This window comes from Pimephales promelas, chromosome 23 (assembly GCF_988280905.1).
Source record: "Pimephales promelas chromosome 23, fPimPro1.hap1.1, whole genome shotgun sequence".
NCBI lineage: Eukaryota > Metazoa > Chordata > Actinopteri > Cypriniformes > Leuciscidae > Pimephales > Pimephales promelas.
The window spans coordinates 27754471-28010000 of NC_142791.1; the positions used below are offsets into that span (position 1 = coordinate 27754471).

At 36.1% G+C, this 255530-nt stretch overlaps 7 protein-coding genes, 1 long non-coding RNA gene and 1 other non-coding gene across 12 annotated transcripts in view; 4 read left to right on the top strand and 5 right to left on the bottom strand.

Annotated features, from left to right (window-relative positions):
- Window positions 1-288: 288 nt before the first annotated feature.
- On the bottom strand, window positions 289-1193 carry triap1 (TP53 regulated inhibitor of apoptosis 1). Its single transcript, XM_039676425.2, has 2 exons — window positions 923-1193; window positions 289-772 (listed from the first exon to the last, which is right to left on the bottom strand). Exons 1-2 carry the CDS (start codon window positions 1067-1069, stop codon window positions 695-697), a joined length of 225 nt encoding a protein of 74 aa, XP_039532359.1. The 5' UTR covers window positions 1070-1193; the 3' UTR covers window positions 289-694.
- A 1964-nt stretch (window positions 1194-3157) lies between these two features.
- Window positions 3158-42392, bottom strand: sgsm1b (small G protein signaling modulator 1b). Its single transcript, XM_039676423.2, has 25 exons — window positions 42098-42392; window positions 41968-42011; window positions 37819-37894; window positions 32463-32625; window positions 32084-32236; window positions 29714-29781; window positions 28159-28301; window positions 26118-26249; window positions 25666-25790; window positions 25514-25581; window positions 22318-22481; window positions 20144-20270; window positions 18727-18853; window positions 18034-18098; window positions 17809-17954; window positions 16947-17075; window positions 15142-15312; window positions 14987-15058; window positions 13083-14378; window positions 10081-10205; window positions 9427-9509; window positions 9002-9111; window positions 8796-8892; window positions 7494-7661; window positions 3158-5664 (listed from the first exon to the last, which is right to left on the bottom strand). Exons 1-25 carry the CDS (start codon window positions 42102-42104, stop codon window positions 5576-5578), a joined length of 3948 nt encoding a protein of 1315 aa, XP_039532357.2. The 5' UTR covers window positions 42105-42392; the 3' UTR covers window positions 3158-5575.
- A 1257-nt stretch (window positions 42393-43649) lies between these two features.
- On the top strand, window positions 43650-75009 carry nup155 (nucleoporin 155). 2 transcript variants are annotated; one of them, XM_039677144.2, is made up of 34 exons: window positions 43650-43781; window positions 44759-44927; window positions 46129-46266; window positions 46787-46883; window positions 46961-47031; window positions 47985-48077; window positions 50216-50482; window positions 51507-51580; window positions 51665-51756; window positions 52612-52709; window positions 53334-53602; window positions 55052-55222; window positions 55305-55415; window positions 55976-56070; window positions 57243-57328; window positions 57444-57506; window positions 59128-59278; window positions 59381-59447; window positions 60812-60927; window positions 61014-61117; window positions 61414-61547; window positions 62789-62980; window positions 64080-64218; window positions 64753-64888; window positions 65283-65436; window positions 66120-66224; window positions 66291-66445; window positions 67209-67338; window positions 69163-69276; window positions 70526-70646; window positions 70772-70882; window positions 73139-73275; window positions 74176-74282; window positions 74367-75009. In XM_039677144.2, the coding sequence occupies exons 2-34, from the start codon at window positions 44786-44788 to the stop codon at window positions 74503-74505; spliced, it is 4179 nt and encodes a 1392-aa protein (XP_039533078.2). In that variant the 5' UTR covers window positions 43650-43781; window positions 44759-44785; the 3' UTR covers window positions 74506-75009. The 2 variants fall into 2 exon arrangements, with proteins under 2 accessions (XP_039533078.2, XP_039533079.2); XM_039677145.2 differs by lacking the exon at window positions 57444-57506.
- Window positions 68098-68170, bottom strand: trnat-ugu (transfer RNA threonine (anticodon UGU)). Its single transcript has one exon. It is a non-coding gene; the product is annotated as a tRNA-Thr (tRNA).
- Window positions 75010-75542: 533 nt separating the features above from the next.
- Window positions 75543-77457, bottom strand: ora5 (olfactory receptor class A related 5). Its single transcript, XM_039677854.2, has one exon. The coding sequence runs from the start codon at window positions 77402-77404 to the stop codon at window positions 76505-76507; it is 900 nt and encodes a 299-aa protein (XP_039533788.2). The 5' UTR covers window positions 77405-77457; the 3' UTR covers window positions 75543-76504.
- Window positions 77458-80271: 2814 nt separating this feature from the next.
- On the top strand, window positions 80272-136089 carry cplane1 (ciliogenesis and planar polarity effector 1). 2 transcript variants are annotated; one of them, XM_089126093.1, is made up of 54 exons: window positions 80272-80422; window positions 81030-81168; window positions 82206-82341; window positions 82422-82541; window positions 83606-83844; window positions 85471-85577; window positions 86932-87088; window positions 87184-87287; window positions 88252-88434; window positions 90158-90407; window positions 90770-90919; window positions 91725-92395; window positions 94226-94416; window positions 94497-94577; window positions 94660-94824; window positions 97117-97284; window positions 97483-97711; window positions 99416-99522; window positions 100803-101020; window positions 102926-103090; window positions 104715-104841; window positions 104915-105024; window positions 106054-106200; window positions 106858-106983; window positions 108294-108613; window positions 110562-111363; window positions 111919-112034; window positions 112619-112743; window positions 113325-113392; window positions 114235-114293; window positions 114455-114496; window positions 114577-114724; window positions 115180-115464; window positions 117014-117499; window positions 118519-118676; window positions 119409-119493; window positions 119592-119640; window positions 120385-120516; window positions 120926-120997; window positions 122057-122184; window positions 122295-122505; window positions 123587-123789; window positions 125214-125289; window positions 125384-125500; window positions 127747-127782; window positions 127874-127907; window positions 128003-128131; window positions 129243-129402; window positions 130535-130590; window positions 131805-131915; window positions 133357-133508; window positions 133595-133690; window positions 135119-135258; window positions 135431-136089. In XM_089126093.1, exons 2-54 carry the CDS (start codon window positions 81088-81090, stop codon window positions 135572-135574), a joined length of 8772 nt encoding a protein of 2923 aa, XP_088982219.1. In that variant the 5' UTR covers window positions 80272-80422; window positions 81030-81087; the 3' UTR covers window positions 135575-136089. The 2 variants fall into 2 exon arrangements, with proteins under 2 accessions (XP_088982219.1, XP_088982218.1); XM_089126092.1 differs by lacking the exon at window positions 80272-80422 and having other exon boundaries at window positions 81054-81168; window positions 120947-120997.
- A 530-nt stretch (window positions 136090-136619) lies between these two features.
- On the top strand, window positions 136620-219833 carry wdr70 (WD repeat domain 70). Of its 2 annotated transcripts, none has more exons than XM_089126326.1 (18): window positions 136620-136684; window positions 137806-137859; window positions 137956-138039; window positions 138112-138196; window positions 139471-139654; window positions 142675-142734; window positions 148139-148272; window positions 149352-149505; window positions 154642-154718; window positions 172369-172543; window positions 193022-193121; window positions 194456-194540; window positions 195742-195880; window positions 207312-207412; window positions 208625-208704; window positions 211539-211655; window positions 215133-215295; window positions 219585-219833. In XM_089126326.1, the coding sequence occupies exons 1-18, from the start codon at window positions 136660-136662 to the stop codon at window positions 219673-219675; spliced, it is 1908 nt and encodes a 635-aa protein (XP_088982452.1). In that variant the 5' UTR covers window positions 136620-136659; the 3' UTR covers window positions 219676-219833. The 2 variants fall into 2 exon arrangements, with proteins under 2 accessions (XP_088982452.1, XP_088982453.1); XM_089126327.1 differs by having other exon boundaries at window positions 139471-139630.
- A 7723-nt stretch (window positions 219834-227556) lies between these two features.
- Window positions 227557-234233, bottom strand: gdnfa (glial cell derived neurotrophic factor a). Its single transcript, XM_039678256.2, has 2 exons — window positions 234047-234233; window positions 227557-228263 (listed from the first exon to the last, which is right to left on the bottom strand). The coding sequence occupies exons 1-2, from the start codon at window positions 234231-234233 to the stop codon at window positions 227740-227742; spliced, it is 711 nt and encodes a 236-aa protein (XP_039534190.2). The 3' UTR covers window positions 227557-227739.
- Window positions 234169-255530, top strand: part of LOC120483270 (uncharacterized) — a 23626-nt gene continuing 2264 nt past the window's right edge. Inside the window, exons 1-4 of the long non-coding RNA XR_005623564.2 lie at window positions 234169-234275; window positions 246720-246788; window positions 247234-247580; window positions 255393-255447. This is a non-coding gene — a long non-coding RNA (uncharacterized LOC120483270). The remainder of the gene's footprint in view (window positions 234276-246719; window positions 246789-247233; window positions 247581-255392; window positions 255448-255530) is intronic.

The window sequence follows — 255530 nt, forward strand, 5'->3', positions numbered from 1 at the left end:
TCGGTTATATAAATTTGTAGACATTTAATTAGTCTCTTATTGGCCTGAACCAAGCTCTCCATAAACCAAAAACAAGACTACAGTAATAAAACAACACATTATACAGACTTTGTATATTTAACGCTATTAATAATTACACTTTGATTAAAAAATTGCAATTAGTTTGTAATACGTGCTTCCATTCATGTTTTCGTTGAATTTACAGTTTCAAAAGCTTTGACGCAGTGAATACTTTTTTCCTTGAATCAACGCTTCGTTTCTCCCATGATGCATCACTACCTGAAGAAGTCAATGTATATTCTTTAATTATTTAAATACAATTACACTTCCCCCCCTCCTAAAACAAAATGGCCTTAAAGACAGAAGTGAAATAATTGTTGGCTTGCGTTTAAAATAATAATTTAAGTTACAAAATAATGCACATGCATTTAACAACCATTTTCTGAGGCACATTAAAGACAGTCTGCAGACCAAACACAACTGGTTTCATTTTAATGCATTTCCTTGCATGTTTAAAAAGCCTCAGTGACAGCTCAAATAATCCCTATTTAATAATTGAACAAGCAATGTACAGTGTCAAACACACGTGTCCATCAGAGTCAGCGATGCAGTCTTTGTGTCTGATGATGCAACACGATCTGTCCTCGTTCATGTAAAGCAAAGAATAAAACGCGTTCATGTGAACATCAGGCCATCAGCTGTCTGGTTTCTCTCTGTTTGGGCCCATAAACTCCACACCTTCTATAGGGATGTCCTTCTCCTTGATGGCTTTCTGTAAACACACACACACCAGAGCATCAGTGATTGACAGCTGATTTACAGGAAGCTCACTAGGTTTTGAGACACAGTCGCAAGTGTTTTCTCACTTCCGAGGGCTGATTTACAATCACATACATAACTGTTCACATGCACGTATATGTACCTGAACACACGTGTGGTATTTGTGGAATAACTCGCTGCATGGATCTGCGCTGCGGTCTCCTTTTAGGAATTTCTCGGCAAACCAGCGGTTAAAACACTGATCATACTCGCGCTTGAGCTCCGTGCAGCCCTCGCCGACACTGTTCATCTTCTTATCCCAGTGAGACGACACGCTTCACGGGTTCAATGTCGTCTGTCAGAGGAGATCTCGCTGTTTATTCCGCAATCTCTCTTGACTTTGCCGAACGATACCACGTGGTGGCGCGCGGCGATGACGTCATTCCAGCCCCGCGTAATAAAAGTCTTCAAGTACAAAACGAGACGTTGATTTCAAACTACTGTACACTTATTTTGGGAGTGTAATTATACCAAATTGTTTTGGAAGAGCTTTTGTAGGTATATTATTGATTTTTGTATGCCCTCATTTTTCTTTATATTGGAAGTATGTTTTTTTTGGTTTTATTAATATGTAGAAAATTTTTGAGAAAGTATCTTACTTTATAAATTTATTACTCCTTCTAGCAAAATTTCATATTCATAAGTGTAAATTCTCCAATCATAAGCCATTATTGAAAGTCATTCTTATCGAATTTCAGCAATACCTCCAAATGCTTTCAACTTCTGAGAATTCCAAAGCTAGTAAAACATTGTCTTGTTGTGCTTTCTTTAAAATCCCCTTTTAAAATTGTGTAACATTTTATTATTTTAAAGTGCCATTGTTTGTATCTCCTTTATGTATGTGATTATCCTCTCTTGCATTATTTGTACTATTGTTAATTTTTTCCTTTCTTTTTCCCCTCTGGTGTTTGCTCTGTTCTTTGTATTTCTTGTGGTTGTTAATAAAAATAAAATAAAAATTAAAAAAAAGAGACTCGGTTGATTTAATAAGCTTGACATGTGTTAACTGTTGTGTGGAGTATGTCCAGAAACAATGGCACACCTATCTGTCAATGTCCCTACACCATCGGTTTCTGGAAAGATCTGTTCCGATACAAGTACTGTTAAACTTGCTTATCGCTGATTGTGTGCTGTTTGGTCTCCATGTTGACAAAGTTAAAAAAAAAAAAAAAAAAAAAAAAAAAAATCTATCGATCATTTTAGGGAAATATCATGTTCACTAAGCCAAATTTAGTAATTCTAAACCTTCCTTTATTGCTTTTGGTAAGGAGGCGGAACAGTACATCAAATCCATCTATGAGTCAAAAAAATAAGAAGGCTACTAAAACCATTCAGTTATGCTCTATCTTTAATGTGTTTAATATTTGCTCTGTTCTTTTCTAATATTATGTTTTCTGTATTAATAACTCTATTTGTGTGTCTTACTGTTTGTATCATTAAGATTTAATAAATATTTATTTAAAAAAAAATGCTAGGCAGCTGCATTAAAATGTTGATTTGCAATCATATAATGAATTTGAAACTACACCAAAATATAAAACACAGTTTAAAGAACTATAAAAAAAAGACAGTTGATTTAATGTTTGGAGAAAAAAAAAAAAAAATATATATATATATATATATATATATATATATATAATATGATGAAATATTACATATTAAATATTGGAGTTTTACACTTTTTTTTCCTGCTAATCAATAACAGAATGAGTCATCTTTTAAAACTTCAAAATAGTTAATAAAATATGAAATTGCTGAAGGTCCATATTTACTGAAGACAGAAAAATACAAAACAAATAATAATAATAATGTTATTAAAAATGGGTAATTTAAAATACTGAACGTAAATATTTACTGGAAGTAGAACAATTTAATTAATCAGAAAAAAAAACAAGTAAAATGGAATATAGTTAATTAAAATAGGAAAGTGCTAACGGTCAGTGTTTACTGAAGAAATATAACAATTTAATTCTTCTGAAAAATAAAAAAATAAATAATATAGTTATTACAAATAGGAAAGTGCTGAAGGTAAATATATACTGAAGTAGAACAATTTAATTCTTCTGAAAAATAAATAAATAAAATAGAAAAATATTTAATAAAAGTGGGGAAGTGCATGTTGAAGGTCAATATTTACTGAAAAAGTAGAACCATTTCATTCTTCAGAAAAATGGTTGATAATTTTTTTTGTTGTGATGTATTGCTTTAGTATTTCATTTGTATCATGCTCATCATTTCATCATGTTGTATATTGTAAGTGTTTCTAATATTGTCTGTACAAAAGGCACTTATGTATGTTTATATTTTCCCACCCGCGTTAAAAATGATCCATCAGGAAAACAGTCAACACATACATTTATTAAATATTATAATACAGATTATATCATATGCAGCACGCCGTTCTGACAATATACGATATAGTTTCACAGAGTACAATAAAAATATATAGGTTTCCAATACAATTTCAACAAATCTTTTAGTGTCTAATGTTGTCTGTAGTTCGTGTCACTGAGGCTGTGAGCCAAATACATTGATCAGTTGAAGTTTTTACAATTCACACGTCCAACATTTGTAGATATTGTTATTTCGTGAGCTACATACAGCGTCATTCAATGTAAGCTAATGTTACAGGGCATTAAATGGTAATGCATACAGAGATGGATGATAAAGAGAGCATATGATGGAGGGGAATTAGTGTTGATGACACTGGCACTTCATCCAATCGCTCTGGATTACACGTGTTTTAGCAGGTTACTACAATCACATCAAATCTAACAAGTGTTAAAAGTTTGGGACACCTTACAAAAAGTTTGGCTGCTGGTAGTTGAGCACATCTGTACACACACATCTATATGGCATATAGTGTCTCAGATAAACATGAACTTCATGACAAGCGCCCACCACTCACGTCCCTGAACAGAGAAACTTAAGGCAAAAAGATCAATATAAATGAAAATATCTGTTGTTTTTACAGTAAAGTTGGTTCACTGAGTGAGGCTTGTCATTGTGTAGCAGCACAACTGATTATCTGAGTGACGAAGAATGAGTGAAGAATGCTAAATGAGTGAACGTTGATCACATTTTACCCCAAAATCAAAATAAATATATATGTTTTTTTTGTTTTTTTTTTGCATAAAACAAATTCAGCCTATTTTTAAGACCATTTTACTGTCAAAATAAATTACTGCAATATACATTTATGATTTAGATCAGCATTTTTGGCTTGCTCAAAATAAAAAATAAAAAGATTAAATTAATGATTTACTATAGTTTCGTAAATAGGCAAAAATCTTAATGCTCTTGAAAGAATGCATATTTAATTTATTAGTTTTTTGCTTTGTGTTTATGGTATAATTTTAGGGATGCATGATATATCGGCTATCATATCCGGTTAATTGTTAATTTGTTAATTTGTTAATTGTTAATTTTTAATGTTATAATTTCTTTCCGATGGGAAAATTTGGCCGATAAATAATGTATTATTTCCTTCAGCTGAGACACTTCAGATGTACACTGTTCAACATGATGGGTTTAAATGGATTAAAATATGATTGGAATATATACTTAAAAAAAGGAAAATATAGTTTAGTGCAACATGTGCAGCGCAAGTCTACATAAAATTATAATGAGAATGTCATAATTGTGTGATTGGGACATGGATTTAATGGTGAGACTTTTATTTTGGTAATCAGGCTGATATAAAACTTTGGATTTAGATTTATCGGCAAATATATCGGTTATCGGCTTTCAAGTATAAAGAATTATCGGTATCGGCCAAATTTTTCATATCGGTGCATCCCTGTATAATTTCTTTTTCATTACTGTAATGTGACTATATAAAGAATTATGATTTAGATTTCTACATCAAGATCATACAGCCTTTTTGCTAATTTAAATAACAATGTATTACAATAATGATTTACTATTTTTTTTGTTGCAAATATACAATAATCCTAATGCTCCTAAATGTAGAATGCAAATTTAATTTATTTTTATTTTTTCTTTGTATTTAGAGGTCAAATATGAGCTGATTTTCACCCTGCTGAAAATGACAATAATTCACGTTCATCCCCATAAACCTGACAGAAGGTGCCGTCAATTTTTCCGTGCAAATATCGTGTCGTGATGTGTGAAGTACGCTAAACATCTCTGCAATAATGAGTGTCTAATTTTCACATATTTAAAAAATAAATAAATATACAGCATCGTTTTTTAATACTTTGTGCTTTTGGAAAATCTGAGTCATCGAGTCACACATCACTGCCATTCATAATCATATTGATATATTTCAGTAGCCATTTGTTTATATCCACTAGTTTGTATAAAACTATTCTCCAAGTATCATCCTACATTTTTTTTCTTTTTAAATAATATCTATCTTAATCTCTGATATATTCAAGTCATATTTACTTTTACAGACCCCATAAAATCAAAATATATTGTAGTTTATGTCTTTAGCTTTGAGTCCAATGATATGTTAGTGCTAATCTGACTAAATAAACTTTATGTATAGGCCATTCAAAAGTTTTTCAGCTTACACTAAATTTTTTTCCATTCATATGGGCTATTGAGTATTTTAAAAAAAAAACACTGATATATCCCGCCACACCTTCCTATTTCAATATTTATACTCTTTATATTGATAAAATCAGGGCAGATGAAAACACTGGTATGGCATTTACTGTAGCTGAGGGTTTGGTTTTCTCATAATGGCCAAAAAGATGGATAATGGTAGGCAGAATGAGAAGGAAGTTGTTCACTTGTTCTCAATCAGGATCTGGACCTTGTGCACCAGGTCTCGGGCCATGACCAGCAGCTTCGGGACATCATGATGTTCAGCCATTTCTATATGAAGACATAATGATCGACAGCATGGCGTTAGATATGTTCCAATCCAAAGTTGGGAGTTTAACATACACACAAAATTGGAATATCGCAATAAAGATCCCATGTGTTTAACTACCTGTGACTACATCAAAACTAGTAGGCTATTTGCCGTATATAAAATCGTTTTTGACCTAATTATTTTGCACTGACATGACACACTCGAGTCTGTCGGCTCTGACAGCGTTGCATCGCGTGCAACTGTACAATAGTATAGCTAGCCTTCCGAAAATAGTAGCATGTTGTCAACTAGAGATATCAGCACAAGAACTGTTGAGGAATATGCAATTTAGACAATAGTTTTTGGGTTTAGGCCCTGGGTTTAGGCAGGCGTTGGGTTTAGGCGTTGGGTTTAGGCACTGGGTTTAGGCACTGGGTTTAGGTAGGCATTGGGTTTAGGCACTGGGTTTAGGCAGGCGTTGGGTTTAGGCATTGGGTTTAGGCAATGGGTTTAGGTAGGCATTGGGTTTAGGCACTGGGTTTAGGCAGGCGTTGGGTTTAGGCATTGGGTTTAGGCATTGGGTTTAGGTAGGCATTGGGTTTAGGCAGGCGTTGGGTTTAGGCATGGGGTTTAGGCATTGGGTTTAGGCAGGCGTTGTGTTTAGGCATTGGGTTTAGGCAGGCGTTGGGTTTAGGCACTGGGTTTAGGTAGGCATTGGGTTTAGGCATTGGGTTTAGGCAGGCGTTGGGTTTAGGCACTGGGTTTAGGCATTGGGTTTAGGCACTGGGTTTAGGCACTGGGTTTAGGCAGGCGTTGGGTTTAAGCATTGGGTTTAGGCATTGGGTTTAGGTAGGCATTGGGTTTAGGCATTGGGTTTAGGCATTGGGTTTAGGTAGGCATTGGGTTTAGGCACTGGGTTTAGGCAGGCGTTGGGTTTAAGCATTGGGTTTAGGCATTGGGTTTAGGTAGGCATTGGGTTTAGGCACTGGGTTTAGGCAGGCGTTGGGTTTAGGCACTGGGTTTAGGCAGGCGTTGGGTTTAGGCGTTGGGTTGGGCTAATGAAAACTAATGGCTAATGGCTAAGTGAAAACAAGGGGGTTTTCTGAAGACAGGCTGTCACCTGTGAAACAGGGGTGCTCTGAAAATACCCCCATTAACAGTTAGTGCTTTCCACCTGATGAAATTAATGCAGCAAAAAATCGACCAATCAGAATTTTGGTCGAGTCAGAAGATATCGACCAATAAATCGACTAGTCGACTGGTAGATTACAGCCCTAATTTTTTATACATCATAAATGACCTGCTCATGACATGCAAGAAAAAAAAAGTACATTGTGTGCACAATTTACTAATTTGTTCCCTCAATTCAAAAATTGTGCACACGATATTGCAGATCAAGGCAACAAAATAGTTCATCCTTAATAGTGACGTCATGTCATCTTGTGTTCGTATGCTGGTGTTTGCGAATGGTCAATTGTGCGAGACGCTTCATTCAGATGACAGACTTTGGCTGAGGCATTTCAGAATGATCAAACCAACATTTGAGATGCTGCGATGCGATTGGTCTGCTGGTTACTCCAGTTATCCAATCACATCCTCTGATCGCAAAGTCCCCACATCCGAGGCATTTATTCGATAACTGTGTTTCAATCGTAGTGTATGTGTATATCTTCCTTTTGGATTAAAAAATTATCAATACATTTTTTTATACGCATTTTTAGAAGTTATGCATCTTGGCATTTCCATCCTGCCGTTTTAACCCAAAATTTGCATAAAAATAGGTGGAAGAATACAGCTATTGTGGGATTTTGCATCACTGGGTTTGATAAATGTTTAATAGTCAGCTCACCGTTAAAGAACTTGATGATGTCTGTGAAATCCATGTTGTTCTCCAGGATAATGTCTCGGTACAGCTCGACCAATGCCAGCGCGATGAAGAGCACAAAGTGCTCGGAGGAGGCGTAACGGGCGGCCCAGATGGTCTCCCACACAGAGAACACGTCATCATACACCATTTCTTAAAAAAAAGGTAAAAAAAAAAGGATTCACTCACTTTAAGTGCATCCGTTTTCTTTAAATGGGAAGTTTTGCAGCACTAGTGGCACCAAAATGAATTACAAATGTGCAAATTTTATTTTGAGTTAAAGGTTTTTTCCAGGGGGGGTTGGGATTTTTCTTTTCATCTCTCTATAAATCGAAAAATACTATCAACAGCCAGAAAAAAAATACATTTTCACCCCGTTTTTATGAATTAATTATAAATAAATAAAATCAGGCAAATGATATATGACCAAACCCTCAGTCAAAACAATCAGAATATTGGCTCGATAGTATAGGAATAAAACTTAAGTTTTGTGTGTGTGTGTAAGTGTTGCTGAAGTGGAGAAAAAACTTATTTACTTATTAAAAAAATGTAAAGGTACGGCAGAATTTTTTTTTTTACATTGTTTTTAGTAATAAAATCAGGCAAATGATACATAATCAAACCCCTCAGTAAAAAACCTTCAGAATATATACAGGAATAAATCTGTAAAGTTTCGTGTGTGTGTATGTGATCCTGAAGGGGAGAAAAAAAACTCTTTAAATACATGATTATTATTATTGAAATCTAGACGCAAATCAATAAAATGCAATATAATAAAAACTTAAGTGTATTTTGTATGTTTGCTTTCCACTAGTCTGAAAGTTATGGGCACAAAATATCCCAAAGATTTGTGGTTTTGCCTGTAGTGTCTCGCCTTAAAATGGGTATTGTAGTATATTTATTTAGGATTTAACATTTACTTATTACGAATGGGGCTGCACGATTTGGGGAAAAATGTCATATTGCGATTATTGAGGTCAATATTACGATTGCGATATATAAACAACTGGTTTCATGAGTGAACTTGGTTGGTTCTAAAGCAAAATGCACACACAGATTAGGGATAATGCTCAAATGTGTATTTCTCAACTCAAACAACTAAATGATTGATAACACCTATAATGATCAATACGCCATTGATGTCTGGATTAAAATGACCCCATTTTAAACATTAATTACAGTGGTTCTGTCACTAAAATTGAAAGATATAAACTTTAACATTTATTAGGCTTAAACAAAATTCTTAGTGTTCATTTTGTTTTCGCAGTGTGGCGTCGATGCGCTCACCTCTCTTGAAGTCCAGGAGGAACCAGCGGTAGCAGAAGTAGAAGTGTGTGTAGTCTCCGTTCTGCTGCATCAGCTCAAAGAGCTCCGAGTCCAGGATCTGAGGATCGGAGGTTTGACAGAATCATGAAACCGAAACACACACACACTCACTAAAACACTATCAGAAACGTGCGTTTCAAATAAGTGCGTGTGATTGTGGGTGAAACCTGGATGAGGGAACGCATGTTGGCAAAGTGTGTGTCCATGGCTCCTCCATGAGGGAAGTTCTGGTTCATTCGTTTCATGAGCTCAGTGAAGCAGCTGAAAGCCATGGCCTCTAAATTTAAACCAGACGATTCAGAAATAATTTTCATTGGTAATATAATGGTCACATTGCGTTAGTTAAAATCCCCCAGTCAATAATTTTACTACATTTAAAAGTTATTTATATATTTAAAATCATAGTGCCTAAAAAACATCCTATGCTTATTATATTATGATACATATTGTGAAATATAACACAATATATACGTTTCCTAACAAGTTATATATGTCAAATCAGATTTCAAAGGGAAAAATATTCATTTTTATAATTAAAGGGAACATATGGGTCACTGGAGTAAATAGGGTAAGGTAAATAAGGTTATTGTACCATCATCCAGGATGACCAGCAGGGGCGCTAGTAAGTCACACATTCCCTGGACGTATCCAATGTCAAGGTGCTGCCACACATAACTTAGGACACAAATACATGACAACATTCTCATTTGATTTCAGATGGGAAGTAAATAAGTATAATGCTGCAGATTTATTTCTTACCATTCAAAAGTTTTTTTTCCAAGAAATTACAAATTTATTTAGCGATACGAATGCAATAAATTGATAAAGTGACAGGCATTTTTTGGTAGCAATGTTAATATATATATATATTATTTAAGTTTCTATTCATCAGAGAATCCTGCACATTTTTTTTATCTTGGTTTCCATATTAATCTGAAGCAGCACAACTTCAACACTGATAATAATCATAAATTTTTCTTGAGCATCAAATCATCATATTAGAGTGATTTCTGAAGGATCATGTGACCCCGAAGACTGGAGTAATGATGCTGAAAATTCAGCTTTGATCACAGGAATAAATTACATTTTACAATATATTCACATAGAAAAATGTTGTTTTTAATTTTTTTTTATAAATGCAGCTTTAGTGAGCAGATAATACTTGTTTCAATTGACTTCGATCCCAAACTTTTGAATGATATACATTAAAATATTTAAAAAAAAATGAATCAGCTTTATATTTTACCTGCACATAATGTTACGCAGTTTCTCCAGGTTTATGGGGGTAAAATACCAATAGTTTCTGTCACATCGCTGGACGTCTTTGTCAATGCGATGTAGATTGAGTGTGTACAGGTCTACCAGCTCCTGCTGTTAAAGAAACGAGAAGAACAAATGTCTTTGAAGATCGCACATTAATAGTGGAACAGTTCAACCAAAAATTACTTCCTTTCTTTATTGTAGCACAAAAGAAGTTTTAAATTGTGTTGGAACAGAAACAAATTTAGTTAATTTTTGCATAAAGCATCATATGGCGTCAGAAGACTTGAAATATAGTATACAAGCCAGATGAGCTACTTTCATGATGCTGTTTTTGAGTTTGCCAAACATAAAAAGAAACATGCAAAGAATGCAAAAGAACAGTAAACAAACACAAAAATACATAGGCCAAAAAACACAGTAAACAAACATGCAAAAAAGTCAACAAACACAAATTACAAACAAATAGAAACAAATAGAAAAATGCAAAGCAAAAAAACACAGTAAACAAAAACAGTAAACGCAAACATGCAAAAAGTACACAAATGTAAAAAAAAAAGCCGAAAATCAGTCAACAAACACAAAATTACAGACAAAAGCACAGTAAACAAACATATAAAGCAAAAAGAAAAAAGTATCAAACACAATAACAGTAAACATACAAAGCACAAACATGCAAAAAAGTAAACAAATATTAAAAAACAAAGCCAAAAAACAGTCAACAAACACAAAATTACAAAGACAAACACAGTAAACGAACAAACATACAAAGCAAAAAAACATCATAAACAAACACAAAAATACAAAGACAAAAACAGTGAACATACAAAGCACAAACACAAACATGCAAAAAAGTAAACAAATATTTAAAAAGCCAAAAACAGTCAACAAACAAAAAATTACAAAGACAAAAACAGTGAACAAATAAAAAATACAAAGCCCAAAAAAACACAGTAAACAAACAAACATGCAAAAAGTAAAAATTAAAAAACAAAGACAAACACAAATGCAGACAAAAGTACAATGAACAAATAGAAAAATGCAAAGTCAAAAAAACCCACAGTAACAAACCCCAAAACACAGTAAAAAAACCCAAACATACAAAGACAAAAACACAGTAAAAAAAACCCAAACATACAAAGACAAACACAGTAAACAAACAAAATGGTAAACATACAAATACAAATAGACAGTAAACCAAAAACAAAAAACAATGGATGTCATGAACTAAACTAAAATCATGTTTTAGGGAAGACCAAGCATCCCCCACCCCCGAACGATCCTGGGGCCTGGACCTTGATGGTAGTTGAACAAACTCAGGTTTGCAGGCTTAGTTTCGACTTGACAAAACCAAACTAATCCAACCAGGCTTTGTTGGTATCATGATGCTAATCATCAACATTCTCTGTCAACTCAGGCTTTGATCCTGAGATTAGGAGTTTAGGTGTGACATCAGTCGCAAACAGCCAATCAAATGCTGAGAAAGACTGAAACTCATTCAAAACTCATTGAAATGCATTTCCTGCAAGAGAAGCAGCGCAATTCACTTATTAAATAAAAGTATTACAACATTAAGATTTTAAACAAATTTACACAGCAAGAAGGAAATAAAAGAAAAAACTAAAAGAAAAGGTCTTGCTATATCAGTGCAAGTAAAAGTAGTCGTTTTATAGCTTCATTTATTGATTCTAAAGCGTATTTATATCTTTATATACTTATTCTTTTAAAATCTAAGTAATAATAATTGATGAACTGAAATTGTACATGAGAAATTGTTTAAGGGTATAATAATTACATAAAAATTTCTAAATCATACAAATTTATTATTCTAAATAAGTATTACTAAAAGCCAGAAGATTTTGTCTTTAAAAATAATTTGCTGTGTAGTGACTTTTAATTTGGAGTGTAAACAGGCGGAGTCAGACATGTGTCACTTTGCTCACAGCTGATTGGTCCAAGTTTTGCAACCTCTTACCTGGAACATAACCTGTCCCTAGGGTGACCACCATCAAACAAACCATATGTGGGACAATTATAAATTTGTGTGGGACATGTTACCAACACTAAAACTGTTATATAATGTCTATCTAACTTGATAAAAACATTTATATTCTGCCTTTCAGCTGATAAAAATGATTTGTTCTTTACTCTCTTCCAAAAAAAAAAAAGTCATTTAAATTCAGCATCACTGAGCCCAAAGGCAGCAGGAATCATGTATATACATATTTTAGAAACCGTTCTGACCAAGTCCAACAAAAATCCAACAAAATAAACAATGAACAAATAAAATATAAAACAACATGAAATTAGATAGTCTTATATATTAACCAAAACCAAAAACGTTCATATTTTTAGAAAGGATGTAAATTAAAACAACCACTGCAGGTTAAACAACAACAGAAAAATTCCGTTAAATTAAAATTTTAATTTACCTAATTATCTATTTGTTTTCCGACAGGGAACATATATGAAACGAATCACCGGTCCACATTTTGATCGACAGCTGTCACAACCAACAAGTGATCGTGTTTACTCCTTTCTTTTCAACCATTGGATAGTGTATAGCTAAAACACAGCTGTTGTATTTGTACTTATGACGAAGAGCTGCAAACTACGCAGCAAAAGTAATAAGTAGAATGCTTTCTTAAAAAGGCAAAAAAACGCATGCACGTTTTCTTAATATGATATTAAAAACTAATAGACTGATGAAAATGCGGGACATTTCCTCAATATGCGACGCTCGACGTTTCACAAGAGGTGAAAATGCTGTGCAGTACGGGTGGTCACCCTACCTGTCCCGGACCAGGTTAGCCGTGGAGCGCAAGTTACTATGGCGATGAACACTGCTAAAAGCCAAACCACTTTCATGGTGCCTAAAACCCAGGGTTGGCGCAAACTAAACTGAAACGTACCTGGCTAGCCACCTAAACCGGCTTCATGGTGTAGGCCCCTGTAAAGTTTAAACTGGGAATGTTTTAGGTGACGTACCGAGTATGTTGTCCCGATGGACGACACTGGAGATGCGATGTCGATCTTGTCCCCCGTGACCGCGAGAGAGTCTGGCTTGGGGAATAAGTTGTCGATCTCGGGTTCCTCGTCGGAGAGCGCGGAGTCGGTTCCCTCGGGTGTGGTGTTGACGCCCGGCTCCATGCAGAGCTCCAGCGCAGGCGTTCCCATCGGACGAGCCAGCGTCAGAGGTGTCCGGGATATGTGCGTCTCTGAGGACATGTAAACCACGGATGAAGCGATCTCCTCCATTTCCAGAGCCGACGGCGAGTCGTCAGACATGTCTGGGGATTGTTTTGATTGGGAAGTGACGGGACCGCAGCTTTCCGACTCGGATTCGGTGATTTGTTTGATTAATAATCTGTTAATAGTGTGATCAGAGTCCCAGTTGATTGTTTGCGGTGTGCTGATGGTTTCGGTCACATTCTGTGAACATTCATCAGTTTGATTCATTTCTTGATCTGTTGGTTTTGTGTCATCCTGGCCTTTTAAATCTGTGTCTTTATCGGCCTTTGATTTTGAGTTTTCATCTTCAGACGTTAAACATGCTTCAATCTCAACCTCCTTTGACTCTGAGGATTTTGTCATTTCTTCAACAGAACCAAGTTCACATTTATTTTCATTTTCTTCAGATTTTCTTGCACTGGTTTGCATTTTATCTTCTGTGTTTTCTTTAGTCGTGTCTTTATCTTTTACTGAATCGACTTCAATCTCAACCTCCTTTGACTCTGATGATTTTGTCATTTCTTCAACAGAACCAAGTTCACATTTATTTTCATTTTCTTCAGATTTTCTTGCACTGGGTTGTAATTTAACTTCTGTGTTTTCTGTAGTCGTGTCTTTATCTTTCTCTGAATCGATTTCCTGATGCATTTCAGTCCCGGATGTTTCAGAAGTCTCACTTTCAAGAGGCTTTACTGACTCGCTTTCTGAACGGACACTCTCTGTTTGTGAAACTACAGCATCTTTGACCGTATCCCGAGTAGTCGAGCTGTTTTCTGGTGGATCCTCAGTGGCCGGCTTCTCCAGGTCAGTCTGATTTTGTGATGAAGGGTCTTGAGTTGTGGTTTTGGGCTCTTGTGTGGACGCCTCCTCTGTGCTCGGAGAGCCGTCTGAGAGGGCTGAAGTCACAGAGAAGTTACGAGACGACGGGTGACCGGAGTCTGGAGAACTAGTGCAATTCGGGAGAGTGCCGTTTGGGATTTTGGGCTGTGGCTTCTCGTCTTTTGGTTTGGGCTCAGATTCAATCGGGTCGACCTCATCGACAGAGCCAAACACCTGAGGATGGTCAAAATAGACAAGCAAAATCAGAAAAGCCAAAACCAGCACGGCAGAAAGACAAAACAATAACACATAGAAATTCACTGATATTAAATTTCCCCGCCAATGCTGATAGACGATTATAAAGAATGATATCGACCGATAGCCGATTATTCAGAATATCGACGGTTAGCTGATTATTCAGAATATCGACCGATAGCCGATTATTCAGAATATCGACAGTTAGCTGATTATTCAGAATATCGACAGTTAGACCACCTACGTCACTCCAAATAGAAAGCCGCAATATTTATGACCGATCTCGCCCGGTATGGCCGCCCAAACTGCCCATTTGAATGTTTGGCACAACGTTATTTGATCGAATATTGAATATTGATCCGGGTAGTTCGAATAACCTAGGAAGCCGAGGGAAGTTTCTTGGGGGAATGCAAAAGATTTGGGGATAAAAATTTCTCCCATCCTAATTTTTTTCCCACCACCACGTTCCTTTAGAGGCTCTGTACAATACAGATCCAGTATCTATGATGCATATTGTAGCATTTTTGTATTGCGATATATTGTGACACGATATATTGTTACACCCCTTCAGTGCGATGCCGTCTCACCCGAGTGCTGCTGTTGGAGTCGCTGTGTGATCCAGCGTGACTCTGTTTATCGGAGCCGCTGCTCTGAGATGACTGGAAAGAGAAACACAATAAATCTGCATGCAAACATCACTGTGCATCTGTTATGCGTAGGTGATTCAAGCGTAAACATTTACATCCGTGCTGATGGTGGAGTCCTGGCGTAATCCGCAGTCCACGTTAGCGCCCGACGCGCATTTGGCCAGAGCGACGGCGTGTTGTTCCTTCTCTCGCTGGCGCACAATGGCTTCACATCCCAACCACTCGCTCATGGTCTGCTCGTAACATGCCCGAATCTGCTCGTCCACCTAGAGAGAGTATAATAGGGCTGTCAAATAAAATTCGATTTAAAAACAAAACTGCAGGGAATTTGATTGGATGGTTGTGGTTTGCTATTGGCTGATCTCATTTGAGTGACAGATTGCCCCGCCCACATCATCAGAGAAGAGATGCTGCAAGATGAAGTTATTCTGATTCAAGATTATTAGCCGGTAGGGCTGTCAAATAAAAATTCGAATTTAAATATTTGTCAAATTTATATAATAAACTGCACATCTGAATGCAAAAACCATGCATTTGAATTTTTGATGTGTCAAAAGGCGCATGACATGATGATAGCGTAACTGACGCGGTGTGTTTTTGTTAGCTTATCCAGTCTATAGTGCTGCGGCTGGGTTGCTAATTTGAAAAGTGTCGGGAAAAGGCTTCTTGCTGATGAAAACCCTGTCAGTTGTGCACATCAAGATGAGCGTCTGGTGTTTTCCACGAACAATATGTCGATGTAGTGAGTAGAAGTGCATTTCTGAATGCCAGTTTTCTTTTTTGCTCATATAGTTGATTATGCTTCTGTTGAAGCGCGTTTTCTCAGGTTAGATGCACGAACACAGTTTTATGCACTATTGTAAACTAATTTTCATTGCATGCACATTAAGGAAATTATATTGTATTTAAGAACAAATGTTTCAAAAGTAGGGCTGGGTACCGAGTTCGGTACTTTTTTAGGTACCGACCGAATTGCCTCGGTACATGTCTTGTTTTTCGGTACCAAATTTCGGTACCTAAGTGGTTAATCTAGTCAACGTCAGTGAAACAATAAGCACGCAGCATGATAGGCTGTGGCGGAAAACACTAGTTTACGCGGCTGCTCAGAGGCGTGGCTTGTAGACGTAGAGTGTGTGCGTGCGTGTAAGCGTCCCAACCCAGATGGATAGAAAATATGTGGAAATAATCCAAAGTGTATATATATATATAATATATATAATATATCCCACCCCCCAGTTGCCTATATTTAATTTAATTCACTTTTATTTGTACAGCATTTTTCACAATACATATCGTTTCAAAGCAGCTTTACAGAAAATGCATGTTTCTAAATTACAATTTTGAGTGATTTGTTATCAGAGGTGTCAGTGTAATGCATTTCAATTAATTTTCATTCAATTTCATTGTTAAACAATGCATTAAGATAAGGCAGAAACAATGAGCTCATTGAAGTAAAGAAAACGTGTTGTTAAATGATTAGGAAACAGAAAACGTTAGCATTGGTGCTTTTTTACATACTCAAAATATGAGTCTGAAAAAGTCAACAACTGAAAAATAAAATAAAAATGTAGGTAATACTATATTGATAAAATTGGTTGCATAATATTGGTATCGAAAAAGGTATCGTTCAGGAACTGGTATCGAAGTCAAGGTATCGGTATCGAACATTTTGTTTCGATACCTGCACTTAACAATAAAAGATGCGATGCTTGATTTGGTTTATATTTGCCTATTGTGCTCGCTTGGGCCCTCTTGTGTGCATAGGAGACAATAGAGCACTTTTTTTCTCTTAAAATTAAGAATTTAGAATTAAAAAATAATTCGAATTTTGCTAATATTTAACAAAGAAATTTGACAGCCCTATAGCACGGTTATGCTGCTACGAGTCACGTTCGCTCACCTCTTTGCGTTCGTCGAGGCTCATGGTGAAGTGATAGTGGCCTAAGAGAAACGGCCAGACCTCTTTGCGTAGAGAGGGATCCACGCCTCCATAATACACCAGCCGAAGAAGTTCCTCCTCTTCGTACGCCTGCACATCATCGAGATAACATTATAGTTCTTGTTCATATTTGACATGTCTTTATGGTAACACTTCACAATAAGACTTAATCTTGTATATAAACTCACAATTCTGACTTTACAATTGCAAGCTTATATCACACAATTCTGACTTTATAACATGATGGAACAATGGAACTACAATCGAATTAGAATGTAATTTTATAAACAATCGAATTACAATGTAATTTTATAATCAATCGAATTACAATGTAATTTTATAAACAATCAAATTACACTTTAATTAATTTTTTTTTCAAAGATGTTTTCTTTTTTTTGGTAGTTTTTTCACAGTCTATGATTTAAACCATGTTCACTCATTCACTCATAATATTCCTCATTTAAATAATTAATATGCAGAATAAAGGGGCGGGGCCTGGTTGAGTTAGTTAGTAGTGTGTTAAAACTGCTGGTTATGGTAAGGGGCGGGACATTTCCCAAACACACTCGAAGCGCTCGACCAATCACAACACACTGATCCAGCCGACCAATCAGAGCACAGTGTGCTTTCAGAAGGAGGGGCTTCATAGAGACAGGAAGTAAACAGAGCGTTACTGACAGACTGGGAAGAGAGGAGCCGCAACAATGGAGAATATGAGGAATATAAAGTTTTACTTAACTATAATAGCGCTCTGTACAAAAGATAGCATCTGATTATTAATGAGGCTGTGGAGTAAGAACACTAGATAGTGAAGGTCACATACAGCACTGTCCTGTAGGAACATCTTCCACACTTCTGTAGACAGACCACCTTTGGCATCATAAGGGATGTCCGCCTCAACAATAGTGGCGTTCACCAGAGCCGACAGGTGCGTGCGGACGGTGGACAGGTGACGGCAGTACGCCAACCCTTGAAGATACACGACAGCTCATGAGAAAGTGCATAAGGAAGTGCATTACAAAACCATAAATTCTCATGCAATACATACAGCCGTAGAAAGCACGGGAAATGATCTGGTGCTTCATGGTCTCACAGAGAAGCTTCAGCGGCGCCCTGTTTCACACAGACATCCAGAGTCAGTCTCAAAGCATGTGACCCTGGACCACAAAACCAGTCACATGGGTAAAATTTTTTAAATTTGGATTTATGCATCGAAAAGCTGAATAAATACGCTTTCCATTGATGTATGGTTTGTCTGAGATTCAATTATTTGAAAATCTGGTGCAAAAAAATGTAAACATTGAGAAAATTGCCTTTAAAGTTCACAATAATGCTACATTCACTCACAAAAATAAATCTTTTACATATTTATGGTTGGAAATGTACAAAATATCTTCATGGAACATGATCTTTACTTAAAGCTGCAGTCCGTAGCTTTTTTGGGTTAAAAATAATACAAAATACATATTTGAGAAAATACATAGCGAGCCAGTGTTCAAAACTCGATTGACTGCAGTTGCAGATTTCGACCAGAGATGGCGACAAAGAGGAAAAACGCCGGACTGCAGCTTTAATATCTTAATGATTTTTCGCATATTCAATAATTTTTTTTTTTTACCCATACAGTGTATTGGTGTCTATTGCTAAAGATGTATCCGTGCGACTCGTGACTGGTTTTGTGGTCCAGAGTCACAATATAGCAGGTCATTTTATATTGCAAACATCACAAATCGCGACTAGCCTGTCGTGGTTGCATCCGTTGGGAAGTCCACCGTCCGACAAGCCGTTCTGCGAACACGAAGAACAAGACGATTTCCTCGGTGTGGGCTGCCACATGTTCACACCCTGGTCGATCAGTTCTGGGGCAACTTTAATATCGAAAATATCAATTAGCATCATATTTACAAGGACGTACTTGAATTTTACTTTTTAGTCCTGGAAATCCCCATGAAAACAGCAATATTTATGAAAAAGTGCTTGAATTATTGAAAGACAATATATGTGAAATTAGTGTTTAATTTTATTGATGAAACAATCTTTTCGTGAAAAATGAACGCTCGTGTCCTATGTTCAAGGCAAAATGAAAGCAGTTTTTTGGCCAGTAGATGTCGCTGTAGGCTTATAAATGGAGACCCTCATGCCTGGGCTAATGGGAAACTGTATAAACAGGTGAACAAGGTTATAATTTTACATTTTGTACCATTTTAAATTATTTGTCATTTTGTAAACCCTCTTACTCAGTTTCAGTTTTGTTTTAGACTATCAGTATATTTTTTTCTATTTCTAATAACCCTCTGTAGGTTCCTACAAAGCGGTATTTCAATTAAATGAATGTACTAAATTATAGTTTGTATTTTTAGGAGATTTAATGGTACTAAATGATGTTTATAAAATAGTTATGATCAATTTATTACCTATTACTTACTGTCGTAAATTGTGAATGCTTTGGAGCAACAGACTGATGTTTAAGCTCTTTTTATAGAAGACACTTGTCATCTTTAAAAAGTTATAAAAAACCATTAAAAAATAATAATTTTATATGAAATATATATAATATATTTTCAAAAACACATTTTACTCTAAAACTGTGAGAAAATGAAAGCCGTTGTTCCGAATTTGAGGTTGATATCTCAAAAAATTATCTTTCAATGGGATTTGTGAGGCGCACTACCAAACGCTTCCACTAGGTGAAATTCATTTCCAATGCGCTAAGTGTGACTGTTTTTTTTTTCAGGACCATCTAATAAATTTGATTTGGTGTGTTCCCATCGCACGTGCTAAAGATTTTTAAAAAGTCAAAAATTCTAAAAAAAAAAGTAAAATGTTTTGATCAAAAATGACCAATTTAGTGGGTTAAGAATAGAAACAACACATGGAAAATTTATATGCCTATATTTTACACTTGATTTTTACATTCTGTGCAGTTTTATGCAAACATACTGCTATAATGCTATTGAGTCCAGACTCAACGTGTGTACTAAATGTTTTAAAAGAAAATTGCCAAACAAAAACTGAAAATATTTTTTTTTTACCATTTTATTTTAGTTAGATTTGAAGCAATGCAGGAAAGTGCCAGTTCAGTTTAATTAACTTTTATATTAAACTATACTTTTGCTTGTGAACAGCCTTAATGAAATGCCAACATCACGTAAACTTACCAAAATCCTGACTGCCTGGATATATAATCCGAAACACATAATCCGTGGCCTCATCTTCATCTTTGTCCGAGAATGACTCGCAGGATCCATGTGGACTCCTTTTACGCAGTTTTGGGAACACTTTTCCCTGAGGAAAGAACACAAAAAGGTTTTTTAAGCCCTATTCGCACTGGATTAGTATTACCTGGTGACCTCTAGTCATTTGTAATAATTGCGGAGGTTCTCTGTGATCTTAATCTTGTGCGAATCGGCCATGTGTAATTTGGCGGGGTTGTATAAAATTTTCAACTTTTTTGTTTTCTGTGCGCCTTTTTATCCATCTTTGGTGAAGAATGGAGGCTGCCATATCGATATACCTACACCACAACTATACAGTTTGCAGAAAGAGAAAGCTGAAAACCATCAGAAGAGTGATACAAAAAGAATGATTAGATGGAGACGGATGACGTGCGGTAGGGAACATTCTTTGGTTTATAATATATCTTACAGTTAGACCTAAAATAACAAGAAAACATTTCCAAGCAATAGCCTATTGGCATCATAACCGGGAGATAAGTTAGTAGATTCAAGTACATTTAGTCATTTAACAGACGCTTTTATTCAAAGTGACTTAAAACTGAAGACTAAACCAAAGCGAGTCATCGTGAAGAGTCGACACAAGTGCTTAAAAATACAAAGTTCAGACATTGCTCAGAGTAGCATAAGCCAGACAAATGAGGATTTAAAGGAAAAGGAAAGAATATTATTATTTATTTTTATTTACTTTTTTTTTTTTGTTAAGTGCTTTCTCACAATTCTGACTCTTTTTTTCTCTCATTATTCTGACTTTTTTTTAGAATTGCAAGATATAAAGTCAGAATTGCAAGATATAAAGTCAGAATTGCAAGATATAAAGTCAGAATTGCGTGTTATAAAGTCAGAATTGCAAGATATAGTCAGAATTGCATGATATAAAGTCAGAATTATGAGATATAAAGTCAGAATTATGAGATATAAAGTCAGAATTGCATGATATAAAGTCAGAATTATGAGATATAAAGTCAGAATTATGAGATATAAAGTCAGAATTGCATGATATAAAGTCAGAATTATGTGATATAAAGTCAGAATTGTGAGATATAAAGTCAGAATTGTGAGATATAAAGTCAGAATTGCGTGTTATAAAGTCAGAATTGCAAGATATAAAGTCAGAATTGCATGATATAAAGTCAGAATTATGAGATATAAAGTCAGAATTATGAGATATAAAGTCAGAATTATGAGATATAAACTCGCAATTGTGAGAAATATACTTGAAATTCTGACTTTTTCTCTCAGAATTGCATGTTTATATCTCAAAATCATGATTTTATAATACGCAATTGGATGTTATAAAGTCAGAATTGCGTGTTATAAAGTCAGAATTGCAAGATATAAAGTCAGAATTGTGAGATATAAAGTCAGAATTGTGAGATATAAAGTCAGAATTGCAAGATATAAAGTCAGAATTGCAAGATATAAAGTCAGAATTGTGAGATATAAAGTCAGAATTGCGTGTTATAAAGTCAGAATTGCAAGATATAAAGTCAGAATTGTGAGATATAAAGTAGAATTGCGTGTTATAAAGTCAGAATTGCAAGATATAAAGTCAGAATTGTGAGATATAAAGTCAGAATTGTGAGATATAAAGTCAGAATTGCGTGATATAAAGTCAGAATTGCGTGTTGTAAAGTCAGAATTATGAGATATAAACTCGCAATTGTGAGAAATACACTTGAAATTCTAACTTTTTCTCTCAGAATTGCATGTTTATATCTCAAAATCATGATTTTATAATACGCAATTGGATGTTATAAAGTCAGAATTGCGAGAGGAAAAAACAAACAATTCCGACTTTATATTGCGCAATTGTGATTTTATTTCACGCAATTTGTAAAGATAAAATTTTTATGTTTTGATGTATTGGTTTGTCAAGTTGTCATAAAAACATCTCAAACAATGTCATATTTGCATTACATATTTACATTTCATAATTGAGCAAATGACACTTAATGACAGTTGTCATAAACATGCATAAAACCTCCATATTCATGACATGTCATGTTTATGAAGGTGTCATGTCAGTCTTATGCACACCCCTTCAAGCAAAGGGTTACCATTTATTCAAACTACTGAAGTATGAGTTTTTGGCGAACCTTTCCTCTTTGGGACCACAGAGGAGGATCTAACTGGCCATGAGGGAGGAGGCCCGTCTCCAGACACGTGAGGAACTGGAGAATGTGGCCTCCTTTTGGGAATCGAAACGGAGGTCTTTGGATCCCGTCTTGGCTGACCAAAACCACCGTACCACCACTGTCCACTGAACACAAGCAGATTCGGACAAACCTTTAATATTCCTTTAACCCTGTAAAGATACTGTATCATATTTCATAAGCACATTTCTAAATTATCGACATGATCAGAACTTTGAAAATCCTGTCGCACACAATCTAATACGGTCCTTGTGATTGAGAGCTTAATGAATGTTTATACAAAGTAAATGTAATAAGAATAACTGATATTGTTAGTAATATTTCAAGATGATGACTAAAGCTACTTGTGATTATCCATGCATCAGTTTTTAGAGAAATCACAAGAATCAAATATGATCATCAGGCTTTTGAGGAAGGTTTATTTGTTAATCTCTTAATTAACATGTAATGCATTGCATTATACAGTCCCTCCAGGATTTCACGATTTTTTTGTGTGTGATTTTTGCGATCAAAATGACTGATTTTGTGGTGGTAATTTCCAAAAATTTGTGAAAAAATCTGCGATTTATATATAACATTTACCATAATAGTATTCAGTCCTTCCAGAAAAACGCGGAGTTTTTTTGTGATTGTTGCGCGCAAAAATTGATTGATTACATGGCCCGTTTTCTTTAAAAATGCGATGGAATATATATTTATATTTATGCAATTTTATGCGATGAAATTGCAGGAATTTGCAAAAATTGAGGGAACTTGCAAAAATTGCGGTTTGATGAAAAAGAGAAAGAAAGTGATTCCCCCAACATCCTGTTCTCACTCGGCTAATGTAAGAGTCATTTCTTATTACTTCCTTTGATAAGCAAGCATACTACATCATGGAAAGTGCTGGGAATATTTAATTTCTCATCTTGTTTTATTTCCGACTGTAACGAGTGTAAATAAGGTGTGGCCCCTTTAAGAGCTGCGCGCTCCTGTTGAACTCTCTGCAGTGTTATATTATATGTGCGCCTCGAACGCCCCGTGTGTGCGGGTAATTTCTGTTTGATGCTACTTCTTTTATCTTATGTTGTTTATTAAAGGTGCCATATAACATCATAAATCAAATCCTACTCCATATTCCATAACAGATGGGGGCAGTATACCTCCAAAAAATGACTTGTGCTCCTACCATCGCGCATGTTATTCAAATCATTTGACATGATAGTAAAAGGTTGGAAGACCGCAGTTTCACGTGGAACATTTGGAGATTTTTAGAGATCAGAGACTCAATGAACTAAACACTAGAGTGAACTAAACTAAACACTATGAATCTCAACACTAAATGATGAAGACCGCCTCATAGATCTCAAAAACAAGCTGGTGCATTTCGACGGTATGGGAAAATAAAAGCTTGGGCAATTATTTGAAGTTTATGGTATTCGTTTTGTTCATATTACACTTTTATTGTTCGTGAATTAATTTGACAGACAGCATTCGCTGATGTTGATCAAGCTAGCGCCGTGAATTCACCGTGAGACACACGCAATTGACACTTAGCAAGCAGGTTAGTTAAGCTCTCAGATTCTGTCAATTATATTACGCAATTCAAAGAATAAATACCGTTTTGGCGCTTGTACATGTTACACTACAGATCCCTAGCGCACGTGAACCGATCGTCTCTACTAGCTTGAAAAAGAACACGAACATATGCTACAACTTACCAAAATGTATTCCTCATGCATAATGTCGACCAATCATTTTTTGAACTCTTCCCTGAACTGAAATGTAGTAATTGGCTGTATTTCCACACGACTGACATCAGGTTCAAGTACACACAAGCCGGCCGGCGCGAGCGCGACTCACTCGTCTATTGCAGTTTGGCTGGTGCTAACGTTGCCCGTCCGCATACCGCCTCCCATGGCCGGAACTGGTATTACGATACCTGCCGGGCCGGGGCTAGTAATTTAGCATGCTAATTCAGGTTAATATCTCGGCAGCACTATAACTTGTCAGTTTTTTAATGACATCTTTGCACTTATTTCTTCTCATTCTTTTGATGCGTGTAGCTCATTTTTCGTATATTGTTACCTCAATTATTACATATGCCACCTTTAAGTAACGACGTGACGGTAGAACGTGTGACAGACAGTTATACGAGTTCGATTTGTGAGATGTCGATCGCCTCCGTGAGTCTGTCTGGCGTCGCGTAATTGCGTCACTTCATAATGTTCCCATGGAAACAGGGGGAAATGGCTGCTCTTGTGTGAAGCAAACGCAACATTTTTAAACTTTTTGCAAAGATACATGTGACTTTTTTGCAACGAAAATGCGAGGATTATGAAATTATGCAAACCACGCATATTTTGCACGGAAATCGGCAATTTATGCGGCAAAAGTGCGGCGTATTTGAAAAAATGCGGCCCCCGCATAAATATGCGGACTTTGGCTGATTTTGCATTGAATTCAGCGATCGCATAATCGCGTTTTTCTGGAGGGACTGATTATATGAAGAGTTCAGATGCAAAAGCCTCTAAGTGCCATTTGAAATTTTCTTCTAGAATGATCATTTTTATCAAGCTTATATGTTCAGTAATTTCACTTAAATGACAATTAATAGGTAATCCTCAATGCAATTTAAGTGAAATTACTGAACTTAAATATACAAGTTTGATAAAAAATCATCATTAAAGAAGAAAATTTCAAATGGCATTTAGAGGCTTTTGCATCTGAACTCTTCATATGTTTTAAAACTTTGATCATTAAACTAAGCATTTTAATATCAACTCACTAAGATATATTATTGGCAGATATTGATATCTATATGCATTTTATGCGAGTATCTGCTGTACTGTTATAAAGATCTCATTCATTTACATTACAAGCATCAGAATCACTTTTTGACCATAAAATATCAAAATTAGCTTTTTGCTCATTTTGAGTCTCTGAATAAGATTGAGCTGTTTTTCCCCCATACTAAATGAGCCTGATGGATCAATTATGATAGTCATCAAAAAAAGTATAATTTTTTTGTCTAAAGGCTCAATAAACTGATTATATATATATATATATATATATATATATATATATATATATATATAAAGATTTTTCTGAGTGTTATTGGCTTTACAGTGTTAAAGATGCTCAGCATTGATATATTCACCATGCTGATGACAGTGCAAATAGACGATCTCCTCTAGACGAATGGACATCGCAAAATCCCAATACACACTATGGGAGAAAATAAAAAGACACCAGTGTTGACTTAAAAATCATTTGCACCGCCACATATTCAACGTCGCAATCATAACGCACCTTTTCTCATAATCAAACTCCGCCACGTTCCCGTTCATCAGCTGATTCGGTGTCCATTTCAGTGTCATCAGGTCCGCCGTCTGATGTAGAGAGAGGTATCCTGGGATAGATTCAGTGTCGTCTGTCTAAAAGACCAGAGACGATTTATTGCCATTCTTTATTTAAAGGTGGGCTGTGTAATTTTTAGCAGCATCTAGTGGTGAGTTTGTGAATTGCACCCTACAGAATTTACGGTGGCCGTAAATTTGAATTATTATTTTGAATTAAAACTTGATTATTCAGTAAAACAATGTTATTGTCACTTGTTCATTATGGTGTCAGTGTTTTATCTGCTGACTTTAGCAGCTTTTTATCACAAAGAACAACTTAGTGACGAAGCGCGTTTGTCCATTCAGGGCCACCGTAGAAACATGTCGATGTAAAGTAATAGTAATATTTCACAGCTGACGTACCGGCTGCACGAGGACATTGTTCTTCCCGAAGAGTAACGTGGCTCTGGAGTTTTGATGAAGAGACTGGACGTAATCGCGAGCCCAGAGAGAAGGCCTGTCGTCCATGCTGCCACTCGACTGCCTCTTCTGAATCTGCACAGAGATGGAGATCAAGGTTCGTTTCAGCGCATTACTCACTAATAGCATTTCAGATTTGTCTTTTTAGTACAATTTTACATAATTATTATGCAACAAACAAATAGACAAGAAAAGCAAAGCAAGGTGGATGGATGGATGATAGATCGATAGATAGATAGATGACATTCAGTAGATGATAAATAGGTAGATGGATAGATAGAATTAACGACAGATTGATAGTCTGATAGAATGAATGATATAGATGAGATAGATAAGCCCCTTTCACACAGCGCGTTGATCCCGGGAAATTGCCAGAACGCCTTCTGTGTGAACGCAAACACGACCCGGGATTGATAGCAGCATTGCCGGAATCAGTAACATTGCCGGAATCAGTCCCAGAACGCACGCTGTGTGAACAAAAGCCAGGACTAGATAGATAGATAGATGGATGGATGATAGACAGACAGACAGATAGATAGAATGTACGACAGATAGATGGAATGAATGATAGACAGACAGATAGATAGACAGATAGGATAGATAGAATGTACGACAGAAAGATGGATGATAGACAGGATAGATAGATAGATAGATAGATAGATAGATAGATAGATAGATAGATAGATAGATAGATAGATAGATAGATAGATAGATAGATAGAATGTATGACAGATAGATGGAATGAATGACAGATAGATGGATGATAGACAGATAGGATAGATAGATAGGTAGATAGAATGTACGACAGATAGATGGAATGATAGATAGACAGATAGGATAGATAGACAGATAGAATGTATGACAGATAGATGGAATGAATGACACATAGATAGATGATAGACAGATAGGATAGATAGATAGGTAGATAGAATGTACGACAGATAGATGGAATGATAGATAGATGGACAGATAGGATAGATAGACAGATAGATAGAATGTACGACAGATAGATGGAATGAATGACACAGATAGATAGATAGATAGATAGATAGATAGATAGATAGATAGATAGATAGATAGATAGATAGATAGATAGATAGAATGTACGACAGATAGATGGAATGAATGACAGATAGATAGATAGATAGGTAGATAGAATGTACGACAGATAGATGGAATGATAGATAGATGGATGATAGATAGACAGATAGATAGAATGTACGACAGATAGATGGAATGAATGACACAGATAGATAGATAGATAGATAGATAGATAGATAGATAGATAGATAGATAGATAGAATGTACGACAGATAGATGGAATGAATGACACAGATAGATTGATAGATAGATAGATAGATAGATAGATAGGTAGATAGAATGTACGACAGATAGATGGAATGATAGATAGATGGATGATAGATAGACAGATAGATAGAATGTACGACAGATAGATGGAATGAATGACACAGATAGATAGATAGATAGATAGATAGATAGATAGAATGTACGACAGATAGATGGAATGAATGACACAGATAGATTGATAGATAGATAGATAGATAGATAGATAGATAGATAGATAGATAGGTAGATAGAATGTACGACAGATAGATGGAATGATAGATAGATGGATGATAGATAAGACAGATAGATAGAATGTACGACAGATAGATGGAATGAATGACACAGATAGATAGATAGATAGATAGATAGATAGAATGTACGACAGATAGATGGAATGAATGACACAGATAGATTGATAGATAGATAGGTAGATAAAATGTACGACAGATAGATGGAATGATAGATAGATGAATGATAGATAGACAGATAGATAGAATGTATGACAGATAGATGGAATGAATGACAGATAGATGGATGATAGATAGATAGACAGATAGATGGATGATAGATAGATGTACGACAGATAGATGGATGATAGACAGATAGGATAGATGTGTGTGTGTGTGTTCAGTCTTACGAGCGCGGGTCGTTTGGTGGGAGAGTCCTGACGGCAGTGTCCGCTGTGGATGCGGTGTCTCTGCACCAGTTCGTCCGCCGACGGGTCCGTCCAGAAGTGATTGGCCGTCTTGGCTTTAGTGTAATCCAGAGCGCACGGCCCGACTGAAACACGCACATCACACACATGTGTCTTTACCTCAACGCATCATAACATTTTCTAAATGTCAAAATCATTTGTTAAACAAGTATTCATTACTTCAATGAGCTCATTATATCTGCATTAGTAGATTGTTTAAATATTTGTACAGATGCTGAAATCTACAGAACAGAGAAGCAAATTAATCGCTGCGATTCACACAGAAACATCTGGATCCTGATGAGAAAGCTGGATTTACAGTTTGGAGTCAATATGCTGAATTATGGGGTAAAATGTTAAATACTAATATATATATATTGTATTGTATTGACAATTCATTAATTAAATACAGGTGAAACTTGAACATTTTTAATATCGTGCAAAAGTTAATTTCAGTAAATCAACTTAAAAGGTGAAACTAATATATTATATAGACTCAGTACATTCATAGTGAGATATTTCAAGCCTTTATTTGTTATAATTTTGATGATTATGGCTCAGTTTATGAAAACCCCAAATTCAAAATTAGAATATTGTGAAAAGGTTTTCATAAACTGTGAGCCATAATCATCAAAATTATAACAAATAAAGGCTTGAAATATCTCACTTTGCATGTAATGAGTCTATATAATATATTAGTTTCACATTTTAAGTTGATTTACTGAAATAAATTAACTTTTGCACCATATTCAAATTTTTCGAGTTTCACCTGTATTTACCATTGGATATTCTGCATAATTGGAAGTTTTAAAATAAACACTGATAAAAAAATTAAACAAGTTTTAGTTCTGGACGATATGGTGTATATAACATTGATATACGTGATCACATGGATTTAGACCTATATTGTATTTCTATAAAGCGTTCACAGACAATTTTTTTTCTTTTTTATATTTCCCCAGCGTTGAAATCAGGCTCATATAAACGTCAGAAAACACGATTCCTGCTGCATGTCAATATCCATGATCACTGGATCTCTGCTAAGTTGTAAGAAACACTATATCAAGTCCAACATTTAATTTAAACTGATAATCGTTTGTTTTACTCATGTTTTCCTCTATTAAACTCAGTCACACAGCAGCTCTTCTGCCACTCAAAAGTCAAAATGACTTCAATGCATATCCTCTACAAGGTTTCGCATTAGGTAAAGCATTAACTAACTAAATCAACAATAAAAACATTGCAAAATACAAATTCTTGAACATATTTAAAAATATCAAAGCTGATCAAAGTGTGTGGTGATGGCACAGTGGATAAGACACATGCCTTTGGTGTGAGAGACCCGGGTTCGAATCCACTGTGAGACACCAATGTGTCCCTGAGCAAGACACTTAACCCCTAGTTCTCCAGAGGCGTGTGACCTCTGACATTTATAGCAATTGTAAGTCGCTTTGGATAAAAGCGTCAGCTAAATGAAGAAATGTAATGTAAATGATACCAAGCAAAGATGCGAGGATTGGGCCGTCAACCGGATCTCTCAGAAGAGCTTCTCTTTCATAAAACTTGCTGAAATACAAATAAAAGTAAAAGTGATGGCATTCAGGATCAGAATAACATAATACTGCACTTTGCATACTGAGCCTAGTATGTAAATGTTCTGTATGCATGCAATATGGATGTGAGTGTAACAAAGGGGAACCTCGAAAAATTTGAATATCGTGCAAAAGTTCATTTATTTCAGTAATTCAACGTAAAAGGTGAAACTAATATATTATAGACTCATAACAAATAAAGGCTTGAAATATCTCAATTTGCATGTAATAATTGTGATGATTATGGCTCACAGCTTATGAAAACGCCAAATTCAAAATTAGAATATTGTGAAAAGGTTTGAGCCATAATCATCACAATTATAAAAAATAAAGGCTTGAAATATCTCACTTTGCATGTAATGAGTCTATATAATACACTCACCTAAAGGATTATTAGGAACACCATACTAATACTGTAATAATGTTTGACCCCCTTTCGCCTTATTTCTACGTGGCGTTGATTCAACAAGGTGCTGAAAGCATTCTTTAGAAATGTTGGCCCATATTGATAGGATCACATCTTGCAGTTGATGGAGATTTGTGGGATGCACATCCAGGGCACGAAGCTCCCGTTCCACCACATCCCAAATATGCTCTATTGGGTTGAGATCTGGTGACTGTGGCGGCCATCTTACTACAGTCAACTCATTGACATGTTCAAGAAACCAGTTTGAAATGATTGAAGCTTTGTGACATGGTGCATTATCCTGCTGGAAGTAGCCATCAGAGGATGGGGACATGGTGGCCATTAAGAGATGGACATGGTCAGAAACAATGCTCAGGTAGGCCGTGGCATTTAAACGATGCCCAATTGGCACTAAAGGGCCTAAAGTGTGCCAAGAAAACATCCCCCACACCATTACACCACCACCACCAGCTGCACAGTGGGAACAAGGCATGATGGATCCATGTTCTCATTCTGTTTACGCCAAATTCTGACTCGACCATCTGAATGTCTCAACAGAAATCCAGGCAACATGTTTCCAGTCTTCAATTGTCCAGTTTTGGTGAGCTCTTGCAAATTGTCGCCTCTTTTTCCTATTTGTAGTGGAGATGAGTGGTACCCGGTGGGGTCTTCTGCTGTTGTAGCCCATCCGCCTCAAGGTTGTGTGTGTTGTGTCTTCTTCACAAATGCTTTGCTGCATACCTCGGTTGTAACTAGGGTTGGGTATCGAGAATCGAGTATCGATTGGAACCGGGACTAACTTTTCGTTTTTCTCGGAATCGTTCAAAAGTTAAAATTTCAATTCCTAGTTTCGATATTCACAGTCCGCCGAGCGGAAGAAGAAACCGCTGAACAACACCAACGAAGAAGCGTCTACCGGAAGTGTTGGCATAACCGCGCGAGTCGAACATACCTTACGTCGTCGATCCAAAGTGTGGCTTCACTTTTCTAAAAATTAACGAAATCTCGGCAAAATGCAAAATTTGTGACAAGTATTTGTGACAGTAGGAGTATTTCCTTCAGAAAGGCCGTTGGTTAGCAAGGTTAGCTAAACTTTTTTGACCCTGCCTCTTAAAAGAATCGAAATCGAGAATCGTTAGGAACCGGAATCGAAACAAGGAATCGGAATCGGAATCAGAATCGTTCAAATTCAAACGATACCCAACCCTAGTTGTAACGAGTGGTTATTTCAGTCAAAGTTGCTCTTCTATCAGCTTAAATCAGTCGGCCCATTCACCTCTGACCTCTAGCATCAACAAGGCATTTTGGCCCACAGGACTGCCGCATACTGGATGTTTTTCCCTTTTCACGCCATTCTTTGTAAACCCTAGAAATGGTTGTGTGTGAAAATCCCAGTAACTGAGCAGATTGTGAAAATCCTCAACAACCATGCCACGCTCAAAACTGCTTAAATCTTCGTTCTTTCCCATTCTGACATTCAGTTTGGAGTTCAGGAGATTGTCTTGACCAGGACCACACCCCTAAATGCATTGAAGACACTGCCATGTGATTGGTTGATTAGATAATTGCATTAATGAGAAATTGAACAGGTGTGCCTAATAATCCTTTAGGTGAGTGTATTAGTGTATAATTACTGAAATAAATGAACTTTTGCACCATATTCTAATTTTTCAAGTTTCACCTGTAGAAGGCAAATTTTTAAACACCTTTTTTGTCTTATTATTTGAAGCTATAAAATTGGATTGCATATACAAAATTGCCATATTCATTTGAGGTGATAATTGAATGGCACTCGCTGAATTAAACATGCAACAAAGCCGTTGAAACATTTTTAAAACAGAGATCATATATGTAATTAATGATTCTTCACCTGCTGTTCTCCACCATGTAATGCACGATTTTGTCCAGCATCTTCTCTGTAAGCGCAGTGCGGATCCAGAGGTGTTTGATGGCCAGCGGGGACAGGTTGGGCGGCCGGGGATGTTTTCGGACGCTCTCTTGACTCATCTGGTTCTGGTTTTGTCTTGTGTTGTGAAAAGTAACATATTTTTTATTATTATTATTTTATCATTTATGTAGCACATCTCTAAATAAAAGGATAAAAAATAATTCCAGAAATTTTAAAACCAAACCAAAGCGTAAATAATATAATTTTTCAAATAAAATGTAATTTATAAAATCTCGATAATAATATTTTTTTGTTACATTTTTTTCTTCATTTAAATACCACATTGCTTAGAGAAACTCACTTGTTCTCTATGATTTGCTCCAGTTCCTGGACCTTCCTGCACAGTTCCTCAGCTGGCGGAAACATCTTGCCCACCTTCATGAAAAGAGCCGCCAGCTTGTTACTGCGCAGGAATCCGGCGGCCCGGCGCTTCAGCCCATGAAGAACACACGCTTCCACAACACCTGCACAAATCACAGATACACCTCTACTGCAACTGTTTAGTCACTGTGGGCCCTAATTTAAAGGGATAGTTCACTTTGAAATTAATTTTTGATATGTTTTATCTTACCTCAAGGGCATCCAAGATGTAGGTGTCTTTGTTTCCACAGTATTTTCAATTTTGACATTTTTCAGTCAAACCGTTGTTGTCCATCAGTCATACACTGGAGGCTAAGGGGGTCCACCAAAGAGCAGCACAGAGAAGTCCAAATTAAACATGATTTAATGACTAGTAGATGTAAGTCCACATTGATGGCCTAAGACACGAAACGAGCGGTTTGTGTGAGAAAACCAACAGTATATCGTTTTTACCTCGTGTAATCACAGTGATCTGAATCAGCTGTTCAATGTCGAACTGAACCGAACTGAATCAGTTCAATGTTACGCCGGAAGTGATCGCTTGCGTGTGACGTCACTCAATATTTACACGGAGATTTCGGAAGTTTTACCTTTTACTAAACATATTTAAATATACCGAAATCGTCTTCCATTGCGGTTTCCCGTATATCTAAATATGTTTCGTGAAAGGTAAAACTTCCGAATCTCTGTATAAACAAAGAGTGACGTCGGCGCGCAAGCGATCACTTCCAGACCGAAGCGCCCGTGCCGTCACATCATTTTGTCATGGCTATGATTACAAGAGGTAAAAACGATATAAATACTGTTGGTTTTCTCACACAAACCGCTCATTTCGTGTCTTAGGCCATCAGTGTGTACTTACATTTACGAGTCATTAAATCATGTTTAATTTGGACTTCTCTGTGCTGCTCTTTGGTGGACCCCCTTAGCCTCCAGTGTATGACTGATAGACAACAACGGTTTGACTGAAAAATGTCAAAATTGAAAATACTGTGGAAACAAAGACACCTACATCTTGGATGCCCTTGAGGCAAGATAAAACATCAAAAATTAATTTCAAAGTGAACTATCCCTTTAAGGATCGAAGCACATGGTTTAAAATCTTTCATATCTGTAGTTCGGTCAGAGAACGTCTAATTGAAGAGAATTGGCACTGGCTGGTTACTTCCGGGTTCTGGACTGGCTGCAGTAACTCGTCTCTGTCCATGCAGGGGCGCTCGCGGTCGAGTGCAGAATGAATGGGAGTCAATGGGGTTTCACCCCCATAAATCCACTTTTCTCAAGATGTAATTTTTTGTCAAGTAACTTGAAAGTTGCATTCAAAAGGGAGGGCTAAGATAATACACTCAGCTGAAAATTGCATTTTTAAGTTCACTTATCTGTTCTAAAAATCTGTTCAAAACTGTGATGACGTCACACATTAGCAGAATGCTAGCGCGTTCCGGCCAACAACAGCCTAACCTGTAGGAGATCAAAAGGACATAAGTACTCGTTCATTCGACTTTTGGTCTATAATCTATATTGAACTTGCGGAATCAACAAAAAAGTCTATGTTAATTTAATGACAAGCAGGTGAAAGAGACACTTTTAGCCGTTTAGCCCCATAGACTCCCATTTATTCTGCTTTCGCCCGTGATCACCTCCAGTGGAATTCGAATGGAACTGCAACCAGGATGATACACAGCGGGGCTAATAGGAAGTGCCAAGGCTCTCCGTTAGACGGGCTCTGGTTCGGTTCATTTGGTCCGGACTAAGGGCGAAAAAATTATTCTTTGAATCATTTTCAGGTGTTTTGGTTCCTTTTCACACACACTGATTGATCTGATCCGAATCAGTTGATGAAACGAACCAAAATGCAGTCATGTGATAACATCACTCGTTGGGCAGATATTTCCATAACTGCACTTCGATTGGTCAGAATTAACGTCCGGTAAAATTCCAACAGAACTCCCGGAAGTAAACAAAGAGGAGCACAATCCAGCTGACGTGCGGAGAATTCGCTCACAATGTATGTTCAGAATCTGCACAAGCTTTATCCTTTCGTAAATCCCCCACGGCAGCTGGTTTAGTCCAAAAATGAGCAGTTCTTTAGCAGTTGTGTTCTCACCACAAACGAACCGCTCCAGAGTTCGTTTGAAAGCGCACCGAGACCACCGTACGCTTGTTTCGGATCGCTGCATTCACACCGGCCCAAACGAACCGCACCAAGGGGGAAAACGAACTCTAGTGATTCAACCAAACTAAATGAGGCAGGTGTGAAAGCACCCTAAGAGTCTAGGGTGACCAACAGTCCTGTTTTCCCAGGACATGTCCTGTTTTCACGTCCTGTCCTGGCTGTTTTTTATAAAGTGATGAAATTGTCCTGGTTTTCTAAAAACTGCTGGGAAAGATTCTACAGCAAAATATAGATTGGCAAACAAGGAGAAAAAAAAAACGGATAAAGAGAAAGAAACCTATAAATATAATTTGTTAGTTCGTTTTGGTACGTTTGTAAGAGCTATTTTTGTTCAATTTCTTTTAGTAATTTATTTATATTTATTTTTCTAATACAGAAGAGACATTATTTCTATCATTATTTCATCCATTATTTTTGAAACCTGCCATAATAACCTCTGAGAAGCCTATTTGAATTTGTGTCTTATAATGAAAAAATTTTTATCCATACAGAGGCATAGCCTACTTTAAATGTATTGAAATTATTAAGGCATCTTTGAGTAAACTTCGAATATCATTTGAGTATCTGTTTGACGGGCCGAGTGTCCTGGTTTTTGGTAATCGAAATATGGTCACCCTATAAGAGTTTGAATACACTTTTGCTAGTTTAACGACGGGAAAAATGGTCGGTGCTCCCGGTGCATGGTTCTATAATGAGTAATGGGTGTGTTTTTGGGCATTACATGTAATTAAGTCTCCAATTCACTTTAAAAGCCAGTTGTGCTCGTGCCTTGGCGGATTTGCTATTTACGTGGTGAAATTTGCAAGTGGGAATACTGCTTCTCTAGCGAGGAAACGGATCTGACCATTTGCGGGACAAAGTAGACGCTCCTTGTTGAACAGCCAATAGTGCGCTCTTTAAATAACAACAAAAAACACTGCGCCGTTGACTTTAGACCAGGTTTTTCAACGGCTCAGTTAATTTCAGTTCCTCATAATAGCAACGCTCCAACACTGCGCCCGAACACACACTCGCTCTTAGACCAGCAGCCCACGGGCGCACAGATGAGCGCAAATGCATTAGCTATTTAAACATAGAGGCCCAGGACGTGAAAATGCAAATCGCGTCGGGCTGAAACTAGCAAAACCGCGTGATAGAGCCCTTAGTGTTTATCTGCTCGATTACAGAACGCAGTAGTCTGACAGCATCATGAACAGATGGTTAGGTGGAGGTGGTTTGACAGCTCACTGAAGCAAACGGATATGATGAGAGCCATCAGTGATAACCCGAGTAATTAGTGTCCTTTCACCAGCCCACTCACCATACTGACATACCAGATACAACACACTGACATTCAAGGTGAAATATACATTTAAAAGGAAAATGTTCTTGTCACATGTTTTGAGACCTATTATGCCTTTCTAAAAAGTCTTGATGTGTTTCAGGCTCTACTAGAACAGGTTTTCCTGCTTGATTGTTGATTATTTTCCTCATATTCTCCATTGTTGCGGCTCCTCTCTTCCCAGTCTGTCAGTAACGCTCTGTTTACTTCCTGTCTCTCCTTCTGAAAAGCACACTGTGCCCTGATTGGTCAGTTGGAGCAGTGTGTTGTGATCGGTCAAGTGTGTTTAGGAAATGTCCCGCCCCTTTCCATAACCGCCAGTTTAACACACTACTAACTAACTCAACCAGGCCCCGCCCCCTTTATTCTGCATATTAATTATTATAATGAGGAATATTGTGACGTGTTCGTTCCCGGAAGAAACTCAAGACCAGTGGTGGAGGAAGTACTGAATCTCAGTACTTAAGTGAAAGTACAAATAACCAGATAAATATTTACTTTAGTAAAAGTAGAAGTAACACAATGACAACCATACTTAAGTAAAAAGTACCTTATTTTAAATGTACTTTAAGTATTTAAAGTAAAAGTACTTGCATAACAATTTGTTCTCTTAATGACTATTTTCTAATGATTAATAAAACATTTAATTCTAACTCATTCAACTTAATACTCCTATAATGATGTTCAATAATTATGGAAAAAAAATGTTGCCACCATTTCTGAAACAAGCTTGCAATTAGGCAATATACACATCATGCTTATCCTTACTATATGTTAATAACTCTGTTTGGCAGTAAACGAGATTAATTTATGGTGTAATTCTGAACCTCTTGGCTTGCCATAATCATAACCAAACGTATATTACACACGGTGCGTTTCCTATGCACGTAAAAACATATTTTTGCGTATAGTTGCACGATAAACACACTGCGTGCGAGACGCATAATGTAACGGGTTGATATACTGTATCTATGGCAACCAAACGTCACTGACGAGACAAACGTGCAACGAACGGACGGTCAGATTACGGTTTGGCAGGGGAAAAACTGATCAGAAAATGTAACGAAAATGTAACAGAAGTTGTAGAAATGTAGCGGAGTAGAAAGTATAATAATTGCTGCAAAATGTAACGAAGTAAAAGTAAAAAGTAGGCACTATTTATTCTACTTAAGTAAAGTAAAGATACGTGAAAAATGTACTTAAGTAAAGTAACGAAGTATTTGTACTTCGTTACATTCCACCACTGCTCAAGACTACAATGGAGGCGTTTCAGGAGTTCAGAAACAGACTTTGTGCTCAAACAGCAACATACACACTAAAGATAGTTGAACATGTAATTGTAAAACAAAAAAAAACCACAATAGATCCTCTTTAAAACAGTTTAAATTGATGTAATTTACAGTATGTAAGAGCTTGGCATGGATTGCTGCTTGCACAATCTCACTCATGTTGCCATTTTGATATTTTGGTAACACTTTACAATAAGGTTCATTAACATTGTTAATGTATTAACTAACATGAACTAAAAATGAGAAATACATTTGTTACAGTGTTTGTTAATGTTAGTTAATAAAAATACAGATGGTCATTGTTTGTTCATGTTAGTTCACAGTGCCTTATGTTAACATATACAATCTTTGATTTTAATAATGTATTAGTAAATGTTGAAATATTAACTAAAATTAATAAATGCTCTAGAAGTATTGTTCATTCTTAGTTCACGTTAACTAATGAACCTTATTGTGACGCGTTACCGATATTTTTAATGTTTGAGGGGTTTTGAAGTGAAGATCGTCTTACCGCAGAAAGAAAATATGTGACTGCTGTCTTCATGCACGAACTTGCGAGTCACGGCCTCCTCCATGATCTGCTTGACCTGAAAGTCCAAACCAACATCCGGCATCATTGTGATGATGTTCAACCGCTGAGAATCATGGGTATGAGGAGACTTATCGAGGTTCGTAATGAGTCGTGAAGGACGGGGAAAATAACACGCTCTCTTACTCATAGGTTGTTTCTGACTTGCGCTCCATCATAATGAGTGTAGATGGACATATGTGACGCCACGTCCACAGAAACAGAAGGGAGTGTGTGACTCGGATCAGAGCTGCTGACGCCTTATTGAAATTATATTCACAAATTTGTGAACAATCATGACGGGGTCATTCAAATCAGACGTTCAGAAGAATGATTTTTGAGCCCTAAAATATGGCACAAGGACGTTCACTCCTGAATTAAAAGCACCAATAATTTCATTAGGGCCACCATATACTGTATGTTAAAGGGTTAGTTCAACCAAAAATGAAAATTCTGTCAGTATTTACTCACCCTCATGTTGTTCCAACCCCGTAAGACCTTCGTTCATCTTCGCAACACAAATTAAGATATTTAAGATATTAAGATCGCTCCTGCATACTAGTCCATAGGCTTCTTGAGGGAATAACTCTCGCTGGCCTCGAAAAGTCATTAAAGACATCGTTAAAATAGTCCAAGTGACTACAGGGGCTCAATCTTAAGTTTATCAAACGACGAGAACACTTTTTGTGCGCAAAAACAAACAAAAATAAGGACTTTATTTCAACTATTCACTTCCCTCTCCATGAGCCTGTAGTCAGTTAACGTAGTGTGATTGCGTACGTCACACGTAGGCTCACTATTGGCCGACGCTGGTCATGTGTGTGATGCGTGTGACGTACAACAACAGAAGCTTACGCTATTAAACTAGTAATCTGACTCGCGCAGAGGGAGAAATAAACCAATAGTTGAAATAAAGTCGTTATTTTTGTTGTTTTTTGCGCACAAAATGTATTCTCGTCGTTTGATAAACTTAAGATTGAGCCCCTGTAGTCACTTGGACTATTTTAACGATGTCTTTAATGACTTTTCGGGGCCATCAATTGTCATTCCCTCAAGAAGCCTATGGACTGTATGCAGGAGTGATCTTAATATCTTAAATATCTTAATTTGTGTTTTCCGAAGATGAACGAAGGTCTTACGGGGTTGGAACAACATGAGGGTGAGTAAATACTGACAGATTTTTCATTTTTGGGTGAACTAACCCTTTAATATGGTATCGGCTGATATATGTTCATTTTTAATGTTATCGTTATCTGCCCAATAAGAAAATTCGGCCGATACCGATATATAAAGCCGATAAATAATGTATTATTTCCTTCAGCTGAGACTCTTCAGATGCACACTGTTCAACATGATGGTTTTGAATGGATTAAAATATGATTGGAATCACTACAAAACATGAAAATACAGTTCAGTGCAACATACTGTCATATCGGCTACTTAAAATTATAAAGAGAATATTATAATTGTATGCTTGGGACATGAGACTTATTTTTGTGATCAGGCACTCAAAAATGACATAAAAATTTGGATTTAGATTTATCGGCCGATATATCGGTTATCCGCTTTCAAATATAAAGTATTATCGGTTATCGGTATCGGCCACAATTTTCATATCGGTGACTCCCTAAATTTTATTACATTAATGCATTTTGCAGACACTTTTAGCCAAAACAGTTTACATCGCATTTAAAGTATGATTTTGTTTAGGTTAGGGAGTCAAACCCATGATATTAGCAATGCTCTACTGTTTGAGCTGTAGAAATGATCACACTTGTAATCACAAAATAATATTTCTGCTCCTTTATAAGCTCTACTATCTGTAAATGATTAGTTTGTTTATTTTGGTTAGCGCAGAACTTGATGGTTGGAGTAAAAAAATGCAATTATTTCCTAGTACACTGGCACTACCATTCTAGTTTTCTAAAATCGTGTATTTTTAATGTAATAAAAGAAAAGTGATGTCCGCAACACTGCTTATGCTCCCATATTTAACCATTTGCCCACCCATTTGCCTAAAGAAGACCCAGTGGGGTCGAAACGTTGCTTTCTTATTAAATATGGGAGCATAAGCAGTGTTGCAGACATCACTTTTCTTTTATTTTTTGTACATGTACCATGGTATATTAATCAAAGCTTCACAGTATTAACTATGCAACGATGTGAAAACTTTGTCCGGTACCGATAATTCTTTATATTTCAAAGCCGATAACCGATATATTGGGCGATAAATCTAAATTTTTATGTGATTTTTGAGAGTCTGATTACAAAAACAAAAGTCTCACCATTAAAAGCCATATCCCAAAAACACAATTATAAAGTTATTGTATGTAAGCGATAAACAGATTTGCGCTAAACTGTATTTTCCTTTTTGAAGTGATTTCAATCACATCATCATTAACATCTGATGCATTATCGCATTATTGTACCATAAATAGTGTTATCATGTGCTGCTATCAATGTACCATTATTGTAAAGGACAATAACATTACATTGAGGACAAACCACACTAATTGACTTTCTATTGATCACAGAGTTACACTCTTAAAGGGACAGTGCACCCAAATATGAACATTCTGTCATTTACTCACACTCAAGTTGATATTTTGACACACAAATTATATTTTGAAGATTATGGGGAACCAAATCGTAGATGGACACCAATGACTTAGTATTTTTTTTCATACTATGGGGTCCATCTATTGTTTGGTTCCCCATATTCTTGAATTTATGTTTAGCTGAAGACAGATGAAGTAAATGATGACAGAATTTTCATTTTTGGGTGAGCTACCCCTTTATTAAGCACTGTAAATGTGAATATAATTGACTAAAATGAATGAGTTGTTGCTCAGTACTGTAACAAATAATGCACAAACAAGTGTGACTAGACATTTGTAACACACGTTTACTGGACATGTGCAATTTAAATACTGTGCCATTATCTGATACAATCACAATACTTCTTATAAAAGGAAATCAATTAATATGAAGCGTCTTCATCATATTGGACTCCTTAGATAAGGCAAATGGCTGATGACATGTGATTCATTCTGGTACTGAGAGGACAAGCCAGAATGACCTTGTTTAAATGCTCTTTTAAAAAGAAATGGACCGTACACAATAGTGCTATCTGAATGAGCAGATGATGAATGCAGTGTGCTGTTATTGCACATTTACCACGTATATTCCCTGTCAGATTGAGTGATCGACAGCCTGTATTGATCATCTAAAGCAGGGTTTTAAAAAGTGGGGTCCGGGGGTCACAAAGGAGAGCAAGGGGTCCATGGGAAAAATGTAAAAATAAATATATAAAAATAAGATGAAATAAATAAACAAATTGATTGAAATAAATTAATAAAATTCTATTTAAATGAATAACATAAATGATTAAAATAAATATATGACAATAATTCAAATTAATAAATAAAAACTTGATGTATGCCTAGTATAAAAATTAAAAAAGATAGTACTAACTAAATAAATTGTTTAAAATAAATAAAATCTATCTGAATAAAAAAACATTAAATAAAATTATTAAAAATAGTATAAAAATGTAAAAAAATATATACTAACTAAATAAAAACAATTCTATTTAAATAAAAAAAAATATTAAAATATGATTTAAAAAACTTGATTTAGGTAAATAAACATGATGTAATAAACTTGTAATAAAAGAAAAGTATTGTAAAAATGTAAAAAATAAATAAGATTATACTATAAAAAACGTAAATTAAAATAGATAAATAAAAAATATTATTATTATAATAATAATAATGTATTTAGATAAAAAAAAAATAAATACATAAAAGATTCAACCAAAAGAATAAATTAATGAAATTAGGTTCAAATAAATGCACAATACATTCTATTAAAATGTAATTTGACTTGCATCTAACTAGTCATACAATTAATAGAAAAAACGTACTGATGTAACGTAATAGAAACTAAATATTGTACGCATTTTTAATATTAATGTTTCACAGAATGAATTGGGTCTTTATAGCTGCCTTTTAAATTTCAGGATGCACGAGGATGATTATATTTGGGCATCTATGGCATTTTTGATAAACAATGATCCAGAAAATCTCCCACCTCCTTCTTGACGTTGCGCAGCAGCCTCTGACGCGTCTCTGATTCTGCAAACAAACACACAGATTCTCATCCAAACATCCTCTATAACTGCTGTATGTATGTCCACAGATGAGGATCAATGTCTTCTTACCTCCCATGTCTGAAGCGATGTGTGCCGAGATGCTGTGCTGTTAGTGAATGTGAATGTGCGCAGGATGACAGTGTGTGTCCTCGTGAGTCAGAGCTGCGCGCGCAGGGTGTGGCGAGAGAGCCGCAATAATAACCGATCCCGCTACTGATACCTATCTCTATATATATATGAATATCATAAGACTGATATCATCACCTGTCTGTCTCGATCCGATCTCTGCAGGGATGCTGCTGTGGTTTAGAGAGGCTCTGATAATCTCTAGTACATTAGGATGATGTTTATGTTGGGTGTCGGTACAACCTGCTGTGATTGGTCACATGAGCGCCAATCCGCGAGCAGAGACACGGCGTGGCCACGCCCACTTTAATGTATAATCATGAGATGCACGCTAATCGCACATGTGGGAGAACATTCATAACACATCACACACACCTGCATGTTCTCATTTATTGAAGGGGAGGCACAACATGTGATTAGGCTAATATAAGCATAAATGTTTCATTTATTTCATCATGATTATAGGATTAATTTAATATTCAACAATATTATTGATCTACCTGCATTGACACCATTATATGAGAACTGAACTGGACGATGACATGACTGTTTTCTCAAGAGAGGCTGTATAAATGAACTAAAACGAATCGAACTATTTATTAAGGTTTTATTTATATAGTGCCACAAAGTTTTATTTTTATATGATATAGGGTAGTATTATTTATATTGTTTTATTTAAATTCCATTGCATTGTATTATAGTTAATTAATTACAGTTTTATTTATATAATGATTAAATTATTTATTTTAAAATTAACATAATTATTATATATTATATTACATAATATTTATATAATTATCATTTATCAATGAATAATGGTTTATATTGTATGGTATCTCAAGTTTTTTACATGCTTTATTATTATTCATTGTATTATATTATAATTTATTAATTAACTATTAAACTCAAGTTTTTTATAGGCTATGCTAGATTATATTATCATTTATTCATTAATTATGGTTTCATTTTGTATGGTTTCTCAAGTTTTTTATTAGATTAGATTATCATTTATTTGTTTATTAATTATGTTTTTTTATTGTATCTTAAGTTTTTTATATATATTATATTAAATTATCATTAATTAATTAATTATGGTTTCATTGTATATGGTATCTCAAGGTTTTATTTTTCTATTTTCATTTATTAATTATTGGTTTTATGTTATATGCTATATTTTTATTTATTATATTATCCAATAAATATTATATAATATTTTATCATATTACATATACAATTTATACATCCTTTATTATCATTTTTATGTAACCACCTGCTTCTTTTGTTGAAAGTTTATTTATTTTAAAAAATATTTAATAACACACATTATATGTGTAAATGAACATGCTCTCTGCCCTTTTTAAGATATATATGAACCACTACTTAAATAATTAAACAATAATTAACATCTTGAATGTGTAATTATACATCCAGATCATCTCCTCTCGAACTGGTGACTTTTATTTTGAAATCCAGCAGTGTTGTGTGTGAGAGTGTGTGTGTGGTTTCAGCGCGCTTCACACACTCACTGCTGCAGCCGCACGCGCTTGGCGGGAGCATTGAAGTTCACAAACTCACTTTCTTCTTACACTTTCAGCTGATATTTTATGAATATAGTTTTCGGTCAGAGGTAAGAGTATTGTGTGTTTTATGTTTAATCAGAGCTCTAGTAAAGCGGTTCACAGAATGTCTTCCGGGCGCTGGGTATTTTGAATTAGCTGTACTGCTAAAGCTACTCATGTTGCTAAATTTAAAATAATCAAACGTATTTACTTTCAAATCAGGTGAATAAAACCACATTGTTTGTGTATTATGTTTGGATATGGCTGTTATTACAGTCACTGGTGATTTAGCGTGTATATAAATAATACATTATAATGATAATGACACGACAGACTTTGGTTATTATTTACGTTACTTTCTGTTAACATTACACTATATAACATAAGCAGCTTCACAGATTAACATATTCATTTTGGGTTAACGTTAATTTTTTTTTTTGGAATGAATACCGACATCTACCTCCTTGTTAGTATATATATATATATATATATATGTGTGTGTGTGTGTGACTTACTAAATAAATAAACAAATTGATTAAAATAAATAAATACAATTATATTTAAATAAATAACACAATGATTAAAATAATTATTAAATTAACTTGATAACTGATAAATAAAGATAAGACAAAAAGTGTATAAATAAATAAAGATACAGTTAAAAAAATTTTGATTAAAATAAATAAAAATGTTTCATATAAATAAGTTAAATCTTTCCTTAGATATATAAAAATAAGAAAAGCTGTGTAAAATTAAGTTTATACAAACTAAATAAATTGATTAGGATAAATAAAGTAAATTAATTAAACATTTGATCAAAATAAAGAAAGAAAAACGAATAAGTTAAATTAAATTGATTTAGATCAATTAAAAACAAAAGCAGTGCAAAAAAGAAATAAAATAAGATCATACTAATTCAAAAAATTTATTAAAATAAATTTAAATCTATTTAAATAAAAAAAATAAATGCATGTTTTTAATATATATATATAAATGGTGACATTCATGTATAATAGCACTAATGTGATTGTTCCTCTGTCTCCAGGTGGTTGGTGTATTCTCCGCAGTGATCATGCCGTCCATTCTGGGCTCCAGCGGTCCCGCTGCAGTTCTTCAGGAGGCTCTGGAAAACTCGGGCCGCTTGATTGACAGGCATCTGCAGGAGGATCGCTGTTTCCCAGACCTGTCAGAGCTCCTCAATGTCCCGTCACACAGTAAGTATCACTGTCCCTGCTGTTAAACTGCCTCTAGTTAATGCACTGTCTGTTGGCAATTAAGTTAAGTATAGTGAGTGTATATATAAAGCTAATATCATTGTAAATGATACGGGGCATCCTTTATCTTATGCTTTTGAATTACTGCCGATGGTACTGTGTTTCCAGATGCGTGACAAAAAAGTCCAAACTCTCTTTTATCCCCTAAGCAATTAGATTTTTTTCTTCTAGTGTTGATTGATGGTCAGCTGGTGTGGTTATCTTAAATTAGATTTATTTGTTAAGGGGTGATGAACTGAGAAATCAAATTTTCCTTGAGCTTTTGACATATAAGAGGTCATGATATTATAAGAATATTCTGTAAGTTTCAGAACTGAAAACGTCCTTGTTAGTCCAATAAAAGCTTTTATTGACACCAGCCCCAGCAAACGACTCGTTTTTCAAAGTGGGGAACTATGACGACAAAGAGGATAAAACGCTCGGTTTAGCCCCGCCCACCGATTCGCACATTACATGCATAGCTAAATAGCACCTCGTGGTCGAGCCGGATCCAGCTACCGAGCAATAAACATGCCGTTTACAAAATATTGTGCAGTACCTCGTTGTGGAAGAAGACAATCGCTGCATACGCGAGTAAGTCGACACTCATTATAATATGCAAAACTGTTGTCCACTCACAGCAGTGGGCGTTTACATCCAAGTCTTCAGTGCGAAACACCCATAAAAACAGTGTTTTTGAGCTAGGCTCAGAACTAGGGTAGAAAATAGTCTATTACTTATTCATTTTGATGTTTTTTAAATGTAAAAACCAAGCTAACGTCACAAGTTGACCTCAGCCAACAATATAATAAAATTTAAAACCCCTTTAAATATGTGTGTACGTATATATACAAAATAATTATGTAAACAAACTTTTATTTTGTATGCAATTAATCATTGCCAATCCCACTCATTCTAAGCTACTAAACACATAACGGTTCATTAAGTAAGGTCTTTATACACCACTGAAAACATAGTTATGTGTATGATGTTGCATTTCTGTCAATAGATCCTCCTAAATATTACACACTGCACCTTTAATTTATGGTTTGTCAACTGTGATTCTTAAATGAAATGTCTTTGTGAACTCACTGCAAACTACTTTCCCAACGGGGACCAATAAACACTACCGCTGCTCATGCTTGTGTGTGTTGTTTGGCAGATATGCCCTCTATCTCGGGGGTGTCGGACATGGATTACCCTCTGCAGGGACCGGGCCTGATCAGCGTGCCGAGTCTTCCCGAGCTCAGCACCATCCGCAGGGTTCCTCTGCCCCCAGAGCTCGTGGAGCAGTTCGGCCGTATCCTACCATACAAACGCTGATTTATGATGATGATCTCTCTTGTACACTTACTCAAAGTATTTTCATAAATGATTTATCCGTGCGCATAATTAGTGTTTTAAAGTGGCTCTATTGTGCTGTTTTAAAGGGATGGTACCTAAAAAAATTAATTATCCCATGACTTACTCACCCTGAAGCCATCCTAGGTGTATATGCCAATGTTCTTTCAGACAAATACAATCAGGGTTATATTAAAAAATGTCCTGGCTCTTTCCAGCTTTATAATGGGAATGGGTTGCTGTTTGCCTTGTTACTATATAAGAAGTTCCAAAATAATGTTATTAAAGGCAAAATTCCTATATAATGTCACTCACATGAGATCAGCCAATAGCAATCAATTCCACACAGACAAAATCAAGCCCCGCCCACATATGTTCTCGTTCCAGAAGCCGCTTCACTCGGATAAACGTCACATCTGGGAAAAAAACACCAGCGCAACACTTTTTTCAAGTTGTTTGCCTTAATTGACACTGAACAGATATGCAGTGCAACTGCATGATGGGAGTTTTCCCTGAGATCTCCAGGGCGTGGCTCACTATTGATAATGACATTTTTATGTGGAATTATGAGGATGGGTGAGTATCGACAGGTCCGACGTCAGTTCGATATTTCAGATGCATGATGTTCATTGGGATTGATTTGTTTTGTTCAGGAGTGATGTGGCGTATTTTGACGGCCTCAGTGAAACTATACTGTCAGTTGGACTGGTCAAACCAAAGCCAGGTTAGTTGGTTTTTCTGTTGTGCACTATTTAGTGCTCACCTCCAGAAGTAGTTGAGAATATTGTGGGTTGATTATTAGAACGTTTTTAGTAATTTCAAGAAAACATAACCTTAATTAGGGCTGTCACTTTTGTGAATAAATCCTGTTCGATTTGTGAGACATAAGTGTTCATTGAATTGATTGTAAAATCGATTTTCCATCTAAATACGTTTCCATTTTCAACACCAAATATAGGCAAATCCACGGACAACTAACAGGCATTAGGAAGAGCGTAAAGAGTGCGATTGAGACACACAAGTCAGCAATATTCCTGATGATTTATTGCCGTGAAAATTCGTGCACAATGACAAACAGGAGCGCAACATTCAGGGATTGAGATTAACACACTCCAGCCCGCCAAACGCGGGTAAAAATGAACTTTGGCGGGAAACGCTGTCAAATCACGAGCCAATCTGGCGTTTCTATGTTTACTCACGCGCTGGGGAAGTTCGTGTAAGACAAATCTGTGCGGATTTAGTGCAAATACGCAACTCGCGAGTCCTCATGATATATTAAATAACAGCGTATCGCACAGAATCTGCTCATTTCTGGCTTACTTGAACACCCACGTCACTACACAACACATAATGACGCGCTTCACTTGCATTGAAGTAATAGCGAATATTAAAAAGCATTTGGTTAACAGAAAAGACACTGTTATTATCCAACATCCTATATGTTCTGTGTCCTGTATTGATCTGTCCACCTAAACACATTTTTGGTAAAAAAAAAAAAAGTAGTTTTCGAAACTTGTGTTGGTTGGTCTGATCGATTTTCGAACGTAAAGTGACAGCCCTACCTGTAATGCATCAAAAGATTTCCTTCTGGACTTTCTGGACATTTTTTGGGTTTACCACTGATTTGTGTTTATACTATAAATGTTGAACTGACGTGGGTAACCTTTGTTGTTCCAGGTATTTTTCAGCCTCACATCCACTTCCTGTTAGTGTTGGCCACACCGGTGGATGTTGTGATCCTGGGCTTGAGCTTCCCAAAAGTCCAGACAGGTGAGTGTCATGTTTGGATTTGTTCAACATTTGCATGTGTTCACTAGGATTATGAACAAATCCTTAATTTAAAGATATAAATCACGATATGTATTGAACAATGAAAGTAAATTACAAACAATAGGACAAATATATGTTTCAGTTTTATTGAACCTTTACTAAGAAATACTACAGAAATTGAATCAAATGTAAATTTAAACACTGCATAAGTCTTCACTATATGAATTAAATATAAATTTGTTCTTATTAAAAACACAAGTGATTTTCTCTTTGTCTTTTGTTGTTTGATTTATGTTAATGACAGACGGTGGCAGGAATATTAGGCTGCTGTCACTTTAATGGGGCCATATGAATTCTGTTTGATTTATTTTTATTATTAGTGTTATTAGTGTTATTATATTGAGATGTAGCTAAATTCTACTGTACAACAGTAGTATATTTCTGTCACAATGTTTGACAGGTTTCTGTGTGTTTCTGATATGATGATAGTTTCTCTCAAAATAAATGGAAAAATGCTCATGAAGTGACTTTGGAACTTAAAGGAGTAGTTCACTTTTAAAAAAAACTTTTGCTGATAATTCACTCACCCCCATGTCATCCAAGATGTCCACGTCTTTCTTTCTTCAGTCGAAAAGAAATTAAGGTTTTTAATGAAAACATTCCAGGATTTTCTCCATATAATGGACTTCAATGGGGACCAAACGGTTCAAGGTCAAAATGAGAGTTTCAGTGCAAACTGTTCAAAGGGCTTTAAACGACACCAGACGATGAATAAGGGTCTTATCAAGCGAAACGATCGCTCATTTAATAAATAAATAACAAAGTTTGAGTTTCTGTGCAACTCTCCTGTTCGAACTTGTTCATCAAAATTAATTTGGTTCATTTGTCATTTGGTTCATTCAACGAATGAAATGAACGAATTGACTCAGGAAAAGATTTGTTCATTTTAATGAAAGAGTTTGAACAGGAGAGTCACGAACGCGAATCACAGAACAGAGCAAGGCGAGCATTTGTGCTTATAAAACTTAAACTTTGTTATTTATTTTTTAAATGGCCGATCGTTTCGCTTGATAAGACCCTTATTCATCGTCTGGAATCGTTTAAAGCCCTTTGAACAGTTTGCACTGAAACTCTGATTTGGACCTTGAACCGTTTGGACCCCATTGAAGTCCATTATATGGAGAAAATCCTGGAATGTTTTCATCAAAAACCTTCATTTCTTTTCGACCGAAGAAAGAAAGACATGGACATCTTGGATGACACGGGGGTGAGTAAATTATCAGCAAACGTTTTTTTAAAAAAGTGAACTACTCCTTTAAATTTGTGTTCTACATATAGTGAGATGGCAGAGGCTGAAAACACTGCATGCGTGTGTGCCTTTCATTCACAAAGAGGCACGCAGAACATGCAGGATTCATGTTCATGAGATTAAAGTCTCTGTTTTTTAATATTCACAGACACTTGTCTTGATTTAAATGAACTGACCTGCTTTTTTACCTATTCATCCAAATTTAGTAAATTCTGTGAAATTCTGCGTAATACAGTAAATTCCGGCTTTAATATTCCCACTTTTAGTGCTCTCTTTCATGCATGTTTCTTTATCACTCAAATGTGTCAATAACTTTAGGACTGTTAGGAGACTGCAATATACAGTCAAACCAAAAATTATTCCGACACCAGATATCATTTGTGATATTTTTTTCATATCACAAATGATTTTTTCATATCACAAATGTGTGATCAGGACACTATAGTTCAAGTAAACTGTGACATATTCTACCCAAATATTCTTCATACAGTGGCTAACAGTGATAATGTGGGACCAAATATGATTCCTCCACTTTGAGCTGATGATGTTTTGCTGAAGTGTGTTTTCTGCTCTTTTTACACACACACTGAACAACATGAAGCATTGCTTGTTCACTGGTTGAGCTAAACTGGTATTATCTAATTGTGGAGTTCAATTGAACAGATATTCAACATAATTCATGTGTGAGAGTCCAACAGAACCAGTTGAATATCCACTGAGTTCTGCTCATGTTTATCACCATTATCTAAACTATAGCGGATAAACTGATAATGTGAGAAATGTTGACTGTCAAGCTTTACTCTCGGCCGTATCTGTGTGTGTATTCCAGCCGGTTTGAATGACAGCATGTCAGGAGCGATGCAGCTTTTGCCGGATCCTCTCTATTCCATCCCCACGGATAACACGTACCTGCTGGCCATCACCTCCACGGATGTGGGCCGCATCTTCATGGCGGGTAAAGACGGCTGCCTGTACGAGATCGCGTATCAGGCGGAGGCGGGCTGGTTCAGTCAGCGCTGCAGGAAGATCAACCACTCCAAGAGCAGCCTGTCCTTCCTCATCCCCTCTCTCCTGCAGTTCTCCTTCTCCGAGGACGGTGAGAACAACAACTGGGTGCTTTATAGGGCAGTCAAATAAATATTTGAATTTTGAATATTCGTCGCATTTCCAAAAAAACTGGACGTTCAAATGCAAAAACCATGCATTTAAATTTTTGGTGTGTCAAGAGGCGTGCGAAACATGATGATGGCGTAACTTACGTGGTGTGTTTTCGTTGGCTTATCCAGTATACAGCGCCGCGGCTGCATTTCTAATTGAAAAAAAATTCAGGAAAAGGTTTCTTGCTGATGAAAACCTGGCAAAAATCGTGCAACGACACACTTGACCAAACCATCGGTCAGAGCTGAGTGTGTGTGTGTTCATCCGCTGGAAACACTGTCCGCAGAAAGCGCTCAGCACTCGCTGCAGATCAAGATCGAGAGCGCGTCTGGTGTTTTTGATTAACTATATGTCGATGTAGTGAGTAGAAGTGTGTTTCTGAATGCCAGTTTGCTATTTAGTGTTCTGTGTGTTGCACGAACACAGTTTACACATTATAATCTAATTTTCCTTGTATGCACAGTAAGGTAATTATATTTTATTTAAGAACAATTGTTTCAAAAGTTAATGCACTTTAAAAAGTGAATATTTCATTTCAGTAAAAGATGCGGCGATGCTTGATTTAGTTTATATTTGCTTATTGCGCTTGCTTGGGCCCTCTTGTGTGCATTGGAGACAATACAGTACTTTTGTCCTCTAACATTAAGTATTTCCTTTAGAATTAGAATATAATTTGACAACATATACCACTTTGTCGATGACTGTGTGGGGCTGTTTTGTATTTTTCTGTTCTCTGTGTTTCTTTTTTTTCCCCTTTCCTCCTTCTGTATTGTAGATGTGACTCACTGAATTTTACCTGGTATGTGTTACTGTTTTGTTAATCTGCAATAAAAAAAAAAAATAGAATATAATTTGAATATTGCTAATATTTCAGAAGGATATTCAAATTTAGCTTTTTGACAGTCCTAATGGTTTGTGCTTTGGTCTCACGTTTCTCATTTGAATCTTGTTGTTTGTTGCAGATCCTGTCGTCCAAATTGCTGTTGACAATTCCCGTAACATTTTATACACGCGCTCGGAGAAGGGTGTCCTGCAGGTGTGTGTGTGCTTCGATACGGAGTCGTGTTCTGTGGTGTTTCTGGTTATGAGTGTGGTTCTGATGTGTTCTGGTGTCTGTCAGGTGTATGACCTCGGTGTGGATGGGCAGGGAATGAGTCGAGTCGCTGCCATGTCTCAGAGCTCTATCGTCTCAGCGGCTGGGAACATCGCCAGGTGATGAATAGATGACCCATAACCATTATGAGTTTACAATTTGAATGATTATATTTTGAATAATTTTATTTTGTGTAAAAAAAATTGAATTAATACATTTTATAAGATATTTAATATATATGTTAACTAAGTTTTTGTTCAATTTAAAAAAATATGTATTTTCTATTTTAAAATATTAATGGTATTATAATGTCATTATATAAATGAATCCTTTTTAAAAACAAAATAATAATTTAAAAAATGGGAATATTTGTCAATACTGATATGGTTACCAGTATAATGTGCACTCTTAGTTTTTCTTAATTTTAATTATATTATTAATATTTTTTAATACCATTATTTTAATATTAAAATATTAATTAATTATGTTTAAATTTAATTTTAAATTTTTTTAAATTTTTCAATAATGATAATAGTTACATTATAACAATAATTGTTATTAATAACATTATTTTATAAAAATACATTTTGGTAAAGCTTTACAATAAGTTCTTATTCATGTATTAATTAACATGAACTAATAATGAGCAATACATTTGTTAGAGTATTTATTTTCATTAATAATATTTAAATAAGTACTAGTAAATGTTGACATAAACATTACCTGAGATTAATAAATGCTGTAGACATATTGTTCATTCTTAGTTCATCATGTTAACTAATGAAACCTTTATTGTAAAGTGTTACCTAAATCTTGAATCAGAATTTAAATGTATTCCAAAATACTAATATTGGTCAGCGAGTTGTTATTATTATTAATACTGTTATTTTATATTAAAATTAAACATAATTTTATTATTAATAAATATAGGATTATCATTTAATACATTTGTGTGTCTACATCTTTTTTTGCAGGACGATTGATCGCTCCGTGTTCAAACCCATCGTTCAGATCGCAGTAATCGATCGCTCCGAGTCGTCAGACTGTCAACTTTTGGCCGTCACTCATGCTGGTATGAACACTATGAATATTAGTTATACATATGACTAATGAATAGGGGTGTAATGATTCCCTCATGTCATGATTCGATGCATATCACGATTCACGATACCATATTATTGCGATATTTCAAGACATAATTACACACAAAAAATGACTAAAATGTTGATTAAAATGCTAAATTTGATGTTATATTGTGTGTGTAAATGAGTAGACTTGGATTTGGTGCTGAAACCCAATACAGGACAATAGAGACACCAGAATAACAATATTCATGATTCTGAAGCTGAACATACTTATTTTAGACGAATATTCTTTCACATTCAGTCACTGACTAGAGATATTTAATATAATATAGGACACTTTTTACTGGAAACTATACATTTAGCATTATCAGGGCACACACATATTCCCCCATTGCATTATTATACGTTATATTCCACATTATATAATATAATTGTTTAATAACACTAAAATTCTAAAAACTTGATTAATTTTTTATTTTTGGTGAACTATCCACAATATATATTGGCACTATCCACGAAACATATTGTTGCATTTTTGTATTGCGATACTGACACCCCTACTAATGAAGCGTCGATCTGTATATATATCTGTGTTTCTGTGTGTTGTGCAGGTGTGCGTCTTTACTTTAGCAGCATCCCTTTTGCTCCACCAAGCGCCAAACACGTCCCAGCCCGGCCCAGCATCCTTTCACTGGTTCATGTGCGTCTGCCGCCCGGATTCTCTGCGTCCTCCACGCTCCAGAAACCAGCTAAAGTACACAAGGCCCTGTACAGTAAAGGTGTTTTGCTGATGGCCTCGTCTGAGACCGAAGACAGCGATGTTCTGTGGTGCATCAACCACGATTCGTTCCCCTTTAAAAAGCCCCTCATGGAAGCTCAGGTCAGAGATGAAGCCACTCGCTGCCTATCGGTTTCTTTTTATTTAATTTAAGCAAAGTGTCTGCGGGTCCTTAAAGTTGAAGCAAATTTAAGGCCATAAAAAGTCTTAAGTTAGGGATGCATCGATATGAAGCCGATACCGTTGAAAGCCGATAACCGATATATTAGCTGATATGTAAATCCAAATTTTGTATAATTACATTTTCTGATTACAAAAACAAAAGTCCCACCATTTAAAGACATGTCCCCAACACACAATTATGATGTTCTCATAATAAGTTTATGTAGCCGATATGACGGACTTGCGTTGCATGTTGAACTGACCTGTATTTTCCTGTTTTGCTATTTCAAAAAGCAATTTAAAAGCATCATGTTGAACAGTGCGCATCTAAAGAGTCTCAGATGAAGGAAATAATCCACTATTTATCGGCTTTAATATAGCGGCCAAATTTTCTTATCGATAACCTTACAAATGAACCTATATCGGGTGATACCGATGTCTTAAATACCCTAACTGTTGTGAGACAATTCTTAAATATCATTACAAGAGGTCTTAAATTTGTAGACAGAAAAACAGCATCAAAAGGCTGAATGTGAATATTAAACCATATTAAGTGAATATAATTCGAATTTTGACTTCCCTTTTCTTAAAAATGTTAGTTTTATCATTTTATAAAACTTTTTGTTCTTGTCAAAATCTGTGCGATTTGAACTGCAAAGATGTTTAGATTGTCATTTTATGGTTTGAATGTCTCCACAGATCTGTCTGCATACGGTATTAATTTAATTTATTTGTGCAGGTTATTAAAAAAGCTCTTAAAAAGCCTTAAATGTGATTTTAAACGGCATGCGGAGATTCCCTGTTTAACCTTGCCTACAGCATTGAGAATCGTGGCGTTGTATAGTTTATTATAGGGCTGTGCAAAAATTAATTGCGATTAATCGCATCCAATATAAAAGTCTGTGTTTACATAATATATTTGTGTGTGCTGTATATAATTATTTTGTATATATAAATACCTATGCATGCATGTATATATTTAAGAATTATTTGCGCTTAAATTCTGTATATATATATATATATATAAATACATAATCTATATTATATAAATATAAATATTTTATATATGAATAACACATTTTCTTAAATATATACATGCATGTGTGTGTATTTATATATACAAAATAATTATATACAGCACACACAAATATATTATGTAAACACAGACTTTTATTTTGGATGCGATTAATCGCAATTAATTTTTGCACAGCCCTAGTTTAAAATAAAAACAGCAACACAAACAAAATCAATGTAAATAGAAATACATAAAGATATGTGCAATATGTTTTAACACTATGAAACAAATGTCATATCCACATGCAACCGTCTGGTGGTTTCTTCATTGTCTGTTTTTAAGATAGCACTCTTGTTTTTCATCTTTTTCTTCAGATGATCGTGAATGTGGACGGTCACTCGTGGGCTCTGTGTTCAATCGAGGAAACGAAGGCTCCCAGAATCGTCACTCCCCTGAATAAAGACTTGATTCCAGTCACTGATTCGCCTTTAGTCGTCCAGCAACACAACGTCCCGCCGCAGAAGTTCGTCCTCTTGTCCGCTCAGGTGTGATTTATCTTCCCGTCGATGACGCTGTGTGATATTCGTCACGTTCTTCTTCTCATACTGTTATCTTTGCCGTCTGCAGGGGAGCCACATCTTCCATAAGCTGAGGCCGGTGGATCAGTTACGCCACCTACTGGTGAGCAGCGCTGGGGGCGAGAGCGAAGAGATCGAGAGGTTCTTTAAGCTGCACAGGGTTCGTCATGCTTATTACTTTAACATATCAAAAATGCGTTTGTCAATTAACGAAATATATCGTCTCACAATATATCGCAGTACAAAAATGCAACAATGTACATATTGATAATATTTATTGTGTATAGTTATAAAAAATAAAAATGACATTGCGAGAGTTTTAGTCTCAGTACTATATAATGTTGAACATAATGTATAATAATGCAATGGGGGAATATTTGTGTGTCCTGATAATGCTAAATGTCTTGTTATCAGCAAAAAATGGGCTAATATATTTTAAATATATCTAGTCAGTGACCAGATTTGTCTAAAATAATTCTGTTTTCATCTTCAGAATCATGAATATTGTTATTCTGGTGTCTCTATTGTCCTTTATTGGGCTTCCGACACCAAGTCCATCCTATTCATTTACACACACAATGGAATATCAAATTTAGCCTTTTACTCAACTGCAAATTTCTTGTTAACCTTTAATCATATGTCTTGGAGTATCACAATAATATAGTATCGCGACATGAAGGAATCGTTACACCACTAATGAACATTGATCTCCGTTCACAGGAAGAGCAGGCGTGTGCCACGGCGCTGATCTTGGCCTGTTCCTCTGCAGCGTCTGATAGAGAAGTGTCTGTATGGGCCACTCGAGCGTTCTTCAGGTCAGATATCATTTATCTGCTTTTTTATTTTAACAGTCATAGTAGACAAATATTAAAGATTTGTTTAAAAAAAATTCAAGTGAACACACGAGAGAATATCTAGTCATTTTATTATAGCTGTGAAGCGATTAATCACATCCAAAATAAAAGTTTGTGTTTACATAGTATATGTGTGTGTAGTGTGAATAATTATTTTGTATATATAAATACACACACATGCTCTTATATATTTAAGAAATATTTGCATGCATATACTTTATAAATATTTATACAAAATTAATGTTATACATAAATATAAATATTTGATATATTAATAACACATTTTTCTTAAATATATACATGCATGTGTGTGTATTTATATATGAAGAGTTCAGATGCAAAATCCTCTAAGTGCCATTTGAAATTTTCTTCTAAAATTATCATTTTTATCAAGCTTGTATATTTAAATTCAGTAATTTCACTCAAATGGCAATGAAGATTACCTATTAATTGTCATTTAAGTGAAATTACTGAACTTAAATATACAAGTTTGATAAAAATGGTCATTCTAGAACAAAATTTCAATTGGCATTTAGAGGCTTTTGCATCTGAACTCTTCATATACAAAATAATTATATACACTACACACACATATATTATGTAAACACAAACTTTTATTTTGGATGCGATTAATCGTTTCACAGCCCTACATTTTATATACGTTTTATTTGCACCAGTATAACAGAAAACGGCACTATAAGTACCACACACACACACACACACACACTACTCGCTCACCAAAACTGTATGTATTTAATCAAAAATACTGTAAAAACAGTGAAATGTTATTACAATGACAGTTTTTTCAAGTAAAATTGTTTTAGCCATTGAATGAACTGGTCATATTTTCCAGAAAATAAGTTAAACACTGTGAAAATTACTCTGAGAAATTAAACCGATACGTCGCATCTGTGTATGAGTCACATTTTTTTAGACTAAGCAAAGTTAAAGCGAACTCTAACTAGTGCAGTGTGGGAAACGCGTTCTCTCACTCGCATGAATCTGCATGTTTTGCGTGCTTGACGTTAATTTAATTCTACAAGATACTTCGGTTGAACTCTACGGCCGACAAAATCATCATGGAAAGACGTGATTAGGCGTGATGCATTTACACAGAAGGTGTTTTTTTGCAGGTACGGTGGAGAGGCTCAGATGCGTTTCCCATCTGCCATTTCTGCTCCCAGTAACGTCGGCCCGCTCTTCGGCTCCCCCGTACCAGGTGACAAACGTTTCAACCTGCCACACAAATCTAGCTGTAACATTAACCCTGTCAAATCACACTAGAAGCTGTCAGTGTTGACTAATGTCTAATCTGTAGTCTGCTGTGATTGTAGGATCCCCAATGCCTGTCGGCAGCCCCCTACCAAACCCCAGTTTTCTTGCCACACCTGCCCCAGGTATAAAACCACCCCTCAGACCAGTCTAGCTTCACTAATCTGTGTGTACTAGTATTTATGATGTTAAAGAGGACCTATTATTTAGTTGTCAGACTCTACTAGAACAGGTTTTCCTGCTTGAATGTTGATTATTCTCCTCATATTCTCCATTGTTGCGGCTCCTCTCTTCCCAGTCTGTCAGTAACGCTCTGTTTACTTCCTGTCTCTATGAAGCCCCTCCTTCTGACAAGCACACTGTGCTCTGATTGGTCGGCTGGAGCAGTGTGTTGTGTTTGGGAAATGTCCCGCCCCTTTTCATAACCGCCAGTTTAACACACTACTAACTAACTCAACCAGGCCCCGCCCCCTTTATTCTGCATATTAATTATTATAATGAGGAATATTGTGACGTGTTCGTTCCCGGAAGAAACTCAAGACTACAATGGAGGCGTTTCAGGAGTTCAGAAACACTGACACTGATATAGAGGAGAACTGGAGCTTCTTCATGCTCAAACAGCAACATCACACACTAAAGAGAGATGAACATGAAATAAAGCGTAATAGGTCCTCTTTAATGCAATCATCCTACACAAGTAAAGAAATCAAGTGTGTCTGTCTCTATTCCAGGCCCATAATGCATCTTGTTGTTGTCTTTGTCTTGTTGTGTTGCATGTTATTCTAAATAAATAATTTAATGCGATAATATCTCAGTCGAATAATCCTGATGGATGCGTCCCATCTTGCTATTTCCTGCTGAATATTGTTTTTAAAGGTGCAGTGTGTAATATTTTGGAGGATCTGTTGACAGAAATGCAATATCATATACAGTACATAACTGTTTTTGGTGGTGTATAAAGACCTTACTTAATGAACCGTTATGTTTATTATAGGGCTGTGCAAAAATTAATTGCGATTAATCGCATCCAAAATAAAAGTCTGTGTTTACATAATATATTTGTGTGTGCTGTATACAATTATTTTGTATATATAAATACACACACATGCATGTATATATTTAAGAATTATTTGCGCTTAAATTCTGTATGTATATATATATATATATATAAACATACATAATCTATATTATTATATATTTTATATATGAATAACACATTTTCTTAAATATATACATGCATGTGTGTGTATTTATATATACAAAATAATTATATACAGCACACACAAATATATTATGTAAACGCAGACTTTTATTTTGGATGCGATTAATCATAATTAATTTTTACACAGCCCTAGTTTATTAGCTTTAAGCGTTTATCTCTGCACAATGTCGCCTTACATTGACATGTTTCTACGGTGGCCCTAAACGGACAAAAGCGCTTTGTCTCTAGATGTAAATAAGCTATAGCTAAAGTCAGCAGATAAAACACTGACACAATCATGAACAATTGACAATAATATTTGTAATAACATATCGTTTTACTGAATAATCGAGTAAACCTAATTTCTTAATTTATCTTTGTAAAGAAACCTCATTGCTTAACTGGCTACTGTTACTGTCTCAGACGACGACATCACTTCCTGTCGGTCACCGTAACTTCTGTCGGGTGCAGTTCGCAACCTCACCACTAGATGCTTCTAGAAATCACACACTGCACCTTTAAAACATGTGTTTGACTCTCATCAGGCATGTTCCCGCCAACCATGTCGACCCCTTACACCGCGGCTACACCCATGATCCCCAGCGGTGCCGCTCTCACAGCTGTGTCCTCTGGACCTGAGGTCATCTTCTCTGGAAAACACAACGGCATCTGTATTTACTTCACACGTATACTGGGGTCAGTCAGCGTTACGCTTGCCTTGACATTACGAAAGCTCATAACAGTCTGTTTTGGCTGATTCTTTAATAAAGATGCGCTTTATTTTGATGCTTGAAACAGAAACATCTGGGACGGGAGTCTTTCGATGGAAACCACCATTAACAAAGGGAGTCAGACTGTGACTTTTGTGAGTAATGAGAGTTTTTACAGTATTTATACATTTTTTTGTGTGGGTTTTTGAAAAAAAAAATTCAATACATTTTTATTATTGTTACTAATGACAGATTTTAGAGTAGTGGTTTTTGTTTTTATTTTTTGTGGGTAATTTACAGATTTTAGAGAAATTTAAATGCATTATTGCTTTTATTTATGCATTTAGTTCATTATTGATTTTGTTTGATTAATGACTGAATTTGGAATTTATTTTATTAATTTATTTTTCATTTTGTTTATATTTTTATTGTGAGAAATGACAGATATTGGATGGTTATTTTACAAAAATGCTTTGTTTTTATTTTTGTGTATTGTGCGTAATTAGTGATTTTAGAGAAATTTCAATGCATTATTGCTTTTATTTATGCATTTAGTTTTTTATTGATTTTGTTTGATTAATGACAGATTTTTGGAACATTTTTACAAGAAATGCTTTTTTGTTTTAATAATTTATTTTTAATTTTGTTGATTTTCTATTGTGAGCAATGACAGATATTGGATAATTATTTTTACCAAAAATGCTTTGTTTTTATTTTTGTGTATTGTGCGTAATGACAGATTTTGGAGCATTTTTGTAAAACGTGTTTGTGTTTTATACATTTTTCTAATTAATTAATTATTTTTTTATTTTTAGTAATGAAAGATTTTGGAGCAATTTTACAAAAATACTTTTTGTATTTATTGTTTATTGTGAGAAATTATTGCTTTTATTTATGTATTTAATTAGTGATTAATGACAGATTTTGTAGGGTTTTTTTTTATACAAATCCTTTATTTTATTTCATGAATTCATTTGGGTTTTTATTTTATTGTGAGCAATGGCAGATATTGGCTAATTTTTACAAAAAAAAAAAAAGGTTTTATTTTTGTTTATTGTGAGTAACGATTTTTACTTTTACGCTCCACTTATGTTCGAGTTTTTGTAGTGCATCACTTCAGCAACTTTTTAGCCAATCAGAAAAGCCTGTCAATCATTTTGTGTGTTTAGGTTCAGGTTAGTTTTGTGTAGCCAGACCTTTAGATTGACATCATAATGTCTTTGATTGGCCAAGAACCGCCTAGACGTCAGCTGACATGTTGTAGGGTGTGAAAATGTAACGTCAATGTTCCTACAATAACAGACTTTCTTGTAAAAAAACTCTTAGACATATTTTAAAGAGTCTAATCGTTCTTCACATGATTTTGAAAACCCAGCGTTTAGTTGATCCCGGAAAGCGCTGATTGTCACGGATTTAAACGCGACATTCAACTTTGAATTTTCCGAAATGATTTTGTGTGCCATATTCATCAGACGTTAGCCAAATCTGAGGTTCATTGATAATGTGGTTTGACCTTCAGCTGGAGAGCACAGCCAGTTCATCGGATCTGGAGCTCGTCCTCATGGAGCTTCAGGGATTGAAGGAGTTCCTGGACAAAAACTCCCAGTTCAGTCCGACTTCTCTGGGTGTGGCCAAGTAGGTCCCTGTCACCTCCTCCTCATGTTAAAGTAATGCATGTTTCTTGTAGCCATGTGGTTTTCTAACTGACTCGACCTCCTCAGTTTCAGCTCACCAGCAAACTTACAGCAAAGGCTTCTGGGATTCATGCGACCGGATGGTTCCAGCTCCCAACAAGTACAGCAGGAGCTCCAGCGGAAGTACCACAGTGAGTTTCAGTGTGTGTGTGTGTGTGTGTGTGTGTGTGTGTGTTAGGGACGGGCATTTTTCAAAAATAGTGTATTTGAAAATTTGGGCTCATAAAAATAAAATACTCAAATATTTAGTAAATCAGAAATTAGGGAATTCAAAAATTTAGTGAAGTGAATCAATCAAAAGTAACTTTATTCTAGAGCCAAACAATCTGTTACTGTAATTGGCTGTTATCACTGTAAAGCTGCTGTGAAACTCTAGATTGTTAAAAGCGCCGTATAATGAAGGTGACCTGACATGTTTGTTCGTCAGCGGAGGCTCAAGCGCATGAGAAGGCGTCTCTTCAGGCCATGCAGCAGTTGATCCATCGCTCCTGTCAGACGCTGGCGCTCTGGAAACTTCTGTGCGATCATCAGTTCAGCCTCATCATCTCTGAGATGCCCACGGTACGACCCACCGCTCGCGCTTTCCTGAACACAGGCCAAACTCCAGCAATGAGAATATCCTGCAAAGTGAGAGATTTCAAGCCTTTATTTGTTATAATCTCACAGCTTATGAAAACCCCAAATTCAAAATGAGAATATTGTGAAAAGGTTTTCATATCTGTAATCCATAATCATCACAATTATAACAAATAAAGGCTTGAAATATCTCACTTTACATGTAATGAGTCTATATAATATATTAGTTTCACCTTTTTAAGTTGAATTACTGAAATAAATGAACTTTTGCACCATATTATAATTTATTCTAGAGTTTCTAGTGTGTCAAATTCATATTGAAAAAGGGTTGCGTGGTGTAAAAAACGTATATTTATATTTTATGCGATATGAAAAGAGGACTTGAATAGCTCTCCAAGTCTTCATAGGCCACGTTCACAGTGTTTTTGACCAATTCAATATGACTATAAAATAATACATTTTATTGTGGTTATTACTGAATTATAATATTATTGCACTGTAAAATAGTCGAGTCAAAGTTTATTTATAAAGCACTTTTTAAAAACAGCAAGTGTTCATCAAAGTGCTGTACACACATATAAAAAATACTTTGTTTTACTGTGAAATTACTGATGGTCCTTGCAATCTGAGTCTGAAATTTTCACACGTTATAAAATGAAAACGACCTCACGTTGGCATTGCTTCTGAAACTTTCATCCGTTATAAAAAAATTAGGGTTTTTTCCCAAATTTCCCAAAAATCGGGTTCAATTTTTTTTGTCTCTCCATACCTTAGACCCAATGTTTCCTCTTTCTTTTTCTCTTTTAAAGAAGAGAGATGACAACAATATCATCCTCACTGCTTCAAGAATCCATTTTGTATTGTTTGGCGATTTTTTTTTTTTCTTTTTTTTTTCTTTTTTTGGCAATGGTTTAATTAATTTGGATTAGACTCGGTAAGCAAGGTTTCTATGATGACTCTGAGTGTGAAAGGACCTGCAATTTCTTAATTATTAAACGGTTTTGAGCTTTTATTTTGACGGGTTCCCGCCAACTAAAAATATGCAGTCCTCGTTTCAGAATGAAGCACGGCACTGTGTTCATTTAACTGCTAGCGCATGTTTATTTCATTAAATTGCAGCCATATTCCAATATCGATATATTTATATATAAAATGCAGTCCTATATTGAAACGTTGATGTACAAACGATCCTATCATTTCCCTCGCTGGTTTTCTTCCCCCGCCAGGAGTTTCAGGATCAGATTAAGGGCGTGAGTTTTAAGGACGTGGTTGTCTCTGGACGCGAGCTAAGCGGCGCGCTCATCACCGCGCTCATAAACGTGTACATCAAAGACAGCGCGTGTGTCGACACGGTCAGCGCTCACCTGAGGGACATCTGCCCTCTGCTGTACAGCAGTGACGACAGCACCTGCTCCAAGGTACCGCACAGAACACACACACACCACACACGGTACACACACACCACACACACACACAGAACACGCACACCACACACACGGTACAAAGATGGAAAAATAACTTGAGGCAACTGTGGGAAAGCAATCACTCAGTTTTATTTTTTGGTTGTTTTTAATTATTATTTATCCAATTTTTTTTTTCCTATTTAGTTTTTTATTTGAGTTTATTTTTTATTTAATTCATTTTTTATTTTACATTTTAAAAAATTTTTAATTTTTTTTTTTTTATTGGATTTATTTATTTAGTTTAGTTATCTTGGGGGGGTTGTTTTTCTGCCTGTATTTTTGTTTTTTATTATTATTATTTGTTTATTTTTTTACTTTATTACAGTTTTTCATTCTATATTTTATTTTTATTTTTTAAACTTTAGTATTTAGTTATTTTATAATTTTGTTGTTTTTCTTTAGTTTTTAGTGCACATATTTATTACTGAGCTCATTTTTATGTATTTATTATTTACTTGTTTAGTTTCTTAGTGCATTTTTTATATTCATTTAAAAAAATGTAAAGTTTATTTTAGTTTAAATTTAAGTGTTTATTTTATAGATTTTTTTTATTTACCTTCGTTATTTTAGTTTTTTGTTTATATATGTATATATTTTATTATTTAAATATTGTATTTATTTTGTTATTTTTAGTTGTTTTTAGTTGTTTTAACTTGATTAATTTATCTTTTATTTATTAGTTTAATTCATTCCAGTTTTTTCATTTTTATTTGAGTTAATTTGTATTTAGTGGAATAGTTCGATATTTATTTATTTAATTTCAATTTCAAATCTGTATTCAATTATTTAAAAAAATTCAATATTCTCAATACCATCTTATTCCACTTTGGCTCCTTGCCATGCCGCCTTAACTATTCCATGAACAATTATTTTGTTACTTTTGAAGTTAAAAATACTTCATGATAATTCTCCTGTTTCAATCATATCTTGTTTTAATCTTTCTTTTTGTTGTTGTTTATCCAACTACATGTTGTCATATGAGCAACCAGTCATTATAACTGAAGGTCTCGGGTTGAATACTAGGTTGAAATCAGATCTCTGTCCCTCCTCACAGGCCAATGAGCTTCTCCAGAGCTCCAGACAGATCCAGAACAAGCAGGAGAAGGAGCGAACGCTGAAGGAATCCCTCCGTCTCTATCAGCAGATCAGCCACCACACAGACCTGCCACTCGTGTGCTCTCAGTACCGGCAAGGTGAGTGTCTGAGTGTCTGCTTTAAAGTGATGGTTCACCCAAAAATTAAATTTACCCCATGATTTACTCACCCTGAAGTCACCCTATGTGTTTAGACGCCTCTCGCGGTGCAAACAAACAGGGCTGGGCAACAAACTCAAGCTCCTCCCACAATTCTCTTTAAAAATGATTGTTTTAGACTTGGTGTTCCTCTACGCTAGAGCAAAACTATTTTGTCATTCCGTTGTGCGTCAAGTTTAAGAGTTACTCTTTTGGAGTAAATCGATGCGTAGGCCGTCTATAAGCTAGTTATTGCTCTTACACAAACACATCACTTCACTTCTGAAGGCCTTTATTAATTCGCCAGAGCCTGTGGAGCACTTTCATCATGAATAGATGCACTTTGATGGACTTCCAAAATGGGAAGGACAGGACATTTTTTTAATATAACTCTGATTGTGTTCGTCTGAAAGAAGAATGTCATATACACCTAGGATGGCGTGAGTAAATCATGGGCTAATGCAGAGGAACTGAACGATGTGTGTGTTTCTTCAGTGCGTTTCTATGAGGGAGTGGTGGAGCTGTGTCTCACGGCCGCTGATAAGAAAGACCCTCAGAAACTGGGGCCGCACTTCTACAGGAACGGAGAACCAGAGGAGGACTCCACCGGCCAGCAGGCCTTCCAGGAGAGGTCGGCACACACACACACACACACACACACACTCGTCATTAGGGCTGTCAAAATGGCTGAAAATCTACATTTATTTTTTTAAATATTACCAAAATACAAATTGTATTAATTTTAAAGGCAATATCATGTTAAAGGAAAAAACTGTATTGTCTCCAATGTCCACAAGAGGGCGCAGGTGAGCACAATTAGCTAATATAAACTCAATCCAGCATCGCATCTTTTATTGAAGTTAAATGACATTGACTTTTTTTTAACTACTTTTATTCAGTGAGTATTCAGAATTATCATTTTTATTTGTCAGCCCTACTCATCATCATACAGGTGCTCAGGTAGAGGTAGGTTTGAATCCGGTCGTAAATAAATAATAAAAACCATTTATGACGTTTTTGTCCAGACTGTCCTGTTATAAATGCATCACGGACACCATGCAGGAGTTGGTGAACCAGAGTAAAGCGGCTCCTCAGTCTCCCAGCGTGCCTAAACAACCCGGGCCGCCCGTCATGACCTCTGACCCCAACATGCTGAGTAATGAGGACGCTGCCGCCCATGTGAGTAACGTGCCCCCTGCTAGACCTTCAGTTTAAACCTGTTTGATGCAGTCTTATTTTAATTTTACAATGGAAGTCCTTGTTAAAATTTTCAATTGGCTTTTATTTTTATATTTTCAGTTTTCATTTTGGTTGAAGTTTTAGTAATTTTTCCATGTGCAAATATTTTTTTTCTTCTATTTATTTAGTTTTTAGAAACTTGAATTTTTTTTTTATTGCAGTTTTTATTTTAGATTTCTAATTTTTGATTTAGTAATTTAGTACCAAAGTTGTTATAGTTGACTTCAACTGAAACGAAATACATTTTTATTTTTTATTTTTATTTTAGGATTTTAGTTTATATATTTTTGTTTTTCATTTAATTTAAAAATTTTTGCTTTTATTTATTTATTTTTAATTAGTTTTTTTATTTTAGTTTTTTTATTTACATTTGTTGCATAAGTGATTTTTATTTGTAATGTTTATCTTTTTTTTTTTTATTTAAATGAAATGTTAAAAAAAAAAGAAACTAAATAATCAATTGACTTTGATTTTCACTTTTTTGCCAAGGCAACATTTCTAATTTTCGTTTACGTTTCCCCCTAGTATTAGTTTATTTTATCTCCAGCCTAATTTCAGTGAAAGAACAGGATTTGTAATGGTTTTGGTTGAATGAAGCATAACGGCTCTGATTCCTCACACAGTTTGAGCAGATGCTGGGTCTCGCTCAGAGATCTCAAGACGAGCTCTTCCACATCGCTCTCTATAACTGGCTCATCCAGGCCGATCTCACCGACAAGCTCTTGGAGGTATGTGATGACAAACACAGATTAAGGTGTCGTTGCTCTGAGTGTTGAGTTTTCTCCTCTATCCAGGTCAATTCCCCATACCTCGAGGATCATCTGATGCACATGATCAAACAGGACCAGAGTAAAGTGCGTAACATGGACCTTCTGTGGCGATATTACGAGAAGAACCGAAGCTTCAGCAAAGCGGCGCACGTGCTGGCGCGACTGGCAGACATGCACAGGTTAGCCCTGCCCCCTGTAATCTTATTGGTTCAAAATCACTCCTCATTTTCATTAAACATTTGTGGGAAAGGAATCACTGTTTTATTTAGTTATTTTTTTTATTTGCAATTTAATTTTAGTTTTAGTTTTTCGTGCATTTTTAGTTTTTATAAATGTTGTGTTTTATCAACTTTTTTCATTAGTTTAACTAATTTACTTTAGTTATTTTGTTTTTCTGTGTCTCAATGTATATACTGTTATTTTTATTTATTGTTTTTTGTTTAATATTTTATTTTTTGATGAATGTTTTTGAAACAAATAAACTAAAATAAAGAAAACAATATTAAATATATATATATATATATATATATATATATATATATATATATATATATTTTTTTTTTTTTTTTTCTTAAATTTATTGTAGTTGATTTGATTCCAGTTTTTAATTTAATTTTAGTTAATTATTTATTTACATTTATTTAGTGAAATGGTTATATTTTATTGATTTAAATAAGTTATTTTATTTGAATTATTAAAATTCAAGTATTTCAATAAAATTCAAGTATCTGTGTACCACTTTGGTTTCTTAATAATTCCATGAACAATTCTGCTGTCACATCTTACGTTAAAAATGCTTAACAATAGGCATATTTTTTTTTTTGGTATTCTGGTTTTGTACATTTTATATGAACCCATAAAGGTTCAATTTGCCTCAATGTGGTTGTGTCAACTGAACTTGAGTGGTGAATGTTTTGTGTGTGTGTGTGTGTGTGTGTGTAGCACTGAGATCTCTCTGAAGCAGCGTTTGGAGTACATCTCGAGGGCCATTCTCTCGGCCAAGAGCTCGTCCTGCGCGTCCTCCCTGGGAGCCGACGGAGAGTTTCTGCATGAACTGGAGGAGAAGATGGAGGTAATGACCCCGAAGCAGCTGCTGATGACCTGAACGAGACATTTGTGTAATATAATCGACCCTTCGCAGGGTGTTTGATTGACATGCGATCTGACCAATCATAATCTGCCATCCGCCAAATCTGCCATTTTTCTCCGACAAAATCACACATCGACCGCCAGCTACCGGCCATTTTAGTTTCTTATTTAGAGTAGAATGTCTTTGATGGGAAAAACAACAACAGCTCATCCAAAAATTTATATTCAGTCATTTTCTCAAGCACGTAATCCAAACATGTATGTTTATTTTCCAAATATCCAAATGTTTATTTTTGAAGCTACTTTTTGAATGATATTTAGGGAGTAATTTCTTTAGATTAATTAATCGATACATCATGTAATTAATTCTATTTATTTTTTTAATTCATTGCTTGCCAGCCCTACTAATTATATATCAATATTGCTATATATTATTAAATAAAATATTAAACAAAAGAAGAAATATTGTTAATGTAACTGTACTGTAAAATTCAAAATGGATATTTAAGAAATATAATAAAAATAATAATACTTAAACTAATATTAACATTGTAATTTGTATTGTTTGATTTAGTAAATTTTCACATTTTGTATATAAATCTGATACTACATAGACATAATAGATTGCTTTAAGTTCTTTAGGAGCTCAGCACACGAGTCAGGCACATATGTGATGACTTCTGTGATGTAAAGTGTTTCTCTTGATAAAAGTTGTATAAATTAGTTTCCAAAATTGATTCCCAGGCCCCAGCGAGGATCGAACTCGCGACCCCTGGTTTACAAGACCAGTGCTCTAACCACTGAGCTATGGAGCCAGACCTGTTCTGCATCTGGCCATCTCACTGTTTAAAGCACACAAACACAACTTTGCATAGCACGTCAAAGGGTGTGTCCAGCACTCCCTGTAGCTCTGTTTAAAGTAAAGGAATGATGGATGACTCGTTTGTCATAAACGTTATCCTTCTGTATGCATAACTTTGTAAATAGTGTGTGCTAGGATTGGACAATTTATTTATATATATATATATATATATATATATATATACACAGAGAGGGAGTCATGTGAAAAAGAAAGGACGCACGATTGAATGCTATGGTTTTATTTATCAGGACATAATAAAAGAATCATCTGGTCATTAGCATGTCTTATTACGTAAATACAACCTCAGATGAACAACCACACATGACGTATTATACTGTCATTTATTTAACAAAAATAAAGCCAAAATGGAAAAGCCGTGGGTGACAAACTATTAGTACACAGCGACTGCTTCCATAGGAATTAAAGTCCCCCTGTAGTCAATCATTTTATCCCTTAAAACTCATCTTTAATCACCAAAATTACATATTTAAGTGTTCATTTAAGTTCATGTGGTTGGCGATCACACGTTGATCTGATTGGTTACAGGGTCATTTCAAAGCGTGTTTTTGAGACTGTCTTTGGTTCACTGCAGTTTTAAGGAGGAAATACTCAGCTTTGGATTAAAAACACCACACAGACACAACATTAAACGCTGGATTTACACCACCGAGGGACTTTAAGATAATTTTTTAAGGAAAAAAAAGTTTAAATGTGTCATTTTGGTGATCAAAGATAAGTTTTAAGGGATAAAATTGACTACAGGGAGACTTTAAAACATGCTAGCAATGTAAACAACATGCTATATATTTTTAAAACCTTCAAGCTGTTATTTTAAGCTGTCAGACCAACATCAAACTTTTACTCATCTAGTTTATTCCTTAAAATCTGTTTTTGGTCTTTAAAATGTTGGTTAATGCCCGTGATGAATCCTGCTTTGGTCCTCAGGTGGTGCGGATTCAGGTGCAGATCCAGGAGTCCCTGCGCAGACAGTATTCCCAGCATCCCTCAGTGCAGGGAGCCATGACACAGCTCGACTCTGAGCTCATGGACATTACCAAGGTAAGTTCAGTTCAGCCAATGTGAGCTTTCTGATCGGTTGTGTTTGAACATTTCCTGAAGGTGATCGCAGTTGATCCGTACTAGGGGTTGAACCGATTATTCGACTAGTCGACCTTAATGCAATGCTGTGACGCTTTAAGCTTGACGTCGACTAGATCATGTGACACTATATGATTGCGCTAATTTTGATAATATATGGCCGCGTTGCAGACGACAACAGATGAAGAGCCCAGGGGGTCATTGCAAGAAAGCAGCATTGGTACATAAAGTGTATGGAAATACATACGAAAGTAAAAACATGACGCACGCTCACTGTTTTACCAGGAAATGAGAGCAGTCTCTTTTAAAATCATTCAAAAATTAGCCTATTTTTTCACATATTTATTTTAACATATTAAAGGGTTAGTTGACCCAAAAATGAAAATTCTGTCAGTATTTACTCACCCTCATGTTGTTCCAACCCTGTAAGACCTTCGTTCATCTTCTGAACACAAATTAAGATATTTAAGATATTAAGAGTAAATACTGACTCATTTTTGGGTGAACTAACCCTTTAAAGTGACAGTAGCCTAATATTCCTGCTGTTATCCGTGTCATTAATGTTAATAAAACAACAAAATACAGCTTTTACAAAGATGAACCTGTATTCATTTATACAGTGAACAAATAGTGTTATTTTACATTTTTGGCTTCCTTATTCATTTCTGTACCTGAACACAACTGTTAGACTTTATAACTTGTAATCCCTGCTTGAACTTCAGGTGAGCTTTAAAGGAGTAGTTCACTTTAAAAACAACGTTTGCTGATAATTTACTCAACGCCATGTCTTTCTTTCTTCAGTCGGTTTTTGATGAAAACATTCCAGGATTTTCTCCATATAATGGACTTCAATGGGGTCCAAACGGTTCAAGGGCCAAATGAGAGTTTCAGTGCAGCTTCTGAGGGCTTTAAACGACACCAGACGATGAATAAGGGTCTTATCAAGCGAAACGATCGGTTTCTGTTTAATTATATGGAGAAAATCCTGGAATGTTTTCATCAAAAACCTTCATTTCTTTTCGACTGAAGAAAGAAAGACATGGACATCTTGGATGACATGGGGGTGAGTAAATTATCAGCAAAAGTTGTTTTAAAAGTGAACTACTCCTTTAAGTAATAGATGAAAAGCAAACTGAGTGCGTCTAAAGAACCGTGAATTTTGTGATGCGTTGCACCGCTAACGTTTCCTCTGTTGCTTTCCTCTCTGAAGCTGTACGGCGAGTTTGCGGATCATTTCCGGTTGTCGGAGTGTAAGCTGGCTATCATTCACTGTGCGGGACATTCGGATCCGATCCTGGTGCACTCGCTGTGGCAGGAGATCATCGACAAGGGTAAAACCGGAGACTGTCTTATATATCGGGTTGCATGCGGGTCATCTAGTGGCTTTGGTAAGACCTCTCCAGTTGGGTCGTGTGTGTGTGTGTGTGTGTGTGTGACGGCTTGTTTTGTGTTTCAGAGCTGAGTGACAGTGTGGCCATGAGCCCGGCGGACCGCATGAGAGCGCTGAGCCTGAAGCTCGTGTCTCTGGGAAAGTTGTACGCTGGAACGCCGCGATACTTTCCGCTAGGTACCGTTTGCCTTCATACTTTTTAGCCACTGACTGATTCTCATTTAATCTGAGAGAAACTATATATCATCACAGAAGAAGCTCTATACGGCAACCCGTCAAAATAAAAGTTTGGTTTAACTTTAAAGAAAAACAGTACAATATCACTTTTGTACATTTACAATGTACTAGTGCAGTGCCCGGGCAAAATCAGTTTTGGTGTGTTTTTAGTAATTGTGGGTTTGGTGTGTTTGAGTGCTCATTGTTACAATTACACAGCAAAAGTTCAGTGACTTTTTTATTTGCGCATGACTTAATGTTTATCTGACAGTGTCCATGCTTCTTTTACCGATATATTTAATGATATGTTTTGCATTTCTAATCCAAACAACGTCAAACTCGGCACTGCACTTACTCGCGCCCGTAGCAGACGCGCGTCAAGTTTGAAATCCATCGGACTAACGGTTCGAGAGATATGTGAATAACACACACAGACGTTTCTGTAATTTATAGATAGATAGATATCTTAATGTAATACTAGCACTACTACTAATAATAATAGTTATTATTTTTTTAAAAATTCCTCCGTGTAACATTGTTGTGTATCATCACTTTGTTTGCCAAAAAGGACTTGTTTATTATTATTTGAATTTTAATTTCAAAAATAATTTCATTGAAATTACTGTTTATGCCTTCATTTGATTACCAGAAAAATTCAAATACACAATGCGGAAAGAGAGAAAAAACATTTCATTTTGTATTATTATTATTATTACGATTATTGTATACAAATTATTGATCTGCTGTTTTTATCAATTCAATTAATTAGATATATTTTTGATTAAACCGTTTGTATGGAATATAGACTAAATAAAAAGGAAAGTAAAAATAAAATGGAATTTGAAGAGAGAGAAAAAACATTAAGAATGGAATTTTTGTTTATAACTGTTGATAAATTGCTGTTAAATTGAACAAGTTTCATGATTTCAATACTTTTTGAGTAATAAAATTATATGTAACCACCTGGAAAAATATTGAATCCTGGAAAATTAAAACAGGAAAAATTAAATCCAGAAAAATTAAAACAGAATTAACTCTAGGTATTAAACTAGGTATTTTGTAAAGTGTGCTCATGCTTAAGGTTGGCTGCATTAACAGTTTAATTAATGTTTAATAACATTAATGTTGCAGCCTCTGATATAACATTCTCTGTTCATAAAATTGGTTTGGAAAAAAAGTATCTTTCAGGAACCGGTATTGAAGTCATCTGGGGCCGGTTCCACAAAGCTAGTTTAGACCGGTCTATATTGATAGACAAGTCTAACGTTTGCCCATAGACTAGTCTAATGAAAGTTACACTGTTTCACAAAAATAAAGACTGACTTAATTTAGACCAAAACAATTAGACACCTTAGGCCAGTGTTTCTCAAACTTTTTCTGCCATTCTCCACTTTGAAGGCAACAAAATGTCAATAAACTAGGCTTTAAGGTAAAATGTATTTTATTAACATGACATTTTAAAAACATAAACATGACCGTATATAAAAATAATAATGCAATTGTGTTTGTATTTTGCCTCTGATAACATCAAATTCAGAAACGGAGAAAATAAGTGTAGGCTAGTTGTGCTTTGCTTTACTATTTTGTCACTTCGCAAACTGCAAAAAGAACAAACACAATTGAAAAAGAATAATAACAACCTCAAAACTAAGCGGAGGTGGTTAAAATCCTAATAATGTAGATATTTTAGATGTTTTTATAATAATAATTGTGTTTTATAAGCTACTGTGTTTCCCACAGTATTGTGTGTGTGTGTGTGTGGACCTCGGTCGAGGAGCATGCTCCCCCGAAGAAAACATTGTACGTTTTAAAGATAAATTCATAAATCTGGTGCACTTTGAAAGTTCAAAATGAAGTGATTATCTCATTTGGTGTCTGCAATGAGCCTGTTTTGTAGTAGGCTACAGAGCCAGAGATGGAGACATCACAACTATTCAGTGTTTTCAATAATGTTGATTTATTTTTGGCTTCAGACGTTTAAATTCACATTAAGTTACTAAAAAAGCAATACGTTTAGAGTTTGTCAAATACACACTAATGTCTATGGAAGCGGCAATAATAATTATTTCCATTATAATTGGACGACAAGCGCCCCCTGGTGTTGGTGTGGGGAAGTGTGTAAGGATACCCAGCTCTAATCAGCTGTGTGTTTATGAAGCTGAAGTGATCTTTCTTATATTTGTAATGTAATCTTGTGCGTTTGGATGTGCTCTTCAGATTTCCTGGTGAAGTTCCTGGAGCAGGAGGTGTGCCGGTGTAACTGGGACGTGGGCTTCGTCACCTTCACCATGCAGGAGATCGGAGTTCAGCTCCCGCGCCTGCTGGAGGTCTACGACCAGCTCTTCAAGACACGGGTACGCTACTACTTTTTTAATTTATTTTTTATTTTTTTATAATTATTGATTTATAAATGTGTAATCCTCTTAAGGATTGCTTAATGGTAGTTCTAAATTTTTTTTAACTATTTTTTTATTTTTATTTATTCATAAATTTCTTAATTATTTTACTCCACAATACTTAACCTATATTTATTTACTATTTTATTTATTTTAGTTCAGTATTTTTTATTAATCCATAATCCTATTAAGGATTGCTTAACGGTAGTTATTTATTTATTTACTTAAAAAATATATATTATTATTTAGTAATTAATCCATAATATTTTAAGGATTGCTTGGTGATATTTATATATTTATTTATATTTACAGGTGAAACTCGAAAAATTAGAATGTGGTGCAAAAGTTAATTTATTTCAGTTATTCAACTTCAAGGTGAAACTAATATATTATATAGACTCATTACATGCAACGTGAGATATTTCAAGCCTTTATTTGTTATTAATTTTGTTATTAATTATTAATTTTGCTCACAGCTTATGAAAACCCAAATTCAAAATTTGAATATTGTGAAAAGCTTTTAATATCTAATCCATAATCATAAAAAAATTATTAAAAATAAAATAAAAATTATTAAAAATAATAAATAAAAAAAATAAAGGCCTGAAATATCTCACTTTGCATATAATGAGTCTATATAATATATAAGTTTCACCTTTTAAGTTGAATTACTGAAATACATTAACTTTTGGACCATATTCTTTCTATATGTGTGTGTGTGTGTATATATATATATATATATAATATAATAGTCATATATATATGTATATGACTATTTGAGTGCAAGAACCAGTATATATATATATATTTATTTTTTTATATTTTTTTTAAGCAATAAATGATTGTGTCTGTCTGCAGGACCCGTGTTGGCAGCGCCTGAAGAAACCTCTTCATCTGGTGCAGTGCATCCATGTGCTCCTGTCGGGATATGTGGATGACCCGAGCCGTGTGCCCACCTACGACAGGTAAACATCATCTCCAGATCTGCTCTACATTACACATCACACTGTCTCTCACTCTCTCTCTCTCTCTCTCTCTCTCTCTCTCAGACGGAGGTTCACCAATGCCTGTCTGGATAATATCTGTGGTTATCTGGTGGAGCTGCAGTCCTTGAGTCCGAACGCTGCCCTGCAGGACATCATACGCAACTTTAAATCCCTTCAGGCCAAACTGGAGAAGCTCCATTGAGGACGCACCATCCGACGGGCTTTCTGTTCTCTACAGGAGCCTGACCGAGCACCAGGGCTTCACTCTTTATGTTTACCAGCCATGGAAATGCCCAACAGACGGCCACTACAAACACTTCAGATGCGTACTCTTTGTTTTGCAGAAGTTTGACAATTCCAGATATGAGGGTAAATCTCGTTAATCATTGGTATCTGTACAGTATTTGTTCCCGTGAGGCACTTACTCTAGACATTTTCTACTGCTCATAACGTGCAAACTGGATAAAGCAAGCCGTTATAATATTCACCATATCTATGGCAAATTTCCCATAAATCCGGTTTTCAGTTTCTTCTCTGAATGGAGACATCACGCTCTCGGGCGTTTTGTACCAGCAGGCGAGCGACTGTTTTATGAAAATGAATCATTTTTATGAAAGTCTGAATCGTTTTCAAACACCATTTAGTTGTGTGTGATATGTATTGCAAATGATTTTGAAAATAATAAAAAGGTTGTTTTTTTTTTAAATCACAATTGTGTAAAATGTATAATTTCCTGAGATATTGTTTGTTTTTCTGAAAGCAATTTAAAGATTTGACTATTCTTTCGAATTTACATAGCATATAAATAATTTACATTATACACTGCTCAAAAAAATAAAGGGAACACTAAAATAACACATCATAGATCTGAATTAATGAAATAATCTTATTAAATACTTTTTTCTTGTTTTTACTTTTTAAGTGTTGTTTAAGTGTTCCCTTTATTTTTTTGAGTATATATATATATATATTTAGAGAGAGAGTAGATAGATAGTTATAAATAAAAAAAAATTATTTAATTAAATAATATACACACACAATTGAAAATGGCAACTGTATATACATATAAACAATATATTAACTTATTTTTAATTTGTACTATTTGTATATTTACGATAATTCGCTGTATTGTATTATCCTTTACGTTTTCTTTAACAGATTTTTATGCTGATGTCACAGAAAAAATAACATGACGAGAATTGCATTCATATGCAGATTTATAATTTGTTAAGTGACATAGCGAACATAATTACAGTGATTGCTGGCAGCAAAGCACAGGAGGGACAATCATTTCAGTTTTGTGCTTTGGCGGTGGAAAAATCATACAGCAGGTTTATATCCCTTCTTTTGCTACAATTCACACACATTTCATACAAAACAAATTAGAAATAACATGTATTTACATGCACAACTAATTATTCAAACTCTATTTACATGTTTTCACCATTAAGCTACAGACAAAGACTTTTATTTCAATTCACTGGTCAATTTTAAAGGCTTTTCATGATGTGTTTATTCAGAAAACATCCAAAATACACATTTGCGTCTAGATTTCATATGCAATAAATCTCTTTAAAGGCTGTGAGTTTGTTCCTCCACTTCAACATCTTTACACACACACACACACACCAAATTTTACAGTTTTATTTACAGTCAAACCAAAATGCATTCAGACACCTTCAACATTTCTCACATTATCAGTTTATCCGCTATAGTTTAGGTAATGGTGATAAACATGAGCAGAACTCAGTGGATATTCGACTGGTTCTGTTGGACTCTCACACATGAATTATGTTGAATATCTGTTCAATTGAACTCCACAATTAGATAAAACCAGTTTAGCTCAACCAGTGACCAAGCAATGCTTCATGTTGTTCAGTGTGTGTGGAAAAAGAGCATTAGCAATTACAGAAAACACACAAATCATATTTGGTCCCACATTATCATTGTTAGTCACTGTATGAAGAATATTTGGGTAGAATATGTCACAGTTTACTTTATTTTGCATAAATAAACTATAGTGTCCTGATCACACAAGTGAAAATATAAAAAATTGGCCTATATACATGGTGTCTGAATAATTTTAGCTTTCTGAAGCTTTTTCCTTTTATTCCTAAAACAGTTTGCATACTATTTAAACACAAGGTTTCAGACACTTCTCCATTATTATGTGAACAACCTTGTGTTGTTGTTGTTGCTCGTCAGCAGCAGGAGCAGTCGAGTTTCTTCACCCCGTGCAGATACACATACGGCACGAAACAAGTGTAAGCTGCTCCTATAAAACTAGTCAACTTCGCCGCCAGGACTGAGTTTCTGAAGCTGCTGTAGATGCGAGAAACGAGGTGTGTGAACCAGCAGATGATGAAGATCGACGCCACCGCCACCACACTCTTCGCCGCGCGCGCCTGGCTGCCACTCATCGCTTTAGTCTTAGTGGCATTTGCCTGTGTTCCCGAGTTATTATGAACACGATTTTTTCCTACTCGTTTCTGGCTCTGCATCAACACTAAGACGATCTGCACACTGGCGTAGGTGATCCCAACCAGAGGAACGGCGTTGGCCAGAAAAAGATACAGCCCGTCATACGTGCGTTTATCCGCGAGCGTTGGGAAGCGTTCCTCGCAAACTTCTAGACTCTCATTCCCATCATGTTCCGCGATAAAAAAGTGGGGAACGCTGAACATCAACGCCACGCCCCAGCTCCCAGCGATGAAAACGGTGACGAGCCTCAGATTGTCCATCTGAACCGGTGCTCCTCCTCGTCTGACGGATCCCACGAGCTTCTGGTGCCAGTACATGCTGATGAACATGGTGGAGAAGATGCTGCTCGTCTCGGAGAGGTCGGATGAGAACTGAAGCACGCCACAGTAGTTTCTCCCCAAGAACCAGTTGTTCACAAACTGTGCCATGGTGTCGGGCAGGTCCACCAGGCAGTTTGTGATGAGATTGGACACGGCCAGGTTAATGAAGAGAAGGTCATTGGGACGCATTTGGGATTTGGATTTGGGAAGGGAACGCAAACCCAGCCAGAAGTTTCCTGTGATTCCAGTCACGCAGAAAAACGCTCGTATAGACGAATCGACCCAGTCCTGAACCTCCATCTCAGAGCTTTTCTTTCCTCCTGAAGTCTTTGCGTTTACAGATCTAACTTTATAAGGTGTGGGTGAAGGTCACGTCACTGAAATCTCCTCCCATAATAATGCTGAGCGCTAATTATGTGAGTGAGAGGAAGAGAAATGTGTGAGTGATGGGATTAACAAGTGTCGCACAAATTAGACCAGGTGAAGAATTATTGAAAAATTTACATGTATGGCGAGATGCTCAGCTTTTTTTGTTGTGCTCAAACACCCCTTAAGAATCTGAGAAAATGTTAAAGTCCCCCTCTGCTGAACAAACTTGACACAAACCAATGTGTAAGTTGATAAGTGGACAGCATTGCTGAGTATTTCCTCCTTAAAACTGCAGTGAACCAAAGACAGTCTCAAAAACACGAAATCGCTGGTGTTTCTGACGTCACAATCAGATCAACGTGTGATCGTCAACCAGTGGATCTCTGAGTGAGTGAGTGAGTGAGTGGAGGCGGGGCTCATCTGCATATTAATAGATCCGCCGCGCATACTAAATGAGGCGAGGGTGCATATAGAATATTAGGAAAAAACTTGAATAGGCTATGTCATTTTGATGACAAATTTAACATCTGTCCTGATTGATGTTACAAACGCTTTTTTAAAATTTCGGACAAATCTCGTTTAGCCTAACGTGACGATAGCCTACTCCGAGAAGTCTTCGAGGTTTGTTCTACAGTGACCATAGACATATACACTAGACCCCACCTTGGATACGGCAGTTCATTAGAACGAATGTGTCAATAGAGCCGCCATCTTGAAACAGGGGAGCCCCTCCACTTTAATGCATCAGCGTCAATGTAGTAGACACAGGTCTAACGCAAATTAAATCATCATGAATGCGATTTTTTTTTTGGTTTGTTCCAACGGTCAGACATGTATTTATCATTGATTCCAGAAAGAAAAAAAAAAATAATTTTTTTTTTTTTTAAACATTCTTCCTAGTTCAGATTTCATCCGTGAACTTCATACGCTGCACAAAAGTCCGCCACCATCAATGAATTCGAAGTAAAGGCAGAGATAGCAGCGTTACCTAGCTACTTTCTATGACAAGACCCCTGTTCCAAGATGGCGGCGGTTTTGACGCATGCTTAGAACCCCCAGGTGAGGTCTAGTGTACAGTGACACGCACACATATTAAAAACGTAGATTTTTTCAAGCGGCTATGTTCATTTTTTAAAACGTGTTTGTTTGTTTCTAAAATGTTTCTAATAAGTTGGCGAGCGAGAAGTGCATTTGACTGTAAAAAATTAGCCACGGCAATAATTGCGCTTATAAGCAGGTTTTTAATTCGTCAAGTGGCATAAAGATAATTGCAGTGACGTCTGGTCGTAATTATCAAAACACAAGAGTACAATCATTTTCAGTTTCTTTCCTTTGGTGGTGTAAGCTACACCCAATATGTGTGCTTCATTCTTTGATACCTCTGCATGTTCCTCGTAATTTATTTTTTTATTATTTATTTTTTAAGGCAAAGCACTGGTCAATTAGATGTTTGGATATTTTGCTTGCAACTTGTCCTTCAGAATAATGGGACAATTACATCCAAAATACAAATTTAAGTATTTGTTTTATAGCTCTTCATCTGCAGTTTGGTAGTTTCAGATTTTTCTTCTCTTCAGTAGCACTTTCAAACTGTTGGGAGCATTTTCTGATTCATTGAGATATTCAAAATCCCTTAAAGGACACTCTTTAACTCTAATATGTCAACAAAATAATAATAAAAAAAGGATTTTGAACCTCCAATCTTCAGATTACTGTTCAGGGAAATATATGCAAATAAGTGTATATTTAATTAGACAATGCATAATTTTCATATTGTATGTTACGTGTTAAATTACGTGTAAAAAGTTTTAATTGCTAAATATTTCATTAAAAAAAGAATGTAATGAATGATGTTCAATTATTTACTTATTATTATTATTATTATTATTATTATTATTATTATTATTATCTATTAATACTATTTTAACAAATAAAAAAATTAGTACCGTATCCTATAGTAGCCTATAATTTTGATAGTCGATAGATAGACGCAATTTCGAGGGAGGACCCGATTAGTCATGAGTTTTGCGCCTAAAATCAAACAAATGCAATTCAAAATTATAAAAGGATATTATCCAGTAGCAGCAATGCTTAAAAAGAGATTTGGTTTTGAAATGGAGCCATGTGTGCTCTTCTTATTCCAGGAAGATGAAAATATTGAATATTGTTTTTTCTCTTGTCCAGTGATAAAAAGATTCTGACGAGATGTCATGAATTGGCTGGAAATAAAAAAAAAATGGAGAGAATTATAATTGAAGTTAGAGCAATTCGTTTTGGTAACAAAAACCTTCCAAAGGAACATTTTAGAATTTACAATATCATTACAATTATGGGTAAATACCATATTCATAAATGTAAATGGCAAAACAAAAATTCATCCATATTGGTGTTTAAAATTGACGAGGGAATACTTTGCTTCTTTGAAACTTCAGAAAGACTCCAGTGATAACATTTAGGCTACTCTCTATGAAAATGTCTCAAAATATGTAATGTCACTTTATTTTTAAGAATAGCCTATATTATGAAGACTGAGGACAATATATGTATGTGAATAACTTTGAAGTGACTTTGCTTAATTTATTTTCGGCTATTTTATATTTGTTTGTATTGATTATCTCATCGAGTTTTGTTCTATTTAACTGTGTTTAACTATGTTCTGCACACGAGTCTCGTAACGATAGATCTTGTAAAGTGTGTTTTGTAAATAAGTGTGTTTAGAAAGAAAAAAAAGTCATGAGTTCTGCGCAAGCTCGAGAAGCCTACCGTCGTCTTCTGATCGCACATGCGCACTGGCTGCGCTCGGATCATGGCTCGGATGCGTCTGCAGCTTCTATGGAAACGCAGCGGGAAGCATGGGATGTTTGATGTTTGGAAAACCGGAAGTGGAGGGAGATTCGAAACAGCGGATAAAATAGACACGGAAGTGTTGATTAAAGTCATGGGATGATGGTAGAGTATAAAGACACTTTAATATCCGTTTAAGACCGTACAGAACTACGGTGTGTGTGTCTGTGTTGATCTAGTTTGATGTTGTGTTTACAAACCGCAGCTAACGGTATTACTGCGCATGCTAATGACAGTTATTTATTTATTAAATATTATTCGTTTAATCGTATTTGTTGGCATGTTATCATTCACAAATTTTTCTTTCATCCATTTTAAAAACGGTGATGTTTAGACTAATAGTGTAACGTAGCTGTTGTTGTAATACAGTATTTTGACTGCTGATTTGATTTGCGGTTAAATTATGCAAAATAATAATAATATGGTTAATTTTAGATGAAAGTTTATGTACATAAATACCTTATATCTGATTTATCTTGCTAACTACGTGCTGTGGTTAACTTCTGTAGTCATGCTATGAGCATACTATGTTTATTTGTGCTTGTTCTGATAAACCAGTTAAAAAAACAGAAAAATACAGCATATAATTCAAAGGTTGTATTATACTCTGCTTCAATATCTCGTTTAACATGTTATGTGGGCTGTAAATATGAGTAATTTGACTCATTTTCCCTGTGTGCTGCTGTGTTATATTCCCACACTCCACATGAAGCCGAATGTTGCCGGGAACAGAGCTGCTGGTCCTCTGAAACTCACCGTCAGTGCCGAGAATGGATGTGAAGTTCGAGGTTTTGTTGTCGTCCAGCATCAAGCGCCGCAAGCCGTGGCCCAGATTCTGCTGGCTTGGCCGGGTGAGATCATACTAATGCACATTTTACTTTTTTTTAATGCTTTGAAACTAATGTAATGATTTCAAACAAACACCAATATCAAAGTCAAAAGCAATATATTTTTATGTGTACGCACAAGTTACCAAGTACAATAAAATATTTGAACTCTACTCCACAGACAAAATACAATAAACCTCACTGCTATATAAACACAAAATGTGTATATATGTACATAAATTACGAAATAAGTGCTAAGCAACAAGATCAGTGGTAAAATAAGTAAAATAAAACAAAATGAGTGACATAAGACAATAAAGTGACTTTTTTTAAACTTTTGACGCAACCATTTGTTTTATCAGTAAGATTGTTGAATGTTTTTGAAAGAAGTCTCTTCTGCTCACCAATTCTGCATATTTAATCAAAAATGCATTAAAAACAGTGATATATTATCGTTTAGTTATATAATTTAAAAATAGTTGTTTCTTATGTGAATATACAGTAAAGTGTAATTTATTCCTGAATGTTCAGCATCATTACTCCAGTCTTCAGTGTCACATGATCCTTCACAAATCACTCTAATATGAGGATCTGATGATCAAGAAACATTTATGATTATTATCAGTGTTGAAAACAGGATTCTTTGATGAATAGACAATTAAAAAGAACAGCATTTATTTGAAATATAAAACATTATATTATACGGACACATTAAATTGGTCAAAAGTGACAGTAAAGACATTTATAATGTTACACAAGATTATATTTAAAATAAATTCTGTTCTTCTTTTTAACTGTTTTCAACACTGATAATCATCATAAATGTGTCTTGATCATCAGATCCTCATATTAGAGTGATTTGTGAAGGATCATGTGACACTGAAGACTGGAGTAATGATGCTGAAAATAGAGGAATAAATTACACTTTACTATATATTCACACAGAAAACAGCTGTTTTACATTGCTACTTCACTGTTTTGTATCAAATAAATGCAGTCTAGCTGAGTGGAATAGACCTGATCTTAAAGTTTTAGTGCATGTCAACACTGTTTTCTTTCAGGAAAAGGAGGGTGTTTTTCTGCTAGATGACAGTCGGATCAGTGAAGTGCATTTGCTTTCGGGACGGACCAAAAAGAAGATCCCCAAACTTCAGCCGCTGTTGCAGAGGGTGGTGTCCATGTCAGCGTCTCAGAACGGTGAACGACTGTCACTCATCAGTGTGTGTGTGTGTGTGTTATGATGGGGTCACACGTGTGTTCATTCCTGTTATTTGCAGGCGTGTGGCTGGTGGGTCTGCTGGTCTCTGGAGAACTCTTCCTGTGGAACAAAGACAAGGATTTGCTAAAAACGGTCTCAGCAGTTCCTGCGCTTCATCAGCTGGTTTCTTCCATCAAAGGTCTGTGTAAACTCTTAAAGCGTTAGTTCACCCCAAACTGTAAACTCTGTCAGTAATAATGACTTTCCCTCATGTTGTTCAACCCCGCCAGACTTTCGTTCATCTTCAGAACACAAATGAAGATATTTCTGATTAAATCTGAGAGCTGGATCACTCCTCCATAGGCTTCTAAGGGATTGAAACTTGCCAGTCCAGAAAAGTTATTAAAGACATCGTTGAAGGGTTAGTTCACCCAAAAATGAAAATTCTGTCAGTATTTACTCACCCTCATGTTGTTCCAACCCCGTAAGACCTTCGTTCATCTTCGGAAAACACAAATTAAGATATTTAAGATATTAAGATCGCTCCTGCATACAGTCCATAGGCTTCTTGAGGGAATGACTCTTGCTGGCATCTAAAAGTCATTAAAGACATCGTTAAAATAGTCCAAGTGACTACAGGGGCTCAATCTTAAGTTTATCAAACGACGAGAACACTTTTCTGCGCAAAAAACAACAAAAAAACGACTTTATTTCAACTATTGGTTTATTTCTCCCTCTGCGCGAGTCAGGTTACTAGTTTAATAGCGTAAGCTTCTGTTATTGTACGTCACACGCATCACATGACCAGCGTCAGCCAATAGTGAGCCTACGTGTGACGTACGCAATCACACTACGTTAACTGACTACAGGCCCATGGAGAAGGAAGTGAATAGTTGAAATAAAGTCGTTATTTTTGTTTATTTTTGAGCACAAAAAGTGTTCTCGTCGTTTGATAAAGTTAAGATTGAGCCCCTGTAGTCACTTGGACTATTTTAACGATGTCTTTAATGACTTTTTGAGGCCAGCAAGAGTCTAGTACTAGTATGCAGGAGCGATCTTAATATCTTAAAAATCTTAATTTGTGTTCTGAAGATGAACGAAGGTCTTACGGGGTTGGAACAACATGAGGGTGAGTAAATACTGACAGAGTTTTCATTTTTGGGTCAACTAACCCTTTAAAATAGCCCGAGTGACGACAGTGGCTCAACTTTTCCTGATGCACATGCTGTAATCATCCTCAAACTAACGGCTCGTCTTCCGCAGGTTGTGCGACTACACTCGGACTTTCTCTGCTGGTTTCGGAGAATGCGCAGCGAGTTTTCCTGGCCGCTCTCACAGGACAGGTGTTCCTCTGGGAGTGTACGACACCTCAGGATCTAAGCGGCCCGCGGGACGCCACCATCACGGGGCGATGGAGTCGCATAACATGCCATGAAAACACTCAACTGCCCTCCGTAAAGGACAAAGAGGCGTCCGTTCATAGTGTGTTTGTGAAGAACCAGGTAAACACAGTGAATGAGTCTTAGAGCGTTATTGTTTTTTTGACTTAATTTGTTACAATGTTGCTTTTTCTCCTTGGTTCGGGTCCTTTTCACAATGCAACCTTTCAAAGCAAACCAAAATGTGTTTATGCAAGTCACATGCGAGTACAACTGTCCTCTTATTGGTCGGTGATTCCTCTGCGTTATCCATTAAAATGATTGACGAGTTTGCTCCATGAGCTTATTGTGGCTTTATTTGTAACTGTCGAGACACTATACGAATGTAGCCGTCATTGGCGATGTTAAATTATAAACTCCGTTCTTATTAATACTGCAGCATATTCACTTGCTCTCTTGATCTCTCAGCGCTGTCGAGAGGTTGACCGTGTAAAGACACACGCAAACACTGTCCGGATGTTATAATGCAGCTGGAGCAGGAATCAGGGCTTCGTCAGGACGGAGAAGCGCAAATAAACAACATATGAAGAGTTCAGATGCAAAAGCCTCTAAATGCCATTTGAAATTTTCTTCTAAAATGATCATTTTTATCAAGCTTGTATATTTAAATTCAGTAATTTCACTTAAATGACAATGAAGATTACCTATTAATTGTCATTTAAGTGAAATTACTGAACTTAAATATACAAGTTTGATAAAATTGATAAAATTGATAAATTTGATAGTCATTTTAGAAGAAAATTTCAAATGGCACACAGGAAAGCTTGTTATATATATATATATATATATATATATATATGAAGAGTTCAGATGCAAAATCCTCTAAATGCCATTTGAAATTTTCTTCTTTAATGATGATTTTTATCAAACTTGTATATTTAAGTTCAGTAATTTCACTTAAATAACAATTAATAGGTAATTATCATTGCCATTTAAGTGAAATCACTGAACTTAAATATACAAGCTTGAAAAAAATGATCATTCTAGAAGAAAATTTCAAATGGCACTTTGAAACTGAACTCTTCATATATATATATATATATATACACACACAGGTGAAACTCGAAAAATTAGAATATCATGTAAAAGTTCATTATTTCAGTAATTCAACTTCAATGTGAAACTAATACATTATATAGACTCATTACATGCAAAGTGAGATATTTCAAGCCTTTATTTGTTATAATTGTGATGATTATGGTTTACAGATATGAAAACCCCAAATTCAAAATTACAATATTGTGGAAAGGTTTATTTATCTGTAAACCATAATCATCACAATTATAACAAATAAAGGCTTGAAATATCTCACGTTGCATGTAATGAGTGTATATAATGTATTAGTTTCACCTTTAAAGTTGAATTACTGAAATAAATGAACTTTTGCACAATATTCAAATTTTTCGAGTTTCACCTGTATGTATAACAACATTAAGATGAAGAGGAGCTCTTTTGGTTTTCCACTATGATAACTAATGTGCTCACTTACATAATCAGACACTACTGCTATTTATGCAGCACATTTTCCGTAATGAATTATAATACCGTTGGGTCGGATTGCTTCCAACATCTCGTTCAGGCGTTCATCTGTGTTCACACGTGCCAAACACACCAGGTTCTGAAACAAAGCGCCCTTAATGTTGCTTAGCTTTTCTGTATATGTGTTATATTTGGCTTTGGTGTTTGTAGGCAGTCGGTGACGCGTGTCTGAGCGCGTTTGTGTTCACTGCTGACGGGACGCTCATCGTCACCTTGCTGAAAATCCAGTGGGACTCCACATGGGAAAACAAACTCAGGTCAGATGATGCTAAATGTGCGTTTATTTGTTCGAATTTCGCCATCATTTGTTCATTTCACTTGGAAATATTGTTTATGGTGATTTGTTATTATTATGATAATGATTATTAATAAATGTAGTTATTTATTTTACATTGGGCTTTTTTTTAAATTATTTTTATTATAGATAATTTGTACTCTATTAAATATATGCAAGAAAATACAATTCAAATACAGTGCAGGAAGAGATTATTTAAAGTCTCCAGCTACATTAAACTATTAAAAACAGTCAATATAATCATAACAACTACAAATATTAAAAACCACAGATAGGCAAAAAGCATGCACATGTAATGTATATATTTGCAATATGTAAGCGTGCATATGTACATGTTTGTGTGAATGTGCATACATATGTCTATCTATGAAAAATATGTATGTATATGCATGTTAGTGCCTTCAGAGTGGACCGTAATGTACAGGTGAAACTTGAAAAATTAGAATATGGTGCAAAAGTTCATTTATTTCAGTAATTCAACTTTAAAGGTGAAGCTAATATATATTATATAGACTCATTACATGCAAAGTGAGATATTTCAAGCCTTTATTTGTTATCATTTTGATGGTTATGGCTTAAAGCTTATGAAAACCCCAAATTCAAAATTAGAATTATTATTCCTATTTTTCTATAATATTCCTTTTCACAGAATGTTGTGCAAAGGTTTCCATGAGCTGGAATCCATATTCATCATAATATAAAAAAATAAAGGCTTGAAATATCTCACTTTGCATGTAACAATGAATCTATATAATATATTAGTTTCACCTTGAACTTTTGCACCATATTCTAATTTTCGAGTTTCACCTGTTTTTATCAGAAATAATGAGTAATAATATATGTGTTTATATATAATATAGGGCTGTGCAAAAGTTAATTGCGATTAATCGCATCCAAAATAAAAGTCTGTGTTTACATAATATATTTGTGTGTGCTGTATATAATTATTTTGTATATATAAATACCTATGCATGCATGTATATATTTAAGAATTATTTGCGCTTAAATTCTGTATATATTTATAAATACATAATCTATATTATATAAATATTTTATATATTAATAACATATTTTCTTAAATATATACATGCATGTGTGAGTATTTTTATATACAAAATAATCATATACGGCACACACAAATATATTATGTAAACACAGACTTTTATTTTGGATGCGATTAATCGCAATTAACTTTTGCACAGCCCTAATATAATAACAAGCTGTTTTTATCCAAAGCAACTTGCATTGCATTCAAGACACATATAGTGTTTGTTTATTGCTCGATCTTTATTGCTGGATTGTGTTTTGTCTGGCAGTTCAGCAGGATTCAGTGTTCACTGGTCCTCCAAGTGTTTCCCGTTCAGCCAGCTCCTGCCTCCATGTAAACCAGTGAAGTCCAGGGGGTCTCTGGTTCCAGCCTTCTCTCCAGACGCTCAGCTCTTAGCAGTAGTCCTGAACCAGAAAGACCCGAGGGTAAACTCAGCATATAAACGCCACATTCAGACCTACAGGCACAGGAATGACGTGTGTGTGGGGTGTTAAACGTGTGTTTCTCTGTGATTGGAAAGGCCACACAGGTGTTGTTCATCAGCACTCAGAACTTCGTGACGGTTTCCAGCCTGTTAGGAGGATGTGGCGTTAAGACGCTCATTATTCCTGCTAAATATGTGAGGTGAGTGTTTTAAAAGACATCTGATTGGCTGGTTGTATGAACAGGTTTATAGCTTGTATGGAAAGATGTTGCCTGACTGCTGCAATGACATATCTGATATTGAGCAAGTCTGTGATGTTGTTTCCCTCCCCAAGATTCAAGATTCAACATTTTTATTTGTCACATGCACAGTTAAATAAACATATAAACCTGGTCAGCTGCTTAGACTCAGAAATAAAGATTATAAAATAAGATGTGCATGAAATATAGTAGGTAAAATGGTGAAATAAGACGTGCATTAAATATGAATAAATAGTGGGTAAAAATGGTAAAATAGAATGTGCATTAAATAGCTAAAAATATAAACTAAGATTTAAATATAAATAAATAGTTGGTAAAAATGGTAAAATAGGATGTGCATTAAATATAAATGTTAAAAAAAATGGTAAAATATTATGTGCATTTAACAGAAGGTAAAAATGGTAAAATATGTACTTTTAAAAAGATGCATATTATAAGTTAAACATGTTTATTGACCAATGTACCATCTGACGTATATACTTTCATCGATTTTGTTTCATGTAAGAATCTATTGGTGACCAAACGATTGTATGTTGTTGTGGCTGTTTTTTTCTCTGTGTTTTTTTTTTTCAAAAGGAAAAAAAATTAAAAATAAAGTTTCAAAATATATATAAGTTAAGATGTGAATTAAATATAAATAAACAGATAGTAGTAAATATGATGTCCAGTGCATTAAATATAAATAAATAGTAAATAAGAAATGAAAATGATAAAATAAGTAGTAGTAATACTAGTAAAAAACAAAATAGCAATAAATCAATGAGTAGTCCAATGTACAGAGAATGTGTAAGAACAGGAAGTACAAAAATACAGAGTATGTTGCGAGGGACGGGAGTAACAACACTAGTATGGTGAAGTATAACGGAGAATCCTAGCTTTGAGAAAGATGTGTGTTTTCCTGCAGGTCGTACTGGGTGTGTTCTGTCAGCTGGACGCCGGAAGGGCTTTATCTGGCCTGTGTGCTGAAGAGAGGCTCTCTGCTCATGCTGGCTCGTCTGGGGGGACTCGTCTCTCTGTCCACCACAGGATGTAGTGTTGAGTTCGGCGCCGCCCACTTCCTGCCTCTTCACCCGCTCGTCACCTACAGGTGATCTGATGTTGCTCACTGCCTGAAGGAAATTGATGTTGGGTTGTTTTTTCGTGCCGTTTTAGAAACTCAAATGGAGGAGATGAGCATTAAATATAAGATGTGCATTATATATATATAATTAAATAGTTGGTAAAATAAGATGTGCATTAAATGTAAATGGTTAGTAAAAATGATAAAATAACATATGCATTAAATATAAATAAAGAACTATTTATTTATATTTAATGCACATATTATTTTATAATTTTTACTAACATTTACATGTGTATTAAATAATATGTGCATTAAATATAAATAAATGGTAGGTAAAATAAGATGTGCATTAAAGGTTTTAGGTTTTTGACATTTTTTGTAAATGTTTATAATAACATATACTTTTTTAAATTTACATTCCATTGTAATTATGTTTTTATTTTATTGTCATAGTTTTATTAATTATGGAAATATTTACAGATGTAATAAAATTAGTTTTATTAGTTTTATGAAAAAAAGGTTTTATTATTTTATCATAATGTTGCTGTTGCTTCAACATATCTTAGGTTTTATGACATGTTTATAAATAACAATAAAACATTTTAATTAATTTAAAATGTAAAAAAAACATATAAAACTAATAATTGTACTTGTTATACAAATATTTACACATTTAATTAAAAACATTTCTAAAAATATTGAAAACTTTATATTAAGTGGCTTTAAGTACTATGTACTTACATTGGAAAATAAGTACAATGTACTTATTGTGTTCCTGTTGTATTGTAAAACACTTTTGGTGCTATTGAGGTGTGATATGGGTAAGGTTAGGGACAGGTGTGGTGGTATGGGTAGGTATCAGGGTGGGTTAAGGTGTAAGGGAAGGGTCAACTGTGTAATTACAAATGTAATTACATCAATTAATTACAGTTGTAATTACATGCAGGTATTTTCAAAATATAAGTACAATGTAAAAACATGTATGTACACAATAAGTCCAATGTATCAAAGTAGTAACTCCAATGTAAGTACATAGTACTTAAAGCCACTTAATATAAAGTGGGACCCTTTTTCTAAATAAATTTTAAACAAATTGCATTTTACAAAAAATGTGTTTAATTATAATGTTGTATTTATTAAAAAAAATATATAATTTTACTAATACAAATAAGGACCTTTCTTATTAAATAAATACTTCTTTAAATCAACATCTTTATTCATCTTTTTCTTCCTCCTCCCAAGCATTTAATGCTTCATTTAACAATGGCATAAGGCATCATTTCCTTTCACATTTGCAATGAGCAACATTATAAAAAATATGATGCCAGATGTACGATAATTATCGTCTTTGTATCTTAATTTTGATCAGTAATGAAAAAATCCCATAATTCACTATAAGTTCCATCTCATCTCACGTAGCCCTATATCTTCTCAGCCAATCATCGTGGGGAATGACTGTAAAGTTAAAGTTCCTTTTGTATATTTTACACAAAGTTGTACATCATTAACATGTCATCTCTGTAAGAATAAAAAAGTTTACATCCTGCTGTAACGCTCCGGTCAGTTGTTTCTCGAGGTCGATAGTTCAGCAATAAAGTGGTCAACAAGTTGTTGGTCAATAAATATCTGTATTCTGCACGGTTGACTCATCTATGATACTTTTCTTCCAAATACGATCATTTTGAGCTTCTGTTACGATACTTTGACATTTCCCATCTGACAACACTGTTTCCAATTTCATCCGTAGCGCTCCAGTGCCTTTGCAGACACAAGATGGCGGCCTGTCCAGCTCGAGCGCGTCGCTCCGTGACCCCATGAGACAGCGGTTCTCCGTGACCTGTCATCCTCGCCAGCCGCTCCTCATCGTGTCCGACGGGTACATGATAACTGTGCTCAGGATGAGCAAACGCCCGTCCGCTGTCGGGATCATGAGCGCCCTCCTGCTGGACGCTGCCCGGGGACTGGAGAACATACGCGAGGTCCTGGGCTCCTCTCAGGTCAGCAGAGGGGATGGGAAATCAATGTCAAACCTACCAACGCCTGTTGCCATGATTTTTGGAATGAGGAAAAAATTACGTTTTAGTTGCATAACATCGGTTAATGGAAACGCCGTCATTTTGCAATAGTTTTTTATCGATATTTAGAAAAAAAATTGGTCTGAAAGCGTCTTTACATTTGCCCAAAACTATAGCTTTTTTGTTATAAGGTGAGAAAAAGTCATGCAAAAGTAACGTGACGCATTACTTTTCTTAAAAAGTAACTAAGTAATGCAATTAGTTACTTTTTAAGGGAGTAACTCAATATTGTAATGCATTAGCTATCAAAGACACTGTTCACCAGTGAGTTCTGGGTGTTTCAGCCTCAGATCAGGTCTAGGCTGGAGTCCATGTCCACTCTGACGTTCACTGGAAGTCTTCTGGCTCTGAAAGAGAAAGAAATCCCTCTTTCCACACTACCTCTCTACCTGCAGGGTACAGGAGACCTCACACAGTGTACCGAGACTGCTCAGGTAAGCTCATCTCAAACGCTCTTTGCATATAAATGGACATTAAAGGGCTCAAATTTCCTTGATCTTTTGTCATATAAGAGGTATTTATAGCATTAAAAAACCCTGCAAGTTTCAGAGTTTAAAAAGTTCTCCTAATTATAAACAAAGCATTTAGTTAATCAAGCTGCAAAAACAGCTCGTTTTGATATTGGGTAATCTATGACATCACACGGGCAAATACATTTGCATATGACGCCTCCAGAGTAAGACGAGTGGTTATACATCATTACGCTGTAGACCACGCCCACTATCCACATAGACTCCGCCCATTGGTCGCATAGGCTCCGCCCGCTAGCCACACGTGTAACGCCCACTTGTCACATGTCACGCCCACTGGTCACATAGGCCACGCCCATTGGTTGCATAGACCCCACCCACTAGCCACACATGCCACTAACCCTTTATTTAAAAATAACTTAATTAGGTTTAGGGTTAATTAAATTAATTAAAAAAATGTAATAGGGATTAAATCTATATAAATTACTCCAAATGTACTTTTTAAAACAAAACTTGAAACTTATTTATTTAGAATGGCTTTTAATACACAGTAGTGGTGCAACAATTTTTTTCTGATGATTTTGAGTATATCTAGCCGACTGTTTTTATGCTTCATGCTTTTGTTTGTTTTTAATTGAATGTTGTATTGTTTATTAGTACCTGATGTGAAGCACTTTGAACACCTGATGGCCTCTATAAAGTGCTGTATATGAATAAAGATTGATTGATTGACTTATAAAAAAAATAATGAATAATATTATCTCTTTAGGATGAGGAAGATCATGACTCTGATGAAGACCCGTACGCCTACTCACAAATGCAAGATGGAGGCAAGCTTGAGTTTGCGTCGATGTTTGACACTCTTCATGCTCAGGCACAAGCAGATCCAGAGTCCACGTCCTCAGATCTGCCGGAGGATCTGAACCGGGTTCACAAGAACCTTCTGAGAGCCTGGGCTCTGGGCGTTTCTCTGGGTGGGTCCATGGAGCAGAGAGAGCGTCTCCTCAGATACACAATCCTGTGCGTCGTTCGCCTCGTAAAGCTCCTCGGGGTCAGCGACTCGAAGAGTACGAGCGCATGGCTCACACACGCCCTTCACACACTCAGAGCTCTCCTGTCGTTTCTGCCGTGGGACGCCACACACTCCTCAGGCACGGGTTGTCTAGGCGTCACAGTGGAGCTCACTAGATGTTTCGTAGACATTTTCGTCCCGCTTTCATCATCGGGTGTAGCTCTTACATCACAGAACTTCAGCGCAGCGCTCTTCGTCCTTCAGCAAGCGTCTCGGAGCGTGGATCGGGCCTACACCATCCCGTCGAGAGCGTTGCATCATGGGGAGGATGGCCAGCGAACATATTCCTCTGACATGTTTTCTGTTCCGATACTACAAGAAGACACTGAGTCAGTAACACAGACTGCACGACAACAACCTTCTAATAGGTACTTTTTGGTGTTCTTCAAGGGTTTTTCCTAAATTTCAAACTTTTTTTTGTCAGTCATCATCTATTACGGTTCATAGTTTCCACCCAGAACACCCTAGTGACTTCAAAGCCACATAAAAACACTCAGAACAAATTAACAACCACATAGTAACACCCTAGCAACCACCCAGAACACCCTAGTAACTTCATAGCAACATATAAACAATACTCATATAGTCTTGGCAACCACCCAGAACACCCTAGTAACTTCATAGCAACATATAAAAACACTCAGAACAGATTAACAACCACATAGCAACCACCCAGAACACCCTAGTAACTTCATAGCGACATGTAAAAAACACTCATATAGTCTTATCAACCACCCATAACACCCTAGTAACTTCATAGCAACATATAAAAACACTCAGAACAGATTAACAACCACATAGCAACACCCTAGCAACCACCCAGAACACTCTAATAACTTCATAGCGACATATAAAAAAACACTCATATAGTCTTGGCAACCACCCAGAACACCCTAGTAACTTCATAGCAACATATAAAAACACTCAGAACAGATTAACAACCACATAGTAACACCCTAGCAACCACCCAGAACACTTTAATAACTAAGCGACATATAAAAAACAATTATATAGTCTTAGCAACCACCCAGAACACCCTAGCAACTACATAGCAACATTTAAAAACACTCAGAACAGATTAACAACCACATAGCAACACCCTAGCAACCACCCAGAACACTCTAATAACTTCACAGCGACATATAAAAAACTCGTATAGTCTTAGCAACCACCCAGAACACACTAGCAACTACATAGCAACATTTAAAAACACTCAGAACAGATTAACAACCACATAGCAACACCCTAGCAACTACCCAGAACACTCTAATAACTAAGCGACATATAAAAATACTCATATAGTCTTATCAACCACCCAGAGCACCCTAGTAACTTCATAGCTACATATAAAAATTCTCAGAACGTCTTTGCATTAGCAATCATCCAGAACACCTTAGTAACTTCATAGCAACATATCGAAACCACTCAATGTGTCATAAAACCACATAGTAACACCCTAGCAACAAACCACATGGCAAGCACTACTCAATTTGTTTTGGTTTACTATACTATATGCAATTTGTGTGTAATAAAAACACACTTGGATAGTCTTAGCAACCACCTAGAACTTCATAGCAACATAAAATAACACTCAGCACATACTAGCAATCACATAGCAACCCCATAACAACGACCCAGAGCAACCCAGTAACTTCATAGTAACATATAAAAACACTCAGATAGTCTTAGCAACCATCCAGAACACCCTAGTAACTTTGTTGCAGCACATACAAAACAATCAGAACATATTAGCAACACCCTAGCAACCACCTGGAATAACTAAGGAATTAAAATCACTGAGAACGATTTTAAACCACATATCACCCTAGGAACACTGGACTGTAATACTTCTAGCCCTTTGAGAAACTTGTTTTATTCTGTTAATACATTTGAAAAAGGTTTTTAACCAAGTAAATCCAAATTTAGTCTTTTTTTTTTTTTTTAGAAAAAAAAATAATCTTAAACATCTTTAGTTTTATTTTTGAATTACTAAACCTGGCTCTCGCCAAGAACATAACTATAGAAGCTGGATTGGCGTTAAAGTAAAAAAGAATGAAAGGAAGACAACACCCTAGCAACCATCACACTAGCATCATGGCAAGCACTACTCACTATTTATTCATTTTCAATTTTTTATTATAACAAACGTTAGAAAAAGTCGACAGCCTTGCCGTTTTGGCCTCTGTTGTGTTTTTCAGATTGGTGGTTATTTGGCGTGAGCTGTACAGATTGGCTTTGGGGTACCAGCAGGAGTTACGCCACCAAAGAGGTCAAGGGGTCGTAAAACACGAGTTGGAGAAGATGTCAGTTATTACAGCTCAAGTCCAGCAAGCTTTACAGTCTGCAGGGGATCGTCTTGAGGAGAGCCACGCGTTGCGTAGTTTCACCGGTGAGCACGTGTAACCAATAACAGAAGCGTCTTATGTTTATGTTACACCATCATATCATAATAATGTTCTCCATCCTCAGGGGAACAGCACTTTATTTTAGGTGAATATGCGGAGAGTGTTCAGATTTGGAGGGCTGAATTATGGGCAGAGAGAGAGAAAGGTCCGTCCCTGTTTTTATTTCAGCTCACATTGTCATGTTAAATGTCACATGTCACTCACTACATCCGTCCCGCATCCCGCAGCAGGTCCAATGACGTGTTACCTGGAGACACGCCACTGTCTGGCTCTTCTCTACGCACAGCTGTTTCAGTATCGCCTGCGAGAGGCTCAAGGTCTCTGTGACCGTCTGGCACATCAACTACAGTCGCGTGCAGGACGAGAGGAAGAGGACGTGCCAGGAGGGGCTGGTAAGCTCATTACTTCTGCTGACACAATTTCAAAAATTCATCACCAACACAGTTTATTCTTGACATCTTCACTTAAAGGTGACCTATTATGCCCCTTTTCACAAGATGGTGTCACCAGAATGTGTCTGTGAAGTTTCAGCTCAAAATACCCCACAGATCATTTGTTATTGCTCGATAGATTTGCCCCCATTTGGTTGAGCAAATACGCTGTTTTTGTGTGTGTCCCTTTAAATGTAAATGAGCTGCTGCTCCGCCTCCTTTCCAGAAGAGGGCGGAGCCTTTACTGCTCGTGCTTTGGATACTCCGGCAACAACAAAACTGGAGAATGTCATGCAGCGAGAATGTCACGCAAACAAAAGACTTTTGTTTTGTAATCAGAGGCTCAAGTATTATATAAAAACTTGGATTTGGGCTTTCAAAATGTAGCTTTCTGTAGATTGTGTACAAACCGGAACGTTGGTGGTTCAATCCTCGGTTCCACCTGACCAAATCTCTTAACTAATGCTGTAAACTATGGGAGTCTAGTTGTAGCCTATAGACTTCATTAGCCTAATATGAAGGTAATAATGAACTGTTTTGTAGCTATACAAACACTTAAATTACACTTTTATTTATTTTTATAATAAGAAGATTATATGATATATAAACATTTAAATGGTGGCTGTCATAAAAACTTGCCATATTTATTCAAATATGCATTAAATATTGAAGAACATTAAGATTATAATGCATATGTAATATGGTGTATATATTTAGCAAAATGCTCCTCTTTAGAGTTATTTTTTCTAGCTGACTAACGAGTTTATGTGGGTTTTCTGAGGTAAATATGACGATACATGACATTGATTACAAGCTGTTTAACTGACGTCTTTCGATGAGCGAATCAATGTGACATGATACGGATTTGGATAAGTTGTCCTCTATCTTTAACACACTTTCAGATGCTCATTCATGTTTATTTGGCGCTGTGACTGGTATTATTAAGCCGGAAGAGAGATCAGCGCTGCTGCTTCTCCAGAGCGATCTCACGCCACAGCGACAAAACGCTATTTATGTTTTTGACTTTCTAAAGAAAATGGACGTAATTTGAAAATTGAGACTTTGTTTCATATCAATAGTAACAAAGGACAAAGATTATTGCGATTTTTTTGGATGCGCGCAGCTGCGATACAGTGTCCCATTCATTCAAATGAAACAGGATGACTAATCGATTCTTGAGATTTAAGAATCGATATCGGTTCGTTAAAGTGAGAATCGATTAAAGGATTAGTTCACTTTTAAAAAACTTTTGCTGATAATTTACTCACCCCCATGTCATCCAAGATGTTCATGTCTTTCTTTCTTCAGTCGAAAAGAAATTAAGGTTTTTGATAAAAACATTCCAGGATTTTTCTCCATATAATGGACTTCAATGGGAACCAAACGGTCCAAGGTCCAAAATACAGTTAATAACAGTTTCAGATGCAGCTTCAAATGTCTTTAAACGACACCAGACGATGAATAAGGGTCTTATCATGCGAAACGATCGGTTATTTCAAAACTTATTCCAAAAATGTAACTTTTCTAAGGACAAATGCTAGCCTTTCTCTATTCTGTGAGGCGCGTTTGTAACGTCACGTAATACGTAATTACGTTCAAAAGGTCACGGGCGACGTAGCCGGAAGTACAGAATCAAAATCGTCCGACATCGTTGTTTTACCTTTTAATTCCTTTTTTGTAAACGGCGTTTGAGTTAGTTTGCACGTTCAACCTATGCGTTCAACTTGTAAACACTGATTCTGTACTTCCGGCTACGTCGCCCGTGACCTTTTGAACGTAATTACGTATTACTTGACGTTACAAACGCGCCTCACAGAATAGAGCAAGGCTAGCATTTGTCCTTAGAAAAGTTACATTTTTGGAATAAATTTTGAAATAACCGATCGTTTCGCTTGATAAGACCCTTATTCATCGTCTGGTGTCGTTTAAAGACATTTGAAGCTGTTATTAACTCTCTTTTGGACCATGAACCGTTTGGACCCCATTGAAGTCCATTATATGGAGAAAAATCCTGGAATGTTTTCATCAAAAACCTAATTTCTTTTCGACTGAAGAAAGAAAGACATGGACATCTTGGATGACATGGGGGCGAGTAAATTATCAGCAAAAGTTTTTTTCAAAAGTGAACTACTCCTTTAATAGCAAGAAATCGATATTTATTACCCAGCCCTACTATAAAGGATGATTGTATCGGTCAAAATGTTGGTATCGGTGCATCCCTAATTCTAATACGCCATCACTTGTACCCTGCAGAGGAGTGTGTGTGTGAGGGCTGGCTCTCGGGGCCGGTGGGGCGTGAAGCGGCCTGCGCAGTGGTTCAGTCTCTGGGCAGGTTTATGGCTGCGTACTTCACCAATCACCCGCTCTGCATCCTCCCGCCACACAACGTGGACGTGCTGCCGCCTCTTCACTTACCAAACAGTGAGTTCAGGAAAAACAAAATAATTTTTTTTCACAGTGTGGCTATTTCTCTGCACAGTATGCTAATTTCTGAACTAATGCGTAGTTTACAATCAGAGCACTCTGTATCCCATAATGCAATGCATTGCACTTGACCTTCAGTGTCTAATGTGACGGTTGAAGCAGGAGTTGATGAGTGTAACGGAGATGCTGTTTCAGACACAGGTGTGCGTGTGGTGGAGTTGTCTCAGGCTCGTGCAGCCGCGGCGGTTCGTTTCGATCAGCTGTCGGAGGTGTGGACGGTGGATTACGCTCTAGAGCTCCTCCTGCTGGGCGGGCTGATCCCTGAGGCCGTGTGGATGGCACAGCGTCTGGGAGACTGGAAGATGGCGGTCACCCTCGGCCTGGCGTACACCAACCACTGCAGTGGCCAATTAGACTTCAGCAGGTTTGTTGTTGTTGGGGTAACTCATTACATCTAACTTGAGTTATGTAATCAGATTACTTTTTCAAGTAACTAGTAAAGTAACGCATTACTCTTAAAATTTACAACAAAATATTTGAGTTACTTTTTCAAACAAGTAGCGCATGTTTCTGGGGGTTTAACGATACTCTCATGTCACGATTTGATACGATACTATTGCGATACTCGATACTGATGATAAAAGGTTAAGAGAAAATGTGCTTTTGATTAAAATGCTCAATTTGATATTACATTTTGGGTGTAAACTAGAGCCAGACCGATATTATCGGCCGATATTAGGCATTTTCAAAACTATCGGTAACGGCAGTTATAATGGCCGATAAATGAATATTTAAAAAATAAAATAAAAACGGACGAAACACGCTTGAACCATGTCATGAGTGTTGGAGTTGTATAGTTTGTCCACCAGAGGGCACTCTACACCGTCCCTGTTGGCAACACTCGTTGAGTTGGTCACGATACATACATTGCTTGAATAACTATTAAAAGAACATCTCCATCAGTTCTCTAAACTCAAATAAGCATGACAAAATTTATAACTATCATGTCCAGTTTCAAATAAATAAATAAAATATCGGCCGATATATCGGATTTTAAAACCCCAAAATATTTGTATCGGGTTATCGTGTTATCGGTCGGGCTCTAGTGTAAATGAATGGGCTTGGACTTGGTGCTGATGGAAAGGACAAGAAATATTCATGATTCTGAAGCTGAAAATACATAATTATTTTCGACGAATATGCTTGCACTCTGTTTCTGACTAGATATATTTAAAATGTAGGCCACTTACTGGTAACATCAGAGATTTGTCATTATCAGGACCCACAAATATTCCCCCATTGCATCACTATACATTATACTCAACGTTATATTGTAGTTTCATGTAGTACTGACTTGCACTAACTATACATCTTATCACTAGCCACGATACATGTTGCAGTGTATCTGCGATACATTGTGACCCGATATATTGTTACACCCCTACAAGTTACGTTGTTTTCACATTTATTGACCGACAGCTCTCTTGTCCCCATGTTGAGAGAAATGGAAGTGCAGAGGCGTTGTGTGTAAACATGATGGTTATTGTAGTTCTATCTAGACTAAATGTGATTGTGCATTTACTTCTCTCATTTGCACAAAAAAAAAATTCAATATTCCTCAAAATGAATAAAATCAGTGAAATGCAGAATCAGAATACTATGCAAACCTCCAAAAACTAAATATGTTAAATAAAACATGCACTTTATTGACCAATGTACTTGCTTCTGGCCTCAGATGATTCAGTTAAACCATTGGCAAAAACTACTATAGTTTTTTTGTTTTTTTTTGTAGATAATTGTTAAACTTTTTCTCATGCATTCTATTCTATTTTAAAGGTTTGCTTGAGGTGCGCCCTAAAGCTTATTAAAGGGTCTTTACATCTGCATAAAAATATAACTTTTTTGTTATAAAAAAATAAGCCCAGCCCAGGTGAAAAAAAGTAACGCCAAAGTAACGTAACGCATTGCTTTTCTAAAAAAAAAAAAAGGAAATTTAGTTAATTTTTAAGGGAGTAACACAATAATGTAATTCATTCATTTTTTAAAGTAACTTTCCCCAACACTGAGAATGAATGTCTGGTATCCTCGCTTGATGCCACAGTGATGTTTTTCCCGTATTTTCCTCAAGCCTGCAGTGGAGAGAGCTGCACCTTCCCACCGAGCTGAAGCCTGCAGGGATATTGCACGATCAGCTGGAGAAGTTACTGCTTGGGTCTGAAGAGGATGGTAACAAAGGTAAATGCTCTAATGCTGCCTGAATCATGACAGCTTATGACAGCAAAAAAACGGGGACTTCGACGATGAACAGACACATAAAGCAGGCTTGCCGTAACAGAAAGGATGATAGTCAGCCTTCAATGTCCTCTTTTGTTACTTCTCCAAGCATACCGCTGAAGTAAAATATTAGAATGTTATTTTTTTTTTTACCCATGTTGATTATGAAAGTGAACAGAGTAACTAAATAGGGGGATGCGGGGCAACGTGTGGTTCTGGCATGATTTTGACCACTTCATTATGTTTTGTTTTGTAGATAGCCTTTCTTTGAATTTGAATTGTGAATTTCGTTTTGTATAAATTGAATGTTAATTTTTAAACATTTTTCATCAACCAATTGCCTGGATTTTATAAAAAAAAGAAGCAGATAATATAGGCTATCCATGACATGGAAGCGGGAGTCGGGACATAAATAAATTCTCGGCAAGCTTGTCACCGAATTTACAAATGCACATCTTGCTTGTTGCATGCACACATATGTCGAAACAACATTATTATTAATGAATGAATATTTGATTGAATGCTGAATGTTGTGCTTGTTCAATTTAACAAGATTAAAACTTTCACTGTGATAATTAAAATAATTGAATATTGAATATTAAGTTGCCAAAATATTATATATAAATATATAGTTATATTATATATATGTATGTATGTATAAAACTGCGCAGCTACCCCATGTATATGGTCTAGCACCCTTTCAGCACCTGCTTAAAAAAATTATCTGGCGGCGCCCCGGTTAAAACGGCCTACGTAATGTGTTAAAAATGGTCGGGTTTGATTTGGGCTCAGGCTCATAATTACAGTTAATGTGTCGGGTCGGGCCGGTCTCGGACACAGCGTGCACGGGCTCGGGTCGGGCTTGATTGTTTTGGGCCTGATCTATGCTCTAGTCTGCATTGACATCATTAAATGATCTTTTCACTCCATTCTTTGTAAACCCTAGAAATGGTTGTGTGTGTAAATCCCAGTAACTGAGCAGATTGTGAAATACTCAGACACCAACAACCATGCCATGCTCAAAATTGCTTAAATCAACTTTCTTTCCCATTCCAAAAAACTTAATAGAAAATTTTGAAATAGAAAATTAGTTCATGCTGAAGGACTAAAATGACTAACAACGGAAAAAAAAAGATAAAGAATATTTAAATATATAAAAATAACAAGCAGACAAATGACTAAAATTGATATATAATACAATATATTTTAATGTAGATGCTGCTTGTGTGTCTCTCCTTTAGACGCAGCGAGTGTTGAGGACGTGGATCTGCTTCAAGCCTCAGTGCAGGAGATCCTGAAGGCGTCCGTCATGGCGGAGGTGGACGTCGTTTCTCAGCCTTTAACACGACTGATGAACGCAGCCAAAGAGCGAGCGACATCACTTCCTGCGCTGGTTCCTCCTGCGTTTTACCTGCCCGCTCCTCCTCTGTACTGTCCACAGCCTTCACCAAACACACAGGTCGCTCACACACACACACACACACACACAGACGGCCGACTGTCATGTCCTTCTCATCTCACAATACGATATTGACAATACAATCAAGGCTGACCAAAGTGCTATACAGGACAGAATTAAATAAAGGAACACAGAACAATAGATAAACAATAATTGTACCTAAATCAAGGAGTATTAAAAGCAAAAGAGAATAAATAAATCTTTAAAGGAAGCTAATCTAATGTGCGCTTTGAGTGCAGAGAAAAGCCCTATGTACAGGTGAAACTCGAAAACTGAGAATATCCTGCAAAAGTTCATTTATTTCAGTAATTCAACTTAAAAGGTGAAACTAATATATTATATAGATCATTTTGCAAGATGTAAACAACACTGGTCCAGAAGCACTTCCTGTTTCAGTTTTTTAACACTACATAAAAGCTGGGATAAAATACAACCAACAGAACATTTAAAACTGAATCAAAAAGTTAAACAAACATCTTTAATATGTTTTCTTTACATGTGAAATAAAGAAAACAGTTACAAACCGAAACAGGAAGTGTTTCTGGACCAGTGTTGTTTACATCTTGCAAAATGGTCTATAGACTCATTACATGCAAAGTGAGATATTCCAAGCCTTTATTTGTTATCATTTTGATGATTACAGATATGAAAACCTTTTCACAATATTCTAATTTTGATTTTGGGGTTTTCATATCTGTAATCCATAATCATCACAATTATAACAATTAAAGGCTTGAAATAGCTCACTTTGCATGTAATGAGTCTATATAATATATTAGTTTCACCTTGAAGTTGAATTACTGAAATAAAAGAACTTTTGCATTTACGATTTTTCGAGTTTTTTTATTTTTATTGTTTGCCCACAATAGAAAATTTACATTTACAATATCACAACAAAGTTCTATTCGTATTATAGGGTGTACACAACATATAAGACAGTAATAATTGAAAGAAATTAAGATAACAACCACACATAAACAAGGTCACATTGACTTATTAGAGCATCCTTTAGATTGGAAGTTAAAGGAGTAGTTCACTTTTAAAAAGAACTTTTGCTGATAATTTACTCACCCCCATGTCATCCAAGATGTCCATGTCTTTCTTTCTTCAGTCGAAAAGAAATTAAGATTTTGATGAAAACATTCCAGGATTTTCTCCATATAATGGACTTCAATGGGGACCAAACGGTTCAAGGTCCAAATGAGAGTTTCAGTGCAAACTGTTCAAAGGGCTTTAAACGACACCAGACGATGAATAAGGGTCTTATCAAGCGAAACGATCGCTCATTTCAAAAATAAATAAAAACGTTTAACTTTTATAAGCACAAATGCTCGCCTTGCTCTGTTCTGTGATGAGCGTTTGTGACTCTCCTGTTCAAACACGTTCATCAAAATGAATAAAACTTTTTTCGAGTCATGATTTGAAGGGTCCTTGATAAGACCCTTATTCATCGTCTGGTGTCGTTTAAAGCCCTTTGACTCTCATTTGTACCCTGAACCGTTTGGTTCCCATTGAAGTCCATTATATGGAGAAAATCCTGGAATGTTTTCATCAAAAACCTTCATTTCTTTTCGACTGAAAAAAGAAAGACGTGGACATCTTGGATGACATGGGGGTGAGTAAATTATCAACAAGAGTTTTTTTTAAAAGTGAACTACTCCTTTAAGGGAGTTCCTTTATATATTCCCAAAGAGAGGACCATATGGACCAAAATCGGTCTGGATTTTTCGAGTTTCACCTGTAAATGTAATTAATTATTAATGTAAAGAGGTAGACTTTTCCAAAGTTTTGAGCCTGCAGTCGCAAAATTGTGATCGTCTTGTTTTTTAAGTGTAGATCCAGGCACAATCACTAGATCTCAGAGTTGTAGGAGGAGTGTCTTTAGCTGTGTTTCGGTCTCATCAGGACTGTGTGAGGGATCCGGCTCTGGTTCTGGAGACTGAGACTCGCTGTGGGGTTTCTGGGCTGGTTCAGAAGGTTCTGATGATCTTCAGGGCGGCGCGCGGTTCTCTGCCCGCCGCTCAGTGGTACATCAGCAGCCTGCATCGCTGCAGACACTTACTGAACAAGGTGAGATCCGATGATTTTATTCTCTCTTTGCCGTTTCCCACTAAAATTGACATTTAGGCTCAATCCCAATTCACCCCTTGGCCCTACCCCTCCGTTTAGCGTGTTCACGTCTAGAGGTAGGGTGTCCTGATTCTTGTTGAGATCGAGGGGGAAGGCTACATAGCCCTCGAAACGGAGATTTTTTCAGAGGCACACTCCAAACGGAGGGCGAGTTGGCTTTGCTAACGGTTAAACATTTAAATTTAGCGGTAGATGATTTCATCAAGCACGTTATTTACTCTTATAATAATATATATTGATTTAAATTAAGAAATGGTATAATAAATTACCTTTCAGATCAGAAAAGACATACATTTCGAGGAAGGGATGTTATAATCATCATGTTTATTCATTGTCAGTCGTTGTCACGGAGAAATCCTCTGTAACGGCAGAGCCATCGCCGACGACTGATGGCCTATCGGGTTCATGAAGGGTTGTTCCATTTCGTAAGGGAATATTTCAACCCCTTGGCCTTTGTAACTCTGTTTTAAGGGCCAAGGGGTGAATTGGGATTGAGCCTTGGACCATTCAAGCCGTTGAATTGCAGGATTAGTCCACAATTTAAGTGTAAGTTCACTTTAAATTATCAGGAAATTTTAATTCTTTTAATGTTCTTTCTTCAGTGGGAGAGAAATTAAGGTTTTTGAGGAACACACTCCAGGATTTTCCAGATGTGAGTTTCAGAGCAGCTCGACACGATCCAGCCGAGGAATAAGAGTGTGATCTAGGCAAACCTGCAACATTTACAAAATAAAACACATTTATATACTTTTAATTATATCACTAATGCTGGTCTTGCTCTAGCTGTGATGCGCCACACATTACGTCATCACGGTGAAAGGTCAAGCAGACGAACAGACCGAGTGTTTATAAACCGAACATGCAAAGACTAAGACAAACGTCATTTACAAAAAAAGTTGGAGGAGAAAATGATATGGAGTTTTTCGCTTTATCCTACATTTTCCGCGTGACCTTTCACCCTGATGTGTCGCATTACTCGTGCAAGACCAGCATTAGTGGTTAAAGTATATAAATGTGTGTTTTGTTGTAAATGTGGGCAGGTTTGCCTAGATCAGACTCTTATTCCTCGGCTGGATCGTGTCGAGCTGCTCTGAAACTCACATCTGGAAAATCCTGGAGTGTGTTCCTCAAAAACCTTCATTTCTTTCCCACTGAAGAAATAAACACATGGACATCTCGGGTGACGTGCGGGAGAATAAATTATAAGGAAATTTTCATTTTAACATGTTTGGATGTTCTTTTAAAGGTAAGTTGCGCTAGACATTTCCTCCCAGTGAAATGGAACAAGGACAAATGTGGGCGGGGCTTGATTGTGTCTGTGGGGAATTGATTGGATGGTTGTGGTTTGCTATTGGTGGATCTCATGTGAGTGACAGATTGCCCCGCCCACATCATCAGAAGTTATTCTGATCCAAGAATGCCAGGAAACTGAATTTTACACAATAATGATGTGCACCAATAAATCATTTATGATAAATACTGCAATATTACATCAAAAATCAAGAATTGTTCGTTTTGATTTCATGGTGATATTAAGAATCCTCTTAATGTTTTTTGTTGGTAGATCCAGAAGAAAGCGTCCGAACCCAAAGCCGAATTGATTCCTGATGGACTGAAAAAATTCACTCATCGTGGGTTCTTCCAATCAGGGCCCAGCAAAGACATGGATGGTGTCACCACGCAAATAATAAGTATGTTTAATTTAATTAACTATCAGATCTTTAAGCGAGTAGTGTCCATTTGAAGTTTTGTGCCTTTGTTCAGCATGTTTCCGTGAGTTGTGTGCGCTTTGCTGGATGCTCCATGTGAGGGATCAGCTGACTATTACCTGTCGAAGGTACCAGACTGCAAGAAAACGGGAGAAAGACACTCAGGTGCGTTTAAAGAAAACGGTAACACTACATTAGTTAACATGAACTAAGAATGAACAAGTTAATATTAATTTCAACATTTACTAATTCATTTTTAAAATCTAAAGCCGGGTACACGCTGTGCTTTACGATTGTTGCTTGTCAGACTGTACAAACATGTAAGTCATGTTAAAAACGGACGCACGCAAGAGAACTTGCCCAGAGTTTTACATCATCAATCAATGACACATCAATTCGGTGATGTGAGCTACATTAGGAAGCGAGCTAAAAATTACATGCGGGATTGAAACGGTGGCTACAAAGAAATCTCTAACGTCTATTTTGGTCATGGCTTGTCTTGAAAAACGAAGACAATTTGAAGGTTGTCGTAGGAGAACTCACTGCAGGACTGAGAGCCAAATCTTCTGACCCTGCCAGAGTTTCATCTGAGGTCAAATTCGATCGTAACGGTCATAAATCGGCAGTCGGTGGCGATTAATCGAAGAGATTTTAGCATAGGATCGGAAAAATCTTTTAGGATTCACAAAATTTGGCCAAAATCGCACAGTGTGCACCCGGCTTAAAGCGTTAGTTCACCCCAAAATGTAAACTCTGTCAGTAATGACTCATGTTGTTCAACCCCGTGAGACTTTCGTTCATCTTCAGAACACAAATGAAGATATTTCTGATGAAATCTGAGAGCTGGATCACTCCTCCATAGGCTTCTAACTTAAGGGATTGAAACTTGCCAGCCCAGAAAAGTTATTAAAGACATCGTTAAAATATTCTGAGTGACGACAGCGGCTCAACCTTCAGTTTATCAAGCAACGAGAATACATTCTGTGCACAAAAAACACACCAAAATAACGACTTTATTCAACTCTTCATTTCTTTCGCTGTGGAAAACATGAGGGTGAGTAATTACTGACAGAATTTTAATTTTTTTGGGTGAACTATCCCTTTAAGGATGTATTTGTGAGCTAATATGAACAAACAATGAACAGCAGAATGTTGCAAAGATGTGAGATGTCGGTCCATGTGTTTGTGTGTCAGGTCAGTGACGCGAGTGTGTCAGATGTGTGTGTTGAGGCTCTGTGCTGGGCTCGCCGACTCCTGCCGTTCTGCCGGTTCATGAACGCAGAGGAAGCCCTGCAGGACTTAGTGCTCAGCCTGCTGTCCGAACTGCCACCCAGTCATGTGGTAATAACATTCATCACTAATCTAAACTCATTCAGGATACCTAAGGCTTGTCAAGTAAATCAAATAATGTCTTTTTGTGACAAAAATAAAGGTTGCCAACTAACTTTACATGTTTGTAATTTTTTGGACATGTACCGTTGTAATGTTTGGTATTCTTTGGGAGTTAGTTAGGACCTTAATTGAACCAGGATAAAATAAAGGTAACGAACTAACTTGTTAGCAGTTTTTTGGACATGCACCATTGTATTTGTTGCTATCTTAGTATTTTTGGGGAGTTAGTTGGTCACCTTTTACCAGTTTAAAAATATAGATAACTAACTAACATGTTAGAACTTTTTGTGCATGAATCATTATAATGTCTTAGAATTTCAAAGTAGTTAAATAAATGTTACAAACTAAGTCCCAAAGAATACTATTTCACTATTATGTGGGAGTTGGTTAGTAATCCTTATACACTTTATAAATTTAACCTAGTGAAATAAAGGCTACTAACTAACTCTCAGACAGTATTAAGACTTTATGTGTCCAAACAACAATTGTAGTAAATATGTGAATAACTGTATCTGATACATCACTGTACCGTCACAGTACTTTAGCGCATCACTCTCCTGGTGACTCACAGTGACTCAAAACTCGGGTGTAATTTCTGATGTTCAGACAGCAGAAACTCTAGCGAGAGTGTTTCCTGACGAGAGCGAGTCTGTTCGCGTGCCGCTGCGGGAGAAGTACACGTCACTGGTGCAGAGACTGAGGCCCGTGGTGGTGCCAGACACCTCGACACCAGGCAAGAGATGCTTTAAAAGGAGTAGTTCACTTTAAAATGAAAATTAGCCCAGTGCATCCATTCATGATAAAAGTGCATCTATCCATCATAAAAGTGTATATATCATCATAAAAGTTCATCTATCCATCATAAGTGCATCTATCCATGATAAAAGTGCATCTGTCCATCATAAAAGTGCATCTGTCCATCATAAAAGAGCATCTATCCATCATAAAAGTGCATCTATCCATCATAAAAGTGCATCTATCATCATAAAAGTGCATCTATCCATCATAAAAGTGCCTCTGTCCATCATAAAAGTGCATCTATCCATCATAAAAGTGCATCTATCCATCATAAAAGTGCATCTGTCCATCATAAAAGTGCATCTATCCATCATAAAAGTCCATCTATCCATCATAAAAGTGCATCTGTCAATCATAAAAGTGCATCTGTCCATGATAAAAGTGCATCTGTCCATCATAAAAGTGCATCTGTCCATCATAAAAGTGCATCTATCCATCATAAAAGTGCATCTATCCATCATAAAAGTGCATCTATCCATCATAAAAGTGCATCTGTCCATCATAAAAGAGCATCTGTCCATCATAAAAGTGCCTCTGTCCATCATAAAAGTGCATCTATCCATCATAAAAGTGCATCTATCCATCATAAAAGTGCATCTGTCCATCATAAAAGTGCATCTGTCCATCATAAAAGTGCATCTGTCCATCATAAAAGTGCATCTGTCCATCATAAAAGAGCATCTATCCATCATAAAAGTGCATCTATCCATCATAAAAGTGCATCTATCATCATAAAAGTGCATCTATCCATCATAAAAGTGCCTCTGTCCATCATAAAAGTGCATCTATCCATCATAAAAGTGCATCTATCCATCATAAAAGTGCATCTGTCCATCATAAAAGTTCATCTATCCATCATAAAAGTCCATCTATCCATCATAAAAGTGCATCTGTCAATCATAAAAGTGCATCTGTCCATGATAAAAGTGCATCTATTCATGATAAAAGTGCATCTATCCATCATAAAAGTGCATCTGTCCATCATATAAGTGTGTAAGTTGCGCTTTATCCACAAGTAGACTGCGTTTGGCCGGAAGCTAACTCCGATTGTATTGGTCTGAAGGAATAAAGTCATATACACCTAGGATGGCTTGAGGGGGAGTAAATCATGGGCTAATTTTCATTTTAAAGTAAACTACTCCTTTGACCAATAGCTCACCCAAAATGATGATTCTTTGCTTTGTATATAAAGCAGAGCATCTGTTCAGCGCTTCAACCCCTAACCAGATGTGCTCGTGTCCACCGTTGTGCCTCCAGGAACTGAGAGGGGAGATGAGGGCGATACCATGATGATTCTGATCCAGGATCAGCTTCGGCAGCGACGCCGGGAGCTTCGGCGCCTGGAAAAGTATCTGGGAGCAGCGGAGCCGTACTTGTGGGAGAGAGAGGAGGAGGAGGACAGGGGAGCTGCCGCCTCCATACTGAGGAGACTCTCTCTCGGGACCAGTTTGAGTGACAGCACCCTGACCGACGGCGGACGCCCCCTGGTGTACAGTGAAGGAGACACGGCTGAGACACTGTCAGAGACTCTTCCCCCAGAGCCGCAGACCCAATCTGCACACAGGTAATCCTGCTGGCGTACTGTGCTCTACGAGCTGCATGATGCACTGAAATAAAGCCGTGATATGGCTTAGTGTGAATATCTAATCTAATCTAATAGACTGTATTTAACCACGCCCCTTTTCAGCGCAATAAAAGCTTGATTTGTTTAACTTTTGACTGTATATATATAGTAGTGGTGTGGAAACTGATTTAAAAACATAACTTTAAAACAAAAATGTTTCCTTACATTTTTTTTTATATATATATATATATATATATATTAGGGCTGTGCAAAAATTAATTGCGATTAATCGGAGATATATATATTTAAGAAAATGTGTGTGTGTTATTCATATATAAAATAATTATATTTATATAATTTATATTATGTATTTATATATATATATATATATATATATATATATATATATATATATATATTGATACAGAATTTAAACGCAAATAATTCTTAAATATATACATGCATGCATAGGTATTTATATATAAAAAATAATTATATACAGCACACACAAATATATTATGTAAACAGACTTTTATTTTGGATGCGATTAATCGCAATGAATTTTTGCACAGCCCTAATACATACATATATATATATATATATATATATATATATACTGTATATATTATACAAATTATACAGTATATATGTATGTGTGTGTGTGCGTGTTTATACACTCAGACAGACATATACTATGTACTTACACTATAAAGGTTTTAAATCATTTAATGTTTTTATAAGAAGTCTCTTCTGCTCACCAATGTTGCATTTTTTTTAAACAAAAAAACAAAACAACAGTAATATTGTGAAATATTATGACAATTTAAAATGATTGTTTTATATTTTTAATATATATTAAAATGTCATTTATTCCTCTGAAAAAAGCTGTATTTTCAGCATCATTACTCCAGTCTTCAGAGTCACATGATCCTTCAGAAATCACTCTAATATGAGGATCTGATGATCAAAAAACATTCATTATTACTTTCAATGTTGAAATCAGTTGTGCATTTTCCCCCCAAAATTCTATGATGAATAGAAAGTTCAAAAGAACAGCATTTATTTAAAATAGCATCTTTTCTAACATTATAAATGTCTTTACTGTCACTTTTGATCAATCCTTGATGAATAGAAGTATTGATTTCTTTTTTTCCCCAAAAAAAATTAAATAAAAATTCTTACTGACCCCAAACTTTTTAAAGGGTAGTGTTTAATGTTACAAAAGCTTTGCATTTCAGATAAAAGCTGTTCTTTTCATCAAAGAATCCTGAAATAAAAATGTAAAAAACAGTTTTCAACATTGATAATAATCATAAATGTTTCTTGAGCAGCAAATCATCATATTAGAGTGATTTCTGAAGGATCATGTGACTCTGAAGACTGGAGTAAATTCAGCTTTGATCACAGGAATAAATTACACATTACTATATATATTCACAAAGAAAACAGACGTTTTAAATTGTAATAATATTTTGCAATATTAATGTTTTTTTTTTTTGTATTTTTTAATCATATAAATGCAGCCTTGGGGAGAAGAATAGACTTCTTTTCAAAACATTAAAAATCTTACCGATCTAAAACTTTTGGCCGGTAGTGTATATGTGTGTATATATATATATATATAAACGCATATATTATGTAAAAAAAAAAAAAAACATTTGTTAGTTGTGATTAATCAATGTGACAGCACTAATATATAGTAATTTTACAGTTGTCCTATAACATAAAATAATTTTTTATTAAAAACTACATTTTTATATTACAATACTGTAGTATAATTTCAATATATTTCTTGTTTTCTAATACTATTCACAATAAAACCATAATTTATTACTTTATAGTCATGTGGAATTGGCCAAAATATTTTTTATTTTCTGTGAAGATGCAATACATTTTACATTTAGCAATGAAAGTGCTGAAAGTGTCCCTCTTTCGGTGTGTTTTTTAGCTCTAAGACGGCACAGTTTCATGATGCACCTGAGAAATCAAAACAACCCAAAGAACCAGAGTCGAGCCGTGTGGGTTCTTCAGTGCCGACAGTGGGAACCTGGGAGTTTGAGTTGGAGGATGACGAGTACATGCTCTTCCTCGATTTGTTTCTCAGTTATGTTCTGGGAAAGGACAGATTAGACGCCGAGGAGTCCGAGCTTCCTTTACTGAGTAGTTTCTCACAACGTTTCCATGCTAGAGAGCTGCACTCGGTGACCTTTGACATGTTGACGTCTCTCAAGCGCCGTCAGAAGGATGGACGTACTCGAGGTGCACGTTTGCCCCTGTTTCGTGCCGGTCACTGTTTCCAGAGTCTCCCGGTCACTCCCGAACCCTCACCGGTTCAGGACACTCACGAGACCACGAATGCCACGTCTCCATGGACTCTTCCTGGAATCCAATCCAGGGAGCATCATGGTCTTTTCAGCCGCCGGCGACACCACACGTCGGTATCCAGAGTGAATCGGGCCGGGTCAGGATTCAGGATCCTCTCTCCGGATGAACTGGCCGTTCAGATGCAGTTGGACTCCTCGATGGAGATCCGCTTTCCTCGACTGGCTCGGTCACTCGAGTGGATGATGCGCTGGGCCGACAGGCGGGTTCTGCTCTCTCAGCCAATGGGAAAGAGGTCAGAGGGAAGTGATGCGGTGGTCATCAGGGTCAAAGGCTCGACCCCTGCGCTTCTGTGTGCACTGGAGCTGCTCGGGGAGAGATACAGCGCCGCCCTTCTGGGAGAAAACACACATCACTCCCATAATGAGGTAAGGAGTAGTGCTTCAGATCCAACCGTTTATTCCATATTCTTCATAACAGATGCTGTCATCTAAAGTCAATCAAACAAAAAATTATTATTATTTTTTTTTTATCAGTTCTGCCTAGAAGTTACATTAAGCATGCAATGGGAGTTGTTTCAATATTTTTTTTATTTTATAAAACAAATGGATCTTCGAGGATGGAACTACATAATTCATGAGATATTGGTAGAAATGACAATATACAAAATTCATATAAAAATAAATAAATGTATATATACACACACACACACACACACACACAAAATATTATATTTTATGTTATATAATACATTATTTTAGACATTATATCTATTTTTTAATTAAAATCTGTAACATTTAAACAATGAGAGAGTAGTAAACTTTACTCTGATCTTATATACGATTTGTTTTCTATTTTTGTTTATTGACATTAATTGACATTTGACTTTTATATATTGTAAAATTGTAATGATGAAATGAAATGTGTATTGTGAAAAGTGATATACAAATAAATGTGAAATGAATTGAACTCTCTTGTGAAAGCTGTTCCATCAGAGGGCGGGGCCTGAGGCTCCAGTGCTGCGGCCAATCACAGGCTGGGGGAGGGACCGAGACAGCAGTGTGGACACGCCCATCACTCTCCACACACACAGCCATGAGTGAGTCCACTGCACACATCTGATCAAAACATGACTGATGATAATAAACCATGCCAATGTTTTACTGATACAAAGGACTCATTAATTAATTTATAGCAATATTTATTTAATTTATATTTATTTATTTATCAATTCTAAAATAAAAATATATACAGGATATACTATACATATATGCTGTATATGTAAAATTGATATATACATTTATATTTATATATAATTATTAATAAGACTTAAATATAGTAAATATAATTTTATATTAATTCGATTTATATTATTATAGATACAATTATTATATTATCATTATATTAAATTATATTATCATCCGTCCGTGTATTTCTTTTTTATATTGTCATCTGTCAGTTTTTTTTGTTTGTTATTTCTTTGAATGATGTAGTGAAAAAAAGTGACAAATTGTCTCATAAAGTATTTGAGCTTATTCGTTTTGATTCTGTTAAATGTGTCCAGACAATCAAGTCAAAGCTTTTAAAGATGTTGCAGGTCAGAAGTAATTATGAACAACGAGTTAAAGAATTAACAAATAAAAAAGCTTGCTTTTACCGATGTTGTGTGATGTTTGATCCCAGTGTGTGTGAGCCAGAGGATGTGGTGGATCAAACAGACGATCAGCTGTCTGAACATGAAGACACGATGACCTCTGATCTACAGAATAACCTCACTGAGATCAGACAAACCACTGAGGCTGGAGACGGTCAGATCTCTGTACTACACATCACAAACTTTTACATGACTTTATTTAGGTTTCCGTTTTAGAAAACATTTAATTTAATATTGTCTAATTTAAAGGTGGGGTAAGTGGTATTTAAAATATAGAGGGAGATTTGAAGAAAGACTGCTGAAATAGCGATGAGACGATACAAAAGAGAAAGAAAGGCTCAGGAGAAATCACTGGAAAATAAAAGGTTATGTTTGGGCAAGAGCTTTGGGACCCGTGTTAATATTAGAGACGCTTTGATTCGGGTCCACACTAACCCTAACCTGCACTGAGTAACACTGAGTATTATATGAGTAACACTGGGCAACACTGGGTAACATGAGATTAACACTGGGCAACATGAGTAACACTTGATAACGTGAGTAACACCAAGTAACACTGGATAACGCAAGTAACACTGGGTAACATGTGAGGAACTTGAGTAACACTGGCGAATAAAATAATTTGGTCAAAGTATTATTTTGAAATTATTCATTTTATACTGATCACTATTAATGTTGTTACTGAATCATTATAACTGTATTATCAATTGTTGTTCACTGTTGTTTGGTTTACAGTTGATAGCAGTGCTGATGATGTCACCGAGGCATCATGGGCCAATCAGAGCAGAGCTCACAGAGATCAGGTGATTGTGTGCTGTAACACTGGGCAACATTTTTGTCTGTCAATAATAGTTATAAATTTACTAATATTTATTTATCAGTATAATTTATATATTTTTTTCATCTGTCAATATAAATATGTATTCTTTGATTGATTAATTTTGTTATCAATTAATAAAAATGTATAATTAATAAATATCTAGCATAAATACTGATTTATTAATCAGTATAATTTTTATATATATATTTATTTATCAATATCAATTATATTTTATTAGATGCAAATAATCAAATAAAATAATCATTATCTTTTATTGAATAATACATCCATTTATGTATCGTAGATAATAATTTGTTATTAAAATAAATTATCTGTCAATATCAATAATATTTATTCATTTATTCATATTTATTTATCAGTATAATTTATATGTATTTATTGATAAATATCAATTATATTTTATTAGATATAAAATAATCATTATCTTTTATTAATCAATACATCCATTTATGTATCAGTAATGTATAATTAAAATATATTATCTATCAATATCAATAACATTTATTAATCAATAAATCAATTTATTTATCTATCATTTTATAATAATTTATCATTAAAATATATATCAATTTCAATATCAATAATATTTATTAATTAAAAAAGTTATTTATTGATCATTATTAATTTACACTTAATATAGATGTTTAATAATTATCTATGTATTAATACAATTTAGTAAATTATTAATAATATTTACTTATTTCATTTATTTAAGTTGATTGTTGATCATAAGCATGGAAATGTGCAGTTAGTTCAGTAGGTCCAGATCTGTGTGTAAAACTAGTTCTCCTGATGTTCCCACAGACCATCACACTGGCTGATCTTGAGTGTCCCGACACACCCCAACATTCACTACATTCACAGTGAGTCTGCACATATCAACTTTAACCTTTGACACATGCCTGATGATTTCAGTTATTAATCACAGGCAATCACAATTGTTTCTGTTGCTATGCTGACGACAAACAAAGCTCAAACACTCATACCTTCGTGTGTTTAATATCAGCTTATGTTTGCGTTTCAGATCTCACGTAGAGGGAAATCACGTCTCCTGTGGAACACACAGGTAAAGATAACCTAATCTCACTGTCATGAAGGAGGATTTGAGAGATTCTCTCTGTTATCTCACCTGTGTTGTTCTTCCAGACCTGAGGTTTCTGCATCCGTCAGTGTTCAGCATGTAAACGAACCGACGGACACACATATCAGAGGTCATCCTCCTCACAGCGAAGCCCAAACACCACCAGACCCTGTCAGACAGCTGATCCACGACGAGTTATTCAGGCTAGTGCAGGTGCGTTTCAGCTTCAAGACTTGCCCTGTCAATCAAATGCTGGAAAACCTCGGCTTGGACACCACGGCTGCGTCTGAAATCGCCCCACATACCCTTAAATAGGGCGCTATTTAAAGGGACAGTCATTTGTACCGGTGTTCAAAACCATAGTGAACGCATTCAATCACACAACGCACTGCAATAACTGATATATGCTCAATGGCTTGAGAATACCCATAATGCACTGCACTAAAAAAAAAGTCTCGAGATCGGACTCAAGTACTACAGCATTACTTAAAGCTCTCTTGACGTTTTCGTTACCACATCAAAAACTACTAGCCTAACATATAAAGTTCAAACATTATTAAAAACAAGTGAACATTTAGTAATAAAATAAGAACAAACACACAAATTGCAAGCAGAGATGAATACTAAATAACAAAGTTACAAAGTCTAACAGTTCCCTTGTGTTTCAGCTGCAGCAGATCAACTTCATGAGCCTCATGCAGGTCGTCGGCGCGTCCTTCGGAAACCTGCCGCTGTCTCAACCCAGCATGCACCAGTCTAATGTGAATGTGCCTCAGACCACTGCCATACCGCCTCAGCACATCTCTCCTACCCATAATGCCCAGCACACTACATGTGATGATACCAACCTCCCAACACGAGCTACCAGGCCTGAGAGGGTTAATCATGACCAACATCCTGTGAACGTGAATTCTGGCTCGGCTCTGAATCCAAATGTTACCCTCAAAACTCGGGTAATATTGGTAATTATATGTATCATTTACACTATCAGTCAACGGTCATGTAGACTGGGTTCAGTAGGATATTTATGCTTTTAGAAAAATTATATTTTTATTCAGCAAGGATGCATTAAACTGATCAAAAGTGACAGAGAACGACTGTGTCAAAATATTCTATTTCTAATAAATGTTGTTATTTTGAACCACCAAAGAATCCTGAAAAATAAAATAGATCAGTTTCCATAGAAATATGAAGCAGCGCGACTGTTTTCAACACTGATAATAATCATAAATGTTTCTTGATCATCAGATCCTCATATTAGAGTGATTTCTGAAGGATCACTGAAGACTGTGCTGAACATTCAGGAATAAATTACACTTTACTAGATATTCACATTGGAATTATATTTCACTGTTTTTACTGTATTTTTGAGCAAATAAATGCAGCCTTGGTGAGCAGAAGATTAAAAAAAAATCTTACTAACCTCACATTTTTTAACAGTTTTTTTTAATGCTATAAAATATATATATACAAATTTCACAAAATTATAATTTTAAATCATAAATCTTAATTTTTGTTAAATTGTATGTTTCATGAGTTCAGTAATTAGACATGCTTTTTGTTTACTAAAATATCATATAAACATTAAAATGGAGTCATAAATAAATAAATAAATAATACAGAATTTGGGAAAAAATAAAATGGATTTGATTGGGGCCTCAGCTAGCGTGGTACTCTTAAAGCCCATTCACACCAAGAACAATAACTATAAAGATAACTATAATAGTAACCATATTGGATGAATGATTACCAGTGTTGGGTGTAACTAATTACTAAGTAATTAGTTACTGTAATTTAATGACTTTTCCCTTGAAAATGTAAAGTAAGGGATTACTCTTCATTTATCTGTAATTTAATTACAGTTACTTCTGATGTAATTGAGGTAAGTACTGTGTATAGATCAATCCGATCTCACAGCGTACATTCGTATGCATTTTATAAGGTGTCTAAATCGTACGACCGCACTCGTACAAATTTGTATGAATTATTGTAAAATAATAAGAGATCAGACATAAAACAATAGTGGGTTTAACATCAAAATGTATTGTCTGATGCTAAAAAGTATGTTTTTATAATGTAACCTTCTCCACCTTGGTCAGTTTAAGGATAATTCATGCAATTTTATAGTATTTGTTTGAAAGAATTAAAACAGATTCATGTCTATCCTTCTATTATTCAGCTGGTTGAGATTGATATGGGATTTTGAAAGTAATTAGTAATTAAAAGTAATTAAATACTTTTTAGAGAGAGTAATTAGTACAGTAATCTAATTACACTGTTGAAGAGGTAATTGGTAACTAGTAATTAATTACTTTTTTAGAGTAACTTACCCAACACTGCCGATTACACTGTTCATTCTCCACATGGACTGCAGGTTTGTCTGGTGCTGGAGCTCTTTAAAGCAGAATGGATTCTGATTGGCTGTCAGTGCTTTTATCGTTCTTTAGCTGGAAAAAATGGTTCAAAATCTTTTTTTTTCTCATGTTCTTGAATCTCTCACAGGAAATTCATCAGTTGACCATTCGCTCAGGCTGGCCAGAGAACGGTCAATCTCCCGGCCGGAGCTTCATCCCGACGTCACACGGGCTTCTCACCACAGCCAATCCTCACTCGGCATTTAATGCTGTTTCTGAACCTCCAAAACCACACGGCCTCAGACTCCTCCAGCTAAACCCATCTCAGAGATCTCCTCCTCTTCCTCCTGTGAAGGATTCCTGGGGTCCCGATCCCTCATCTGTCCCGAGGGCTGAGGATCGTAACCGGACCCGAGCCGAATCACACCGCTATAACACACACACACAGGAATCTCTCCGTCCTCACAGATCTGTTGCTCTTCCTCTTCTGCGGTTTCACCCAGAGACCCAGAGAACTGTGACATTGCCACGTATCCCACAATGCACCTTGCCAAAACCCAGTCTGGGCGTCACAGCCACGGGCCGCTATCCCAGAATTCCGCTTCTGCACAGAGATCCGGATCCACCCGCCGCTGTGAGTTTACATTTAGTTTGTCTTTCTACTTTACTTTTCACCGTGAGCAATAACCACATTTACTCGTCACTTTACTCGTCACTTTACTCGTCCCTTTACTCGTCACTTTACTCACCACTTTACTCATCCCTTTACTCATCACTTTACTCATCGCTTTACTCGTCCCTTTACTCATCGCTTTACTCATTCCTATACTCGTCACTTTACTCATCCCTTTACTCATCCCTTTACTCATCGCTTTACTCATTCCTTTACTCGTCACTTTACTCATCACTTTACTCATCACTTTACTCATCCCTTTACTCATCACTTTACTCATCGCTTTACTCGTCCCTTTACTCATCGCTTTACTCATTCCTTTACTCGTCACTTTACTCATTCCTTTACTCATCGCTTTACTCGTCCCTTTACTCATCACTTTACTCATCCCTTTACTCGTCCCTTTACTCGTCACTTTACTCGTCACTTTACTCATTCCTTTACTCATCACTTTACTCATCCCTTTACTCGTCCCTTTACTCGTCACTTTACTCGTCACTTTACTCATTCCTTTACTCATCGCTTTACTCGTCCCTTTACTCATCACTTTACTCATCCCTTTACTCGTCCCTTTACTCGTCACTTTACTCGTCACTTTACTCATTCCTTTACTCATCGCTTTACTCGTCCCTTTACTCATCACTTTACTCATCCCTTTACTCGTCCCTTTACTCGTCACTTTACTCGTCACTTTACTCATTCCTTTACTCATCGCTTTACTCGTCCCTTTACTCATCACTTTACTCATTCCTTTACTCATCCCTTTACTCGCCCCTTTACTCATCCCTTTACTCATCCCTTTACTCGTCACTTTACTCGTCCCTATACTCATCCCTTTACTCATCACTTTACTCATCCCTTTACTCGCCCCTTTACTCGCCCCTTTACTCGTCCCTTTACTCGTCACTTTACTCGTCACTTTACTCGTCACGTTACTCATGTGGCAGCAGGTGAAGATAATCGGTGTGTTTGTCTTGTAGGATGTGCGGTTGGTCTCAGCTCCTTTACGGACTCCTCGTCTCATCCCACTGGAGGAGCTGTTGAAGTGGACCAACGGCAAACACACCCAACTACAACTCTTAAACACACACCCCGTCCCGGAGAACAAGCTCACGACGACCAGCCCATCCAACAAGAGGTCATTGTGCTGTGTGCCCAAACCTTGGGCTGCGCTTCCATTCAGATGTTCCTATTTGATTCACAAGCTCTCAATTTGATTCACAGACTCTCTGTTCGATTCGCAAGCTCTCGATTCGCAAGTTCTCGATTTGATTCGCAAGCTCTCGATTCGCAAGCTGTTTCTCTTCGCAAGCTCTCGATTCGCAAGTTCTCGATTTGATTCGCAAGCTCTCGATTCGCAAGCTCTCGATTTGATTCACAGACTCTCTATTCGATTCGCAAGCTCTCGATTCGCAAGTTCTCGATTTGATTCGAAGCTCTCGATTCGCAAGTTCTCGATTTGATTCGCAAGCTCTCGATTCGCAAGTTCTCGGTTTGATTCGCAAGCTCTCGATTCGCAAGCTGTTTCTCTTCGCAAGCTCTCGATTCAAAGCTCTCAATTCGATTCGCAAGCTCTCAATTTGATTTTCAAGCTCCCAATTCGATTCAAAGCTCTCTGTTCCATTCGAAAGCTTTCAATTTGATTCGCAAGCTCACAAGTCGATTCGCAAGCTCTCAATCTGATTCGAAAAAAATCAATTCATGGCCTTTGAGAATGGATTTTGAATCGACCACATAAATAAAATAAAAAAACTATTAATGGCAATTTTTTTTTGTGCCCAGCCCTAGTCAAATCATGTGACAAATGATGATTTTTTTTTTGTTGTTGTTGCAGATTTGTGTTTTCTGTCTAATATTATGTCTCATTTAGGCGGAAGAGGAGAGAGGAGAAAAACAAGGAGGGCCGGATTGGAGTCACGTTCAGACCGGAGGACTCCATCATTCCTCCAGATGAGGTACGTGCGTCTCAAAACTGTATTTATGTATTTTTGTTAAACTCTTGCTTTAATAAAGATGTGACCTGGACTGTTTCTCTGTTTGCTCATGTGTGCAGCCTGCAGAAGAAGTGCCCGATCACAGCGACCCACACACCATTCCTTTAGGTGATTTCTTTAGTATTATTTATATACCATTATAGCATTTATTCATATTTTGTATTTATTAGTATAAATGTTTTTTTATTTATTTTAGATTTTTTTGTAATTTTATTACTTTAATTAAAAATTATTTTATTTCAGTCAATTGCCAGGACAACATTTAAGTTTTCATTTGTTTATCTAATATTTATATTTGCAGTTTTACTTTCAGTTTAACTATAATTTTGTGAAGAATATAAAAGAATAATTTTGTGTTTTTGTCATTTTTGTAATTTTTTTGTAATATTTGTTTTTAGTTTTAATTTTTTTTATTAAATTTTTAATTTTAGTAATTGTGCTGTGCATTTTGTCTTTTTCATTTAAAAATATTTTAATACAGTTTTAGTAATTGTGTTTTTGTGTTTTTCTATAATTTTTTTTAATTAAGTCATTTTATTACAGTTTTAGTAATTTTAGTGTTTAGTGTTTTTATCATTTTTAAAAAAAATTTTTATTTAGTTTTAATTAATTTTATTACAGTTTTACTTTTTGTAATTTTATGTGTTTGTCATTTGTAAAACATAGTTTTAATTAATTTTTATTACAGTTTTAGTAATTTAAGTCCTTCAATTTCAACTTTATCAAGACAACATTTTTTATTTTCGTTTTTATGACATAATATCTATATTAAATATTAAGTCCTCCATTGTTGAGATGAAGTCAGTTCTGCTGTAAAGTTCATCGGTCAGTAAATGTGTGTTTGCGCTGCAGGCGTTGAGTGTGAGTCGAGTGGCCTGGCGTTGTTGGATCAGGCGTACGTCACCTCGGCTGAGCTTCATGCGTTCGCCTCCACACAGAAGAGACCGCCTGAGATCCAGGACGCCTGTACAAACACCGACACCGGTATGCGCTCTGATCGCTCATCCGCATATCGCACACTTTAAAGGGGGCATCGGACGCCCATTTTCCACAAGCTGATTTGATGGTTTGGGGTCTTCATGTAAAGTTTGTAACATACTTTGGTTAAAAACCCTTTTACCCCCTGACAGTCCATCAGTGGTCGTGGGCGGAGCTTAGGCATTATGACATCATACTGCTCAGAAAATCCAAACGGCCTGTTTATTGAGAGTGTTTTGGCTTTTTGAGGATTTAAAAAAAGGAGTGAATGGATTTTTTTTTTTTTTCATTTTATGGTGGTTGTGTCCACACACTGCAAAGACACATTTATATGCAAACACAATATAAAAGTGAATTTTGCATCCGATGACCCCTTTAACTTTGCTAATGTAAGTTCTGCTTTGGTTTCCTCCAGAACTGCTTCGCTCCATCACAGATCCAGATGTTTCTGACCAGCCTCAGTCTCCTCCCAGCATGCCGTCTGCTCGTAAGTTCATGACAGGAATGTGATCCTCAGCTCTTTGTTGAATCCACACATGCAGGGTCCAAAATGAGCATTTGAGACACAGCAGATTCAAATCAAATTTGCCTTTTTTATGAAATGATAAATTGCAAAATGATGCTTGGTTTACATTTTTGATCCATGTGATTTTTTATTTTTATTTTTTTACTTGAGCACCATAAGCAAATCTAGTAGGAAAAAATCAACAAAGATGGTCTACTGAAGGAAAAAAAAATCAGTGACAAAAAAACTTGGAAAATATTAGCATTTAGCATTATTGTATGTACTTTTTGTCTGGGAAATTACGCAAAATACTATTTCATGGCAAAAATAGCAAAAACAAATATATCCAGTAAATGTTCATGAACATCATTGGAAGATAAAAAGAATCAGTGGCAGAACATTGTGAAAATAATCCCAAAAATGATTGTGATTTAAATAAATTTGAAACTGCACAATTATCTCAATGATCAGGCAATCAATTCTTTAATTGCAACAGGCCTACTGTATATATATATATATATACCATTATAGTATTTATTAAGATTTTGTATTTATTAAATGGTAAATACATTTTTTTTTACCATTTACCATTTATTAATATTAATATATATTTTAAATGCATATTTAGTTTTGTATAAAAAATGGGGAAAATATAGTATTTAGCATAATTTACCAGATAATTATCATTATTATTATTATATTGGGTGTTTTTCTGGGAAATGCAAAAAGTACAATTTTATAACCAGAAAAAATATATGATAGGAAATGCTCATAAAAAACCATCATTACACACATCTCATCATTATTATTATTTTATATTTTAAATATATATATATATATATATATATATATAATTGCCGTATTGTAGTTTTTTATTATTATTATTATTTTTTTTATACTTTTGTTATGTTTTGTATACAGTATGCATCCGTTTTATGTATGTTGCATGTTATGTCTGTGCCTTCTGAATGGTCTGGAAATAAAGTTGATGATGATGATGATGATGATGATGATGTCATTATTTGTGTACTGCTGTCGCAGCTGAAGGCGGGCTGCTAGATGTGGCTCCAGTTGTTCCTCCAGATGTGTTCTTGAATCTTCGCTTCTCTAAAGATAACTCCTCAGAGCAGCCGGAGACCAGAAGCCTTGCAGAGTCGAACGCAGATCTCGTAGGGGAATGCTGCACTCAAAGACATCAGACCATCATCTCATCAAATAATATTTGACAGTTTGAGGGTTTTTTATGAGTAATTCTCTCTGTGTTGTTCTTGTATTGTAGAATCCTGAGGGCCGGAGGTTTATTAATGTGATCGATCTGACAGACGACTCTCTTCTTCAGAGTCTGCCTTCGTTTTTTCCCCCGTCGTCTGCTGAGCTCCACCTACAAGCAGCTTCTGTCGTAAACCCCGCCTCTTCCCCTAAACCTGCCTTAAACTCCGCCCCCAACAACACTGAGCACTTTACTGAGAATCCGATTGGAGAGATTCCAGGTACACTGTCTTTTAGGGAAGGGATTCCCAAACATTTTTGTCCTCCAAACCCCTTTATTATTTATTTATTTATTTATTTCAAGCAAATAGTGTAACAACAGAAATGATACACAATAATGATAATAATAATGTATAATGTTCACACTTATGCTTGAAATGGAGTGGGGAGAAGTAAAACTTTACTTTGACCTGAAATACAAGTTAATATTTCAATAATAATTAATTCTCTGATGCCAGTTAATGGTCACATGCCATGCAGGTAATCAAATAGGTACTATTGTTGTTGTTTTTTATGCTAATTTTACATTTTTAATGATTTAATTAGAAGCTTTTCATCAACCAAGTTTGGTTAGGGCATAAACCAGACAAATTCGGTTTTGTTTACTATTTAGTAGAGGTGAATGTTTTTCATAAAATACAATACAATGCCTTCAAGGTACAGTATATGCTTTATCAGTTAACACAAATTACATATAAATATATGTTTAAGACAGTTTCGATATAGCAAATAAAACTTATGAAATTAAATTAGCAATAACTAAACACATTGGCAGTCAGAAGTTTATATAGAAGTCTCTTTTACTCACCATGAGGATGCATTTATTTGTTACAAAATGCTGTAAAAATAGTGAAATATTATTGTAATGTAAATCAGCTGTTTTCTATATGAATATCTAGTAAAGTGCAATTTATTCCTGAGATCAAAGCTGAATTTATCATCATTACTCCAGTCTTCAGTGTCACATGATCCTTCTGAAATCATTCAAATCATAAAATGTTATGAAAATTCAGCCTTGCGTTACAGGAATAAATTGCATATAACAAGACATTAGAACAGAAAACATTTGTTTTAACATATAATGATATTTCACGATATTACTTAATTTATGATCAAATAAATGGCTTTTATCCAAAGCGATTTACATTCTTATCAGCTCTTGCTTTCCCTGGGAATCGAACCCATGATCTCAATTCTTGAACGAATCCAACGCTCTACTGTTTGAGCTATAGGAAAGCTATCTTTAGTTATAAAAATGTATACGTCAACGAAATCAACACTGATCCAAACTATTCCCTGCAGGTGTGTGTGTGTCTCCTGAAGCTGTGCTGGGCGGAGACCCCGTGACTCTGAGCGTGCTGAAGGCCGTGAACAGGCCTGGTCTGGAGCGAGCGCTGATGTCCAGGAGTCAGATCTCAGCTCGGCTCTCAGAGATGGACTCGCAGCTGCTCAGACTGCAGAGCATCGCAGATCACATGGACAGAGAGTTCGCCAACACCAGACTGGTGAGACACCAACCACATGTGCTGGGGAACACAACCAACAAAACAACAGACTGAGCCATCTTTTTTATAGTATATTATTAGACGTTCAAGCACGAAGTGCTGAAAACCTATTTGCTAGAAAGAAAAAAAAAATCCCCTAAAACGCATCGTGCAGCTCAAACCGTGTGGAGAAGCTATCCGAGTATGAGCCCGATTGGCCCATAGGTGGCGCTACAGCAACCAAAAGTACTAAATTGCTCATAACTCCTAGACCGTTTGACTTAGCTTCAATGTTTTTACACCACTGTAATCCCTGGCTCAAGACGGACAAGATGTATATCTCGAATTTCCATCCACAAAAAAAAAGGGGTTATTTCGTTTTTTGTCCAAGACCCACTTTTGCGAACTAGTCCCTGGTTTTTTGGCCCAATCGGGACCAAACCAGTCTAGGCCTATTCTCTGGACTCTCTAGATCAATAATTATTGAAAAAAAAGTTGAAATTTTGCATTTGGTTGGCTGTAACAGGGTCATTTAGATAGTGGTCTGTGGCAAAATTAAGTCAAAAGCCCGTAAATCCCCCCCAAAAAAGTCACAACGTCACAAAAATCGATGAGCATATGTATCCTAACATGGTTAGGAAGCATGCAAAGCTTCGTGAGGATCGGATCATAGGTGGCGCTATAATCGTCAAAAAGGTCTCTCATTATTAGGTGTTCAAGCACGAAGTGCTGAAAACCTATTGTATTTGCTAGAAAGAAGAAAAAAAATCCCCTAAAACGCATCGTGCAGCTCAAACCGTATGGAGAAGCTATCAGAGTATGAGCCCGATTGGCCCATAGGTGGCGCTACAGCAACCAAAGTTTCTCTGCAAAGTTTCGTGAGGATCGGATTATAGGTGGCCAATGAGTGGTGTTTTACTGCCCGCTGCTGTTTAGATTATTTTTTTTTTCACAATACTCAACTATAATTCATAGTATAACTTTATCAATTCAATCTTTTAACATTTACAACCACATTTAGTAAAAAATGACTTTGATCCTGAAGTGTGTGAACTAAACTGTAGTAAATCATATTTTAACATGGTAAATTATGATAAATCATATTGGAACATGGTTAATTATGTAATATCACACTGAAATGTAGTATAATATGATAAATCATGCTTGCTACACACAACTTAATGTCTTTTGATGCTTTTGTGCTTAAATGCCTTAAAGATCTGAACTGCTTGAACACCGATAAATGCTGCTTGCAGCTTTAATTATTATTATTATTATCGTTTATGTATTTAATCTAAGCAATTTTGTGCATGTCTCGTTTGCTACAACTAAACTATAATATAATGTGTAAAGTATATCACCTATATTTATCATCTATTATTCACTGAAGCGCATTCATATCTGTTAACTACCACTGACGACTGTTGTGTCCTGTTGTCCTTCAGCTGGTGAAGCGTGTCGAGGCCCAGAGCTCCTCCGTGAAGAAGCCTCTCTCCAGCGCGCTCAGAGTCACACGGGAAGGTTAGAAAGCGTTAGTCGCTTTATATAGAGAAAATACACAAGCCCATTGAACACGTGTGTGTGTGTGTGTGTGTGTGTGTGTGTGTTTCTACAGCGAGGAGTTGCTGCCCTTCAGCGCAGCGGTTCGACCCGGACAGAGAAGATGAGGAGTTTCTGTCGTCCTCTGTATCGAGCCGATGTTCAGTCCATCAGGAGCGCTCTTCTCCTGAAGGTACATCATCATCTCTACTCTGCCATCGGCTAGCAAGCCTAGCCATTGACTCCCATTCATTTTGGCGTCACTTTGACAGCGAATAACTTTTCATCTGAGGCGTTTAAAGACTCCATTTGTCCATTGTTTATTTCTAAAGAAACACGACAATGTATAAAAAGCTCTGTTACTTTGTATACGTTATGGTCCCGTAGAGCGATTCCCAAACTGTGGTCCGCGGACCACTAGTGGTCCGTGAGGGTACTGCAGGTGGTCCGTGAAAAGGCAAAATAAAAAATGAAATATTTTACCAATAAATTCCCATTAAAAAGTAAAAAGAATATGTAGGCCTATATTTATATAAAATGTAAATTACATTGTGTGATTACTAAAATTGTGGCGCTCGGCCGTGACGTTCAAGCTCCGTGTCGTCAGAACCACAACACCGGATCGGTGAATAGCAACAGGTTAGGAGAGCATTTATTTAGTTGTTTGTTTTTAATATAGGTCTATATTAGACAGACGAAACAAAGAGGAAGGGAAAGATGTGGAGGGTGACAAAGGAGGATATTACGTTCATATCGGGCTGGCAAATAGACTCCAATAGCTTTTCCTTTTGACAACTTTATTTTCAACCTGGAATAACGTTAGGCCTACTGTGTTTTCTTTTAAATGTGTAACGTTATAGAGCAGAAGCAAATATGTTCTCAAGTCTACTTTTTGTAGACTCTAATATTAACTCTTAATATTAATATTAATAATTCCCTAAAATCGCTAAAGGTTTTGAAATGCTGACTATATCCAACTGTTCTTATTGCTGTATAGATTTCATACTCCATTGCTATGGAAATAAGCCTGTTGTTCAAATGAACCTCATTATAATTTGTAATACATAATATAATATGTAATATGTGTATTATGAGGTGGTCCGTGAAAAATCTTGATTACAAATAGTGGTCCACACACACAAAAAGTTTGAAAACCCCTGCCGTAGAAGCCGTTTTTGTAAAAATAGGCTAACGATTGTGTCATATCACGCGACTCTCTGTCGCACAATAGAGAAATTACCGTGTAGACCCTTTTTCAGTTGGTAAACATGGTGATGTTTTTTGTGGGCGGAGCTTAGGTGGAGGCAGAACGATCCCTCTGGCCGCTTCACTAACTAGTTTGCTAGTTTTGTTAGCTTGTTTTTTAACAATGACTGGAGAACATCTGACTTTATCTTAAAGTGCAAGGTCACTCAGTGTCCAGGACCGCGATTGTTATTTGCAAAAGTTGATTTTAACGGATTGAAGCAGATTGGCCGACCCGTACTGTACGCGCTGTCAGTGGATGGACGATCTGACAGGATTAACGCTAACGCTACCTCCGGTTGAGTGGCCTGACTTCTACACCTATCCAGTAGAGAAACTGAGGGCACATAAATCTTTAGACGTCTATAACTATGTGCTGAATGGTCATGTACAAGACTTGTGTGGTACATTGGCCTAGCCAGCGCCCAGAGGACGACAATGTTGTGACATTACGGTGCAGTTTTAATGATGTGAATATATTCTAGAAATAAAAAATCCAGATACAGCATGTTCATTTTTCATCGAATCTTGCTGCCAACAACACAATAGGATGGCATTTAAAGGTACACTATGTAGGAATTCCGTGTTTGTCAAACAGCGACCTCTAGAGTATGGGTATATATGTGTATATGAGAGTGGAAATAAGGCGTGGCCCCTTTAAGAGTTGCGCGCGCGGGGTTAATTCTGTTTGATGCTCATTCTTATCCTATTTTAAGTGAAAGCCTGACCGAGTGAGACTCTTGACGCGGTCGGTTTCTCGTTTTCTTTTCCTTGACTCTTCCGAGCCTGTGGTCACGTGACGGTCGTAAAGCGATACGTTCTCCAGGGATTCTCCAGGTCACATGACTGATGATGGTGACGCTGATGGTGTCAAGCGCTGTATATTGGCCTGAGGAATCATTTAAAATAACTATGCGTCAACTCTTTTGGCCAAAAAATTACACGGTGTGCCTTTAATAATAATGATAATAATTTAAGCTGTTGGCAGTTATGGAATGAACAGATACAGCAGCCTGTAAATATTTTATATATTTTATATATTTATTTTAAATATTTTAAATATTTTATTTGATATTTTTGTTGTTTTTGTGTAATGGTTGTTCACTGATCACTGTGTGTGTTAATCCAGTCGCACACACTCATGTTCACTGTGTGGTTCAGCTTCCTGTTTAACATGATCTTGTTGTTTTCCAGTGAAACCAGAGCTGCGTAAACAAGATACCGATCAAGGTGAGACACACACACACACACACACACACACACACAGCTACACCTGCAGCTGCCGTCATGGACGCCTGTGTTGTCGGCTGTCTCCCTGCAGGTCTGCCTGAGTCTCTGCTTGAGGATGCTGGGAAGTGAGTTAGCCTGACAGTATTTAAGAGTTTCAGCGTTCGCCGGTGACGTCTGCGTGTGTTCCTCTGATTATCCTTCTTTTCCTCCCTGTGATCAGTGGAGAGGAGACTCTCGGTGTGAGCGGCCTCAGTGACGTGGAGGACATCTTGAGTGAGTTGATCCGGGACGGGGCGCTATCCCGATCCGCACTGGACCTGTCCCGGCCCGCAGCGCCGGCCCTGAGCAGGTGCGACTCGGGAATCAGGATACTCTACAGTTTGGATATTAGTTTGAGCATATGTTTCTTTCCCTAGTGTCCTATTATTGTGTTAAAGTTTATTTCATCAGATAACGGTTGAGTTTTTCATAAGCAGTTTTTACTCAGATGCAATGTTATTTTAGGATCATTAACATGCCATTTATAGTTTTTATTAATATTTTGAATTAGTTTTTATTTTTATGTTTAGCATTTTATTTTTAAGTTTAGTTAATTTTATAGTTTTTTTGTGTAATTATTTTTAAATATTTATATATAGTTTCTATTCACTATTATTTTAGTTTTAGTCATTTTAGTACTTCAACTAAAACTAAACAAAATGCTGCCTTTGTAACTACATGAAATAATTTATTTTATAAATATATAAGAAATTATTTCTAGCATTATTAGGATCAGCATTTAAATTTATTTTTAATGTAATATTATATATAATAGTTATATAAAATAATAATAATAATTATATATATATATATATATATATATATATATATATATATATATATATATATATATATATATACATACATTAGGGCTGTGCAAAAATTAATTGCGATTAATCGCATCCAAAATAAAAGTCTGTGTTTACATAATATATTTGTGTGTGCTGTATATAATTATTTTGTATATATAAATACACACACACACATGCATGTATATATTTAAGAAAATTTGTTATTCATATATAAAATTTTTATATTTATATAATATAGATTTTGTATTTATATATATATATACAGAATTTAAGCGCAAATAATTCTTAAATATATACATGCATGCATAGGTATTTATATATATACAAAATAATTATCTACAGCACACACAAATATATTATGTAAACAGAGACTTTTATTTTACTTTTAATCGCAATTAATTTTTGCACAGCCCTAATATATATACACACATTTATTATTTATTTTTTTTTACTTCCCCTGTTTGGATAAAAGTGTCTGATTGATGAATGTATCAATCTCAATGTAAATGATCTCTGTTATGATTGTGTGGGATTAAGTGGATTAGTGTGGGATGTGTGACATGTTTACTGATTGATTTGATTGGTGTGTTTATGTGTGGTGGGCGGCAGGTCGGAGGTCAGTGCGAGCGGGGCCATGATGGAGGAGGAGCGCAGGGATCTGAGGATGTGGATGAGGAGGAAACAGAGAGAACGACTGATGGAATACCGGAAACAGAGAGAAGAGAAGAGAGCGAGCGAGCGCAGACCCTTCGTCTCTCCTCTCACACACGTGAGACGCTTCAGTTTGACTCTTCTCACAATCTGTACTTCATGCAAAGCTTTATTTCTGTTGGATTAACCATGAACCATGATGTATTATTTGCATTATTGATTGAGTATTATTGATTTTGAATGTTAGTAATTTTATATATATTTATACAGAGCTGGTGAGAATTATTTGCCCCCTTGGTAAATATGATCAAAGATGGCTGTAAAAAAATTAATCTGCATTGTTTATCCTTTTGATATTTTATAAAAAAAAAAAAAAAAAATCTAACCTTTTATTGAAGTAAAAGAATTGAAAGTGGGAGGAAAATCACATTATGAAATAAATGTTTTTCTCCAAAACACATTGGGTGAGATTAACAATGCAGATTCATTTCATTCATTCATACCAAAAGGGTATTTCATTCATACCAAATGCATTCATTCATACCAAATAATTCTCTCCGGCACTGTGTGTGTGTGTATATATATATATATGTGTGTGTGTGTATATATATATATATATATATATATATATAAAATGACTAACATTCAAAATCAATAAAATCATCATTCAAAAATTTGGGGTTGGAAAGATTTTTTTTTTATTATGTTTTTGAAAGAAGTCTCTTCTGCTCCCCAAAGCTGCATTCATTTGATCAAAAATACTTTAAAAAGTGAAATATAGTTAAAAAATGTGTTTTCTATGCAAATTGTAAAGTGTAATTTATTCCTGAATGTTCAGCATCATTACCCCAGTCTTCAGTGTCACATGATCCTTCAGAAATCACTCTAATATGAGGATCTGATGATCAAGAAACATTATTAGGCACAAACCTATCATATGTAAATAACAATAATTTGTAAATAATAATGTTATATAGATATTACATTACATTATTACATAATATATGTAATGTCTTTATGAGTCAGACGTTATATTAACATTAATATTTTCTTGGAAAAAAGTAATTCACAAATATTCTACACATCTTTAGTTCTATACTGAACAAACTACAGATGAATCATTATTTCCATTCACTTTGCGTTTGGATCTGGACAATCTCTAGCTTTTCTCCATATGTTTTGAAGTCTATTATGTAAAGTTTGCACAATAACTCTTGATAACTTTTCTGAATTATTCACCTCCGTTTCAGAATCCAACCTCTGTAGATCTGGCAACCAGCAAGAGAAGCAAAGAAGAAAGAGACAGGTATGATTATGTGTCACGCATGTTGGACTAACATTAGATGTGTCCAGAATGACTCACTTGTGTATGAATTTATACGGTTATTTAGTCATCCAATGTGGGAGTCTGATAGCTCTGCCCCTTCCACTACATCATTAAAGCTGCGACTGTTGAATGCAGGAACACTTTGTTTTTTCAGGGTTTTTCAGGGTTTAAGTAAACTTTATATTTGGGGAATTTTCAGTGTATTTATACTTTACAGAGAGCCTAAGTCCCTCCCCTTCCGGTCGACCACCATGGGACCTTATTTCTGAAAAATATTGTATGGTAGTCAAAAGAGTGCCGAAGTGATGACGTCACTTTGTAGGACAACTTGGACGCTAGCGGCGAATGGGTTCCCTCGGTCGAAAAGCAATGCATTTCCCCCATAGACTTTTGGAAAATCGTAAAAAATAAGATCTGTGTTTAACAAAGGGTTATGACCCTTACACGTTTTGTCTATCAAGATAATCTTTACAAGTTAATCCAAAATTTATACATTTTGAAGCCTATATAATGTTTAAAAACCATAGGCAGACACAATAAAGTTTAAAAAACACAAGCAGGCTATAACTGTGTGTTTTATGTCATAGATCAAAACGTGTAAATATTTAGAGGCTTTGTTCACCACAGACCTTATTTAGCAAAAACCCATTCAAAAATCCCATAGACTTACTTTAGAGCGAGGGAACCGTAATGCTAAAATGTTACTCTTCTGTTTTATGACAAACTGCGACTTTCATAATTATCTTTTAAATTGACAAACATCATTTGTGTAATTCAGGGCACAGATCAGAGGGAATGAAAAGAGAAGTTGTCTCTCACCATTGACTACCATGCATATTTTTTTCCCCAAATAAGGTCCCATGAGCCTTTATTTACTTTATTATAACACAATATTTGTGTTGGTGTGGTAACCGTTTTATAAAAGCAATAAGGAACGAGAGGCTAGTGCTGGTGCTGGCTAGTGCTGAATCGTGTGAAAAGTCACCCGTGAGCTAATTTCTTACATAAAATAGTGCATAAGCATGTGCATTGGGACAATTTCAATTCCTTTTATTGCCAGTGCACGTATTATACAATGAAATTGATTAGCAATCCTTAATTTTTATTGTATAATACATGCAATGACAATCAAAGGAAGTTGAAATGAATCTGATTGGGTCGCGTCCCGATCCACATATTTCCCCTGTTCTCAGGACGGTTCTTCAGGAGCATCATGAACGGAGAGCTCGTGACGCCTACAGTCTGATCACTGACCTGCTCACCACACCACTGAACCTTCCCACAATCCCCCACGACACGCTCAGGTCAGTGCCGTCTGTGTGATCACCATGGGGAAATCCCAGAGTCAAACTGGGAGCTGGGAAATGAGACGTTTGAGAAGTTTATCTATGTATCCTTTTTTTTTTTTACTCTTTTAGTTCCTTTTATAACTGTATCATCTTTTTAGCTCTTTTAATTAATTCCGTTTATAACTGTTTTAATTTTCCTTGCGTTTATTTTGCGATTATTTTAATTCCTTTCAGTGTAAAGCACTTTGAATTACCATACCGTATGAAATGAGCTATATACAGTAGCCTTTTTCAAGAAACGGCTGAAGACGCATCGTTTTCGGCAACACTTGATCCATTAACACTCTATCCGTACTTCACATCCCGGCACATCCGGGAACTTAACTGTCAATTTCGGCCCCGCCCCTTTTTACGTGAGAACTAACTACAGTTGCCATAGACTTCAATAGAAAATAATGGCACAAAACAAAGTGCGTACACAGCCGACTTAAGAAGTCACTGATATAAAACATGTCAAGTAATTATATGTCCACCCTGCCTGCGATACATACATAAACTTCATTTGGTCAATTTAAAAACATGTCCCTTCATTCTCCCAGCGTCAAACTGGTCGAACAAGCCCACCCACCCAATCGGGTTTTATATATTTATATATATATTATAATTAGGGCTATGCAAAGACTAATTGTGATTAATCGCATCCAAAATAAAAGTTTGTCTTTACATAATATATGTGTGTGTATATTTATGATCAAAACCTTTTCTAATCTTGACAAAACGCATATTATCAGAAAGGTCTGAGTCTCAAGATCCCAAATTTTGTGACAGAACTGATATTTGGACAGAAATGTATTATTTGTTAAGGCAGAATGTATATACAACTACTATAAATTCAATGGAATTCAATGGCACCCGGTGGCTATTTTTGGTACTACGCCTAAACAAAATCTCATGGGAACTTCAATTTTTGTGATATCAACTTTAAACTTTGAGGCTTTGATTTTATAGTAATTTTAGAGTAAAACATTTTTTTGTAAAATGTATATTTTATATAAAATAAAAATATATTGTACAGTATATTTGATTTACTGTAAATTTAAACTTGCATAACTGTTTCATACTTTCATTTTTTGAAGTGTTTTCACTTCAGCAATAATCTGCTGAGTGTTTCCTTTAAAACAAGACCAAACTTGGGTATATCTTGAATTACAACCATTTAAGTGTGAATAGTGCATTTTAACCCCATTCTCAAAAAGGGGGTGACCGCTAAGGGGTTAAATGCTTCTATTGCTCTCGTTTGTGAGTCGCTTTGGATAAATGCAAATGCAAATATAAATAAACTTGTTTTACTGTTCCGTCTGTCAATTAGTGGCGCATCTTTACAGGAACCTTTTGGCAGCTCTGTGTTTTGGAGACGGATCACAAATCACGCGTAATATCCTTCCCTGTGTTTCAGGAGCAGAAGTCAAGCCTCTGGGAAAAACAAGAGGATTCCCAAGAGCCAGAGCGGCCCACACAGACGCTCGGCATCTTCTCTGGGAAAGACTGTTGTGCTTCAGGGAAAAGCCCACGGCTCGCTAAACCAGAGGCTCGGGCTGCACAGACCAGGTCCATGTCGGATAATGGACTGATTTCATTTATTAATGCTGATCGTGATCGTTTTAAAAACGTTCAATCTCACGTTTCTCACGCAGCCACTGATCTTCCAGGCGATCGACTATCCCAGGTCACTCGGCGCGGGATGCTGTCCGACCTGAGAAGCAGACAAGGGACGAAGACCGCTCATCAGAGTATGCGGTTTCTGAATGTGTTTGTGAAAAAATAGCAGAATGAGGTTCATAGACGAGTATAAATTAGACTTAAATACAGTCAAACCAAAAATTATTCAGACACCAGATATCATTTGTGATATTTGTTTACTAGTGTGTGCAGGACACTATAGTTCAAGTAAACTGTGACGTATTATAGCCAAATATTCTTCATACAGTGACTAACAGTGATAATGTGGGACCAAATATGATTCCTCCACTTTGAGCTGATGATGTTTTGCTGAAGTGTGTTTTCTGCTCTTTTTACACACACACTGAACAACATGAAGCATTGCTTGGTCACTGGTTGAGCTAAACTGGTATTATCTAATTGTGGAGTTCAATTGAACAGATATTCAACATAATTCATGTGTGAGAGTCCAACAGAACCAGTCGAATATCCACTGAGTTCTGCTCATGTTTATCACCATTATCTAAACTATAGCGGATAAACTGATGGTGTGAGAGATGGTGAAGGTGTCTGAATACATTTTGGTTTGACTGTATGTATGTGTAAATATCAGTGGTGGAATGTAACGATGTACAAATAGTTTGTTACTTTACTTAAGTACATTTTTCACGTATCTTTACTTAAGTAAAATAAATAGTGCATACTTTTTACTTTTACTTCGTTACATTTTGCAGCAATTATTCTACTTTCTACTCCACTACATTTCTACAACTTCGGTTACATTTTCTGATCAGTTTTTCCCTGCCAAAATGTAATCTGACCGTCCGTTCGTTGCACGTTTGTCTCTCCAGTGACGTTTGGTTGCCATAGATACATCAACTAAATGCGTCTCGCACGCAGTGTGTTTATCGTGCAATTTATAAGCAAAAATTTGTTTTTACGTGCGTAGGAAACACACCGTGTGTAATATACGTTTGGTCAGGATTATGGCAAGCCAAGAGGTTCAGAATTACACCATAAATTAATCGTGTTTACCGCCAAACTATTAACATATAGTAAGGTTAAGCATGGTTTATGTTGCCTAATTGCAAGCTTGTTTCAGAAATGGTGACAACAATTTTTTTCCATCATTATAGATCATCATTATAGGAGTATTAGGTTGAATGAGTTAGAATTAAATGTTTTATTAATCATTAGAAAATAGTCATTAAGAGAATCAATTGTTATGCAAGTACTTTTACTTTTAATACTTAAAGTACATTTAAAATCAGGTACTTTTTACTTAAGTATGGTTGTCATTGTGTTACTTCTACTTTTACTAAAGTAAATATTTATCTGGTTATTTGTACTTTTACTTAAGTACTGAGATTCAGTACTTCCTCCACCACTGGTAAATATACACAATAAACAAAACATACAAAATATGTCTGCACGGCTACGGCGTAATCTCGATTTATGCAGGGATATATGCACATATATTCTCGTTTGTTCTTCTGTAGTGATGAAAAATGGGTTCCACACATCTACAGCAAAACCGAGAGTAGTGAAAGAGAAAGAGCGGACGCACGTGGAGGAACGAGACGATGACTTCAGGATTCCTCTGTTGGAGGATCAGGATATAGAAGCTCACCAACATTATGTAAACACAGACTTTTATTTTGGATGCGATTAATTGCAATTAATTTTTGCACAGCCCTAGTTATAAATAATGTTACATTTAATTTAAATAATTTTAAAAACATCAGCAAGCATCTTTCTCAATCCGCTGGCTAATAGTACAACATGATACTGTGACTGTTTTATTCCTCCAGGCCGATGAATCGTTCATGAACGTGGATCATCTGCGAGATCTGGATCTGGACTGTTTCTCTCAGGGCACCGGTAGTGTTCTGAGCAAACTGGACTGGGCCGCCATCGAGAGGATCGTGGCCGAGGACGAGGACGAGCTGAACTGAGGAGATGTTTCACACAGGACCTCCAGATGTTGTGCAGCTGTTGACTGTGAAGGATTGTGGTATTTGTGTGTGTGTATCATTTGTGTCTTGACTGTTTGAGTAAGCTGTCGGCACAGATTTGTGCGGAATAAACAAGAATTTCTCACAGGTGCGTTGTTGGTTTCCTTCTGGACGCCTGACAGAACGCAGAGCTCTCCACAAACTACAACACACTGGACATTTGGGGTAAAACTGTACAATAAGGTTTCATTTCCAAACTAATACTACAACATTTTAATTTCAACTTTTGATAATACATTTTTAAATCAAAAGTATCCACGCCCCAAACTCCCCACCTAATTGTATTTTATGAACTAAAGATTAATAACTGCTGTATATGCTCATTGTTAGTTCATAACTAATCCACTGAGTAATGCTAATGAATGGGTTAGTGTAATTTATGGTTGAATTTGTCTTATTGCATTTCTAAGATTTGTTTATTTGACAATCCTTTAATAAAATACTGTGAAACGGAATATCTCATATTTTCCCAATTATTATTCACATTCATGTCATTAAAAATGAGACCTGAGCTGAAATATTGTCAAGCACAATTTCTGTGAAGAGATATTATTGTTTGATATTAAACCCTTTACAATAAGGTTCAGTTTGTTGTTAGCATGAGTTAACAAACTAACAAGAAACATGATTTGGTTATTGTTAATCTCAAAATGTACGAATACATTACTAAGATTGAAAGTTGTGTGAATATATTACCTTATTATTCGGAGAATAAAGAAAGCATTTCGTTTTCAGATTAGTTGTAATACAATCGTGTATTTATATTATCAGCTTCATAAATAACAATGGATTTTGTTTAAATACAAGGTACAAAGTAAAGAAAAACAGGAAAAACGTTGATTATGGTCAAATTATTTATCAATTTCTAATTATTTATTTCTAGTCATAATTTTATTAATTTTATTCCGTGTGAACAAATACTCACTAAAAGCTTCGAGATAAACATTTCTCAAAAGTAATCGAGGACTTCAGAAGGGACTTTTATTTTGACTTCTGGCGTCCCGGAAGTGACCGTTATTATTGTCATGGCTGATCGGAGCAGTGCTTCTGGTAAGTTTGTGTGTTTTATACGTGTTTTATAAAGTATTTCTCTCTTCTAAGTGAGATGAATGTGTTTGAACTGCAGGACAGTGTTTTTTCTGAAAGCTGTGATGGTTTAATGAAGTCAGATACTGTCAGAGCAGCTGTTATGATCATCTGAGGCTCCTCAGGCACATGTGATTTGAACATTATTTATTAATAATTCAGTCATACGAGCATTTAGCGTTCATTTCTGTCGCTCATTGACTGCCTTATGAGTGAATATATTTGCAATATTTCGTTGGTTGGGCTTTTACCATGGTAGCACTATGGTATTCATTAAACAAAGTGCCCTAGATATACTATTAACACCAAACACTCGATATAATGCTATAATAATAGAAACTATTCATATTATTTAACCGGCTTTATGTTGTTAATTTTTTGCTTATCACCCATGAATTATTCATCGCTTTAAATACATACACCAGCTTTATATTTATTTATAGAAAAGTAATAATAGCAAGCAATAGAAATTCCAAAATGAAACTCTAATTTTCCCCTCTTTAGATTATTATTAATCATTTTTTATTTTCTGAATTTTTGCCTCCCACCCACACATATTCCTCATTCGAAGTAAACAAATATACCCTGAAGTTATTTTTGATAAGGTAATAGTAAAAATTATGTTGTTATAATAATAGAACATCTAAAATGAAAATCATATTTTGCCTTTAGATTATTATCAATATTTGTCATTGTTTTATACATTTTGCCTGCTAGCCATAAATTCAAAATAAATCAATACATTTTTTAAAATAAATTTAATAATAGAAATTATGCAACAATTTAAATAGTAGATAATCAAAAATGACACAATAATTTCCCCTATAGATTATTTTTAATATTATTTAATAACTGTTGCCTAAAACCCACACATTATTCATAGTTTAAAATAAATAAACAAATACTGTAATAATCTTTATAAATTGAAACTCAAATTTTAACTTTAAAAAATATAACTATTTGTTTTTTTATTTAATTAATTTGTGTTTTATAGATTTTTGCCACTCATAAATAATTCATCATTCAAAATAAAATATGAATTCCTCTAGATATGAATGCATTGTATTGTTTTCTGTGATTGACAGGTGACTCCAGTAACGATGCAGACATCTCGTCAGTCATGGGCTTCGCTGGATTCGGTGAGTGTTTCACCTCAGACGTCACAGAAGCAGGAGTGTGTGTGTGTGTGTGTGTGTCAGTCACATGATCACTTGTAATATTTCTTTGGCTCTCAGGAAAGAAAGCTCGAACCTTTGACCTGGAGGCCATGTTTGAGCAGACGAGGCGGACGGCTATCGAGAGAAGTCAGCGAGCTTTAGGTCAGTGTGATTATTCACTGTGATTCTGTCTCAGAAACGCCATTTTAACCTCGGTCTTCTTCACCTTCACAGAAGAGCGGCAGAAACAGGAGGTTCAGGAGAGCAGCGGCTTCCGTCCCGTCAGCGCCAAAGAGAAACCGTCCGCATCCACGTCCAGGTAACGTCTCTATTCGACGAGCAGCGTTCAGATGAAATTTAAATGAAAATTGACCCATGATTTACTCACATCCTAGGTGTATATGACATTCTTCTTTCAGACGAATATAATAGGAGTTATATTAAAAAATGTCCTGGCTCTTCCAAGCTTCATATTTGGCAGTGAATGATACACTTTTATTCACTTTTATGATGATAGATGCACTTTTATGATGGACAGATTCACTTTTATGATGGACAGATTCACTTTTATGATGGATAGACACACTTTTATGATGGACAGATGTACTTTTGTGATGAATAGATGCACTTTTATGATGATAGATGAACTTTTATGATATATAGATGCACTTTTTATGATGGATAGACGCACTTTTATTATGGACAGATGCACTTTTATGATGATAGATGGACTTTTATGATGGACAGATTCACTTTTTTGATGGATAGATGCACTTTTATGATGATAGATGCACTTTTATGATGATAGATGAACTTTTATGATGCACTTTTATGATGATAGATGGACTTTTATGATGGACATTCACTTGTATGATGGATAGATGCACTTTTATGATGGACAGATGCACTTTTATGATGATAGATGAACTTTTATGATATATAGATGCACTTTTATGATGATAGATGGACTTTTATGATGGACATTCACTTGTATGATGGATAGATGCACTTTTATGATGATAGATGCACTTTTATGATGGACAGATGCACTTTTATGATGTATAGATGCACTTTTATGATGGATACATGGACTTTTATGATGGATAGATGCACTTTTATGATGGATAGATAAACTTTTATGATGGACGGATGCACTTTTATGATGGATAGATGCACTTTTATGATGGATACATAGACTTTTATGATGGACAGATGCACTTTTATGATGGATAGATGCACTTTTATGATGGACAGATGCACTTTTATGGATAGATGCACTTTTATGATGGATATATTCACTTTTACAATGGATAGATGCACTTTTATGATGGATACATGCACTTTTATGATGGATAGATGCACTTCTATTATGGACTTCAAAACAGAAATTGTCATTAACTGCCATTATAAAGGTTGGAAGAGCCAGCCCAGGACATGTTTAATATAACTCTGATTGTATTCGTCTGAAAGAAGAATGTCATACACATCTAGGATGACTTCAGGGTGAGTAAATCATGCACTAATTTTCATTTTTGGGTGAATTATCCCTTTCAGCTCAGTCACCGTGAGTCTCTCCTGTGTTTGTGTGAACAGGAAACAGGAAGCTGACAGTGACAGTGACTCTGATGTCATCGGCCCACCGCTGCCTCCCCAGGAGGAAGAAGAGGATGATGATGATGATGATGAAGTTGTTGGGCCTCCACTTCCACCCGGATACAAGCGCAGCAACGCTGACAGCGATGATGATGATGATGATGAAGATGATGATGATGATGATGTAAGTGTATTTTTCATCTTTTTACTCCCATGAACATATTCAATGGTTAGTTTATATTATTTACAGTCAAACCAAAGTGTATTCAGACACCTTCAACATTTCTCACATTATCAGTGTATCCGCTATAGTTTAGATAATGGTGATAAACATGAGCAGAACTCAGTGGATATTCGACTGGTTCTGTTGGACTCTCACACATGAATTATGTTGAATATCTGTTCAATTGAACTCCACAATTAGATAATACCAGTTTAGCTCAACCAGTGACCAAGCAATGCTTCATGTTGTTCAGTGTGTGTGGAAAAAGAGCAGAAAACACACTTCAGCAAAACATCATCAGCTCAAAGTGGAGGAATCATATTTGGTCCCACATTATCACTGTTAGTCACTGTATGAAGAATATTTGGCTATAATATGTCACAGTTTACTTTATTTTGCTCTCCTCACTTGACAAGTGAGTGATATGACGCGATACATGACGAGTGATACATGAGTGATGTATGAGATATGATGAGATGTATGATGAGTATGATCTCAGTGACATGCAGTGTCTTTGTAATGTGTCAGTTGCGCCACTAGAGGGCCACACTGCCATTATCATTCCTGGAAATATGGAAGACTCAAGACTGTGTGAAGCTTGTCTTTTGGTTTCTTCTCTAAAGACTCTCTTCTCCCATCATTGACCTTAGACGTCTCTGTTGAGTTTGGATGAAACTCGTGGAACCTCTCTGAAGAATACATCTAGGTCATGTTTCACTGTAAAATGAAAAGAATACTATAAAATAAAATATTACTATATAATATAGTAAATAGCATATAATATAAAATAAAATGATATTTTAGGTAAAAACAAATTTTATCTCAAATGTAATTTTATGCAAAAATATTTATTTAAAAAAACATATATATATATATATATATATATATATATATATATATATACTGTATATATATATATATATATATATATATATTAAAATACAAATAATTAAAGTATAAAAATACATAATACATATATACTTTATAGCGTATACTATAATAAATTATACAAATTATATTTATTTTTTATTTGTTGTAAAAAATAAATATTATGTCAATGTCTTCTAGTGGCTTTAAAGGGTTAGTTCACCCAAAAATGAAAATTCTGTCAGTATTTACTCACCCTCATGTTGTTCCAAACCTCTATGTGTTTATTTGTTCTGCTGAACACAAAGGAAGATATCTGGAAGAATGTTTTAATCAAACAGATCTCATTCCCCATTGACTAACATACTATGTATTTTTTCCTACAATGTTAGTCAATGGGGAATGAGATCTGTTTGATTAAAACATTCTTCCAGATATCTTCCTTTGTGTTCAGCAGAACAAATAAACACATAGAGGTTTGGAACAACATGAGGGTGAGTAAATACTGACAGAATTTTCATTTTTGGGTGAACTAACCCTTTAAGTTATGCTTAAAATAAGCATGATCTGAAATGGAAAGCTTTTGTAACATTAATCACTACCATTCAAAAGTTTGGGGTCAGTAAGAATATATTTTTTATTTTTGGGGAAAGAAATTAGAAAATACTTTTATTCATCAAGGATGAGTTAAAATTGATCAAAAGTTACAGTAAAGACATTCATAATGTTAGAAAAGATTATATTTTAAATAAATGCTGTTCTTTTGAAATTTCTATTCATCATAGAATTTTTTTTTTTGGGGGGGGGTAGCACACGACTGTTTTCAACATTGAAAATAATAATTTATGTTTTTTGAGCATAAAATCCTCATATTAGAATGATTTCTGAAGGATCATGTGACACTGAAAACTGATGTGTAATCAGCAACAGTAATGATGTTGAAAATTCAGCTTTCAAATTAAATTTTAAAATATATTAAAATAGAAAACAATCATTTTAAATTGTCATAATATTTCACAATATTACTGTTTGTCATTTTTTTTCATCAAATAAAACAGCCTTGGTGAGGAGAAGAGACTTCATTTAAAAGCATAAAAAATCTTACTGATCTAAAACTTTTGACCGGTAGTGGTTATATATATATATAATTTAATGAGGATAAAAATTTGCTTCATTTTCTTTGGTTTCTCTCTAACTTTTTACATTTTAGGATGAAATATGACCTGGTAAATGTTTTCATGTTCTCTCTCTCTCTCTGTCTCTCTCTCTCTCGGTCTGTAGTAAATGTCTTGCTCTCTTTGACAGTGTGCAGGCCTCCTCTTCCCCAGGCCTGTGGTGTTTGAGGGCCGCTGTGGGCCGGTTTTGATAGATGTGTTCTGGTGTCGGGCCGCCCCGGTGATGTCTCTGTACTCCACTTAATGTATCCCATCAGGCCCAGGTGTGCCGTGCGAGTTTTGTTCGAGCCTTAATCAGCCAATGCCACAAATCACACAGACCTGCGTCTGTTTCATTCGAGAACAATCCCACTGTGAGCGCTTTTAGCAGTGTGTTTTGCACTAAAAGAAATAAAAAGTGAACCGTATCCTGAATTAAAGGGGACCTACATGCCCTTTTACTGTCTTGATGTTGTTGTCAGGCTCTACTAGAACAGGTTTTCCTGCTTGAATGTTGATTATTCTCCTCATATTCTCCATTGTTGCGGCTCCTCTCTTCCCAGTCTGTCAGTAACGCTCTGTTTACTTCCTGTCTCTATGAAGCCCCTCCTTCTGAAAAGCACACTGTGATCTGATTGGTCGGCTGGATCAGTGTGTTGTGATTGGTCGAGTGTGTTTGGGAAATGTCCCGCTCTTACCATAACCACCAGTTTAACACACTACTAACTAACTCAACCAGGCCCCGCCCCTTTATTCTGCATATTAATTATCATAATGAGGAATATTGTGACGTGTTTGTTCCCGGAAGAAACTCAAGACTACAATGGAGGCGTTTCAGGAGTTCAGAAACACTGATATAGAGAAGAACTGGACCTTTTTCAGCAACATTACACACTAAAGAGAGATGAACATGGGCTTTAAAAGTTGCTGAAGTTCTTTCTTTCTCTCTTTCTGAAACAGAATCCAGTGAAGAAGATCCCGGACACTCATGAGATCACGCTTCAGCACGGCTCTAAATCCGTAAGTCCACTCGTTTGCTCCTGAACGCTAGTTGGGATTTGTGAGGATTATATAATCTGACTCAGGCATGAGCTCAGAGTTAAAACTCATCCATAGTTTTATTATACTGATACATTTTACAGATTGTTTCAAAGCCGCTTCACAGAAATAAACAGGAAAATGAGTGCTAATGTTGAAAAATTCATCAATTATGATCCCAATTTCAGCTCTACAGAAGATAAGTGTCATTATTCAGTTTTCAATGTTGATATAATTCAGTTCGACAACATTGGATTCATCGATTCAGCTGTAGTTCAAAATTCAGTTCTCATCCCATAGTATCAGTGCATTTGAATCGATCAAATTACTGAATATTAATTGCCTTTTAACCCCCCAGTGAAACTCAATTCAGTTCAAGTTTTGTTTGTCACTCAATTCAGTTCAAACATCTGTTTGTAATTTAATTTTGTTCTCATCTGATAGTGTCAGTGCAGTTTAAATGTTAAATATTGCTCAATTATTCATATTAATTGTTATTTCATGCCACAAAAACAAACATGTAATAAAACTCAATTTAGTTCAGATTTGGTTCATCATTTAATTCAGTTCAAACTAAATGAGCTCATCACGTTTTCTCATCTGATAGTGTAAGTGCCGTCAAATCGACTCAATATTAAATATTTTAAACCCCAAAAAAGCCAATCTAATGAATCTCAATTCAGTTCAAATTTAGTTTGTAACTCAATTCAGTTCAAAGATCTAAAGAAACTCAATTTTGTTCTGATCTGATAGTGTGAGTGCTGTCAAATTGACAATATTAATGAATATTAATTGTTTTAAACCCCCGAAAAAGACCATCTAATGAATCTCAATTCAGTTCAAATTTAGTTTGTAACTCAATTCAGTTCAAACATCTAGTGAAACTCAGGTTTGTATTAATCTGATAGTGTTAGTGTAGTTTAATTGGTAAATAATAAATATGACCTGATGTTTCATGGCAAAAAAGACCATCTAATGAAACTCAATTTAGTTCAAATTTTGTTCTTCACTCAATTCAGTTCAAACATCTAAATGAACTCGTTTTGTTCTGATCTGAAAGTGTGAGTGCCGTCAAATCGATAATATTACTCAATATCAAATCTTTTAAACCCCAAAAAAGACAATCTAATGAATCTCAATTCAGTTCAAATTTAGTTTGTCACTCAATTCAGTTCAAACATCTAAAGAAACTCAATTTTGTTCTTATCCGATAGTGTGAGTGCTGTCAAATTGACAATATTAATGAATATTAATTGTTTTAAACCCCCCAAAAAGACCATCTAATGAATCTCAACTCAGTTCAGATTTAGTTTGTAACTCAATTCAGTTCAAAGTCTAGTGAAACTCAGTTTTGTATTAATCCGATAGTGTTAGTGCAGTTTAATTGGTAAATAATAAATATAAACTGATGTTTCATGGCAAAATAGACCATCTAATGAAACTCAATTTAGTTCAAATTTGGTTCATCATTTAATTCAGTTCAAACATCTAAATTAACTCGTTTTTTCTGATCTGATAGTGTGAGTGCTGTCAAATTGACAATATTAATGAATATTAATTGTTTTAAAGCCCCGAAAAAGACCATCTGATGAATCTCAATTCAGTTCAAATTTAGTTTGTAACTCAATTCAGTTCAAACATCTAGTGAAACTCAGTTTTGTATTAATCCGATAGTGTTAGTGCAGTTTAATTGGTAAATAATAAATATGACCTGATGTTTCATGGCAAAAAAGACCATCTAATGAAACTCAATTTAGTTCAAATTTTGTTCTTCACTCAATTCAGTTCAAACATCTAAATGAACTCGTTTTGTTCTGATCTGAAAGTGTGAGTGCCGTCAAATCGATAATATTACTCAATATCAAATCTTTTAAACCCCAAAAAAGACAATCTAATGAATCTCAATTCAGTTCAAATTTAGTTTGTCACTCAATTCAGTTCAAACATCTAAAGAAACTCAATTTTGTTCTTATCCGATAGTGTGAGTGCTGTCAAATTGACAATATTAATGAATATTAATTGTTTTAAACCCCCCAAAAAGACCATCTAATGAATCTCAACTCAGTTCAGATTTAGTTTGTAACTCAATTCAGTTCAAAGTCTAGTGAAACTCAGTTTTGTATTAATCCGATAGTGTTAGTGCAGTTTAATTGGTAAATAATAAATATAAACTGATGTTTCATGGCAAAATAGACCATCTAATGAAACTCAATTTAGTTCAAATTTGGTTCATCATTTAATTCAGTTCAAACATCTAAATTAACTCGTTTTTTCTGATCTGATAGTGTGAGTGCTGTCAAATTGACAATATTAATGAATATTAATTGTTTTAAAGCCCCGAAAAAGACCATCTGATGAATCTCAATTCAGTTCAAATTTAGTTTGTAACTCAATTCAGTTCAAACATCTAGTGAAACTCAGTTTTGTATTAATCCGATAGTGTTAGTGCAGTTTAATTGGTAAATAATAAATATGACCTGATGTTTCATGGCAAAAAAGACCATCTAATGAAACTCAATTTAGTTCAAATTTTGTTCTTCACTCAATTCAGTTCAAACATCTAAATGAACTCGTTTTGTTCTGATCTGAAAGTGTGAGTGCCGTCAAATCGATAATATTACTCAATATCAAATCTTTTAAACCCCAAAAAAGACAATCTAATGAATCTCAATTCAGTTCAAATTTAGTTTGTCACTCAATTCAGTTCAAACATCTAAAGAAACTCAATTTTGTTCTTATCCGATAGTGTGAGTGCTGTCAAATTGACAATATTAATGAATATTAATTGTTTTAAACCCCCCAAAAAGACCATCTAATGAATCTCAACTCAGTTCAGATTTAGTTTGTAACTCAATTCAGTTCAAAGTCTAGTGAAACTCAGTTTTGTATTAATCCGATAGTGTTAGTGCAGTTTAATTGGTAAATAATAAATATAAACTGATGTTTCATGGCAAAATAGACCATCTAATGAAACTCAATTTAGTTCAAATTTGGTTCATCATTTAATTCAGTTCAAACATCTAAATTAACTCGTTTTTTCTGATCTGATAGTGTGAGTGCTGTCAAATTGACAATATTAATGAATATTAATTGTTTTAAAGCCCCGAAAAAGACCATCTGATGAATCTCAATTCAGTTCAAATTTAGTTTGTAACTCAATTCAGTTCAAACATCTAGTGAAACTCAGTTTTGTATTAATCCGATAGTGTTAGTGCAGTTTAATTGGTAAATAATAAATATGACCTGATGGCAAAAAAGACCATCTAATGAAACTCAATTTAGTTCAAATTTTGTTCTTCACTCAATTCAGTTCAAACATCTAAATGAACTCGTTTTGTTCTGATCTGAAAGTGTGAGTGCCGTCAAATCGATAATATTACTCAATATCAAATCTTTTAAACCCCAAAAAAGACAATCTAATGAATCTCAATTCAGTTCAAATTTAGTTTGTCACTCAATTCAGTTCAAACATCTAAAGAAACTCAATTTTGTTCTTATCCGATAGTGTGAGTGCTGTCAAATTGACAATATTAATGAATATTAATTGTTTTAAACCCCCCAAAAAGACCATCTAATGAATCTCAACTCAGTTCAGATTTAGTTTGTAACTCAATTCAGTTCAAAGTCTAGTGAAACTCAGTTTTGTATTAATCCGATAGTGTTAGTGCAGTTTAATTGGTAAATAATAAATATAAACTGATGTTTCATGGCAAAATAGACCATCTAATGAAACTCAATTTAGTTCAAATTTGGTTCATCATTTAATTCAGTTCAAACATCTAAATTAACTCGTTTTTTCTGATCTGATAGTGTGAGTGCTGTCAAATTGACAATATTAATGAATATTAATTGTTTTAAAGCCCCGAAAAAGACCATCTGATGAATCTCAATTCAGTTCAAATTTAGTTTGTAACTCAATTCAGTTCAAACATCTAGTGAAACTCAGTTTTGTATTAATCCGATAGTGTTAGTGCAGTTTAATTGGTAAATAATAAATATGACCTGATGTTTCATGGCAAAAAAGACCATCTAATGAAACTCAATTTAGTTCAAATTTTGTTCTTCACTCAATTCAGTTCAAACATCTAAATGAACTCGTTTTGTTCTGATCTGAAAGTGTGAGTGCCGTCAAATCGATAATATTACTCAATATCAAATCTTTTAAACCCCAAAAAAGACAATCTAATGAATCTCAATTCAGTTCAAATTTAGTTTGTCACTCAATTCAGTTCAAACATCTAAAGAAACTCAATTTTGTTCTTATCCGATAGTGTGAGTGCTGTCAAATTGACAATATTAATGAATATTAATTGTTTTAAACCCCCCAAAAAGACCATCTAATGAATCTCAACTCAGTTCAGATTTAGTTTGTAACTCAATTCAGTTCAAAGTCTAGTGAAACTCAGTTTTGTATTAATCCGATAGTGTTAGTGCAGTTTAATTGGTAAATAATAAATATAAACTGATGTTTCATGGCAAAATAGACCATCTAATGAAACTCAATTTAGTTCAAATTTGGTTCATCATTTAATTCAGTTCAAACATCTAAATTAACTCGTTTTTTCTGATCTGATAGTGTGAGTGCTGTCAAATTGACAATATTAATGAATATTAATTGTTTTAAAGCCCCGAAAAAGACCATCTGATGAATCTCAATTCAGTTCAAATTTAGTTTGTAACTCAATTCAGTTCAAACATCTAGTGAAACTCAGTTTTGTATTAATCCGATAGTGTTAGTGCAGTTTAATTGGTAAATAATAAATATGACCTGATGTTTCATGGCAAAAAAGACCATCTAATGAAACTCAATTTAGTTCAAATTTTGTTCTTCACTCAATTCAGTTCAAACATCTAAATGAACTCGTTTTGTTCTGATCTGAAAGTGTGAGTGCCGTCAAATCGATAATATTACTCAATATCAAATCTTTTAAACCCCAAAAAAGACAATCTAATGAATCTCAATTCAGTTCAAATTTAGTTTGTCACTCAATTCAGTTCAAACATCTAAAGAAACTCAATTTTGTTCTTATCCGATAGTGTGAGTGCTGTCAAATTGACAATATTAATGAATATTAATTGTTTTAAACCCCCCAAAAAGACCATCTAATGAATCTCAACTCAGTTCAGATTTAGTTTGTAACTCAATTCAGTTCAAAGTCTAGTGAAACTCAGTTTTGTATTAATCCGATAGTGTTAGTGCAGTTTAACTGGTAAATAATAAATACGAGCTGATGTTTCATGGCAAAAAAGACCATCTGATAAAACTCAATTTACTTCAAATTTAGTTTGTCACTCAATTCAGTTCAAACATGTAAAGAAACTCAGTTTTGTTGTCATTACTGAACATGAATTGTGTAAATGCATGTGGTCTCCCGTGCCTCGACAGGTGTCCGCTCTGGCGCTGGATCCGTCGGGAGCTCGTCTGATCACCGGCAGCTTCGACTACGACGTGAAGTTCTGGGATTTCGCCGGGATGGACTCGTCTCTGCACGCCTTCCGGTCGCTGCAGCCGTGCGAGTGGTGAGTCGGCCCATCAGACGCGCGCTCATCCCTGTCTCTCTCCCCGATACACCTCATCCGTCAGGAATGAGCTCCTCGTTCTCCAGCCCAATCAGCTGATTGCACACAGATGCCGTGTATTTTTGTTCCTGTCTTCTTGTTTTTCTTTGAAGTCCTGCTAAGTGGAACCCAACTGTCTCGAGATATTGGAAGCTAATAGGCTGAACCTGAGCACTCTTGCGTGTGTGTGTGATTCGTAAAATGCCATGCCACATTAACATATTCATCCACCCAGTTGTGGTGGCATCCCTTCTCTCACACACACACACACGGCCAGAGAAAACACATGTGGAGCCCATAAACCAGTGACCCGGAGAGGGAAACCGGACCTCTAATGTTCTCAAAGCTTCTCGGCTCGTTCATTGACTCCAGTGTTCATGTGGATCGTCCTGTTTTACACACACACACATGTATATATATTCAAAAGTTCATATCAAAAGTTCATATTCAAAAGTTTGGGATCAGTAAGATTTGTAATGTTTTTAAAACAAGGCTCATTTATTTAATTTAGATTACAAAAAAATAATAATATTATGACTCTCGCTCTCTCTCACTCTTTCACTCACGCACTTACTCACTCACTCTTTCACTCACTCTCTCACACACACACACACACTCACTCTCTCTCACTCTTTCACTCACACACTCTCTCACTCACTCTCCCACTCACACACTCACTCTCACTCATTCTCTCTCACTCTTTCACTCACTCACTCTCTCACTCACTCTCGCTCTCTCTCACTCTCTCACTCACACACTCACTCACTCTCTCTCACTCTTTCACTCACACACTCTCTCACTCACTCTCCCACTCACACACTCACTCTCACTCATTCTCTCTCACTCTTTCACTCACTCACTCTCTCACTCACTCTCGCTCTCTCTCACTCTCTCACTCACACACTCACTCTCTCTCACTCTCACTCACTCTCTCTCTCACTCTTTCACTCACTCACTCTCTCACTCACTCACGCACTCTCTCACTCACTCTCACTCTCTCACTCACTGAAAATAATGAACCTGTGTGTGTGTGTTTCCAGTCATCAGATCAGATCGCTGCAGTACAGTGTCACTGGTGATGCCATTCTGGTTGTGGCGGGAAACTCTCAGGCTAAAGTGCTGGACCGCGACGGCTTCCAGGTTCTGGAGTGCATCAAAGGCGATCAGTATATCGTGGACATGGCCAACACTAAGGTAACACTGAGAAAAAAAACTGTTATTTTAGTTGTATATCTTCTATGTTTATATTTTTTTACTTTTTATTTGTTTTGTTGTGCTTTTGCCATTTAACTAATAAAAAATATACATTTTAGGTTTAATTAGGTTTGTTTATTAGGTAATTAGATTTGTTTGAGGCTGAGGGCCGCGGGAGAACGACGTAAGTCATGTTTACTGTGGTGAGGAAGCGGGGATTTTCTTAGCAATGTTAAAGGGGCACCAGACAAGAATGCTGTTTTTGTCAAACAGCGACCCCTAGAGTAACTGTGGAGTACTTGTTTTTAATGTTACTGTCGTAAATACCACTCACGGAGGGCATGACGTGTTACGTAGTATACAATAGTACATTGTGTTTAATTTGTCGTTTAATGAGATCTACTATATGTTGTTAGTGGTGAGAATTTTCACGTGATTAAATACATATCCCCATGAACTTTAATGGTCCAGAGGAAGAACTAATATCTTATATGCCGGCTCCGCCATGACGATAGTGTGACAAACTCCATCCTTCTCGACCTTGTTCCTGGATATGTGCAGTGTTGCCGCAAAGGAATATTTTACATCGCGAGAGCTGATATCACGCGATACTTCCTGATGCTGAGGCTGGCGGCTCGCAGGCACCGGGGGGGTCGACCCGAAAGAAATCGTATAACCATTTCAATAACTCTGAAGCTGTTAAATTAAGCTAAAGTAACTGCATAGTGTCCCTTTAAAACGCACGTCAACCGTTCACTTGTTTAGCGTTCATGTAAACACTACAGTCAGATTCAGCATTCGGAATGAATTCAGTTAGATTGAAACAAAAGCTGTACAATGGCGACTGCAGAAAGCAAAAGCTGAATCCCGGAAATCGACGGCCGGACATGTCCGAGAAAACATGGCTGCTTTCTCCACAGAACAAGAGCCTGCTAGCTTACCTTCCAAAAAAAGATGGCCGACACTGTCATTCTGTGAGTGAGATCCTCCCTCTATGGACATGCGGGACAGATGCTACTACTGACTGTAGTCTTTAGCCTCTGGACAGAACATTTACAGACAAAAAATACATAAATCTCTCGTCTCAGGGGGATATGAGGGTGGAAAGCACGGTGATTGGACAATACTACAGGTTTCCTACCAATACAAAGCTTAATGCTAAATCCTGAAGTATCCCTTTAAACTCACTATTCCCGCGTGGCTGGAAGATTTTTTGGTACCAACTAACATTTGGAAAATACAAACATTTTAATGAATCCGAAAATTACGGCAAAACCACTTTACACTTGATTTACACAAAAAGTCGTTCTGCTGGTGTTTCATGAATGAGACCCGATGTGTGTAACGGTTTTAGTGTCAGTGATCCTGCAGTTCCCGTGTGTGTTTGTTTGCTGCATCTGGACTCTGTTTGTTGACTGGGATGTAATGAGGTGTAGATGAACTATATCAGAGATGCTGAATGTTGCACCTGGTCCTCAGACACACTGTGTGTGTGTGTGAGTGAGTGTGTGTTTAAAGCGGCTCGATGACCGTCGCGTCACTAATGGAGTGTGTCGGCATGCTATAGTCACTGCGAGAGAGACCGATTCCTCGTTCTTTGTTTGTTTTGGGGTTTTCTCTCCTCGTCCGGTACTTTATGTTCCCTAGCGAGTGCATCTCAGCGTCGAGTGTAAATAATGTTCTCTTCAATCACTGTCAGTGTCATGCTTTACTGTTTAAAGATGCCAACTTGGACGTCCATTACAGACATACCGGAATCCAGTTTGGTTTATTATCATAGCTATTACTTCCACATGTGAACACACTTCATAATATTACACTGTGTGATATTTTTTGTTTTCATTTTGATTTTAGTTTAAGTTTTAATCAATGCTTTTGTTATTATTATTCTTTTTTTTTCGTTACGTAGGGATGGGCAACGATTAATCGCGATTAATCGTGATTAATCGCATCCAAAATAAAAGTTTGTGTTTACATAATATATGTGTGTGTAGTGTGTATAATTAATTTGTATATATAAATACCCACACATGTATGTGTATATTTAAGAAAAATGTGTTATTAATATATCAAATATTTATATTTATATATAATATTAATTATGTGTAAATATATATATATATATATATATATGAAGAGTTCAGATGCAAAAGCCTCTAAGTGCCAAAGTGAAATTTTCTACTAAAATGACCATTTTTATCAAGCTTGTATATTTAAGTTCAGTAATTTCACTTAAATGACAATTAATAGGTAATTATCATTGCCATTTAAGTGAAATTACTGAACTTAAATATACAAGCTTGATAAAAATGATAATTTTAGAAGAAAATTTCAAATGGCACTTAGAGGCTTTTGCATCTGAACTCTTCATATACAAGCAAATATTTCTTAAATATATACATGCATGTGTGTGTGTATATATATATATATATATATATATATATATATACAAATTAATTATACACACCACACGCACATATATTATGTAAATACAAACTTTTATTTTGGATGCGATTAATCTTGATTAACCCTCAGGTGCTCTTCGGTCATTTCTGACCGAAAAATTTTCTGTTTTGAATTTTTAAAAATCACATCTTCATCGCAATGTTACTAAACTTGGTGACTTTTATGGCATTATGTATGTGAACGCACAAAAAAATTGAGGTCTTGATCTGAGCAGGCTAAGTGGTCTTAAAAAAAATAGTCACACTTGTGGTCTTTGGTCAAAAATGACCCCATAGGAAATGAATGGGAAATTGTAAAAAATTAAAAAAAAAAATTGTGAATTTTTGTTTTTTTGTCAATTTTTTTTAATAAGAAATAGTTTTTGAGATTGTTTCAATTATATATTCAAATCCACCAACAACAACAAAAAATGTGTTCATAAACAGCTGGGGACTTCACATGCTTCTCCATAGAGAGCTGTACATGCCATCTAGTGGTTACACCATGATTCTACGCTTTTTCTCTATACTGTAACCAGATGGTGCTAATTTTCTTCAAAAAATATTTTTTTTCTGAAGGCCTAGACTCTATATTAAACTAAAATACTACATTAATTTTTTTTTGAAAAAAATAATATATATATATATATAGAAAAAAATATATATTTTTCCATGGCAAAAATAAACCACAAATATTGCATAAATATTAATAAATTCAATTAAATTGTCTCAAAATACTAAATTAAAAAGAATAAATATTATAGAACACAAATAAATTGCATTGGTTTTACTAGGATGGAGAAAGTTTCATTTTTAGGTGTCCGGTCACTTTTGACCGAGAAGATAACAAGTGTGACTCCGAAACGAAGAGCACCTGAGGGTTAATCGTTGCCCATCCCTAATCGTTAGCGGTCAAAAGTTTGGAATAATTACGGTTTTGAATGTATTCTCTGTTCACTAAGGCTGCATTTATTTGATTAAAAATACAGTAAAAATAGTGAAATATTATTATAAAATAAATCATCTGTTTTCTATGTGAGTATATAGTAAAGTGTAATTTATTCCTGAATGTTCAGCATCATTACTCCAGTCTTCAGTGTCACATGATCCTTCAGAAATCACTCTAATATGAGGATCTGATGATCAAGAAACCTTTATGATTATTATCAATATTGAAAACAGTCGTTCTGGAAACCGTCACACACTTATTTTGTAAAAAAAGAAAAAAAAAAGAATACTATTCATCAAGGATGCATTAAAATGATCAAAATGACAGTAAATACATTTATAATGTTACAAAAGATTCTAAATGCTGTTCTTTTGAACTGATACATTTTTCAGGATTCTTTGATGAATAGACACAGTTTCCCCAAAAATATGAACTGTTTTCAACATCGATTATATTAATCAATAAATGAGGACTGATAATAATTAAGCAGCAATTAGTGTACCTTTAATATTTCTATTTAGCTTTATTTTAGTTTTTAATAATTTTAGTGCTTCAAGCTTAAGACTTTCGCTTAGATTTATAATCATTTTATTTCAGTTGACGTAACGACAGATGTGATCAGTGTGTTTCCTGTCTCTCCAACACTATTAACTTCCGCTTCAGTGATTATAATGAGTGTGTGAAGGTGTCATTAGCCATCAGTCGTTGAGGTTTTGATCAATCGCTCTAAAATGAACCATCTTTCGCCTCATATTTAGCGTCTTTATGGATTCCTGGGGTCAAATAATAGACGACGGAGCCAAATATCTGCTCTGTTTGTGTGTGTGTGTGTGTGTGTGGTGAAGCCGAGTTGCGTCTGATGAGGCCAGTGTGTCCTTGGCAGCGTGAAGGTCAGATATTCACCGCATGTTTGTGATGATGCAGCGGGTTATGGCACGCTTTAATAATGCACTGTAAGCAGTGCCACATGTGCTCATTATCAGAGACAATCACTGACAGCTTTATTTATTCTCGGAGAACGACTTTATAATAGTGTTTTGATCCAATTATGGATTTTCATTTCCTGCGTCCAAATTAACTCTTTAAAGTCGGCATGAAACGACATTCACAACATGCTTTACTTCTGTGATGTGAAGGAATATTCAATTGGAAATGAATGTAGGACAGAACATTATTTTATTTATTATTAGGCTGTGTTTATATATTATCGTGTTTTATTACGTTTAATAATGCAGCTTATACCGATGAAACTCGAAAAATTTGAATATGGTGAGAAAAGTTCATTTATTTAATTAATTCAACTGAAAAGGTGAAACTAATATATTATATAGACTCATTACATGTAAAGTGAGATATTTCAAACCTTTATTTGTTATAAGTTTGATGATTATGAAAACCTTTTCACTATATTCTAATTTTGAATTTGGGGTTTTCATAAGCTGTGAACTTTGTTTTGGCCCTTAGAGTGATTTCTGAAGGATCATGTGACACTGAAGACTGGAGTAATGATGCTGAAAATCACAGGAATAAATTACACTTTACTGTATATTCACATAGAAAACAGCTGATTTACACTGGAATAATATTTCACTATTTTTACTGTTTTTTTTTATCAAATAAATGAAGAGCAGAAAAGAAATTGACATTAAATGTCTTTAAAATATGACTATTGGATATTTTCTCAGATTTTATTTTTATTTTTTTGTTTCTAAATAAAGTGTTGTGTGTTTTGCGTTGTCTCAGGGTCACACAGCGATGCTGAACGACGGCTGCTGGCATCCCAAGATTAAAGAGGAGTTTCTGACCTGCTCCAACGACGGGTGAGTGGAGCTAACGAGCTCGTTACACTGGTCACATGTTCATATCTCCACCTGAACCATCGTGTTCGTGGTCTTTCTAAAAACCATTTGTTCTGGAGTTTTAACACATAATCCCAGGGGATTGTGGGGCATTTCACTGGGATTTTTTAGTCACTGAAACTTTCCAAACAACATGGAGCCAAGTGAATGATTGCTTTAATTGAATGTAAAGTTTATTCTCTTTAAAGTTTATTCTCTGAAATGTATTCCATTCTCAACTGCATGTTAAACAAATCACATTTTAATGGTTTTCTTTTCATTAAAATCACATTTTATGGCAGTCATCAGGAAAGTGAGTCTGATTCAGTGAGTCTTTTTTCAGACTGGTCTTTCAAGAATCGCTCCATAAGAATCATTTGTTCATATGAGTCAGTATTTTATCCAGTGTGTCAATTTCAGATTAATTGAGTCATTTGTTAGGTTTTTAGAGGTAGGTTTGTTAGATTCAGTGAGTCATTTGTCAGTATTTTATCCAGTGAGTCTAATTCAGATTCAGTGAGTCATTTGTTAGGTTGATTCGAACAATAGCGCTCTTTCTTTTTGACCAAATTAAGAATCTGTTCATAAGAGTCTTTCAAATTACATTTTAATGTTTTCCATTTATAGCAGTCATCCAGTCTGATTCAGATTCAGTGAGTCATTTGTCAAATTATTTTTTTTGACCAGGTCGAGAATCAGTTTATAAAAGCCAATTGTTCACAAGAGTCAGTCTGTTTGATCACATTTTATTATTTTTATCGAATAAAATCGTGTTTTGGCAGTCATTCAAGTCAGTAAGTGTGTCTGATTCAGATTCAGTGAGTTATTTGTCAGATCAATTTGTTTTTTGACTTATTCAAAAATTGTACACAAGGATAATTTATTCATAAGAACCGAGTCTTTTTGATCACATTTCTTTTTTTCTTTTTTTTATCGAATAAAACGGTCATCTGTTCAGTGAGTCTGATTCAGATTCAGGGAATTATTTGTCAGAATGGTCTTTTGAAGAATCACTCCATAAGAATAATTTGTTCATACAAATCTGTATTTTATCCAGTCAGTAAGTGAGTCCTAGTTCAGATTTGGTGAGTCATTTGTTAGTTTGATTCAAACAATAGCACTCTTTCTTTCTGACCAAATTAAGAATCTGTTGATAAGAGTAGTTTATTTCAGTCTTTTTAATCACATTTTAATGTTTTCCTCTTATAGCAGTCATCTAGTCGGATTCAGATTCAGTGAGTCATTTGTCAAAATGTTTTTTTTTTTTTTACCAATTCAAGAATCGTTTTATAAGAGCCAATTGTTCATAAGAGTCAGTCTGATTACATTTTATTATTTTTATCGAATAAAATCATGTTGTGGCAGTCGTTCAAGTCATTAAGAGAGTTGGATTCAGATTCAGTGATTCATTTGTCAGACCAATTTGTTTTTTCGACTAATTAAAAAAAATTGTACACTAGGATAATTTATTCATAAGAACCAGATTTTATTTGTTTTTATCGAATAAAACAGTCATCTGTTCAGTGAGTCTGATTCAGATTCAGGGAATCATTTGTCAGAATGGTCTTTTCAAGAGTCACTCCATAAGAATCATTTGTTCATACAAATCTGTATTTTATCCAGTCAGTAAGTGAGTCCTGGTTCAGATTTGGTGAGTCATTTAAATCTGTCAGAATCTGTTCATAAGAGTAATTTATTTCAGTCTTTTTAATCACATTTTAATGTTTTCCAGTTATGGCAGTCATCTAGTCTGATTCAGATTCAGTGAGTTATTTGTTAGTCTGATTCAAACAATAGCGCTCTCTGTCTTTTTGAACAAAATTAAGAATCTGTTCAAAAGAGTCTTGTTTATAAGAGTCAATCCTTTTAATTGCATTTTATGTTTTCCATTAATGGCAGTCATCTAGTGAGTCTGATCCAGATTCAGTGAGTCATTTGTCAAACAGTTTATTTGACCAATTAAATAATCTGTTCATAAGAGCCAATTGTTCATAAGAATCAGCCTGTTTGATCACATCTCTTTGTTTTAATTGAATCAATTAGCATAACGGCAGTCATCCAGTCAGTAAGTGAGTCCTGGTTCAGATTCAGAGATTCAGTATGTAGCTCTCTCTGTCTTTTTGACAATTTCAAGAATCTGTCTAAAAGATTCTTATTAATAAATGATTCTTATGGAGTCTTTTTGATTATATTTGAATGTTTGTCATCTCAAGTAGAATATAATTCATTTTGCCATGATACGTTCAGCCGAATGCATTTCTACCAGTGTTTTCCATTCAGATGTTTCAGTGTTCACAGCCTCGAAACGACAGGCCTGTGAAATGTTACATGCGTGTAAACCTTTGCCCTGCGTCAGATTATGTCCTCGTTGTGTTCCCCTATAAAAGCGCGCTGTTTTACTGTGTTTAGGGGCGTTGCCGGTGAATGTTTGAGTCATGTTCACTGGTCGCACAGATGTGGTTCTGTTTTATTCAGTCTTAATAAAGATTCTGGAAGGCTTCCCTTGGCACGTTTCAGCTCATGTCGCAGGCACATTCAGAAGAGGAGAGCGTTTAGGTTGAGGAACAGCTGCAGTTGTGTATCGCACAACTGCAGCTACACATGTGTGTACACATGTGCACATGTGTCCTGTGATCCGCTCAAATGCAAAAATATTGATAGTAAGGGGTAGTCAAATTCAATCAAGTCACGTGTAAATCATTTTTTTATGTTTTTTCACATAAATGTCTATAAGTCTGAAGCGAATTGAGATATTTTAGCCAAATTTGGCACACACATGTATAGGCCCATTCTGAGGACACATGGAAAAATAGTGGGATTTTGCCTCTTGGTGGCACTATAATAGAACCTAACATGCTATACTTAACGAATGCATTGGTTTAACATTACGAAACTCAGTTTTGTGCCATCAGCACCATCCCCTGAAGGTGCTCAAATGATTTCAAGACAGCGCCACCTTTTGGTCAAAGTTATAACAAAATTTCAAATATTACTCTTAACTTTTGATTAAATCTGCGTATTTTAATGCCGCTGGTCTGAAGGTTTTTTCATCGTCACCAAACTCTGACCACACAACATCGATTTTGTAACTACGCCACCTATTGGTCGAAAATGATAATCACATTTTTAGTTAATGTATGTGATTTTTCAGCCATTTTGCCTAAATTCATCTTTAAATGTCTTCAATTGCTCCTTGCTGCAGTTGGTCTGACACATGTTGGCATGTCTTGTCATCGTCTTTGTGCTTGGCATAATTTATTTATTAATTTATTCCAGTGATCAAAGCTGAATTTTCAGCATCATTACTCCAGTCTTCAGTGTCACATGATCCTTCAGAATGCTGACGCTCAAGAAACATTTATGATTATTATCAGTGTATTATCAGCATTTAAAAAAATCTTTTGAAACATTCTAAATGTATTAATCAATTTAATGCATCCTTGATGAAAGTTAAATCTGACTGTCTGCAAACTTTGAATATGAAATATACATTACAATCTTTCTAATTCTTAATTTTAAATGTTCCATATGCAAAATATAAATAAGAAGAAATATCTGAAAAGTTTTGGAAGTTTCCAGTGTCGGATGATGAATAGCGGTGACCTCTGCGTGACCTCTCCACTGCATTGTTCTTTTACCCACAACGCCTGAAACCCGCTGGTCTCGAGGCCGAATGCCACAGATTCCCATCATGCCACGCTGGACTCGGAGCCGCTGAGTGCTCTGAGATCTGCCACCTGTTACACACTCTTCACTCACACTGGAAATTCTCCATCGTGTTATTGCAATAATATTTTAGTTTCTGCTTCAGAATAAACACTGCAGGTCGTTATACGGAGGGATGGGTCAGCTTTAATACGTGTGCATGAATTTGTGGCAGCGATGTGTGTATGAGTGCTCATAAAATTTATATTTGTTTGAAGAGGTGATGGTGAAATGTGGCCGATTTATGTCTCATCTGTGGCAGAAACCCAGACTATTATAGCAGACGTTCAGTAGGACTTTATTTATAAATGTTTTTTAGATGTTCGTTTTGCAGAGCTGTATTTTTAGATGTGCGCTCGTTTGTTTCGGCTGTTGTCCTGAAAAAAGATTAGGAACAATCCCATATGCTTGGGATCTTCCCTAAATTGCTGGTCTTATCTGAGTTAATGAGCCTCGGGGGGGTTGGCCAAACTTTTAGGCTTGTTAAACGCATCTCTCCTGTGATTGGATGAGGCCCACCGTGACATCATCATCTTCACTCATTACTGCAATTTTTCTGTTTTTAAAGAAAAAAAAATTGCTGATGAATGAATTTTACAACACAAGAACATAACATACACTTAATAAAACATAACTTACTCAACCCCCCCCCCCCCTCTCCACATTAACCCTGGGAGTCATAAAAAGTAAAAAAAAAAAAAAAATTATAATAATAATAATCAAATATTTTCTTAAACATTCTGTGCTTTATATCACACACTCCTACAACTACACACATCTATAGCCTCTTCAATAATTATTTATTTATTTATCTGACAGTTATTGTCTTGAAATGTTTGTTGATGAATTTATTAATTTGTTAAATTTATGGGGCTAAAAAGGCTAAAAGATGTTTCTGAATTCCTCTTTAAAGCACCACTGCTAAAAATATTAAAGTTTACTTATACATTATATTATATATATTCATTAATTTCATATCTTTATTGATTGAAATCTTTATGAATTTATTGATTTGTAATTTATTTCACTTATGCATTTTATTTATTAATGATTTATTTATACATTTCACATCTTTACTGATTGAAATCTTTATGAATTTATTTATCATTTATGCATTTTATTTATTAATTAATGATTTATGCATTTCACATGTTTATTGATTTATCTCTTTTTTATTTATTTGCAATTACATTTTTATAAGCTATAAATACTATTTATTATATTATAATATTTTATATATATTTAAAAATTAGTCAAATGTTTAATATATGGTAGCTGCACTTCCAAAAATAAAGATATTTAAAGATACAAATATTAATAAATGTCTTTATTGAATGAAGAAATCTCTATTTTTCATTTATTTTATTTTTGCATTTTGATTTAGTTAATGCTTTATATATTTAACATCTTTATTTTTATTTATAATTCAATGTTTATAAAATATAAATATAATATTTAATATAACTTTATGTACATTTAAAAAAAATGAGACATATGAAAACAATTATTTAGCAGACTGTAGCAGCTGGACTTAATAAAGTAAAATTGAACTTTTATTAAATATAATTATATAATAATAGTAATCTCTTACTTTTACTTTTCCTAATAAAAAGTAATTAATTACTAATTAAATAATGCATTACACCCAACACAGTTTCTCACCCAGTTTTGATAGGAAATGTGGTAATGTGTGTGTTGAGCTCGGTTTAGCCGTTGTTGGTTGGACAGCCGTGTGGCCGTGAGCATGTCGGGGCGTCGTGTGGATACGCATCGGGTTCATGAACATTCCTCCTCACAGAGCCAGTCTTGCGTGTCTCCGTCACAAGCGTGCTCTTGAATGAGGCCCCGTGGGCGAGTCTGGAACACTGATCAGCGTGAGGCCGATTAATTGAGTCCGAGTCTTTACAAGCTCATTAAGAGTCTCCGCCACCGGCCTCTTCATCATCTGCGGCTCTCAGCTCCCAAACACTCTCGGCCTGACCCGACCTACTACAACACTAGCTCTTCAGAATCACACACACACATATACTCACTCTAACTCACAACCACACACACTCTAGTTTAACTCTCACACACACTCTAACACAGTGGTTCCCAACTTTTTTTTTTTATCTGAGAAAATATTTTAGGGACCCCTTCACAGTTAATGATATTTTTTTTTTTCTTTTGTGTTAATGATCGCTCTTGTAAGCTTGCAGTAAATATGTTGTTTTCAAACAAACTGTATGTTTACTATAACCAAGTTTATGCACAAATAATAGCCTATAATATTTAAAATACAATAGCAAAAACATCAGTTGGCCCTTTTTAATTTAAAAACGTAAGCCTAGGAGAAGCCTATATATTGAAAAGCAAAAACAAATAGGCCTATTCACATTGGTGTGTAGGTAAAAAAAAAAGGAAAGAATATAGGCTATTACTAAATGGCCGTCTGTGGCCTCAATACTTGCAAGTTATTTATCAATGTGAGGCTTTATTTTACGTTTTTGGCGCTTTAGCGAGCGATAATAAACTTATGTTTTATTAACAGAATAATGCGTCTTTCGGAAGAACATAGTAGCCGGAAGTACTTCTCTCTGTGTCCGTCTATGGCGAGTCACGCAGGTACTGTAGTACTCCGCAGCGAGTGTAAAATAGTCCCAATATAAACCCTTATTAGGTGTACCATAGTGGTTCAGCATAAGACAAAAACACGGATTGAAAAATGGATTCATGATCAACTCGCTCATTATATACATTTTGAACGGAAAAAATGTAAGGACTTTTATTTAGTGCTCGTTGCTCAAAACTTTTCAAAATATGACGCGACCCCCACAGAGCTCGCCGAGGCCCCCCTGTTGGGAACACTCTAATACACTCTAGTTTAACTCTCACACACACTCTAACACACACACACACACACACTCTAGTCTAACTCACACACACACAACCACACACATACTCACTCTAACTCACAACTACACACTCACACACACACACACACACACATCACTCTAACACACATGCACACACACTCTAACTCACAACCACACGCATACACTAGTCTTACTTACACACACACACACTCTAACTCTCTCACACACACACACAACCGTGCACGCATTCTAACTCTCACACACACTCTAACTCACACGCACAAGCGCACACACACACACACACACACATACACAACCACAACCGTGCACACATTCGAACTCAAACACGCGCACACTCTAACTCTCTCTCTCATGCCACACACACACACACACACACACACACACACTCTCTAACTCTCACTCTAACACACACACACACACACACACACACACACACACACACAAAGGCTCTGGGGCCTCACGACTTTCTTTTAAGCCTGCCCTTTTCTCACGCACCTGGGGAAGTCCCCGCACACCATCCCACAGGAGGACCCGATCTGAGTGTGTGTGTGTGGCATGAAGTGCAGAGGCCCCGATCTGAGTGTGTGTGTGTGTGTGTGTGTGTGTGTGTGTGTGTGTGTGTGTGTGTGGCGTGAAGTGCAGAGGCCCGTCCACAAGCTTCTGCTTTCTGTCTGAGCTGCTTTTAAAAGTGTGTGTCAGGGATTCCCAAGCGTTTGTCAGCCGAACCCCTCACATGTAAAATACTGACAACTCACACACACACTCGCATGTTCACGGTTCTCTGATCGGAAGTGTTTTATTTTCACTGTGGTGGACTTCAAAGTGGACTCGAACCTCTTTTTAGGTGATTCGCTGCGTCTGAGTTTGCCTGAAAACAGTAGCGTCTCAGAGTCCATTATAGTCACACTCGTGTTTTAGGAACCCAATCAAATGGAATAATGTGGTATCTTTATTAGAGCCAGACCGATATATCGGCAGACCGATGTTATCGGCCGATATTAGGCATTTTCCAAACTATCGGTATCTGCAGTTATAATGGCCGATAAATTAATATTTCAAAAATAAAATAAAAACGGACGAAACACGCTTGAACCATGTCACGAGTGTTGGAGTTGTATAGTTTGTCCACCAGAGGGCGCTCTACACCGTTCCTGTTGGAAACACTCGTTGAGTTGGTCACGATACATACATTGCTTGAATAACAATTAAAAGAACATCCCCATCAGTTCTCTTAACTCAAATAAGCATGACAACATTTGACTATCATGTCCAGTTTTGCTTCTGTTAAATAAGCCGAGAGTGAAGCGGAATTAGCTAGTAATAGTTGTTACAGTGTAGTTGACTGAGTGTCCTTTTAACTTTTGACAATGTGACTGAAGTATTTCTTTAATAGCGCGTGACAGTTATAGCAATGAGACGTATCATCTCTCCTTGGCCTGTTTATATTGAAAATGTATGTTTTACAATTCGCAGTATGACGTTATCCATTGCTAAACTATTGCTCATCATAGACTAGCTAACCACAAAGCTAGCTAATGCCACTATCATTAGTCTCTTCTGTTGTGACAATAAAAGAAACAAGTTTCTTTTTAAGATGCTTTATCATATTATTTCAGTTAAAACTCATAAATAACTACAAATAACTAATGTTAGGGAAATCTGTTAATGTTTTGTTGCGCGTTTCTGAAAAAAAAAAAAAAAAAATATCGACCGATATATCGGAATATCAGATTTTAAAATCAACAAATTTTTCTATCGGTATCTGCCTTCAAAATCCTTTATCGGTCGGGCTCTAATTTTTATATTAATATTTACACTAATATTTAGTCTTTCGACTGTTCAAACTCTTGAGCTTTAACCATTTACAAATGTCAAGCTTTTATTTCGGCCAAATCCCGGTGAAATGCGGTAAATTTATGCCCGTAAAAATGTAGGAAATTATGCAAATGTGTAAATACATGCTAATTACACTCGTTCTTAAGCCTAGGTCGGATGTACGGAGGCCCTAAAGGGACCTTTGCAAAAATAAAAAAAAATAAAGACTATCTCGTGCGCACGCATTACAATTTCCAGTTTGCGTATAGTTTGCGTCACTGTCATTACTATGAGGAAAACAAGAGCATGGATGTGGATGCGCATCAATTAACCGAAATCTATTTTAAACTAAGACTTCATTACAAAGACAAAGTGTCTGTTCTTGCATTTCGACACGATCACTTATTGAAGACGCGATTGCATTTATTCAGCATCAACTCCAAGCTTCAGGTCAGCTCCATGGATGCAGGTGGATGCATGCAAAGAGTAAAGAAAATGGATTGCATTTCAGAAAAATACATGTTCGCTTCATTTTGAGCTCGTTAGATCCGGGTGTTTGAAAAAAATTCAATAGATTCAATAAATTCTTCTGATAGTTTTCTCGTGAGCACGCGGTATACTTTATTTGTATTTTTTTGCAAAGGTCCTTTTTTGGGTGGTTGTAAACCCTTTAGTTAATCCAAAAGGTGAGCCAAATGAAAAATGTGTAACCCAAAAATGTCACATTTTTCTACTTTAATGTGTTAGTTTCTTTCGCTCGGGATTTTTCTCTTTTTTTCTAAATAAAAATCTGTAAATTTATTCTTGTTTTTTTTTTTGTCTATTTAAATTCTATTTACAAACTTGCCACACACAATAATGGTCAATAACTGTATTTTTTTGAAAGCTAATCTTTCTCTGTAAATTATGTAGAGCTGGACAATGATTAATCGCGATTAATCGTATCCAAAATAAAAGTTTGTGTTTAAATAATATATGTGTCTGTAGTGTGTATAACTATTTTGTATATATAAATACACACATGCATGTATTTAAGAAGAATGTGTTGTTAATATATCAAATATTTATTTATAATATTATTTCTGTATAAAAAATAAAAAGTATATACATGCAAATATTTCTTAAATATATACATGCATGTGTGTGTATTTATATAGACAAAATAATTATACACACCACACACAAATATATTATGTAAACACAAACTTTTATTTTGAATGCAATTAATCGTTGCCCAGCCCTAAAATTAAAAAAACCTTGCACATGAAAAAAAAAAATATCGCACTAAACATACAACTGACACATATTCAATAAATAAGAAGACAATTACTTTAATTGCAGATGAAAGAGCTCAGATAACTGGAGTATTCACAGACCATTTATAGTGTATTTATTTGTATGTTTATATTTTTTATTATTTATTTATACAGGTTCTTCTTATTTAAGATATTTTTTAATTTTTATATAAAATATAAATGAAGAAAAACTGTTTATTTTTATCTTTCTTAAAAAAACAACAACAATTAAAACAATTGTTAATTTATTTATGCAAGACATGGAATTGAAAAAAGATTTACTAATTAATCCTGTCCTATTCATTCCTAACTGGGATTGTATGAATCCCTATTTGAACGGCGTGGTCCTCGATTCACTTTAGGAGAAACGTGTCTCACTTTTGTCTAGAATGTCTGATCATAAATATATATGATGTGTTTTCAGGGAAGCTGCTTCATAAATCTCAGCCGCTGCTAATTGCAGACGTCAGGGTTAATGCCTCAAACGCGCCGCACGTCATCGGAAAATATTTCCCGGGTTGTTTACCTCTCATGTTCGGATGCGTTCGTTCTGGGATGTCTTTGATAGGCATAAGTTACCATGACGACCTGATTTCTTTTGGCCACGTGAGTGCTGATGTCATGGTCCGGAATATGATTTCTGTGTAAACATCCCAGAGGAAGCAGATGCTGCGTCTGCCATCCAACAATTATATATTAACTTTAGCTTTAATATTAAAAACAATGTTGTTGGTACACTAGCGTTCAGAAGAAATGAATATCGTTATTCAGTGAGGACGCATTCAATTGATCAAAAGTGACATTAAAGAATGTTACAAAAGATTCCATTTCAAATGTTTCTCTTCTCTGATGATGTGGGCGGGCAACTGTCACTCACATGACATCCACCAATAGCAAACCACCACCATCCTATCAATTCCCCACAGACTTACTCAAGCCCCGCCCACAAGCAGTTTCTCTCGGATATGTCACTTGTACAACAATCAATGAGCTGAATCTGACATTCACCCCCTCCAATGATGTGTTTCATCCATGAGGATGTAATGGAAGCTTGTTTACGCCACAGAATAAAACATTTTAAAAGATAATTGTGACTTTTTATCTCACAATTGAGTGTTTAAATCTTGTGATTCTGAATTGAGAGACACAAACTCATAATTGCATGTTGTAAAGTCAGAATTGTGTTTTAAAGTTAGAATTGTGTTTTAAAGTCAGAATTCTGTGTTTTAAAGTCAGAATTGCGAGACAAAGTCAGTAATGTGGGATATAAAGTCAAAATTACGAGTTATAAAGTCAGAAGTACGAGTTATAAAGTCAGAAGTACGAGTTATTAAGTCAGAATTGCGAGACAAAATCAGAATTGCGTTTTATAAAGTCAGAATTGTGAGACAAAATCAGAAATGCGAGTTATAAAGCCAGAATTACGTGATGTAAAGTCAGAATTGCGAGATATAAAGTCAGAAATGCGAGTTATAAAGTCAGAATTGCGTGATGTAAAGTCAGAATTGCGAGATATAAAGTCAGAAATGCAAGTTATAAAGTCAGAATTGTGAGATATAAAGTCAGAATTGCGAGATATAAAGTCAGAATTGCGAGATATAAAGTCAGAATTGTGAGATATAAAGTCAGAATTGTGAGATATAAAGTCAGAATTGCGTGTTATAAAGTTAGAATTGGGAGGCAAAATCAGAATTGTGTGTTAAGTCAGAATTGCGAGACAAAATCAGAAATGCGAGATATAAAGTCAGAATTGTGTGTTACAAAGTCCAGAATTGAGAGACAAAAAATGCGAGTAATAAAGTCAGAATTGCGAGATATAAAGTCAGAATTGCGAGATATAAAGTCAGAATTGCGAGATATAAAGTCAGAATTGCGTGATATAAAGTCAGAATTGCATGATATAAAATCAGAATTGCGAGATAAACTCACAATTCTGGCTTTTTCTCTTGCAATTGCGACTATATCTTTCAATTCTGAATTGTGCGAAAGTCGCAATTGCAGGTTAAAAAGTCCAATTCCAAGAATAAAAAGACTGAATTTTTTTTTCTCAGAATTTCGACGTTATATCTCACAATTGCGTGTTATCAGGGCCGGCGCTCCGCACACGCACATCACGCACTGCGCGTAGGGCACCAAGTGCTTGGGGGGGCACCAAAAAATCTGGGTCGTGAAAAATCATCACAATAGGCTACTAGCATAGGCGGAAATCGCGGGGGGGTCGGGGGGGTCAGGACCCCCCCTATCTGAGGGTTGTCCCCCGCAAAAAAAAAACATTAAAATATGTGTATTGTAAATAATGTAATGATATATTCTTAAAATAATTAAGAAATAAAATAACACAAATGCAAACGGGGCAATATCGAAAAAAGCGTTCTAAACATTTTAAGACCCCCCTCCCTTGCCTCACAGTGCATTGGTCCACTGCCTCCGTCCCTTTTACCTCAGACGCCTCCGTCCCCTTAGACACACACATTCCGGTGGCCGGAGAGAAAAACATAGTTTTTGAGTAGTTGTGGAACTCCAGTAAAGGGGTCGCACACCGGACGAGAAGCGTCGCGCAGCGCCACGTCTTTAAAATTCGAACACATTATTCTCTATGAGTGTACACACACCGGCGGCGCCGTTCGGCGTCTGTCCGCGGCGCCCAGCAACGGCTCAGTCAGGACCGTGTTCAAAACCCTGCTGCGCCACAGAGCGCCATTTACATAGTTTTATATACAATTTAAATTATTTTTTGTCTCAAATTGGTGCTGACGGATCCTGACTTCGCCCTATGCTGCAATATGCATTTAGTTTTGCATTTATTTACAGAAATCAGCTGCTTGAATGCAATTGCTGGTGTTATTGGATTTTTCAGGTGAGATTCTCAATTCATTCAGTAAACGGATTCTCTGAGGTAAAGTTTTCAGAATGCAAACTCAGCAACGATTATATTTAATTGTACAGTACAATAATAACTTAGAACAGACACTATCTTCATGTCATTAAACATTACAATATTGCTGGCCATAGACTCACTGATGAGAAAGTCCGGGTGCGCTGTGCATTTATATTGTAACGCTTTCACTGTGATTTAGTTGGTTTATATCATTTAATATAGTTAAAGAATGAGTCAATGAATGAAATGAAATCGCTGCGCTGCGTGAGGAGAGTATGTAAACAGATTCGCCGCTGGCTTAAACCAGAAAGAAACTTTAAGAATTATAATGAAATGGTCTCCATGCTACACTAGTAAGGCTTTCCTCTGTATGTTTTTGCCTGTATTATTGGTGTCCCCTTCAAAATTTGCTCTTGAGAATTGTTATGTTTATTGTCCCCCCCAACATTTTGATGAAATTTTCGCCCCTGGCTACTAGTATAAATAACAAATAAAATATGTCTAAAGCATGTTAATATACAAAAGCAATACAAAAGTAATATGCCTAGGCTAGACCAAATTGGAGAAAAAGGTGAATCTCCTGTGCCAGTCTCCCTCTGGTGCCCCCCCTTCCCCACCTTGCAGTGGTCTGTTCCTCAATCAGTGTCAAATTTGGCAGACACCTGATCGACATCAGACATGGCCTCGAAAAGGCACCAAGAGTCGGGGGGAAAAGGGGAAAAGAAGAGACAGCGGGATAATACTCGCTTGCAGTTAAGACAATGTTTTAAATAAAAGTGTTAGTTTTGTAGGCGCCCTTGCTTCGTGTATGCATGTCCAGGGGGGCGTCGCTAGTAGTTGTGCAAATGATCCAGGGCTTTGCTCAGCATGTAGAATCTTTTATTTTAACGGGGGTCCGGGGGAATTTTTCAACTTGGGCTGTTTAAGATGCAGTTAGTTTGTTTGAGAAGAAAAGGAAGACCGCTAGATACGTTTTTTCGTTGTTGTTGTTCTATGCGGATAATGCGGTCAAAGGCCCAAGGGCGACATCTGTTGGTGAAACTGCAATTAGAATTATTATTAGATTAGATTATTAGGGCTGGGAAAAGCTTAATCACACCCAAAATAAAAGTTTCTACATGATCTGTGAGTGTACTGTGTATAATTATTTTGTAATATACACACATATGCACATATATATTTAAGAAATATTTGCATGTATATACTGTATATATTTATAGATAATTTATATTATATATAAATTAAAATATTTTATATATAAATAACAAATATTTCTTAAATACATACATGCAAATGTGCATTTATATATATATATATATATATATATATATATATATATATACAAAATAAGTATACACAGTACACACACATAGGCCTATATCATTAATGTAGACACAAACATTTATTTTGGATGCGATTAATCACGATTAATCTTTTCCCAGCCCTACAAATTATGTACAGAATTATTATATTGTGCCTCATCAGACCTCTTTTAAAGGTAGAATAGAATTTTGAGTTTTAAATGTTCCAGTGACACATAGGCCTATATTATATAAAAGACTAATGTGTGCAATATTTTTGTATGATGGTTAATGATTCAGTAGAATCCATGAATATTTTGTCTTGTATTTCTGAATGCAGGGTCAATGCTAAAATACATGGGTATGGGTGGTTGGGGGGTGGGGTGGGGGGTATGGGGGCACCACCAAGCATTTGTGCTTAGGGCACCCAAATGGCTAGTGCCGGCCCTGCGTGTTATTAAAGGGATACTCCACTTTTTTTGGAAATAGGCTCATTTTACAACTCCCCCAGAGTTAAACAGTTGAGTTTTATCGTTTTCGAATCCATTCAGACGATTTTCTGATATTTAGAAGAATATCAGTAGCCAGACAGTTTCTGGTCTCATTGACTTCCATAGTTTCTACTTTAAGTCAGACTTGCGAGATATAAACATTCAATTCTAAGGAAAAAAAGTCTGAATTACAAGTTTATTTCTCCCATTTCTGACTTTTTAATACGCAATTGCGACTTTATCACACAATTCTGATAAAGGTCGCAATTACGTTTTAAATTTTTTATTCTGTGGTGGAAACAAGCTTCCATATAATCTTGAATTGAACAAAACTATCAGTATTTTGCCTGTTTATTTGCTTAAGACCTCTTGAACGGCTGCAGAAAGGTGCGTGATCAGCATCTGGCCTGCTGTGAGACCTGCAGTTTGTGCAGACGAGTTGCTTTACGTTCTGTGATGTTAATCTGCTGTGTTTTTAATCTGCTCTTTGTCATGTGATGAGTTTCCCATCCTCGGACAGACACACAGGCGGTTTGGTCTGACATTTGTTTGGCCTGGAAGCGGCGTCTTGTCTAAACACAGTGAGTGTGTGTCTGCTGGAATCCACTATGGAGGTTATCAGTGTGTTTATGCGTGGCTCGGGTGACCTTTGATCCCTGAGGTCACAGCTGGTCAGAGTGGTACACGATCGGCCTGTTGGTTCTCTCTCTCTCTAAACACGTTTGACCTGTGCTGGTCATCTCTCACCTGGACGAGAGACTGCAGATATGAGGAGGAAAGTGAGACGGACGTTTCTGATGACAGACACGAGGGCTTCATCGTCTTACAGGCGTCAACAAACTCTAGATCTCACAGAACATATGAATGATACATTAGATATTTAACATTTACATTAGTTTACATATTCATAATTGCATTTGTGTTTATTTATTATTTATTATATATACTTATTCAATTTAATAGTTAATATGATATATGTTCTGATTTATTATTTTATTTATTATACATTTATTATATTGGTGTTTTTATTTTAATAAACTGTAAATATACATATTTGTTATATAATATATTATTTAATTATATATGATTGTAATTTATATTGTTATACTTCACATACATATTTATTAATTTAATTATTATTTTATTATTTATATTATTATTATGTAATATATATGATATATTTAATCTATATATATATATTTTATTTTTGATATTGTTATATAATAATGTTATTACACATTTTAATATTTCCATTTTTATATAACATTTTTCACATACATTTACATGCGTATTTCTTATGTTATTGCATCCTTAAAATAAATAATTAATTTTTAAGTCACTTTAGCGTCAGCTAGAGGAGTAAATGTAAATGTTTGTTTTTACATTTACCTCTTAAAATACATTTAATATTAGGAACTGTTTTATATATTTAGTTTACTTATTTTTTAATTATAATAGCTATAGTTTTCTTATATATGTATATAATTATTATACTGTATATATATATATATATATATATATATATATATGAATCCATCTCTATCTCTCTCTCTCTCTCTGTGTGTAAATAAATACATGCATACACACACACACACACTGCGTAATTTAGCATGTGTAATTCTGAAGTGTTTATCTGAGTTAGACCGGCACTTTTGCATGTAATCTGAAGACACTGAACGACTGCATTAGCATGATGTCGGCCTCCGCTTGACCTCTGACCTCCGGTCTACACCTTCACCGTGAGCGGTGTGTGTGATCTGGGAATCGCATCGCTCCGCTCATCTGGCTCGTGTGTGTGTGTGTGTGTCTGGCGGCGTCCTGCTCAACAGCTGTAATGTGTTCAGCAGATGTCGGGAAGAACATCGGGATTTCATGGATGCTTCAGATATGCCTGTCACGCTGATGTACTGTCTCTCGCTCCGCGTTTATGACTGAAGAAACTCTCGTGTGTCCGAGCGGCCGATCCGTTCGTCACCACAGGCCAATCACTCGAGTATTGATACTGCAGATATCGCTGCCGCTGGAGTCCGATCGGACGAGGCGCTTTGCAATTCCGTATTCATTCATTTATGAATCATTTGTGGATTTATTTTAGTTTGAATCTGTCAGTGGCCCATATACAGACTTCATTCATATTCATAATTCATTCACATTCATATAATTAAATTAATAGAGAAATAATAGAGAAATAAATGAAATTTAAAGCATTCAAAAATCATCATCTGATAGATAAATAGGTAAATAATAATCATCTGATCGGAAAATAAAAAATCATTATATGTTAAATTTTTTATCTGATAGATAAATAGATAAATCATTATCTGAGTTAAATAGATAAATAATCATCATCTGATAGATAAAAAATTATTATTTGTTAGATAAAAAAAATTGATCTGATTACTTAAATCAATTCACGTTTAGTTGTTTAGCGCTTTTCACATACACATCCTTTCAAAGCAGCTTTACAGAACATGCATGTGATTTAGATAAATTAAAAAAATCATAATCTGACAGATAAATATATACATATCATCTGATTAATAAATAAATCATTATCTGATCAAAAAAATAAATACACTCATTATCTAATCGATAAATAATAATTGTCTGATATCTTATCTAACAAATGAATAATGAGTATTTGATCAATATTTATTTGAGATAATTGTGTTGATCTGTGTTGTGTTATTAGTGGATCTGGGCGAGTGATTCCTCTCGTCTCTCAGACGCTCCTAAACTTCATTTTCTACACTTTTCTTCACTTTAAATGAGTATTTGCATGATTTACTGCAGGAATGTTTCTGCAGCACATATATAGACAGAATAATGAGTAATGGCAAGAATCATGGCAAGCATCATGAATTATCTGTTAATGTGATTAAAATGAGGAAAATAATGGCCATCATTGGCACCGTCTTAATTCGTTTGGAACGGTGAACTCGTCGACGTCTTTACTAGTGTGTGTCACGGCTGTGCACCTGACGATCAACACTTGATTAGATTTTTTTTAATACTTCATTTCTTTGAAAATATCTATTATACTATTTTATTTTATCCAAATTTAATGGGTTTATCTGATTAAATAAATAAATTGTATTTTTAATTTAATTTGATTTTTTTAATTAAAAAGTTGTTTAATGTATTTTAATTTGAATTTGATCTAATTCTACAATCTAACAATTTTAATTGATTTTAATTTTTGATTTTATTTTGTGATTTGATTTCTTTGATTTTTTTTTCCCTGATGTGATGTGATCGGTGTTGTCCTCAGGACTGTGCGGACGTGGGATCTGAGCTCCGAGAAGAAGCACAAGTCCGTGTTCAAGCCTCGATCTCTGCAGGGCAAGAAAGTGACGCCCACGTGCTGCACGTACAGCCGAGACGGCAAGCTCATCGCCGCCGGCTGCCAGGACGGCACCATACAGATCTGGGACAGGAACTTAAGCGTAAGTGTGTCGTTTCCCAACATCTGTGGCTGCTTCTTACACGAACACATCACTGCACTTCATAAAGCCTAAATTAACCCGACAGAGCCTCTGGATTACCTTTGTGATTGATAGATGCACTTTTATGATGGATAGATGCACTTTTATCATGGACAGATGCACTTTTATGATGGATAGATGCACTTTTATGATGGATAGATGCACTTTTATCATGGACAGATGCACTTTTATGATGGATAGATGCACTTTTATGATGGATAGATGCAATATTTTGATGGATAGATGCACTTTTATCATGGATAGATGCACTTTTATAATGGACAGATGCACTTTTATGATGGACAGATGCACTTTTATGATGGATAGATGCACTTTTATGATGGATAGATGCACTTTTATGATGATAGATGCACTTTTATGATGATAGATGCACTTTTATCATGGATAGATGCACTTTTATGATGGACAGATGCACTTTTATGATGATAGATTCACTTTTATGATGGATAGATGCACTTTTATGATGGATAGATGCACTTTTATCATGGATAGATGCACTTTTATGATGGATAGATGCACTTTTATGATGATAGATGCACTTTTATGATGATAGATGCACTTTTATGATGGATAGATACACTTTTATGATGGATAGATGCACTTTTATGATGGATAGATGCACTTTTATGATGATAGATGCACTTTTATGATGATAGATTCACTTTTATGATGGATAGATGCACTTTTATCATGGATAGATGCACTTTTATCATGGATAGATGCACTTTTATCATGGATAGATGCAATATTTTGATGGATAGATGCACTTTTATGATGGATAGATGCACTTTTATCATGGATAGATGCACTTTTATGATGGATAGATGCACTTTTATGATGATAGATGCACTTTTATGATGATAGATGCACTTTTATCATGGATAGATGCACTTTTATGATGGATAGATGCACTTTTATGATGATAGATGCACTTTTATGATGATAGATGCACTTTTATGATGATAGATGCACTTTTATCATGGATAGATGCACTTTTATGATGGATAGATGCACTTTTATGATGATAGATTCACTTTTATGATGGATAGATGCACTTTTATCATGGATAGATGCACTTTTATGATGGATAGATGCAGTTTTATCATGGATAGATGCACTTTTATCATGGATAGATGCACTTTTATCATGGACAGATGCACTTTTATCATGGATAGATGCACTTTTATAATGGACAGATGCAATATTATGATGGACAGATGCACTTTTATGGACTTCAAAACATAAACAGCCATCACTGCCATTATGAAGTTTGGAAGAGCCAGGACATTTTTTTTATATAACTCTGATTGTATTTGTCTGAAAGAAGAATGTCATATAGGATGACTTCAGCGTGAGTAAATCATGGGGTAAATGTCATCTTCGGGTGAGCTACACCTTTAATCCTTATCTTTACGCTGCATCATTACTCCGAGTAAGACATGGGCCGCCCGGATATAAGATGGGCAATAAAGATCTGCTGTTCAGTGTCAGGCCAGACCTAGCGTGCGGGTCCCTGTACGCCTGACCGTCCCGGATGCTGGGGGTCAGAGGTCATCAGAGACACTGACACTGACCAGGTCTTCGGTGTGTGTGTGTGTGTGTGTGTGTGCTGTATTACAGCATTTACTGCAGTTCTGGGCTGTGAATGAGCGGCGTGGGTGTCCACTGTCTCGCTCTCGGCTCTCGTCTGACGGGATGAATGGGGCAGGAGGGGGTGATTGAATCTGGACCCTGGTCTCATGACTGATTTGCTGGTGTTTGTTTGGTCAGGGCATCAGGCCTGTGTGTGTGTGTGTGTGTGTGTGTGTGTGTGGTCCTGCTGAGAGCAGTGGGACGGGCACAAGTGAAGACACTTCACTGTTCGTTCTGGGAAACTATAGGAAGCTGTTAACGTGTCACATCATTTAACCCTGTAAAGTCTGACATATGAGTAATTATCAGGACTTTGCTTAGTTAAAAAGATTTGTTTTTTAACTTTATTTATTTCATTAATTTCGATTTTTCATTCCAATTTATTTATTTATTTTCATTTCACATACCAACTGTATAATCAGATGTATTAAAGTGGCTGTTCATGATAAAAAAAAAACTATTATTATTTTCTAGTTTCTATTATATCTTTCTATTATTTTATTTTCTATTATATATATATATATATATATATATATATATATATATATAATAGAATAGAAAATAAAATATTTGAAAGATATAATAGAAACTAGAAAATATTAGGGTTTTCTTTATTATAAAAAAATTGATAAGCCAGATTAATACAACTGATTATACGGTCGTCTATTATCATATGGTTTTTATTGTAAGTGAGAGAGATACTGAGAGTGAGAGAGTGAGAGAGAGATACTGTGTGAGAGTGTGAGAGAGTGGGAAAGAGTACGCGTGCGAGTGTGAGAGAGTGTGTGTGAAAGTGTGAGAGATTGCGAGTGAAGGTGAGATTGATGGTTATCTTGATGGTTATCGTTTGCCATTTTATTTTGTTTTATTTTTGTTTGAGACATTAAAGCTACACTGTGTAACTCTTTTAGTTTATTCTTAGCTAAACACACTTAGTTCTTTCAAAAATATATGTGCTCATTAATGTAGATTTACTTCGTTCAAGTAATAAAGTATTCTCGTGAGTGTATAATATGCCATTGAAAATACATACGGGTAAGGGGATCTAATGTCGGTCGCCATGTTGCCCCTCCATCTTGAAAGTACATTAGCCAAAGAGGGACATACCCGTTAATTTAAGCTTCGCCTTTCGCGTTTACGTTTGAGTTAACACTCATGGACGAGGTCGAACTGGAAGCCATGTTAATCTTGGACTACATTGGCCACCGTAGGAGTTAAAACGAAATCGGAATTGAGAGGAACAGAAACTAATATTCACTGGATGGTCATATACCTTTTCACCGCTAGATGGGGGTAAAAATCACACAGTGCAGCTTTAAAAAAGTCATTATCTAAGAATATTATGAGATTTCTACATTTAGAGAGAGAGAGTCATTCACAGCTCAGTGTTTGACTGTATGCGCACTGCTCAGTACTAAAGACTTTAAAAAAAACTTCCTAAAAAGCAATTTTAAAAGATTGAGTATGTGTTGTTAAAGTTTTAGTCCTTTCCCATGACGTGAAGACTTGATGGATGTTGTTGCCACATTCTTCACAAACTTCATTCCCAACAAGCGTGTAAAGTTTACAGCAGAGATCCTCGACTGGCGAACGAGTCTCAGATCTGCAACACTGAACACACACAGTGGAAAACAGCAGGAGCTCCACATCATAGAACAATACATCTACTTTTATTATATAATATGCACCAATAAACATGAAACAAAACAAATATTAAATATTTGAAAAATAATATACTTTATGTTTATTATTACAGATAATTTAAAAATGTGTAAAATGATGTGTGTGTGTGTATATGTATATATGTGTATATATATATATATATATATACATATACACTGTACATACTTGTATATACAATGCAAAAAAATATATATATATCTACACTGTACATACTTCTATATACACTGCAAAAATATATAATATTATAATGTAATTTTGAATATATTGAAATGTTTTTTATACAATTTATAAAAGTTAATTTAAATTAAATTAACTAAATAAATAATATATATTGCATATAATAATTATATTATTTTAAGTATTTAAAGTATATTCTAATTAAAATATGTAAAATCATGTTTCTTTTTATATTATTGTTTTATGTAACATAATTTAAATAAACAATTTGTGTATTGGTTATAGTTCTTTATTTATATATATATATATATATATGTGTGTGTGTGTATGTGTTTATATATATATATATATATATATATATATATATATATATATATAAACAGAGCACTAAGCTTGTTTATCATACAAAACAAAGATTAAAATACCAATATTATAAAATAATAATCTAAACAATAAATAGAATTTAAAAAATATATAATCATTTGATGTCCTGACCAAACAAACATCTCTATAAATAAAATAATGATATAAAATGAAAGCAAGTGTTAGTTATTCTGATGGAGTGTGTTATTGCGTGTTGGTCTCCATCCAGATCCGGTGCCGAAGCGAAACCAGTCGAGACTCTTTCTCAGCGCAGGTGTTAAGCTGTTATTGAAAACACTTTTTTTTGTCCTCCTTCCTTTAATAACTTTTCCTTCTAAACAAATCTGTAGAAAAATAAGATGTTGCATTGGCCTGTCGCAAGCCATCAGCGTCATTAAGTCTGAGGGGACGAGGCTTTAATTGGTAGCAGCAGGGATGTGAAGTTAACTCAGAGCATGTGTGTGTGTTTCAGTGCATTAAGAGCCCATCAGTCTGGACTGGCTTCACTGGGTGTGAATATATCAGCGCGCGCACACACACACACACACGTCTGTCTCGTGTGCACTGAGCGACATGCTTTACTGGCTTTAATGGAGATGTTCAGATGTTGAAGGTTCTGTTCCCTTCACGGTCACTGTACGTCAATCATCTGACCGACCCGCGTTCATATACAGCTTATTATATCTGCTTCTCCTCAATGCGTTCACATTTTGCATTGTTTGCTTTTTTCCTCTTGAGAGCGCTTTTTGAGTTTTGTGATGTTTTTAATTTTTTGTGGATCTCACGAAACATGTCAGGTCATATTTCACCATGAAGAAAAATGATTTTGCAAAGAGAACATGACGTCTACACTCTAAAAAGTGCTGCGTTGTTTCAGATATGGACAACCCCAAACATTGGGTTAAAAATGTATGACTGTGAGATTGTGACATTTGCAATTAAACACATTTACACCCAAATTTGCATTACTGTAGAAGATAGAACAATCACATCTCATTCATCACCACTCGTAAAATAAATAAATAAATAAATAAATAAATAAGAATACGGAAAGAATTTCATTGAAATATCACAGGTCAAAAAAAAAGCCTAAATGGGCCTAACATAGGTTGTGATAGATTTACTTATTTATTTACAAAAACAAAATATTCAAAATTTATTTTTTCTAAATGTATTTATTTATTATTTATCTATCTATTTGATTGTCTTCATTTATATTGATATATTCATAACATTTTGTTTGTTTTTGTTTTTTTTTATTTCTTTGTTTCTTCACATTTTTATGCAAAACGTGTGTGTTTAATCCTGCATGCATGCAAAATTGATTAATTATTTTTTCTTTTTTATTTTCAGTAAATTGTAATATAAATCAATTTTTTCTTTATGCAATTATTTTTTTTCTTTGTGCAAAATTAATTTTCATGCAAAACACCCCCCAAATAACAATAAAAAATTACAAAGTTGTATTCAAAATTTAATCCTGCATGCATGCAATATTGATGAATTAATTCGTTTTCTTTTTTATTTTAAGTAAATTGCCTTTATGTAATATAAATCAATTTTTTCTTTATGCAATTATTATTTTTTTCTTTGTGCAAAATTAACTTTCATGCAAAAACACCCCCCAAAAAACAATGAAATTACAAAGTTTTATTCAAAATGTAATCCTACATGCATGCAAAATTGATGAATTAATTTGTTTTCTTTTTTTATTTTATGTAAATTGCCTTTATGTAATATAAATATTTTTTTTCTTTATGCAATTATTTTTTTCTTTGTGCAAAATTAATTTTTATGCAAAAACACCCCCCAAAAACAATGAAATTACAAAGTTTTATTCAAAATTTAATCCTGCATGCATGCAATATTGATGAATTAATTCGTTTTCTTTTTTATTTTAAGTAAATTGCCTATATGTAATATAAATAATTTTTTTCTTTATGCAATTATTATTTTTTTCTTTGTGCAAAATTAACTTTCATGCAAAAACACCCCCCAAAAAACAATGAAATTACAAAGTTTTATTCAAAATGTAATCCTACATGCATGCAAAATTGATGAATTAATTTGTTTTCTTTTTTTATTTTATGTAAATTGCCTTTATGTAATATAAATATTTTTTTTCTTTATGCAATTATTTTTTTCTTTGTGCAAAATTAATTTTTATGCAAAAACACCCCCCAAAAACAATGAAATTACAAAGTTTTATTCAAAATTTAATCCTGCATGCATGCAATATTGATGAATTAATTCTTTTTCTTTTTTATTTTAAGTAAATTGCCTATATGTAATATAAATAATTTTTTTCTTTATGCAATTATTATTTTTTTCTTTGTGCAAAATTAACTTTCATGCAAAAACACCCCCCAAAAAACAATGAAATTACAAAGTTTTATTCAAAATGTAATCCTACATGCATGCAAAATTGATGAATTAATTTGTTTTCTTTTTTTTATTTTATGTAAATTGCCTTTATGTAAAATAAATAAATTTTTTCTTTATGCAATTTTTTTTTTGTTTGTGCAAAATTAATTTTTATGCAAAAACACCCCCCAAAAACAATGAAATTACAAGTTTTATTCAAAATGTAATCCTAAATTGATGAATTTTCTTTATGCAGATGTTAACTGAGTTGAGGTGAAATGTTACCCGGACTGGTTCTTGTGAGATTCACCAGTGGAGAAAGCGTTTGCGTTGTGTGTGTGTGTGTGTGTGTGTGTGTGCTGCACCTGTTTAATGGATTCCTGGTACTCCAGCACACGTCCTGAACTTCCCGTCTCACAACACCAGTGCTGTTTTATATTCACTGATGATGTGAAACGGATCCTGTCTATATAGCGTGTCATCATGTGTGCTGCGTTCTTCATGTCTAGAGTTCTCCTTTGTGTCGTCGCTGAAATCCATTAAGAGTTCACCAGATCTAATCACCCAAACGAGACATATTGAAGTGATGTGTCATGAAGTGAACACATGCGGTTGAGTTTCTGAGCGCATAATGTGTCACATGATCCAGCGTGTGAACAGATGACTAGGCCAAGCGTGGACTCGTACCTTCTGTGATTTATTACTGCTTATTCTGTCAGACTAAATATTTACCCAGCATTCCCCAGCAGCTTATAACAACAGCCCGTTCCTCGAGGGTCCGGGGATGCTTTGAGGAAGAGTCAGTCTGCTCATAAACATCGGGATCTACTGTATAACACGGGATGGGATGTCACTGAATTCGGCGAATTTGGGATGAATAAATCAAAAGTACACTTTAAAAAATCCAGGCTTGTTTTAACCCAAATTTGGGTCAAATATGGACAAACCCAGCCATTGGGTTAAAATTTTAAATTACATTTTTAATCCAACCATTGGTTTGTCCATATTTGACCCACATTTGGGTTAAAACAACCCTGTATTTTTAGTGTGTAGGGCTGCACACCTAAATGCTGATGTGTGTGTGAATATTTATACACACAAAGTCTGTTATTGAAATATGAGTCTGAATACTCAAACTCGGCCGTCGTTTCACTTCAGCACAGAAATTCAAAACTCACTACAACACGCCAAAATAAAAGTTCAGTTTAGCTTGAAGAAATTGTGACAGTAGAATGTACTTTTCAAAGTAACATTATTAATTATACAATTTATAAAAACTTTTTTAATGGTATTGTGCAGCACTTTGTTTGCTAAAACATAAAGGTAAAAATAAAAGGTAAAACATAAAAAAAACCAACAATAATAAAATAGAAAAATGAAAAATAAAACAAAATTTGGGGGTGAAAAAATGAAGCACATTTGAATTATACCTAACATTAAAATGACTGTTTATAAATATATTTTTGAAATTGGTTTTAAATTAAGGTGTTTTTTTTTACTTCTAATTTTTTTTAATCATTCAAACAGAATCCATAAAAAAATTAATAAAAAAAAACAATAATAAAACAGAAAAATGAAAAATAAAACAAAATTTGGGGGTGGAAAAAAATGAATCACATTTGAATTATATAGCTAAAATTAAAATTTCTGTTTATTATTTTTTAAAACTTGGTTTTAAATTAATTTGTTTTTTGACTAATAAAATTCTGGACACAATCCATGAAAAAAAAAAGAGAGAGAGAGATAAAACGGAATCCAGAAATTTTAAAAAACGAAAAACTTCATTTGAGGGGGAAAAAATAGTAATTTGGTTAAATATTCTTGCTTCATAAAGGTTCAAATGCTCTGTAAAATCAGCAGAATCACTCCGACATCAGCGCTCATAACCCGAGATGCACACAGACAGATGTGGGATTGGCCGTTGATTACGGGGTCGTGACCTCGTGTCTGGTGATGCTCGCCTGACGTCAGCGTGTGTTTTCTGATCAGATCAGATCCGACTTTGACCGTTCTTTAACATCATGCCTTTTCATATCAATTTAGATAAATCAACATATTTATGTTTTTATTTAGAATTGTGACCTCAGTTCAATTATATTATTATAGTGTATATTATTATTATGCATTATATTGTACCTCTACATTGTTACAAATTTTAAAAAGGCATTAAAACATGCACATATTGCATTATTTCTTTCCATTTATAATTGTAAGGTCAATTAAATTATATGATTATATATTGTATAATTACCTATAACTATATGTACTACTATATATAATATAATAATTATATATTATAATTGTATATTGTATTACATATGTTGTTGTAATTATTATTATAGTACCTTTCCTATTCATGGTTGCATGATACAGTACACGAAATTGATTATAACAAATAATTTTACACATTTTAAATTTAAATTGCATTATATCGTTACAATTATAATCGTAACCTCAATTAAATGATGTGGTTATATATTATACAATTATATAAATATAAATTAATAAATTATATAAATTAACAATAAGTGATATTTATATATATATATATATATACATTTACGTTTCATGAAATGTTTTAATTTACAATAATTACCTCAATACGTTTAATGTTTAATTATATATAATTAAATATTTTATTGCATATTCTATTGCATAGTATATTCTATTACAGTACTTATCTATTAATGGATTTAAAGTGTAATAACACAATACAGCTTTTAAAAGCACATAGAATTGGTTGTAAATATTCATTATCTCTTTACAGTTACGCCATTAGCTTATAATGCATTAAAACATGATATGAAAACACAGAATCAAGTGTTTTGAATGCTTTATATATTTTTAAAAGTTTGACTAATAACTATGATTGCAGTGAAGCGCATTGTGCGACTCGCGTGTTTCTCATAGGCGTGTAAAGATTGTTCTGGTTGTTTTTCTGCTCTTTGATGCACTTCCTCTGTTAATCTTCCCTAGAGCAAACACACCCTCAAATTCAACACACGGAAACATCCAATCAGCCGCCGGTGTCTTCCGGAGGTCACATGACTCTGGGCTGATGGAGTCAGCTCATCTCTACCCTGGTGCAGTGTCTCGCGGCTCGGCACGCGTGTGATTCGCGGATTAACGGCTAAATTTAACCGTCCTAGAGGGAAGGTTTATCATTTCGACGTGTTTTTTCTAGACAATTAACTAGGGGTGTAACGATACCCTCGTGTCACGATTCGATACAGATCACGATACCATAGTGCGATACTCCAAGACACATGATAATAGGATGGACTTGGTGCTTAAACCCAATACAGGACAATAGAGACACCAGAATAACAATATTCATGATTCGGAAGATGAAAATACTGAATTATTTTAGACAAATATGCTTGTACTCTTACACTGACTAAATAATGTTGGACACTTTTACTGGAAACATCTGATATTTGGCATTATCAGGAAACACATATTCCCCCATTGCATTATTATATATTATATTCAATATTATATGTAATAGTTTAATGTAGTACTGGCACTAAAACTCTGAAAACTTGAACAATACGGTAACACTTTACAATAAGGTTCATTAGTTAATGTAAAATTAGTAAAACCATGAGCAATACATTTGTTACAGTATTTATTAATCTTTGTTAATGTTAGTTAATAAAAATAAAGCTGCTCATTGATTATTCATGTTAGTTCACAGTGCGTAAAGTAATGTTAATAAAGTTTTAATAATGTATTGGTAAATGCTGAAATTAACATTAGCAAAGATTAATAAATGCTGTGTAAGTGCAGTTCATGCTAACTAATGTTAACTAACGAACCTTATTGTAAGGCCGTGTGTCCACCAAAGCGTTTTTCCACGCGCCTGGTGTATGTTTTCAATTGGAGCGCCACGTTTTTTAAACGCCATGAGCGTACCGAGGCGCTGAGCGTTTTTTTCTCGTTGAAGTGCCGAGCGCCCGGCGTTTTTACTGGTCGCTGGGAGTTGAAAAATGTTCAACTTTTGATAAAACGCAGCGCTCATCACTGTCACTTTTTACCCAGCCGTCCAATCACAGTGGAGGAGGGGCGGGACTAATACCACACCGACCAACTGTCAACATTCAAACTGCTGCGGATATTCTGTATCATAGCAACGAAACATCTCAACGGAAAAAAACGCTGCGCTGCCAAAACGCTCTCAAGCGCCCAAAGCACGGCGTCTTCAGCAGAGCGGCTAGCGTTTTCAGCTGGATAAAAACGCTTTGGTGGACACACAGCCTTAAGTGTTACCCACGATGCATATTGTTGCGTTTTTACAGTATTTTGGCACGATATATTGTTACACCCCTACAATTTACACATTCAAACTATTTTAAACTCGGAAGATGAGGCGAAACTTGGTACTTGTGTGTTATCTGTGCGCGCACACACACACACACACACACACACTCAGAGAGAGAGGTGTGTTTCAGCCGGATGTTTTGTCGGGTTATTCGGTCTTAAAGTAACAGTAGCCTAATATTCCTGCTGTTGTCCGTGTGATTAATGTTAATAAAACAACAAAATACAGCTTTTACAAAGATGAACCTGTATTCATTTATACAGCGAACAAAATAGTGTTATTTTACATTTAGTAAAATAATAATTAAATTAATTAAATAATTATTAAACAATAATTCATTATTAAATAGTAATTAATTAAACTTAATTTCTGTACCTGAACACAACTGTTTCATCACAAAAGTTTCATCTCTGCTTGTAATTTGTGTGTTTGTTCTTATTTTATTACTGACTGTTCACTTGTTTTTAATAATGTTTGAACTTTATGTTAGGCTAGTAGTTTGTGATGTGGTATCGAAAAACTTCAAGTGAGCTTTAAGTAATAAATGAAAAGCAATTTTTTTTTTTTTTGCTGATCCAAAAAATTCTGCAGCTGTAGTCAAATCCTAACAGATGATCCTGTTCTTTTAATCAGAGAAATGAATCCCAGCGAAGCGATTACACCGAACCTGACGTAAGCCGCTCTGAGGAAAGCACTCGCCTCTCGTCATCCGATTGTTTTCCTCCAGCTGGTCTCATTCTCAGGGTCATCTGGCGGAGTTTGTTCACCTCAGACGATGTTCATTATTAGCTTCAACTCTACATTGTTCTCCAAGTCAGTGTCTGTTTACATGCAGCCAATTTCCGGGTTTTGGTCAGGTTAAGGTCACTATTCGGGTTTCTGAAACATTAGGAATAAGCCGTTTACATGCGTGAGCAGAGAGAGTTTCTACTGTATACATGGAATTGCAATATCCCGACGTAAACGGCGACGCGCAGTTAGCGTCTAGATGTACGGACAACCTTAAAGGAGTTGTTCACTTTAATGAAAAACTTTTGCTGATAATTTACTCGCCCCCGTGTCATCCAAGATGTCCATGTCTTTCTTTCCTCAGTCGAAAAGAAATGAAGGTTTTTGATGAAAACATTCCAGGATTTTCTCCATATAATGGACTTCAATGGGGACCAAACGGTTCAAGGTCCAAATAAGAGTTTCAGTGCAAACTGTTCAAAGGGCTTTTAACGATTCCAGACGAATATGATGAATAAGGGTCTTATCAAGCGAAACGATCGCTCATTTAAAAAAATAACAAAGTTTAAGTTTTATAAGCACAAATGGTCGCCTTGCTCTGTTCTGTGATGCGCGTTTGTGACTCTCCTGTTCAAACTTGTTCATCAAAATGAACGAATCTTTTCCCGAGTCAACTCGTTCATTTCGTTTGTTGAATGAACCAAATGACACGAAAAAAGATTCGTTCATTTTGATGAACGAGTTTGAACAGGAGAGTCACAAACGCGCATCACAGAACAGAGCAAGGCGACCATTTGAGCTTATAAAACTTAAACTTTGTTATTTTTGTTTGTTTTTTTTATTATCGAAAGCTATTGTTTCGATTTATTCATCATCTGAAATTATTTAAATCCCTTTGAACAGTTTGCACTGAAACCCTCATTTTGACCTTGAACCGTTTGGTCCCCATTGAAGTCCATAATATGGAGAAAATCCTGGAATGTTTTCATCAAAAACCTTCATTTCTTTTCGACTGAAGAAAGAAAGACATGGACATCTTGGATGACATGGGGGCGAGTAAATTATCAGCAAAAGTTTTTAAAAAAAAAAGTGAACTACTCCTTTAAGACGCAATATGCGTCATTTCTGATTATTCTTCCTGTATCCAAAGACAACAACAGCAGCAGCACGCGGATAATGAATAGTTTGGGGCAGATGATCGCCTTTGTTTGCGCTTTGATGCTGGTAACGTTACTGACCTCGCTCCAAATGTAAGCTGTGCTGTCTCGCCATGTTTACTTCCGGTATTTTTGTATGCGCAGAGAAGTTTCTCTACTCAAAAGACCAAGATTCCTTGCGAATTGAACATGTGCAGAACGCAAATCACTATGGGGATATACCGATTAGAGCCAGACCGATATATATATCGGCAGACCGATATTATCGGCCGATATTAGGCATTTTCCAAACTATCGGTATCTGCAGTTATAATGGCTGATAAATGAATATTTCAAAAATAAAATAAAAACGGACGAAACACGCTTGAACCATGTCATGAGTGTTGCAGTTTTATAGTTTGTCCACCAGAGGGCGCTCTACACCGTCCCTGTTGGCAACACTCGTTGAGTTGGTCACGAGACATACATTGCTTGAATAACAATTAAAAGAACATCCCCATCAGTTCTCTCAACTCAAATGAGCAGGACAACATTTGTGACTATCATGTCCAGTTTTACTGCTGTTAAATAAGCCGAAAGAGAAGCGTAATTAGCTAGTAATAGTTACGTTATGTTGTTACAGTTTAGTCCTTTTAACTTTTGACAATGTGACTGAAGTATTTCTTTAATAGCTCGTGACAGTTATAGCAATGAGGCGTACCATCTCTCCTTGGCCTGTTATATTGAAAATTCATGTTTTACAATTTGTTGCGCGTTTCTGAAATAATAATTTAAAAAAAATATCGGCCGATATATCGGAATATCGGATTTTGAAACCAATAAATATTTGTATCGTATCGTACCTTCAAAATCCTTTATCGCTCGGGCTCTAATGCCGATACGCGTTTACATGACCAAAAATTCAGGTTAGATAAGGGGTACCCCAGGTATAATATAATAGATTTTAAAATCCAGGATATGAGCATATTCAGGTTTTTGCCGGTGTTTACATAGCCGTTCGCGACTGGGTTATTGGCTGCATGTAAACGTACTCATTGTTTTACTGATAGACCGCCTGACTGAACAACATCAGTTCTGGTTTGAACATGCAAAAAGAGAAGAGTTTATGCTAAACAGTGCTAACATATCCTTTAAACTCTTCTTTGATAACTAATATGACATATTTAAACGTTTTTTTCCTTGGCTTTAAATATCTGGAATGTAACTCGACACCCTCGCCTCATTTAGTATGCGGGGTTCTATGAATATGCAAATGAGCCCCACCCACACTCACTCACTCACTCAGAGATCCACTGGTTGACTGGTTGATCTGATTGGTTACAAGGTGGTTTGTGACGTCAGAAACACCAGCGATTTCAAAGCGTGTTTTTGAGACTGTCTTTGAGGAGGAAATACTCTTATGAACTTACACACGGTGTGTGTTAAAGCAGATTAAACGCTGGATTTACGCCCCGGGGCAACTTTAAGTTTCTAAATCTTAAGATTTGAACTTGCCAACTCAGTTCACATTGTATCAACATGGTACCTTGAAAACACACCTTGCATTCATTCCTGAAAGTTGCATATTTGTCCATGATTATATTTGTTTGCTTTGATAAGAGTTGAAGTGAACAAAGATGGCAGGTGGATCTGAACTTGGCTTGCCCTCACATTTGGCTTCGGTTACAGCACATTTTCTACCTAAGAGAGCAAACGACGTCCATCCTTCGGTGTTGAGGATCCGGTGTGTTAAGTCTCCAGTGTGTGTGATGTTTATCATGCTGTTAGTGATGACAGGCGACGGATGATGGACGTTTCTCGAGCTCTCGCCGGTAATCAGGCCTGGAAACCCGAGCTGGGATTCTGGGATGAAGGGGCCTGGATACGTCTTGTCAACAATAATCAGGACGTTTTCTGTGTGCCCTTCTTCCAGCAAGCGTGTGTGTGTGTGTGGGGGGGGAGCGAGACGAACCCCAGGACTCTTCTGAACAGGGCTGTTCTGTGCTCCTGAAACACGAGGAGGTGTCGGGCCGGATGTTTCCCGCTGGGCCGTGAGCGCGGATCTATATCCCGTTGATTTGCACTAATTGTTGATGTGTTCTACATGTCAGTGTCGTGCTGATGTTTAACGGGATTTTCCGGTTGACTCGAAGGCCCCTATTAAGGCTAAAGTGTTTGGTAACACTTTACTTAAAGCCTTTATATATTATGCATTATAAAAGTATTTGAATGCATTAATTATGCACCGTATTTTGCAATAATCGTAACCACAGTTATAATGCTTTATATCGAATCTATTCATAGTTACACCTTTAGAAAGTACGATGTATTATAGTAACATACGCTGATGAATCATACGCTGATGAATACGCTGATGAATCATACGCTGATGAATCATACGTTGATGAATCATACGCTGATGAATCATACGCTGATGAATCTTACGCTGATGAATCATACGCTGATGAATCTTACGCTGATGAATCATACGCTGATGAATCATACGCTGATGAATCTTACGCTGATGAATCTTACGCTGATGAATCATACGCTGATGAATCTTACGCTGATGAATCTTACGCTGATGAATCATACGCTGATGAATCTTAGGCTGATGAATCATACGCTGATGAATCATACGCTGATGAATCATACGCTGATGAATCTTACGCTGATGAATCTTACGCTGATGAATCATACGCTGATGAATCATACGCTGATGAATCATACGCTGATGAATCTTACGCTGATGAATCGTACACTGCTGAATCGTACACTGCTGAATCGTACACTGCTGAATCGTTCACTGCTGAATCGTACACTGCTGAATCATTCACTGCCGAATCATACACTGATGAATCATACACTGCTGAATCGTACACTGCTGAATCGTTCACTGCTGAATCGTACACTGCTGAATCATTCACTGCCGAATCATACACTGATGAATCATACACTGCTGAATCGTACACTGCTGAATCGTTCACTGCTAAATCGTACACTGCTGAATCATTCACTGCCGAATCATACACTGATGAATCATACACTGCTGAATCATACACTGCTGAATCGTTCACTGCTGAATCGTACACTGCTGAATCATTCACTGCCGAATCATACACTGATGAATCATACACTGCTGAATCGTACACTGCTGAATCATTCACTGCTGAATCATTCACTGCTGAATCATACACTACTGAATCGTTCACTGATGAATCATACACTGATGAATCATACACTGTAAGACCAGAGATAGTTATTAACATCAGTAGTCTTTCAGGTTCGTTGTTTTCAACACTTGACGGATGTTACGAGGAGCGCCGAGACGTCTTTTGTTTCGAATGAAACAACTTTCCCAGACACGTCCTGATTTAATTAAGCTGGTTTGGCCCTAGTGAATGCTGGGTAATCAGCCGAGCCACGCTTCACCGGCCGCGCGAGCAGGTGGAGGAACGCTGATAAACACACACAATTATGCAGAAGTAAATTGGTTTGGTGAAGAGCGTCGCGGCGAGGACGGTTCAGGAACACGTAATCGTGTGTGTGAAGCTGCGTTATCGGCTCGTTCCAGGTCTCTGACTTCCTCTGTGAACGTTCGAACGTACAAACACACTTCAGCTTCCCTTCTGTGACTCGGCCTCTCTGCTGATATTTCTATTCCTCGTTTTTTTCCCTCTGTCCCTCACTTTTACTCCCTCGATCCATTGCTTCATGTCCTCGGGTCGTGTTTTGCCACTTTTGCTTCTCCGTCTGTAAACTGGCTTTAGTTTCCATCACTCTTCATTTGTTTTAATTGAGCGGGGCTAGTTGTCACGGCTCCAATGAAAACCTCTCATGGTGGGTTTATTTTAGCAAGCCAGTTTCTGTAGAGACTCAAACCGGGATGTTTTGCCTACAAAAAAAAAGCCCCATTGAACGTTTCCACTGTTACCAACCAGGAAAATGTAAGTTCATTATTTACTCGCCATTATGTCATTCCAAACACATTTTTCCCCAAAACACACATGGTTTGAGGAATCATTCATGTCTGGGCTGACGCTGAGCCAGAAAAGGCCATTATCATGTATAAAACGCTTCACAAAGGCTTTTTTAGAGACTTTGTGTTAAAAATATACATATTATCACAGAAAAACTGGGATAAAAGTTTATATAAATATAATTCGAATATAAACACTGATATCTACAGTTAATGATCAAAATAGAGCAAATCTTCTTTAAAAAGTAATGTGGAGCTTTAAATAAAGATTGTATAGATTACATTGTTACAGGTGGCGACAAATGACTGTTAAAAACACGTGTTTGTCATTGAATCATTCATTCATGAGATTCGTTCAAAAACACTGAATCATCCAGAAGTGAAACACATTAAGTATTTAGGAGTGAGTCATTGAATCATTCATTCAAGAGATTTGTTCAAAAGTGCTGAATCATCCAGTAATGAAACAAGTGACGCATTTAGGAGTGAGTCATTAAATCATTCATTCAAGAGAATTGTTCAAAAACGCTGAATCATCCAGTAATGAAACAAGTGAAGTATTTAGGACTAAGTCATTGAATCATTCATTAGAGATTTGTTCAGAAACGCTGAATCATGCAAAAGTGAAACACGTGAAGTATTTAGGAGTGAGTCATTGAATCATTCATTCAATAGATTCGTTCAAAAATGCTGAATCATCCAGTAATGAAACACATGAAGTATTTAGGGGTGAGTCATTGAATTAATCATTCAAGAGATTCGTTCAAAAACACTGAATCATCCAGTAATGAAACAAGTGAAGTATTTAGGAGTGAGTCATTGAATCATTCATTCAAGAGATTCGTTCAAAAGTGCTGAATCATCCAGTAATAAAACAAGTGAAGTATTTAGGATTGAGTTATTGAATCATTCGTTCAAGAGATTTGTTCAAAAATGCTGAATCATCCAGAAGTGAAACACGTGAAGTATTTAAGAGTGAGTCATTGAATCATTCATTCAAGAGATTTGTTCAAAAAACGCTGAATCATCCAGTAATGAAACACATGAAGTATTTAGGGGTGAGTCATTGAATTAATTATTCAAGAGATTCGTTTAAAAACACTGAATCATCCAGTAATGAAACACGTGAAGTATTTAGGAGTAAGTCCTTGAATCATTCAGTCAACTCGATTTTTAAAAATAATTCATTCAGACTAATTAAATTTTTTTAAATAGACTGAAGCAATTACATTAAAACATTAAGCGTGTTGTACGTCACACGCATCACACACATGACCAGCGTCGGCCAATAGTGAGCTTCCGAAGGGTCCGGTGGACACAAATACGGTGATGATGATCCCCACACCGCTGTTCTGCTCTCCAGAGCGGTGACTCTCTCGATGAATTCTCAAAATAACATAAAAAAAGATGGCCGCCAACGGGTTTTGATTCCGACGCGCGTAATTTTCGCTTCAAACGTTTGTTTTTACACGTGCCAATTTCGCTCTTGATGCGCGAATGATTCAAAGTGTTCAAGTGTATAACTAGACACGGAAGGCGTGAATTTGACGCGCTATTCGTGTCTGGTGTGAACGGCAGTGATCCAGCTCTCAGATTTAATCAGAAATATCTTCATTTGTGTTCTGAAGATGAACGGGGTTGAACAACATGAGGGAGAGTCATCACTGACAGAGTTTACATTTTGGGGTGAACTATCCCTTTAAGAGTTTTGTTTTTGAGATCTAGACCTGTGACAACTTGCCCCAGTCTCCCTGACTGGAGATTGATTAATTTTTCTCTTATCATTTCAAATCCTTTTGCTTCACAGTGTAGCCTGTGTGATTGAAACGAGTGTGTGCTAATGTTCACTGAAGATGTCGTGGTTTGGAAGCGGTTTAGATGTTTTTGCAGCTTCAGGTTCTGTGAAGCTCCAGGTTTGTGGGCTTTGGCAAATTCTAACCAGACCAAAACCATGACAAAAAAAATGTCATGATGACTTGAAATAAAATAAACATTAGCTAAAATAAAAAAATATATATATATATGAAAGGTTATTTTGTTTCAGCTAGTTGCCCAAGGCATTTCTTATTTTCATCTGCAGTAGTTTAACTTGATGTACTTAAATAACCAAAAACAAAAACTTGAAAATCCAGCTTTTAATGTTGTTTATGTGTCTATGTGGTGTTTTTAATCTGCTTTAACACACACCATATGTGCGTTGATAAGTGGACAGCATTGCTGAGTATTTCCTCCTCGAAGACGGTCTCAAAAACATGCTTTGAAATCGCTGGTGTTTCTGACGTCACAAACCACCTTGTAACCAATCAGATCAACGTGTGATCGACAACCAGTGGATCTCTGAGTGAGTGGGGGCGCGGCTCATTTGCATATTCATAGAACCGCACATACTAAATGAGGCGAGGGTGTCGAGTTACAAGATATTTTATAGCACGACGAACATTTTTTCAAGGAAAAATGTTAAATATGTCATTTTAGTGATCAAAGATGAGTTTTAAGGGATAAAAATGATTGACTACAGGGAGACTTTATTAAAATCTATATAGACATATTTATATATCGCATCAATGATACTTACCCTGATTGATTTGTAGAGCCGTTCAGTCAGAGGGTTTGCCAGACATTGTGAAATGAGAAATAAGTAGATGAATCATAAACGCTTTGATCATGTACAGGATTGAGTTGCTGTGATGTTCTGGTCAGATGGTTTGTGATATTGAGGGCACTCAAAACTGGTATTGATCAGACTAATGGAGCTCAGCCTTTAAAAAAGAAAAGAATTGAGTCAGTCATTGTATTTTCCCCCATTTATTTATTTATTTTATTTTCATATATGAAAAAAAAAATTTAACTTTTAATTTTTGTGTTTTAACTTCATAAATATGTCAAATAAATGTTACTTTGTTCAGCTTGTGACAGGTCGTCTCTTTACTATCCTGCTAATAAAAAAAGTGGCAAAACCCCTAAAAAAGCAATAGATTTGAAATCTACTCGTGTTGCGTGTCTGTTCATTAGATCCTCCGAGAAAATAGCTCTACACACACTCTTATGTAACTCAGGGTAAAGTCTCGGGTGGTCCAATATTGAAGAGACAGGAGCTCTAGAAAAGGCTCTCAACTTAGAAAGGTTTTGGTTTATATACTCGTTCTCAGTCCTGTGTTGATGTTTGATACGAGAGACGGGGATTAAGGATGGCAGCGTATCAAAACGCTCGGGTCAGAGTGACACTTCCAAGAGCGAGGCGGTTTTGAGTCAAGTGTGATGTTGTTTTTCGCTCGTTCTGCAGATGAAAACCTCATGGCCTGCAGACGTCCGGGTATGAAAGGTCTTTATGTGTGTATTAATGCTCAGGTCTCGTTCTCCTGCGCATACAGACGTGCTGAAAGGTCCTCCTCCTAATGTACAGAATCAGAATATGGTGCAAAAGTTCATTTATTTCAGTAATTTAACTTAAAAGGTGGAACTATTATATTATATAGACTCATAACATGCAAAGTGAGATATTTCAAGCCTTTAATTGTTATAATTGTGATGATTATGGATTACAGATATGAAAACCCCAAATTTAAAATTAGAATATTTATGCAAAGGTTTTCATATCTGTGAGCCATAATCATCACAATTATAACAAATAAAGCTTGAAATATCTTACTTTGCATGTAATGAGTCTATATAATATAATATTGCATGATATTCTAATTTTTCACGTTTCACCCGTACTCGATGTTTCAATCTGTGAATCAACATGTTTTCTACTGTAAATGTCACAATCCAAATAACGTTTTGTTAACAAACAAGTATTCATTACTTCAGTGAGCTCATTGTATCTGCATTAAATTATGACATTGTTTAAATGAAAACATTTTTCGCTAGTGTGATTTTGTATATTTACATTTCTGAAATGCATAATGCATAACAGATCGCTGTGTATTGTAATATGGACATGTTCTGTAAAGCTGCTTTTAAATGCATTGTGAAAAGCACCATATAAATGAACGTGAACTGAATTAATGTGCAGTTTTGTTGTTGTGTTCCAGGTCCACACCAAGTTCCACTGCCGCCAGGCTCACGCTCCCGGATCGGACACGTCTTGCCTCTCGTTCTCCTACGACGGAGTAACTCTTGCGTCTCGAGGAGGTGAGACACTGTATATATATCATCTGAAAATACACTCTAAAAAATGCTGGGTTGTTTTAACCCAACTTTGGGTCAAATATGGACTAACCCAGCCGTTGGGTTAAATTTTTACATTATATTTTTAACCCAACATTTCAGGTTTGTCCATATTTGACCCAAAATTGGGTTAAAACAACCCAGCATTTTTTAGAGTGTACAGAGAAAACACGTTTAGACAAGGAAAAACATTCTTTGGCATATATACAGTTTATACACAGTATTTTATTTATTTAATATGAACATAGCGATAACATTGGACGAACCAGATGCATTGCATGTGCTAATTTTCAACACCGGTCCATAGGGGCTTTACAACAAATAAAAACACTTAAACAAGACAAGGCACATTTTACACATGAGAACAACTTTGGTATGGTTTTTCAATATATGTATAAAATTATTTGATGTATGTGTGTGTAAATACAGAATTTAATTTAATTAAATTTATTTTTATTTTTACATTAATTATAATCATTTATTTAATTGTTTATAATAAAACTTTTTTAAGTGTATTTTATGTATTTGTGTAGTTTTATGTATTTTATTACTATATATTTTTGAAAAATATGATATATATATATATATACACACACACAAACATTTTAAATTAATTTTATAATTTTTATATTTAGGTTAAAAAGTTTTTGTGTGTGTGTATATATATATATATATATATATATATATATATATATATATAAATATACAATATATACTGTACAATGAGTATACAATACAATATGTACTATCACAAACTATAGTCTCACATAGCCAGGTCTATATAGTCTCAAATATACTTTATAATCAAAATGACATCATCCCTCGACATGATGGCGGGATGTTCATTAACAGTAAATCAATGCGAATACGGTTTAGCCTACATTGAAAAATATACAGCTTGTTTGATATTATTCATTATTCATAATTTATCAAAATTATTCATGCCATGAAATAAGATTTAATTCATACCGCCCACCCCTATCCTGTCTTGACAACTGAACATGTGAGCTTTAAATGCTAAAATATATCGAATATATGCTGGACACAAACACAAAGCGTGATTGTATCTGGATAATGGAGGTCTTGTCTCACCGTGACCTTTGACCCCGGCATGGAAACAGCCCGTGTGTGAAGGCGAAGCGTTAGTCAGCACGTGTCTGGAGATCCCATCAGAGTCACGATTCTCCGACTCATCCCGATGGACAATGACATAGATTCAGGAAAGCACCTTCTGACATCATCGGGTCATGTGATGTGGTTTTCCAACATTTGTTTTGTGTGTGTGTGTGTGTGTTCAGGAGACGACACGCTGAAGACGTGGGACATTCGGAGCTTCAGGAAGCCTGTCGGAGAAGTTACTGGATTGACCTCCTTCTTTCCCATGTAAATGGAAACTTCCATAAACACATGCAACTTTTACACCATTAACACTTCTGCTAATAATATTATGAAAATTCCTTATTAATTGTTTACAGATTGTGTATCATGACATCAGTCTGATCAATCTTTATTCTTAGAAAATTTTAATAATTAAATGTTTTATAATTTAATATAATTTAACATCATATAATTTAATTTAACATAATATAATATAACATAATTTAACATAACATAATATAATTTAATTTTTCAAAATAAAATATGCATGTGTCTTTAATGAGCTCATATTAATTGAGAGACTGCATGAAATATTAGTAGTTTTGCAGAAATCTTTTGTCACTTTGCAGATCATTTAAAATTAACATGTGATGGTACAGAAATAGATTTTTTTTTGATACATATGAAAAAATATGATACACAAGTTATGATACCTAAAATATACACTCTCCCTTATGTGTTCATATGAATGCAAAATCTCAATGTTTATTTATAGAAAGGTGTTTTAAAGAAAGAATAATGCATGTAATAATGTTATAATATTAACCGTTTACATATTCAATGCATTATAATGTGGTGTCGGACATGAATTGGATGTAAATGGAGATTTATTGCAGTATTGTTAAAGTTATTACTTAAATCAGGGAATTTCAAAAGTATAATTTCCAGGCCTGGAGAATATGTTTTATGGTTGATATATATGTATATGTATATATATATATATGTGTGTGTATGTGTATATATATATATATATATATATAGACTTTTTGAGTTCAGTCTCTGTAAAATCATTTCAGTTCATCAGAAATAGCTGGAAAAGTCACGGAATTAGAAAGTGTTATTTTAATATTATTTATCCACCACTATAGTACTAATGAATATTTGAGCTTTTATGTTTATATTTTCAGTTTTTTTCATTATTTTGTATTATTATTATTTAAATTTCCTGTTTATTTTTTATTTATTTATTTATTTATTTTTATTTTATTTTATTTTTCTAATATTTATATTTCAGACTAATTTCAATTAATTAAAATGATTTTGAATAGTTTTATTTTTAGTGGTAAGCATCATGTCATTTGTTCATGAAAACACAGCTGATTTATGAATTGTTATAAGGCATTATGAATGTAAACAACTGTCCGTGTTTTCTCTCCTTTTATTTACATGAATTATAATTACTTATCTGATTGTTTCCTGGGATCAGGACGGACTGCTGCTTCAGCCCGGATGATAAGCTTCTCCTGACGGGAACATCGGTCAGGAAAGACGAGGGAAACGGGAAGCTGATGTTCTTCGAGAGACAGTCTCTTCAGAAGGTCTATGAGATTGAAGTGGCCAATACGGTAGGTTATTATTATGAGTTATGCAGTGCTGAGTCTTTACTTGTAATGTTTCCAGATCACAAAATATGATTTGACAAAGTGCAATGCATTATGGGAGTTGATTTACACTCGACTGATGGGGAAACTGAGATGAGATGAAGAGATGCATGCTTCAAATGCACACTTTCTTTTTTTTGTTGCTGCAGATTCATTTATTATATTTTGTTTGAACTACTTATTTTATTTTCTATTTTCTATTTTATAAAATTATTTCATATAGATTTTACATGTATTACTATTATTATTTCAATTAACAATTTGTATGTTAACTATTTGCGTTAATCATTTATATATATATATATATATATATCAAATATTTATTAATATTTAATTATTGCAGATTAATATATTATAATTTATTTTTTAATTATTTATGTTTTTATATATCATAATACAGTATATTATACTTTTTATTGTAGTAATAGTATTATTATAGTAATTATCTACCATAATTATTATTAGATTTGATATCCAGATGTGCATGTACTGGATGTGGCAGCAAATACGTTTATACAGTATCGAGAGCCGAGAGAAAGCGACACTTCCCACTAAAAGCGTTTCTCTAATCAAGCGTGCGGTGTCGAGCGACTGGCGTGAGATCAGCAGTGCGTCTGCAGAGAGGACACGACTTTTCCTCATCTGTGTCCCTGTGGAAGTGCTGGGAACGCTGTCTTCCTCATCTGTGTGTCTGTGGGAACGCTGGGAATGCTGTCTTCCTCATCTGTGTGTCCCTGTGGAAGTGCTGGGAACGCTGTCTTCCTCATCTGTGTGTCACTGTGGGAACGCTGTCTTCCTCATCTCTGTCCCTGTGGGAACGCTGGAACGCTGTCTTCCTCATCTGTGCGTCACTGTGGGAACGCTGTCTTCCTCATCTCTGTCCCTGTGGGAACGCTGGGAACTCTGTCTTCCTCATCTGTGGGTCACTGTCGGAACGCTGTCTTCCTCATCTCTGTCCCTGTGGGAAAATTCTGGGAATGCTGTCTTCCTCATCTGTGTGTCCCTGTGGGAACGCTGGGAACGCTGTCTTCCTCATCTGTGTGTCCCTGTGGGAACGCTGGGAACGCTGTCTTCCTCATCTGTGTGTCCCTGTGGGAACGCTGGGAACGCTGTCTTCCTCATCTGTGTGTCCCTGTGGGAACGCTGGGAATGCTGTCTTCCTCATCTGTGTGTCCCTGTGGGAACGCTGGGAACGCTGTCTTCCTCATCTGTGTGTCCCTGTGGGAATGCTGGGAACGCTGTCTTCCTCATCTCTGTCCCTGTGGGAACGCTGTCTTCCTTATCTCTGTCCCTGTGGGAACGCTGGGAATGCTGTCTTCCTCATCTGTGTGTCATTGTGGGAACGCTGGGAACGCTGTCTTCCTCATCTGTGTGTCATTGTGGGAACGCTGGAACGCTGTCTTCCTCATCTGTGCGTCACTGTGGGAACGCTGTCTTCCTCATCTGTGTCCCTCTGGGAATACTGGAACGCTGTCTTCCTCATCTGTGTGTCCCTGTGGGAACGCTGGGAATGCTGTCTTCCTCATCTGTGGGTCACTGTGGGAATGCTGTCTTCCTCATCTCTGTCCCTGTGGGAAAAATCTGGGAATGCCTCATCTTCCTCATCTGTTTGTCACTGTGGGAACGCTGTCTTCCTCATCTGTGTGTCATTGTGGGAATGCTGTCTTCCTCATCTGTGTCCCTTTGGGAACGCTGGGAACGCTGTCTTCCTCATCTCTGTCCCTGTGGGAAAAATCTGGGAATGCTGTCTTCCTCATCTGTGTGTCACTATGGGAATGCTGTCTTCCTCATCTGTGTGTCACTATGGGAATGCTGGGAATGCTGTCTTCCTCATCTCTGTCCCTGTGGGAACGCTGGGAACGCTGTCTTCCTCATCTTTGTCCCTGTGGGAAAAATCTGGGAATGCTGTCTTCCTCATCTGTGTGTCCCTGTGGAAGTGCTGGGAACGCTGTCTTCCTCATCTGTGTGTCACTGTGGGAACGCTGTCTTCCTCATCTGTGTCCCTCTGGGAACGCTGTCTTCCTCATCTCTGTCCCTGTGGGAACGCTGGGAACGCTGTCTTCCTCATCTGTGTCCCTGTGGGAATGCTGGGAACGCTGTCTTCCTCATCTCTGTCCCTGTGGGAATGCTGGGAACGCTGTCTTCCTCATCTCTGTCCCTGTGGGAACGCTGGGAATGCTGTCTGTTACTAATATGAGCTCTTTATGTACCAATATGTACCTTTGGGTTATTAATATGCACTCTTTAGGTACAGATGAACCTTTTGAAAAGGCACTGCCCCGGAGTGTAAGAGGAGAAGGAAAGCTGATTTACTCTATTATTTAGCCCCATGGTTTATTATAGCAGTGGCCGACTTCGACTCTGGTCGGGTGTAAATACCTTTGGACCGTCCAGAGGACTAAAGTTATTTATAGCTGACCTGACGAGTGAGCTATTTACGGTGTTTATCCAGCAGGACGACTGAAGAATTTAAGTGCTGTCTTTATGAAGTGGTCCTGTGACAGACAGAGCCACCAATCATACGAGTGTAAACAGTGAAATAACCCCGCACTGAGAGAGTAAATACTCCAGGGGTGTTCTCCACTTCCAGGACTTTTTCATAAGGTGCAAAAACCAGGTGAGACGTTTGTGTCCTCCTGCGACTCGATGCCCGCAAAGCTAAAGCAGAACCAGATTTAACTGATATCGTGTTTATGGGACCGTTTTTACAGGCTTCTTGACGTGCACAGAAAAACTGAAGCTAGAAAAACAATATAAACGGTAACACTTTACAATAAGGTTCAACTGCACTTACACAGCATTTATTAATCTTTGTTAATGTTAATTTCAACATTAATTAGTGAACCTTATTGTAAAGTGTTAGCCACCTTGAGCTCAGGGCAAATTCATGTTAATCTTCATGCAAGTTCATGTTAATGTTTGGACAGATTCCAGGTGTGTTAGCCGGTTTTAACGCGTCTCCGGTGTGTTTCATTGCATATCTTTTCCCTTTTCCTCCAACATAACGTAAGCATTTGTGTCTCCCGCTCTCATGCTGTCAGAAACAGCTTGTTGTGTTTAGAAAAGATGGAAGATTGAATAAGTTGCTGAAATGCTGCGATAACAGCAGTAAAAGTGCTGAAGAAAGACCTGATTCACTAATAATTCATTAATATAACATGCACTAAATATACATACCTATGCATGCATGCAATATACATAAAATGTATGTATCTTAATGTATTAGCGGTAGTATTTATTTTATATATAGTATATAATATTAATATTGTAATATTACAAATTAATGTTATAATTTTTATTATTATTTATTGTGTATATATATTATACAACATGTATTTTATTCATCACTTTACCATTATCATTACAGTTATTTAATACATATTTGATTCATGCAATTTATAATAATTTCATTATTGCAAATTAATATATTAGGTTTTTTTTTTTGCTTCAATTATTTATATTATATACCTTTTGGGTATACATCTATTTTATTATTATTATTCATTGCAAATTAGTATATTAACATATTTTAGTTTTTTAGTTTTTAGTTGTGTATTATTAAATTATTTAATTTATTGTATTTGATTATATTTAATTTATTATTACTTCTTCATTGCAAAGTAATATGCTATAATTTAGATTTTATTGAATTTTGTATATATATATTTTACTATTTTTATTAGTAGTAGTATTTATTTTATATAACACATATTATAATTTAATTTAAAAATTGTAAACACATATTAAAAATTTTTTATTGCAAATTAATGTTATAATTTTATTGTAATTATTTATTATATATGTAATATTCATTATATATTTCATTCACTCACATTACCATCATTATCATTACATTTATTTTAAATATATGTTATGTATATAATTTATTTTAATTTCATTGCAAATTAATATATTAGAATTATTTATTTATGCATATTATATATTTATAATGTATTAGTGGTCAAATTAGTATTAATTCATTTTTTACTATTCATTTTTTTATGTTATGTATATAATGCAGTATTCATCTAATTTATTATTATTATTTAATTATTACAAATTAATATAACATTTTTGTTATTCATTTTATATATGTATTATATTTAATTTATTATTGTTATTTCATTAGTTAATTTATTTTATGTACATTATATGTAATACTATTATAATAATTTCATTAAAGAATAGAAATGTGCTATAATATTTTTTTTTCTTCATATATTCTATATGTAATTATTGTTCCACTTTGGCACAAGCTAATCCTGTCATCCTGTCCTGTAAACAGCTTGGAAAAGATGGAAGATTGAATAAGATGCTTCAGTTTTTGCCAAAACCGCAGTAAATGTGCTGAAGAAAGACCTGATTCACTCACATTGCCATTATTATCATTCCTCTTCATGCTAGCATCAACATTTGAGCTGCATGTAAATACTCTGCATTATGAGTGTTTGTTTCACTGGCACATGATGGACTCGTTGAGTCGTTGATGTGTGTTTGGGCCGATATACAGTCAAACCAAAAATTATTCAGACACCAGATATCATTTTTTATTTATTTCTACTAGTGGGTGCAGGACACTATAGTTCATTTATGTAAGTGAGGAGAGCAAAACAAAGTAAACTGTGACATATTATAGCCAAATATTCTTCATACAGTGACTAACAGTGATAATGTGGGACCAGATATGATTCCTCCACTTTGAGCTGATGATGTTTGGCTGAAGTGTGTTTTCTGCTCTTTTTCCACACACACTGAACAACATGAAGCATTGCTTGGTCACTGGTTGAGCTAAACTGGTATTATCTAATTGTGGAGTTCAATTGAACAGCTGACAGATATTCAACATAATTCATGTGTGAGAGTCCAACAGAACCAGTCGAATATCCACTGATGTGATAGTTCTTGTCATTTTATTTCCATTTTCTAAACTGTAGTGAATAAACTGTGAGAAATGTTGTAGATGTCTGAATATATTTTGTTTTGACTGTGTATATCCCTATATTTAACTGTTCTCAGGCCAGGAAACTGAATTCCCATGTACTCTGTGATCCTCACATATACAGATGTGCACGATCTAAAGCCTCCCCGCACACATGATATAGCAGATTATGTTTGTATTTCGCCAAAAAGGCTCAGCTGGAAGCACATTTCAGATCCAAATCTTCCAGATCTTTTTCTAAATAATCAATTACTCGACCACATGCCGACAGAGACGGATAAACCCCGTACATCCCGTTAAGTCAATCAGGGCAGTGGAGACCCCTGCTACGGCACGGGGGGTGGGGGGTCCAAAGCCCTGTTCTAGGTCAGACAGGCTTAACTGAACGCAGAAAGGCTCGGGTTTGAGATGAACAGCTGGAGGAGGATAAGCAGATTCACTCAATGCCTTGCAGGTCTTTCCTGATCCGTACAGGGAATGATGCACACTGTCTGCACAGGGAATGATCCGCACAGGGAATGATCCGCACAGGGAATGATCCGCACAGGGAATGATCCGCACAGGGAATGATCCGCACAGGGAATGATCCGCACAGGGAATGATCCGCACAGGGAATGAATGATCCGCACAGGGAATGATCCGCACAGGGAATGAATGATCCACACAGGGAATGATCCGCACAGGGAATGATCCGCACAGGGAATGATCCGCACAGGGAATGATCCGCACAGGGAATGAATGATCCGCACAGGGAATGATCCGCACAGGGAATGATCCGCACAGGGAATGATCCGCACAGGGAATGATCCGCACAGGGAATGAATGATCCACACAGGGAATGATCCACACAGGGAATGATCCGCACAGGGAATGAATGATCCACACAGGGAATGATCCGCACAGGGAATGAATGATCCACACAGGGAATGATCCGCACAGGGAATGAATGATCCACACAGGGAATGATACGCACAGGGAATGATCCGCACAGGGAATGAATGATCCACACAGGGAATGATCCGCACAGGGAATGAATGATCCACACAGGGAATGATCCGCACAGGGAATGATCCGCACAGGGAATGAATGATCCACACAGGGAATGATCCGCACAGGGAATGAATGATCCACACAGGGAATGATCCGCACAGGGAATGAATGATCCACACAGGGAATGATCCGCACAGGGAATGATCCGCACAGGGAATGATCCGCACAGGGAATGATCCGCACAGGGAATGATCCGCTCAGGGAATGATCCGCACAGGGAATGATCCGCACAGGGAATGATACTCACAGGGAATGATCCGCACAGGGAATGAATGATCCACACAGGGAATGATACGCAGAGGGAATGATCCGCACAGGGAATGAATGATCCACACAGGGAATGATACTCACAGGGAATGATCCGCACAGGGAATGAATGATCCACACAGGGAATGATACGCAGAGGGAATGAATGATCCGCACAGGGAATGATCCGCACAGGGAATGATCCGCACAGGGAATGAATGATCCACACAGGGAATGATACTTACAGGGAATGATCCGCACAGGGAATGAATGATCCACACAGGGAATGATACGCAGAGGGAATGATACGCACAGGGAATGAATGATCCGCACAGGGAATGATACTCACAGGGAATGATCCGCACAGGGAATGAATGATCCACACAGGGAATGATACGCAGAGGGAATGAATGATCCGCACAGGGAATGATCCGCACAGGGAATGATCCGCACAGGGAATGAATGATCCACACAGGGAATGATACTTACAGGGAATGATCCGCACAGGGAATGAATGATCCACACAGGGAATGATACGCAGAGGGAATGATACGCAGAGGGAATGATCCGCACAGGGAATGATCCGCACAGGGAATGATCCGCACAGGGAATGAATGATCCGCACAGGGAATGATCCGCACAGGGAATGAATGATCCACACAGGGAATGATCCGCACAGGGAATGAATGATCCACACAGGGAATGATACGCAGAGGGAATGAATGATCCGCACAGGGAATGATCCGCACAGGGAATGATCCGCACAGGGAATGAATGATCCACACAGGGAATGATACTTACAGGGAATGATCCGCACAGGGAATGAATGATCCACACAGGGAATGATACGCAGAGGGAATGATACGCAGAGGGAATGATCCGCACAGGGAATGATCTGCACAGGGAATGATCCGCACAGGGAATGATCCGCACAGGGAATGATACTTACAGGGAATGATCCGCACAGGGAATGAATGATCCACACAGGGAATGATACGCAGAGGGAATGATACGCAGAGGGAATGATCCGCACAGGGAATGATCTGCACAGGGAATGATCCGCACAGGGAATGATCCGCACAGGGAATGATCCGTACAGGGAATGAATGATCCACACAGGGAATGATCCGCACAGCGAATGAATGATCCACACAGGGAATGATCCGCACAGGGAATGATCCGCACAGGGAATGAATGATCCACACAGGGAATGATCCGCTCAGGGAATGATCCGCACAGGGAATGAATGATCCACACAGGGAATGATACGCAGAGGGAATGATCCGCACAGGGAATGATCCGCACAGGGAATGATTCGCACAGGGAATGATCCGCACAGGGAATGATCCGCACAGGGAATGAATGATCCACACAGGGAATGATCCGCACAGGGAATGATCCGCACAGGGAATGAATGATCCACACAGGGAATGATCCGCTCAGGGAATGATCCGCACAGGGAATGAATGATCCACACAGGGAATGATACGCAGAGGGAATGATCCGCACAGGGAATGATCCGCACAGGGAATGATACGCAGAGGGAATGATCCGCACAGGGAATGATCCGCACAGGGAATGATTCGCACAGGGAATGATCCGCACAGGGAATGATCCGCACAGGGAATGAATGATCCACACAGGGAATGATACGCAGAGGGAATGATCCGCACAGGGAATGATCCGCACAGGGAATGATTCGCACAGGGAATGATGCGCACAGGGAATGATCCGCACAGGGAATGATGCGCACAGGGAATGATCCGCACAGGGAATGATCCGCACAGGGATTGAACCGCACAGGGATTGAACCGCACAGGGAATGATCCACACAGGGAATGATACTTACAGGGAATGATTGGCACAGGGAATGATCCGCAAAGGGAATAATGATATGCACAGGCAATGATCCACGCTTCATCCATCCATCCAATATGATCGTCTTTTTTCTGTACAGTTTCATTATTCAAAACCTATTTTATCCAAACCTGTTTTGTTTTACTTTATTTATTAATTTATGTGTGTTATTTTCATGCATTTCCTTTCAATCCCCCATGTTTGCTTGACAGCGATCACATCTGTCAAGCTCCCAAGAAAAGACAGAAACACCATGCCAAGACCATAGAAGTCATCCGTATGACTTTAATGCTCTATATTGTTGTGCTTTAAATGGGTTTGCTTCATATTTAAAAGACAGGACCCTTTCTCTGGAGATTGGAAGTTATTTGTCATCCTTTGCATCAGTTTTGTATGGGGTTCCACAAGGCTCAATGCTGGGTCCAGTTTTATTTTCATTACACATGATCCCTTTGTATGCCATTTTTAGGGAATATACTTTTTCATACCACTGTTGTGCAGATGACAATCGGTGTTACTTTCCCTTACATCAAAATTACATTTCTAGTTGACAGTGTTTATTAGATTTTTTTCCAGGATGTCAGACATTGGATGTCAGCCAATTTCCTTCAGTTAAATGAAGCAAAGTCATAAATCTTAGTTTTTGGCTCCTCTGCTTCCACAGAGATGTTTGTCAGCAAATTAGGCCCTTTTATCTGCTAACATTCATACACATGCTATAAATGTAGGAATTCAGCATTAACATTTGATAAACAAGTTAATACTGTGGTCAGAAGTTGCTTCTATCAACTCAAGAAAGCCATTTTTATCATCCAAAGATTTGGAGTCTGTAATGCAGGCTTTCATCTTATCCCGACTGTAATTATTGTAATGTATTGTACTTGGGTGCCTCTCAGTCTTTACTGTCACATCTCCAGCTTGTCCAGCTAGACTTTTGACTGGAACATATTTCGCCAGTGCTGGTGTTCCAGTCAAATATCCAGTTTAAAGCATTAGCGTTTGTTTTTAAAGGCCTCCACAGTTTGGCTCTTCCATGCATTTCTGATCTCCTTTCATTTCACCATACATCCAGACATCTTTTGATCAACCAATGATAGTCTACAGTTGATTGTTCCCAGGATTCGTTCCTTTTCATTGGCTGCTCCACCGTTTATGAATAGTCTGCCACTTTAAATCTGCATCAACATAGAAGAGTTTAAAAGAACGGATTTAAAATCATCATATTTATTACTGCATATAGTCATAAGTAGGTGCAGTGATATACTTTGTGCATTGCATGTGATTGTGTTTAATATTTTTTGTTACAGAACTTTGGCCAACATCTGTTCGATTTTAAATGTGCTTTAAAAATAAATGTGACTGACAGATATTTAGCAAATTTCGCAGAATTCATAGGATACAGACCCAAATTTAAGTCAATATTCACTGACATTCTTCCTCTATAGCATTCAGTTAGAATGCAAATGAGATTTGAGAGCATATATTTATTTATTTTATATAATATTTTACATAGTAGATATTATTATTTCCTTATGGAAACTAACTAATTCAATAAATGCTGACTTGATAATTGGTAACACAATTAACATTATCCCCAAATCACAATTAACATTAATCTTACACTAATTTTTTTTTTTTTTTTTTTTTTAGGACACTTCATTTTAGCATTTACTCTCCCTTTCTAGTGCCATAGAAAAGCATGCTGGGAAATAGAAATCCCAGACCAGTTTCATTTAAATTTAAGTTTCTAATCTAAATTAAAAGAAACAAGTTAATAAAACTCAAAACCATGAAACAATTCAGATTATGTAAAATGTGTCAGTTTTGTGAACTCGAAAGAAAAAGAAAGTTTCTTAATACTCGTACAAGTTAATTTATTTGAACAAAATAGTTTGTTTACCAATTAGTTATTTTGAGCATTACACTGTAAAAATGAAAAAGTTTCTGCCTTCAATTTTTTAAAACAATCAACTCTAATGCAACTTAAATTGCATTAAACTGACTTCTAAAAATGTTGAATCTTGTATAACGTACAAAAAAGTTGAAAATTGCTTAACTTATTTTGATGAGTTAAAGCAATGTAAAAACACATGTTGACATTAGTTATTGATCATATAATCGTTTACATTGTAGGGTTTACAGTGTAGAAATGTTCTGCATGAAGACGTTTCCCATGCATGTGATTCCAGGTATTCATGAGTCTGTTCCTCCGTCTCTCTCACACACACACACACACATGCCCACAAATCCTCACACATGCCCCGTTTGTCATCCAGATCCAGGCCTCTTCCCGAACGCCAAATATAGTCAACTGGAGATGAGCTGGAGGGTGAGAGATATCAGACGTCACCCTCTGCCATCAGAGTATGTTCAAATAATATGATTTCATTTAAAATAATATGATTTCATTAAAAAAATATGAAATCTCAACTTCAACCAGCACACTCTAGGGGTTTACAAATGGTGTAATGAAGACTGACAGCTATTCGTAAACGCTTGTCTGTTCAGCCGCGTCGTTTGTATCGCAGTATTATTGAGTCAGTCCTTACTTATGGTGCCATTTGTCTTTTCCATATGCCCACAGTTACCAACAAGAACAAATTCTTAAAGAATACTTATTTAGAAAATAAAATTATTGGCATTCCTATCACTAAATTATCGGATTGTGTCTCTACATTCACGTTGCGATCTTAAACGACCCAGACCACCCTCTTTACACATACAGTATTGTATCCCTCTGGCCTTGGGTATTGCTTACCGATGTGTAGAAAGGCCAGGAATAGTAAGAGTTTGATATGTTTTTTTTGTGTTGTCAGTGACCTTTTTTAATGTATTCTGAATCTGATATGTTGATAATGTAACATGTTATGCGAATATGTGTAATGTACGCATCTACGGTGGAAACGAATTTCCTCTCGAAGACAAATAAAATATTCATGAATGTGAATGCAAAGTTGTTCAGTATGAGGAGATCTATCAAATGATATCCATATTGTGTGGATGTATGAAACACCACGTGATTACAAAGATGGAAAACGCCATTTACAGGCAATTTACCATAGGAAACATACGGTTTTCAATGCTTTTTTAACAGTTATAGCGCCACCTATGGTCCGATCTCCATAAAATTTGGCATGCTTGTTTAGAATGTTATGTCACACATGCTAACCAATTGTCGTGACGTTCTGAGTTTTCGTTTAGGATTTATAGGCTTTCGAGTGCATTTTCTAAATGACCATACGTATAGCCGTGTCTATCTATAATGAGTTCTCACTCTGGTTCTCTCCTCTGGTGTTGTTTCAGAGTGTCGTCCGTTGTCTTTGGCATCCCAAGCTGAACCAGATCATGGTTGGAACGGGGAACGGTCTGGCGAAGGTTTACTACGACCCAGTCAAGAGTCAGAGGTCTCGACACACTTCACACTTCACCCTGTGTTTACGTCCGCGTGTGTCCAGTTACCATTACACACAGATTTGGACTGATGATTAAACCGAATGATGAAAGCGAGGAAACTCAGCGAATGACTCACTCCGTCTCAGTCTGGTTCATCATGACTCCATTAGGGCCAAATCAATCGTCTGCACGCTTGGAACAAAGTCACGTCCTGTTGTCGAACACAAGGCAAATTGACCAAGAAAAAATTCGAAACAAATCGCTTTTGTGTTCAAACCTTTTTATTTACAAATCCTAGGAGTGGTAATATATTAAAATAATTAATAACTATATTTATTTATAATAAATAAAATAGTGTTTAACAATAATTAATAAAATAATTGTTCATAATTTTTATTTATTATTCACAAATAGCAATTTCAGTCTAATTAATCATTTTAATCTTGACATATATATGTATATAATTTATATATATATATATATATATATATATATATATATATATATATATATATATATATATATATATATATTTAAATGTTTTATTTTAAAAAAATAGGAGTGGTAATATGTACAAAATAATTTGTATGATAATAAATACATTCTATAATTACATTTTCCAGTAGACCCAGTAATGTTTACCTGATATATATTTTAGAGTTTGACATAATAGAATATTTTTTTTGTATTTACAAAACCACTTAAGAGTCTGTGTGTGTATGTATATATATATATATATATATATATATATATATACAGCATATAAATTTATTTATTTATTATTAAATAAATACATTTTATTTATTTAATATTTATTTTAATAAGAAATAAATTCTGTAATTATATTTTTAAAATAATGTATATAGTCAATGAATTCTATAATTAATATTTTCAGTAGTTCATAATTTCTTTACTCACAAAAAAATTATATATATATATATATATATATATTAGAGCTTATTTATATTTATATATATTATATTTTCCAAGACTCTATATATAAGAATACTATATAATTGTATTTATTTATTTTGTGGTATATCCATGCATTTTTTCATTCAAAACAGTATGTTTGCATGATAGTGAGATTTCTGGTTCTTAAATTATAATACAAAAAAATTGAGGCAATTAATTAAAATATATCTTTTTATATCTTGAGTTATAATTGTTTTAAAACGTATGTTGTTGAATTTTAAAAGCTGTTGTCTGCGTTTGTTCTTCAGAGGTGCCATGTTGTGTGTGGTGAAGAGCAAGACGAAGGAGAAACACGCAGAGACGCTGACACAAGATTACATCATCACCCGTGAGTTTATGACCAGATCATATGGAAATCTGCTCAAATACATATGCAGATATTGATATATATATGTTTGTGTGTGTGTGTGTGTGTGTGTGTGTCCGAGCCGTGGCCTTGCAGTTTTACACGTGTGCTCTGATTTCTTGCTGAGAGCTGAGGTCTTTATTTATTGATTTTTATTGATTTTAAAGACTTACAACTTCTGTCAGGGGGGTTCATTCAGTAATCAAACAAACAAACAAAAAAGACATACAGGTGAAACTCAAAACATTAGAATATGGTGCAAAAGTTTATTTATTTCAGTAATTCATCTTAAAAGGTGAAACTAATATATTATATAGACTCATTACATGCAAAGTGAGATATTTCAAGCCTTTATTTGTTATAATTTTCATGATTATGCACAGCTTATGAAAACCTTTTCACAATATTCTATTTTTTTTAGTTTCACCTGTATATAAAGATACAGTGACAAACTGAAAAGTTTAATGTGTACAGACTAAAACACACTTTGCAGTTTTCATATATTTCAAACCCAATATTTTGTTGAGGTATTGTTTAATATCTGATCTTAAAATGAAAAACAAAGGCTTGTTTCCTCCAAATTTACATTTATGAATACTAAATTTAGCTCAACGAAGAAGCAGATTAATTGAAGTAATATTCCTTATGATAAGATTTGTCATAAGAATGAATGAGGACAACTCCAAAATAAATGATAAACTGTTTCATCAATGCGACCACGAAATGTACAAAATGTGTCAATATCACAATTAAATCTGTTCTCGATTGGGCCGTCTTTCACTTCCTGTGCATTAAAATGATCAATCGTGATGTTAATTTTAATTTTGAAGTTATAAAAGATTTATTTTTCAAAAAAAAAAATGCTGTTCTTTTGAACTTGTTCTATTTCTTTTGAAATAATCAATAAAATGTAAAAAATCTATTGCTGGTTTCCACAAAAATGTGACGCATTGTTTAATAATCAGATAATACAAATATTAAATGTTGATCCAGCCTAATAAATGTAATAAAAATATCTATTATTTCAATAATATTTTATTTGATTATTTTTATCAATTACAATATATATATATATATATATTAAATGTTGCATATATTTATTATTGAACTGCTATTAGAAACACAAAAAAATCATTTGGCTGATACAAATTTTGTATTAAGTTAGAAAAAAAGGATTTTTAGTGCACACTTTATATGGACTAGTACTGTTACAAGGCTTAATTTCTATAATTACAATAATTATTCTTATTAATATTTATTTATTGACAATATGCAACCGTCCACACACACACGAGCATCAGCAGCGGATGATGATATTAGTCCCGACTCACCCATCCTACATCAGTCCTGCCACAAACCCATTAACCTGTGTGTGTGTATGTGTGTGTGTGTGTCTTGCTCTGTGGGTGAGAGTGAGTGAGTGTGTGTGTGTGTCTCTATGTGTGAGAGTGAGTGTGTGAGAGTGAGAGTGTGAGAGTGAGTGTGTGTGTTTGTGTCTGTCTGTCTGTCTATCTCTCTGTGTGTGTGTGTGTGTGTGTTTGCACGGATTGAGTGCTTTCCATCGGATTGCCCCGCTCCGAGTCTCACCCGAGGGTCACGATGCCATTAGCGCGCGAGACTCCATCAGACATGCGTGAGCCACGAGAGCGTCACACACACCAGCGCGTGATCAACACCGTGAACTTAAAAACCCTTCAAAACTCGCACACCACAACACTCCCGTATCGCTCAGGAAATAGCGATGGAAAATCTGAGGTGACGTGAAACAGGATGATGGACCAGTGAGGAAAAAACGGCATGTGTCACCGCTAACCTTTTTGCTTAATGTAGCGTGTGTGTGTGGGTGTGTGTGGAATCAGGCCTGAATGGAAAATCGCTCCATCTTTCCTCTGTCTCCCTGTGACCCTGGTGTAACACACACACACACACACACACACATCCAGCCATTTATTTTGGTTGTGTTTGGCAAACTGTGAAATGTGTGCGACTTAATCAAAAGTAAATAAAGCTTGTGTTGCTACGGCACGTTTGAAGAGCGTAGTATTTCCTGAGGTGTGTGTTGTTACCTTCCCGTCGAGGGGTCGGGGGGGGAGGGAGGGAACAAAGGAAAACATGAAAAATTAAAAGGAGGAAGGCGTCAATCCTCTTTCCCAGAGATGACACCAGATAATAATATCAAAGAAAGGATTTTATTTAGAAAAAAGACCAAAAAGGACATTACATTGGTTTCTGGGGCCTAAAGTAACACATGAAACGGGCCACTAACTCGATAACTCGTGTAGGATGAGTCCCGACTAACCTGACGATCAACACTCTGCTTCACACTGCACAAAATGCTTTTCTTATTAAGTATTTTTCTCTTGTTTCCAGTCCAAACTTTTCTAAAAATCAAGATTCATTTACTAAAGTTGTAAAATCACATAAGATATTATGTCTTGTTTTCTTGGGAAATAAACAAAACAAGCAAAATTATCTACCAGTGGCATAAGAAAAATAAACTTGTTTCTGTTTGAATTAAGATTATTTTTCTTACACCTTCATCATTTAGCTTTTTTTAAGCAAAAACTCACTTAATTGTGATTAATTCCCCTGGAAAACAGGACATAAGATCTTATGTCATTTTACTGATCCAGTAATTGCATCTTGACTTAAGAATTTTAGATGTTTGGACTGTAAACAAGACAAAAATACTAAGACTTATTATTATTTTAAAATTATTATTTTTGCAGTGCAACTCCCTTGCTATTGAAAAACGGGGACAAAAGCTGTATTTTTTGTTCATGTTGTTTATGTCATGTGACTGGTGTGTTTTTCAGCTCACGCTCTGCCGATGTTTCGTGAGGCTCGTCAGCGCAGCACCAGAAAGCAGCTGGAAAAGGACCGGCTGGATCCTCTGAAATCCCACAAACCCGAACCGCCCGTCTCCGGTCCAGGTGAGCCGAACCTCCTGAAGACTCTCAGACTAACAGACTCTCAGATTGTTAGACTCTCAGGCTCACTGACTTACATACTCGCAGACTCTCAGATTTGCAGACTCACAGACTCTCAGACTCACTGACTAATATACTCGCAGACTCTCACATTCACAGACTCTCAGACACACTGACTAACATACTCACAGACTCTCAAATTTGCAGACTCTCAGATTCGCAGACTCTCAGACTCACTGACTAACATACTTGCAGACTTTCCGATTCTTAGACTCACAGACTCTCGGACTGTCGGACTCTCAGACTCACTGACTAACATACTCGCAGACTCGCAGACTCTCTGATTCGCAGACTCTCAGATTCGCAGACTCTTCGATTCACAGACTCCGAGATTCGCAGACTCTCAGATTTGCAGATTCGCAGACTCTCAGATTTGCAGACTCACAGACTCAGATTTGCAGACTCACAGATTTGCAGACTCACAGATTCGCAGACTCTCATATTCGCAGACTCTCAGATTTGCAGACTCGCAGACTTGCAGACTCTCAGATTCACAAACTCTCAGATTTGCAGACTCGCAGACTCTCAGATTTGCAGACCCATAGACTCTCAGATTCGCAGACTCTCAGATTCGCAGACTCACAGATTCACAGACTCAGATTCGCAGACTCTCAGATTCGCAGACTCACTGATTCACAGACTCTCAGATTCGCAGACTCACAGACTCTCAGATTTGCAGACCCACAGACACTCAGATTCACAGACTCTCAGATTCGCAGACTCTCAGATTTGCAGATTCACAGACTCAGATTTGCAGACTTTCAGATTTGCAGACCCACAGACTCTCAGATTCACAGACTCTCAGATTCGCAGACTCACAGATTCACAGACTTTCAGATTCGCAGACACTCAGATTCGCAGACTCACAGATTCACAGACTCTCAGATTTGCAGACCCACAGATTCACAGACTCTCAGATTTGCAGAACCACAGACTCTCAGATTCACAGACTCTCAGATTCACAGACTCTCAGATTTGCAGACTTTCAGATTTGCAGACCCACAGACTCTCAGATTCACAGACTCTCAGATTCGCAGACTCACAGATTCACAGACTTTCAGATTCGCAGACACTCAGATTCCCAGACTCACAGATTCAGACTCTCAGATTTGCAGACCCACAGATTCACAGACTCTCAGATTTGCAGAACCACAGACTCTCAGATTCACAGACTCTCAGATTCGCAGACTCACAGATTCACAGATTCACAGACTCTCAGATTCGCAGACTCACAGATTCTCAGATTCTCAGATTCACAGACTCACAGATTCGCAGATTCACAGACTCACAGATTCACAGACTTACAGATTCGCAGATTCACACACTCATAGATTCTCAGATTCGCAGATTCTCAGATTCTCAGACTCACAGATTCGCAGATTCAAAGACTCACCGATTAGCAGACTCACTGACTAATTATATTTTATTTTGTTTAATTTCTTTGATATAATGTATATTTTTTATATTATATTAGATTGTATTATAATATATTATATTAACCAATAACTAAATAAATTTTTTTTAATGTAATACATTTTTTTTTAATTATGCTTAATATATAAATATTTTATATAAATAAAGAATATATATATATATATATTATAGTTTTTGTTTTGTTTTTTATTATTGGTGGAAAAGTACAAAAACACCAAAATCAAATTTTATACCATATTGCTACATCCCAAGTTTGCAAAAAATACCAGGGTTGCCAAAAAAATGCAAACTTTATAGTTAATGACCTGAAATAAAATTAAAATAGCTCATATAGTTTTATAATCCTTCCTGAGGTGGACATATAGACTTTCTGAGGTTGATCATTGCTCATTTGTTCAGATTGTAACTTCACCTTATTTTAGCAAGCACAATTTTGCACAGTTCCCAAATAAGCAGCACATACATCTGACAGTTTTAGTCGTCCTGTTCGCTGGAGTTGAGTGTGTGTGTACTCACGGCTTGAGTAAACACTCCTCTAGATTACGGCGAAGGCTTGGCAGAGGATCATCCGGGCTCCTTTAGATCGGGATATCAACATTTATTCACAGAAACTCTCCGATTGAGCCACCGCGTCTCAGCTCCTCATGTTTAATCTCTACATAAACACACTTTAGCCGCGGCCAGGAGGATGTTTCGCTTAAAGAGCTCCTTTTATGCTTTTCTCCATGTTCAGTGTAATGTTGAAGTTTGAGCATGAAGAAGCTCCAGTTCTCCTCTATATCAGTGTCAGTGTTTCTGAATCCCTGAAACGCCTCCATTGTAGTCTTGAGTTTCTTGCAGGAATGAACACGTCATAATATTCCATTCTTTTATTCTTGCAGGACTGGCAGGAAGTGATATTTTTTTTAACATATTTAAAGTTATGAATGGGCCTATGAATAAGGATTATTTGTATTATTACAAATACAAAAAGTTATGTATTATTTTTTATTTATTTATTTATTTTGTTTCATTCATTTCTATTATATAAATTTTTATTATATTATCTTATCTTATATTATCTTATATTATATTATATTATATTATATTATATTATATTATATTATATTATATTATATTATATTATATTATATTATATTATATATAACTACAAACACAAATTATGGCTAAACTAGTAAACCCCTAAATCTTAATTTAATGTAATAAATAATAAATAAAATATTAAATATTATATATATATATATATATATATATATAAATTTGTTTATATATATATATATATATATATATATATATATGAAGAGTTCAGATGCAAAAGCCTCTAAATGCCATTTGAAATTTTCTTCTTTAATGATGATTTTTATCAAATTTGTATATTTAAGTTCAGTAATTTCACTTAAATGGCAATGATAATTACCTATTAATTGTTATTTAAGTGAAATTACTGAACTTAAATATACAAGTTTGATAAAAATCATCATTAAAGAAGAAAATTTCAAATGGCATTTAGAGGCTTTTGCATCTGAACTCTTCATATATATATATATATATATATATATGGGGTAATAAGTATATATTATATTTTTTTGTGGGAAATATCTGATTTAAATAATTAATATGCAGAATAAAGGGGCGGGGCCTGGTTGAGTGAGTTAGTAGTGTGTTAAACTGGCGGTTATGGAAAGGGGCGGGACATTTCCCAAACACACTCGACCAATCACAACACACTGCTATTCATAGAGACAGGAAGTAAACAGAGCGTTACTGACAGACTGGGAAGAGAGGAGCCGCAACAATGGAGAATATGAGGAAAATAATCAACGTTCAAGCAGGAAAACCTGTTCTAGTAGAGCCTGAACACATCAAGACTTTGATGAAGGTCATAATACGTCCTCTGTGTGAGCGAGGGAGGGCGGCCGCTTGTATCTGAATGCTGTTTCGGTGTCTGTGTTTGTCCTGCTCTGATCTGTGTGTGTCCTCGAGCAGGTCGGGGGGGTCGTGTGGCGGCTCACGGTGGAACGCTGTCCTCCTTCATCGTGAAGAACATCGCCCTGGACAAAACCGATGACAGCAACCCTCGAGAGGCCATCCTGCGTCACGCCAAAGAAGCCTCCGAGAACCCGTACTGGGTCGCCCCGGCGTACAAACAGTAAGACACACACATCATCTGACAGGAGCACCCGAGTGAGCTCCAGACGTCACCACGCCAAAGCCACTGTATATAATAGTGTGTGTGTGTATCAGTGTATAAGGTTGGTTATGAGCTGGTGCGCTCCAAAACAATGAAAAAACTCGCGTTTAGAAGACATAAGCGTTCAAAACTTAGTCTCTCACTATAATCAATTGATATATCAATTAATAAAAATTTAATCGTAAATAAATTATTTGATTATTCAACAGGATTTCAATACCTTTGCTATTATATTTATTCATTTATAAATTAAATAGATCTATTTTTCTTGGTCTATTTAAATTTATAATCAGGACTGAGTGAAACACAGGTATATCTATAATCCCCATGTTTGCTGGATTTTTCCACTGCGCTCGCACTGATGCTTCCTGGGATTGCCTGTTATTGTGATGCTGGTGTGAAGAGGTAATCTCTCAGAAGGCAGTGTAATTACAGCAGGTGACACACACACACACACACACTGAAACTGGAGCAGTCGTTCAGATGACACCTGTGTGTCACACCTCAGCTAACAGAGGCATTAATGTTTGAAGGGTGGGAGATCAGGTGACGATTTTAAGATAACAAATACAGTGACCCGAAAAGAATGTGAACTCGCAAAAATATACCAGTGTCTTTGCAATACTTAACACAACACAAAAGCAAGGGGAGCGAAGAACAACAAACTACACCTGCATATTATGTTTTGTATCGAACACAATGACATTCTGATGTGTCCAAATATTTTTGTGTTCAGAAAAATCAATGAATCGTTCTTTATCTAATGGCTTTTGTGTGTGGATAAACTAAAAAATCCACAGTCGTGGTCAAAAATACTATTTAATTATAATGTGTGTGTGTGTGTGTGTGTGTGCATGAATGTGTGAAAATATAAGTAAAAATTACACAAAACATGTTTATTGAATTATTATATAAATAAGTGTATATATTTTGTATTATGCTAATGGAAGTAGTAAACTTCACCCCTAGTTCAGTTTGGAATAAATATTTAATGTTAATTGGTAGAAAAACTCGAGTTTAAATATTTACTTAAAATATCAATTTTAACTATAATATATAAAAAAAACTTTTTTCTTCAATTAATTTTTGTTTAATGTATTGGTAGAAAAAAACAATCACAAGTCAGGTTTTAAAATATATATATTTACTTAAAATATACATTTTAACTAGTTTAAATATCATTTAAATATTTTTTCTTCAATTAATTTTTGTTTAATGTATTGTTAAAAAAAACATTTTAAAAAATATATATTTACTTAAAATATATTTTTATTTTATTATTACATATATAAGTTGTTTATGTATTATAATATATATAATTATTATATATACAAATTTATATCTAATATATGAGATTTGTTTATTAATTTTTTGTTTAATGTTTATTAGTAGAAAAAGAAAAAATCCCCCAAGTCAAGTTTTAAATATGTTTATATTTACTTAAAATATATTTTTATTTAATTGTTGCATAAAGAACTCTATAAAGTATATTTTTTTAATTTAATTAATTTAGAAGACAAAATTGCCCCAAATCAAGTTTAAACTTTAAATCATTCCTTATCTTGTGTCTTTTGGCTTCTCTAATGTACGGATTATCATCAGATGAAACATTCACAGTCGGTGCCAAAAATGCAATTTCTTTGTTATGATTTCCTTCATACACCAGTGATGAACTACATCCTGGGTTTTATATATATATATATATATATATAAAATGCGATGTAAAGAAGGCCGGGTCGCAGTGCTCGTCCTGGGATGTGTTTCTGGGTTCTGGAGCGAGTGTGTGTGGAAGCTCCAGGTTTATGTTGTGTTTATGGGAGTGTGTGCTCATGGTTCTGAAATATGCAGCGCGATAAGAAGCTGTCAGGAGTTTTATCTGCTCATCTCGTCCTCTGCTGGATGTTTATCTGGAGAATAACACACCGATCTGTTTTCCGAGGTGGTCCGTTCAGGACACAACCTGTGTGTGACGGGATCAGCGCTCTATGAATCCCGTCGAAAATACACAAGAACTACACGTGTAAAATATACAAGCGTAATGAGTTCTGTTTTAATGATCAATATCAGTCTGATTCTTAATTTTTTTTCTTTATTCATCTTTTTAAAATTAACTTTAGTTCCGCAACTGATTAGTAATTGCTATTTAGTTAAAGGAGTAGTTCACTTTAAAAAAAACTTTTGCTGATAATTTACTCACCCCCATGTCATCCAAGATCCACGTCTTTCTTTCTTCAGTCGAAAAGAAATGAAGGTTTTTGATGAAAACATTCCAGGATTTTCTCCATATAATGGACTTCAATGGGGTCCAAACGGTTCAAGGTCCTAAAGACAGTTTCAGTACAAACTACAAACTGTTCAAAGGGCTTTAAACGATTCCAGACGATGAATAAGGGTCTTATCAAGCGAAACGATCGCTCATTTAATAAATAAATAATAAAGTTTAAGTTTTATAAGCTCAAATGCTCGCCTTGCTCTGTTCTGTGCGACTTTCCTGTTCAAGCCCGTTTATCAAAATGAACGAATCTTTTTCCGAATCATTTGGTTCATTCAACGAACGAATTGACTCGGAAAAAGATTTGTTCATTTTGATGAACGAGTTTGAACAGGAGAGTCACGAACGCGCATCAGAACAGAGCAAGGCGAGCATTTGAGCTGATAAAACTTAAACTTTATTATTTATTTATTAAATGAGCGATCGTTTCGCTTAATAAGATTCTTATTCATCGTCTGGAATCGTTTAAAGCCCTTTGAAGCTGCACTGAAACTGTCTTTTGGACCTTGAACCGTTTGGTCCCCATTGAAGTCCATTATATGGAGAAAATCCTGGAATGTTTTCATCAAAAACCTTCATTTCTTTTCGACTGAAGAAAGAAAGACGTGGACATCTTGGATGACATGGGGGTGAGTAAATTATCAGCTCAAGTGAACTACTCCTTTAACAGTCTCGTTTGTTTTTTGTTGATTTAGTTAACGATAGAAGCGGGTTCTGCTGATAATTGTGACTCTATTGAACTTTTCTCTGTCAGTTGCAACCTTATTTCTCAAAATTGCCAATTTTTTTGCTATTGTGAGTAATTCTGTGGCAGAAACCGGCTTCCATTCTATTCCAAGTATTATACCAGTTATGATTAGTTCATATAGTTCATATAAAGACACAAGCATTCTCAAAATGATTTACAAACAAAACACAGAAAAGCTTCGAATGTAAGATTGATAAACCTGTGAGAACTCTGAACATGCTTCATATAAATGTCTATAAATTGAACATCTTGACATTTGTGAAGCTTTATTCAGAACTGAAGTTGTGTTAGTCAGATCGTGTGTGTGTGTGTGTAACTGTATCTTCATCATTAGTGTCTAATCACACACTGACGCTGATCAACACAAAGAACTAATGATCCTGTTACTCTCAGACTCTGTCATGATGCTTTAATAGCTGCGTTCAGGTGTCAGAACACACACACACACTCGCAAAAACACACAAATGCACTCACACACACTCACTCACACACACACACACACACACACAGAGCAGATGTTGTGTTTTAATCTGTGCTCTGTGGACGAATGAAAGTAGGGAACTAGATTAATCTTGTGATGAGCGTCAGTCTCTCAATTCAAATTGCTTTATTGGCATGACTGTATATATATATCACAATATTGCCCACGCTTGGAATACATAGAATTATAAACACATCAAAATACTCAAATATTATAACATAAATGAAATTTAAATGTACAAATAAGGGCTGTGCAAAAATTAATTGCGATTAATCGCATCTAAAATAAAAGTCTGTGTTACATAATATATTTGTGCTGTATATAATTATTTTGTATATATAAATACCCACGCATGCATGTATATATTTAAGAAAATGTGTTATTCACATATAAAATATTTATATTTATATAATATAGATTATGTATTTTTATATATATACAGAATTTAAGCGCAAATAATTCTTAAATATATACATGCATGCATATGTATTTATATATACAAAATAATTATATACAGCACACACAAATATATTATGTAAACACAGACTTTTATTTTGGATGCGATTAATCGCAATTAATTTTTGCACAGCCCTAGTACCCTAGTCTCTCTCTCTCTCTGGCTGTGTGTGTGTCTCTCTATCACTGGGCCACAGCTACAGTCAAACACATCATACGTTCTGTTGTGTGTGACTCTGACCCTGTCTCATGACGTGTGTGTGTGTGTGTGTGTGTGTTTCCCTGCACAGAACACAACCAGAGCCGATGTTTGCCGAGGAAGAGCAGGAGGAAGAGGAGGGAGACAAAGATCAGCCAGAATGGAAGAAACGCAAGATCTGACGAGACTCAGTCTCGTCTCGGCAGAGGAATATCTTTTTGCCACGCGTTATTTTTAATGATCACACAGATTGTCTGATTTATTATTTTGACTGTTTTCTCTTTTCTGCTTGTATTTTTGTCTTTTAGATTATAAATAAACACACAGTGTTTCTCGTTCACGCTGACAAAACTCTTTTATTTGCGTTTACGGGTTGAAAAGCAAAAATGTGTGTTTTACAGTGCATTCGCTCAACCTTTCCTAAATACTGCTGTGTATTTATTATGTTTCTGGTCAGACCTGAACGAGACGCGCGTATCGCTGTGTGCGATCACATGTTTGCGTGTGTGAACGTACAGAACGTCACGCCATCAACACATTCCTCTGCGGTGAGTCTCAGACGCTCCCGTCGCGCGCTCGATAAATGTTGATTTGAAAGAAATCTTGAGATACTCGTTTGTTATTAAAGCCGGAGGTCTTCAGGATCTCTTTGTGTCTGAGAGGACACGACTAATGCGTATTCACTGCGCTTTTCTAGACTAGATTTCTACATTTTTGTGATTAGCATTTAAGTTTTTTTTTGGTGAATTTCTTTTCACTCAAAAATCTTAAAAACATTTTTTTTAATATATTAATTAAAAATGATATACACACACCAGTACGCATTAAGATTTTAAGACAGTTAAGCATTTTAATTATAATAAAAGTTAATAGTATAAGTTTAATGTGTGTGTGTGTGTGTGTGTGTATATGAGTATATATATATATATATATATACCATTAAGATATTTCCATAAAAATGCAACATTTTCCCTCAATTCTCATGAGCATTTACTTTTTTTAAATGTATATTTTCATACTAATTTTATCTTTTTTTGTAGTAATTTTGTATTATTCAAATTAAAATGATTAATTAATGGTGATATATTACATTTATTTGAGCTCTTTAATTAAAAATGTACATTTGTTATGAATTAATACTTTACTATTAAAATAAAATGCAAAGATGATGGAAAGAATGGCCCGAAAAATGGTATGCACACACACTCACACACAAACACTCACTCTCACACATGCACACACACTCACACTTATTTAGACGCACATGAAACACATTAATTGTATAAAAAACATATATAATATATCATTTGATTTGGGAGTGTTAAAATCATATTTCATATACTAGTGTGCGAATCATATTTTAGTCTAGAAGTTGAAAAATAATAAAGTATATGAATAACTAGTCCATATATTAGTGCTGACGGTGCAGTGTGTGTGTTTCTCTGAGTGAGTGTGTAATTGCGCTTCTCTGACTGTAAACATCTACTTTTAGACCCGTTGCATAAGTGTGTATCGGTCAGATGATGACACCGCTGAGGAACGCTGTGGATTATGTGTCTCTGCTCATTACAACCGAAAGGAATGTGTGTGTGTGTGTGTGTGTGTGTGTCCTCTGGCGAATCCTTCAGGACGCTTTCTGCTGTTTCAAACACGAGACGAGCTCCTGAAACTCAGAGAGCCACTAATGCAGCGCTCTTTAATCCCGGACGGACCAGTCGAGGATTCTGCCGTGCACTTCCCATCAGCGCTGGGATAATAACCCAGGAATAATCCTCGGGATATCTGTGCCGGAGCGCAGCTGCCGTGAACCCTGGAAAGCCAATCATGCGCTGAAAGTCTCTGAGACCGTGATGAAGAGTGAAGTATCCCAGCTTCCCCGGCGCTGAGGCCTATTCTGAGGCGGGAATGTGGGAGCGGTGATGTCAGCGTGTGCTCATCTCCTGCTTTAGTGCAAGGAATGATGTGTGTGTGTGTGCGCTTGCGGATCGTGTGTGTGTGCGGATCGTGAGTGTGTGTGTGTGTGTGCTCGTTCTCCGTCTGAGCTTCTGATCTCTGAACATGGACTTTCATCAGTCGCTGCTGTTTAATCTGACGTCAATGAAGTGAGATGTGTGTTCTCTAGTGCAGAGATGCTGATCTGTCCATCCGTACATCTGTCTATCTGTCCATCTATCTATCTATCTATCTATGGCTCTATACATCCATCCATCCATCTATCCATCTTTCCTTCCATCTATCCATCTATCTATGACTATCATCCATCCATCCATCCATCTATCTATCTATCTATCTATCTATCTATCTATCTATCTATCTATCTATCTATCTATCTATCTATCTATCTATCTATCTATCTATCTATCTATCTATCTATCTATCTATCTATCTATCCATCTATCCATGACTATCATCCATCTATCTATCCATCCATCCATCCATCCATCTATCTATCCGTCTATCTATGACTATCATCCATCTATCTATCCATCTATCCATCCATCCATCCATCTATCCATCTTTCTATCTATCTATCTATCTATCTATCTATCTATCCATCTTTATATCTATCTATCCATCTATCTATCCATCTTTCCATCCAGCTATCCATCTATCTATCGCTCTATACATCCATCTTTCCATCCATCTATCTATTGCTCTACCCATCCATCTATCTATCCATCTTTCCTTCCATCTATCTATCTATCTATCTATCTATCTATCTATCTATCTATCTATCTATCCATCTATTTATTGCTCTATCAATCTATCTGTCTATCTATCTTTCCATCCATCTATCTATCTGTCCATCTATCTATCCATCCATCTATCTATCTATCCATCTTTCCTTCCAGCTATCCATCTATCTATGGCTCCATCCATCCATCAATCCGCACGCATGATATTGCATGTGTTTTTCAGGTATTCTCCATTCCCTCTGATCAGTTGAAGAGGTTTAGGATATTCCTGCAGAGAGATTGTGTGTGTGTGAGTGTGTGTGTGTGAGAGAGAGTGTGTGTTGAGGCTCTTCTGGTCCATCAGTGACAGAGACCCGCTGCACTCCTTCACTAGGCTCCTCCAGTCATGGAAAGTTTGCACACAGTGCCCAGATTTACTGCTGCGCTCGGCTTTACAGCCAGCGTGTGTTTACCGTAGAACCCTGGGCCGCGGTTCAGGAATGTGTTTCAGCCGAGCGGGACCATCCCGAATCTCCAAACCCGCTCCTGCAACACTGACACATCCCAGACAACCCATCATCGGAGATCTCTGGAGTATGAGCGACTTTCTGCTGGAAATATATTTCCATTATTACTATAGATGGAGATAGATGGAGCGTTGATGACGATGGCACAGTGGATAAGACACATGCCTTTGGTGTGAGAGACCCGGGTTCAAGTCCACTGTGAGACACTAATGCAAGCAACTCCTGAGCAACACACTTAAAGGACAACTCCGGTCGGAAAATCTCTGGTCTAATTACACATTGTTACCTAGTCAACCGTTATCTGAGATTTGTTTTCATGATTGCCGAATGTAAATAGTTTTATCTCTAAAAACAGTTTAGCCTATAACGCTAGTATAATGCTAGTATATAGGGCATAGAGTAATGACAAATAAAAATCGCTTGTTATTACCACTAACAAGGCTCAAAATAGCCCCATAGTAACACGACAGCATAACAAGGGTCCCTACATTCAAACCGAAGCATTGAGAACTTTGTCAGTGTCCAAACAGTTTAATAAGAAGATATTTTATACACAGAGTCAACTTCGCGAATACAGGAAGAAGCCATCTTTGAAAAATAGTCTCTACCAGTCGATCTACGAACGCAGATCCAAGTGCGCTGAACTGTGCAGAATCTCATATGATCCGTTGTTTCCGGAAGAAACACAAACACGAACCGTTTTCTTCTCTTCAATATGTACACGTAGCCTACTGTTCGCGCTCACCTTATCACCTTATTCACATCTCACCAGCGCACTTGGATCGGCGTTCGTAGATCGACTGGTAGAGACTATTTTTCCAAGATGGCTTCTTCCTGTATTCGCGAACTTTTCTGTGTGTATAAAATATCTTCTTATTAAACTGTATGGACACTGACAAAGTTCTCAATGCTTCGGTTTGAATGTAGGGACCCTTGTTATGCTGTCGTGTTACTATGGGGCTATTTTGAGCCTTGTTAGTTGTAATAACAAGCGATTTTTATTTGTCATTACTCTATGCCCTATAGACTAGCATTATACTAGCGTTATAGGCTAAACTGTTTTTAGAGATAAAACTATTTACATTCGGCAGTCATGAAAACAAATCTCAGATAACGGTTGACTAGGTAGCAATGTGTAATTAGACCAAAGGTTCATTTTGCGCCGGAGTTGTCCGTTAACCCCTTGTTCTCCAGAGGCGTGTGACCTCTGACATATATAGCAATTGTAAGTCGCTTTGGATAAAAGCGTCAGCTAAATGAAGAAATGGAAATGATGATAGAGAGATAGATGTGTGCAGAGGCGTAGAGTTAAGCAGGGACGTGTCCAGTGACACTGATATATCCCGAGCAATAATTTCGATCAAAACTTAAAATATATTTATGCATTGATGTCCCTGTCCCCACCAATTTCAAAATCAAACCTTCGCCACTGGATGTGTGTGAGTATATGTATATAAATATTTTAATCTTAGCAAAACTAGTGATTTAAAACTACAAAACTACTACTACTGCTTTAAAACTACTACTATATATGTATGTGTGTGTGTGTGTGTGTGTGTGTGTGTAATTACACATTTTTGCTTTTGATATATCTACATAATGCACAGAATGTTAATATATGTGTGTGTGTGTGTGTATATATATAATATATATATATATATATAACTTTTCTTTTCATAGTTATGCTCAGAATGTAAGCATTTTAATGGAGTGCAGTTTCTATAAACTGAGAAGCCACAGTTGTAAAGGAAAGCTTCAGTTAAACAGGATCATAAACGCACACAAAAGCATGATAGAAACGAGATTTATTTTGTAAAAAGTTATAAAATGAATATTGTACAAAAATAAAGTCTGTAGAGAGCTTTGGTTCAGTAACACAAAAACAAGACGAGACGTCTCAGTCACAGGAGCGACGGGAACTTTATCTTGAACGCTTTCTTTCGAGGAATCCGTGAACGCGAGTTACGTGTGCGTTAGCAAACCGCCATCCGTCAGCAGCAGACGTGTGTTTCCATGCTAACACGCGTTCATCACCAGGAAGGGGAACAGCTGATGAAATATATCCTGATAACACAGGCTTGGCCTAGATATACTTCAGGAACGCTGGATTTGTTGGGATTACGGCATCATTCTGGCATCATAACGCACAGGACGAGTGTTTCTCCGAGTCTCTCTGTGTGTGTGTTTACAGTCCAGCGCACAGATTGCTCCACGACCATCCCCTTGAGAAGTTTATTTCAAGTCGGATAGAGCAGACAAAGCTGATTTGACGTAATTGGTTTTAAACGGGAGCGTTTGTACAGATTAAGTCTGCCCTTACCCAGAGAGCAATTCTGCATTAAAAGACGTCTACTAGCCGTGACCTGCAGATCGACCTGCTCGTGAAATGCCACTGATATCTTGGAGATGTTCTTGACATTGGTAACATGATGATATCAACCATCTCGGCCAAAAAACCACAGTCAATCAGTTCTAACTGTAACTGAAATATGTTAAAGAAATGAAAGCGAACACCGTGTAATCAGTGTCGACTATCATATCGTAGTTATTTCGGCAAAAAACACGTTATTTTGGATAGAAGCGAGACTAAAGTTGATCTAGACGCTGTTGCATGCTGGGTAGCGACTAGGGGTGTAACAATATGTCGTGTCATGCAACATCTTTCAATAGTTTTAATGTCAGTACTACATTAAACTGCTATATATAATGTATAATAACTCCAAAAATTAGAATATGGTGCAAAAAGTCAGTAATTCAACTTAAAAGGTGAAACTAATATGTTATATAGACTCATTACATGCAGAGTGAGATATTTCAAGCCTTTATTTGTTATAATTTTGTTGATTACAGCTTATGAAAAGTCAAAATTAGAATATTGTGAAAAGGTTTTCATATCTGTGAGCCACAATTATAACAAATAAAGGCTTGAAATAGCTCACTTTGCATGTAATGAGTCTATATAATATATTAGTTTCACCTTTTAAGTTGAATTAGTGAAGTTTTGCAGGATATTCTGATTGTCGGTGAGTTCAGGATGGTGACACGAGTATCGCTACACCCCTCGCAGGGACAAGCGCTCGGCGGGTTTAAAGAGGTCGCACGTAACATTATTTACTGGGATCAGACTCGACTCGTCTCTGGCGCTGGTTTGGTTCCAGCGAGATGTAAACACGCCGGGCCAGACCGTATTTTAAAGAGATGTTTGGAGACGAGCCATGCGACTGCCACCGAATCTCGTGTGAGTGATGGCGGGAGAGCAAAACAACATCAGCCTTTTATTTTCTACCAGAATAGTTGGTCCTCTAGAGGAATTCCTGCTTATTATCTGCTGTTTTGTTGTAGGAAACAACGGCAGAGTTCGGAGAGCGAGCGAGCGGTGCCGGACGTCACGGATGGGACGAGATTATCTGCTTTTCTTTAAAGGAATCAATCGTTCGAGGAAAGATTTGCTCAAACTCATGTCGTTCCAAACCCATCTGACCTTCTTCCCAGAAGCACAAGAGGACGTCACCGACAAAACGGTGCATTATAAAACATCATAACATTATTGTTCATCGACGGTCTGATTTTTTCTGTCACATTTCAATCAGTCCTGTCAGGATCTGTCAGCAAACATGGCTTGATGAGTCTGACTGGATGACATTTGCAGTCTTAAATGTGTCTGATTAGTGAATTTCACATTCAGTCATAATTTCTATTGGAATACGTGATCCGTAATATTGTTTCCTCACGCAGATTAGCTGCGATTCATACATCAAAATACGTCAAATAATCTATAAATATACATTTATAATTATAAAATATACTATATATAGATATTTATATATATATATATATATATATATATGAAGAGTTCAGACGCAAAAGCCTCTAAATGCCATTTGAAATTTTCTTCTTTAATGATGATTTTTATCAAACTTGTATATTTAAGTTCAGTGATTTCACTTAAATAACGATTAATAGGTAATTATCATTGCCATTTAAGTGAAATCACTGAACTTAAATATACAAGCTTGATAAAAATGATCATTTTAGAAGAAAATTTCAAATGGCACTTAGAGGCTTTTGCATCTGAACTCTTCATATATATATATGTGTGTGTGTGTGTGTGTGTGTAAAAAATATATATACTAGAAAAAATAGAAATGTGTGTTTATATTTTTCTATTTTTTTCTAGTATCTATATATATATATAAGTGCTGTCAAATCGATTAATTGTGATCAAAGTTTATTAATATATATTGTGTGTGTGTATATATATATATATATATATATATACACTGCTCAAAAAAATAAAGGGAACACTAAAATAACACATCATTGACCTGAATAAATGAAATAATCTTATTAAATACTTTTTTCTTGTTTTTACTTTTTAAGTGTTGTTTAAGTGTGCCCTTTATTTTTTTGAGCAGTATATATATAATAGATTGAATACATCAAATTAATTGATTTGACAGCACTAATACATATATATATATAAGTGCTGTCAAATCTAACATAAAAGTTTGTATCCACACACACACATATACTGTATATGCAAACTTTTATGTTCGATGTGAATAATCGATTTGATAGCCCTATAATACTATGTTCTAAGTATATTTGGCTAATGTAACCGACCGTACCGTGACGTGTCTGGGTTTGGAACGAAATGAGTTTAAATAAACGACAAACTGTAAACGACTCCTTTTAAAAACACACATGCTCAAATTTGGCACCATCCAAGATAGAGAACAAAAAACCCTCCTTAAATAAATAAGAGAAACAAACACTCTAATACAATGGATTGCAATAAATAACAATAACTTAATTAAATCTCAATAAATACATTTTCATATATACTATATATATATATAGATAGCTTTCTGGATATTAAAGATGTGGAGTCTGTTGTTGTGTGGTCTCTGATAATCCACCGATAAGACACACACACACTCATTCCACCAAACGCCGCTAGTTACTGTGTAAACGCTCATCTTGTGGTTCGGTAACAGAGTGAACAACACTGAATATCTCGAGTCCCAGTGGGAAGCGGCTCGGCTCAAACGCACGCGCACTTTTTGGCGGAGTGCTTTTTAAGTGTGTGATATTCCAAGCTGTCGTCCAGGAAGGAGATGTCGTCGTCGAACGCGATAGGCCGACAGCAGGTCCGCGACGGCGTGTCCTTGTCCAGCTTGCGGTCGTGTGTGAGGTTGTTCAGGATCTTGTCGTAGTTGGTCTCGGCGTCGTGACACGGGCCGCTGCAGTAACGGAAGATCAGCTCTTCTTTGGTCGCGTAACCCAAGCCCAGGTCCGTGACGTTCAGGTGGATCTCTTTCAGGAGGCAGCCTCGCCCTTGACCTTTGACCCTGTCGTCTCGGCTTTCCTTCCGCCCGCGACCCCTCTTTCTGTCTCCGCGACCCCGCCCCGACCTCTCGCCGTTCGCCGCTCCTCTCTGCCGGCCTCGGTCCCGCTTCGGCTGAGATTCGGCGTGCGTGCGAGGAGATCTGCGCAGTCGGCCCAGAGTCGCTTCGATGAAGTCCATCACGCTCTCGAACCGCTCCGGGTAAAGGCCGTTTACAGCGTCTTCAGGAGACACAGGAAGATTAGCTTCGTTAGTCATGCATTTGTGATATTCCTCGATACGTCATTTAAAATAATGCACAATCTGAAAATGTAACATGAATCATTGTGTTGTTGTTCTCAAACGTTTGTTAGTTGAATTGAAGTGGAATAAGTAGTATAAAAAATTCTGTTATTTTATTATTTTATTATAAAATGTATTTTATTTATATAAAAAATGTGGTTTAAGTTGAATAAATGAAAATACTACAACTAAAATTGAAATATAAAATAACTAGAGAACAGCAAAATAAATATCAAATATCAAAAATATCAAAATAATACCGATAATAATAATACTAAAGGACAATGGTGTGACTTTTAGTATAAATATGATTAGTTTTAAAAAAATAAAAAAGTCATTCAAAATATTATTAAATAGCATAATAATGATGCTAAATAAACACTATGAATTTTAATATAAAATTCCCAGGACCTTGGAAAAAGTGCATATTACATTTTTTAAAAACATTTTCTATTTATTTCAGGTTGAAATGAGATTCTGATCTACAAAATTATAAAACTAAACAAGACATATTTAAAAATAAAACTACAAAAAATTAATAAACAAACTAAAATTAAAATGAATAATAACAGTGGTTTATAGTGACCTAGAAGATGAAGTGCAGAAATATTCCCGAAGCCTTTAGTGTTTATAAGTGAGCCTGTGGTCTGCAGATGCTCAGCGTTCTCTCAGACTGTATATACGCTATGATATTGTTTATTTGTCCCTATCGGGCGAATAACCCTGAATAGCGGCGGATGACTCGGGATCCCGTGTTTTCATCTCACGACTGCCATGGAAAATCTTCAAGATGAAGACATTGAGGTACAGCAGAAAACATCTGCTCAGCCGCAAACTGGAAACATGCGTCTTCAACAAAAGCAAGCGCTCGTTTGATCTGCATGTAATGCACCATGATTTCATTACGTCCAAACTCGACGTTCACTCGCTCGTCATTCGACCCCGTCGAGCGGATCACGGTTCTCGGAACAGATCTGCATCTGATGCCGCTAATCTCGCACGCCCACAACTTTATCCTCCTTTTCCCCAAATTATTTCACTTAAAATGTTGCAATGATGTAGACGTGAGTTTATAAAACTGAAAATATTACAAAGAATGTGGAGAATTTTCATAGTCTTAATCCATATGCAAAGTTGTTTTCCTGTACTAACATCTATGGATTTTTTTTAGAACATTTTATGCACCACTTTTGGGTCAAAATTATGATTATGAATCAGTGTTGTTATTGTTAATGAAAACTATTCCAAACATTTACGTTACTGGGATTAAAAAACGTTCAGTTATACTTTCATATGAAAAATGCATTTTTAAATTACAGTAACTAAAATCTGTTGCCGTCAGTTCGTCCAAGCCAGTGCAACACGAGCAAAGATTAGGCTCGTGTTAATAAGGTAAAGATAAGGCTATAAAGATAAGGCTATTCGCTAGAGAAGAGATGCGAGGAGCTCAATGAAGACGTTTATTCACACACGAGCGGCTGTGAGAATACAGCGTGATGCAAGTTATACATAATCAATCGTGGTGCACTCCTGTAATCTGACAGAATACCTTCAACGCCCGTCTCAGTGACTCTCAGGCCGGCTTTTACATACAAATAAGTTACAGCACATCTAACATGCATGAACATCTGTTCCACTGTAAATGAAGGACTCTCAGGGGGACTGAGGATTCAGATGCGATGTGAATCTAGTTTAGCTGAGAGGATTCAGATGCGAAGTGAATCTAGTTTAGCTGAGAGGATTCAGATGCGATGTGAATCTAGTTTAGCTGAGATGATTCAGATGCGATGTGAATCTAGTTTAGCTGAGATGATTCAGATGCGAAGTGAATCTAGTTTAGCTGAGAGGATTCAGATGCGATGTGAATCTAGTTTAGCTGAGATGATTCTGATGCGATGGGAATCTAGTTTAGCTGAGATGATTCAGATGCGATGGGAATCTAGTTTAGCTGATTCAGATGTGATGGGAAATGTAGTTTAGCCGAGATGATTCTGATGCGATTGGAATCTAGTTTAGCTGAGATGATTCAAATCCGATGTGAATCTAGTTTAGCGGACAGGATTCAGATGCAAAGTGAATCTAGTTTATCCGAGATAATTCTGATGCGATGGGAATCTAGTTTAGCTGAGATGATTCAGATGCAATGTGAATCTAGTTTAGCTGAGATGATTCAGATGCGATGTGAATCTAGTTTAGTTGACAGGATTCAGATGCAAAGTGAATCTAGTTTATCCGAGATAATTCTGATGCGATGGGAATCTAGTTTAGCCGAGATGATTCAGATGCGTTGGGAATCTAGTTTAGCTGAGAGGATTCAGATGCGATGTGAATCTAGTTTAGCTGAGATGATTCAGATGCGTTGGGAATCTAGTTTAGCTGAGAGGATTCAGATGCGATGTGAATCTAGTTTAGTTGACAGGATTCAGATGCAAAGTGAATCTAGTTTATCCGAGATAATTCTGATGCGATGTGAATCTAGTTTAGCTGAGATGATTCAGATGCGTTGGGAATCTAGTTTAGCTGAGAGGATTCAGATGCGATGTGAATAGTTTAGTTGACAGGATTCAGATGCAAAGTGAATCTAGTTTATCCGAGATAATTCTGATGCGATGTGAATCTAGTTTAGCTGACATGATTCAGATGCGATGTGAATCTAGTTTAGTTGACAGGATTCAGATGCAAAGTGAATCTAGTTTATCCGAGATAATTCTGATGCGATGTGAATCTAGTTTAGCTGAGAGGATTCAGATGCGAAGTGAATCTAGTTTAGCTGAGAGGATTCAGATGCGATGTGAATCTAGTTTAGCTGAGATGATTCAGATGCGATGTGAATCTAGTTTATCTGAGATGATTCAGATGCGAAGTGAATCTAGTTTAGCTGAGAGGATTCAGATGTGATGTGAATCTAGTTTAGCTGAGATGATTCTGATGCGATGGGAATCTAGTTTAGCTGAGATGATTCAGATGCGATGGGAATCTAGTTTAGCTGATTCAGATGTGATGGGAAATGTAGTTTAGCCGAGATGATTCTGATGCGATTGGAATCTAGTTTAGCTGAGATGATTCAGATCCGATGTGAATCTAGTTTAGCGGACAGGATTCAGATGCAAAGTGAATCTAGTTTATCCGAGATAATTCTGATGCGATGGGAATCTAGTTTAGCTGAGATGATTCAGATGCAATGTGAATCTAGTTTAGCTGAGATGATTCAGATGCGATGTAAATCTAGTTTAGCTGAGAGGATTCAGATGCGATGTGAATCTAGTTTAGCTGAGATGATTCAGATGCGTTGGGAATCTAGTTTAGCTGAGATGATTCAGATCCGATGTGAATCTAGTTTAGCGGACAGGATTCAGATGCAAAGTGAATCTAGTTTATCCGAGATAATTCTGATGCGATGGGAATCTAGTTTAGCTGAGATGATTCAGATGCAATGTGAATCTAGTTTAGCTGAGATGATTCAGATGCGATGTGAATCTAGTTTAGCTGAGAGGATTCAGATGCGATGTGAATCTAGTTTAGCTGAGAGGATTCAGATGCGATGTGAATCTAGTTTAGCTGAGAGGATTCAGATGCGAAGTGAATCTAGTTTAGCTGACATGATTCAGATGCGATGTGAATCTAGTTTAGTTGACAGGATTCAGATGCAAAGTGAATCTAGTTTATCCGAGATAATTCTGATGCGATGGGAATCTAGTTTAGCTGAGAGGATTCAGATGCGAAGTGAATCTAGTTTAGCTGAGATGATTCAGATGCAATGTGAATCTAGTTTAGCTGAGATGATTCAGATGCGATGTGAATCTAGTTTAGCTGAGAGGATTCAGATGCGATGTGAAACTAGTTTAGCTGAGAGGATTCAGATGTGATGTGAATCTAGTTTAGCTGAGAGGATTCAGATGCAATGTGAATCTAGTTTAGCTGAGAGGATTCAGATGCGATGTGAAACTAGTTTAGCTGATTCAGATGCGATGTGAATGTAGTTTAGCTGAGATGATTCAGATTCGATGTGAATCAAGTTTACCTGAGAGGATTCAGATGCGACGTGAATCTAGTTTAGCTGACAGGATTCAGATGCGATGGGATCTAGTTTAGCTGAGAGGATTCAGATGTGATGTGAATCTAGTTTTGCTGAGATGATTCAGATGCGATGTGAATCTAGTTTTGCTGAGATGATTCAGATGCGAAGTGAATCTAGTTTAGCTGAGAGGATTCAGATGCGAAGTGAATCTAGTTTAGCCGAGAGGATTCAGATGCGATGTGAATCTAGTTTAGCCGAGAGGATTCAGATGCGATGTGAATCTAGTTTTGCTGAGAGGATTCAGATGCGAAGTGAATCTAGATTTGCTGAGAGGATTCAGATGCGAAGTGAATCTAGTTTGCATGATATCATTTCATAATTGTTAGTTAATAATTATAATTTCATAAAAGTTCAAATGCATTATAATGTTTGCAGATACATCTAAAAGTGGTTGTTTGTCATGTGTTTTAATGCATTATACTTTCTAATGGTGTGATTAGTGAATAGATAAGTATTATAGCTGATTATTAATGTGATCATCCAATGCCAAATAAGGTGCATTACATGGCATAATAAATACATTAAAAAATATTTAGTTGAGCTTTTTCACAATAAAGAACCTTTTTTGCATGTTAAATGTTCTTAAAATGATAGGGTTTAGCATTAAGCTTTGTACTAGTAGAAAACCTGTAGTATTTTCGAATCACCCTCATATCCCCCTGAGACGAGAGATTTCTGTATTTTTTGTCTGAAAAAAATCCTCCGATGATGCAAAAATCGTAATTATGAGTCATCGGAGGATGCGTTGGAAGCGCTATTCAAATAAATGTGAATTGAATGTGAACATGCATTAAATAAACTGTGTGTGTGTCTCTAAGTGTGTTCCTCAAATCCTCGTTGTGCTTCTCTTCAGATTGCATGATGTCTCCAGCAGAGCAGAGTCAGTGTTTTCAGCGCTGCCGAACTGCACAGGAACGCTTTCTAGACTAGAGACACTGATGCATGTAGGGATTGAATCCCCAAGACAAAAGCCTCTCTGAGTGTTTCAACATGTGTTTGTTTTCTGCAGCTCCGTCGGCTGTAGCTTCACCACGCCTGACATTATGCAAGGAACTAAATTCATGCATATTTTACAAGCCAACAGACCAGTCCAATGCAAACCCTTCCACTCGTTAATTCTCTCATTCAGAAAGTTCCCACGATGCACAGCGACGCATGTGGCCGCCGACGCGTCACATCGGGACTACTGTGTGTGTGAAAGGCCCGGCCGCTATTGCACATCTGGAACAGCTGCTGAAATGTGCATCAACACACGCGGATGCCTTTCCCGTCACGTCAGGATCTGTTAGCGTTCACGGCAGCACCTTACTTAGTTACAAACGCTTCGGCTCGAGATGGAAACAGTCCGTGCGGAGGAATGCCACGCTCAGATTAGACGTGTACAATAAAACAATGCCACTCATGTGGGGTTTGTTATGTAAAACATGTGGTTAACCAGTGCTTAAAGTTTCAGTCGAGGCACATTTAACCTCCTCTTGACCAGTGTAGTGTCACAGTTGTACATCTGCATCTGTGTTGCTCAACATGCAACTATGTAAGTAATTGAAAACAGCTCGCAGACATTCTGCAGTGCATCTGAGCTGCAACAAATATGCATGTGCATGTGTGATGATGACAATTGATTTGGGCGGCATGCTGACTTACATTGTTCCTCCATGGAGGCTTGTTTTCGGCTGTTGCTTTCAGGCTGGGAGTCGATGACGGGGTCCAGAGCGGGGATCTCACTGTGGACGATGGCTCTTTTGGATGAATGCAGGTTGTGGAAGACGGGACGTGCGGAAACGAGGCTCAGGAGCGACAAACACGTGGCTAGAATGTCCCATAACTTCATTTTAGACTCAGTTCCTTTGAGGGAAGCTGCAACAGTGCAAAGGTAAACGCATGAGTGTCTGCACAAGAACACAAAACGCTGCATGCAAATGCTAAAGGGAGAGGTTTTGCATGTGTTTATTTGATGGATATGGAGCAACTGAACAGTTGAGAATTTAATTAGACAGGGTTGTAAGTTGTGAAAAGTGCAAAAATTAAATATTGTGATGATGGCCCTGCGTGAAATGTGTTCTGTAGGCTGGAGCCCAGTTAATGCCAAACAGATTTCTGTCAATATTGCAGGGCTGAAAAAATGTGCGTTTTCTGCCAGAGTTTTTCCCCATTCCGGATCCCGAAACCCCTGTTGATGAAAAGCCACATAAAATCTACCAGTTTCAATGATGTTTACTATGACTTTTATAGCAGTAAATGGCGCTTTACTCTAAATAGCTCCGTTTGTTGATCATTAAAACCTGCTGGTTCTATTTAATCATATTATCTCAAGCTTTTATATATTATATATGCCATAAAATGAGGTGGTTTAGATATTTAATGCATCATAGACGATCACAACCACCAGAAATTGTTTCATTTCAAGTATTTAAACGGCTAAATTTAGTCTATTAAAATGCATTGCTCATTTTTAGACTCCAGTGTAAACAAACTCTCACTGATTTCTCCACATTATTTACTGTGGATTTATTTTATTGAAGTTCAAAAGTTATTGTATATATAGAGAGTATCCCACTATATACTGTACGTTTTACAGTGCACTCTTGAAAAATAAAATATAGACGTTTTAAAGGACATCAGGAGACCCAAGGTGCTTCATAAAACCCACAATAAAAATAACCCATAATGAAAAAAAAAGTTAAAAAATACATTCATAAGAACAAAAGTGTACCGATTATTTACTGTAAAATTAATTTGTGATTTGATATGCAGAGATAATGATATAAACTCACCTTAAATGGGGTCCATACAGACCAGAGCTTCGGAAAAGCCCAATTCTCAGAGCAAACCGGGAAACATTTAAAGATCCAAAAGATAAAATCCGTGAGTTATCCTCAAAAATAGGACGATTCCCGGTCCATTCACAACATGTTATCCACTAGATCCAAACGAAGCGCGCGCTGAAGTGTCCAGATGTCCAGTGTCCTCAAACTGACGCGCGCGCCGCTCAACTCACTGCGCGCAACGCCACGCGACGCGCGAGACTGTGATGCTGCCGCGCGCCGCGTCTGTACGAGAGAAACCCAGCAGCAGCAGCAGCGCGTCAGAAGAAGACATCGGGATGAGGATCCCGACTAACTGGAATAGTTTCCCGCGTCTGGTAAAACGCGCCGCATTCTGCCTCCGAAACGCACCGCACAGGTGATGAAATCCAGGTGAAGGCTTGTTAATATCCACACAGATCAGGGGGAAGCGAAGAACAAGTGATATCTGTCAGCGCACGGCAGGCATGATCCACACGCGCGTCCCTGTAAACGCGTTTGACGCGCGCACTGAGCTGTGAGCGCGTTTAAATACGCTCACGGGTTCGAGTGCGCTGACGTCACTCCCTGGCCACGCCCTCCGTTTTCAACTCCGATCAGCAGCAGCACGGATCTCACTGCACACTCATACAGCTGCAATACAACATGAAAATAATTAAATAAGTGTCATTGTTACATACATTACACTCTAAATAATAACTCTAATCCAGCCATTTGGTTACATTTTTAATTACATTTTTAACCCAGTATTTGAGTTTGTCCAAATTCGACCCAAAATTGGTTTAAAACAACCCAGCCTTTTTTGGAGTGTATGTTACACTGGTAATAACTGTAAATTATGCATACGTGCAACCAACCCTCAACCAAACCCTAACCCTATAGTAAGTACATGTAGTTAATTACTAAAATATATAATTACACTGTAACAAAGACACCTTAAAATAAAGGGTTATTCTTTATATTTTGTCTCATATTGAGTAATAATAATTAACTGCATGTACGTACTTTAGGGTTAGGATTAGGGTTAGTTGCATGTAATTATGCATCATTTATAGTTATTAGTGTAACCCAATATCATCTGTCATTGCACTAAATACAGTATCTAACATCATGAGTGTATTACTTATCCAAAAGCTTGAAATAGTCTAATAAAACAAGGGCTACTTAGAGGAAAGCATCATAAATATGTATCTTTCAATATTACCACGGTATTCTTTGTGCTATAAACCCCATATGGCATTGATCTGGTGTGTGTTTGTGTGTGTTAAAAACATCTTTACTAAAGACGTGCTCTGAATTCAGTCTGAAAAATGAGATCGTCTAAACATAACCTTATCCTCAACATTTAGAATTCTGATTACAATCATTTTAAAATCATGTTGTTGTTGTTTTTGTTTTTTGTTTTGGGCAAATACAGAAGTGACTTACAATTGAGAAGTACAACAAACTGATTAATCCTAAAACTGAGGATCTTAGTTTTGCAGAGAAATATTGCTCTACGAAATGCAAATGTGATCGATTGATGCCGACATGCATTGCACAGACTTTTTTCACTAAAAAAGCAATGCAAATAAATAAACGAGTGAGCGCAGATATGAGTGCTTTGTGTATAGAGCGTGAGGAGGAGGAGGAGGAGGGTTTTCCCAGCTGAGCCTTCGTCCCTCCCAGGATTCCTGCTCAAATAGTCATGGTCTCTCTCGCTACTGTCATCTTTGGCTTCCCTCAGGGAGTTTGTGAGGCTCTATTCAGTAAAGCTGGTCGGAACAATTGGCATTGTGAAGAGCACTATACAAACAAATTGAATTTGTAAAAGAAACTGAATTGAATTAAAGCTGCGTGGCATTATAAGTGAAGGTCTCCAAACATCCTGAGTCTGAAAGCACATGTACATTTCAATTAGAGTGAAACATGAAGACGTGGATGTTGGAGAAGTAATGCGTATTAAACCTTTTTTTTAAGCTCATGCCATCAATTTACTCTCTTTTTATTGATTTTTTTTTATATTTAGTCACTGCATGATGTTCATGTTGTTTTCAAGATGTCAAGATGCTTTTATGCAAGTAAAATACTGAGTAAGAACACGTTTTTTTTGCAACTCTAAAAAATGCTGGGTTGTTTTAACCCAACTTTGGGTCAAATATGGACGAACCCAAACATTGGATTAAAAATGTCATTCAAAAAATGTAACCCAATGGTTGGGTTTGTCCATATTTGACCCAAAGTTGGGTTAAAACAACCCTGCATTTTTTTTTAGAGTGTATTAAAATGAATAGCAAAAACTGATAAAAAAGGGATTAAACACAATAAAACATATTTTTTTCCCCTCATGTTTTCTAGTCCTGTGCATTCAGACAGGTATTGTGAAGGTAAAAGCACTGGTTGTCATTATGATTTCCTAAAGAAATCTGTCATAAGGGCCAAACCCTTAAACTCAACACTGTTATCCTGAGAGGCGAGACACGGCATGTTCTCTTTCAATAGGCATTAAGGTGAATATTCAGAAGTTGGACGGGTCTATAAAGCGTGTTTGCTTCTGTTGAGCGTTTTTATAATGTTGGCATGATGTTTTTATGCTCTTTCCATCAGAGGGTTTGTCATGATGTGTTTAATTGTAGGGGTGTAAGGATTCCCTCATGTCACGATTCGATACATATCACGATTATTAGTGCGATATGATAAAAGGTTAACAAACATGTGCTGTTGATTAAAATTACTTTGTGTGTGTAAATGAATAGAGTTGGACTCCTGGAAACCCAATACAAGACAATAGAGACTCCAGAATAACAATATTCATGATTCGGAAGATGAAAATACTGAATTATTATATATAGACGAATATTGTTGCATTCTTTCACTGACTAGATATATTTAAAATGATGTTGGACACTTTTTACTGATAACAAGACATTTGGCATTATCAGGATACACAAATATCCCCCCATTGCATTATTATACACTATATCCAGCATTATATATAGTAGTTTAATGTAGTACTGGCACTAAAACTCGAATTTGAAAACGTACAATTTGGGTGAATTATACACAATACATATTGATGCATTTTTGTATTGTGACAGCCTTAGTTAATTCTAATGAGTAAAGGGTTTGACTGTAGTGCAGTCATAAACATGTTGCACTAAATAGACAACAGATCAGGCGTTCAGAGCATGCTGGGAAAACTTCAACTGAAAACAAACTCCACTATCTGTCAGGGAAATGTGCACAGATGCTGTGGAAGTGTTGGTGGAGTATCCGGTGTTCTTCAGCTGTGACTCCCGTCGTCCCGTAGTGAAGTCCGATCTCCTGCTCCTACATTTAGACATGTGCATGTGGTTATATTTAAGCAATTTTGTCATAATTGGCCGTAAGCCCAGTGCTTCTGCTTTAGGTTCTTCATTGATCCATGTTCTCACTCCGCGAGTCTGTCTTTCACAGCGTTGACAATCACGTATTGACTGCGACTTTGACGGCTGTAGCTTAGTTAAAGTCACCATGAAATCGTATTTTTTATTTATGTAATATTGTAGCGTTATAATGAATTATTTAATGGTGCAGATCGTTATTGTTTTAAAATTATGTGCCTCGTAATCTTTAATCAAGCAGCTCAAGCAGCTCTTCTCTGATGATGTGGGCGGGGCCACCTGTCACTCACATGAGATCCACCAATAGACCTTATGCACCAGAGAAACGTGGGCGCCGTCATCTTTAGAATATTGTCTTTGAACTTCCGGTTCTGAGTAATTAGCTGGTGAAGTGGATTTACTTATAAGTCATCATGAGCATTGTAATGTTTATCATAAGCATTGTAAAGCAGATGTCTTAACAAATGTTGACCGGGAATTTTTTTTACGAGCAGTTCATTCATACCTATGCAAGATCGCTGTGGAAATACAGACCGGAAGTCAAAAGACAACGAGCGCAACGCTGAAAAGGGGCGGGGCTACATAAGGTCTATAGCAAACCACAACCATCCAATCAATTCCCCACAGACTAAATCAAGCCCCGCCCACATTTGTTCTTGTTCCAGAAGCGTTTCACTCGGATATACGGCACAATAGCAAAGAAAACACTTTGTACTTTGTACACACAAAGTCTCTCGCTCTCTCCCTCTCCCTTGTGCGCGCACTATTCAGTGTGGAGCACAGTCTGATCTGTCTCGCATGCACGCTCTCGCTTGCTCTCTCTAGACTCCCGGAGATATTAACTAATTCGCGAGAGACTTTGTGTGTGTGCGCTTCATGACACAGAGACATTTTCATTCTTATTGGGTCTGGTTATTACCGTTTACGTCGGAACTGGTTCCCTATTGGCGCCGCGTTTCGGTACCCAACCCTATCCATAATGCATCCATCTGTGTATTCAGTGCATTCGTCCTTATTTTCAAAAATTTCTGCCGGTGAAATCAAACGCACTGGCACTGATCTGTGATTGGTCTGTTAGCGCATTAGGCCCAACCCCCTATGGGCGGGTCTGAAAGGGTGCACTTCCTCCTGCAATGACGTAAAATGACGAGTTGTGCGTCATTGTTGGAGGAAGTGAAAAGGGTAAATGGCGGATTTCTCTCGTCTCAGGGGAAAATGAGTGTTGCATGACCATTCAATAGTGTAACTGGATTTCTAACAATGGAAATCTTAATGCAAATGGGTGGAGAGTTAATCAAAATGTAGTTTTGGAATTTTTCTGAAAATTGGTCGTAAATATCTTTAGTTTCTATTTAAAATTGTAATAACTTGTGTATAGTTTTTGCCAAGGAAGCTGGCATGGCATTCAAAACAAAAATAACACTTGAGTAAACGGATTATAAATGTATATTATGAGCAATACATTTGTTACAGTATTTATTTATCTTTGTAATAAAACAAGTGTACAACTGTTAGTTTATGTTAGCCCAGGTCCATTAAATAATATTATCAGATACAACTTTTAATTTGAATATTTCTTTTAGTAAATAATTAATAAGCTAAGATTAGTAAACGTTTAGAAGTAACTAATCAATCCTGCATTTGTTGCATCCAACGCTCAGTTTTTGAAACACATAATCTGTTGCGAAACTTATGCAGGCACAGTAGAGTTTTAATCAAATTAAAGCAGGCCTATCCTATTTTGCTCACTGTTTGTGCTGTGTATTTTGATGCGTAATCATTATTTCAGCCAGTAGCATGCAGGTGCATAAGCAAAGGAGCAGCTCACTTAGTTTTGGAAGCGAGTTGCAAAGTGTCAAACTGGTTGATGACGGTGTGGAAACATGCGTGAGTAATCAGAGATCTCTGCTTGAATGAAACGCTCAGGATAATGAAATTACAGGCCTATGGGTGCAGGGAACAAAGATCAGAGTGCCACAGTGTGAGATGGGTGTTTCCCTGATCGAGACAAGCTGTGATCACCACAACTCCCTTCAGTAAACAATTAGATAAAATAAATGTTATTTCTAGAACGATAACATCTGCCGTGTTGGTGAGGAACCAAAGTACACACTGACGATGACCCAGTAACAACGTGTTTGCATGCATAATTGCAAGGTCTTTTGAATAACGCATGTGAATCGAACAATAGCCTACAGAGTCACGTGAGCTTTTTATTGCACATTTCATTAGATGTGTTTGTCCACTTCTGCAAACGCTTGGACACATGATAATGGTGGTCTATTAAATATTATTTTGGTCTGGTCAGTTTTGAGATTTGTTGTGCTTTTCATAATGTTTTGCGCCAAACTATCTATTTACGACTGTAGATTTCAATGACAATACATATCTTTAATGAGTTTTTATCTCCACTTTAGTATCACTTATATACACCAAAATTTACAGATTTTTTCCTGTATATATTCTGAAGGTTTTTACTGAGGGGTTTGTTGATATATCGTTCAGCTGATGTGGCATCAGGTGGTATTGTTTGCAAACGCTTGTGATATTGGTGGTCCAATAGAAATACTGGGTCACAACACAAAACCGCCTCACAAGTTTTTGATGGAAAGCCCTGATGTCATAAAATGCATTTAACTAACCAAATGTGCAACTTTATGCATCTTATCATATGCCATTTTTGGTCACATATGGTGCTGGATGAATTACATGCTTAAGTGCACTTTATTTATTTGTGTCTATAGATTTCACTGACAATAGATATCTTTAAAGAGTTTTTATCCCCACTTTAGTATCACTTATATACACCAAAATTTACAGATTTTTTCCTGTATATATTCTGAAGATTTTTACTGAGGGGTTTGTTGATATATCGTTCAGCTGATGTGGCATCAGTTGGGATTGTTTGCAAACATTGTGATATTGGTGGTCCAATAGAAACACTGGGTCACAACACAAAAACGGCTCACAAGTTTTTGATGGAAAGCCCTGATGTCATAAAATGCATTTAACTAACCAAATGTACAACTTTATGCATCTTATCATACGCCATTTTTGGTCACAAATGGTGCTGGATGAATTACATGCTTAAGTGCACTTTATTTATTTGTGTCTATAGATTTCACTGACGATACATATCTTTAAAGAGTTTTTATCCCCACTTTAGTATCACTTATATACACCAAAATTTACAGATTTTTTCTTGTATATATTCTGAAGGTTTTTACTGAGGGGTTTGTTGATATATCGTTCAGCTGATGTGGCATCAGTTGGGATTGTTTGCAAACGCTTGTGATATTGGTGGTCCAATAGAAATACTGGGTCACAACACAAAAACGGCTCACAAGTTTTTGATGGAAAGCCCTGATGTCATAAAATGCATTTAACCAACCAAATGTACAACTTTATGCATTTTATCATACGTTATTTTTGGTCACATATGGTGCTGGATGAATTGCATGCTTAAGTGCACGTTATTTTTATGTCTGTAGATTTCACTGACAATACATATCTTTAAAGAGTTTTTTATCCACTTCAGTGACACTTACAAACACCAAAATTTAGAAGTTAATTCCTCTGTACATTCTGAAGGTTTTTACAGAGGGGATTATTCATATATAATCCGGCTGATTTTGTACAATGTTTTATTCATGAAAACATGGTGGGGAAAAAAAAATTTGTTCTCCACTTCAGTATCACTTACATGCACCAAATCTTACAGTTTTATTCCTATCTATATTGTGAAAATTTTTACTGAGGGGTTTCTTTATATAGTATATTTCTCCTGATTTATAAACATTGCAAAAATATAAAAATATGGTGAAAGTGTATTTTTTTCTGTCGGTTGACAGTATTTTCAGATTTATGTAGTGATAAAAAGACATAGCCAAAATTCCCTCTGTAAAAATATTTAACTCTGATATGTCAACAAAATGAAACAAGAATTTTAAACCTGGCTTCATCCAATGTTCAGATTTATGTTCTGGAAATGTATGCAAGTAGTGCATATTCTATTAACCTTATTTACATATCTAAATATTTATGACGTTAACATAACTTTTTAAACAAAATTGGGCAATTCAATCAGTCAACCATTACTTTGTAATAATGTGTGATATTTCCGTCAAATATTTCAAATTTCAGAGTGAAAATAGTTTCTAAATATAACCAAACTTGGTTTTAGAGGTTTGATCAAATGATTATAAGTGTGATTATGAAACAGACCTTGCATGAGGTGTGGATGACACTATTAAACAGGTTACTTTTGGATACACTGATTTTGACCTCTAACAGTGTTTTCCACAATATTCCACTGAACAAAAGTTGCGTTATCGTGTCAATGGGAACATGCTGCAGGTAAACACACTTTGTTTACTAGATAAAAGCTGTTATCTAATATAAGTTGACATGTTACCTGCTCCGTCGCACTTCTTTCCCGCTCTCTTCGCCGGATCTGATCAGCTCCACCTGTGTTACCTGTGGAGAAAATGATGTCATGTGTTTGGTGTGTTACTATCATGGCATGTGTAAAATGTCAGTGGCCGTTGTGTCAGATATTCGCTGGGTGTGCTGGTTCAGGTGATAAATGCAGATAAGAAATGTATAAAGTTAAAGAGCAGAGATATGTTTGGACTTTCATCACCATAGAAGGACGGCACTCAGGGTTGTGTGTTAAATTAATGACAGTCTTCCTTTCTATTTTTACCGCAGAAGTCCAAAAGCCACACTGTAAAAAATATTGATGGTTTAACTTAAAAAAAGTAAGTAACCTGGTTGCCTTAAAATTTTAAGTTCATTGAACTGGAAAAAGTGAGTTAATACAATGAAGCAGATTAATTTAACCATCAGGAACTCAAAATTATATGTTATCTGAACTAAATAAATTATTTAGGTTGAGTTGACAAAATAAAAAATGTTGTGATTACTACACTGTAAAAAAAAATATTGTTGGTTTAACTTAAAAAAGTAAGTAACCTGGGTTGCCTTAAAATTTTAAGTTCATTGAACTGGAAAAAGTGAGTTAATACAATGAAGGAGATTAATTTAACCATCAGAAACTCACAAATATTATATGTTATCTGAACTAAATAAATTATTTAAGTTGATTTGACAAAAGAAAATATGTTGTGATAACAAATCTTGAAAATATTTTTTACAGTGTGCAGTGCAATGAAAGGTCTGTCAGCTGATGATGAAAGAGTCTCTTCTAGAACGAAGCGGTTCATGTAAAATCGAGTCAATATTGTTACCCAGAGGAAAATGTCATTGCCCTGCTCTTTCCCTGGAGATTTAATGAGTTATGAGTCACTGAAGTATCAACTTTGTCTCTGATGTTTCCTGAAATAGACAAATGAGTCAATAGTTCTTATTGATCTATTAAATAAATGTGGAGCAGATGATGATTTCAGATGATTTGATGAGAAATATCTGAGATTTCGAGACTTTATCGTCTGGATCTCTCGTGAAACTCTAGATGAGGCCGATGAACTTACTCTCGGGAGTCATTTCATGTACTTTTAATCTCAATGTTGATAGATATATGAGATCTCACTCGTGATGTCTTTTAGTTCTTACAGGTTGTTTTGACCTGAATGCATCGCTGAGAAAGTGTTGCAGATGACTTGATCTCTCTGATTGTTTTTTGTGTGCAAAAACAATTTAGATTTTTTTGCAACTTGATCCAAAAAACTTTACGCTTCTGATTTTTTTTCATGATAAAATAGATTGTCTCCTATATTTTATATATATTAATGAGATCCCATTTGTAATTGATTTTCTTTCTCACAGGCTGTTTTGACCGTAATGCATGGAAAAAGCTCTTTTGTTTGATTTGTGGTGTTTTGCTTGTTGGCAACTCCTCCTCCTGCTGTAAAATCTGATCAGTTGACTTAACTCAGAAAAACTGAGGAAACCTATTGCCTCGTAATGATTACGTAAATAAACTCAAATAAATGAAGTAATGTGGAATTGTCAAGTTCACATTACTTAATTTTTTCAATTAAGCGTTACGTTTATTTACTTAATAATTTTAATTCAATTTTTTTTAAGGAAGTGAACTGAACCCTTTTTACAGAGAGTAGATCAACGTTGGTGGATGTCCAGCACACCGAATGCTTACCGGAGTCGTGATGTCCAGTGGCCTGCATAACCAATCTGGGAATGACGCAGGGCGTTTGAGGGAGCAGCTCCCAAGCGTTTCATTCCTGTCGGTGTGTTTGCACAGGACAGGCGTAAGTGCAGTTTCACAGGCCCTGTGCGGTCAGGATAAGCCCTGGACAGCCTCTCTGCGGTCAGGCCTGAGTGTGTTTGCAACCCTTTCTGACTGCGCCAGACGTGAACTCATAGCATGCCAGCGCTGTGTTCTGGTACCTGTGAGCTTTGAGCTCCAGCAGCTGCTGGTCATGACGGCTCTCTGACATGTGCTGACATTCCTCATTACTGCTGCTGTACTGCACTTTGACAGAATCTTCACCATTAATGCATTTTTTCAAAATAACTTTTTGAATTTTTTGTGTGTGTGTGTGTGTGTGTGTGCACCCAGACAGCAAATAGACAATGAATCAACGTGGAAACGACGTCTCTCATGACATTGAAACAACGTTGATTTTGCTCATCGAATTAACGTTGAACCAACGTCAGACGCGGCATTCTTCAAAGCTAAATGAAAATCGAAAATTGGTTTGCTTTCATAACGTTGAAACAACGCGTTGATTTCAAGTTGATTTTCCGTTAGTTTTGAAAGAATGACGCGTCTGACGTTGGTTCAACGTTAATTCGATGAGCAAAACTATGTCAGATCAACGTTGTTTCAATGTCATATTTCCACGTTGATTCAATGTCAGTTTGCTATCTGGGCAATTATTATATATTATTATTATTATTATTATTATATATTATTATAGATTTTTTTTTTTTTGCAATTAAAGAGAACTCCGGCACAAAATGAACCTTTGGTCTAATAAAACATCGGTACCTAGTCAACCGTTCTCTGAGATTTGTTTGCATAATAATCGAATGTAAAGAGTTTTATCTCTAAAACTGTTTAGTGTATAATGCTAGGATATGGGGGCATTGACTAAGTAAAAAGAAATCGCTAGTTTATACCACTAACAAGGCTCATAATAGCCCCACACTAACACAGTAACATAATGAGGGTCCATACATGCAAACCGAAGCATTGAGAACTGTGTAAGTGTACAGACCGATTAATAAGAAGATACTTTATACAGACAGTTCACTTCGTGTATACAGGTGGCGCCATCTTTGGAAAACAGACTCGACCAGTCGAACACGAACGTCGTGCTGAGCGATCTGAACTTTATGAAGTTCAGCGAACTTCTGAACTGTATGAACGGCCTTCGGGGATCGACTTATCGAGAGTCGAAATTTGATTTTTTTTATTTTTTCAAATAAGTTGATATTTGCAAATAACTATAAATAACTTAATCTTTTAAGTTATTTATAGTTAAATAAATATAGATGATAAATAACTTAATCTTTTTGTAATTTTTTTGTAATTATTTTTTTTTTTAAATAGCATGATAGTTTAGAAATTTTTGCTAATGACTGATGTTTTTTTGCAAATAGCTCCATTTTACATTTTTTGCAAATAACTTGATCTTTTTGCATTTTTTGTAAATGATTCATTTTTTTGCAAATAACCTGATAGTTTAGAGTTTTTGCACACAACTTGATCTTTTTGAATTTACATAGATTAATTTTTTTTTTTTTGCACAGATTGGTTTTACACTATCAATCTGTTTTGCAGTTCTTAAAACGGTTGTTTTCTCTTGCAAATCATTGTTCACTGTTTTTGCAAATAACTTGATCTTTTTAAATTCACAAAGATTGAATTTCTCACACAGATTGGTTTTACGCGGTCAATCTGTTTTGCAGTTCTTAAAACTGTTGTATTTGCTTGCAAATAATCACCGTTCACAGGTTTGCAGTGCTTTTGGCCGTATTTCGGCTGAAGAAAAAAACATGTCCAAAGTGTAAGCACAGAAAGATGGGTGCAAGAGGAATACAGATCATATGTATTTTGCATTTGCATGAAGCTGCAGTTTCACAACACATGAATAACCTTTACGAATAACAGTACAATGTTGAATATAATCATTTTTTTTCTTATACGTCTGAAACGTGATACAGCTTTACAAAACTTCTCCTGCGCATGCATCCATGGAATTGAGTCTGAGACGCACGGCAACAGTTGCTAAGGTAAGATTAGAATCTTCATACCTTTGTGCTTCTAAATGGAATTCTAACACATGATCCTGCTTTGATGTCTTTCTGATTTAATCCACACAATATTTGGCCTCGGTTTGATTGATATCACCATTTTTTAAGTGAGGTGTTGTAGAAATACACCATTTGTTTTGCTGAGAAACCAAAGATGAACAAGAACAAACTGAAACTAGACCTACGCAGTTGATCATTTTGGCTTATACATAAACAATTAGATTAAATTCAGCATCTTATATATTCAAACTATGATCTCTACAAGTCCAGATTCAGTCTGATGTTTGACGTTCTCATCGTCCTTGGTTTCTCATGGGCTGTTCATATTTCCTGAGTGCTATTTTGATGCTAACCTCTAGCATTCAGCATGGCCACGTTAAAAGCGTGGTGCACACGGTCTGTGTCTTGACTTACATGTAACAAGGTTGCACTAATTGGAGGAGGAAGTGCCGGGGATGTTTAGCGCTGACGGGGCTTGAGGACCAGGACTTGATCCGAGCCTGAATTGGATCCTGTTGCGGCCTCCTATTCCTCCAGTTAATCCGGCAGCGGCTGCAGGGAAGCAAGCGTTCATTTGACCGCAGAAAACCGAGTTGGCAGCACCTGCAAAAGGAGGATCAAAGGGCCCAGAGTTAAGCCACCCACTGGATCCGTGTCACACTATATCCTCGGGATACTGTGTCCATCTCAGTGGCCACAGCAGCTGGTCAGATGGACACCAGTGGATCATGTTTGGCTGTGAGATCCTCTCGGAAATCAAGGCTTCTCAAGGTCAGAGATGGTTCTAGATGGGCGTTGCAGTGTTCTCATACCTCCAATTTGTCAGGAGATAATCAAGATAACATGCCTTAATGTGATGCCATATTAGTCTGAAATAAGATTTGAAAAAACCCAATAACTCTAAGTATTAAAGGGTTAGTTCACCCCATGCATTACTCACCCTGAAGTCATCCTAGGTGTATGAAATTCTTTCAGACGAACAAAATCAGAGTTATATTAAAAAATTTCCTGGTTCTTCCAACCTTTATAATGGCAGTGAATGACAGTTTCTATTTTGGATCTATCCAGCATCTATACATCATAAATGTGCATCTATCCATCATAAAACTGCATCTATCCATGATAAAAGTGCATCTGTCCATCATAAAAGTGCATCTGTCCATCATAAAAGTGCATCTATCCATCATAAAAGTGCATCTGTCCATCATAAAAGTGCATCTGTCCATCATAAAAGTGCATCTGTCCATCATAAAAGTGCGTCTGTCCATCATAAAAGTGCGTCTGTCCATCATAAAAGTGCATCTCTCCATCATAAAAGTGCGTCTGTCCATCATAAAAGTGCGTCTGTCCATCATAAAAGTGCATCTATCCATCATAAAAGTGCATCTGTCCATCATAAAAGTGCATCTATCCATCATAAAAGTGCATCTGTCCATCATAAAAGGGCATCTGTCCATCATAAAAGTGCGTCTGTCCATCATAAAAGTGCGTCTGTCCATCATAAAAGTGCATCTCTCCATCATAAAAGTGCGTCTGTCTATCATAAAAGTGCATCTGTCCATCATAAAAGTGCATCTGTCCATCATAAAAGTGCGTCTGTCCATCATAAAAGTGCATCTGTCCATCATAAAAGTGCATCTGTCCATCATAAAAGTGCGTCTGTCCATCATAAAAGTGCATCTGTCCATCATAAAAGTGCGTCTGTCCATCATAAAAGTGCGTCTGTCCATCATAAAAGTGCATCTGTCCATCATAAAAGTGCATCTCTCCATCATAAAAGTGCATCTCTCCATCATAAAAGTGCGTCTGTCTATCATAAAAGTGCATCTATCCATCATAAAAGTGCATCTGTCCATCATAAAAGTGCGTCTGTCTATCATAAAAGTGCATCTCTCCATCATAAAAGTGCATCTGTCCATCATAAAAGTGCGTCTGTCTATCATAAAAGTGCATCTATCCATCATAAAAGTGCATCTATCCATCATAAAAGTGCATCTGTCCATCATAAAAGTGCGTCTGTCCATCATAAAAGTGCATCTGTCCATCATAAAAGTGCGTCTGTCCATCATAAAAGTGCGTCTGTCCATCATAAAAGTGCATCTCTCCATCATAAAAGTGCGTCTGTCTATCATAAAAGTGCATCTATCCATCATAAAAGTGCATCTGTCCATCATAAAAGTGCGTCTGTCCATCATAAAAGTGCATCTGTCCATCATAAAAGTGCGTCTGTCCATCATAAAAGTGCATCTGTCCATCATAAAAGTGCATCTGTCCATCATAAAAGTGCATCTGTCCATCATAAAAGTGCATCTATCAGAGGCTGTTATCCAAAGCGACTTATAAATGGGTGTATAACAATGCCCTGGAAACCACACAGAACAAATAATCAACTGCATAGCAACCACCTAGAACGCCCTAGCAACTGTATAGCAATGGCCTGTAAACAACATAGAACACAAGCAATGTCCTAGGAGCCACCCAGAACACATTTACATGTATTCATTAAACAGACGCTTTTATCTAAAGCAACTTACTGTACAACAGTGCAACAATCTCTTGCAAATGCATAGCAATGCCCTATAAACCTGCAGAACACCCTAGCAACCACTGAGAAAGTGTTATCCCACGTTTTGAAGTGTTAGGGAGTTGCTAACTACAAGTAGAGATGCCACTAACGTCATTATATTTTAGTAGCTTACACAGTAGTACTTTTAAAACAGTGACAGTAGCTAGCGACTTTTCCAGCAAATAGCGGCGTAGCGTGAACAAAACCTACTTTCTGTGCCATTGCTTTGGCGAAGCATCTGTCAATCGAACAGAAAACAAAACCCCGATATAGCATAGCATAGTGTGCATATTACACGGTAAAGCTGTGATCTGATTAAGCAGCTTGCGGCGGGTGTAGGTTTCAGAGCGAAGCGTCTCAGAGCGGCTCCGTTCACAGTAAATGCCGCGAGCTTCATCGCTGCGTGTCCTGTGACATAATCCTGCGTTTTTAACATAGACTGTAAAAAATATGGACAAAGCGTCTGTGACGTCATCCATAGACTCACTGAAGAATGGGTTTGAAGCCGTTTATGGGGGGTATGGGTGGCGCCATCTTGGGAAATCCTAGCCCCGCCCATCGTCTGGCCAATCCATATATGGGTAAAAGGGCGGGGTTTGTGTGAAACTGAGCCGGCCAGTGGACCCGCCTCTTGCAACTTATAGGTAAAATAAGGTTGCGTTAGCAGCTAACTAAAATGCCGTGAAATTTAAAAGTACTACTGTTATTGTGTCACGAAATGTAGTTTTAATAGTTTTTCAGTCGACAATGTAGTTGTTTAAACCTCAAAACTGTGGTTTATTTATACAGCTAGCGCCTATTTTGATTTTTGATGTATTGCAGTTTTTCGCACTTCCGGGTAGGCTTCATTTTTCAGATTTAAATGTTACCGCTTGGTTTTTAACCACTGTGTCTCCGATTTAAGTTGCATATTTTGCATATGTTAAATTTTAAGCAGTTTTGCACTTTGAAAAGCCAGTTTTAAAAATACTGTGTGTATCTTTGGATGGTTTACAAAATAAAACATTTACCAAAGACAATCTCAAAAACACGCTTTGAAATCGCTGGTGTTTCTGACGTCACAAAAGACCTTGTAACCAATCAGATCAACGTGTGATCATCAACCAGTGGATCTCTGAGTGAGTGAGTGAGTGAGTGAGTGGAGGGAGGCGGGGCTCATTTGCATATTCATAGAACCGCGCATTCTAAATGAGACGAGGGTGTCGAGTTACATTCAAGATATTTTAAGGCATGACGAATATTTTTTCAAAGAAAAACATTTTAATATGTCATTTTTAGAGCTCAAAGAAGAGTTTTAAAGGAGACAACGATTGGGCTTTAACTACAGTAGCTTGTCAAACTACAGTTTCAGAGTTGCTTCCCGCACGCTGATGATTTCTTCAGAAAGTGTTTTCTCGTCGTCACGTGCTGCAGTTTTGGTGCCTGAGGTCTTGTAAACGCCGTCAGGTTGAGGTGTAGTTCAGTGTATCAGTGACACAGTGTGTAAAGGTGCAGTGAAGCGCTCGTGTCTATCCGTGTTATAGCGTATAAATCAGCAGCAGATCCTCCTCTCTGAAAGCAGCATCAAAGCGATCGCAACCACAGACCGTCATAAAGCCGTCCTTCACTCGCTGGCCAGCAGATGTTCTGGAAGATATCCATTACCTCACTGTTATTCTACCTCTACAACACAATGAATTACTGATCATCGAGACTGCATAATTTAAAAATAGCGCCGCAATTAGGCTAAATATGAACGGCATGTGAGATAACTTTGGCTGGACCAGAGGTTAATGATGTTTGTTTTTATTTTTGTAGGAAAGGAACATTTGAGTTCTCATAGGCTACATTGCAAAATATGCTTTTCGTACTTGGTAATTTTGTCTTGTTTCCAGTCCAAATATCAAAAAATTCTTAAATCAAGATGCATTTAGGCCGTAAGATATTATGACTTGTTTTCTGGGGAAATAAATCAAAATTACGTTAGTTTAAAAAAAGGCAAAATGATCTGCCAAATCATTGGTAGATCGTTCAGCTTTTTTAAAGCAACAACTAGAAAACGAGATATAATATTTTATGGCATTTTAAATACATATGATTTAATAATGTTTTGATATTCGGACTGGAAACAATATGAAAAGCATTTTTTGCAGTGTATGAGAGCTATAAAAAACATAAACAATCAAAAAACAAACAGTGATAATTAACCTCTTTTATGTTTTTGATTTTTTTGATATTGTGACAGGAAACAAGACAAAAATACTAGGCTACATAATAAAAGCATTTTTTGCAGTGCATTACTAAAGTTTTAGCTTTTAGAGCCATGTTTCAATGCCATTTATCGGATAACATGATCACTCGCTTGAACCTTCATATGATAACGTGATTATAATCCCAAACATCTACCGTTGATAACTCGCTCCAAATGAGCAAAGCAGAGCTCTGTCTCTGTGTCTGGCCTTGACATTGTGTTGGTCGAATAAAAAAATGTAATTGAAGTGCCAAGGTCAGCGGAAGTGAGGAATAAAGCCGTTTCCATGTTGGCCGTGTTCCCGTATGGAGATCCAGCGCTGTTTACAGTGCGATCAGATGTGGCTCGCGGCCAGAACCTGCTCGGACTGGACGAATGGACTCGTAATCCTCTTAGACTTAGGTTTGGGTAAATATTTGGACACGCAATTTTACAACCGTTAGTTTAACCCTCGGGTGCTGGCAGTTAAAAATCACTTCTTTTTTATTTCTGTTTTTTTTTTTTTTGTGTGTGTGTGTGTGTGTGTGTGTGTGTGTGTGTTCCAAATTTGAGGTTGATCTAAAAAAATATGAAATTCGTCTCCCATTAATTTCCAATGTGCTGGTTTTTGATCGTGACGTGAACAGAACAAGTGACTGTTTTTTTTTCAAGACCATTTCACCTTTTCCAATCATGTCTGTGTTCACATAGCAAGCAAGTGCCAAAATTTTTACCAAGTTTCAGAAAAAAATGACCAAACACCAGAGGGAAAGAATACACACAACCCATGGAAAATTCATATGCCATTACACATTACACATGTGTTAAAACTTAAAATGCTACTGATGTGGAAAAAGTGTTCTTGCTATCCGGTTGCTAGGGTGTGTTCTGAGTTTTTTTTTTTTAGTGTGTTGCTATCTGGGGTGTTCTTTGTGGTTGCGGCTATTAGAGTTACTGTTCTGTGTGGTTGCCAGGGCATTGCTATGTGGTTGCCAGGGATTTGCAATGCAGTTGCTATGCTGTTCCGTGTGGTTGCCAAGGTTTTGCTGTACAATGAGTGTTGTGTTGCCCGGGGATTGCTATACAGTTTCTAAGGTGTTCTGTGTGGTTGCCAGGGTTGTGCTATATGGTTGCAAGGGGATTGCTATGTGGTTGCTAAGGTGTTTATGTGGTTACAAAGGTATTGTGTATGGTTGCTAGGGCATCGCTGTTTGGTTACTATGTTCTTCTGGGTGGTTGCAAGGTAGTTGCTATATGGTTGCTAGGGTGTTGCTATTGTCACGACTGACTCAAAGCCGTGGCAAATGAAATGGAGAACACAGTGATTGGGTTGCAAAAAATAAACATTTATTAAGATACATTTTAAAACATAAAAACAAGAAAACATGGTCATCTGTAATGTCTGTCAGGTGCATGGATGTAAATGTATCAGCCACAGAAAACAAAAATCTAAACCAAATAACAAAAGCCCAACCCAACAGAAAGTAACCCGGAGAAAGACCTCTCCCTACACTAGCCAGCCTAAACTTTTTTAGAGGGATGAACTGGTGAACATCGTTCCCTTGATGAGTCTCCTAGCCACACCCATTAGACCGCCATAGCAAGATGAGTAGAGAGACTCGTCACACTCTCCAGTTTCTAAGGTGTTCTTTATGGTTGCCAGGGTTGTGTTAAATGGTTACAACTACAAGGGCATTGCTATGTGGTTGCTAGGGTCTTCTATGTGGTTATGTGGTTACAAGTGTATTGTGTATGGTTGCTAGGGAATTGCTATCTGGTTACTAGGATCCTCGGCGGGGTTGTGAGGTAGTTGCGAGGTTGTATGGTTGCTAGGATGTTGCTATCCAGTTTCTTGGGTGTTCTGTGTGGTTGCTCGGGTATTCCTATGTGGTTGCTTGCGTCTTCTGTGTGGTTGTTAGGTGGTTGTGAGGGTGTTGCTATATGGTTGCTAGGGCATTGATATGTGGTTGCTAGGGTCTTCTGGGTGGTTGTCAGGTTGCTAGGAATTTTCTTTCTGTCTGGCATGTGAAGCACATTTAACACCGCAGAATGACACAAATGCTTAACTTTAATACTTTTGACACTATGAGCGGCAGTACTAGTGATGATTGACTTAAACTCTATTACTCATATGCATTTTAGAATATTTTCTGTGTTTTTCAGTGTTGACTAAGGGGTTACTCTGATCTTTTCTGTTTAGGTGTGTCTTTACCTGGTTGGAGATTAGTTACAGTTGGTTACTGGTAGGGAATCAGTTTTTTGATAGCATATCAAACAGATACTCGTTTCTACGGTAACAAGGGTTTGTAGCATAAGCAGTGACAGAGCTTGATAAACAGGGCAGCGCTGTTGTTTTTATGATTGTTCCAGGGAGGTTATGTGTCGTCGACCCCTTCATTAATTAATCCAAACACACGGTCTGTCCTCTGACACACACACACACACACATGTGAACTCCACACACTCAACCCACAGCTTTAGACTGTGTGAACCCTGACCCAGGATCAGCTTCACTACAGCTTGTTCTGCCTAATACAGATATTTTTGGTTAGGTTGTTCACCAAAGTGATAACGCTCTGTTTATTCATAAACAAACATCCTAATATCAAATGATGTCATATTTTGTGTTATCTGTCATCCGAAGAACTGTAAACTTCCCGTATTAAATCAGTGCACGAGCTTAACATTTGAAGTCCTCATCACTGTAAGAGTGGCAACATTTCAATCTAATGCACTGCAAAAACAAAAGATTTTCTTTCTTTATATTATTTCTCCAGTACAAATCTGTAAATATTCTTAAATTAAGATACGTTTATCCGAGAAGCAAAATGAATTGTATATCATATGTCATAAACACATGCATGAGGATGAATAGGAAGGGTGGAGATGCTGGATGACAGGACTGAATGAGAAATTAATGTATGAAATCCAAATCTTACAATATTATGTGACATAATTAATCTGGTTCATTTCCTCTTATTTTTTTATATTTTGGCTAGTAGAAGTCCTGAATGACCGATAACTTAAAAAATGTATTGGCCAAATCGTCCAATGAGTGAAAAAGTGAGTGAGTGAGTGAGTGAGTGAGTGAGTGTGTGTGTGTAAGAGTGAGTGAGTGTGTGTGTGTGTGAGTGAGTGAGTGAGTGAGTGTGTGTGTGTGTGTGTGTGTGAGAGAGAGAGAGAGAGTGAGTGAAAGAGTGAGAGTGAGTGAGTGAGTCTGTATGTGAGTGAGTGAGTGAGTGTGGCTATCTGTGTGTGTGTGTGTGTGTGTGTGTGTGTGTTCGCACCTGTCTGTGCTGTTCTCTCCTGATGGGCGAGTCGTCCGTGTCTCTGTAACGTTACTCTCATCATGTTACGAACACTTGCCGTCTAACGTGCGTCCACAAACAAAACCTGATGCAGAGAGAGATGTAGTTCTCCACACACAGCTGCTGTGAGTGTGTGTGTGTGTGTGTGTGTGTGTGTGTGACAGCTGTTCAAACTCCAGAAGACAAGACGTCTTCACCTTCGCATCGCTGCACAACAACTGCACACACTCATGCCGACAGAGAAAATGATTGTGTGAAGACGGTGATTGTGTCTTATGTGCCCTTCTACGTCAAAACTTCACCATATTTATAAGTATTTGTGAAGTTTATAAGAAACTTATGAGTGGAAATTTTTTCCACACCTTTTTTTCCTGGCCAAGAACACTGAGAAATGACCAAACATGCTTTATTGCTGTTTCATGTGTAATATAGATGAAGGGACTTGCTGTAAAGTATATGACAGATGTGTTCTTCCTCAGTATCTGTGTCTCGTTTTCCAGGTCATCTAAGCGTTCTTAAATCAAGATACATTTGCTGGAAGAGAAAGATTTTCAGGTTTGTCTTCTGATAAAAATAAAGTGAGTTTGTGCTTAAAACATTAAGAAGGAATATCTGTCCGAAATATCCATTCGACTCAT

What these genes read in the sequence shown, in the direction of transcription:
- sgsm1b (XM_039676423.2), bottom strand. An exon ending in CCATCGGGACAACATACTCG is followed by an intron (nt 10,206 to 13,082) that starts GTACGTCACCTA and finishes TTTCTTTAACAG; the next exon opens with CAGGAGCTGGTAGACCTGTA. An exon ending in ACATGCGTTCCCTCATCCAG is followed by an intron (nt 8,893 to 9,001) that starts GTTTCACCCACA and finishes TCCGATCCTCAG; the next exon opens with ATCCTGGACTCGGAGCTCTT.
- nup155 (XM_039677144.2), top strand. Translation starts at nt 44,786, where the DNA reads ATGCCGTCCATTCTGGGCTCCAGCGGTCCCGCTGCAGTTCTTCAGGAG. An exon ending in ATGAGGACGCTGCCGCCCAT is followed by an intron (nt 65,437 to 66,119) that starts GTGAGTAACGTG and finishes TTCCTCACACAG; the next exon opens with TTTGAGCAGATGCTGGGTCT. An exon ending in GCAGGAGATCATCGACAAGG is followed by an intron (nt 70,647 to 70,771) that starts GTAAAACCGGAG and finishes TTTGTGTTTCAG; the next exon opens with AGCTGAGTGACAGTGTGGCC.
- cplane1 (XM_089126093.1), top strand. Translation starts at nt 81,088, where the DNA reads ATGGATGTGAAGTTCGAGGTTTTGTTGTCGTCCAGCATCAAGCGCCGC. An exon ending in ATTCCTGCTAAATATGTGAG is followed by an intron (nt 87,288 to 88,251) that starts GTGAGTGTTTTA and finishes GTTTTCCTGCAG; the next exon opens with GTCGTACTGGGTGTGTTCTG. An exon ending in AACGGGAGAAAGACACTCAG is followed by an intron (nt 105,025 to 106,053) that starts GTGCGTTTAAAG and finishes TTTGTGTGTCAG; the next exon opens with GTCAGTGACGCGAGTGTGTC.
- triap1 (XM_039676425.2), bottom strand. Translation starts at nt 1,069, where the DNA reads ATGAACAGTGTCGGCGAGGGCTGCACGGAGCTCAAGCGCGAGTATGAT. An exon ending in AATACCACACGTGTGTTCAG is followed by an intron (nt 773 to 922) that starts GTACATATACGT and finishes GTGTGTTTACAG; the next exon opens with AAAGCCATCAAGGAGAAGGA.
- gdnfa (XM_039678256.2), bottom strand. Translation starts at nt 234,233, where the DNA reads ATGAAGTTATGGGACATTCTAGCCACGTGTTTGTCGCTCCTGAGCCTC. An exon ending in AGCCTCCATGGAGGAACAAT is followed by an intron (nt 228,264 to 234,046) that starts GTAAGTCAGCAT and finishes TGTCTCCTGAAG; the next exon opens with ACGCTGTAAACGGCCTTTAC.
- wdr70 (XM_089126326.1), top strand. Translation starts at nt 136,660, where the DNA reads ATGGCTGATCGGAGCAGTGCTTCTG. An exon ending in TGGACATGGCCAACACTAAG is followed by an intron (nt 149,506 to 154,641) that starts GTAACACTGAGA and finishes GCGTTGTCTCAG; the next exon opens with GGTCACACAGCGATGCTGAA. An exon ending in TTGACCTCCTTCTTTCCCAT is followed by an intron (nt 194,541 to 195,741) that starts GTAAATGGAAAC and finishes TCCTGGGATCAG; the next exon opens with GACGGACTGCTGCTTCAGCC.
- ora5 (XM_039677854.2), bottom strand. Translation starts at nt 77,404, where the DNA reads ATGGAGGTTCAGGACTGGGTCGATTCGTCTATACGAGCGTTTTTCTGC.